We start from the raw sequence: 243,972 nt of genomic DNA, 5'->3' as shown, positions 1-243,972 counted from the left end.
TAGAGTTCCAAGATTATTATACTCTAATTTTTATTATGTATAAAGCCTATTTAAGTTTTGCTACTTTTTTCCCCCCACGGGGCTTTCCAACTGCCCTCTTTTCTTTGTCAAGGACAAATAATTTAAAGCAAAATACACCAAGTCAGGTTGGCATATTTTATCAAATCACAAAACTTATGCAATATGTATGGTTGAAAACTTAGCCAAAGTTTCCGTTATGATCCCTGACATTAACACTTGTGGAAATAAGGTATATAAAATTTTTCTTAATATAAAATAATTTGAGCAATTGTGCAAGCATTAGTCAATGTAGCTAGCAATAAACATTATGGTAGGAATTTGGTTTTGTAAAGTGGTCCCAAAAGATAGTATCAAAATGTGGTACCAAACCTTAGAACTCTACAGCCTGGTACTTCCTGAAACAAAACTGGATATTAGCAACTTATGTAGTGACAAACTTTTAATGTTGAACTTCTGTGAATACCTGAAAGGGTATACTAACATGCAGCTTAGCTGCAGACTATTTACTTCAGTGATTTTTTATTTTTTTTGGCAACAATGTGAAGTTTCTATTTATAACTTCTATGATAACACATCTAGAAACAGTAACATAATGAACAAGTAAAAGTGATTTAATTAATAAGTGTCTGTGACCACTTTTCAGGGGAACAGTATCCAATCCTTCCAGCTATGGAAGGCACAGTCTTGTGACAGTGAGAAGGTGAGTAAATTCTCACTGGTGATAGCATCAATCCAAGCTGGCAGTGACACATGCTGTTACTTAGCTAACAGGAAAATGGTGATCTTGTGTCGTCAATGCTGCCATTGGAAGGGCTGAAGGGGGAAAGGGGGCTGAACAGGACAGAAGGCAAGCTGCCTTTACCTGCTAAAAAACCATCAAACTTAATTCCTCCACTATTAAGCTTCATGCCGACCTCCGCAGAGGCCACAACTAACACCACAGCGGTGGCAGGCACGAAGGGGTAAGTAGCACCAAAGACAGGGTACAACAATAGAAAGGAGTGCTAGGCCTGTCCAACGCCGACGGCAGTGGTCTTCTGAGGCATCACATGAACATGGGTGGTGGTTAAAGTCTCCCTCAGCATCAGACATACAGTGATAAAGCATACACTGGGCACAAGAAATACAAGTGGCAGCTTTAATGCAGGCTAGTACTCCATCTGGCGCATATTCACAGCTACCACGCTGATTTTCTTCTTCACTAAACATATCTAAACAGTGACGGCACTGGGCACGAGAGAGAGGAGACTGTCTGCGGTTTTCTTTCTTACGATCTTTTTTCTTTTTATTAGGAAGAGGAGGCTGTGAACTAATTGCTTGTAGCTGTTGTTGCTTTTTGATGTTGTCAATTGAGTCCCGCTTTAAAGAGTCCATAACTGGATAGGAATATTCGTGTTCTGTTCGAGATGGCTTCTCTTTAGCAAACTGTACATAGGAGTAAGGTTCGTGAGACATGATTTCAATTTTATCATTATCAATCACATTTTCTTTTATTGGATCTTTAAAGGTGTGTCTCTCTTTCATCCACACTTCTTCATTAAGCACTCTTGACTGTAGTTCTCCACTGTGACTTCCACTATTGCTACTATTTCCACCTGCACTTAAATTTGTGAGACCACTGGTACTACTTCCATTACCACTGGCACCAATAAATGAACGTGAAGCTATAGGAGGCCGAAGGAAATGCATACGATGAAGATGATGGTGATTCGCATGGGGATGAGTATAAGGAGAGGAAGTTGTTGAGAAGGCATCACCAGGAATTATAGGTGTGGAAGAGGAAGGCTGGAATGTACTAATTCCATTCCCACTACCACTACTGGAGCCAGATGAGGAGCGAGAGTCTACTGGTAGATCTAACGTCTACAGAGAATTAAGAAAAAAACATTATAAATTGATAGGGATGAAAAAACTCAAAGAAAACTATTAAAATAGATATAAAAATTAGCAATATTTTAAGTTCATTTAAAAAAAAGTTTCAAAACCTTTTTTAAAATAAATTACTAAGTTAAATTAGGACACTGTTTTGAATAGCAGGTTATTATCTGATTGAGTTATCCTGATGGAATGAAATGCATTAATAAATTTTGGGATCATGCAATTGAAAAAGAAATCTCTCATTTTAAGTTAATAATGGCCAACTACGTTCCTCAAGACATGATTCAACATTTGCAAAAACGTCTGTCCTAACACAAACATACTTTAAAAAAAAAAAAAGTTTCAAAATTTTAAATAAGCACTACAAATGTAATTTCTTGACAATAAAACAAATAAAATGATAGAACAGGAATCAACTTATGGACAAAATATTTTCCTATTCCAATACATTGAGTAAAAGACATTAATATAAATGTGAATATAAAATCAAGGGTAGACACCATCTGCATGTAATAAAAGTTTAGTTTATTAGGTGTGTTAGCATATATGCATAAGTGCCTATTGTCTTCACTATGTCCATCCATCCAGTGATGAGCTGCCAAAATCTTAACCGGTTCTCTATAAATAGTTTTATCTTTAATGCAAATTGTAACCTGTGACAAATAACAAGCATATGCACATAGTAAAATAACTCTTGACCTATCCATTATAGAAACGGATTTTTAACTACTACAAATTTGCATTTCTTTGCATTTCAAGTTTATTTTGTATATCATATTATTTTCAACACCACTTTATAAGATTAATATTACTCAGTTTTGAGATTATGTAATAATGGCTAAGGTAAAGAAAGCCAACACGAGAACGATGAGAAATGTTGGATAACTTACGTGGAAAATTAGTTTCCCGACACCAGACTCTAGCGCTGCGCACTTGCTAAACAGACAGCAGGTGTTATTGGTCTGGAGCCGAAATCGAGAAGGATATATTGATTGACAGGCAGGCATGGCAAACGATGAAATGATTGGTGGTGGGCACAACAGACAACAAGCTACTGTGTACTCATTGGTTGACATTATGTGTATTTATGAGTAAAGAACAGTGCATAATAGTTTTGTGATGAACGGTAAACAGGTAATAGTAGCGATGAATCTTTTAAAGATGGAAGAGAAATTTGTAAGGAAAATAAAACGGTTGATTTTATGATGAAAACTAAATTAATAAAAGTTTAGTTTTGTTCATTTTTATGTTCTTCATTATTTTTTTTTCTCATTATTAAAAGCAGATTTTTTGAGTTCACAAGTGTTTTTACTATACTGTTGATTTAGGTTTGGTTATGAAAAACGTAAAAGGTTTCTTTATTTTTCGTTATATTTCATAACCTGACCTTAAAAATAAAAGTACAGTAACAAAAAAATTTATATTTTGTTAATAAACAATTTATACGCTAGTCCACCCAGGATTCTAAAGAAAAAAGGTTAGGTTTTCCCGTCCATTTCGGGAGGGGTTCAAGCTCCCATGGGATTCGAGTGGAGGTAACCTGACCTTTTTTCACCATTAGGGCATACTGAACAAAAAAATAAAAATACAATCAAATTATTTTTTTATGAATGTATTTCTAAATATGACTGTGATTCTAAAGAAAAAAGGTTATGTTACCCCCTCCACTTCGGGAGGGGGGGGTCAAGCTCCCATGGAATTCAAGTGGAAGTAACCTGACCTTTTTTCACAATTATGGCAAGCATTCATCAGGGCAAGTTACCATTAGTGCTTTAGAGTGCTACTAAACCAATGTTATTGTGTGTTGTGTTCGCACACCAATCAACATATCATTTGCCACACCTACCTGTCAATCAATATATCGTTCTCGACTTTGATCCAGACTGATAACACCTACCGTCTGTTTACCGAGCGAGCGAGCAGCGCTAGAGTGCTGTATCAGGAAACTAATTTTCTGCGTAAGTTATCCGATGTTTCTCGTAGTTCTCGTGTTGGCTTTCTTTACTTTCCCCATTATAACATTTGTTTGTACAAAAATTTAATTAGTTCACACAAACCAGTGCAACCAGCTCATCACTGCATCCATCCATCTGTAGCTAACAGATGGACTCACAGTGGATGGATTTTCACAAAATTTATATTAGATTTGTATAGAAAGATTCATGAAGTAATACCAAATTTAATTAAAAATCAGACAAATAGAAATTCATAGATTAAATGTAATTTTAATGCAGTATTGTTAGCTTTAGACAGTCCATGCACACTTCACGTGTATTGTTATGTAAGACATGTGAATGCAGTGCCACTTGTGAACTTATACATATATACAGGTGAAACCCACTATAATGCTATACTCGGGGTCCAAAGAATCACATCACAATATAAGCAGGATAGTGTTGGAAAATTCTAGCTATTTTTCAGCATTCACACTTCATATGTACTATCAATTTTGCTCATCTCTTTTTTTTGCATGATAATTGCAATACTATGTCTAAGAAAAATCACGCAAAGAATAATAATGGAAATAATATGCATTTGCATTGTTTAAATCTTTTATTAATGCACTATACCAGTGGTTCCCAAACTACTGAGATCTACAGACCCTTCAAAAATCAAAAAAAAAATATATGTAATCTATATATATGTATAGTTGGCCAACATTTCGCAGATCCCCTGGAACTGGTCGAAGGACCCCATTTTGGGAAATGCTGCACTATACAATAAGTATTTTAAAAAAATCATTATTCATACTGTTAAATAAAAAAACCAAAGAATAAACACGATAAACAAACACCTTTTGTCACAAAAACAAATCAATATTCATAAAAATTGTTTTTCTGAAAATTGAAAGTGAATCTACTTTTTCTGTGTCAAGATTTTAAGTCCAGTTTGAAAACCAGCAAGTGCTTCCATGATACAAGTAAAAAAAAGTAAAGTTACAAGTCGTTTATTATTGTTCTTACTGAAATCAAACGATAATGCTTATCGCAGCTTCGAATTAAACTGAAAATATCACCTAAGTGTTCACAAGAATCCAAAATGTTGATATTCAGTGACTAAAAACATATTTCAACTAACGAAAGATGGGAGCCACGCTTGCATTGTGTTATAAGCAGAATCGTGTTGTAACGGGTTTCAGCTGTGTGTGTGTGGGGGGGGGGATATTCTATTTAATTTTTGGGTTTGCATTTGTGGTGTTATTGTTATTTTGGGTGGGAGGCATTACAGGCATTAAGGCCTAACAGACTGTCTAGCAATTGGTATGCTAGCAGTTGTCAGTTCGCCTACTGAAAAGGGGGATATTAGGAATAAAATTAGGAAAAATTACATTCATTCACATGGTCATCTCTCTGCTACTTCCTCAGGGGGCTTTGAGCGGAGAGATAGCCATAATAAATGAATGTCTCATGCATACCTATTTCTGTAATCCCAATAACAGTTTTGCTAACTTGATTATCATATTTTGTTTTAGATATCCTAATTATAAATAAAACAGCTAAAAGATTGGTAATTAACACCAAACTGAGATTGGAACACAAAGCCCAATGGGTATGCATCAGTATAAAGTACACATTTGTACTTTGTAATATCAGCTGTGATATTACGTGAAGGTGATCCATAGTTGAGAATCCTGTCCTAAAGCCAGCTTGCTCTTTCGGTTGATTCTCATCAAGTATTCTTTCTAATCTGTTAGTAATGACCTTTGTGAACAACTTGTAGATGTGGGATAACAAGCTAATTAGGCTATAATTTACAATTTTTGATTTATCTCCTTTCTTATGCAGAAAAACTATGATTGCATTATTCCACTCCTCGGGGGGGGGGTTGTAAAACGATACTGAAGAAAAAGTGCATGGGATTTTGAAGGAGCTGAGTGCTGTCTATCTATGGACTCTTCACACAACGGGTGTGCCTTCATTTATCATTAACTGTTTTGAATAAACTACTAACAGGAAGAAAGATTCCAATTTAATGCACAAGATAACCAATTGTTTCAAGATAAAGTCGATATCTGTTAAAAGATTGTTAATAATTCAAGGCAGGGCAAAAGACACAAATTAAAACTATCCAAGGCATTCAGAGTGTGGCACCAGCATCCTCAACCTTCCCGAAAGTCTTTTAACCAGAGCTACTCCTGAAATAGATCACAACTGCATCTTAAGAACTGAATCAAGAGCACACCTAACATACAGTCCCAATCAACTATCAGTGGCCTCTTGATCCTGAATCTCCTAAAAATGGCAAAAGGATACCCAAGTCGTCCAAAATTTGTGAGAAGTCCAGGCACGTCTACATGCTCATGGAGCAGAGGACAATGCCAGTATAATAATTATCTCCATAACAAACCTTAAGGTTATTGCAGTTCTTTTCCTTTGCTTGAGATCTGATTAAGAAGTTTGTTGTTTGTTTGTTAGCAGAGGCATTTGATGCAAGAAAGCAAGCTTATGCAGCATTAGCCAAAAAAAAAAAAAAAAAAAACCCACTTCCACTTCACCCCTCTGTTCGTTCAAAATACCTGTCCAGCTGAGCCTTAAACTTATTTAGGCTATCAACCTCCATGACAAGGGATGGAAGTCTGCTCTACCAACCAACCACCCGTTGGCTAAAGGCAAATTTCCGCACGTCTATCCTACATCTGTCTTTCCTCAATTTGAATTTATGCCCTCTCAGGTGATTATTCTGAGCTAGAGGAAGAATCCCATCAGCATTGAGCATGCTCAAACCATTCAAGGCTTTATACACCTCTATCAGATCACCTCGCTGGTGCTTAGTCTCCAGACACTGTAATTTGCAAAACTTAAGCCTTTCTTCGTAAGAGCACCCCTTTGTTCCATTCACTAATCTTGTTGCCCTTCTCTGTACTCGTTGCAGCAGCTCTACATCCTTCTTGAAATGAGGCCTCCAGACCTGTATACAGTACTCTAGGTGTGGCCTGACCATTGCCTTATACAAGGGAATAATCACCTCCTTATCCCTGCTGGAAAAATTCCTGTATATCATTAACAATACTCCATGAGCTAATCTTGCAGCCCGTCTGCACTGCTCAGAGAACTTCATATCTGCCTTGTTTATTTGGTTTTTAGGAGCATTAGCAACCAAGGCCATATTGCTCCGGGGATATGCAGTGGTCATTCCCTAACCTTTCCACATCCTCTGTATTTGGTGGTCACGGACTCGAACCCCAGTCTAATCAAGAAGCGTGTGCTATGCACTGCTGCTCCTTGCTCCTGCCCACCTGGCTATGGAGGCGGCCTGATTAAGAAGTATTGTTTTTTGAGTTCCCCCCCTTAAGTTGTGATAAACCAAATTTGGTAATGTACATGCTTATGTTGCATATCAGGTGCACTCAATTTTCAAATAACATACCCCAGAGGTCAGAAACTTCTATTCTGTACTCAAGAAATGTTTACCTAAAATTCGTGTGATGTTCACTTGATGGATAGCTGTGAGTTAAGTGTGTGTGTGTGTGTGTGTGTGTGTGTGTGTGTGTGTGTGTGTGTGTGTGTGTGTGTGTGTGTGTGTGTGTGTGTGTGTGCGTGTGTGTGTGTGTGTGTGTGTGCTTACCCTTTAAAATATTCCCAGTTCATAATCAGCACCAAGCAGTGCTGTTTCAAGATAACACAGAAGCTTCAAGGATGATCAGAAAACTAGAAGCTGTGTTTTAATGCTAAATACAAGGTGTAAACTCAGGGAATAGCATCCAAAAAAAAAAAAAAAATTTGTATACTTGGTGAGGTTGAATTAAGAAATTAAGAATAGTAGGGAGAGAGGCGGAGAGGGAGAGTTACAATATAGTTGGACATGAAGTTCTTTATTAAAAAAAAAAAAAAAAAAAAAAAAAAAGAGAGTAGACAAGCAACTAGGAAGGCCCACGGTATCTTAGTGATAATTTATTGATTTATTTACAGAGATAAAGAGGCCATAATCCTATTGTATAAGTCAATTGTAAGATCACACTAGGAACTTACAACTGGTTTTCACTTGGATTAATGCTCTATACTTGGTTAGCTGTGTCCAAACATGAAGGGCCACACCTTAAAAAAAAAATAAAAAATAGCAGCAGGCTTCTTGAAAGGGTCCAAAGATGGGGAACTGGCTTGGCAAGATCTGCAAAATGGCATTCATATGAGGAATGGCTTTGGAAATGTGGGATATAGGGCTTTGTAAATAAGCACCTCAGAGGGAAGGGGCCATATACCCCCCCCCCACCAAGAATGTATTACTTTGGATTATAAACAGCATAAATGAATTTTACAGCATTACAGTATAATTATGAAGAACATTAAGTGCAGTCAGGAGCAGCTTATAAAAATATACAAACTATTCATCAATTCATACACACTTTACATTATGCCTTTAGCAGATTGCCATTCTAAATGAGATTTCATCCTTGAAAAGAATGTCATACAGTGTCATACATTACTGCAATTAATAACTGAACATATCACAACTAGCAAATACGGCAGTGGTTCCTCTCACATTGGAAAATATTTAGTCCTTATAAGTGTCCAGTATGCAATTAGCATTTCATTGATGGATTTTTTTTTATTGCATCTCTGTTCAGATAAGGAAAAAATTGAACAATAATTACTCTTGAATTGCTCTTGTTTTTAAAAATTAAATCTTCTAAAATAGGAAGCATATATATGGCACATGAGAATATAATGGTGTCGAATAATATGTGAAATTATTGCTCAGCAATCCACCCTTTGGAAACCATTGCAGTAGCTGATTCTGCTCTGTTGGCATAATTTGATTTGGCTAGTGCCAAATCAATAAATTGCATTTAGGGACATACCATGAACGCTGTGTTATCTCCAAAGCCAAGGTATAACCAGGCTTAATATATAGAGATTTCACTATACCTCCGGAATGCACATTCCTAAAACCTTCTTTGTGTGTGAATGCAGATGAAAAATATGTAGTAGTAGTAGTGGCACTTGATGCAAGAAAGCAAGTGTAGGAGCTTATGCAGCATCAGCCAAAAAAAAAAAAAATCACACCATACCCTCCAAATGCCTGTCCAGTTCCTCCTTAAATTTATTTAACCTATCAACTTCCACAACGACAGATGGAAGTTTGTTCCAGCAATTAACCACCCGCTGGCTAAAGGCAAATTTCCGCACATCTATTCTACATCTATCCTTTCTTAATTTGAACTTATGTCCCCGTAGGTTCGTATTCTGAACAAGTGGGAGGATCCCATCAGAATTCAGCGTGCTCAACCCATTCAAGGCCTTATAGACCTCAATCAGATCACCGCGCAGGTGCCTAGTCTCCAGCCACTGCAATTTGCAGAACTTAAGCCTCTCTTGGTAAGAGGATCCCTTCATTCTCCTCACCAATCGTGTTGCTCTTCTCTGTACACGCTCAAGCAAATCTACATCCTTCCTAAAATGAGGCCTCCAGACCTGTACGCAGTACTCAAGGCGTGGCCTGACCATTGCCTTATACAGAGGGACAATCACCTCCTTTTCCCTGCTAGCAAAATTCCTATATATCATTGACAAAACCCCATGACCTGCCCTAGCAGCCTGTCTACATTGCTCAGAAAACTTCATATCTGACTGCACAATTACTCCCAGGTCTTTTTCATTTTCTACCACCTTAAGTGTAGTACCACACAGTTGGTACGTTTCTCTGGGGTTACTTCTACCCATATGCAGTACTTTGCATTTGTCAAGGTTAAACTTCAGTTGCCACTTCTTAGCCCATCTGCCCAAATTATCTAGATCCTGTTGCAGTAGCACACTGCCATTACTGTCATTAACAACCCTGCCAACCTTCGTGTCATCTGCAAACTTCGACATTAAGCCTGATATACCTTCATCAATATCATTGATAAATATACAAAACAACAGTGGACCCAACACCGAACCCTGTGGGACTCCACTAATAACATTAGTCCACGAAGAGCAGCACCCATTGATTACCACCCTCTGTCTTCTCCCACTTAACCATCCTTTTATCCATTGTAGCAACTTACCCTTAATACCATTCTGCTCCAATTTGTACAGTAGTCTTCCATGCGCAACAGTGTCAAAAGCTTTCCTGAAATCCAAGTATATGATATCAAAATTATTTTTTGCATCCAGTTCCTTTGTGACCACATCATAATAACCAATCAAATTTGTCAGACAAGACTTTCCCTTAACAAACCCATGCTGTGTCTGAATTATTGCTGCAGTCTTGTCTAGATGATCCTGCAATGCATCTTTAACCAGTGACTCCATTATTTTACCCGGAACAGAAGTTAAACTAACTGGTCTGTAATTACTCGTGTCACCCTTCGAACCTCCTTTGTGAATTGGGGATACATTTGCACATCTCCAGTCCGTGGGAACCTCCCCTGAATCCAAGGATGCTCTCATAATTATGGCTAAGGGTTTGCTTAGTTGCTTTGCCGGTATTAACATAAGCAAAGAAATCTTTGTTTACATTAAGACTAGAAAGACAGGTATGTGTATAGAATGCCTAATATTCATAGCAAGTATTTTTCATACTTCTCAACTCAAATTCTAATAAAATCAGGGATATAGAACAAGAACCAAAACTATATTGAAGAAGAAACTATATTCACATTGATAGATAATTTAATCATAGCTGGATTTCTGGCAAATTATTTTTTGCCCAATTTTGATGAAATTTGGAATGGCTCAACAAATTTTCTTAAAAGACCCAAATATAAATATTTCATAGAAAATATTTGTCCACTGGTAGTTGAGTTATTGCAAGCAGGCACACAAAAGGACAATAAAACATTATTTTTGAGAACTGCAAAAAATTAATATTTGTGGAAACTGCAGGTTGAAGTGCCTAACTCATGGTCTGTGGTTTTTAAGGTATGCTAGCCTAGATCTACAGTAATAAGTGCAACATTATAGCAAAAAAAAAAATGTAATTATAACATTATCAAGGGCCAACTATAATAGATAATATTATTACCAATAAATATAACTTCAAATTGTACAATATTTTAAATATTTTACAATTTTATTTTCTAAAATTTCGAGTAGAACTTCCCCCACCTTCTTCCAGCAATCTGGATCTTTCCTTTTAAATAATTACCTTATGCAGATAGCTAACTTAACTGCACCAGCTATGACAGAGTGATATCCTTATTTCTTATTCAATCATCTGAATAATGCTTCCGGATTGTTTGCAAAGGAAGCCACTATGCAAAGTGGTTTCCTTTGCAAACATTATATGTGAAATCCTTGACTAACCTAGGAAATTTTTCTAAACTTTACAGGTCAGCTATTCTTGGAACCGCTAAATTAATAAAAATATTATCAAACTTTCTCACCATAAATACGTCATTATCTCCAACATCTGTATCATGGATATGGGACTCGCCAGTACCTAAAAATAATTACAATTTTATTAATTTATCTTTAATGGCAAATCCTGTTAAAGATAACTTAAAATACATTAAAATATCTTTAACAAACAGTGCATTATGATAACTTCATGCCAGTCTTGCAATAATTTTTCTCCCGTCTCAAGAGAACAACAGTAATAAAAAATTTATCCAGCAATCTTTACTGAATATATAAACAGTGGAATATCATTATGATCTTGGGGCTGGAGCAATACAATTTATTTTGTAATGTAACTTTCTCATCTTCCCCTTCCAGACAAGTTCAGTATTTTGGTGCAGTTCAATCACTCAGATATCAGATTTTAATTCAAACATTTAATTTAAAAATATGTGCACTGAGGAGAAAAATAACTGTCTCAGATTATGGCCAAATCTTTAATATATATGGTATAACAGTCAAAACAGTGGTGAAAATTTATTTACTATTATAGCAATTCTCAGTAATTGCCAAATCCGTTCTAAAATGGAATTTTATTTGAGAGTTCTGAACTCTTACTTAAGAAACAATTTCCACCAGATGGCAGTATAATCCACAAAAGCGTTTTCACAATTCGACTCTGGGCAATGATTTAGCTTTGTGAATGAAACCGCTGTAGTTCAGCTGTATCACCATTATACGGAAACCAGGTCACACACGCGATCAATGGAGCAACTGGAAGGCTGACGTCGCTAGCGGGTATGTAAGTGAATGGCGGAAAAACGAAGTGGACGTCACGGCTTATTTATTAATGAGACACAACCAACAATGCATTAATTTCATTAAAGGCTGATGCAAAACTGGCAAACGGTATTAACACTAATATGGGTGTATACAAATACGTTAATATTTCGAATGTGATTATTATTATTAGCTGGAAGAAGGAAAAAGCTAACCAATTTCGGTTAAGATTAAGAATTTAAATAGTGGTTGCTTATGGAAACGAATGCTCAATATAAAGAGAGCACATCACGGTCATGTATATCATCAAGATTAATGTATATCTCACATTTAAAATTATTTAAAGCTTCTACAAAACGCTCAAAGCAAAAACTGTCATAAGTGACACTTGAGATATCACAACATACAAACATATTTTCACATCAGCTGTCCAATAAACAACAGAATATTCTAAATATTTTCAAAATGAAGGCAGTGAAAATTAGATAAGCCACATTTTTTTATACTCGCTAACGAAATAAGTTCCAAATACTGTAACGGATATGTACAGTGGCGGATTAAGGATAGTTGTAACCTCTAGGCAAATTATATTTGCCCCCCCCCCCCCAAATAATAATAATAATAAAAAAGAATAAAAAATAAATAAAAGTTAGGAGGCAAATAAATGAAATTTTGTACTTTTAAATTTTTTGCTTAAATTTTCGCTTAAATTAATCAAGATTTTTATGATGTTTACTGAAAACATTAATCTATTTTAGAACACTATAGGAAAATGTCTTGTCTTGGGAGTCCCCCAAAGCCTGGGGCCCCTAGACACGTGCCTCATTGCCTTAATGGGTAATCCGCCACTGGATATGTATTAAAAAAAATACTTGCTCTATATTTTTCACATAATATATATAATATAAAAATGATACGAACCCTTAATATACAGGGTGTCTCAAAAATATTGGTACAAACGTTTAGGGGAGGTAGATAACATCTAAAGGAATGTGAATCGCATAGGAACCCATAACCGGAAACGTCACCGTAAGTCGGTACACGGCGCTGTTCATCAGTTCGCGAGAGGGAAATTTTCTGGTTTACTCATTCAAGCAGCAGTAGTCGCCGCACAAAGAGCATGCATCGATATACGAACTGTGAGCTGGCAAACATGCACCTAGTGTATGGATTAGCAGAGGGCCCACACGATGTGCGCTCCCATGCGGCACAACATCGCTTCGCAATAAATGTGTGGGCAGGTATGGTCGGTGACTGCTTAGCCGGCCTATACATGTTACCATCCCCGCATGAACTCCGCTAAATATCGGAGCTTTCTTGAACAAGTTCTACCAGGCTTTACGATGTTCCAGCAAATGTGAGACGCCACATTTGGTTTCAACATGACGGGGCGCCTGCTCATTATGGAAGGTGTGTTCGTGACCATTTGAATAGGCGTTTTGGGCGTCGATGGATTGGCCGTGGTGGACCCGTTGCCTGGCCCCCACGCTCACCTGATTTATTGAGCCTTGATTTCTTTCTGTGGGAGCCCCTCAAATCTATCGTGTATGAATCGCCTGTGGAGACGGAAATGGATTTCGTGGCGAAACTCGTCTGCGCTGCTGCTACTGTCAAAGAAACTCCAGGTGAGTTCGACCGTGTCCGCCAATCCATGCTGCGTCGTTGTCACGCATGCATCGCGTCTCGTGCTGGACCCTTCGAGCATCTGTTGTAACATCATGAAATGCATCCATCTCGTACTCCATTGTTAATATTATGTCAAATAAATGTTTGCCACTTTACTGTCTTGTGTCATTTCTGCTTCTTGTGCCTCTACTACTACTTTCCCGTGACGTTTCCGGTTATGGGTTCCTATGCGATTCACATTCCTTTAGATGTTACCTATGACTTTAAAATCGGTTGTCTTTATATATATATATATATATATATATAAAGACAACCGATTTTAAAGTCAAAATGCTTAACAAGAATCAAGTAATTAAAAAAAGAAAAAAAAAACGGAAAACAACATTTCGCTATTTGGAAGTACGGTTTACGACCGTTTCAGAAACATTTGTAAGAAAAATAGGTTACGTAAGTGGATGTTAAAAAAAAAAAGGCGTTACATTATTAGTACTAATCATTAAAGAACTTGAATGGGTTGAACACGCTGAATTCTGATGGGATTCTTCCACTTGTTCAGATTACGAACCCAAGGGGGCATAAATTAAAATTGAGGAAGGACAGAGGTAGAACTGATGTGCGGAAATTTGCCTTTAGCCAGCGGGTGGTTAATGCTGGAACAAACTTCCATCTGTCGTTGTGGAAGTTGATAGGATAAATAAATTTAAGGAGGAACTGGACAAACATTTAGAGGGAATTGTTTTGTAATTTTTTTTTTTTTTTGGCTGATGCTGTATAAGCTCATACGCCTGCTTTCTTGAATCACATGCTACTACTACTGTGTTTTTAATAATGTATCTACTTTAATAATAAAATATGTACATTTACGAACATTGTTTATACCATATATATATATATATATATATATATATATATATAGGGTGTTTCAGTTAAACGTTTCAGAACTTCTAAGAGGGGTAGGGTACATCCTGACAACTTGAAATCATATAGCAATGTGGGGTCGGAAATGCTTTCCTGAAGCGGTGTTGTACACAGAAGCACCATAAAGAAAAGAGACCGTAAGTGAGAAATCGTTTTAATAATACATGAAAAGAAGCAAAAGGTACATGGATTAAAGTAAGTGTTCGAAGTTTCTTCCACGGGCTACAATGCACGCCTTACATCTCCGACTCATGGACATCCGAACATTCTGGAATACTCCAGGCGAATTTCGAATTTCTTCGGCAGCTACTGCGATTCTTGCAACCAGCTCCTCAGCATTGTTAACAGGGGTGTCATAAACTAGCGATTTCATATGACCCCAGAAATAAAAATCAAGACATGATAGGTCGGGTGACCGAGCAGGCCAATGCACGGGTCCACCACGTCCGATCCACTGTTGACCAAATGTGACATCCAGGTAGTTACGAACATCTCCGCTATAATGGGCAGGGGCTCCATCGTGTTGGAACCACATTGTCTGTTGCGTCGATGCAGAAATCTGTTCATCTCTCAAAAGTTGTGGCAATACTTGCTGCAGAAAGATCAAGTAGATAGGTCCGGTTAGACGACACGGTAACAGGTAAGGGCCGATGAGGTGATCTCCCATAATACCGGCCCATACATTGACCGAAAATCGAATCTGTGCTGCACGACGTCGTATTGCATGCGGGTTCTCGACCGCCCAGATATGGTCGTTATGCGTGTTGAAAATTCCTTCCCTTGTGAAGGAATTTTCACGGTCATATGAAATCGCTAGTTTATAACACCCCTGTTGACAATGCTGAGGAGCTGGTTGCAAGAATCGCAGTAGCTGCCGAAGAAATTCGAAATTCGCCTGGAGTATTCCAGAATGTTCGGATCTCCATGCGTCGGAGATGTGAGGCGTGCATTGCAGCCCGTGGAAGAAACTTCGAACACTTACTTTAATCCATGTACCTTTTGCTTCTTTTCATGTATTATTAAAACGATTTCTCACTTACGGTCTCTTTTCTTTATGGTGCTTCTGTGTACAACCGCTTCAGGAAAGCATTTCCGACCCCACATTGCTATATGATTTCGAGTTGTCAGGATGTACTCTACCCCTCTTAGAAGTTCTGAAACGTTTAACTGAAACACCCTGTATATTTTCATTATTGCTTTGAGTTTGATGGTACCCAAATATGCAGTAATGTGCATTTATCGATGTTAAAACTTATTTAACATTTCCGAGGTCTTCAATGCTGATTAATGTCCACTTTTGTATCATCAGTAAACTTAAAACACATACATCAATATCATTAACAAATATTAAAAACAATAAGTGGCGATAACACTAGAAGGAAGTGATCCTTCAGTTTCACCATTGCTTTCTTCTGTCGCTTGATGAGGTCTATCAAGCCCCTTCCCTCCTCCTTTCTGAACTACGGTAAGCAGGGCAGAATTTGGGTGGTGTTGGTGGATCTTTGTCTTCATGGTCCTTGTCTTTCTCATGGCAGCCTCCATTTCCGTGTTAGTCCAATCTATGATCCCAAAGGAGTTTGTTGTTTGGTTTTTAGGAGCATTAGCAACTAAGGCCACACTGCTCCGGCCAAAGGAGTGTATTAGCACTAGAACTGCATAGGTGTTTATGGCTTTTACTGTGTTCCCTCCTTCAACTTTACTTTAAGCAGCTTCTAAGTCTCTGATGGTACTTCTTGTTCAGGCAGGCCTCAATCTCCTTGTGCTCTAACTGCTGAGCCTGCATCAACCCCTCCAGGTATTTGTAGATCTCTCCTCATGTCATGGCTTTGATCTCTTTACCAGTTTGCAGCTGGTACTTTCGGCTGACTAATTTCCCCTGATGCAATCCATGGGTCTTGTATTTGTCTAGTACAAATTCCATCCTGATATTATTGCTGAATTCTTTGGTGGTCCAGATTAGCTACTGTAGCTGCTTCTTGGTGGCTGCAGAGAGAGAGAGAGAGATTGATGTCATCCGTGTACATCATATGGGAGAGGTTGTACAGGTTTTTTCTTCCTTCTTTGAGGGTATATCCACACTTGGTGTCGATCAGCAAGGTGGATAGCAGTGGTATATATATAGTATTTATTGAACTGAATACCAAGGGAATCATATGACTAATTAAATTTAATAAGAATATGGAATATTGGTATTCAGAGATAAAATATATACCTACAGAGCCATTATGCCCCATATCAACAGATAGGGCCAAGTATTTTAGGTAACTAACCTTAGTTGGACTTTATTGTTATGTGTTTAATTATAGCAATATGTTTAATTTTGCTATAATTAAACACAAATTATAATTAAATACAATAAAATAATATAATAATAAAAATAAAATTATGAAGCAAATCAATGATAAAAGGATACATTGAATGAAACGTTGATGAGTGCTAGCTCCATTCAATACATTCTATCAATAATTGGCTAAGGTCATCTGTTTCTGTTTACCACTTTGTCTAGGTTCAAATATTCTAAAATTATAAATTCCAATATTATATGTTACATTTAGCGGCAGAATAACCACTAGCCTGGCAGATAGCAGTGAATCAAAAATAATGAGTGCCAACTAATAATTTTTATTAGTGAAAATTATTCAAATCGAGGCAATTGGAGGAAGAATAAGCCAAGGCGTTTGCCAAATCGAGGCAATTAGAGGAAGAATGAGGATAGCAATAGACCTCAATTTCCCTCTGTTTTCAGTACTATTTATAGTTTGTTTTAGTCATATTTCAAGCATCATGTAGAGCAGGGGTGGGCAACAGCCGGCCCGCGACGACGTTGAATCCGGCCCCCTCGGTAAATGCATAAATATAGAAAATCCATACCTGACTACACTCGCCGTAAACGTTCGGCTTAATTCGGTTCAATCGGGAATCGCGGCCAGTACAACAGTAACCAAGTGATTCTACGCAGCGTCAAAGAGTTATTTCCTAATTATTATTGTAGCATCGATCGAACGAAGTTCCTTTGGGTTTGACTTCTTATTGAAAAAAATAATATTGGTGCGAGATATTTTATGTTTTATGCCTTTTCTAATTATTACAATTTTTAATTTAATATAATTTATAGCTCATAAAATGAGCCAATTAAAAAAAAAAAAAGAAAAATTGATGCCGAATGCCCCATTTTCAATGATAATTTGACATTCAGATATTTAATTGCAAATATAGACGATAAAGCTGTTTGTTTGGTTTGTAACGGAACTATTTCCGTTTTTAAAGAATATAATCTAAAAAGGCATTTTTCAAAAAAAAACATTTCGTAAAATATAAGCTATTTTCACCGGAACAAATGAAAATTGAAGCAGAAAATTTAAAATGTGGTTTGCGTAAGCAACAAAATACTTTGAAAATTTTGTCAAAACAGAGTGCTCTGACAAATTTAAATATTGTATTTACTTTTTTTAAAAATACATTAATAATTTGGTAATTCAAGTAATATAACATTTTTTAGGTTCCGATTTTTTTTTATTAAATCGTTCAATCTATTCCGGCCAGCATGATGATGCGAAAATTTCATTCGGCCCGCTGACGAAAAAAGTTGCCCACCCCTGATGTAGAGGAATATGCATTTTGCTGCCTCTGATATTTGCTCTATTTCTTTTATTTTCGTTTACTAGCATTTTCAACTATTGCTCATTATTCAAATATATGTATATCACATGGCAGTAGTGGGTTGATTTACTAACGCTGCGCCCGTACTGCCCTCATTAATTCATTTTATAATCTGGTTAGGCTTCAGTGGTGTGGCCTTGTTCTGGAGTGCTAGTCTGTTCTATATTTTTATTTTTCACTGCAAAAGGATCACGTTATTCAAATCCTCTGCATGGGCAGTTTGATCTGAGGATCGGATGGTAGACTGATCTTTTGATCGTTCGCCTTCGCAGCGATTTGTCTAGCAATTGAAATGCAGTGATTGTGATCCTCTGTCGATATGGGACATAACGGTCAGTCTATTTTTGTTTATTTTGATTTCATTTTTATTGTAGTTAATTTTACATTTCTATTCGTGATAATTCACGCAATTTGGACCTGGTACCCGTTGAGGCCTCTGTAGCCGAGTGGACAGAAGCGGGAGTGTAGTAGCACGTGCTCTTTGAGTAGAAAGGGGTTCAAGCCCCAGACTACTAAATACGATCGATCTGCCAACCCACACTGGACCAGTGTGGCAGATTATGGTCCATTTCCCTCAGCATGAATTGTTGAGGAGTCTTCCATCCTGCAGTGGGTTAATAATGGCTGCAGTTTTCTTACCGGTTGAGGAGGGTGCTGTTAAATTTCTATGTAACTGGCATCTAAATTTAATTGATTTCTTTTATTCATTTATTATTCTTTACTTTGATTTTCTAAATTATTTTGAAGAGTTTCTGTTATAATATGTCTTGTTACCTTTTCTCTTCTCTCCTTGTTGGTTTATTTGTTTAATTTATTAATTTTGCTCTACGGTTTTGCCACGCTACTGGCATGAGTTTTTATTTAAAATTTATTTTCAGTACTATTTTTAGTTATATATATATATAACTAAAAAGTTTCTGGGCTGACAGCATGGAGTACTAATCAAATGTAGTAAAGCAGCACACTAATTCATAATGTTAGATACTGCTGAATTAATTCATTAGGAGTTATCGTGGTGATTTTCTTGTTAACAGGAGGTTGTGCTTTTGTTAATTTGGTGTTTAAGTACATTTCTGTTGAGTGTGTCTTGTGATTTCTGTAGCTAGGTAAGATGGGAGATATTAAGGAACAGTGAATTTGCATCAAATTTTGTGATAAACCTGGAAAGACAGTTTTGGAGACTTACAAAATACTTAATTTGGTTCATTTGGTTTTTAGCCAAGGACAAAACAGAGATGGTCTCAAAATGGTGGTAATTTTATTACACACACTTTTTTTTTTTTTTTTGAGGGCGGAACATACTTTTCAATGGTATTCAATTTCCAAGGTAGTTAAACTTCAATTAAGGATTTTCAGCACTTAGGATGATCTGCGAGGACAGACTGCATACAGTAATGATATTTGTGCCATTTCAGGCCTATTGTACATTACATTCTGATGCACTTTAAATGCATCGGATTCATTCAAATCCCATTTGAAAAATTTATAATATTCAAAATTTTAAAACATCTATCTATTTAGGCCAGAATAACCACACTGCACACATTAGAGAAACAGAGGACCTACATATTTAATTTTTGTGGATGACCCTTGCGAGATTCACTTAAGGTTTTATGCTACTAAACACAATTTGGCATCTCTCATATTGTGGACAATTTCACAACTGAAATGGTCCCGAAATGGCCACCTGGGTGGCCATATCCACTGGGAATAAGTAACAATAGTCTTCTCTATTGGGGAAGTGTTACTTATTCGAAATATAAAAAAATTGGCAACTGATTGCGAAGGCATTCACAATATGAGATACATGAAACGTGGACACTATAATAACTTTGGTTGATTTACTGCATACAGACATGATGCATTTTCACTAACATGTCTTTTAAATAATTATTAAATTTAGATGCTCTAAATTTAATACAGCACTCTCAATTTACCGGGACACTTGAAGACTACAAATTAAAAAAAAAAAACAACAAATCATGAAATTCAAGTAATAACTAGAATAGATATAAACAGATGTTTTGCAAGTCGTATATGATCGTAAATGAGCAACAAGACGCGGGGGTTGCATATCCCCCCCCCGCTGTCTTTACACCAGTCGCTAAAAAAAAAAAAAAAAAGAGAGAGAGAGAGCGAGCAAATTTTTAGTTTGTTTTAGTGAGTCGCGTCAATTGTTGTGTTCTGTCGCACCACAAAAGGAGAATTTTTTTTTTGTTCAGAAATTGTGAAAATGATGGACAAACGCAAGAGAATTAAACAAAAACTTGAAATTATTCAAAACTTTAAATCTCTAAAGAACCATTATAACGTTGGTGACCAAACCATACGTGACACGGTAAAAAATTAAGGGTCGATTTTAAATCTAATGATTTAAAATCGACATTCTAAAAAATAAAGGGAAGCATCGTATTGGGCACGCGGGTAGTGTGTGGTAAGTTTTTTCGTGTTTTTTCCTCTATCGTCTTACTTTTTAAGTAGGCTGCTGAACATTTTTCGATACAGTAAGTTCCCGACTTACATAACGTTTTTGTATGATTGAAGATTTCAGTGAAGGGGGACACACATTTCACTATAATAACTTTAACTCACAGAAGTCCAGCTATTGGTATTATTGCAAATGCAAAAGATAGAGTTTACTAGCCATTTATAATTAGATGCACTAACAGAAAAGCCCAGTAACCCAGAAGGTGCAAATTGTTTTTAGGCTTATGGTAGTGACCTCCAGAAATGTGTTTAAGTAAAATATGAGCTCGCGTGGGGTGATAATAGTGAGTTTCTGCCTTAACCCTGTGAAGTTATTTTCAGAAAATTTAATTAATTTTGACTGTTATCATGGTGCCAACTAAGAGAATAAGTGACAGCAATACTAGTAAATCTATCAAGTTAACAGGAGAGACTGCTTCTACAGGGATGGGATATACTTAAATAGAAAGGGTGCAAGAATATTTGCTGATGCTATCGAGGCAGTGTTAGGTGGGTCGAAAAACTGTTAGCTTGGGGGTAGACAAAGGCTAATAGATTAAAAGTAGCCACTGGCAGAGGTGAAAGAGATTCTTGCACTGCTTCTATTGGAATGAACAGAAGCCTGAAAAACAAGATGCAGGATATTTCAGAGACTGCTGGGAGTCATTGCGGTACAAGTAAACACATGGGTTGTGTTAGGGTAGCTAAGAATAGAAACAGGTGCATGTATACTTGCATGTACAGCAATGCTAGGAGTTCAGTAAATAAATTTGAGGTATTGCTCAAAACATCAAAGGCAGATATTGTTGGGATATCAGAGACGTGGTGTCACACAGATATAAGGAATGCAGAACTGGAATTTCTGGAGTACATCTACAGAAAGGATAGACAGGATAGGAAGGGAGGAAGGGTTATGCTATTAGTTCTTCTTTAATGCTGCCGAATGGCGTTTGCGACTTCAATTTGATATTGTTCTCTGTCTAGCGCTGCGTGTAGAATTTGTGCTGTTGTCATGTGAAGCCAGGTGTTGATATTATCTAGCCATGCCATTTTCGGTTTGCCTGGGCATTTCTTGCCTTCGATCTTTCCCTCCAGGATGAGTGTTAGTAGGTGATATTTTTCTTGGTTCCTAGCGATGTGACCTAGGTATTTGCATTTCCTGCTGATGATGGTTTTGAGCAGGTCCCGTTCCGTGTGCATGTCCTGCAGGACCTGTACATTGGTTATCTTGGCTGTCCACGGGATTTTCAGCATTCTTCGGTAGAGCCACATTTCGAAGGCCTGGAGCTTTTTTGTAGTGGCTGATGTTAGAGTCCAGGTTTCTACACCGTAGAGCAGTATTGACCAGATGTAGCATTTCAATGTGCGTAATTTCAGCATGATGTTCAAGCTTCTGTCAGTGAGGAGGGTTTTCCACTTGGTGAATGCCTGCCTGGCTTGTTCAATTCTGCTTTTGATTTCGGCCTCATGGTTCAGCTGGTCATCAATGAGTACTCCGAGATAATTGAAGCGGTGTATTTGCTCTAATTTTTCATTATTTAGTTTGATCGTGATTTTGATTGCAGTCCTGCTGACCTCCATCACCTTTGTTTTCTTTTTGTTGATTCGTAGCCCCCATGTTTGGCTTTCTATGTCCACTTCGTTCAAGATGGTCTGTAAATCTTGTTCTGAATCCGCTATTAGTGCTGTGTCATCGGCATATCTTAAGCTATTTATGTAGTGTCCGTTAACTTTTATGCCGATGTTCTTGTCAGCCAGTGTTTGGTCGAAGATCATTTCCGAATAGATGTTAAAAAGAATGGGAGATAATGGGCAGCCTTGCCGGACGCCTTTTTTTTATTGGAATTGGGTCTATCAGATCGTTGTCATAGCGAAGCCGGGCTGTTTGATTCCAAGAGAGAGTTGTAATAAAGTTGATATCGTTGTTTTCAAGCCCAAGTTTTCTCAGTCGGTCAATTAGACGGTCGTGGTCTACTGAATCGAAGGCTTTCTCATAATCAATAAAACATATATACACGTCTTTTTGATGTTCATAGCACCTTTGTAGCAATATTTGTAAACAGAATGCTATTAGTTAAGAAACACATAAAATCCAAGGAAATGAAGCCAGTCGACTTCGCTGGACAGTGCAGTGTCGAGTCAGTTTGGTGTGACATAAGCATTGGGAGATCAAAATTGAGAGTAGGAGTGTGCTAAAGCCCTAATGACTCTGATGAGTATAATAAGAAACTGTACAGGGAAATAGTGGGCCAGTAAATCAGAGTCTTATAATGGGGAATTTTAATTTCCCAGATACTGACTGGAATTTGGGGGATGGTCACTCACACACCAGAAAGGCTTTTGTGGATTTATTGGATGATTATTTTCTACATCAGCATGTTCGGGAGGCAACAAGAGGGAGTAATACTCTTGATTTGATGATCAGTAGTGATTCTTCATGCATTAAGAATCTGCAGATAAATGAACCACTAGGTGGCAGTGATCACAGTGTTCTGAAGTGGGATTTACTCAAAGAGGCAACTACCATCAGGGGTAAAGGGAAGGGTTTTTGCTTTCGTAAAGGTGACTGGAGTGGTCTAAGACAGTATTTAAATTCCATATGATGGAACCAACTGATAACATTACAAACAGCAAATTCAAAATGGGAAGCATTCAAAGAAATAATCTTGGAAGCTACTAGAATTTTCATACCAACTAAGAAATACTGTTCAAAGTTTAGGCCTAAATGGATGTTAGATGAACTAATTAGACATGTGACAGAGAAGAAAAAAGCATGGGATACATAAATTAACAGGTGACACAGAAGCCTATAATAGATATAAACTGGTCTGTAACCAAGTCACAAAGGAGGTTAGGCAGGCAAAGGCAGATTACGAGAAATCTTTGGCAAAGAATGCAAAGAAAAACAGCAAAGAGTTCTTTACTTATATAAACTCTAGAAGGAAGGGGATGAGTCAGATAGGTCCACTTGATATCGATGGTTCAACTGTTGATGATTCTGCTCAGGTAGCTCACAAACTAAATGAATATTTTGCATCTGCATTCACACGAGGAGTTATTCAGGGAGGGGAATGCCAGAGGTGAATTAAACTCTGGCAGTAAGCTAGATAATCTTGTAATAACCGAGAGTAAAGTTGAGGAGAAATTGCTGAAGATAAACATAAGAAAGGCACCTGTGGTGGATGTAATCTATCTAGTTATATTAAAGAAGGCAGCAAAAGAAGTAAGCAAACCCTTAGCCATAATTATGAGAGCTTCCTTGGACTCAGGGGAGGTAACCATGGACTGGAAATGTGTAAATGTAACCCCAATTCACAAAGGAGGATCAAAGGGAGACAGGTAATTACAGACCTGTTAGTTTAACTTCTGTTCAGGGAAATGAATGGAGGCATTGGTTAAAGAACCATTGCAGGATCATCTAGACAAGACTTCAGTTATAGCTCAGACACAGCATGGTTTTGTTAAGGGGAAGTCTTGCCTCACCAATTTGATGGGATACTATGATGCAGTCACAAAAGAACTGGATGCAGGGAATAACTTTGATATTATATACTTGGATCTTAGAAAGACTTTGATACTGTTGTACATGGAAGACTGCTGCACAAATTGGAGCAGTGTGGCATTGGAGGCAAATTGCTACTATGGATAAAGGGATGGTTGAGGGGGAGAAGACAGAGTGGTAATCAATGGACACTGCTCATCGTGGACTAATGTTATCAGTGGAGTCCCTCAGGGTTCAGTGTTGGGTCCATTGTTGTTTTCTGTATTTATAAATGATATTGATGATGGTATATCAAGCTTAATGTCTAAGTTTGCAGACGATACAAAGGTTGGCAGGGTTGTCAAGGACACTACTGACACTATGCTGCTGCAACAGGATCTGGAAAGGTTGAGCAGATGGGCTGAGAGGTGGCAAATGAAGTTTAACATTGACAAATGTAAAATACTACATATGGGAAACAGCAACCCCAGAGCAACGTATCAACTCTGTGGTACTACACTGATAGTGGTAGAGAATGAAAGGGACCTGTGGGTGGTTGTGCAGGCAGATATGAAGTTCTCTGAGCAGTGCAGACGGGCTGTAAGAGTAGCTCATGGTGTATTGTCAATGATATATAGGAATTTTTCTAGCAGGGATAAGGAGGTGTTATTCCCTTGTATGAGGCAATGGTCAGGCCACACCTAGAGTACTGTATACGGGTCTGGAGGCCTCATTTCAAGAAAGATGTAGAGCTGCTGGAACAAGTACAGAGAAGATCAACAAGATTAGTGAATGGAATAAAGGGGTGCTCTTACGAAGAAAGGCTTAAGTTTTGCAAATTACAGTGTCTGGAGACTAGGCACCAGCGAGTTGATCTGAAAGAGGTGTATAAAGCCTTGAATGGTTTGAACATGCTCAATGTTGATGGGATTCTTCCTCTTGCTCAGAATAATCACCTGAGGGCATAAATTCAAATTGAGGAAAGACAGATGTAGGATAGACGTGCGGAAATTTGCCTTTAGCCAGTGGGTGGTTGGTTGGTGGAACAGACTTCCATCCTTTGTCGCCGAAGTTGATAGCCTAAATAAGTTTAAGGCTCAGCTGGACATATATTTCGAACGAACAGAGGGGTGAAGTGGAAGTGGGGTGTTTTTTTTTTTTTTTTTGGCTGATGCTGCATAAGCTTGCTTCCTTGCATCAAATGCCTCTACTAATGCTAATAGGAAAGCGATCGAGTTAGATCAGAAAATTAAAATAATTAGGATGTAAGAAAATGTCCAAACATTAACAAGTATTGTGCAGAATTCAGATTTGTCAGTGGCAACAGTGAACACAATCAAGGAGAAAGACAACACGTGAAGCGATCGGCACCAATGAGGTCAACAATATTATGCATTTTTTCTTCCTTTTATGTTTTCTTTTCTTATGTGCCACTCTGGCTATTTCACCACTGTCCCCAAATAAAGTTTTTAATTGAACTAATTAAAAATATTTAACTATTTTTCTTCATCCTTCTGAGGATATTATGTGGATTTTGTAATTTTGGCATATCAGTAGTAATATTTTTTTAGTCATTCCCGAGTTATGCAAAACTCGACTTACGTAAGAAGTCCTGGAACGTATCTCTTACGCATGTTGGGAACTTACTGTATTTTTGAATTAACCGGGAAATCGATTATCCGGGAATTTTTTTTTACCATCTATCATACAGTAGAGTCAAGGAAAATCTTGAGTCTACTGTATTTAAATTTAGAGCATCTAAAATTGAAAATATAAATTTAAAGCATAGTGAATATTGGTTATTGTTGACCCAACCAAATGAAAACAAGTTATAAGTAGACTTACCATCTCCAAATTAAGAACCACATGTAGACCACAACTACTAACGTAATGGAAGGTGAAGCCATGGACTAAGTGACCTCTAGGGAGAATTTTGCAAAGTGTCAAATGTTAAAAAATAAGCCTGGTTATGCCTGAACTTAATACATTACATACTGGGCTATATAGTGATCATTAGGCACAATATTACACATTTTACCAGGTCTAACATAGAAGTTGCCACTTTCCAAAATTTTCTATGCTGGTCATTAATGCATATTGGCACCACATTTCATTTCATTATGTTAGTAGCTGTGGTTTACATGTGGGCATAAGTTTACTTATAACCTGTATTTTCATTAGGTTCGCTGTTGGATTGACAATTTATATGGACTACATTTTAAATTAAAAGTATCTAAATTTATAATATTCAAAATTTTAAAACATATCCATTTAGGCCAGAATAACCACAGTGCACATTGATTATTTGAGAAATGGAGGACCTATGTATCGTTTTTCCTATTAATTTTTGTGGATGACCCTTGAGAGAGTCACCTAGATTGTAGGTAAACAATGTAATTTGTATACAGTGGATTCCAGTTATTTGGGACTAGCGCACTTTGGCAAGATTAAGCAGCTGCCCCAATTATGCAAAGTTTCAATGTAAATAGTTAAAAATATAGTGGTCCCCTGCTTTATGATTGGTTCACTGTATGATCAAATCACATTATGATAGACTCTTCATAATAAAATATTGTTCACTATATGCAGTAAGTGACGGTCATTGTGATCACATTGGAGGGAATGGTGTGTTTTTTTTTTTTTTTTTTTTGGCTGATGCTGCACTTGCTTTCTTGCATCACATGCCACTACCAATACTACATTTATGAACTGAATTTTAATTCCATTAAACATCGATTCTAATAAACAAAAAATGGGATGAATATTATCCACAGACCATAAAAGTAAAGATATGTTAAGCACAAATTTACACTTCATTACCTCACCAATTAACAAAATGATAAGTGAAAATCGGAAGAATATTTTCCATGGGTTAGCAAAATAAATTTATGCCTACGTACATAGCTTAATTAATACTATAATATGCACATACTAATTGATATTTCTGTTCACTGACTTTTTTTGGTTGTAAAATTTACACATTTTACCATATCTAACAGACAAATTGCAACTAACATGATACACGCAAATGAGATACAAAGTAACAAGTTTATGAAGTTTAAAAAATAGGAATGAAGAGAAGATTCTAAAAATTTGTTTATGATTGAAGAGGAAGGGGAAACACTTCAAAACAATAACGTAAAACCCCACAGTATTCCAGCTATCGGTATTATCGCAAATGCAATAAGATTGAGTTTACTACCCATTTATAATAGATTGCACTAACAGAAAAGCCCAATAAACTCAAAACTGCAAATTGTTTTATGTTTGTGACCTGCAGAAATGTGCTTTAGAAAATTTCACAAAAGTGTTCAAAAATTGATTCTTATAACTGAACATATGATAATGAAAGTGTAGTTTATTTTAATGATTTGAACTGTTTTTTTGAAGTTTGATTCTATAAATCTGCTGATTCTACTAACCAGTGATCATGTTACCTGCCACCTACTTATTTCACTTTACAATGGGCTTATGACTGTCTCCAGTGCTGCAGTCTCTCGCCCTGATTATACAGCATGTTGTGCCCATTAAGCAAACTAAACCCTGGCTATTTTCTCGATTAGATTCTGTTCTTTAAGATTTGTCCCAAATAAACTGCTGCCGTGATTAACCAGTAGCCCGAATAATCAGAATCCACAGTATATATATATATATATATATATTCCCTTTTTAAAGATTATATTATTCTTACATGTACTCCACAGTTTGCCTAAGTATTTCAAATGCTTATTTCATTCAAACAGTCTGTTATCTTATACTGTAGCTTCACTATGGCATTACCATTCTAACTGATCTACAATGACAATAGCTCAATCTGTATAATTATTCACAGTACAATCTATACCCATTTCCTATTCACATAGATAGAGGATGTATGTGCAAGTGGTAAGCCCAAGTTCCTGGACTTGCATGCTAAAACTAACTAAACTTTGACCTCAAAGTACTCTCCTCAAGTATAGCACTTCTGGGACTGTTCTGGCTAGACAATGTAGAAAGACATTTACAGTTGTATCAATCTCTTCACTGAGTAAGTTAGATGTTACAACACAACAGTATTATATTTAGCAAGATCTTGTTACACGAGAAGAATGCGTTGATGCCCCATCATACAATAACTTTCAACCTTTCTATGCATTTGCTGAATTGCCATCTGTAGCTGACGTATCACTTGTACACGGTTGTTGTGGTGTTTTCTGGTGCAAGGGCATCACTTAGACATCTCTCCATATTCATGTTGGTACCACCAGGCCCTTGAGGGTGTCGCAAACATTCTCTCAGATGTGTCAAGCTGTGCTTGCTACTGGGAGTCTAAAATGGCTGAGGCAACCGATATTCGGATGACACTCAAGCAAATGGACCTAAAATTTCTGTGAAGTCTGGTCGGTCTGTACAGCCAAATCCTCTGCTTGCGCTTTCACAATGGTCAGACCGATAGTAACATTGAGTACACACTGCTTGTTTGATGTTTGTGGATCAATCAGGAGCGGGACATGATATTGCCAAGAGGAATGTCTGTGTGTGCGCCATGTAAGAAAATCAGGCGACAACTCAGCATTGTTATGGGCCTATGTGAGAGCTTGAAGGATAGGGTGGATGCTCTCGAAGGATTTAAATCGAGGGGCCCATCAACTCTCAGCTGCCCATATCAATGCCAGAGCTTGCACGTGAACATCACGCAACACAGTGGCAACCTCCTAGGCAGAATGCGCTGGTCCCAAAGGAACTAGTTGTTGTCGGTAACTCTATTGTCAGGGAAAAGGGGAGCATTCTCAAAAAGGATAGGTGGAACAGGACCAGGGTATGTCTGCAAGGGGCAACGGTTGATGATGTTGTAGAGCAGATATCATCTTTTAAGGGCACAAAGGGTGATACTGTTGTACATGTTGGCACTAATGATATTAAGAATAGGAGACCAGTGGAATTACTTAACAAGTACAGGTCAATGTTGAAAAAAAGCCGTGAGTTCGAGTTGAATTTGAAAGTGTCTGCAATTCTGGCCAGACACAATAGTAGGCAGTATATGATGAGAGCCTTGTCGATCAATTCGGCCCTGGAGAGACTGTGCAAGGCTCAAGGGGTAGAATTTTTTTCAGCTTGGTCTGTGCTTGTTAACAGGAGAGACTGCTTCTACAGGGATGAAATACACTTAAATAGAAAGGGTGCAAGAATATTTGCTGATGCCATCGAGGCAGAGTTAGGTGGGTCCAAAAACTGCTAGCTTGGGGGAATACATGGACTAATAGATTAACAGTAGCCACTGGCAGAGGTGCAAGTGATTCTTGCACTGCTTCTACTGAAATGCAATTGAGCAGCAGCCTGGAAAGAAAGGCAATGGGGATTTCCAGGACTGCTGAGAGTCATAGTGGAACAAGTAAATACATGGGCTGTGTTAGGGTAACTAAGAGTAGAAACAGGTGCACGTATACTTAATGTTCACCAATGCTAGGAGTACAGTTAAATTTGATGAGCTTGAAGTGTTAGCCTAAACATTAAAGGCAGATATTGTTGGGATATCACACAGACAAAAGCAGTGCAGAATTGGAATTTGGGGAGTACAGTGTGTACAGAAAGGATAGACTGACAGGAAGGAAGGAGGGGTTATGCTGTTAGTTAAGAAACACAAAATCTAAGGAAGTGTGTATCTAATTGATGTCAGTGGACAATGCAATGTTGGGTCTGTTTGGTGTGACATAAGCACTGGGAAAGGAAAAATGAAAGTAGGTGTGTGTTATAGGCCTAATGAATCTGATGAGCATAATGAACAATTGTGCAGAGAAATAGAGTGGGCCAGTAAATCAGAGTGACTTATAATGAGGGATTTTAATTTCCTAGAGATTGACTGGAATTTGTGGCTTGTCACTCTCACACTGCAAGGCTTTTGTGCATTTACTGGACGATTGTTTTCTAAAGCAGCATGTTCAGGAGGCAACTAGAGGGTTATTGTTATTATTTGTTATTTGGTTTTTAGAAGTATTAGCAACTAAGGCCATATTACTCCAGGAAATGCGGTGGTCATTCCCTGACCTCTCCGCATCCTCCGTATTTGGTGGTGACGGGCTTGAACCCCAGTCTAATCAAGAAGCAACTAGAGAGAGAGAGAGAGAGAGAGAGAGAGAGAGAGAGAGAGAGAGAGAGAGAAGAGAGAGAGAGAGAGAGAGAGAGAGGAGAGAGAGAGAGAGAGAGAGAGAGAGGTAATACTCTTGATCTGATTATCAGTAGTGATTCTTTCATGCATTAAGAATCTGCAGATAGAGGAACCACTAGGTGGCAGTGATCACAGAGTGCTGAAGTGGGATTTACTCAAAGAGGTAACTACCATCAGGGGTAAAGGGAAGGGTTTTTGCTTTCGTAAAGGCGATTATGATGGTCTGAGACAGTATTTAAATTCCATATGGTGGAACCAACTGATAACGTTACCAACAGCAAATTCAAAATGGAAAGCATTCAAAGAAATAATCTTGGAAGCTACTAGAATTTTTCATACCAACTAAGAAATATTGTTCAAAGTTTAAATGGATGTCAGATGAACTAATTAGACATGTGGCAGAGAAGAAAAAAGCATGGGATACATATAAATTAACAGGTGACACAGAAGCCTATGATAGATATAAACTGGTCTGTAACCAAGTCACAAAGGAGGTTAGGCAGGCAAAGGCAGATTACGAGAAATGTTTGGCAAAGAATGCAAAGAGTTCTTGACTTATATAAACTCTAGAAGGAAGGGGATGAGTCAGATAGGTCCACTTGATATCGATGGTTCAACTGTTGATGATCCTGCTCAGGTAGCTAACAAACTAAATGAATATTTTGCATCTGCATTCACACAAGGAGTTATTCAGGGAGGGGAATGCCAGAGGTGTATTAAACTCTGGCAGTAAGCTAGAGAATCTTGTAATAACCGAGAGTAAAGTTGAGGAGAAATTGCTGAAGATAAACATTAGAAAGGCACCTGTGGTGGATGTAATCTATCTAGTTATATTAAAGAAGGCAGCAAAAGAAGTAAGCAAACCTTTAGCCATAATTATGAGAGCTTCCTTGGACTCAGGGGAGGTAACCATGGACTGGAAATGTGTAAATGTAACCCCAATTCACAAAGGAGGATCAAAGGGAGACAGGTAATTACAGACCTGTTAGTTTAACTTCTGTTTAGGGAAATGAATGGAGGCACTGGTTAAAGAACCATTGCAGGATCATCTAGACAAGACTTCAGTTATAGCTCGGACACAGCATGGGTTTGTTAAGTGGAAGTCTTGTCTGACCAATTTGATTGGATACTATGATGTAGTCACTAAGGAACTGGATGCAAAGAATAATTTTGATATCATATATTTGGATCTTAGAAAGGCTTTTGATACTGTGGCACATGGAAGACTGCTGCACAAATTGGAGCAGTATGGCACTGGAGGCAAATTGCTACTACGGATAAAGGGATGGTTGAGTGGGTGAAGACAGAGAGTAGTAATCAATGGACACTGCTCTTCATGGACTAATGTTATTAGTGGAGTCCCCCAGGGTTCAATATTGGATCCATTGTTGTTTTCTGTATTCATTAATGATACTGATGATGGTATATCAGGCTTAATGTCCAAGGTTGCAGACAATACGAAGGTCGGCAGGGTTGTTAAAGACACTAACGACAGTACGTTGCTGCAACAGGATCTAGAAAAGTTGAGCAGATGGGCTGAGAGGTGGCAACTGAAGTTTAACATTGACAAATGTAAAGTACTGCATATGGAAAGCAGTAACCCCAGAGTAATGTATCAACTATGTGGTACTACACTGACAGTAGTAGAGAGTGAAAAGGACCTGGGGAATAGGCAGATATGAAGTTTTCTGAGCAGTGCAGACAGTCTGCAAGAGTAGGTCATGGTGTCTTGTGAATGATATACAGGAATGTTTCTAGCAGGGATAAGGTGGTGATTGTCCCCCTTGTATAAGGCAATGGTCAGGTCACACCTTGAGTACTGTATACAGGTCTGGAGATCTCATTTTAAGAAGGATGTAGAGCTGTTGGAACGAGAACAGAGAAGGGCAACAAGTTTAGTGAATGGAACAAGGGGGTGCTCTTACGGCTTAAGTTTTGCAAATTACAGTCTGGAGACCAGGCACCTGTGAGGTGATCTGATTGAGGTGTATAAAGCCTTGAATGGTTTTGAGCATACTCAATGCTGATGGGATTCTTCCTTTTGCTCAGAATAATCGTCTGAGAATGCATAAATTCATATTGAGGAAAGACAGTTGTAGGATAGATGTGCGGAAGCAGTGGCGGATTTCCTGGGGTAATCGCCTGGTAAGGCGACTGGGGCCTCTTAAATAGAGGGGGGCCTCAAATCTCATGTCTCAAAAAAAAAAAAAAAAAAAATTGTTTCATTTTTAATTTTTACACTCATGATTATTACCGTTACTGAATAAAAGTATAATTTAATATGAGAAGTTAGTAAACTCTTATGCCAACTAAGTGAATCTGAAGTAGAATACGTATTATTATTAATGCTTAGTTGTGCTATTTGTTCATTTAAACATTAGTTAAAATATGTATGAAAGAATTGCGCAACCAAAAATGATTAAAACTGCAACACCAAATCTAGAGTGCGTGCTATAGTAAAAACGTGCACATAGAATGTAGTGGTACCGAAAATATTTAGAGGGGGGCCTTAAAGAATTGCACCTGGGGCCTCTCAAGTGCTAAATCCGCCACTGTGCGGAAGTTTGCCTTTAGCCAGCAGGCGGTTGATTGCTGGAACAGACTTCCATCCCTTGTTGTGGAAGTATATTGCCTAAATAAATTTAAGGCTCAGCTGGACAGGTATCGAACGGAGTGGAATTTTTTTTTTTTTTTTTTTTTGGCTGATGCTGCATAAGCTTGCTTTCTTGCATCATATGCCTCTACTAATGCTAATGCTAACTTCAGCCACCAGGTGGTTGATTGTTGGAACAAGTTTTCATCTGTTGTGGAAGTAGATGGTTTTAATAAATTAAAGGAAGAACTAGATCAATCATTGGCAGGTATGGATGGGTGAACTGTGTGTTTTTTTTTTTTTTTTTTTTTTTTGATGAATTTATTCATTCAATCTACGTTTTCTGGAACAACCTTCCTTCATTTTATATATATACCCACACACACAAAAAAAACCCATAACATTCCTTTTTATTTCCTGAAAGTTATAATCTACAGAAGTTCAAGTCTAATGTCAACAAATATCTTCTTTCATCTTCTCAACCTCCAACCCATGCACAGTACTAAGTACCATAGGTTTCAATACCTCATGTTTGGGGTTTTCATAAAAAACAAATACAGTATTTGTCGGCTTATAAGATGCTGCAGCGTGGAAGACGTACCCTAATTTTGGAATGGTAAATTTAAGGGAAAAAACTCTTGAAAGTTACAGGGCAATAACAAGTAATGAAGCTAAGTTACAAATTGATCTATAACTGTACCACACATAAGGCTAGCCTGGCAAAGGCTGATGAGAAATCAGGCTAATTGCTAGCTAGGAGAGCAAAGAATGATGACAAGGAGTTTAACACATGTAAACACAGAGGAAATCAAATGAGATTAGACAAACGCATAATGGGAGTGTAAAGGTCAGATAACAGCTGATATTGCTGACAAATCGAACAGGTACTTCAACATCAATCTTTACAGATGAAAGACCATTCATGAGCAAGGCTGAGCAGTATAAATTTATGATTTATTGGAAAAGTTCAAGCTTAAAGGCAAATAGGCTCCTGTGGGTTGATGGCACATACCCAATAATCCTGAAGAAGATGGCAAGTGAGTTCAATGAATTATTAATTGTTAGGGCATTACTGGACTTGGGAGAGATTCCTCTGGATTGGAGAAGTGCCAATGTATCACCGATAACATAGAGGTAATTTTAAGAGTGAAGTGGGAAACTAAAAACTGTTCAGTCTGATTTCAGTGATAGGGAAAATCATCAAGTTTGTTCCAACAATCAATCTAACTCTCTGGCTGAAAACAAATTTTCATACATCTATTTTGTTCTGCAACAATACTTCCTCAATTTAAGTTTTGTCCTTTATGTGTGTTGTCTGAGATACAGTATGGATGACATCAGCATTTACTTTACTCAGTCCATCCTTAAACATTTCAATCAGGTCACCATTTCCAAATTAGGCAGGTTCCTCATTTTCAAACAGAAGTCCCTCATGGTAAGACTATTCCTTTCTTTAACTAATCTTGTAGTTATTTTCTGCATATGTACCAAAACATCTATGGCCTTCTTAAAATGAAGCATCCAGGCCTGTATATAGTACCTAAGATGTGGCATAACCATTGCCTTATATGACAGGATAATCACCTGTATATCACTGGCCGACAAAATTCCTGTTTTTAATTCACAGAACTCTCCCCACCAAGTGAGCAGAGGTTCAACTTTTGGGTACTACTCAACTACTGTATCATTCTGGGATTGCTAGCTCATGTGTATTGTTCTACTGCTATGAAAATAGACTCAAAGTCATCTCTAAATAGTCTATTTAAAAAGTCAAGTCAAAAAGCAAAAAAAAAAAAAAAAAAAAGGTGTGAATGCAGACATATTACAGCCCAAGATCAAAATGAGATCAGAATTGATTCTTTACATTATTTTGTTATATATTATATGATTACTTTTGTTTAAAATTAATCTAAATACCAAAACAGACCAGACAGAAAAAATTGTTCTGAGTTGGTAGCTCGCCACTTACACACAAAGCATTACCCATCTTTTGAAAACACTATATTAGACAAACAAGACACAAAATTAAAGTTAGAAACCAGTGAGACTAGCAATAAGATCAGCAAACAAGCCAATAAACATGCATAGACCTATAATAAATTCTAAGGAGTGGGATCTAAAACAAATATCCTATAAGTTCAAATTTAACAACAAAACACAACACCCACCCCCAATCCAGGACCCTCTACTAATGGGGACGGGTAGTCACGCACCCAGATTTCCAAGTGGAAACTTTCATATCCTTTCCTCCATAAAACCTTTAAGCTGTTCTAAATCTCTAGATTTTCAAATTCTCAAACTATTAGTTAAATATGAGGGGTGAGAATTTTCTTTCTATCCTCCTCTCCCTTTCGCCTACTTAATCTTCCCCCCAAGCTTTTATACATCCAGTTATTTGCCATGCATGGATTAAAAGTCAAAGCATTCTTTTGTCCTGTTACAAGGTTCATCTTTCAAAGGATTTTAAACATATTTTGGCAGGTTTTCCAATAATTCCATCTATTCTAATTATACCATACCTGGATGCAGTCATGGGTTCCCTTTCCTGAAGAACTGGAAAAAATCTCAGTTAAGAGAAATCCTGGCTTAAAATTTCTAAAATATCTATAATTATAATATTTCTATTAAAAAAAAAAAAACTGCCTGAAATCTTAGATTGATTTAAAAATTTAATTTAAAATGAGGACAGAGATCCTATACAATAGAAAATCGCAATGAGGTAGCATTTGTTCGATTTTCAGGACATTGGCAGGTCTCGTACACAAGTTGTCTATCCAACATGTAGTATCAAGTTTTGAGACAATAGGATTTCCATAACATTTTTATATGGTGTCTATTTTCAATTTGTGCAATTTTTTTTTTTTTCTTTATTTTTATCTGCAGTAGCAAACTACAAATTCAGGACCCCCACAAGATAAACAACAACAAAAAACAATAATAAATAAAAAAAGTAACTGTATATGACTTCAACTGAAAGTAGCCAAATGAAACCTATTGTGAAACTGGTTTCAAGTATAGATACCAACTTGTTTATGATAAAACAAACCAGACATTTCATGTGGCCACATGACATTATGAGTGCCATGTAATGAAATGAAGAGATTTGGGGAATTTAAAGTCATCTTTACACAGCACAGAAAAGTGCTTTCAAATTTTATGCAGGGTGTCTCGAAATTATTGGTACAAACGTTTAGGGGAGGTAGGTAACATCTAAAGGAATGTCAATCACATAGGAACCCATAACCGGAAACGTCACGGGAAAGTAGTAGCAGAGGCACAAGAAGCAGAAATAACACGAGACAGTAATTAGTGGCAAACATTTATTTGACATAAATATTAACAATGGAGTACAAGATGGATGCATTTCATTATGTTACAACAGATGCTTGAAGGTTCCACCATGAGACGCGATGTATGAGTGACACCGACGCAACATGGATTGGCGGACATGGCCAAACACACCTGGAGCTTCTTTGACAGTAGCAGCAGCACAGACGAGTCTCGCCACGAGATCCATTTCCGTCTCCGCAGGCGATTCATACATGATAGATTTGAGGGCCCCCGCAGAAAGAAATCAAGGCTCGATAAATCAGGTGAGCGTGGGGGCCAGGCAACGGGTCCACCATGGCCAATCCATCGATGCCCAAAACACCTGTTCAAATGGTCACGAACACATCTTCCATAATGGGCAGGTACCCCGTCACGTTGAAACCAAATGTTGCATCTCACATTTGCTGGAACACTGTCGAGTAACCCTGGTAGAACTTGTTCAAGAAAGATCTGATATTTAGCGGAGTTCATGCGGGATGGTAACGGGTATGGGCCGACTAAGCAGTCACCGACCGTACCTGCCCACACATTTATTGCGAAGCGATGTTGTGCCACATGGGGGCGCACACGTGTGGGCCCTCTGCTAATCCATACACTAGGTGCATGTCTGTCAGCTCACAGTTCATATATTGATGCATGCTCTTTGTGCGGCGACTACTGCTTGAATGAGTAAACCAGAAAATTTCCCTCTCCCGAACAGATGAACAGTGCCGTGTACTGACTTACGGTGATGTTTCCGGTTATGGGTTCCTATGCGATTCACATTCCTTTAGATGTTATCTACCTCCCCTAAACGTTTGTACCAATATTTTTGAGACACCCTGTATACTGTTTTATAAATACTGTTAATGCAAGCTATTATTTTATGCTAAAAAATATGTGTGCATATGGGTGTAATTGAGCAGTCTACGGGGGATAACTGTTTATATAGCTATCAGTTCTTTGTACATAATGGCTACTTCAACCATTGATATATGATGCAGCATGGTGCTCAGATAATGTATGCTGCCACAAGATGTTGTTTGTTTGTTATTTGGTTTTTAGCAGCATTAGCAACTAAGGCCATATTGCTCCGGGGATATGCGGTGGTCATTCCCTGACCTTTCCATATTCTCTGTATTTGGTGGTCACAGACTCGAACCCCAGTCTAATCAAGAAGTGTGTGCTACGCACTGCTGCTCCTGGCTACGGAGGCGCCGCTGCCACAAGACTTTTGAAAATTAGGCAATTAACCTGTATCAAAAGGCCTGTGAAGATATTCATTAATATAAATATTATGTAAATTCTGTGCACCAACTTACCCTAAAAATCTCTTTTCCAATACTTACTACTAGAAACATATAAATCACATACCATCAAGGTCTTGAACTGCCATCCGCACACCCTTGTCAAAGGCTCTGGCATCTGCTGCAGTTTGAAAAGTAAGACCAAATTTCTTATCACCAGTACGCCAGTGGTGAAAGGTAGGCATCACTTTATTATACTGGAAATCTTTTTTAATAGTACAGCTGAGGACAACCTATAATCAGAAAGTCAGAAATAATAAAACACATAATTAGAAAACAGGATCCAGAAGGCAACTTGTTATTGCAATTTTTAGTTTCAACTGACTTCACTAACCATATGGTTATTGTTAATAGAACTATTTGCTGATAGTAAATAAAAAATAAACTCCATAATTGAACTGTCAGGCATATTGATGAAAACAAGAATGGGGGAAAACCATAAACAGAATTTCTATTATGGTGATAACCATGTCAATTTTAGTATTCCTTCAATATCTTTTGGATTTATCTGCATAATTTCTCAATGTTATTAATTTGCTAAAATTCAAGAAGTACAGTCATAAAAAAAAAAAAAAAAAATTGGTTTGCTCACTGTTGATCTCAGGCACTATTACCAAAGACAAAGAAAGTCTGAACTAGCCTTACACTAACAGATTAGTTCTACAAAACTTCATAGTCAAGGTCCTTGGCAAACAAAGACTTATGCAGCTCCATATGTAACCGCTCATGGGAGCCAAAACTTTGTTATATTTCAAATTTCCTTGTGCACTTTTCAGAAAACCCGAAATCACAACTCCCAACAAATTCCATGCACTGTTTATTCTCATCTGATAAACAAATTCTGAGTTTGTCCAGGTTTAAAATGTTCTTATGGCCTCTTGACTTGCTGTGTGATGCATAGTTAACTATTTATTTTCAAAAAGCTGGAGATCAGATAACTGTACAAGGAGAAAAACATTTTTTTTTTGGTCAAAAGAGGCAAAAAAAAAAAAAAAGAAGTTTTTAAGGTGCTGCAATAGAAATTAAATTCTACCAATGACATACACTTTTTATATTAAAATACAGCCAAAGAATTGTAAACCAGTACAGTATGCTTTCAAAAATTGCACATGATTTTTCTGTCTGTGGATTTGTTTGATTGCCTCAAACAACTGGTAATGACTGCTCTAAGATACTGCTCCAGACTTTGTCCTCTCCATAAATGTTGAGTCAAAATTTTGTCTATCAATGAATGGCAATGCTGTTTAAACTTGGCTGTCAAGGGCATTTACAGGAGAAGATAATTGTTTAATGTTATCCTGATGTACTATTACATAGGGGGAAAAGAAGTCATTTACTGTAATCAGTGCTTTGGTTTTTGCTTTTTTTATCTTATTATTGCAGTGTATAAAAGTGCAGTGGAAGTGATTGTGACATCCTTCAAGTCTAGTTCAAGAACAAAATCTTTGTTCTTGAACTAGACACACTGCATGCCTAGTTACTGATTTTGCTTCTTACAGTTTGTATGGCAGTTGGTGTCATTACTCCATGAAAGAAAGTATGGCACCTGTACTCCTACCAACCAATCTGACTATTTTACAATAGAGCAGTAAACCTTTTCTAATTCTTGATTTTAATGGTTTGTATGGAGTTCCAGAAACAATATGGCAGTTTCATTTTTATTAATGACTTTCTCGAAGAAATAGTGGGCAGTTCAAAAATAAAGTACTTTATACTGCTTGATTTTAACCATTTCTTTCTGTCCACTTCCACCTTTTTATGTATGCATTTCTGTTCTACATCAATAAACAGCCGCAATCTTGAAATCATCAGTTATTTTTATGTTTAGCTAATTCCTAGAGTGATCACATCAAAAAAATTCATCATACCATCAGAAATTTTTTTTTTTTTTTTGCAAAGTCAATTCATTTCAATTTGGCTCAAAAGCTTGTTTCCAAATATCACTACTGGACGACAAATTGGCTCTCCAAATATGATTATATTTAAGTTAAATTATATTTAACATAATGCTTCAAAAACTCAGTTGACAAACTGATACACCTGAATTCTGTTGGGAATCAGCAGACTTTAGTATCAAAGTAATACTTAGTCTTAGAAATTTGTGAATGTTTGGTGGCCAGCTCACTTTCTAAGTCCACAATTTACCAAATTTATTCATGAAGTCATACAGTTTCTGTTATGCGTATATTAAAATTTGAAGTTGTAACACTTCACTGGATGATATCAGCACACAAAATGCCTCACCGGCATAATGCAGGTAGAATTGCACTAAGCAAGAAACAATTTTGCATCAATAATAATAATGACAGAGACAAAAACCACATTTTGTATATATAAAACATGAATGCTGTGGCATTCTACCAATCAGGTTGTCATCCATCAACCTGTTCTGATATTTGTTGCATATTGTCTTTGTACCTGGTCTTTTATATTTGTGATTGATAAGGCAGGTGGCCTTTTGGTTCATATTTCTGGATTATTGGCAATGCAAGAAATAGAGGAGGTACCGTCCTCTACATTTATTCCTTTGAAAGTAAATCTTTAATATTACTTTTAATAAATGAAGTTATTTATTCATTTATTATTTTTTATAACAGCTAACTGAACAACCAAAAAACTATTTTCAAGTGTTTATTATGTCCATATTTGTTAAGAAAAATAAGTCATCAATTTATTTATTTTTTTAAAATTTAGATTTTAGTCCATCAGCAATGCACCTCGGTAAACACAGTTGTGCTGAACCTAACAGGTACCCAACGCTTTTTTATTTCAGGGAAAATTTTTTTTTTTTTTTTTTAAATTCTGCTCGCAGTATGTCACTATATAATCTTTTAGTACAGTAATACCCCGACTTACGCTACCCCGACTTACGCGAACTCGGAGTTACGCGGTTCTTGATTTTTTTCGTTTGGAACGCTGCCGCCCACTATCTTCAAGGTTGTTTTTCATATGTTATCGATATACGGTGCGACGGCGGAGAATGAGAGCGAAAGATGAACAAAATTCAACTTTGCTGCTTTTATGTTTTTTATATCAGTGAAGGGGAAACACATTTCACCATAATAACGTAAAAACCAACACAATTCCAGCTATCGGTATAATCGCAAATGCAATTAGATCGAGTTTACTACCAGTTTATAACAGATTTCACTAGCAGAAACGCAACTGGATTTTTATTGTTTTATGGTAGTAACCCCTAGAAATGTGAGGTGTTAATAGTGTATCTCTGCCTTTATGGTGTTGTTTATTCAGTTGCTACATGCGCGCAGCTTTGTTTATGCATATCAAGCGTGCCTCCTCGTTTTGTAATTGTGCTTTATTCCCTAAAAATGAGTAAAATACTTAATTAAAAGGTGTGAAAAGGAAGCGTCCTGGTGAAGACACTGCAGATTCAGAGAGAAAAAGAAAAGCAATTATCGATAAACAGAGGCGGACTGGGTCAAAAATTCTTACCCGGGAAAATTTATAGTGGCCTCATACTATGGTTTATGGCCAAAATCACACTGGCCCACCGGGGTTTCCCCGGTAAGGCTTATGGCCAGTCCACCTCTGTCGATAGAGAAAAAATATGAAATTGTGAAACGCTTTGAGCGAAATGAAAGACCATGTGATATTGCACGTGCTACAGGCCTAAATGAAGCAACGGCGAAAAGCACATGACAATTGCAAACTTGACAGGTTGAAAATTGAAAAGGGCTCAATTTACTGTAAAGGGCTTAAAAATTTTAGAAAACATAGACTCCAACGAAGAACGCGTTATAGCTACAAAGCAAGGAATAAAAAAAATTATTAGCTTGCTACGAAGAAATTCTGCGTGAAAAAAAGAACGCGCTGTGTCGTCAGACGAATTTGTTAGATTTTATGAAGCCATCGACATCGAAATAACTTTTTTACGTAAGTCATTTGTTTTTTTTAATACATATTTTGTATTAATATGTATAAAGAACTGCAATTTTATTAATATTTTTCTTCTAAACTAGTGTTTTTGTTAGTCCTTGGTCCCAATTAAGCAAAATTTATATGTATTTATATACAAAGTTTTACCCCGACTTACGCGAATTCGACTTACGCGCTTTTCGTCGGACCCACCTATCGCGTAACTTCGGGGTATTACTGTATTAATAGTGGTAAATGATGCAAAAAAAAACAAACCTATAATACATCATCTGCAAAAAAAAAAAAAAAAAAAAAAAACAACCCACATCACTTGTCCACCCCCTCCAACAACTTGTCTAGTTCTTCCATGCATTTATTCAAACTACCGCCATTCAGAACAACAGATGCAACTTTGTTCCAACAATCGATTACCAGCTGCTTTTATTAATGGACTGCAGGACTTATTGTATGTAATTTTTTAAATATAAAAAATTAAAATAATGCTGTTTTTTTTTTTTTAAAACATTATTAAAAGACAAAAAAAATTGCTGAAAATTAAAAAGCTACGGTCATAAAATATAAACAAACTAACAGTCACTTCCATTTTTCCATTAGAGAAACTGTTAACAGCATGAAATTTAATTTAAAACTCATGTATGCACAAATATTAATGTGTTTTGTCAAGTAAAGGAATAAACAAACAATCAAAGCAAGAAACCATTCTGCATCAATAAAAATAATAATAACAGAGACAAAAAACACATTTTGTACACAAACATAAAACAAAGAGGAACTACTTTCTGTAGCAGATGCCTCTACAAGTCAGCCTTCACAAATCAGAGCAAAACCAGCAAACTGAAGTGAAAGGCAAAAATAGTAAATAGCCATGCTGCATCTGAAAGGTAACTTTCACCCATAATTTTTCTCAATTCCAAAATTTTTTGCAAATAGAAATCTGCCTATATTTAGGAAGATAGAAAAAAAATTCAGATTTTTAATAATTAATTAATCGTTAACATGCAACAGTTATTTTTGAGAGAGATCTGTCTAGTGCAGCATGCATAAGACAGATTTCTGATGGGTACTGGGGTTGATGTAGTTTTATTTTATTTATTTTTTTTTTTTTTTGCAAAAAAGAAAAGACGGAAACTGCTATGATGGGAAGGTGGAGACAGAGCCAAATCAAGTCAAAAAGAAGGTCCCACCGTTGTAAATCTGGTGAGTTTACACAACAGCAAATCAAACACATTCCATTTATATGTGAAATTGTCCAATCCCCTCTTCCTCTCCCCAGCTATCACCTACTGTCTTCATCTTTGAGCGACACCTGCTTAGTGGATTTTAGAGGTTCAGGTGAGTGACACTTGTGCACAGAAAGATCCCCATTAAGCTAGCAGTTTTCCGACCCACTCATCACTGCCTCGATAGCATCAGAAAGTATTCTTGCACTGGTCCCACAGGAGGTGGTTATTGTTGGTGGCTCTATTGTCAGGGAAACAGGAAATATATTGTGCAACAAGAAAGACAGATGGAATAGGACCAGAGTATATCTGCCAGGGGAAAAAGTAGATGTTGCAGAGCAGATATTTAAGTTCTAATCCACAACCCATGGCTGCTAATGCACCGTGATTGCAGACAGATCCATAAGACTTAGATTTATACTGGTAGGTCTGATCCTATATGCAGAGAACTTGACATGATCCACAACACAACATAATATTCATTTTTTGCAATGTACTTTACTTATTTCCTTCTGGATTTTAATAAAAAAGTTAATTTCAACTTGTATTTTGTGAATCTTTTGAGATCTAATAAAATAAATGAATAGCAACACATACATCACATCACAGTATGAAGTCAACACTTTCATAATGTACTTTATTTCTTCCCGGATTTTAATTATTGAAAATAGCAATCAGATAACAGAGAGCTGTTAAGTGCACAATAATTCCTATATTCTATTATATTATGAAAACAACAGGAATTACCTTTATTTTTGATATGGGATGCTTCTTTTCCAATGTGCTAACAATTCTTTGTGAAAGCAATATAAATTTTATAAAAAATGTGAAACATCTTCCCCACTGTCAGAACAGTGGTGTTCAGACCCCTCGGTCTCAATATTGAGCACTCAACCCAACTTCTGTCTTCAAACACCATACCTCTGCCAGCAAGGAAACCATTACGTAGATTAACATTAAAATTTAAAGGTCTAAAAAGCTTAATAAATATGAAGCGATTATTCTCTTCATTCCTGTAGATTGACATTAAAATTAAAATTTAGTGGTCTAAAAAGTTTAATGAATATGGGGCAATTGAAGAGAATAATCGTCCCATATTCATTAAGCTTTTTAGACCCCTAAATTTTAATTTTAATGTCAATCTACGGGAAATGAAGAGAATAATCGTCCCATATTCATTAAGCTTTTTAGACCCCTAAATTTTAATGTCAATCTACGGGAAATGAAGAGAATAATCGCCTCCATATTTATTAAGCTTTTTAGACCTTTAAATTTTAATGTCAATCTACATAATGGTTTCCTTGCTGGCAGAGGTATGGTGTTTATCTCTATTTGCAAACTATATATAAAATATAGTTTGCAGATAGAGCGTGGAATAGGTAAAGGGCTAATGGAAATGAAATTGTAACTAAGGAGAATAGGAAAGAGACAGAAGTTAATAAAAAGTTCTTATTAACTTTTGTCCTTTCCTTGTTCTCCGTAGTTACAATTTCAGTTCCATTAGCCCTTTACCTATTCCACTCTCTATCTGCAAACCTGTGTATCCATTACTGTTGTTGGGTTCCTTCTGCTTAATTTTGGCAGTGTCCCTGGTCCATAAACCATTAATCACCTATCTATTTAATATGGAAGTAGTTTTCTTTCGACAGTCAGTATGAATGATAAGGCTTAACTGATTGGGCTGGAAGTGGTTTCAAATTTAAGATATTTCTTCTTAGGTGTGCAGAAAGTTGTTTAACATTTAAAAATTTCATATAGTTTTATTTTACGGAACGGGCCAGTTTTGTACTACAAACGAGAATATTTCAACATTCACTTCATAGATGGAGCCACGGGAAGATGTTAACTGTTAAAAAACAGTGCTCTAAGTTGATAAAGCATTTTTGTCTGATTAACAACTTGCACTTTAACTATTTAACTGATTAACAATTTGCATGTTCACACAATTGTATCCTTTTTTCCAAAAGAAAAAAAATAATAAATAATAAATAAATAAAAAATAAATAAAACTATGCTACCAATTGTGAAATTTTCACAACGGGTAGAGCTAACTGCGGCCATTGAGTAAGATAGGCCTAACCGATTTGGTCTCAAATTGAAGATATTTCTTCCCACGTGTGCAGAAACATGGGAAAATATAAAAATTACAAATAGTTTTATTTTAAAGAACGGGCCAATTTTCTCTACTAGTGCTGCCTACCTTAAAAGAAAGAATAGTTTCATTTTACAGAAATAAGAAAGGATTCAACGTGTACTGGCTTACCTGCTTACGACTAAACACAGACTACATTTCTTTAGGACAGGTAGAGAAAAACTCTGCCGCCAATTGCAAAATTTTTGCAAGGAGTACTGCTAGTTAATTATTAATATATACTGTTACATTCTTGGTAAAATTGTTATAAATAATTTATATATTTGTCAGCTGTGAATAGAAGTTGCCTAGAAGAAAGGTAGATGCTTTTGCTCACCTAGAGTTTGCAAATGCCAATTTGTTTCATGCAAGTAATTGACAGTATATCGAAATGAAAACATAAAATACTGTATAACTATTCAGAGAATACTGATGGGAAAAGGCACATGCAAGGATTTAATTTAATTTACAAAATAATAATAAAAAAAAAATTTTCAAAACTGACATCTGTCAGATACCATAGCAACAGAAAGTTAATTTATTATTTGTAATTTAGACATATTTCACACATTCTTCATATGCTGGTATGTACTAGATGTAGTCTCATATGACAGTTTTACACACAACATTTATAACTTTCCCCACTTTTTTTTTTTTTTTTTAAGTACCGACCGGAACACTTCGCAGACACTACACTTGGTCATGCACTGAATAATTTACACCTTTTGCAGTTCCAACACTTACTCTTCATAGTTTGTACACATGTACACAGACAGTTTTTTGTATACAAATAACATTCAAGGTGCATATGCTAGGATGCTGAAGATTGCTTTTGCCAACAATACTGAAAGGGCACACAGGGCATTCCACACTTGTTTGTGTGAATCTTATTCAATGCAAGACTTTTGTGCAAGTGTAGTGGTAATAAAGTGCTCCAGCCAGTACTTTTTTTTTTTTTTTTAAAGTAGATTGTTCGTAACAGATTGAAAATACCAGATTTTTTCTTTTATATGGTGCATCTGCTGAAGGGTTGCTATACAGTCAACTCTTTATAAGCTCTTTGTAGGATCAGCTCCTTATAAGTGCATTGCCTACCAATGGCCAAAACATAACACGTTGCAGTTAAGTAACTCTCTATAAGGGCTTTCTATTCACTGTAAGCAAAACCAACGACAGTACGTATGTATATCTCTCATGTGCTAAGTTAATCTCCCATAAGGGACACATATTTCCCTATAAGGAATGGTCTTTATGGTTATTATCTATATGAGAAACATACTGGATACCTTAACTTTACACATTGTTCTTATGATTTATCTGTTAAATTAAATGCGATAAGGCAGCATGAAGATGCTAATTTACAACATGCAAACATGACTAAAAATAGGATTACATGAAATTTGCAGTTGGCAAAGTTTACCTTAATTAAAAAAAGAAAAGGACACACACACACACAATGCAACCGTAAAACTATGTATAATTCTGGTATTTATTTTTTGTTTAGAAAATTTGTGCTTAATCATATACTCAGCTTTCATATCTCACATAGTTATGAGCTACTGTAAAATTGGCATTTTGAACTACTATCTACTATTTAATTTAATTATTTCCTCCCTTTCTTTTAATTTTAAGGTTTATATGGTGAATTTATTACAAAGTGAACTGTAACTAGGAGGCTTTTAATATTTAAACTCACAATATTAAATTTAAACTCACAATATGAGACTATTAAAACAATGCCTTTTACACTACATACGCAGTTCAAATTTATGGGTTAACTATGGTGTATCTACACCGATATTATATAGTTAATTACCAAAACCCATAAGGATTATGCCTTGTACATATAGTTTTCAAATACATTATTACCAACATCCTTTGACATCTTTCATACTGTGGATATAACTTCGCAACTGTGATGGCATGTTGCACTACCAGGGTACCTGCCCGCCCACTGAGGATGAAGCCCACTAGCCCCAAAACGACCGTCTGGGTGGTGGTATCCTCTGAAAATAAATAACAGTAGTCTTCTCTACTAGAGAAGTGTTATTTATTTGAAATAGTGCAATACCAGCTATCTCGTTGTGAAGGCACCCACAATATGAGATACTATTAAAAAGATGCTTTTTACACTATATACGTAGTTCAAATTTATGGGTTAACTATGGTGTATCTAAACAGCTATTATATAGTTAATTACCAAAACCCATAAGGATTATGCCTTGTGCATTTCGTTTTCAAATAGTCAAATATGAACTAAATAATACTAATAAAGCCACTGTTGAACCAGATAAATTTCTGGTGTTCATACTTTCAGCTTCTGACTCACATTATAAGTCTGTCCTTGGGATGGACTAATGGAGTTTCTGGCCACCCTTTTACTATCTCAAGGTCCATCCTCTACTCAAACCTCAGCATCACACCCTGGATGCAACAGACAATCAAAGGGAATATACACACTCTAGCACAAATTCTCACAGGCAAATTTGACGTGCCAGCCCTTGAGAGTATTCTAGCTAAACCGTGTGACACAGCTAGACATTACAGAGAGGTAAATCTACCACTTCACCCAATCCTCAACACTCTTAATAGTCTATGACGATTCTTCTCGTCAAATATAGTAAAAATATTTAACTCTCTGCAGATAGATGCATTAGCAGAGGCATTTGATGCAAGAAAGCAAGCTTATGCAGCATCAGCCAAAAAAAAAAAAAAAAATAAATAAATAAAAAACAACCACTTCACCTCTCTGTTTGTTCGAAATACCTGTCCAGCTGATCCTTAAACTTATTTAGGCTATCAACTTCCAACGACAAGGGATGGAAGTCTATTCCACCAACCAACCACCCGCTGGCTAAAAGCAAACTTCCGCACATCTATCCTACATCTGTCTTTCCTCAATTTGAATTTATGCCCTCTCAGGTGATTATTCTGAGCAGGAGGAAAAATTCCATCAGCATTGAGCATGCTCAAACCATTCAAGGCTTTATACACCTCTATCAGATCACCTCGCTGGTGCCTAGTCTCCAGACATTGTAATTTGCAAAACTTAAGCCTTTCTTCATAAGAGCACCCCTTTGTTCCATTCACTAATCTTGTTGCCCTTCTCTGTACTCGTTCCAACAGCTCTACATCTTTCTTGAAATGAGGCCTCCAGGCCTGTATACAGTACTCTAGGTGTGGTCTGACATTTGCCTTATATAAGGGAATAATCACCTCCTTATCCTTGCTAGAAAAATTCCTATATATCATTGACAATACACCATGAGCTACTCTTGCAGCCCGTCTGCACTGCTCAGAGAACTTCATATCTGCCTGCACAACCACCCCCAGGTCCCTTTCATTCTCTACCACTGTCAGTACCACAGAGTTGATACGTTGCTCTGGGGTTGCTGTTTCCCATATGTAGTACTTTTCATTTGTCAATGTTAAACTTCATTTGCCACCTCTCAGCCCATCTGCTCAACCTTTCCAGATCCTGTTGCAGCAGCGTAGTGTTAGTAACCCTGCCAACCTTCGTATCTGCAAACTTGGACATTAAGCTTGATATACCATCATCAATATCATTTATAAATACAGAAAACAATAATGGACCCAATACTGAACCCTGAGGGACTCCACTAATAACATTAGTCCACGATGAGCAGTGTCCATTGATTACCACTCTGTCTTCTCCCCCCCAACCAACCCTTTATCCATAGCAGCAATTTGCCTCCAATGCCACACTGCTCCAATTTGTGCAGCAGTCTTCCATGTGCAACAGTATCAAAAGCCTTTCTAAGATCCAAGTATATAATATCAAAGTTATTCCCTGCATCCAGTTCTTTTGTGACTGCATCATAGATCCAATGAAATTGGTCAGGCAAGACTTCCCCTTAACAAAACCATGCTGTGTCCGAGTAGAAAAACTCTGTGAAGACCCAACATACTGGAAAGAGATCTTCCAGAATTCTTATAAACTTACCAAAATACGAATCAGCTATAATGTGACAAAGTACCAAAGAGTTGTGAGTAAAAGAAACTGTGTTTATGCATTAAAAGCAAAGCTGTCTTCTTTATGAAAAATAATAATTTGTAAGCTACTGACTAGAAACATGCCCTCTTCAGTAATTGTGTAGATACTGTATAAATTTATATGCAGAATTATTTATGTTTAAATATATATTAAATATAAAATGTATATATAATATTTCAGGACAAGACAACATGCTCAGTATATGTAACCCATTGCCTAGTATCTTGTACCCTGCTATGTAATTAGCACCCTCCTGGCATTTCGCCATCCCGGGGTGGTTTCCTTCTGCGAAATAAACAAATAATAATATTACGATGATTCATATCTAAGAGTGTTCAATTACAGAATTAGTTACATATCTGTAACTATTCTTTTAGACCACCTTCCAGTGGGCATTTTTTGCATCCCGGCAATACTGATACATCATTTGCATCGCAGAAGCACTTCCCTGATATACACAGACATTTAAATGCCAATATGTGACTACTACTTTGATAGTCCACCCATCTTACCTGAATGAACCTGTTAAGAATTACAACTTGTGGATGAAAAATTTTTTTTACTTCCTACTTAAGTCTTTCTACGTTGCTACTGTTCTTGCCTTTTGGCAGTGCTGGGAACTTCAACAATTCTACTCGACACCAATGAGTTTAATGATTTTTAATGGGTTTATAGGTAAATTGAAGTGATAATTTGTTATTTGCAGTGTTAATAATGGTGTTAGAATACATATTAATGGTTATTTTTATCAAACGGAGTTTAAAAAGTCATTTATGAGGGGGATGCTGGAAATTTGGAATGAAAGCCAACATGGGAACCACGACAAATTATGGGAAACTTACCCGACAAACTGCTTTGCCACTACCGCAGTTTCTCGCTGCATTCTCAGTAAACAGATGATGCGTGTTATCAGTTAGGTTCCCATGTCTGCCATAAGGTGTTTCTGATCCTTTTAAAATTTTTTCAGATTAAGTTTTATTAAGATTTAAGCAGTACTGTAGTCTTAAAATTAGCAGAAGGTATACTCTATGAATGTTACTAAAAGCACAGTTTACTGTGCATATCAGGCTTATTAATCAAATTCGCTTTGGTCACATAAGTCACATGAAACTATAAATATTTCCTAAGAATTAAAGTCTAATAAATTTATTTTTTAGTTTTCAGTAAATATTTTAATAATGTTTTTTCCAAGTCTTTCAAAAACCAAAAAGTATATGTTATTCACCTAAAAAAATTCAGAGTGTATATGGCATATACCCTCCATTACAGCCCTGGATTTAAGTAACTGTCAAGGTGACCATTATGGCACCAAGTATTGTATGGAAGTATTTTACGATAAATCCAAAGGACAAAACTCTGCATATGTAATTTATGTGATACCACCATATCATGGGGTGGTAAAACAGCCAAAACGTTTACAACCACAAATATGAAGAATCATTTCAAAAAGTTCCATCCCGAAGAAATATCAAAAGAAACAGAAGCATCAGATAAGTTGAAAAGGACATATACTGAATGTTCAGGAAGTAGCAGCACTATTGAACCTCCTGTTAAAGTGCAAACTACTACAGAAGCAGTATTAACAAAGAAGCTTTAGGATATTAATGACCACAAGGCCAAAGAGATCCATTATTTAATTGGAGAAATGATAGCTGTTGACCTTCAACAATATTCTGTAGCACTAAACATTGGATTAAATTTTTCCCAAATTCCAATATTCCAAGTAGAAAATATTTCACTGATAAAAATCATTCCAGATATATTTCAGAAGGTAAAAACAAAACTTCAAACATCTCAAAAAGCAGTCTTCCTCATACTGGATTCTGGAGCAAATATGGTAGCTGGTGTCGCTGGTAGTGGTTTACAGTCACAATCATGTTTCATACACACATTACAACTTTCAATAATTGACTCCATATTTGCCCAGCAGGCTGTAAGGACTGTTGTTACTATCAATAGGAATATTGTAAAATACTTCAGTCATTCTGCTTCAGCAGTTAACAAATTAATAGAAATACAGGAGCAGCTAAATTTAAAGCAGCATAAATTAATTTAAGATGTATCCACTCATTGGAATTCAATGTATTACACGCTGGAAAGAAACACAGAACAGCGAAAAGCTCCCGGCAACATATGCTGTGGATGAAAATATTCCGACATTAAGTTCACAGACCAGTGGGGTCTTGTAGAAAGAATTGTCCAACTCCTAAGTCTATTTGAAGATATCAACTAATGAAGCTAGTAAAAGAGAATCTACCACTTCAGTAATAATCCCTACAATTTTGACTCTTAATTTATTTTTGTCCAAAGCTGTCCAAAATGATAATTTCAGTGGAATTCTTACCACAGTTGAGTAGCTTAAATCATCAATTGTGAAAAGATTTTCCGTTTATATGGAAAATAAATCTGTGTTTATTTACTTTTACAGCTCCTAGATTTAAAATGAAATTTCAATGAAATGATACGAAAAACAAAATAAAGGAATGGGTTTTAGAAACTCTGGAGCAAGATCAAATGGAGGTAAAAGGGGATTCTCTTGATATTTCAACAGGATATGCTACAACAAGTTCTACTGAAGATCAAGATACCCCCACTTTACTATGACTTTTTCAAATCTGTTTGATGAATTAGCAGAGGGTATTCAAAACAAAGGAACAGAAGAAATGTCACCCAGAGTAAGTTCAAAAGAGAAGCAATCCTTAAAAAAAAAAAAAAAAAAATGCATTATTCAGTGTTGCACTCAAGAATTGAATCAGTATTTAAATTTGCCATTACTGCCTAGAAATAATAGCCCATTTCTGTGGTGGAAAAACGTGCGAGACAAACTACCTCTTCTGAGTAAACTGGGTTTGAAATATTTAAGTGCACCAGCTTCACATCAGTTGAAAGTGAAAGAGTATTTATTTAGTACTGGTGGTAATTTGTATGAACTGGCAAGAAATAGGTTGTCTTGAAAATGGGGAACTCGGATGTTTTTGCATTACAATATAAAGGGTATTCAATTTTGATTACTGTGTAAAAGTTACTTTTAATTTGTTTTTTCCTTTATACTATGTTAAAAAGGTGATAAATTTGATTAAAATACTTGTTAAGTTGCATTTATTTTTTATTGTATTCTCTGTATTAATAAAAATAAATTGGCTATAATAGCAGCCAAACTCAAGAAAATGTTTACTTAATCCATTTCAGTATATCAAAGCTATCTGATGAATTTCTTGGCAGCGATTAACTGGCTTAAATTTAACAGGAAATGGCTGATTAATAAAACCAATTAATCGACAAAAACGGCGATTAACAATTAATTGGCCAAGGAGCTGATTACCGATTAATCGGTGCATCCTTACTGTGTAGTAATGTACTGTTAATTAGTCTCTCTGTGGAAGCATGTTTTGCCAGAAATTAATCTCAAAAATTTACTTTGACTTCTCAAAATGTAAATGCAAAAACATAATTCCCAACAAATTCCACTGTTTATTTTTGTAATGAAGATGCTAAACAAATTTCAGGTTTATTTGGGTTTTAAAAAGGTAAGCAACAATGTAAATTTGTGTAATATAATAACTAATTAAAACTAATAATAAATCTATATATTACTAGTTTTAATTCATGCTTTCCTAGCCATTTTAAGCATGTGCCTTTAAATGGGATTAAGAAAATTACACCAGTATAAGTATACAGGCATAAGCAGTGGTATGAGAAGTATCACGAAATATCTGGGAATAATCTGTAATTCTTTAAGAAATTAAAGGCAGATTACACTCTATGCAGGTTGAAGTTCATTGTTTCACCAATTTCCATTTCTTAATATACCTGCACACCATGCTGCTAAAAGAATATTTAAGCTTATCAAAACTTTAGGTGTTGTAAAGATTTGTCTCCCCTCACTTTCCAAAATTATGGTGCTTACAAATGTTCAAAGTGTGATTAAGCTACTTTGTAATAACCCTGTACACTAATCCATATTAATCTCTGAAGAAGTGAAACATTAGATTACTTTAAGGAAATAATTGATATGTTTTAGCTTATTTATCAGCATAGACACCTTGCATGTGGTATAGGTTTTATTGTATCAATGTAAGTTTTTATGCTATAAATGAATAACCCACACATAGCTGAGAATGCCTCCTTTATTAACAAGATAAAAAAGGCCACATTTACAAAAATTACCATTCTCGTCTATTCCTTAACCGCAGACTCTGACATTTCCTAACACAGAAGACACTCACTGGCTTACATTTAACCAACTCCTCTTTAAGACCACCTTCGTGGCTGGAGAAACAACAATACTTCTCTGGTCCAAGGGAATCTTTTAAAATCTAATGATATGCTCATTAACATTCCCAATGATTTGATACACTCACATGCAGCCCTTTTAAGTATAACTGAATATATACTATCCTCTCCGAGATCCTTGCCCTCCTTTACCCTCAATAGCTCTTTTAAATGCTTCTCTTCCTTGACCACTTGGCATGACATAGCAGAGTGGTCAGGAGTGCGAGTGCAATAGTACACACTCTTTAAGTGGATTGGGGTTCGAGCCCATGACTGCTATAAACAATTTGTATTGATTGATTTATTATAAACTCCACTGACCTGGTGGTCATGTCGGAGTATAAACAAGAACATTATATCACTTATTTCACAGCCATCTGAATCCTTAACATTCTCCAGAGATTTGAGCTTGCTTTCAATTCTAAATATTTGCTTAGAAGTATCTACCATTTCTACTCTGCTTTCTATGTAGCTTCCATTGGAACCAATTAACAGACTTATTTGAGTCACACTTTTCTTTTTTAGTATTCATATATATGAAAAGCCCTCCCCCATTCTTAAATCTCTGATAGTGCTCTCTTGTAATCAGCTTTCACCCACCTCACTTTATCAGTGACTTTGTTAAATTTTATATTATAATCAAACAAATTGGAATCACATGACTAACTGTCCCATGATGGTTTCTTTGGTTAAGAGTTTTTTTTTATTTTTTTATTAAACCCTTAACTTCACCCAGTATCTATCTTGGCATCTTACATTTACAGAACTTGAACACACTTACTCTTACTCCAGTTAATTGAATCCAAGAAATATCTCATTCCATTATTGTCTGCTCTCTTGAAATTGAAGCCCTCAACTTACCTTTGACCACACACAGGTTTCTTTATATAAAAACCCATCTTATGGTATTATGGTCACTGCCTGCTATTGATTCCTACTTACTGCCAAGTTTTTGATACAGTCAGACTCTGAGAACCAGATCTAGATACCAGAGTCTCATATCAATTTTGCATTAATCACAGGTTTCATTCATAATTAAAACCAGTTACTGACTTTACTGGTCCATCTAGTGACGGCACCACAGATTCTAAATTTCAAAAATTACATAGTACTGTACTGCACTGCACTGTACTGTACTGGTGAGGATTAGGTTCCTGGCACTCCCACGTAAGTTAGAATTTACAAAGTCGGGGTTCCCACTTTAGAAAACTATTGTGCTAAAGTAAAAGTAGGTGAACTTCAATGAACCACGTATGCGTGTATATAAAGTTTATTAATTATTAAAATGAAAATTATAGTTCCCCAGAGCGGTTTAATATACTTAGAATATACATACAAAGAACGGTTAATGTACAAAAAGCTTTCGGCTGAGTAGACAGCCTTCTTCAGTTAAACAGAAAATATTAAATGACAGTTAGAATGGAGATGTGCACTGGCAAACTGGTGCGTGACTAATTCTTCGAGGTTGAAGTTTGTGGCTGTGATGTATGGTGGTGACGCGGCCAGCATTTGTCTATGGACAGAATTATTGCTTCTGTGATGGGGTTAACTTGACAACCACTGTTCCTGTTCAAAGAGGTATCCGAGCATTTTATGTTTAATGATTCCAACCAGGTGCGCCGTAGGTAATGGTGGGACCTGTCCACAAAGTTTATTAATGTAAATTGAATGCACAAAATCTTAAATCACAGTCAGGATGAGTGGGTTTAGACTTTAAAGGCTATGTTTGCTTGAAAGAGAAATGGACACGGCAGTGTTTATTGCTCAAGCAACCACTAAAACTAAACAGGTGTGAAGGGTCTTTAGTTTTACTGGTTACTGGGGTAATAAGTATTGCCACATCCACTTCAATGCTACATGTGGGAAAAGACTTATTCTTATTAATCCAAAAGAAAGGGCAACTCATTTTCTCATTTCATTCCTTTCCTTTCCTTCCCCTCACATGCATCACTGATTGCCATCATAAAACAGACAAGCTATAACTATTAGCCACGAACCAAAGTATGCCATCGTGGGTAGCACAGTTGGTATAATCACGATCCTCCACACACTGGGTGGAAAAGACTTGAGTTTGAATCTAATTCCATTAATGATGCAAAGAATTATAGGTCTTTTTTACAATGTGGCTGAATTAATCGGTCTCAGATGAGGACAGCATGGTTTTTTTCTCCTGGAAATGTGTGCCTTTTGTCCAGCAAACAAATCACAGAACATACATAACTTACTAGTAAATTAATAAGAGGAGTTTACCTCAATATAGTACGTGGAACACTTCCGTATGATACCCTCCAGAAATTAAAACGGAAAAAACGAAAAAAATCGACAACTTACCGGTACATTAAAGTAAAATATAAATAATTAAATAATCAATTTAACACAATTCAAAATCAATTCAAAACAATTAAAATTCAAATTAACGCAATTAAAAGAATCTAACGATTTTCCTTCCTCAGGAAGGAAAATCGTTAGATTCTTTTAATTGCGTTAATTTGAATTTTAATTGTTTTGAATTGATTTTGAATTGTGTTAAATTGATTATTTAATTATTTATATTTTACTTTAATTATTTATATTTTACTTTAATGTACCGGTAAGTTGTCGATTTTTTCGTTTTTTCCGTTTTAATTTCTGGAGGGTATCATACGGAAGTGTTCCACGTACTATATTGAGGTAAACTCCTCTTATTAATTTACTAATATTATTATCAACGTAGAACATATTGAGTATTTCAGCTCTGATTCATACTATCTAATACATAACTTACAGACATATTACACATGGTACTTTTTTTTTTTCCTTTTTTATCCAGTACAGCAATAGTCCATGGCTTCCTTGCACTATATAACTAATAATAAATACTAATATGGGGTAAGTTGCTGATTCACCAATACTACAACTATCCAACTAAACCAAAGTATCAATCGGAGGTTAATTACATATCAGCAAGATTGTATACGATAAGTTTGCGTACCATTTTTAAGACATAAGTATCTTCTTCAAAAAATAACTAAACTGCAGCAGTTAATAAGAATGTACATGTTTTAAATTTATATTTAAAAGTGAATATCAGTAAGGGGAGCCTCTTGCTATTTAAACTTCTAGAATGATCCTTTAAGCACTTGTAGTTGTATCACATTTGTATAACAAAACATCAGGATGTATACATGTATCTGAAGGGCCTTGAAACAAACTAATTTCATGTCTATATTATTTGCCTCTAGGATGTCCAATTGGGAATGGCCCATTATCATTGACAATAACTACAACTGTAGGTTATTGACAGCACTTTAATGTTTTGTCTAGAGCAAATGCTACTAAATCTGTTTATTACTAATACATTCTAAAAATTGCAAGTTTTGTGAATGAGTTCTGTGATTTTATTCTTTACCTGAACAAAGTCGTCTAAGCAAAAGTAATTAAATTTAATTAACATATGTTTTTCTCACAGCAACTTTCAAGTTATTTCACAAAAAGTAACTAAGTTTCATAATAAAAATTTTATATGAACATAACTGCGCATTGTACATAATTTAAAATGAGGAATGGTATGCATTATAAATAAACAGCAGTGGCTGTTTGAAAATATTCTTTGTATGCATTCACTGATGATTTTCAGGAAAACAAAATAATAAAGGAGAATAATCCATAGAAAATATAGAATTCAATGATTTGAAAGAAGTGCTGCATTACTACACTGTCCTTACTCTATTGGAAACTCAAAATCAGGCGTGTATCAACAAAAGGATCAAATTTATGCTGACCAGATAACACACAAAAATTGATTTCTGTCAGCGAAATTATTTGTAGGATTTTCTAAATTGTGATGCTCATTATGAGAGAGATGCATTTCTGCTTTTAATGAATAAAAATATGATTATATACATCAGTATATGCTAACTGGCAAAAAGAATAGGATTGTAATAAATAAAAACTGATGCTGTTCATAAGCAATACTATATTTGTAAAAGAATAATTAATTACAATAAAAGTACAATTCAGATACATAAAATAAGTATTTTTTATGAAGGTTCATAAATGATTTTTTTGAACTGAAATATTCATAAAAATCATTTATGAAGTGAAAAGGAAGCATTCCATAAAAATGGATAATATGAAGCCGCAGGACTTAAAGGACAAAAGCTTTATTTATAGTTTTCTTGTATAACTTTTTTCTTTTTATATGTATTCAAAGTGGCTTTAAAGGATAAATTATTTATCCTTTAAATTATCACATTTAGGCCAAAGAAAGGTAGTGATATCTCTATAATTTGCCAGATTTTAACTGGACATGAGAAATAATGAGTAAATAAAAGTTAACAGTAAGTTACAAGTTATTATTATTTATTCCCCTAAGTCATGTAATAAGTTTGAAAAATCTCATAAAAGTAAGTAAGTAATAGATTCACGTTCAGAACTAACCATTATATTATTATTATTAGCCATATGGTGCAAGGAAGCCCGAGGCTTATGCTGCACTAGCCAAAAAAAAAAAAAAAAAATTCTGAGTTACCCTCTGTGTGTGTGTGTGTGAGAGAGAGAGAGAGAGAGAGAGAGAAATCATCAAGAAAGAGAAGAATGATGATATCCAGCTCAGGACCCTGGGTGTGCCAAGCCCATACTAACCAAATGTGAGCCCCTGGGGTTATTATATATATGTAGTTGTAGTCAATATATCAATAGCACCAACTTAAAAATAAAAAAACAAAATATGGTTAATTTGTTGTAGTAATGAAAAACATAAAATAAGAAATAGTGGTTCCCCCCCCCCCCAAACAATTTTTAACCTAATATTTCAGGACAGAAAACCCTCAAATCATGTAAAATTAAAACTACTACATTAGTTAGTGGTTTTGCATCATTACTACATAATTAAATTTTTTTAAAAAAAACATGGCATCATTATTGTAACATCTTGTGAATGATTTCACAATATGAGATGTTACAATAATGATGCCGTGTACAAACTTATGTTTTTTAAAAAAAATTAAGTATGTATGTAGTAATGATGCAAATGCATTTACTATTGTCATAGTTTTTACTCTTAACAAAATTAATCAAAATGAAAAATTGATTTAAGAAGTCATTATACGATTAGCTGGGACTTTCCAAAATTGTAAATATTTAGTGCTGAAAAAAAAAAAAAAAAAGCTACAATATTAATTCCTCGGAATTTAATCAGAGATTAAAGCATTTTCAAAACAGATTCAGATGATTTTGAGTTCTTGGTCCCCCACGAAACCTTCCTCAGAAGGACAGTGTAGTTGGCAGCACTTCTCTTTCAAGTCATTGGATTCTCTATTTTCAAGCAGCTTTGATCATCTGAATTAAAATAAAGAAGTCAAAGGAGTTTTCAGTAGTTCAAATTAAAAAGGAATAAGCAGACATCCCATGTATTCAAATATATTCAGTATCAAATATTCTCCTTCATTTTTTCTGAAAATGAACAATCAGTGGACAGCGATCAGTTTGCAACACAGTGGCAACCCCCAAGGTAGAATGCGCTGGTCCCACAGGAACTAGTAGTTGTTGGTGATTCTATTGTCAGGGAAATGGGGAACATGCTTTGTAAAAAGGATAGGTGGAACAGCACCAGGATATATCTGACAGGGGCAAAGGCTGATGACGTTGTAGAGCGGATACCATCTTTTAAGGGCACAAAAGGTGATATAGTTGTACACGTTGGCACTAATGATATCAAGAGTAGGAGACTGGCAGAATTACTTAACAAGTACAGGTCACAGTTGAAAAAAAGCCGGGAATTAGGGTTGAATTTGAAAGTGTCTGCAATTCTGCCCAGACACGATAGGAGGGAGTATATGATGAGAGCCTTGTCGATCAATTCGGCCCTGGAAAGATTGTGCAAGGCTCAAAGGGTAGAATTTTTTTCAGCCTAGACTGTACTTGTTAACAGGAGAGAGTGCTTCTACAGGGATGGGATACACTTAAATAGAAAGGGTGCAAGAATACTTGCTGATGCTATCGAGGCAGTGTTAGGTGGGTCGGAAAACTGCTAGCTTGGGGGGGAGACAAAGATTAACAGTAGCCACTGGCAGAGATGAAAGTGATTCTTGCACTGCTTCTACTGGAATGAGCAGAAGCCTGAAAAACAAGATGCAGGATATTTCAGAGACTGCTGGGAGTCATTGCGGTAAAAGTAAACACATGGGTTGTCCTTGGGTAGCTAAGAATAGAAAGGTGTATGTATACTTGCGTGTACACCAATGCTAGGAGTTTAGTAAATAAATTTGATGAATTTGAGGTATTGCCCAAAACATCAAAGGCAGATATTGTTGGGATATCAGAGACGTGGTGTCACACAGATATAAGGAATGCAGAACTGGAATTTGGGGAGTACAACGTCTACAGAAAGGATAGACAGGATAGGAAGGGAGGAGGGGTTATGCTATTAGTTAAGAAACACATAAAATCCAAGGAAGTGAAGTCAGTCGATATCGCTGGACAGTGCAGTGTCGATTCAGTTTGGTGTGACATAAGCATTGGGAGATCAAAATTGAGAGGAGTGTGCTATAGGCCTAATGACTCTGATATAATAAGAAACTGTACAGGGAAATACAGTGGGCCAGTAAATCAGAGTCTTATAATGGGGGATTTTAATTTCCCAGATACTGACTGGAATTTGGGGGCTGGTCACTCACACTAGCAAGGCTTTTGTGGATTTACTGGATGATTGTTTTCGACATCAGCATGTTCAGGAGGCAACTAGAGGGAGTAATACTGTTGATTTGATTATCAGTAGTGATTCTTCAAGCATTAAGAATCTGCAGATAAATGAACCACTGGGTGGCAGTGATCACAGTGTGCTGAAGTGGGATTTACTCAAAGAGGTAACTACTATTAGGAGTAAAGGGAAGGGTTATTGCTTTCGTAAAGGCGACTACGATGAACTGAGACAGTATTTAAATTCTATACAGCGGGACCAACTGATGATGTTACGAACAGCAAATTCAAAATGAGAAGCATTCAAAGAACTTATCTTGGAAGCTACTAGACTTTATATACAAACTATATAAAGTTTGTATATAAAGTTCAAGGTTTAGGCCTAAATGGATGTCAGATGAACTAATGAGACATATGGCAGAGAAGAAAAATGCTTTGGTTTTTTTGGTTTGGTAGTTGTTGGCGCATCGGCTTCTGTGGCCATAGTGCACCTCCCAAGGTTTTTGCAGTGCTTTGATCCAAGCCCGAGGCGGGAATCGAACCCGCGACCTTTGGGTTGCCAGGCAGGCACTTTACCCACCTGGCTAGCCCGGTCGGCGAAGAAAAATGCACGGAATACATACAAATTAACATGTGACACAGAAGCCTATGATAGATACAAGTTGATCTGTAACCAAGTTACAAAGGAGATTAGGCAGGCGAAGGCAGATTACGAGAAATCTTTGGTAAGGGATGCAAAGAAAAACACCAAGGAGTTCTTTACTTATGTAAACTCTAGAAGGAAGGGGATGAATCAGATTGGTCCACTTGATATCGATGGGTCAACTGTTGATGATCCTGCTCAGGAAGCTAACAAACTAAATGAATATTTTGCATCGACATTCACACATGAGGAGTTATTCAGGGAGGGGAATGCCAGAGGTGTATTCAACTCTGGCAGTAAGTTAGAGAATCTTGTAATAATTGAGAGTAAAGTGGAGGAGAAATTGTTGAAGATAAAGACAAGAAAGGCACCTGGGGTGGATGGAATCTATCCAGTTATATTAAAGGAAGCAGCAAAGGAAGTAAGCAAACCCTTAGCCATAATTATGAGAGCTTTCTTGGACTCAGGTACCCACAGACTGGAGATGTGCAAATGTGACCCCAATTCACAAAGGAGAATCAAAGTCTGACACAAGTAATTATAGACCTGTGAGTTTAACTTCTGTTCCAGGAAAATTAATGGAGGCACTGGTTAAAGAAGCACTGCAGGATCATCTAGACAAGACTTCAGTTATAGCTCGAACACAGCATGGTTTTGTTAAGGGAAAGTCTTGCCTGACCAATTTGATTGGATACTATGATTCAGTCACAAAAGAACTGGATGCAGGGAATAACTTTGATATTATAAACTTGGATCTTAGAAAGGCTTTTGATACTATTGCACAAATGGGAGCAGTTGGGCATTGGAGGCAAATTTCTGCTATGGATAAAGGGGTGGTTGAGGGGGAGAAGACAGAGTGGTAATCAATGGACACTGCTCATCGTGGACTGATGTTATTAGTGGAGTCCCTCAGGGTTCAGTGTTGGGTCCATTATTGTTTTATGTATTTATAAATGATATTGATGATGGTATATCAAGCTTAATGTCCAAGTTTGCAGACTATACAAAGGTTGGCAGGGTTGTCAAGGACACTACTGACACTATGCTGCTGCAAAAGGATCTGGAAAGGTCGAGCAGATGGGCTGAGAGGTGGCAAATGAAGTTTAACATTGATAAATGTAAAGTACTATATATGGGAAACAGCAACCCCAGAGCAACGTATCAACTCTGTAGTACTACACTGACAGTGGTAGAGAATGAAAGGGACCTGGGGGTGGTTGCACAGGTAGATATGAAGTTCTCTGAGCAGTGCAGACGGGCGGTAAGAGTTGCTCATGGTGTATTGTCAATGATATATAGGAATTTTTCTAGTAGGGATAAGGAGGTGATTATTCCCTTGTATAAGGCAATGGTACTGTATACAAGTCTGGAGGCCTCATTTCAAGAAGGATGTAGATCTGCTGGAACGAGTACAGAGAAGGGCAACAAGATTAGTGAATGGAACAAAGGGGTGCTCTTACGAAGAAAGGCTTAAGTTTTGCAAATTACAGTGTCTGAAGACTAGGCACCAACGAGGTAATCTGATAGAGGTGCATAAAGCCTTGAACGGTTTGAGCATGCTCAATTGCTGATGGGATTCATCCTCTTGCTCAGAATAATCACCTGAGAGGGCATAAATTCAAATTGAGGAAAGACAGATGTAGGATAGACGTGCGGAAATTTGCCTTTAGCCAGTGGGTGGTTGGTTGGTGGAATAGACTTCCATCCCTTGTCGTGGAAGTTGATACCCAAAGTAAGTTTAAGGCTCAGCTGGACAGGTATTTCGAATGAACAGAGGGGTGAAGTGTAAGTGTCTTTTTTTTTTTTTTTTTTGTTTGGCTGATGCTGCATAAGCTTGCTTTCTTGCATCAAATGCCTCTACTAATGCTAATGGACATATACAATGAATTTTTTCAAGCAATTATAGCTATTTAAATAAAATAGCACACCATTCCTTATTTTAAATAAATTACCATATTTTCAAAATCATAAAATGCACCCTTCCCCAGAAAATGTTGCCTAAAATTCCACTGCATTTCATAGTCCAAAGGTACACTAGTTGCACACAGTGATGTCTTTATCCATGACTGGAGACAGTATGGTAAAAACTGTCCAAGTAACCAGGCTCTTTAAGTATATTATTATATATTTAATATCACATGTAACAGATACAACAAAAAAGGATGGTTGCTGATTTAAGCAGAGGACTAGCTTAATTCCAGGAGTATACAGCCAACTGCAGTCATTGAACATTAACAAAAATGCTTAAAGTATTCATAACTGAAGAGTAGACCAAATAGATAAGAGATGTTGAATTACAATTGAAGAAAGTTTAGACTACAAACATCAGTAATGATGAGTGTGACAGTAACTAACTATGATGCTTTATTAGCATTATACAAGGAGTAAATGACTGACATTTTGTTTAGTAAATGTCTGTTTTCCATAAAATATTTCTTCAAAAAATTTGAAATTGTACAGTCCCACATGAAGTTCTCTTGTGTAGACAGGCTGTTAGCACTGGCTCAGAGTTTTGCCAGCAAGAACAAGGTGATTATCCCACTGTATAAGGTAGAGAATCCCAATGTGTAAGAAACTCATAACACTTTGGGAACTTCTGCTTTGACATAATGTGGCCTTGACAATGCTCCTCTCCCCTGCATACACAGTACTTGCAACTCCCTTCCAGTCACCAGCTGGCAGGATCCAAATGCCTCCTAAAAAAAAAAGTTACTAATAGGTTCAATCCAGTGGATTATCACTGAAGCATTTAAGATTTTAATGGAGTGTGCAAATTAAATGATGACAGCACCTACTAATTATTGGGCAACACAAATAGGGAAACAAACTGAAAAAAAGAGAGACTGCTGCAAGATAGATATGCAAAAATTTTCTTTCAGGTGGAGAGTAATTAATTGTTGGAACAAAGTTAAAACATTAGTTAAAGGATAAGAGGGAATGGACAGATGAGGTGGTTACTTTTTCCATTTGGCTGATGCTGTATAAGCTTGCATTTCTCTCTCTCTCTCTCTCTCTCTCGTCAATTATAACCAGTGTTTGAAGCAGGTAAATATTCAGCAACAAAAACAAGATTAATCCAGCTCATTCAAATACCACAGACCAGTTTTCATTGGTTCTGCCATTTCAATGTCACAAACTTTAATTGCCAATGCTAATTTTGAATGTATGCATCTCCCCCAAGCACTAACCCAAGAAATATTACTTAATTGGGGGGGAGGGAGAGGAAACTTCACAGGGCAATTTCACACAGCAGCAACTCCCAAATTGTATCAAACAAATTCGTTTGAAAAGCGCCAAATGTAAATTCTTTATACGAACCTTTAACCTCGTACATAAAGCATACGCTGAAATTGTTCAACTATGATTCAAAAAGGCAAACAAAGTTAAAGAACTTTAGTACAACTAGTACTGTCATTCCTCTTTCAATGCTTTATACTTCAGATGGACATGGGGAACAGTATATTATTAGCAGAAATTACTTTAGACAGCATCTGTTTCAGTGCTACTTCTAAACTCTGTTAAACAGTAACGTACGAAATGTCAACTTAAATTATCAACTTCCACATTTACAGTCAAAATGATTTTAATTAAACAAGTACTTTCGTTAATCTGCAGGTGTAAGTGGAAGAAAACTGATATTCTTTGCAGAAAAACAAGAACTGCATCAAAAGTTTTTCCATTAAAAAGCTTTCCCCAAAGGTAAGCCGCTATCTTATATTCGAATGAGCACCACGCAAAGGTACGTAAGTAAACAGGCTTATACCACATGCACAGAGTGGTGGACGTGACTATCATATCATGTTTCTCGCGTAGCTGTGGCCACGGTCTAGTGGCGAACATCTGCTCGCTACACTAGCGCTGCGATTCCACGCCCAGCCCTTCAGGAAATCAGACGCGCGCAGTCATTCTGGTAGAGCGTCTTCCTGCCTACTGAGCAAGCGAGAGATGTACTAACCAGTCATAGTTCCTACAAAGATGGCGACCTTCAAACGAAAAGAAAGTTTAACCCGATTCGAAAATCGGAAAAGTCTTATGTATATGACGCTTGTCCCATTACTTTGAATTATAAAATGATTTAATAGTTTAATAAACCGAACGTTAGGCCCACATCAGAGCGAGCCTGTGATAGAAGAATGTTTGTGCTAGGATCTTTAAACAATTACAAAAAGCCTTGATTTACACACTGACTTTTCTTGAGATTATAATATAATACTTATTTGATATATATTAGACTGGGGAAAAGCTAGAACACCCAAACAATTCTAGCTGTTATCAGAGCAACTTTTTTTTCTTTTAAACAAACGAAATTCAATATATTTTTATTATTCCTCCTCCAGGTTACTTTATGGATGAAAGTTTGAAAGAATGTTTTAATCTGGTACAAGTTCGCATTATTTGATATGAAAATATACTGACAAAGTGTGTATTGAATAGAGACCTATCTTTGGAAGGTTCCCACCAAGATTCCACTACTACAACTAACACGTCCCTAATGCAAATTTAAATCAAGTTAATTTTTTTGTCTGGTCCCTGAGGTTTGTTGCAGGCACTCTTCCAGTTACAGTAACTAAGGGTGCCTCTGAAATCTAAAATGGTGATGGAGCTGATATTCAGGTTCAGCTTTGAGTAGGATGCAGAGAATTCTGGCACAGTTCAGTTGTTCTACAACAACAATATCCTCTGCATGCAAGGTTAACAATACTATGAATATCTAGTATACTGGAGTCAACTACCAAAGTGTGAACAAAAATTAACAAGGATCACTGTGGGTCATCCCACTCTGGAAGAATAGTGTCTCTGGGACACTAAGTATCATGGCAAGGCTGAATACTCTCATGCCTAGAGGACACAGTTTTAAAACAGTGTTCATAGATAGATTGCCTGCAGCCAATTGGATTGAACCTGCTGGTTTATTCCATTTGACTACAAACCATGACCATCTGTTTGCATGGATCACCCAGAGAATAAGCTTGCTGTCTACACTCTGCCAGCTATGACTGGAGGGGGGTCTGAGTGTGAAGGAATGGGTGACAATACTGAGACAATGCTAAAATAAGAAGTTGGATATACCCTGCCATGTTTCCAGCATATATCCCTACAAACTTTAATGCTTTATCCACCACCCTCTTCCTTCCACATTTTTCATTCCATCCACAAACCACTTTAGTACATCTCAAATAAGCAAACTAATTAAACAAACTTATCTATGAAAAGAACTGAACCTAAAAAGAACTGAACCTCTTAATTCATTTACAAATATAGTCAGTACCTGAACTTTTTGATCATAGAAGGGAATATATATATATTTATTTATGAGATATGATCAAAAGGTTCGGGTACTGAACTTTCTGATCATATCTCTATCTGTTCAACACATTAGCACGAGTTGAACAGAAAGTGTTTCACCACATTTTAAAATAAGTGATTTTACTGAGCAGCAACTCTGCATCAAATTTTCGTTTAAATTAGGGAAAAGTGCAACAGAAACCCACAATGTTTAAGAAGGAAAAAAAGCTTTCAGAGAAGATGCCACATGTTGTATAAAGACTTTTCAGTGGTTTGAAAAGTTTAAAGAGAGCCACTTGTTCACAAGTGACCTTCTTAAAATGATCATTGCCCTGGCAATCCTTCAACTTCAAAAGCCAGTGATTCAATCACTCATGTTTGCAAACTGATCAGGAGTTATCATTTAACTATCTGCTGAACTTGTAGTGAAATTGGTATTTCATAAGGGAAGTCACACAAGATTTGGGAATGTGGTCTGTTTAGCCAAGTTGGTGCTTCACATCCTCACTGAGAGTGAAAAGTTCTCACATGTCAAGATCTTCACCAATATGTTGCTGCTGACACATACTTTGTTTTGATCGCTACTGATGGTAAATCATGGTGTATGGCTCTGATCCAGCCCTCTCAAGTCCCAAAAAAAATCAAGACAATTTCATCAGACTGTTTTTACAAGGAAATAAAGCAGGCTAGGTTTACTTTTTTTTTTTTTTTTTTGTTTTTTTTGCTCAACTATTATGAATTTGTCCTATATGATCAAACAGAAATATTGTAACAGTTACAGGCAATAGTATGATGCTGTTTAGAGGAAACAGATGGAAAAGTGGACTTCAGAAAATTAGCACACATCATGATAACACTCACATGCATCTGGCACTTTTCATTCAAGAATTTCTCTGCAAGAAATTCTCAAATGAAATAGGGAGCTAAATTTGCATGACAAACCAGAGTGATGGAATATAAACCATGACCATCTGTTTGCATGGGATCACCTAGAGCAGTGGCTCTCAGACTACTGAGATCTGTAGACCCCCCACACACATATACAAAAACACATTATTTGATGTATCGCCGACCCCCAGGGGTCCGCAGACACCAGTTTGGGAAATGCTGACCTACAGAATAAATTTGCTGTCTATACTCTGCCAGCTGTGACAGGAGGGAGTCAAGTGTGGGAGAATAGGTTCCCTATTTCCAACCTTAAAGCCTTTTGAAGGGTCACCGATTTGCAAAAATTGAGGAAATTATTCAGAATGGAATACAGGAACTAACAACAATTTTAAAAGAAGCCAATCAGGAATGCTTCCTGATGTTACAAAAGGTTCAGAATCAAAGTATACTGTGTAAGGAGACTACTGATATGAGCAGTCAGTAAGTTTCATCATTTCCTAAATACAGACAGTAATGTTTAATTGCATATAAAGCTTATTTACATAAAAGTAAAAATCACAAACTGTTTATGTTTCTATTACAAATTTATCTGGTTAATTGCATAACACTTTTTTTTTTGCTTACCCAAGTGAGTCGAATTTTGCATTTTATAACCCATTTTGGAACTGTTAATTGAACAGTCATTCTTTCTAAAAAATACATTTTTCTCAACTTTTCACTTACATAGCAATTACATTCAACACAACATTCATGCTACATTTTCCAGTCAATGAACATGTTTACTTTTTACAGAATATACTGGCTAATTGCCTTCCTACAAGTCGATAACGTTTTTAATTCTAAATTCTAACCAACAGTTTTTCAGTTTGCCAGTTCTTTAACAGCAAAGTAGTATGAAATATCACAATCACTAGTGTTGCGAATCCAAACAAACCAGGATGCAATTATGGATCAATTTATAGGAAATGCTAATCAGCACATGAAATGACAAAAGGAATCAACCACATAAGATGTCAACAAAACCTTATTTCGTTAGCACACCCAACCAAGCCTTCTTTGTACTCCAATTTCTGGCCACTCTTCAACAAAGCAGAAGCCTTGGCTAAGCAAGTGGATGTGCAGGGAACATTTAATCGAAAGTGGATTCATCTATAGCGTCAGCACTGAATGATTCAATTAAAAAAAAATCTCATGGTAGCGGCAGAACACTGGCTAAGCAATGCTTGGCTGGACAACCATGAGCACTACAAAGCAGAAGACATCTATAACTGTGATGAAACGGGAATCAATTACCTTGCCCTCACTGCAGAGGCAGACTGGGTCAAAAATGCTTACCGGGGAAAACAAACAGAATGTATTCGGAGCTCAGAGTGTAATACTGAAAATCACACCGGCCTCGAGCCCACCGGGTTTCCCTGGTAAGTCTTATGGCCAGTCTACCCCTGGCCCTCAGAAACGGTGGTCTTGTGTTCACAAATGAAAACTATCTGGAGCCAAGGCAAACAAAGAACAAATAACAGCCCTTGTTGCATGCAACTGGATAGGAGCAGGAAACAGAGAGCTGTTCATCATCGGTAAATCAGCCAACCCAATATGCCTTAATAGAGTACAGTCAATACCAGTGAAATAAGTGTTCAACTACAGTGCCTAGATGACCTCGTCTATATTTAAAGGGTGGTTCATAGAATTCACCAAAGCATAAGGCATGTCTCCTGTCAAATAATTGAACGTCCCAAAAAATGATGTTAAGACCCAAGCTGTGGAAATTTATTTTCTTCCCTCCAAATGTGACCAACTGCATACAACCATTAGATCAAGGAATTCTTAAAAATTTAAAACACTATTACTGTAGCATTATGATGAGAAAGATTTGCCAGATTGATGGCGGGACATTTGATAGCACACCAAAACTTTCAAGGTTCACTGCAATTCACCTGCTGTCCATGGAGATTTTTCTGAAAAAGCAACAGGTTTTTTAAAGTTCACACTTTAAAAACTAGAAATTTAATTTCGCTGACATCATACACAATTTTTATTAAAATACAGACAGATTATTTATCCATACCACAAGCTTTCAGACATTAGCTGTATTTTTCCACCGCTGCATTAATAGCTGCATTAATCCGCCGACAGAAAAATAAACTAGTATTTTTCTGTCGGTGGATTAATGTTTGGATTATATGTTAGACATCAACTAATTCCGATTGCTACAAGAAAGATACTATTGCAAACTGTCTTCTTTGGAAATGTTGAGTCAAAGTTATTTTTTAAATAAGAGTGGTCCTACTTTCTAGACTTGGCTATCAAAACTTCACCAGAAAGCAAAAATCTGACAACAGGTTTTGTTTTTCTCACCTAGCCAAATAGCCTCTCATACACAGCATTGCTATGAGGATTTATTAAAATTATTAAAATGCCAAGCATAATCATAATACATCTCTACTAGGTTCTCACACTGAAACTGATAGAATTGATGTCACTAATGTCTTTTGCTTCATCTATTTCTTCATCTTTAATGACACCAGAGTAATCAAAACTTTTCCATAAAATATTTCGAATTTGAAAATGAGCACTACTAACTGATAAAATCTGCAATACCTTGGCATTTAAAAGAACATCACTATTCAAAGGGAGCTTGTGCAACATGTAGCCTATGTAGTAATAAAATATTTTCCCACTGAACAAAAGAACAGAATCTTCTCTTGTTTTTAACTCTCCACCACCTTGGCAGTAGAAATGCTTATGAACAAGTCAGAACCATTCTTCAATTTCAACTTCCCATATGAAATTGGAAGATTTAAACTGTTGGTATGATAAATTTGCACATAACATCCTTCAACATATCTAGAAGTAATGACCTCAATACATTAATGTAAGGTCCATTGGATTGAAGAGAGATATTTGGATTTTCAAATACTAGCATAACATTTAAAAGAAACAAGCAAACCGCTTTATTCAAGCCAGAAGAGAGAAACAAACAGACTTCCTGCACGAGTGAGGATAACATCCTAGAATTATTAATTTGCTTTCTTTCAGATCATGAACTAGATTTGGATATTAGTCAATGAGGCCTCCAAGCGGTCAGGAGCGGGAGTGCAAGGAGTAGCACATGCTCCTTGACTTAGATCGGGGTTCAAGACCCTGACTGCTAAATATGGTCGACCTGCCAACCCGCACTGGACCAGCGTGGCAGATTATGGTCCATTTCCCTCAACATAAATTTTTGAGGAGGCTTCCATCCTGCAGTGGGTTGATAATGGCTGCAGTTTACCTTTTTTTTTTTACTTTTTACAATGGTACTCACTGGTCTACCAGTCTAGTTACACATTTAACCAAAGACAGCCAATGCTTGCACATGCACGCATGCACATACACACATACTTCAAAATATTTTTTTATTTTTTTTAAATCTGTTTTTCCCTTTAAGAACTTCTCTCTAGATAGTAATAAATGTACTAAGTATTCAATCCAGTTTCACAGGAAGGCACGCAGCTCCCTTTTCAGCAGGCCGATTCATTTAATAAGAAGATAAGAATAGTCCATTATCACGGTTTTTAATCTTCTCTTTTAATACCCTTGCTACTCCAATTTTTTTTTGAAGGAACCCTACACGCATTTTGGTTGTTCAGAAGAAAATGTCAAATCTTCTACCCATAGTGCCAGCATTTTTCAATGCTGGCACTATGGATTTTTTTTTTTTTTTTTTTTTTAATTACAAAAGGTCACCACAATGGGAGAACTTTTAATATTGCCATCTGTAGCAATTGAAAATGGTCCATTTTTCAAAGGCATCAACTACATCTTTTCCAATACATGAAATTTCACAAAAAATGCCTGTTGTTTTTGTTCTTCCAGAAATATATTTTTTTGCTATTCGGGAACATATTTCTGAACAATACACCTACATGATCATCATAGCTTAGAGTAAGTTTATGTTCCATGACAAAAGATGCAAATAAACATTTAGCACATCTGCTTCTTTATTTGCAGAAGTATAATTAAAACATTTCCTGCCATTTGAAATAAAAAAAAAAAAAAAAAAAAAAAAATCACATCTACATATAGTATTAGAAGGCAAATTTGTATTACCTTTTTCAGAATTTGCAATACACAAAAAAAAACTTGTGTATCGTACTATACAAGTACTGTATTATGATATTACGGCACATAACAGGGAACAATGCTAAGGGCTAATTCGTTAATAAAAATAATACAGAAATTCACTTTTTTTTTTTTTTTTATTCCAATTTTAATGAATTTTTTTGTGGGGGGAAAAAAAAGATAAACTGAGTTTTTACAAAAAGATGGAGAAACCTTTTGTGACCAACTATATCATTACAGTGAAATGGAGGACTCAAATCCAATAAAAAAGAACGGGAAAGGGAGTGGATGTGGTACATCCCCTTAGGCAATCTATGCCCAAGAAAACATACCCTATCCACCAAAAGATGGGTGCCACTTCCACAATATATGAATTAAAATAAATTACCTAAAATAAAAGCAAGAAAACCATCCTTTTTCCAGGGAAGACCAATGATTGAGGATTCCAGTTGAGCTGATTGATGTTCCCAGGAGAAGTAACAGCTAGTCTCTCTCTCTCTCTCTATATTAGTTAATTTATTCTAATTCATGTATTGTGGGAGTGGCATTCATCCTTGAGAGAGAGAGAGAGAGAGAGAGAGAGAGAGTCCACAAGAAATAAGGACAATGGTGGATTGAAAAGTTGTGCAGAATCCTGATAAATTTTATATCCTGATAAATTATGGGCTGATAGGCCACAAATAGGCCTATCAGCCCATAAGATGTATAGGAGAAAGAGTTTATTGGATATACAAGATGCAGCCACTTGTGTATTAGTTGTGGGTAACAATGACTGAGATGAAAGAATTTACAAAAATACCATAACTTAAGCTTATTTAAAAAAAAAAATCTACCATACTCCTTTTTAAAATTGATTGTAAATAATCTGTGTTCTCAGGTGTCTTTGGGCAGAGCATGGAAGTGGACTGCCAATAAGGTGGACTATGAAGTTAACGGAATGTGTAAAGCATTATAAAAAAATTTTAAATTAGCCATGTCTTTCTATATGTTTCTAGACGGAGGAGGTTATATCTCTTCAGGCAAGCAGAATACCGTTGTTTAAAATAGCAAAGTTCACAATACATTCCTAGAATTTGTTTCATAGCAGTTTTTTTTATTGAAAAAAATTCAAAGAAATGTGAAGAAAACACCCCTTTAAATTCTGCACAAGTTGGTAAAAATTTAGAAATATTTACCAAATCATGCAATAAAAGGTTATACTCCCATCACAGCTACAGATCATTAATGGTTACTGGCAGTTGAGATTTTTCATACCACCTAAAATGAGTTTAAGATCAGTCTTCATATCCTCAACCTTTCCCTTTCTTCTAATGTTAGATGTCTATGAATACACGTAAGTGATGTCCTTCGCTACATAACAGACTGCCATAAAAATGTACCACTAGATGCTTGATTTAAATTATTGGTATAAATTTCCCACTGGCATATTCCTTCACTTATTTTTTCTCTTATTTATGAAAGCACAGATTAAGCATCATCTTCAGAGTGGCCACTTAATTAGGCAAGAAGGAAAAGCCATCTGTTGTTGTTTTGTTTCTGATGACTCATTATTTTAAATAAATGAATACTTACTGAAAATAATAAATAACTATTCATTTTTAACATGAGCATAGGTCATCTTTCTATGTTATCTACATACTGAAAGGAATTTTTAATTAAGCTTTCTAAAAAAATTAGATATTTATGAATACATATCATTAATGTAGAAAAACAAAAGCACATCCCTTTGCAGGATGGCTCAACTTCATGCAACAATAATACCAGGCTGTAATCAAGTAGATAAGCTACTACTGCAGAGGTCAAATAAGTGTGACCAGAGCAAGACTGAAGGATGGAAGAATGCCAATCCTGTCTGTCATACACATTAGTAAATGCCTACCAAGTATTACCTTGACAAGCTTTGTTTTGTAAAATTTCCCAATCTGAGCTCTGTAACCTAGACTACCCCAAATGGTACCACTTGACCATTTCATTTAATTGTAATGCCAAAACACTTATGGAAGTCTCACAAAAAAACAGACAGTTGTGACCATGCACCAATTTGATGCTCTCTAAATGCATTTCAGTATCTCTTATTCCCCATCGTATATCCATTTTTAAATTAACAGCACGTGCTTGCTTTCTTCACCTCTCCCACTTCAAAAATTTACCACCGACACCAGAAGGAACTCTTACCTAAGCCCATATACCAGAGCAAACTTGCCAGAAAATCCCTGGAAGGTAGTCAGCCCTTGCACTACTATGTTATGTTTAGATTTTAAGAATATAGCAAAGTTAAAGCATAAAAATGTCGGTAACAAAGTACTGAACCCAGTTCAACATGACAAATTAAATTTAAATATTAAAATTACAGCAGTGTTAATTTTAATATGCTCCCTACAGTCAAAAATCTTGATCTACACCAAATTTTTTTTTTTTTTCTTTTTTCTTGTATAACAGCCATGCCGAGCAATAAATAAACTCTTTAGAAATACTGAATTCAAAATTATAGCAAGGCCCATGCAGAAGCTCCATAATATATTAAAAATCACACAGTTCTTCCTTCTTGCTCAGCACAGGTAAATGATCTTGTATACAAGATTTCATATAGTCAGTGTCATTCATCGTACGAGAGGTCCACTCACTGTACTTTAGATTTACATGTCATGCAACATGCTGCTTCCATCCGCACATTGCGCGCAAACGCATCAGAGTTGGTCTTTCATGCAGTCAATGAAGGTCACGTATTCCTATTCAATGAAGCGGAAATTTTAAACATACAACATAATTACATAAAATTATTGATCGCTGAAATGCTTGAAATGAAACTACACGAAAATTCTATCAATGTACATTTTTTTTTTTTTTTTTTTTTTTTTTTTATGTAAACCCCAAACATGAGAGGTATTAGAACCTATAATACTTAGTACCATGCCTGAGTTGGAGATTGAGAAGACGAAAGAAGATATTTGTTAACACTGGACTTGAACTTCTGTAGACTAATTTTCAGGAAATACGTATGAAGGAAGGTTGTTCCAGAAAACGGCAGTTGAATGAATAAACGAGGAAGATGAAAAGTTGGTTCTGTGAGTTTGAAGTTGGCGGCACGTGTTCGGACTGTTTTGAAAGAGAGAGCAGGAATTATAGAAGCCAATTCAGAAGAACAGTGCACATGGAAGTATCTATAGAAGAGGCATGCAGCAGAAACAGTACATCTATGAGACAGCGAATGGAGAGACTCTGTTAGAGATGAATCATTAATTAACCTAACTGCCCTCTTCTGAATGGAATCAAGAAGCCTGAGAGAGGTTTTGGGGGCACCACCCCAGATGTGGGAACAATATTCCATGGCAGGGCGGATTTGCAATTTATACAGAGCAAGCAGCTGTTTGGAAGAAAAATAACGCTGAGAGTGAAAGAGAAAACCAAGTTTTTTTAGATGCAGAGGAAGCAATATTTGTAATGTGCTTGTGCAAAGAGAGATTAGAAGTCAGGGTAATCCCCAAAAGGGATATATCATTTTGCCTAGAAATCGGAGTGTCACTAAAGATAAGCATAGGAGCAGAAGAATCCTTTTTGCGAGATATAAGACAAGACTGAGTTTTACAAGGGTTGAAATCAACTAAGTTGTCTTTGTCCCACTGGAGAATTACCTGAAGATCGGAATTTAAGGAATTAGTAGCAGATTTCAGAGAAGTTGAAGCCGATTGAGCAGGGCAAGGTTTCTCAAAATGGAAAGTAGAATGCAATGTGCTATCATCGGCAAAACTATGGATAGGATTTCCAGTCAATGGAAGAAGGTCATTAACATACAAGAGGAAAAGAATTGAACCTTGGGGGACACCGGCATTAGTGGAGAAGTTAGAAGGCAGAGAGCCATCTACCATCACCCTCAATGAGCAATCAGAGAGGAAAACTGGAAATTAGGTCCTCACCTAATTTCAGATTTCTGGTCTTTTTTACACATGCGTCAATACAAATAATCTGTCTATTTTAAGAGCCAAATACGCACACAAACACTTCGCGATATTCCCATCTTGTGATTCGCAAGCAGACCACATTTTTCGGCAATCAGCCGAAAAATGTGATCTGCTTAAGGAAGGGAAACAGTTGATCATTTCGTTTAATTTGAGTGTTTCATCCAAATTTTAATTGTGATTTTAATCTTTTTAATCGTGAATTTAATAGTGATTTTAATTATTTATTCTGATACAATATCTTCTCACACTCATGGTCTTGCTGCGGTGGTTTGATATGTTTTGAGAGGGGAGTCTCGGCTTTCGATTCTGTTGCGCATCGAATTTGGTCATATCTCTATGAGTGAGGGAATTCATTAATTCGTTTTTTTTTTTTTCATCTTATTTTATTTGTTACGTTTGGAGAGAATTGACTGGAAGCATTCCATGAAAAAGACTGAGGTAATCTCTTAGTTTTTTTAAAAATTAATTTGGCAGGGAAGGGTGGTATTTACAAATCCTAACACGAGTTAGGACTTAGAAATGTAATATTTTTCTCTGAAAATAAATCTTTAATTATATTAGTTTTTAATAAGCTAAGTTCTTTTATTAATCTTTATTGCTTTCTAAACAGAAAATGAAAACCTGCAGATTAAAGTTTGCAACCCCTCTCCACCTTTTCCTTTTTAATACAGGTAAGTGAATAATTAGAGCAAACTATTCTCAGATGTTAATCACGGCCATATTTTTTAATAAAAATTAAGAAAATGGGAAAAAATAGCATTTTTGAAAAAAGATGGAGAAAGTCTACACCGATTAGACAAAACACTATGACCAGCGAGTCATTATGCAAATCGGAGCAACTGCAGGTGAACTACTGCGCATGCATGATTAGGGACACGGTATAAAAAATGCCTGATACTGAGCTCCGTTAATCAGTGTTACTCTTATTCTTCAGATGGGAAAGGCAGTGGACTTAAGCGAGTTTGACAAAGGCCAAATTGCAATGGCCAGATGACTGGGTCAGAGCATATCCGAAATGGCACAGCTGAGCACAATGGTGGGATGCTCACGGTCAGCCGTGGTTAGTACCTACTGAAAGTGATCTGAGGAGGGAAAACCCACGAACCGCTAGCAAGGTGTTGGATGACCATGGCCCATCGATGCTCGAGGTGAGTGAAGGCTCTCCCAGATGGTACGTGGCAACAGAAGGGAGACTGTGGTGCAACTTGCCAGTAATTGGAATGCTGGTGATGGGAGTAATGTGTCACAACACACAGTACATAAAACTCTGCTGAAAATGGGGCTGCATAGCCACAGGCCACCCGGAGTGCTCATGATAACCACGGTTCACCGGCGACAGTGCCTTCAATGGGCACGCATGCATCAAAATGGACCTTGAGTGATTGGAAGAAGGTCGTCTGGTCCGATGAATCACATTTCCTGTTGCACCATGTAGATGGCCAGGTACGTGTGCATTGTTTACCTGGGGAAATGGTGGCACCTGGATGCACTGTGGGACGAAAACAAGTTGGTGGCGGCAGTGTCATGCTTTGGGCAATGTTCTACTGGGATACCTTGGGTCCAGTCATCCATGTGCCGGGCACTCTGACATCTACCACCTACCTAAACATATTGCACCTCCGAATCTGGTGGAAACTCTTTCAAAATCACGGGATATCCTATTACACCCAGGATGTTCTACACTATGGCAGTTTATCCAAAGGCCACTATTATCGTCCTGAACAATCAAATTGTTACCACATCGATATCCAGCCCGTGTACCCAGAACTCCTCCTGTATTCATGTTGTTACCGAAGAACTATCCTTCTACCTTGTTTCCCTCTACTGCCCACCAACAGGTGATATTCAAGAAGCCCTAAATCTACTTGAGGACTTCCACAGCAGAATGGGACATGCCAACCTTGTCTTAACAACAGATTCTAATGCCAAATGCCATCTTTGGCACAGTAACCAAACTGATTTTCGTAGCGCCCTCCTTGAGGATTTCATTCTGGCCCACAACTGGACGACACACAATGAAGGTGGTAAACCCTAAAAACTTTCTCCAACTTGCATGGGGAGTCCAACATTGACCTCACTTTAAACTCACCCCAGTTTCGAATCACATTGCAGAGTGGGACGTTCTAACAGACATATTTAACAGCGACCACTGTGCCATCTCCTTCACTATCACAGCCGCAGCACCAAAGAACAATGGCAACAATCTGGAGGACCTTAGAAGATTCTCAATATGAAACATTAATTGGGCTAAATTTAGAGCATCTCTGAACCTTGACTTTAAAGCAACAGCTCCAAACCTTAATCTCTCTGCAGCTGAATATGCTTTTTATGTACAGTCATCTCTCTCTCTCTCTCTCTCTCTCTCTCTCTCTCTCTCTCTCTCTCTCTCTCTCTCTCTCTCTCTCCAGAGCCACTGAATATGCTGCCAAGCGAAAGAAAGTGCACACTCCTCATACTCCTTGGTGGACACAGGAACTTCACCGATCTCAGAAAACAAATACACGTGGCACAAATAGCCTTTCAACGATGCAGGCACTGGCCTGATCCTGAAGGTAATGCTCTCAAGCAAGAGTACAAGGAGAAGCGAAAAATCTACCATAAAGCCATCAAAGAGAACAAATTAAGGTCTTAGAGACAATTGGTTTCCCAAGCAAGGAACACCGACCCCTGGGGGCTCATATACAAGATCTGTAGGAACAAAATTATCTGCCCAAATATACACAACACAGTGCAATATCAAAACAGTGAAACATATGATTGGAACTCAACAGTTGAGAAAATCATTGAACACATCTTTCCTGAAGATGATCCCTGCTTATTCGAGCAGACAATGCCACTTACGAAGGTACCCTGGACGTTGATCTTTACACTGCTGTTGAACTTGGTGCTGCGGTGGCCAAGTTGAATCCCAAAAAGTGTCCAGGCCTTGATCTGGTAGAAAATGCAGTCATCACCAGATTTCATGAGCTCTATCCTAATATTTTGTTAAATCTCTACAACAAGTGCCTCTTGGAAGGCACATTTCCCAATTTATGGAAGCAGGCACTGCTTAAAATTATTCAAAAACCGGGAAAACCTAATACCGACCCAAGAGCGTACCGCCCAATCTCTTTGTTAGCCAACCTGGGAAAGTTGTTTGAAAGAATGATTGGTCCCAGAATCCAAACTATCCTAAACTCACAAAATCTTTCATCCAACTCGCAGTATGGCTTCAAGAAAGGATCCTCCACAGAAGATGCCATAGCAGCCCTTGTAAAACACTATACATTCCACAGCAGTCTATGAGATGGCCATATTTGTGGATTTTGAGGGTGCCTTTGATACCCTTTGGTGGGAGTTCCCTCAGGTCCCTTAGACTGGCAAACTGCAATCAATATCTTTACAAAGTCATACGATCCTACTTCAGTAACAGATCAATTCAACATTTTCATCAATTCATCATATTCAACATTTATAAACAGAGTTTGCCCACAGGGGTCAATGCTAGGACCACTCCTTTGGAACTCCATACTTGACCAGAAGTTTAGTGTGGCTCACCAGAAGCTTTGACAACTGCGTCAATTTCACCTATGCAGACGACTTGGTTATTTGCATTGCAGGAAGATCCAGGAGGGTTCTCCTGGATCTTCCTGCAAAGAACCCTTGAGAACCGTGGAAAGATTGTCCTGGATGACCTGGTAAACTGGACCCTCACAAATAAATTAAAAATATCAAACACAAAAACAAAGCTAATGATCTTCAAAAACAGGTTGGATTACCGCAGACCCTCTACAGTGCTTATTCACAGGAAGAAAATTCCATACGTTGCACAAACTAAACACCTTGGCATAATACTGGACAACAGGCTCAGTTTCCAACCACACGTGAACAGTTTAGCAAACAAAACCAAAGCCTTCACACTGCAGCCATCATCAGGATCTCCCGTTCGGACTGGGGACTCACCAAAAGAACCCCATCTCTCTCTCTACTATAAAGTTGTGTTCTTGCCAACTGCCTCCTATGCTGCTGGGGTCTGGTTCCATAGGGTCATTAACAGTAAAATCCAGGCTAAACTCCTTTCCATGCAAAGAACTATGCTGCTTGTGACACACCAAGTAACAAGAACAACATCAACTAATGCATTGCAGGTTCTATCTGAGGCCCTTCCCCTGGACCTGTATATAGCTTATAGAGGTTTCATCTACAAACACAAAAAAGGTTCTATCTGAGGTCCTTCCCCTGGACCTGTATATAGCTTATAGAGGTTTCATCTACAAACACAAAAAAGGCCTACCAACCTCCTCCGTGGAATAGACTGCAATCCTGCTACAAATATCAAACAGGAAAAAATAAACCTATGGAATAAACTACTCTCCCTTTGGCAGGGTAGATGGGATGAAAGTCCCGCTGGAGCAGTCACCAGACTTTTTATCCCAGATGTCACCTTTGCCATGAATAAGCTACATTGTAATTGGTTCTACCCATCCATGAGCACATCCTAACAGGACATGGCACTCAAAGCGAAACTGTTCCAATTCAGAGTGGCGACAAATCCTCATTGCTCTGTGGGGAAGAGGAATCCTGGAACCACATCCTATTGTCCTGTCCCAACTCCGAAGAACAACACTTAAAAATAAGGTTCAGAGCATCTCAGAAGTCAATCTTAAAGCCTTAATTGAAAATGAGACTAACTTTCAAGCCCTTCAAATCTTCACCAATGATCTTCAGCAGAAGAATACAGATGCTTCACCACACTGGATAATTCAACAAATTCTTGCTGAGCTGTTCCCTGTGTCACCCATCAGTCATCCTGGACTTGAATTCTTGTAATCTCTGAGGTTGTTCAGAGATCAACCACTGGTGTTTTTTGTTTTTTATTTCTTTATTATTATTTTATTTAATATTATTTTTTCCCTGTTGGTCAGGACTGGGCATCCTGAGTACGGGATTGCTGGCATCCACTGGTATTGCACTACCTCCAGCCCTCATTACATAGATTCTGTAGTCAAGATAGAGACAATTTGCAGAGATGGACCCAGGTCCTGGAGCCACTGCAAACAGGCTACATACATACACGAATACCTAAACATCATTGCTGACCAGGTACAGCTTTTCATAGCAATGGTCTTTCCCTCTGGCAGTAGCATCTTTCAGCAGGATAATGCACCATGCCACACCGCCCGGATTGTTCGAGACTGGTTCACGGAACATGAGGATGACTTTCAGGTATTGCCCTGGCCTCCAAATTCTGCAGATATCAATCCCATCGAGCATCTGTGGTTTGTGTTGGAACAGCTACTCCAATCTGTGGCGTCTTAACCACAGACCTTACAGGAGTTAAAGGATCTGCTGGTTATGTGTTGGTACCAGATACCACAAGACACATTTAGAAATCTTGGAGCGTCCATGTCTCGCCGGGTACGTGGAAGACCAACATCATATTATGTTTTGGCTCATCTTTGTATAGTACCAACTCTAGTATGATGGCAAGTAGGTGTCAAAACAAGTCTGAAGATTTGGCAAGTATATGAATTAAAAAAGAATGTGAATTAATGTGAATATTGAAGTATCAATATATTGAGTCTGTAATATGTATTCTTTAGTTGGTTTGCCTCTGTTGAAGGAAAACAGTAGTTTCAATGAGATAAAAACATGCTATGAAAAAACTCTGCTATTCTTTGAAAAAAGCTGATGAAAGTTCCTCTTATCTAGATGGAATTCAAACACAGGCCTTCTCCACACAGTATGGAAATGCAGTAATTAGAATCAATGTGACAACCGCAACATTTCCAGGGTTTTTTCCCCAACTTAATGATAGCTAATTAATGCATGTAACGTTAAGTAGTGCCAAGTAAGCAAGGGTCAAAGTCAATGTTCTCTCTAAGCTGTGCATGCATGAGTGCGCATACAGGTTTTGAAATCTGTGCACACAGGAAACTGAACTATGCACAAAAAATTAAATTTAAAAAAAAAAAGTCAAATATATGACAATAAAAAAAATAAAAAAAAAACAGTTGGTCATCCATTGAAAAATGCAAAATTGACCACACAAGACTGTCTGTGAGAGGCCCAATTTGGCTGTGAGAATTATTATTGTTACTCAAGGAGCTCGTATTTTCTGTGAAAACAAGTAAACACAATAGTCGCTATTAGAATGACTACATTAACAAAAAATTTCAGGTTTACAATTTTACATACATTCAATTTAGTGCACAAAGTTTCTGTCACTGGGGGAAAAAAAATTGCACAACTTAATTTTTGTGTATGCAGGTCATTAAAAATTAGAGGGAACATTGGTTGAGGCATGGCTTCCACACCACACATGAGGAATGCCACCCCCTAGATACCACCGGGCAATACCACCATTTTGCTTAATGGAGGCTTGAAATGGTGAACCCACATTTCTCTCTAGAGCAAAGATCTGGCAAACCCCTATTTCTTCCGTTATGCAGTACTTTTGGGACGGATCTCGCTATGATGGGCATCAGCGATATCAAATCTTCCTTACATTTTGAGAGTGCAGCTCTAAAAAGCTGTTTGTAGACTGGCTGGTAGACAGTCCACTGGATCAGCTACTGCATAATCTCGCTACCTCTATTCTGTGAGAGAGTGACTGGAGGGAGTCTTGAGTTGTGTGTATGCAGGCAGGCATTGCCGAAGCCATGTTATGTCAAGGAGCTGGGCGTATTCTTGCCATGTGTCCATCATAACTAAAATTTCATTACTTCATACAACGTTTACTCCTCGCTTTTTTTTTTTTTAACTACCAAATATACCATGAATAGTCAAACTAGTAGAACAAACTTATCTGTGAAAAGATCTAAACCTTCACAATACTTCCTTATTCACTTCACAAATATACATGGTCTCAGTTCCAATCTTAATGATGTCCATTTCCACTTAGTCTACCAAGCCCCACATACTTTTTCCGAGAGAATCCCAATTACTGGTTGATTCAACCATGGCTCATCTCAGCTGTTATAATTATCTGCTGCATGATTCATCCCACTTCAAAAGTGGTGCCTGTGCATGTCTGCTCTGATATTCCGTCAGACTTAGTAATTTGAATCTCCTCTAGCTTAAAATATCTCTACCACAGTCTGTAAAATTCATCTGCTACCTTTAACCTTCTACCACTTCTACTAATCACTTGAAACTCTTTGAAACTTGACCTTAAGTTTTGAAGAGTAATTTTTCTTTTTGTGATTTTAACATTCACAACTCCTGCTGGCTTCCAGTTTCTTCCTGTTGTATTGATGATCATAGCACCATCTCCTACCATTCCCAGCACTCTCCACTCAATTCCTCCTCTGGTCTTCTATCAAAAAGATGTCAGAAGAATTTTGAACAATCCTGATGCCAAGAAAGCTCCAGGTCCTGATGGTATTTCTCCACTTGTTCCTCAAAACCTGTGTTCCTAAGCTTATTCCTGTTCCACCTCACTTTTTCACATTTTCTTTTTCCACTGGTGTTTTTCCTTCTGCTTGGAAATTTTCTCACATCCAGCTAGTTCCTAAAAAAGCCCACACTGGTCCAGTTCAACTGGACAAAAATCTTAACGAAAATATTTCTTCTCCTCCATGACATGCACGACCCCGCACCAGTCTGCACATGATGGAAGCCATTGCAAAACTGGGGTACACTGTTCTTCTTCACCCTTCTCATAGACTGGATCTTGCACCTTCCGACCATCACTTCTTCGGCCCACTGAAGGATGCACTCCATGGAACCCATTTTGTAGACAACAATCAGCTCAAGCACAGTGTCTGCAAAGCCCTCCAAAGCAAGAGTAAGGACTTTGTGGAAAAATAAGTGTTTATTAATGATTGAGGATTAATTGATGTAAAGGCATAGTTGTAGGAATTAAAATTTTCTGAGGGAAAAAACAGGAGGCATTAATTTCGTACTGCTCCTTGTACTTTTCTTCTGAACTATTCATTCTATACAATTCTCAAATCTGTCCTAACGTGGAATATTGTTCTCACATTTGTGACAGTGTCCCCATAATCTCTCTCAAGCTTCTAGACTTCATTCAAAAGAGGGCTGTTAGGTTAATGTCTCTTACAAATTCTCTCTACTCTCTGTGTCATAGACATTCTCTTTCTTCTGTATGCCTTTTTCTATAGATACTTCGATGGGAACTGTTTTTCTGAATCGGCTTCTATAATTCCCCTTCTCTCTTTCGAACCAGTCTGAACACATATACTAGTAACTATTTAGCATCATTTTACTTTACAACTTCAAACTCTCACAGAATGAACTTTTCTTCTTTCTCATTTATTCTTCCAACTTCCATTTTCTGGAACAACCTCCCCTCACATGTATTTCCTGAAAATTACAATCTCAGAAATTGAAGTCTAACGTCAACAATACCTTCTCAGCCCTCAAACCCATGCACGATACTAAGTAAATAAATAAATTTTCTGTTTATACTCCAGGACGACCAAACGGTCAGAGGAGTTTGCATGATAGACTGAATACAAGAAATAGCACCGTATTCAGTAGTCACTACAGGTTCTAATATTCTAATAGCTTTTGTGTCTGTGGTTTTCATAAAAAAAATATAATATTATTCTGCTCAATTATATACCATTGGTTTATTCGTAATCTTTACAATTCATGGGATGACTGAAACTGATCATATCACTTCACTCTACAAATTCAAAGTTACCTAATCTTTCAGAAAAATTCTCAAAACACTTACATATATAAAGTAAGTACCCTAACCTTTTAACAAACACAGTTACAATACAGGACAAACTACCCAATAACTAGTAAAAATAGCAAGTGCACTATACTACACATCCCAAGTCATTAATACTGCTTACAAATATCAGATAAGTAAACTTACCCATCAATAAGCAGTCCGGATTTTTTTCATTTAATGTTGTAAATACACTTATACCAGCCTGAATGTGGTGCATTTAGCTAAATATCAATAAATATCCTAATGATACATTACCAACAGTCATATAATACAAGGAAAAATGTGTTTAAGCAGCTATAAGAGACGAGTAAGGGTTGTAAAAAGCTAAAAACATTAAGTTTAATTTGTTTGTTTGTTATTTGGTTTTTTAGGAACATTATCAACTAAGGCCATATTTCTCCGGGGATATGCAGTGGTCATTCCCTGACCTTTCCACATCCTCCGTATTTGGTGGTCACAGGCTCGAACCCCGGTCTAATCAAGAAGTATGTGCTATGCACTGCTGCTCCTGCCCACCTGGCTACGGAGGCACCAAGTTTAACTTGTCTATACAGTAATGCCGGGAGTATTTTAAATAAATTAAAGGAATTTGAGCTTTTGATTATGTCAAATAATGCTGTTACAATAGGATTAATAGAGAAAAGTGCCATCTAGAGATAAAAGCATGAAGAATTTCATCCTTTATCTTTTGTATTGAATATAGGGTGTTCGGGCAAAATAAAAAAAAGGGAAGGTTAAAGGGGGAAGGGGTAATGTTTTTATCAAGAGTTCCATAAGAGTGACCAGACTGTACCCAGAGTCAGATCAAATTCAGATGGATGTTGAGTCTGTGTGGTTCAAGACAACGTGCACTAAAGGGAGGATAATAGCTGGGGTATGTAACAAACCAAAAAAATTATCAGAATATTGCAAAATCTCTATAGGCAACTTGAACCTGCTTCAAGAAAAGGTTTTTAAGCCATCTGGATGACTTACTATCAGAGAAAGTATAAGGAGTTCTAATATCCTCAACTGGATTTCACCAAAGATCCAAACTATTCAAAATTTCACAGTGCAGGAACCAGTAGCACACAGTGACCACAACACACAAAATGGGTAGTGTCCAAAGAAATTTCTGTGGTAAAAGGGAGTGCTTCAATATCAAAAGAGAAGAATATGGTGGTATTTCTTTTGTTTATTAACTAAACAAAAAAAAAAAAAAAAAAAACATGTACCAGATAAGAGTTAATTATGGGAAATATTGCAAAAGAGAGATGACCAGAGAGGTTAAGGGTTTAATTGAGCTAAAGAAAAACATGGGACAATTACAGATTATCGCTAGATACTGATTTACAAAGTGTGGCTATTAAATAATGGGACTGTTGCAATAAAATAAATATAACAAATTCTTTCACACCATACAAGTTATCCTCTTCAAAATAATTGCCTTGGGCTTGCACACACTGTTCCATATATTTCTTCCAAGCACAGAACTGGAGTTCCTGAATGTCTTCAATGGACTAAAAATGGATTCCCTTAAGTATGCCGAGCCTGCGTTCACGCACAAGGATTTGTTTTTTGGCCAGAAATTGGAGGAAAGAGAGTGCACTGTGCTAGAGCACTGTTTTGACGAGGCATCCACCCATCCTTCTACAATTCAAGAGGCGCCTCCGTAGCCAGGTGGGAAGGAGCAGCAGTGCATAGCACACGCTTCTTGATTAGACCGGGGTTCGAGCCCGTCACCACCAAATACAGAAGATGTGGAAAGGTTAGGGAATGACCACCGCATATCCAGGAGCAATATGGTCTTAGTTGCTAATGCTCCTAAAAACCAAATAACAAACAAACAATTCAAGTCTCTTCCTTCGAATTTTTAACGTACAGCCTTGTCAGAACTTCATTATAATATGTTTGACTGACAGTCTGATTTGGTGGGACATATTCAACCATAATAATTCCTTTAATATCAAAGAAAACAAGAAGCATAGTTTTCATTTTTGATATCTTGCTTTTATTTATTTTTTTTGTCTCGGGGATTGTTTTGTTTTCCAGTACATTGATCTTTAAGTCTCTGGGTTGTACTGGAACAGTAACTTTCACCACAAGTAATTATAGTACTAAGAAACTCTGGACCTTTTTCAAAACACCTTCACAAGTTTGAAGTCTTCTCATTCTTTGATCTTCATTCAAAATTTTTGGCAGCACCTTGGAACACACTTTTCTCATGCCTAAATTTCCAGTTAAATTTGTCTAACAGTTTCTTTGTCCATATTGAATTCTGATGCAACCATTAGAATGCTTAAACGATGATCACTTCTAATCAATGTCCTTATCCAGTCCACATTTTCATCAGTTTTCAAGAATACAGAACAGCCTGATCATTCATCGTCTTCCACATTCTCTCCTCCTCCTAAAAATCTTTTATTCCATTCAAACATGCAAACTCTTGACATAGTATCTTCCCTATAAACTTGATGTAACAACTCATAACTTCTACTTCGTATTTTCTTTAGTTCTGTTAAAAATGAGGTTGATTCATTGTTCATTTCTTTTATCTGTCATTTTTCCAGTAAACTATAAAAACACAAGGTAATGAAAACCTGTCTTACTGCAAAGCAAATGAGTGTGTTGGAATATGACTTGGCAGACAACCAGGGAAAGGTTCAAAGTCAACTGCTGTGTCTACACGTGGGGTCTGAGTTTTATAAGTGTATATGTAACAAAACCACTGAGGGACGGGATAAGATGAGCGAAAGTTAAATGCAAGAAATCAACTAACAAAGAGTAAAAAAAAAGTTCTTTTCATGCAGGAATACAAAAAAGAAGAGTGAATCAGATAGGCCCCCTTATTTGACCAAACTGGACGTCAGAGAAAGTCAAGCAGAAGTAGCAAATGAGTTGACTAGATACTTTGTAACAATCTTTAATGGTTAAAAGACCAAAACGGTTTTAGGGCTAAAAGCCACAGACTACAGAAAGTTCACTAATCAAACAAGTGCATTGCATCATGTTAGTTTGTAGTAAATCACCGAAGTAAGTGAAATGGCATCATTTTTGTTATATCACATAGTGATGTTGTTGTATCACATATTGTTGCCTTCACAACAGGTTGCCTTGATATTGTACTACCTCAAATAATTCTTCACCAATGCTTCACCAGTGGAAAGGACTAATTTTACTTATTCTCGGCAGATAACCCAGACAGCACCATTTCAAGGCTTTTTGGCCTCTCACTGGTGGGTGGGTAGGTACCCTGGTGTCACAATAAGTGACAACCTAGTTATGAAGTATAACTCCACAATGTGAGAGATGCCAGATGATGTGCAACAGTATAGATTAAAGAGGTTTTAGGGCTAAGAGCCTCAAACTACAGAAAATTCACTAATAGAACAAGTTAGTGCATTGCAGCATGTTAGTTCATAGTAATCACAGAAGTAGGTGAAATGGCATCGTGAAATGTCTTCTCCACTGGTGAAGCATTGCATTCGAAGTAGTACAATTTCACTCATTGTGAAGGCATTCACAATATGAGATATAACAAAAACAATGCCATTTCACCTACTTCGGTGATTTAATACAATCCAAACTAACATGATGCAATGCACTAACTCAGCATTTTTCAAACTTTGAGCCCACACCTCCCTTGACCTGTAAAATTTTCCAGGCGCCTCCCTTGAAGTAAAACATCCATAATTATGCAATTTCTAGTTCTCCAGCAAAACTAGAGTTTCTCCTATTGTGTGTGGTTTTTTATATTTCGCGATTCTGTAAGAAACTTGGTACGACGCTAGCAATGCATTTGATGGAACAAAAACTATTTTTTTGAACGTTTGCTTTTGTTTATTAAACTATCTAATTTTCTTTGAAAAACTTCTATGGGCTTACCAACGTATTCAGAATGCATAGTTTTAAGGTGCCATTTTAATTTGCCTGGTCTCATACTATCTGCAGCCAAAACTTTCATACAAAACAAACACATTGGTTTTTCCAAGCCATCTATAATAACACTTATCAATCCTAATGATAAATAGGATGAATCATATTTTCTTGTCTTGGGAGTTCTACCTCCTTGTTCCCTGTAAAGGAGTAAAGGTAGCTGGGTATTCCCACTACCTTTACTTGTATCAGCATCAGTATATTCATTATTAGTGGATTTTCTCTTGTAACCAGTCAAAAATTTATCCATTTATTTATAAAATTTATAAATTTATATTCTTAAAATTTATAAATTTATATTCTTAAAAAATACAACTTCTAAATTACTAACGATTATTATCAGTAAGTAATCACACCAAAAACAATAAAAAACACAATCGCACACCGCTGAAACCATATTTTCAACCATGCAGCTAAGGCTATACTATGCAATCTACCTATACAGGGTTATTCAAAATGAAGTCCGGGGTTTCAAACAATTCCTGTACACACATGAGCAAACATAGGAAGAAAGAAATATTTCCAGAATGCAAGTATAGTAATGAAGTTTTTTTACATACCTCATAAATGTTCAATATGAGAGCCTTTAGTGATCCGGCAGACATCAACTCGGAAAAGGAATTCTTCCCACACACAGCTTAGTAAGTCAGGAGTGATGCTGTCAATGGTTTTGGTGATCCGATCTTTCAGTTCTGGTATAGTCGCAGGTAAGGGAGGAACAAAAACGTTATCCTTTATGAAACCCCACAGGAAGAAATCGCATGGCATTAGGTCGGGAGACCGAGGCGGCCAGGATTCGATCTGCTGATCTGCAGCACTCCCACGTTCGATCCATCGCTGTGGTAAATGGCGGTTTAAAAAATTCCGGACTATGTGATGGAAGTGACATGGGGCACCATCTTGCTGTAGGATGAAGTTCGCACTATCGTCCTGTGGTTGGGGTAGAAGCCATAAGCGTAATAAATCCAGATAAATCTCCCCAGTTACAATCTTTTTACAAAAGAAAAATGGACCGTAAACTTTTCTTTAAGATATGGCACAAAAGGCATTTACTTTTGGAGAGTACCGCTCATGTTCCACATGTGTATGCAGATTTGACGTCCCCCAAAATCGCACATTCTGCTTATTCACTTTCCCCGACAAATGGAAGGTCGATTCATCAGAAAAAAAATCACTCTGTCAGCAAACATGTCATCTTGTTCCATGCGGCTCTGCAGTGCAGTGCAGAAGTTACTCCTCGCGCACAGATCATCTGGTTTCAAAGACTGCAACAGAGTCAGACGATATGGTTTCATTAGTAATCGCTTCCTCAAAACACGCCAAACTGTAGTTTGTGGGATGTGAAGTTCTTTGCTTGCCCTTGTAGTGGATTTCCTTGGGCTCTTTAGAAAAGTTTCCCTAATGCGTTCCACATTAGCATCTAATACGGGCAAGCGACCGGGACTTTTTCCCTTGCACAGACATCCTGTCTCCTTAAACTGCGTATACCATTGTTTAATTGTCTTGTCCGTCGGCAGATCTTTCTTAAATTTTGTCCGAAAGTGGCATTGCACAACGGCAACAGATTTACTTACATGAAACTCCAACATAGTAAAAGCTTTCTCATTACATTCCGAAGCCATGTCGCAACAGAGCAGAACTGCTTCACAGGCAAATGAACGACTGCACGGCAGTAAGCGTCCAACGCCATCTGGTGGTTACCGTGCAGCATACCGAACATCACGAGCGTGGGAACGAAACTTGAGATATTATGCATTCTCTCGAGATGGCTACAAATGATTATGACACACGTGCTTTCCCAAAAAAAAAAATTCTGAAACCCCAGACTTCAATTTGAATAACCCTGTATATGTAATACATAGTACGAATATATTACATTATATCATAACAATCATAATTCATTAATCCATTTCGGCAAAATATAATTTTTTTTTTCCAAATAAATGTTTATCTCTGTTTATATCGAAGTTAGAGTGAGATAGGCGGCGGTAAATGCTTTAAAAAATAGGTTATAAAATTTAATGTTACATTATGAAAGTTTATTTATATGTATATATTTTTTTATTTACATATGTTATGTTATGAAAATTACATTTCTGTTAAACTTTTCGTGTCTCCTTTTGCACTAGTTCACGCCTCCCAGTTTGCATTTTTTTTGATTTGGTAATTGTTGGCGCATCGGCTTCTGTGGCCATATTGCACCTCCCAAGGTTTTTGCAGTACTTTGATCCAAGCCCGAGGCGGGAATCGAACCCGCGACCTTTGGGTTGCCGGGCAGGTACTTTACCCACTCGGCTAGCCCGGTCGGCTCCCAGTTTGGAAATCGCTGCACTAACTCATTTGAATATTGAATTATTTTCTGTAGTCAGACACTTTTAGCTCTAAAATCTTTTTAATCTATACTGTTGCACACCATCTGGCATCTCTCATATTGTGGACTTATACTTCATAACTGGGTTGTCCTGTCCCGTACTGTAACACCAGGGTACCTACCCACCCACCGATGAGAGGCCAAAAAGCCTTGTAGAGCCAAGCTACTTATTCGAAGTAGTACAATATCAGGGCAACTTGTTCTGAAGGCATTCACAATATGAGATATAACAAAAACGATACCATTTCACCTACTTCAGTGATTTACTACAAACTAACATGATGCAATACATTAACTTGTTTGATTAGTTAAAAGACCATTTAAACCACAAGGGATCAGTGACAAGAAGTCAAGCTGCTGTAAATTAAGTGACATATCTATTTCAGAGAAGAAATTATGGGAAAAAACTACTGAAGATATGTAAAGATAAAGCTCCAGGAGAGGATGACACACATCCTGTTATATATGAAAAAAAAAAAAAGGCCAAACCTGTGGGCATCTTCCTGTTGAGAATGTTAATGAGACTGTCATTAGACTCTGGGACAACCAGAGTCTAATTACAGTCATTAACATCTCCCCAATCAACAAAAGAGGTGTGAAAGATATGCTGGGCAACTATAGAGCAGGAAGTTTAACTTCATCTGTGGGAAACATCATGGAGTCTATGGTTAAGGATATGATACGGGACAGTCAAGCAGATAAAGATATCATTCTATCATGATATGAATGATCCTTAATGGATCAAAATACAAGTTCATAAGGGGATATCTTGTCTGACCAATCTAGTTAATTATTATGACGAAGTTATAAAGCAGTTGGATGCAAGAAACAACTACCATTATTTACCTTGACTTCAGTAAAAAAAAATTTTGATACAGTTCTCCATGAAATAGTATTACATAAACTGGAGTAAATTTAGATTATTGGTAAGATCCTTCACTAGATCATAGCTAGCTAAAAGATAGAAGACAGTCATAAATGTACATTCCTCAGGGTGCACCAGTGTAGCAAATGGTGCCCCTCAGAGATAAGTGTTGGAGTGACTTCTGTTTCTTATCTTCTTTAATAACATTGATGAGGGAATGTTAAAGTGTGTTAATGATTTGATTTGAAGGTGGGAAGGATAATTAGGAAGGATAATAGTTAATTTTGAAGCAAAATTAACTATTTTGCTTCAAAATGACAGATTGGTTGCATGATTGCCTGAAAACTGGCCACAACTTTAATGCTTCTAAATGCAAGGCTTTGCAAATAGGAAACAGAAATGCAGGAGTTATTTGCAAATTATGAAGGATGGAGTTAAAAGTGATTCGGGACAAAATACTTAAGGTATTAAGGGTAAGTTGCTACAATGGATAAAAGGATGGTTCAGTGGGTGAAGACAGAGGGTGGTAATTAATGGGTGCTGCTCTTCGTGGACTAATGTTATTAGTGGAATCCCACGGGGTTCAGTCCTCTGTTGTTCTGTATATTTATCAATGATATTGATGAAGGTATATCAGGCTTAGTGTCGAAGTTTGCAGATGATACAAAGGATGGCAGGGTTGTTAATGACAGTAATGGCAGTGTGCTACTGCAACAGGATCTACATAATTATTTGGGCAGATGGGCTAAGAAGTGGCAACTGAAGTTTAACCTTGACAAATGCAAAGTACTGCATATGGGTAGAAGTAACCCCAGAGAAATGTACCAACTGTGTGGTACTACACTTAAGGTGGTAGAAAATGAAAAAGGCCTGGAAGTAATTGTGCAGTCAGATATGAAGTTTTCTGAGCAATGCAGACAGGCTGCCAGGGGAGGTCATGGGGTTTTGTCAATGATATATAGGAATTTTGCTAGCAGGGAAAAAGGAGGTGATTGTCCCTCTGTATAAGGCAATGGTCAGGCCATGCCTTGAGTACTGCATACAGGTCTGGAGGCCTCATTTTAGGAAGGATGTAGATTTGCTTGAGTGTGTACAGAGAAAGGCAACAAGATTGGTGAGGGGAATGAAGGGATCCTCTTACCAAGAGAGGCTTAAGTTCTGCAAATTGCAGTGGCTGGAGACTAGGCACCTGCATGGTGATCTGATTGAGGTGTATAAGGCCTTGAATGGGTTGAGCACGCTGAATTCTGATGGGATCCTTCCACTTCAGATTACTAACCTAAGGGGGCATAAATTCAAATTAAGAAAAGAGATGTAGAATAGATGTGCGGAAATTTGCCTTTAGCCTGCGGATGGTTAATTGCTGGAACAAACTTCCATCTGTCGTGGAAATTGATAGGTTAAATAAATTTATGGAGGAACTGGACAGGCATTTGGAGGGAATGGTGTGATTTTTTTTTGGCTGATGCTGCACAAGCTCATACACTTGCTTTCTTGCATCACATGCCACTACTATTACTACTACTTAAGGGGGGGTTACATTGCGGTCAGACATATTCCACAACCTAAGCAAGTGACTAAGCAGGCATAATGTGTCCTGTCTATGATATATAGGTCCTTTGCAATTAGAGTAAAGGATGTCACTGTGTTTATATAAGACAATGATGAGACCAAATTTAGAATGTTATGTTTAGGTCTAGAGGCTACACGTGAAGAAAAGACAGAAGTATCTGGTTACCATCCTTTAAATCCTTCTAGAAAGGGTTTAAAAAAAAAACAAAAAAAAAACAACCAGACTGGTGGGAGAGATGCTAACTGATGTCCATAATAAGAACAGTTCAAGAAGGTGAAAACTGTGAAGTTTAGCAACTATACATTTTGTGTGTGGGGGGGGGGGGGCGGCTGACAGAGGTATATAATGCTCTAAAGGGAATCAGCAAAATGAACAAGGGATTGATGTTTTCACTGGTAGAAGAGAGAAGAACCAGGGACACAAATACAAAATTTTGGTGAGTAATAGAAGGCTGGATCTCATGAAGTTTACTTTTTGGCAGCACTTTGTAGAGGTTGAGAGTTCAATAAAGGAGACTCATTTCCTCCCATTACCTTTTTTTAGCAGATACAGGAAAAGTCTGCTTCCTTATATCATTTATCTATTATAATACCAATATTAAGTATGAGATGAGAGAATATAGACTGAATTTTAATCATTAAGCAAATGTATGGTTATAAATGGATTTATGGTTATAAACTCAAAAAACAAAAAAAATTTTTCTTTTCTGAGTTTATAACCATAAATCCAGCAGTTATCCTTTTGTCCCAAAAAATTAGGAGGGGCACATGAGAAAGTGTTCATAGAGAATTCATTCCCACATGACAAACCTTCAATCAACAACACTACTTGGAGGTCCTCAGGCATTTGAGGTAGGATGTAAAGGGGAAATATCCAGAAGAGTCACACCAATCACATCACACTGAACAATGTATACAGTTTTTGACCCTGATTCCCTGCAGTATCATCTTGTCCTCTAAAATAAAACTACACCTAAAAAGATAGATTTGACGATGCTAATGAGTTTCAGCAGTGGTTTAAATGCAGTACTTAAGTGTATTAATTTTGAATGAGGACACAATGCCAACATAAATAACTTAAGCATTAGAACAGTTATCATCAAAAGGCACAAAAGGTTATGTACATGCTAATACTAATGATATCAAGAATGGGTGACTGGATTATTTACTTTGCAGGGGTGGGGAATTTCTGTTTTTTTTTTTTAAGAGCACAGGGATTACAAGGCTTTCTGAAGATCCTCAATGGTGAAGCAAATATGTGGGCTGTGTTAGCTTTAAACAAACACACATATATTTGACTATTGTTAAGAACATAGAAAAATAAATTTGAGGAATTCGAAGTACAGGTTAAGTCAACAGATTAGCATTAGTAGAGGCATTTGATGCAAGAAAGCAAGCTTATGCAGCATCAGCCAAAAAAAAAAGCCACTTCCACTTCACCCCTCTGTTCGTTCAAAATAACTGTCCAGCTGAGCCTTAAACTTATTTAGGCTATCAACCTCCACCACAAGGGATGGAAGTCTGTTCCACCAACCAACCACCCGCTGGCTAAAGGCAAATTTCCGCACGTCTATCCTACATCTGTCTTTCCTCAATTTGAATTTATGCCCTCTCAGGTGATTTTTCTGAGCTAGAGGAAGAATCCCATCAGCATTGAGCATGCTTAAACCATTCAAGGCTTTATACACCTCTATCAGATCACCTCGCTGGTGCCTAGTCTCCAGACACTGTAATTTGCAAAACTTAAGCCTTTCTTCGTAAGAGCACCCCTTTGTTCCATTCACTAATCTTGTTGCCCTTCTCTGTACTCGTTCCAGCAGCTCTACATCCTTCTTGAATGTTTGAATTCTTTGAATGCTTCCCATTTTGAATTTGCTGTTGGTAACATCATCAGTTGGTCCCACTGTATAGAATTTAAATACAGTCTCAGTCCATCGTAGTCGCCTTTACGAAAGCAATAACCCTTCCCTTTACCCCTAATGGTAGTTACCTCTTTGAGTAAATCCCACTTCAGCACACTGCTCACTGCCACCTACTGGTTCCTTTATCTGAAGTTTCTTAATGCATGAAGAATCACTACTGATAATCAAATCAAGAGTATTACTCCCTCTAGTTGCCTCCCAAACATGCTGATGTAGAAAACAATCATCCAATAAATCCACAAAAGCCTTGCTAGTGTGTGAGTGACCAGCCCCCAAATGTGGACATTATAAGGATTATCAGAAACAGTGCCACTCAAAGGGAATGCTGAATTTGATATATGGTACAAAACGGAGAGGACAGAAGGGGAGGGTTGGTTTTTGCTAAGAAGTACACAGATTATATGGCAACACTCAACATTACATTGACAGAGTAACAATAGATCATTCAGTGTTACACTAGTAACTACAGTTCCTAGAGTACCACTGAATCAGTCTGATGTGACACTGAGAAAACAAAAATTAGATTAGGAGTATGTTATAGGCCAAATGGCTGTGTGAGCATAATGAAGTACTACATACAGAAATAGCATAGGTCAGCAAATTAAAATGTCTTATCTTGGAGAATTTTAACTTTCAAGATACTGACCGAAACTTGTAGATTGGTCACTTGCACATGGTTGAACATTTTGGATTTAATGGATGACTTCTATAACAGCATGTTAGAGAGGCAACAAGTGATCTGATAATCAGCAGTAACTTCGTGCATTAAGAACCTTCAGGTAAAGGAACATTAGGTGGCAATGGTCATAGTATATTGGAATTTTGGAATTTTGCATTTTCAAAAGGCAACTACAATGCTCTTGCAATTTTTATATTCTTTTCTGGGACCAACTGTTGTCAACAGCTAAAAATACTAAATGGGAAGTGACCACAGAAACTAGCAAGTTATTTTACATCAACTGAGACATAATATTCAAGGTTCAGACCTAAACAGATAACAGATGAGCTGATGGAACATATGGCATACTAGATATGAATGGTATGGCTACTGATGATCCCATTCAGGTAGCTGACAAACTGAATAAGTATTTTGCATCTACATTTACATGTAAAGACATATTTATGGATGGGGATATCAAAAGTATAATTCTAACTTAGAGCTAAATGATATAGCTTGTGATAACTGAGAGGAAAGTGTAAAAGAAACTGCAGAAGCTGAATTGAACTGAAAAGAAATTGAAGCTAACAAGACATCCATGATAAAATCTATCCAATTATATTAAAGAAGCGAAAGAGAAAAGGAAATGTTCAGCCATAATTATGAGAGCATCCTTGGATTCTGGGGAGCTCCCTACAGATGTACACGCATATCTCCTTTTCACAAAGAGAGAGAGATCAAAAGGTGAAGTGCATAATTACAGACTTAAAAAGTTTGACTTCTGGAATAAGAAAAATAATGAACAAGGAAAGATCTACCACTTAGTCCTCCCTAGTGACAGAGAGTGTTTGTTATTTGGTTTTTAGGAGCATTAGCAACTAAGGCCATATTGCTCCAGGATATGTGGTGGTCATTCCCTGACCTTTCCGCATCCTCCGTATTTGGTGGTGACGGGCTCGAACCCCGGTCTAATCAAGAAGCGTCTGCTACGCACTGCTGCTCCTTCCCACCTGGCTACGGAGGTGCCATGACAGAGAGGGATGGCATTTCTCTGTGTGAGATGGACACCACTCCTTGGTGGTCACCTCCAGTATACTAGGAGCAATGTTTCAGACTATGCACAAGGGAATATATCTAGAGTTGCTAAAGTCTCACCATTGTTAAGGTGCAGGCAGAGGATTTAGTTGTTGAAAAACAACAGGACTTCATCAAAATTTGGTACGCTTGAAAGGTAACAACCCACAGCTGTCATACCTGGAAAGAATGTCATTGACAAGTCTCAGGGATCATTTTGCCACTACCAATACTAAAATTTCTATTAATGAGGTCACTGGTGGAAAATGTCTAAATTACCAGTACAAACTAAATGTTATCTGTCAGAGTTATTTTTTTGTTTCATATCTAAAATAAACTGCATACAGCCACACAGCATTCTTGCCAACAAAAAATTCAAATTTACAGTCAGAAAAATTACAACAGTCATAATATATTAATTAACATAATTGTGTTTATATGATACAGTAGAGATTTTTTCAGACTTGCCACAGAGTGTTACAGTCAAACACAGCTCGATTTTTTCTTGTTATAATGCATGTTTTCAACTCCCATCTAAGTGAATGTAGAGGTTTCATTGCTTCATGCGAGTGAAAGGCACTGATTTTATCATAATTTCTGAAATTTTTAAAATGTCATATTCGGATACAGGTAAATTCTGGAGTGCAAACATTGAATTTTTCTAATGTTTAGAGAAATCTAATTCTGAAACACTCAAAGTGCACCAATAATAGATGATTCTTCTTCTAAAGCGGTTGGATGGCATTAGATTCAAAGATGGAAAAGAAAGTTTTTGTAGACACTGACAATGAACCAGGGATGGAATAACTGCAGATGGCCTTGGCAGCTGCCAACAATTTTGGCCTCTCAATTTTTTTTTCAGTGGTAGCATGCTACAAATGCTGTTGGCCTGATGCTGATTGACACCTAGCTGCTAGGGCCAGTCTATCCCTAATAAGAACAAATGTGTAACTGTTGTTAAACTTTCAGAAGCAGTCACATGATTTTAACATGTATCAGATTGCTCAGCATATAGTGCATCAGATGCTTATAGATGATCAACATAATGAATGAATAACAATTTGCAGCAATCTTATAACATCATCTGATAATTCATTGGAGCTAAAGTCCATTACTGATAAGGATGAAACCGGGCATTTTCTCTACAACCCACAATCAAAACATGAATCATTTACTTGGAAATTTTCATTCAGCTCAATAAGAAAAAGTGATGTTAGAATTTTATTTTGATTATTGTGGTACTGTCCACTATGAATTCTGTTCCTCGAGGTACCAATGTGAATAAAGATACATGCATGTGCCAGTTACGAGGCAATTTGGTGAAACATCCAGATCAGTGGGCAGCAAAAGATTAGAAGCTGTCACAGCATTTGTTGTGCAACAAAAGCTCACTATATACAATGTTGTGTTACCAAATTCCCTTTACTTGCCTGTCTTCTCATTGCGCAATTTTTTTTTTTCTTTTCCCGAAAATGAAATGCAAACCACCTCGCTTTCTCAGCAAACAAGAGGTTATTGATATACAGCCAGAAAGTTACAGCAAAAGTGCACTGCTGATCAAGTGAATACTTGTTGAATGGCTATGCCTAGGTTTAGTTACATTTCATACAGGTCTGAAAATTTTTGGTACTGCTCATTAGTTCATTGTAAACTCAATTATCCAAGGTGAAAATGAACTAAACTCTGCAGATGTTATTGTTTGGACATGAATGTGCTCTGAGAGGAATTAGTGGACCTTCCTTCCCAATGGAAAGTTTAGATCTGATGAAGCGAAGTGCAAGAGTGCCCTAGCACACACAATAGAGTGGACCATAGTTCAAGTCACATGACTGCTAAATATGGTTGAAATTATGAATTGTAAATTCTTCTGACTTAATGGTTGGGAAGGAGTATAATTCTTTTTTTTTATTATTATTTTTTTTATTTCAGATAACACCGTAGTTAACACTTAAGATTTTACTTATCCTCTCAAAGTGGGAAATTCTAAGTAATATTTTGTCAAACAAGTGGAGAGGCTGCTCGGTCACCCCGAAAGACTTTTTCTGTGGGGCTATTTAAAAGACCATGTCTATTATAGAAAACTTAAAAACAAAACTGTTCATGTGTTATGTTTAAAAGTATTGCAAAAATGTGACAAAAAAAAAAAAAAAAGATTTCTTTTTGTGTACCGAGGCTAAACAGCACCATTTGAAGGTTCACATACTTTTCTATATGAACATAATTGGTTTGTTAAATAAGTTTACCCTGAATTTTGACACACCTTGTAGTTTTTAGGATTACTATGTATATCTTTAATTAATAAATCAATGTCCTAATTGGCCTTACTAGTTATGGCTCCATGGTACATGGAAAAGGTGAAGTGAAAAGTAATGAGGTTTGTTATTGGCAGAGAGATGGTAAGTGAGTGAGTGTGCATGACTGGTTTTGCAGGAATTTTATCAAATTATTTAATTAAGGGCTTGTAACTTAAATATCTGAGTAAACTAAATAATGGGAAATATTTTTATTTTGTAGGTGATGCAAACTGCAGATAAGTTAAGGAAGGTTGAAGGGGAGATATAAAAATCTTGCCTGCATTTTTGGTTTATTTATTTATTTATTTGGGAGAAGTCATGTTCATATCAGTATAATAATGCCCCATGTCACAAAGCACAATCGGTACAATATTGGTCTAAAGAGAAAAATGTGCCAAACTTACAGTTTCCCTTCAGAATGTTTAGGAACTCAGAGCAAGACTTAATTCAAGCACGGAACTAGCTGCAGCCACATGGGAGGAGTTAATCCAGATTTTAATCTCCACATACCAAAAACTTGTATAAAGTATCCCTAGAGTTACTGATGTCATTAAAGCACTGATATTAATGTATATGTACTATTTTTTTAAAATTTAGTATCCTAATATACGTTAGAAGATTGTGCAGTATGCCAGTTCACACACTGCACAATACCATATCAGGCAGTACCTTCAAAATACCTTCAATTTATAAATTGAAGGTACTGGTACAGAGTAAGGTTAGCAACCAGTAGCCTGGGTGTGGCATGTAAGTCTTTTCTGTGCAGGCTGCAAAGTGCTTGATCATTAAGTTTTGAATTAAATGCTGCCTGTCAACAAATTCTGATAAACCAAAAAATGCAAAGTGTAAAGATACACATAACCAGAAAAAGATCATGGCAGTTGGCATATGTATGTATAGTTCCTAATAGTATTGTGCAGCAGATATATATTCATTGCTTCCACTTTAAAGTTAGCTTTGTTTAGCAAAATTATATGCCCAAATACAACTGATATCATGAAAGATCAAATAAAGTGTAACAATTATATGGAATAATAAAAAATGTATCTATGCACTTTTTTTTAATTTACTGGTCGTGTTAAGAAGTGGAGATAGAATGTAGCTCATTATTGCTGTCAAAAGGATGGTGAACCAACCGTGGCATGGAAGAACACCCTCTATGATAGCATGCATTGATTGGACCATCTGGTACCCAATAAATAACAAACAAACAAACAAACCAAGTTTGTTTGTTTGTTTGTTATTTGGTTTTTAGGAGCATTAGCAACTAAGGCCATATTGCTCCAGGATATGCGGTGGTCATTCCCTGACCTTTCCGCATCCTCCGTATTTGGTGGTGACGGACTCAAACCCCGGTCTAATCAAGAAGCGTGTGCTACGTGCTGCTGCTCTTTCCCACCTGGCTATGGAGGCACCTGGTACCCAAGTGCCACGAGATTCAGTCATTCCTCTTATAGAGTGGGGTATCCAAAACTCCTTTAAGAATAGATTTATCCTTGTTAGGAAGTAATAGTTCTATTTATACAAAAGATTGAAATGTCAGTATTGCCCATTTAACAGGAGTGATTTAACGTTTTCTGTTTGGTAGAAAAGTTTAAGAAACAGAAGACTGAAAAGGTTTATACTGATATTACAGTCAACCAAAGAAAAGTCAACATTAACACCTGATTAATGAAATGACGAAGTTCATATATCCTGTTATACAAAAAGAGGCAGGTATTTTAAAACTGCATAGATGAACAACTATATGTTATACTGTAAGTGTGTGTATATTTTTATACAGTTAATTTGATATGGTGTAAATAAATCAAAGTAACTGTAATACTTAGTTTCTCCACATATCTATGCCAGATATGCTATGAGTAACTTGATTAAAGTTGCTGTTAAAAAGAAATAGATCTTTAGAGCCTGAGACATCTTTGGCAATATTCAGCAATTACTTTTAAATTATTCATGACAGATTATTATCTAAAAAGATGCAGGGAATAGCCACAAATGATGCCAAAATTTAAGTTTAGTTTATGCATGAACATATGAAAATACAAATTATTCTCTAGCAGGTATGTAAAAAAAAGTCACAAATGTGCACATCACTGCACTGTATAGCATCCACTATTTTTGGGGAGTAATAAAATGCAAGAAATAGTTTGAAAAAGAATAAATGGTATCTTTAGTAACAACAGTCTTATCCAAAAAAAAAAAAAAAAAAAAATTTACTGCCCAACTACCTCACTTCGAACACAACATTCAGAACATTATGGAGCAAAAGAAACTGAAACAAAAGCAAAAAACTCTAGAGGAAATTTAAACACAGAAATAACCTTGTTAACCTCACTTTCTCTGAAACTCAGTCCTGTCTTATATCTCATTAAAAGAAAGAAAGAAAAAAAAAAAAAAAAAGGTAAATTAAAAAATTTATCTATGCTCAACCTTAAATAATATCTAGATTTCTATACTTGGAATAATCTTAACATTTGACTTTCTTTGGCGTGAGTCCCCCATCCTCTATAACTTCCTTGGTATAAAAATAAAATTCACCCATAATGTTCATTTCCTTTAATTATTTGTTGCCACATAACTGAGTTGTTACCACCTTAGAATACTGTTCCAAAGAGTCAGAGGTTCTTATCTGAAAGGTACCGACTGCCCCTCAGATGTAGGAACCTCTCAGACTCATTGATGCCTCTTAAACCTATTTGAAAATAATCAATTCTGTTCAAAGGAAATGGTCAAGGACTACTCCCCACCTTAAAAATTCCTGCCGCATGTTACACAATATTTTCCTGCACACCTTTTGTACAGAAATTTTCCCAGGTAATTGTTTATTTAAACAGCATCTATAATTCTAACAAGTTCTTCAAGCCAATTAAAGTGTGTGATAACCATCCATTAAATGAACTACAAACTTTAATGAATCTCTTCATTTACCTTTCTACTTCCATTCTTTGAAACAAATCTTCCTTCTCATGTATTCCTAATAAGTATAACTTGTTGAAATCAAGTCCAGTATCAAAAATTTTTTCTCTCCCCTAAAACCTAAACTCATCCACAGGTGTTAGTACTAAATACTCAAAAATTTGTGTTAGGAATTATTTTAATATCTGTAATCAAGAGGTTTTTTTATACACTATATACACAGTTAACAAAACAAAAAAGACAAATAAAAATTGCTTACCGACTGATCAATTATCCTTTTGCCATATATCAGGTACTCGTGCTTTGCCTCTTCATCACTGGGAATGATCCGCTTTCGGACTGAAACATTACTCAGTCCACCACCGCCCATGGGTACCCAGCCCCCTGACGAGTCATCCCTGGTCATGACCTGGGCTCGGACACGAACCAGGTAATTCCCACTATAATAAACAAAAACAAATAATTAGAAAGTGTGAGAATCATTACAGGTAAATTTTACTACTAAAAGTAATTTAAAAACCGATAAATAACAACTAATGGGGGAAAGGGCCTAAAAGTACCTGTCATGGTAAAACTAAATATAGAAATTTTTAGCTATCTAGTTCCCATGGGCCTTCAGATATTCAAAATAAATGAATTCTGGACGTTTGAGTTACACTTAGGATTCAGGCACAACTATCAATTAATAAAACAATCATCAAAATAAAGCAAAAATCAAACATACTGAATGTTGTTTCTTCGATAAAAAAAAACAGACCCAGAAATCAAAACCCATTCAGAATATATTAGTGGTTTCTAATAAAACAAAGTATTAGTGGCTTACAAAAAAAAAAAAGGCCCAGGTGTGCTAAATGTGAATACTCTAAAGAGAAACTTTCAAAACCATGTTGAAAAAAAACAAATATTAATTTCCAATGGGAAAGATCACTGAGCACTAAAAAATAATAAATAAAATATCCATTAGTGACACCAATAAGAATTTTAGTATTCTTTTGTAATGATTCTGCCCTTTCACTCTGTATCAAAATTTGAAATATCGTCATAGGAGAGCATACAGCAAGTATGCTCTCAGTGTTAGTGTACTAAACTAATTGGCCAAAAAAATTAGAAACCTTCAGTATCTAGAAGGACCACCTTTTGCCCAAATTACAGCTCGTACATGTTGCGGTGTAGATTCCACTAGGTGAGAGGGAGTCTAGCTCCAGATTCGACCATTCTTCCATCACACCCTAGACATTCTCAATCTGATTCAAATCGCAAGAATTAGTTTAATGTTTTTGGCCAGTGAATGTAGATTCCTAATGCACCTGGTTATGTAAGTGAAATCTACAGGTGGAAAAATACTGAAATCCACATGTTCATCCATGTAAAATTTTTCTGCACAACTGTTCAAGGGGATTACTTCAAGAGGGTACACTGATACATATTTAATTTATTTAAAGGCATTTGCAATTTACATAAAGTTATTTGTAGCTTTTTTAAAATTATAATGTAAAATATCAAGAATGGCATTATCAAGTGCACAGTTTAAAAACAGCCAGTACTTGGAGCACCATACCAGGCCACCTGTATATAAATGGATTAATTCCTGGCTGTAGAACTCGCAACCAGCAAAACTGGATTTAGTTATCCACATCACAAAAAAGAGGATAGGAGGGGGCAAGAAAGAATTAGTGTCATTTGTCGGTAGCAATACAAATAGTCATAACTAATTTGGATAATTATATATTAAATTTAAAAATTAACAGCATTGTACTTTTTAAATTTAAAAAATGACACATCTCTCACCCAATTTCAATCTTTGGCTAGTCCAGTGACACAGACAAATTTTGGCCATCAAGGTTTAAGCTTGTGCTCATTAAAGACAACATTAATCCAAACTGTTAACATTATTTTATACAAATATCATTACCCAAAAAAAAGGTGAATCCGCTATTTGTCTAACACTGGGCACAACCATGAGAGCTGGCTGTTATTAGCAAAAGCATGCCAATCTGTGAATAATGTACAAGAGTCCAAGTGAGAAGCTGAGAAGTTTATGAAAGAAAAGTTTCTAATTAAATTCATAACAAAGGTTATGACAAATATCAGCTTCTCTTTTTATACAATGCTATTTCTATAAAATGATAGCAATTTAGAACTGTGAATAATAGCATCATCTACAATGTGAGAATTAGCCCATGTTTAAAGAGGAACTGAACAAAAGACAGGTACCATTTGAATTATTTAAATGCTTTCATTGAAGTATAACTCAAATCTTTACTTTGCTGTGTAGGCCCAGTATTAGAGTTAAAGGTGTATATAACTTTTTGTAACATGTTTAATTGGAAGTTTTTCTTTTTTTTGTGCACGAGTAGGCTGCTTGTGTGGACATATCATTTGCAGGCCCACATTTTTTCAGAAGCTACCTGTTATATGATGAGAGTATGGATTCACCTATTTAGGCAATGCTATTTGTGTAAAATGATATTAGATTTAGGTTGGTTTGTGAATAATGGTGCTGGATCTAAAGTTAGTTCTAGCCATGATGGACAAATCAATCATCAAGCACCCCCTGCCTCTCAATCTGTCTCACAGTGAAAAGACCAAAGTGTCACCTAGATGGAAAGTGAATGCAGCTGTGTAAAATTTTTAAATTAATTAAATGCCTTCATTGAAATATAACTTAGTAGTGACTTTTATTTGTATTAAACTAATATACCTGACTTTTCAGGTAAAAACTTCTAATTCAAAATAGAGGGGAATGACAGATGTTCTACTCCACTCCAGTGTTTCTTAGTTTCAAAGAAGACGGGATTTTTAGTTGACAACTGAGATGCACCAGGAATAACTTCATGTTTAATTCTGTTAATTTAATTTTTTCAATTAGGTTTTTCTGAATTAGATTTTAGTCAGCTTTAATCTCTTCAGCTGTGACTTAATTCACTATGTACCTTATGTGGACTTTATTATTATTATTTTTTGGCTGATTTTTCAAATGTATATATGGGGGAAGTATATAAGTGGCTCTGTGCAATTAGAGGAAGAACAATCCTTTTTGTGACTGCAGATAGGCTAAGTTCTCATTGTATTTTTTTAAAATGAAAACTCCAAACATGAATGGCATTAATATTAGAAGTGGCAAGTGATGCAAGAAAGCAAGTATACAGCATCAGAAACAAAACAAAACACTTTCCACACCAGGTGTCCATTCCCTTGAAAAGTTTTTACACTCTAATTTATTTAAACTACCACTTCCACAACACCAGATGGAAGTTAGTTTCAACAATCAACTACCCACTGGCCAAAGGAAAATTTCTGCAAATCTACAGACACCATCAGCATTTAGCTTACTCAATCCATTCAAAGCCTTAAATATCTCAATCAGATCTCATCACAGGTGCCTAGCCTCCATACACTGCAATTTGCAAAACTGAAACTTTTCCTGGTAAGTGCACCCCTTTCCCCACACCTCAATTTTGTTGCTCTTCTCTGCACCCATTTCAATAGATCCATATTCTTCCTAAAATAAGATTTCCAGACCTGTATGCAGTACTCAAGATGTAGCTTAATCATTGCCTTATACAATGGTCTAATCACCTCCTTATCCCTGTTGGCAAAATTCCTGTATATCATTCAGAAAACTCCATGAGTTGTCCTAACAGCTCATCTGAACAATTCACCCTACACAGGTGAATTTTTCTGAGTGCACAATTACCCCAGGTCTTTTTCATTCTCTGATACTCTATATTACTTAGTATCATATATGCGTTAAAGGTTGAGAAGAGAGAAAATACTTTTTGACATTGGACAAATTTCTGAAGACTGTAATTTTTGAAAAATACACATGAAGGAAAGATTCTAGTTCTGTAAGTATAGAACTGGGCAGTGAATGGATATTGACGGGTTTAGGTATATGTTCAGATTGGTTTGCAAGACAACAGTGGAATTGCAGATGGCAATTTAGAAGAAATTGCCATCTGCAAGGGAAGTATCTATAGAAAAAAGGTGCAGCATTAACTGAACATATATGAGAAAGATGTGGGGAGAATATGTAAGAGATCAGTCATAATTATCCTGAGTGTCTTCTACAGAGCCAAGGAGCAAATGAAAGATAATTCAAGTACTCTGAGACATTTTATTAATATATTCAGATTTAAAAAACTGTACAGTAACTTGGCACAAAATGGCCTTTATATTACCCTTTTATTCTTTTTCGTTCTACACTAATAAGCAATTTTATGATATGTCATCTTATATTTTATTATACTGAAGTATTTTAACAATTCATAATCATATAATACTTTTTAGAAAATGAGAGAATAGAACGGTAATCAAAATACTAAATTTTAAACGATTTCATATTTTAAAATATGGTACAAAAAATGGCTGGAAAAATGTACTGTGTTCTTCAGCAAATATTATAATATGCATAATTTCAAAAGATAATAAAATTAATGCAACAGAACCTGGGCCAGGTATTATCATGGTCCCAATTGTTCTAACATGTTTGGATATAAATTCAACCCTGCAGGAGTACTATAGAGCCCAGTAATAAAAACTTAAGATATAAGTTTTTATTATTGTTGAAACATTTTCTTCAGTGAAAATATGATCAAAAGTTAAAGCCCCTTTGGGAGAGAGAGAGGTTATTGTAGAGTACTGTATGAACTTGAGCAATACTCTGTTCAGAATACTAAACCTCATCTGTAACACTAATCTGTTATTACAAAGGAGAATCTACCTAGTACCAACAGTATTTACCTAGTCATACTAAAGGAGGTTTGTTGTTTGTTTGTTATTTGGTTTTTAAGAGCATTAGCAACTAAGGCCATATTGCTCCGGGATATGCGGTGGTCATTCCCTGACCTTTCCGCATCCTCCGTATTTGGTGGTGACGGGCTCGAACCCCGGTCTAATCTAAAGGAGGTGATAGAATGCACTAAACTATTATGGTTAATCATGCAATCATCACTGACTCTTCCATAACCCCCTTGAACTGGAGCTGTGCCAATGCCTCACCAATCCACAAAATGGGAAGCTAAGGATAGGTAACTATAGAATGGTCACTTTTACCTCTGGAACAGGGAATAATTATGGAGCCTAATGAAGGAAGCATTAATGGATCATCTTGAAATGTATATTATATATTATCCTAAATGGTCATGGTATAACATGAGAAGTATAATTGTATTAAAAGAATAAACACAGTTTTGTAAATGGGAAATCTTGCTTGATCAAGCTGATAAACTACTATGATCTGGTCATGCAAGTTGAATATAAGAAAATTTTTACATTGTATACCTTGGGCACTAATAAAATATTCAACATAGTTCCACAGGAGAGGTTGCAATACAAGTTCGAGTGCAGTGAGATTGGTAAGCGACTATCTAACAGTCAGCCTGCAAAAACTGTTTTATAGCTTTACCTTCAAAATGTAAGGAGTGCTGGATCTCAGCATGATGCCCATGACAACCACAAAAGGCATCACTCACACTACACGAAAGAGACTGGGTGTTTAAAGGGGTAAATGCTCAGTAATGGGGTTTAGTTTAAGTAATTAAATTTCTGAGCCTATGTTGTAAATAAAAACAATATACCAAGGAACTAAATGATGCAACATTAGGTTACTCTTGGTATGGTGAAGTTTTGCTACCCAACTTCCAAGTTAAATGAATAAATAAAAATAAAAAGTTGGGAAAGCAGCTCTCACTTTCAGTAACACAAACGCAGACTCATTGTCCAAGAAGATACACCTCGCACCTAAGGTAAATGAACTACAAGACAGAAACCCAAAAGCACCACTCCTGAATTCAGTGAACATCAATGCATGTGGGTTCCAAAAAAGATCACATTTCAGTTGCTGACTGCCATCTGGCAAAATGCCAACAGATATCCTTATACAATCTGAATACTAAATGAAAAGAAAAAAACCAAACCCAAAATTTTAAGTATGTCATGGCCACCTCAATGGTTTATGAGTACGTGAAAATTCAATTCATACAATATAAAAAGGATAAGAAGGTTGATGGCACAATAAGAAGAAAAAAAAAAAAAAAAAGGATAAGGCAATGGAATAAGATATATACAGGTATATATATACATAAACAAAATGTCAACTATCCTCCTAGGTCACACATTATGGCAAAGCATGGTAATCTTCAAAGCATTACAAAAACAAGTCCAAAATAAGTCCAGGAACAATATAAAATATACATTATAAATGTATTTTATATAAGTCTATATAAATTGTAGATTTATATAAATATATAAATCTACAGAGAGACAGAAACATATCCAAGCACAGCACAGCACAGTGTATATGGTACTGCTAAGTGCATCACTGAGAGAACAGACCACAACTGTTCTCAAACTCTGTTACTGCACATTAGTGTACCACAAGATTAGGAAGAACTCCAAGTTCGATGGCATACACACACTCTTTAGGATGCTGCAAATATGGTGTATTTTGATTCCAAGTGTGACTTGGGTGACCAAGTTTGGGAACCACTGGAACAGTATAAACAAATCCCCTTTCTACACTACCAATTTTGCCTATCCCCATGATCCATGGGAATGGAATCAATGACTGTCTTCTTTTATTTAAGAGTGGATAAAACTGCACATACACAAAGAGAGAATTTAAAATTTGGTATATACAACCATAAAACTGCATTAAATCAAATTCATGGCCAGGGAGGGATTACTGTACTGCAAATCAAATATCACACATTTAACCCAATCACTGTCATGATGTTAATTAAAAAAAAAAAAAAAAGATTCCTAGGGGCCTCCAAATATATACATTTTCAGAAAAACTGTGATGCCACAGCAGTCACACTGCTCAAACAATAAAGTGAATTGTGATCTAAATGTTGGCATGCAGCCTAATGCTAAACAAAAAAAAAAAAAAAAAAAAAAAAGGAGACAAATCAACATGTTAAACTTGACAAAGTATATGCAGCATTGATATCAAGTGGACCAATCAGATTCATCCCCTTCCTTTTAGAGTTTATAAGTAAAGAAATCCTTGCTGTTTTTCTTAGCATCCTTTGTCAAAGATTTCTCATAATCTGCCTTCGCCTGCCTAACCTCCTTTGTGAGCTGATTACAGACTAGCTTATATCTGCCATAGACTTCTGAGTCGCTTGATAATTTATATGCATTTTTCATCTCTGGCACGAGTCTCATTAGTTCATTTGATAACCATTTAGGCCTAAACCTTGAACAATATTTCTTAATAGGTATGAAACGTTTAGTAGCTTCCACGATTAATTCCTTGAATGCTTCTCATTTAGAATTTACTGTTGTTAACATAGTCAGTTGATCCCATTGTACAGAATTTAAAAACTGTCTGAGACCACTGTACTCACCTTTACGGAAGCAAAAACCCTTTCCTTTACCCCTGATGGTAATTATATCTTTAAGTAAATCCCACATCAGTACACTGTGATAACTGCCACCTAGTAGTTCCTTTATCTGCAAATTCTTAATACACGAATGATCACTGCTGATAACCAGGTCAAGAGTATTGCCCTCTCTGGTTGCCTCTCGAACATGCTGCTGCAGAAAACAATCATCCAATAAATCCACAAAAGTCTTACTAGTATGTGAGTGACCAACCCACAAGTTCCAGTCAATATCTGGGAAGTTAAAATCCCCCATTATAAGACATTCTGATTTAGTAGCCCACTATTTCTCTGTACAATTGTTCATTGTACACACTCCTACTGTTATTTTTGTTTTTGCAGTGCTTATGTCACACCAAACTGACTCAACAGTGCACTGTTCATCTATATCAACTGGATGCACTTCTTTTGATTTTATGTTTTTCTTAATTAACAACATGACACCTCCTCCCTTCCTATCCTGTCTGCACACATTGTACTCCCCAAATTCCAATTCTGCATTCCTAATATCAGTGTGACACCACGTCTCTGATATCCCAACAATATCCACCTTTGATGTCTTGGCCAACACTTCAAATTCATCAAATTTATTTACTATACTTCTAGCATGTATGCTTGCATGGTATACATGCAAGCATACATGCACTTATTCTTATTCCTAGCTACCCGACACATTCCATATACCTACCTGTTTCACGATGACTACCATCAGTCCCTGAAACCCCCAGCACCCCTCACTCCAGGTCACTACTTATTCTAATAGAAGTTGTGCAAGAATCACAAGCAATCTACTGTTTTACAAACACCACCTAATTCAAAAAGTTGGCATTAGGAAATGTTGCTGGATTTGTGATTTTGTACTTCAATTAATTAATTAATATTTGTTTTCTGAAACTAGTTGTAATAATGATGTACTAAACTGTAATGCAATATATATATATATCACGAAGAGCATTTTCTATGTTACGCAGAGCTGTATACAAACTAATGCATTTTGCAGTTTCTTTCAGTGAAGAACATATCCCCCAGTAGTCAATTACGAGCACACAGCAAAGGTGTATGTTGACAACTACATGTCATACCCATAGGTGCATGAATAAGCAAACTTTTAATTATTATTATTGTTATTATTTGGTTTTTATGAGCATTAGCAACTAAGGCCATATTGCTCCGGAAATATGCAGTGGTCATTCCCTGACCTTTCCGCATCCTCTGTATTTGGTGGTCATGGGCTTGAACCCTGGTCTAATCAAGAAGCATACGCTACGCACTGCTGCTCCTGCCCACCTGGCTAAGGAGGCGCCAGACTTTTAATATGAAGGAAGAAAAGATCTGTAAGGATGACTGCCCAAGACAGACTCAGACAGCTGTCACAGAAGAAAATCTACTGACAGACATCACAGGGTGTTTTGATGTATGACAGCTGATGATGTGAACAGGGGGCTGGACATCAGTAAAAAGTCTGCCTATGATCATCCATTTTTGTAAGACTGAAAAGTGATTTGGCAGAAAGATGATTCCACACAAAACATGAAGTGAATGAATCAGTCAAATAGTGGTGCCAACAGGCACCAAAATAGCTATAATCATATATATATATACCAGGTGGTTATAAAATAAGTTTCCCTATTCAGGAGACCCTAGTGTCAAAACGGTTAGAGTTAGTGCTGTGAAAAATCGGTGGGCATGTCATTTACGGTATGGAGAAGCAATTTGTAGAAGAAAAAAATTAGTTCAAATTTCCACCACCAGGGGAAATGGCGCTGCACATACGTAAAAAGTTGTTATTTACTTCAAGACATGCTGCTTACGCAAATGACATCCTGTTAGATAAAAGCAGAAAAGCCACAGTCAATAACCGTTATGGCTCTTACTAAAAAGGAACTTGCTCTTTTAGTAAAACTGTTCTACCAGAATAACCATAATGCTAATGCAGCACTTCGTGAATATCGGAAACTTAAAGGTTTGCGTAAGTTTACGTCAGTGGGGCTTCGAAAACTAATAAAGAAATTTGAAGTGACCGGGGAGTTAAGTGTAATTCCAGGCAGAGGACGACCGCGTATCGGGACGGTGGTAGTGGATGAAGTGGTGGTTGCAATGGTTAGAATATGAAACACTACCAGTTAGTAATGCCTGCCAGAGGTGCATCAAGAGACTTGAACCTTCCTTGGTCTACTGTATGTAAAGTGCTTCAAATAATTTTACACTGGTTCCCATACAACAAGTGAAGGAACTGCTCCATTCAACATTTGGAAATGATCTCATAAATTCTAGATGCTTTCCACAGTTTATGGGGATGCCTGAAAGACAGAGTTTAGTGTGGCGGCATACAGACGCTTGTCAATTTGAAAGCAAGCATTAAACAGCACGTAACTAACATCCCAATGAGATGCTACATGAAACTGAACTGTGTGTCGCATGCAGTCCTCCATTTTTGGAATGCCATCTCAAGTGAAAGAAAGCACATAGAACAACATTTGTAGATTTCTAAGTTCTGGTATTAAAATCTAATCCTAAGTTAAGTGTTCCACCTCGTGTTTACAGTGCCAATTTCTCACCTGGTGGCAGAAATCTGAACTAATTTTTTTTTCCTTCTACAAACCGTTTCCCCATACCCTAAATGACATACCCACCTATTTTCACAGCACTATCTCTAACCATTTTAACACTAGAGTCTCCTGAATAGGGAAACTTATTTTATAACCACCTGGTATATAGTGGTTTTTTTGGGGATGTTGATGGCTGTCGACTTCTGGTTTTTCCTGATGTGTTATGTAGGGGATGAGAATTGAATACATGACAATCTTTTAATAAGTATTTATTTATATAATTTTAATGTAATTTTTGTAATTCATTTTATTTAATATTAAATATGGGACATTTATTTGTATAATTATATAATCCGTCCAACATGAGTGTTGAGAGAATTCTGATCCTACATAAAAGGTAGGAGGTTTCCTTTTATGGTTTATAATAATAACATTAGTAGGACATACAGAGCTTTATTGCTCTTACGATCTTAATTAGTAATTATTTTAATAATATAAATACACATTTCATTTCTGCCAGTACCTGCACGTAAATATAGTACAAAATATTTACAGCATTATATATAAGAGATTGTGACATTATGTAATGGCTTATTATGAATAATACTGAAAGAGTTCAAACACAGGAGATTTTCTTCAAAAGATTTTGCCACTCATATAGCTTTTCCTTCAGTCTGAGGTAGAGAAGAAACTGCGAGAAAAATGTTTCCAGTTGTCAGAAGTTGTAAAGACATCGGAGCAATTCTCAAACACATCAAAAAATGGATTCCACCATGTTTTTGAAGAATGGCAGAAATGTTGGAGTAAGTGCATTTCATCAAATGGGGCCTACTTTAAAAATGACCATTAAAATATGGATGATTAATAAAGGCATATTGTGAGAAAAAAAAATTACAATCATTCTTTAATGAATAGCCCTCATGTAATAGAATTGATAAACAGCTCATGGGACTTGTTCAATGATACAGAGGAACTATGCCAGAAGGAACAAGGAGGTGACTGTGGTTTAACCATTGTATAAAGCAGAGATTCCCAAACTTGACACCAATTTCCCTAATTTCATCCTTCCCTCCAGAGAAAGTGCTACTAAACATTAATTAAACAATATATATAAATTAACATATACCTCAATGCATTTAATTTAAAATTAACTATTGTTAACCAAGCAAAGGATTTTTTTTAAAAAAATTTGTCCATATTTTGTTAAAAAAAGTACTTCACAGAAACAACACATGCTCCCCCAACCAAAATCAAGTGTGCCTCTAGGTATAAGGGTGCATCACACTCTGGGGACCTCTGGTATAAAACAGTGGTTAGGCTACATTTGGAATAATTTGTACCAATTTGGAAAAACTCATTTTCGGAAAGACAGATATGTTTGAAAAGGGTGGGGAGAGATATAGAAGAGCAAAAAGGCAGTTTATGAGCACAAAAAGACATTATCATGAAGAATGACTAAGTTTCTACAAATTAGGGATGCTGAAAACCAGAAATTTGCATGGTGTCCTAAAGTGAAGTGCTTAAGACATTAAAAGCATTAAGTAAACTAAATAAATAAATACTAATGGTATTAGCAGTGGCATATGATGCAAGGAAATAATCTTATACAGCATCAGCACAAAAAACCTTCCCATTTCACCTATCCATTTGCTTGAAAAGCCTGTCCAGTTCTTCTTTGAATTTATTTAAGCTATCAACTTCCACAACAGATGGAAGTTTGTTCCAGAAATCAACCACTTGCTGGCTAAAGGCAAATTTCCACACATCTATTCTGCAACTGTCCATTTTCAATTTGAATTATTTATGCCCCTCAAATGCACAATCTGAGCAAGAGGAAGAATCTAGTCATCTAGCTTGCTCAAACCATTCAAAGCCTTATACACCTCAATCAGATCACCTCACGTGCCTAGTCTCGGGACACTGCAATTTGCAGAACTGAAGCCCTTCTTGGTAAGAGCACCCCCTTTGTTGCCCAATCTCATTGCCCATCTTTCTACGCGTTCCACAGCTCTACATCCTTCCTAAAACGAGGTCCCCAGACCTGTATACAGTACTCAAGGTTTGGCCTGACCACTGCCTCATCCAAAGGGAAATCACCTCCTTACCCCTGCTAGCAAAGTTATTGTACGTCATTGACAAAACCATATGTGCTGTCCTGGCAGTTTTGCACTGCTCTGAGAACTGCATATCTGACTGCAGAATTACTACCAGGTCTTTTATTTTGCATTACCCTGAGTGTAGTACCATACAGTTGGTACATTAATCTGAGATTACTGCTGCCCATATGCAGTACTTTGCATTTGTCAATGTTAAACTTCAATTCCCATTTCTCAGCCCAACTGCTTAATTTTTCTAGATCTTGTTGCACTCATTATATTCATTAACCACCCTGCTAACCTTCATATCATCTGCAAACTTAGATATTAAACTATACCTTCATCAATGTATTTAATACAGAACACCCTAAGGTGAGCACCAAACCCTAGGTGGAGGACTCCTCTAATACCATTAGTCCAAAAAAAGCAGTGTCCATTGATAACAACTCCTTCTCACACTCAACCAACCTCTTATCCATAGCAACAACTTGCCCTTAATGCCATACTGCTCTAATTTGTATAGCAGTCTTCCATGTGCAACAGCATAAAAAGCTTTCCTGAAATCCAAGTATATGATATCAAAATTATTCTTTACATCCAGCTCCTTTGTGACCACATCATAGTATCCAAACAAGTTGGTCAGACAAGATTTCTGCTTAACAAACCCATATATGACTGAAGAATAACTGCATTTCTGTTTAGATGGTCCCGTATTACTTCTTTAACCAGGACTCTACTATTGTCCTTGGAACAGAAGTTAAGCTAACGGGTCACTAATTACTCATGTCACTTTGGTCCCCTTTTGTGAATTGTGGATACATTTGCATATCTCCAGTTCATAGAGACCTCTCCTAAATCTAAATATGCTCTCATAATTATGGCCAAGGATATGCTTACTTCCTTTGCTGTCTCCCTTAATATAACTGGATAGATGCCATCCATCTTGGCCTTAGCTAAGGTGGATCCCATCCTTCATGTATGTGAATACAACAAAAAAGAAAGTTAATCAGGTCAGACACTTGTGCTGGTTGTGAGAAAGTCTTAGATAGCCCAGCTGGTATTGCAGATGAACTGAATAGGTACTTTGCATTGGTCTTTACTGGCGAAAGACCCTTCATGCCAAGAAGAGGCTGTGCAAGTGAGGATGAGCCATATGAAATTAATGCTGTTGTAATTACAGATAATTGTTTATCAGAAAAGCTTTTGAGCGTAAAGGCAAATAAGGCTCCAGAGGCAATGACATATACCCTGTAGTTTTGAGGGAGACCACCAGGGACTGTATTGAACCATTCAGGTTAATTATGAGGGCATCCTTGGACTCACCAGAGATTCCTTTGGATTTGAGAAATACCAATGTAGTGCCAATACATAAAAGCAGTTCTAAGTGTGAAGTTAGTAATTACAGACCAATTAATGCAACTTGAGTAGTACGAAAAATCTTAGAGGCAATGATTAAAGAGTGCAATCCAGGGATTTTTAGATAGATATGGCATTCTGAAGGACACACAACATGGCTTTGTTAAAGGTAAATCATGCTTAACTAACTTAGTAGGCTATTCTGACCCAGCTAATGAGCTGAATTTAGAGAAACAATTTCAACATAGTTTATTTATTTGGATTTTAGCAAAGCATTTGACTCAGTCCCTCATGAGAGGTTATTATATAAGCTTGAACAGGTTGGGATTACTGGTAAGACTAAGATAGATTGCTGGGTGGCTGCAGGGCAGAAATTTGTGATTAATGGATATTCTTCAGATTGGTATAATGTCAGGGTGGGGTTCCTCAAGGATCGGTTCTTGGACCACCTGTTTCTCATTTACATAAATGCATCAATGAAGGGATAGAAGGGATGACGTCAAAATTTGCAGATGTAAAGATTGTCAGAGTCATTAGTGATCAGTGCCAAGCAACACTCATTCAGGATAACTTGAAAGACTTCAAAGATGGTCAGAGAAGTAGCAGGTATGTTTTAATGATGCTAAATGCAAGGTCTTACACTTGGGAATAGCAACTCACAGATAAATTATACACTCAGTGGGGTTGACTTAAAAACAACAGTGGAGGAGGAAAGGGATCAGGGAGTTACAATACAGGCAGATGCGAAGTTTTCTGAACAGTGTAAACATGCAGTCAGGAAAGTCCATGATGTCCTATCAATTGATTTATCGAACGTTATCCAGTAGCAATAGGGAGGTCATAATCCCACTGTATGAAGACAATTGCAAGACGACATTTGGAATACTGTGTTCAAACAGTAGATTTTGCCTGGAAAAAAGACAATGAGCTTCTTGAAAGGGTCCAAAGATGAACTCTAATGGTGAGATCAACAGGACAACCGTATGAAAGACTCCGATTATGTAGGATACACAGCTTGGCAACCAGGCACCTCAGAGGTATATAAGGCTCTGAGAGGGGTTAGTAAAATGAATGAAGGAGGAATTCTCACTGTTATAAAGAATTCCAGAACTAGGGGTCATAAATTCAAATTACAGGGGCTGAGGTTTAGATTAGATTATAGGAAATTCTTTTAGTCAGCAAGTTGTTGATTGCTAGAACAAGTTGCCCTCGCAGGTAGCTGAGGCTGACAGTTAGAATTAAAAACTGTCAATTGGATAGTTAGCTTTATGAGTTGGGAAGCATATAATTTGTATTTTCTTATGTATTTTTTTTTTTTTTTTTTTTTTTTTTCCAGTGCAGCAAGTCCGGGTTCCTTGCACTATATGGCGAATTTAAGGCACCTGGAGCCTATTACTCCAGGTGCCTTTTTTTTTTTTTTTTTAAGTTTAACTTCAACAATTTCTCTTCCATTCTCCTCTCAGTTATCATAAAATCATTCTGCTCCCAATCAGTTTCATAAACTGGATCCCCTGTTCCTCAAGGATTCCTTATGTGTGAATGTAGAAGCAAGATACCTATTCAGCCTGCCTACAACTTGAGCAGGCTCATCAACATTTAAACCATTGGACATTAGGTGGACCAATGTGATTCAACCCTTTCCTTCTACTGTTAATATAAGTCCCTGGTGCTTTTCTTGGCATTCTTTTCCAGAGACTCTTCATAATCTGCCTTGGCTTGCCTAAACTCCTTTGTCACTTTATTGCAGACTAGTTTATATCTACTATACGCTCCTCTTTCATCTGATAATTTATATGCATGCCATGCATTTTTCTTCTCTGCTATGTCTCAACAGCTCATGTGACATCCATTTAGATGTAAGCATTGAGCAGTATTTCTTAGTTGGTATAAAAAGTCTAATACCTTCTATGATTATTTCCCTTAATGCTTCCCATTTAGAATTTGTTGTTGATACATTGGTTGGTCGTAGTGTATAGAATTTGAAAACTGTCTGAGACTACTGGTTTCCTTTATCTTTAGGTAAATCCTACATCAATAAACTGTGATCACTTATACTTAGTGGCAGTGATCAGTGATTTTGGATTAGATTAGGGTTTTAATGCATACAAATGACTGTGGTTATAATTCATTGGGACAAAGTTGTAATTTCAAAAAGAAACCTTGTCAAAAAGTAGAATGAAATAAAAGACATTACCACACTTAAAACACCAAACAGGGCACTCAACAATTTTATCTTTACAAATGATAGTAAAATTATGCATGGTGGGGTCATCATTTGCTTTTAGGCAAGTCTTCTGTAAGCAAAAGCAGACTAGTTCATGCTTGTGCATGAGTGACTTATAACTTCAGTATTTTGCCATAATTCTAGTGTAGGGAGTTAGCCATTATTTTAAATAGGTAGATCTGTTAATGGGCTTCCGGAGTGTTGAGTGCTTATTTTTCTCAGTCTTTGGGGGGAAAGGAGATGTATGGACATGTCCCATGTCCATTTCTTCCTCTGCAAAGAGTTCCAAGACCAATTCCTCAGGTACTTCCATGGATTTGACATTCATATTACCTTGTACTGTTGTTGGTATTTGAGTTTTCTGTACTTTGCCACTCAAGTTCTGTAATGCCTGGGCACTAGGGCATACTGATATTGGAGCAGCAGCTGACTGCATTTTCTGTGCAGGTGTTTCAGAACTCAGTAAATAGTGGGCGATGGGTATAAATATCTCTTTTGGTGGTATAGTCATTTCCATTTGAGTCTCAATGGACACTGAGATATATACATTTGGGACTCAAAACAGAACAAAGATGAAAGGAGGTTAAATCAGATTGGTCCGCTTGATGTCCCTGCTGTGGTTGCTGACGGACTGAATATTGTCCAACCTTGCAAAATGTGACTGTGCCTGGCAAAATGCCAGGACGATTCCATTTCAGGTATAGGACAATTCCATTTCAGGTGTACCTCATTTGGTAACCACTGACAGTGTTTGTCACAAAAACTGCACACTTTAATAGTTCATTCAAGTTTATGGTTTTTGTCAGCAAAGAAAGAAAAGAAATACTACCATCTACATCAAAGAATGCAAGAGGGAAAAGTTTATATAGTCAGAATAAAAACATTTAATGCCATTAATTATTTTGGCAAGGAAGCACTAAACGGAGTTCCAAGCTTGCCAATTAAGCAAGCAAAAAAGCGTGCAAGTGCTGCCACGGAATTTTTTTTCAGAAACAATCATTAAAAAAATTAGGAGAGAAGGGTAAGATAACAATACTACTTTTAATTCTCCAAAAAAAGGAGAACGAAAACAAGCTATGGTGTATCTTCTGTGGACAAATTCGATCAAGAAGCTAATAAAGAGAACTATCCAAGAGTTTTATATAAAAATAAAACAAATTTTAGTTTTAAAACAGAAAAATCTCCTCAAAAAATTCATCAAATTGGATTTTCTTGGAAAAAATAAAAATCTCAAAGCAAAAGAAAGTTTTAACAAAAAAAAATTAAATTATATTTAAAAGATCAACCTGAACAATTTAGAGGAGAAAGTAGTTTATATTGATGAAACTTTGATCGATAGCAATTTGACATTACGTAACTGTTGGCAAAGTCAAAACGTCTTTGCTGACCAATCAGGAAATGGGATTTATTTCTAATTAAAATTTAGTGTACAAAGCAAACAGTGGATTTAGTGTACAACAGTGTACAAATTTAGTGTACAAAGCAAACAGTAAAATTTAGTGTACAACAACAGTGGATTATCACAGTCACACGAATTTGGCAATTTTCAAAACATGCACTTCAGATAAACCATTCCCCAATTTACCCAAAAAGGCAGCTGTAATTATAGACAATGCACCCTTCTATGCAGTTAAATCTCCTAACTCATTATTCAGAAAACAAGGAATAATGGATCGACTTTCCCGGAATAATATTGCCTTCAGTGGAGATCTAAGAAAAGTTGAACTTTTAGATTTGGCAAAACACCATTCTCAAAATAAAATATATAAATTTGATTGCATGCTCGAACAAAAAGGATTCCCAGTTTTAAGACTGCTGCCACATCACTACAATATTAATACCATTGAATATCTATGGGCAGATTAAAAAAATATATTAGAAATTTTAATATTATTTAAGGATAGATTGTTAGAATTAGCTATTCATGGACTTACTAATCAGTAAAGAAACTTGGTAAAAATATTGTGCTCATGTATTGAATTTGGAAAAAGGATATTGGAGAAAAGATTCTGTGATGGAAGAGTTTTGAAACTCTGATAATACCAACTGATGACAGTGACAAATACACAAGTTATAGTTCAGAAAACACAACAATTTATGAACTTACTACTCTTTCGGAGAATAAAATGGGTGAATAGAAAAAAATGGAAGTCAATTTATTGACACTGTTGAAGGTACTGCTATTAATTCTATTTATGAGAAATTCAATGAATTTTTAAATTTTTGTTAAATGAGTATTAAAATGTCTACTTTATGCTGAATTAGTAATGTATTTATTCAAATATACGTACAGTTTTGAACAGAATTCAAAATATTTGCATGTTTAACCTAATAACTTTTTGCCAGCAATTGACCATGATGACTTCGTCATGCGCACATCAATTCAGGGTCACATTTCACGTGGTTGGTTTTGCATCTACATTCAGACATGAGAAATTCTTTAGGGAAGGGATGCTGAAAGTTTATAAAACTCTAACAGGCAGCTAAATGATTTTGTGATAACTGACAGGAAAGTGGGGGAGGGGAACTGTTGAAGCTAAACAAAAAAAAAAAAAAAAAAATAATAATAATAATAATAATAAAAAATAAGGGCCTGGGATGGAAGGGATTATCCAATAAAATTAACGGAGGCAGCAAAGGAAGTGAGCAAACCCTTAGCCATAATTATGAGAGCACCTTTGGAGTCAGGAGAGGTCTCTATGGACTGGAGATGTGTGAATGCATCCCCAATTCAAAAAGTGGGATCAAAAGGTGACATCAGTAATTACAGACCTGTTAGCTTAACTTCTGTACCAGGGAAAATAATGGAGTCACTGGTTAAAGAAGTAATGCAGGATCATGCAGACAGGAATGCAAACAGTGCACCCATAGCATGGATTTGTTAAGGGGCGATTTTCACTGACCAACCTAAATTGGATAAAATGATGTTGTAGCAAAGGAAATGGATGCAAAAAATAATTTTGATATCATATACTTGGATTTCAGGAGAGCTTTTGACACTGTTGTACATAAAAGACTGCTATTAAATATAGGTGTACTTACATCATTATGCCTTGTTGCATTTATATTTATTATTATAAAAGACTGCTGTATAAATTGGAACAGTGTGGAATTAAGGACAAGTTACTGTTATGGGTGGTTGAGTGGGAGAAGACTGTGGTTGGTTATCAATGGGCACTGCTCTTCATGGACTAATGTTATTAGTGGAGTCCCCCAGGGTTCACAGCTGTGCCCATTGTTTTCTATATTCATTAAATACCGATGGAGTATTTAATAAATATAGTATCATCTATAAGCTTAATGTCTAAGTTTGTAGATGATACAGAGGTTGGCAGGATGGTTAACAACAGTGATCAATGAAAGTTACTGCAAGAAGACTTAGGAAATTTAGGAAGACTTAGGACCAAGAAATGACAGTTAAGTTTAACATTGACAAATGCATATGGCTAGTAATCCCAGAATAACATACCAATTGCATGGTACCACACTGAGGATAGTGGAGAATGAAAAAGACCCAGGGGTAGTCATATGTGAAGTTTTCTGAGCAGTGTAAATGGACTGCTAGGGCAGCTCATGGGGGTTTTGGCAATGATATACAGAAATTTTACCAGTAGGGATAAAGATGTAATTATCCCGTCGCAGAAAGCAATGGTTAGGCCACGTCGTAGGATGCAGGGTGGGGTAAAGTGATCGGCAAAGGGTAGTATTACCAAGAAAGCCTTCAGTTCTACAAATTGCAATGTCTGGAGAATAGGCACCCGTGAGGTGATCTGATTGAGGTGTTTAAGGCTTTGAATGGATGATTAAGCTTAATGCTGATGGCATTCTCCCCCTTTTTCGCACTATACATAAGAGGGGGGCAAAAATTCAAATTAAGGAAGAATGATTGCACGATAGATGTGCAGAAATTTGTCTTCAGCCAGCAGGTGGATGACTGCTGGAACAAACTGCCATCTGTCGTTATAGAAGTGGGTAGTAGTTTGAATAAATTCATGGAAGAGCCAGACAAATTATTTATAGGGACGAACAGATGCGGAAAGTTTGTGTGTGTGTGTGTGTGTGTGTGTGTGTGTGTGTGTGTGTGTGTGTGTGTGTGTGTGTGTGTGTGTGTGTGTGTGAGAGAGAGAGTGAGTGAGTGAGGGGGGGGGTGAGTCATCATAAGTTTGCTTTCTTGCTACTACTATTAACATTTGGCAAACTTTTCAGTATCTGTTGACCTTATTTCTATTTACTGTTTTCACTCATTTTTTTTGCCTCCTGTTATGAAACATTCAATAAATCTATTTCTTTTTCTTCCTTCCACTTCTGGTATACTTGTGAAGTGAATATGCATGGTGCTCCACTTATCAGTTAATGCAAGGAGTTTTGTAGCTGAACATGATGTAATTTTGTGGTCTTTGCACCACAGTGTATGCAAGGGCACAACGACAGGTCATTTGTGAATGCTCATATTTCTGGCACTTGAAGGTTTGGAACATATGGATGTACTATGCAGTTCAGATAGCTTTGATATCAGATTTGATATCAGTAGGAGACAGTGGTATATTGTAAGTAAGGATGAGGTTTCTAGTCAGGACTAGATAGTAATGTAATTAGCATATAGTGCAAGGAAGCCACAGGCTTTTGCTGCACTGACAAAAATAAAATTACAAAAAATAATAATAAATAAGAAAATACAAATTATTCTCTCCTCACACATGTAGGTAACTACCCAGTTGACCTTTGAATTTATTCAAACTCTCAGCCTCCTTGTTCCAACAATCAACAACTGACTAAAATAACTTTCTACAATCTAATCTAAACCTCAACCCTTGTAATTTGAATTTATGGTCCCTAGTTCTGAAATTCTTTATGACAGTGAGAACTCCACCTTCATTCATTTTACTAATACCTCTCAGAGCTTTATAAACCTCAATCAGGTCACCTCCGAGGTGCCTTGTTGCCAGGCTCTGTTACCATAATTGGAGTCTTTCCTCATATGGTCATCCTTCTGCCGACCTTGCCATTCGAGTTGCCCATCTTTGGACTCTTTCAAGAAGCTCAATGTCTTTTTTCAGATGAGGTATCCATACTTGAACAGTATTCCAAATGTGGTTTTATAATTGCCTTAAACAGTAGGATTATGACCTCCTTATTGCTACAGGATAACATTTGATAAATCATCAATAGGACACCACATGTTTTCCTGGCTGCCTGTTTACATTGTTCAGAAAACTTCATATCTGCCTGTATTATAACTCCAAGATTCCTTTCCTCCTCCGTTTTTAATTCAATCCACCAAATGTATAATTTATTTGGGGTTGCTATTCTCTAAGACTTTGCATTTGGCAGCATTATTCCCATTACTATGTACAAACATTCCCTTTGCAGTTATCACTCCTTGTAATTTTAGCTCTGAACAGATTTCCTCTTCATGCAGACACCAATACCAATACCAAAGCATGGTATTAGTGTAAGAATGATAATAAAAACTATCACTATATAATGCATATAGTAATTTCTTAAAGGTGTTTTACAAGTGAAGTCAGTATGGTGACTATTTACCACCTGTAAGATAGTAAATAAGTCGGTTGGTTTTTCATGAGCATTATAACCATAAAAACTACAGCAGTTATATTGCACTGTCACAAAAAAAAAAAAAAAAAATCTAATACATTTCATTTGAATACAACCCACAATGAGAGCTACACTAGTAACACCAACCAAATCACACTGAAGGGGCCAAAATTGGACAGAAGTGCTTGTAGATCTAGTAAAGGATGGAAATAATTGTATCACTCATAAAACACTTGACACGTCTCAGTCTCACAACATTGGAGATCTCTGGTACAGCAAAGTTAAGGAGAGAAAGGATTGAGCTCAGACAAAGAATTAACACAGCCTTTAATAAAACTTTGTAGTCTTGATGAATGGAACGTACATATAAAATATACAATGAGAAATAGTCTAATAAAATTAGGAAAAAATATGGCATAATCCATATTTTGAAAAGTTTGAAAACATGTTCACTCATTCAGTATGAGAGCTAAGGATGATAATAACACAGGGATGAACAATATGAAAAAAAAAAAACAAAAAAAAAAAAAACAAAAAAGAACACCACTTTGCACTGTCAGAACAAAACTTAAAAATTTTAATTAAATAAACAACACATTTAGATAAGCCAGATGTTTTAGAATCCTTTGGTAAATAGCATAAAAATTTAAACAGAACAAGAAATACCTATTATGCTGTTACTCTGGTGGGCATAAAGATCTAAATCCCCAACACTCAGCATGCAGTTCTCAACTCCCATTAACTATAGATGATCTCCCTTAACCCTCAGCAGTCACGAAAAGAACTGTTTTTCTTAAGTGCTTGGGGTCACTTTGACCACATGTGGATACATTTGAAAAAATGAACAAAAAACAATTCAGAATTGTTCACTTTTTCTATGCCACTTTATTTTCAATCTTTTCTGAACATAACTGTGAAAAACCCATTTTTTATATGCTGACCTGCCAGCAACAAAAATGCAAATAAAAAAACCCACACACTTCAAGCGATTGCATGCAACTGGATGCCAGCTGCTCAATAACAGGAGTACCTCCCACATATAACACAAAGTGCACATCAGTAAAGCAAGCTTGCAATCAATAACTGTATATGACAGATGCCACTCAACATGTGCATATAATTAGGTTTAATATAATTTGTGAATTTTTCCTAATTGTGTGATAATTAACAGAGATTTCTGGAATTTTCTGTGGAGAAAATAAAAGAAAACATTCTCAAAAACAGCTATCACGAGTTTCAGCTGGGTGAACAGAGTACATGAAGAGCACTAATTGCTGAAATATTGTCTTAGGTCTCATATTGCAGCCAGAGCTGATGTCCAAGATTTAACTCCTGGTGCCTCTGTAGCCAGGAGCAGCAGCGCGTAGCACACACTTCTTGATTAGACCGGGGTTCGAGCCCGTGACCACCAAATACGGATGATGCGGAAAGGTCAGGGAATGACCACCGCATATCCCCGGAGCAATATGACCTTAGTTGCTAATGCTAAAAAAAAAAAATAAAAAAAAATAAAAAAAATAAATTAACTAACCCCCCCCCCCCCCAAACACTCAGCATGAATTGCAGCAGTGAACTTCATAGTAGTACACAATGTCAACTTTTAGGCATCTTACCAAACTATCCATTCAGACTACAAGGTCAAGGCCCTCCTAGCTTCTTTCTTTCAAAAACTTGCAATTCCTCATTTCTTGCCTTTCTTTATATCCACTGGAGTAAGCATGCAAGTGTAGATCTGTTTAAATTTAAGTTATTTTCCACAGAAGAATGAAAACCAAAAAGTTCCAAAACTTTGGCCATAAAAATGTAATGCTTATTTCCATACACTGCAACAGAGCGCATTTTTTCACAAAATATTCACATTGACTCAAGAAGACGAATAAATTATTCTTAGTTGAATGCTGGGGAGAGGCTATTTACCCATCTCTTCTAATTATATTAAGTCAAGATGAAAATGGTTATTGCCCTCCAACAAAAATATTAAGACTTTTTTTTTTCTAAACCAGTTTTGCACACCGATTTACAAATGTTTTTTCCCTAACAACTAGTATTTTTTTTATAATTTGACTGATATCAGAACAAATTAATTAAGTTGATTTCATTACAAAATACAAGACTGGTTACAATTACATTTTTTTAAATCACTTTTACAGTCTAAATCCAACACATTTTATATACGAGGTGTGACAAAGTTTCGAGAATAATTTCTTTTCCATTAAAAGTGGCTACACTAAACTGTTACGTCCTCCCGCTGTGTAGCATGAAGTCTACTCTACTTGCATGCAAAGGGTAAATGCTGTCAGTCATTTCAGTCATTGTACAAGTTGATTCATGTAAAGACGTGTTTCAGTTCTGTGTTACATGAAAAATGGAATGCAATCTAGGGCAAGAGTTGTGATAAAATTTTTGGTGAAAAGTGGTGAATCATCAACAGATATTTTATGAAAAGTTGACCAGAGTTTATGGAAATGATACCATGTCGAAACCACACGTTTTCAAATCGGGCAAAACAATTTTGAGAAAGATATGAATCTGTTGAAGATGCTGAGCATCCAGGGCATCCTTCCACAACTCGACATGAAGAAAACATTGTGTGCATGATCTTTTTCAAAGCAATAGGCAGTTAACCACAAGAATGATTGCCAAAAAACTAACATTAATCGGGAAAGCGTTAGATTAATTTTGACTGAAAATTTGTTGACGAGGAAAATGTGTGCAAAGGTGGTGCCGAAAAACCTCTCTCACAAGCAGAAAAAAATTTGGTTGTGACATTCTCAGGAGCTGTTGAAAAGCATTGAATATGTTCCAGATTTGCTTTCTCGCATGATTACAGGAATGAAAGCTGGGTATTTGCTTATGACCCCGAAACAAAAAGGCAAAGTCAACAATGGAAGGGAGCTTCCTCGCCAAGACCCAAAAAAGCGAAAATGTCAAAGTCAAAAGTGAAAATCATGTTAATTTGCTTTTTTGATCGAAAAGAATCATCCAAGAGTTTGTTCCACTTAATGAAACTATCAATCGACAATTTTACCTTCAGGTTTTGAAAAGGCTTCGCAAGCAAGTCAACCGAGTTCGATCTGAAATTGCTTTGTCGTGGATTTTGCATCATGACAATGCTCCCACACATTCCACCAATGTAGTGAAAGAGTTTTTAACTTCAAAATCAATCACAACATTGCAGCACCCTCCATATTCGCTGATTTGTCTCTTTGTAACTTCTTTTTATTTCCTCAACTAAAAGGAGTCATGAAAGGAACGCATTTTCAGTCAGCTTCTGAAATTCAGTGTAACGTAACGTGGATATTAAAACAGATACCAGAAATATTACAATCAATGGATCTTACGCTGGAATGCGTGTGTACAGTCTGAAGGGGGACTACTTTGAAAGCAATGGCCTCACATCTGTATAATTTTCGACATAACTTTTAAATGAATTATTCTCGAAACTTTGTCACACGTCGTACGTAGTTAAAATAAATGTGTAATTTAAAAATGCACAAAAGATTTCCACTGATACATTTTGTTCAGAATGTTATAGTATAACAATCACCAATCTGTTAATATATGTTTCACTGTATACAAGTTTTCAGGAAAGACGTCTAACTGTAAATGCAAGAAATTAAGTTTCAGCAACATACAGCATCCCTTATCTTTAAATACATTGAGCAATTTCTGAAATCCATCTTTGTATGTGGGTGACCTGTGGTTATCCAAAAAGTTTCCATAAAGCCATTTGAAAGGCTGCCATGTTTTTTGGCATCTCTCAGATTTAAAGGAGGAAGCTCTCTGATTTGAAGTCCTACAAGGATTCCCTCTTTCGTTTTTGAAACATTCATCTTCAGAAATCTAATTTAAGTAATGAAATCCTCTCAAATTCATCTTATTCACTGTTTTCACATGACTCTTCACATCAAACCAAGTTTAAGGTGACAAGGTGGAAGAAAAATGTTCATTGAATCCACCAATGGAACATATCCACACTACTCGTTGCTGGCTCATGTGTGCTCCTTGAAAGCAGTCACACCCTATGTTACTAGTCTTTGGTAAAATGGCTATTCCATAGGCATAGAAAAAATATTTTGAGAACCCTCCTTGCATGACTGCCCACTGACATTCCAAAAACTTAGAGAAGTTACTATAGATATTCCCTTGATGAGCGCTGTATTGAATTACTTCAGGAACAGTCTTCATGTTATTGCATGTCTCCTTTATACGAACAGAGAGGGCAATGGGGATGGATAACTCTAAGTTCCCATTATGCAAGAGAACCACTTTCAAACTTGGCTGTGAGGAGTCAAAAAAGAAATCCTATCCTATAAAAGAATGTATACTTATAACAATTTCCCAAAAACTCCACTGATATAGCAGCAGTAGCAGAGCAAATCATTTACTGTAAAGAATGTTGCTGAAACTTTGATTCTTTTCAACAGTAAGATACTTTGACACTCTTCTTGCATTTATCAGTTTCTGGTTTAGTCTTGAGGCAAGAAGTTTGGCTTTATCTATGAAAAGGGCTAGATCTTTGAGGTCATGCAATTCATCTGGGTAAACAGTTCCAGTTCAGATGTTCCTTCATTACGTCTGTGCTCTGGATCAGCTGCAGTTCTCAGGCAAATGCACCTTCATTGCATTACATTCCACCTTCTAATGCAGGGGTGGGCAACCTTTATAAATGGCAGGCCAAATAAAATGTCTGTGAGGTACGTGCAGATCAATGTTTTTTTAGCTTTCTACAATTTTAGGATTATTAAAATGCTGTATAATGAAAAAATTGTCATAAATAGTTTTATGTTGTTTTTTGTAATATTTATACATACACATAATTTTAGTAATAAGAAAAACAAAATACAAATTCAAGATAAAATTACAATTATAGTAACAAAATACAATTCCAGTATACAAAAATTGCAATATTTTATTTTTTAATATTTAATGAGAGATTTGATACTGTTTGTTTTATCAGTTAATCGATATCGGGATCAATATTTGTCATAGCAATGTGCAGAGTATTTTCTAAATTTATACCAGAAATTCCATTAATTCAAAAATATATACAGTATAATAAACAGTGGGCCGTATTTTCAAAATGACCATGGGCTGGATTACACACATTCACAGGTGGGAGGTTGCCCACCCTCCTGTTCTAAAGAATTTAGAACATGTGGAGGAAAATGTGATAAAAGATTTGGTCACAGAATCAAAAGTTCTATATAGTCTACGTTCTCCCCCAAGTGAAAAATACATGTTTATTTGTGTATTAGTAGAGGCAAATGACACAGGACAACAAGCTTATAGAATACTGGCAAAAAAAAAAAAAAAAAAAAACTACCACCTCACCCATCCATCCCCTCCAAGAATTTGCATAATTCATCCTTGAATTTATTCGAACTACCCACTTCCACAAAAACAGATGGACGTTTGTTCCAACAATCAACCACCTGCTGGCTGAATGCAAAGTTGCAAACTTCCGCACATCTATCATATAACCATCATCCTCGATTTAAATTTATGATGTGAAGGGATCAGGTCTCCTTGCAGAACCCTAGTCTCCAGACACTGCAGTTTGCAGAACTGAAGCCTTTCTCGGTAAGACCCTTTTGATCCCTTCACCAATTTTGTTACCATTCTCTACGCCATTTCCTTCAATGAGGCCTCCAGACCTGTATAAAGTATTCAAAAGATGTGGCCTAACCATGGGATAATCATCTCCTTATCCCTGCTAGAAAAATTCCTGTATATCACTGACAAAACGTCATGAGCTTACTAGCAGCTCGTCTGCACTGCTCAGGGAAATTCATATCTGACTGCACAATTAACCCCAGGTACTTTTAATTTTCCACTATGCTAAGTGTAGTACCACACAGAACGTTAATCTGCGATTACTGCTACCCATCTGCAGTACACCTTGCATTTGTCAATGTTAACACAGAATGTTAATCTGGGATTACTGCTACCCATATGTAGTACCTTGCATTTGTCAATGTTAAACGTCAAATACCATTTCTCAGCCCACTGGCCTAACTTTTCTAGATCTTCTTGCAACAGCTTACCTTCAATAATGTCATTAGCTGTCCTACCAACCTTTGTATCATCTACAAACAGATATTAAGCCTGATGTACCCTCATCAATATCATTAAAAAAATACAGAAAACAACAATTGGCTCAGCACCAAACCCTCTGGGACTCCACTAATAACATTAGTCCATAAAGAGCGGTGCTCACTCATAACTACTGTCTTCTCCCATTCAATCATTGCTTCATCCATAGCAGTAACTTGCCATTAAGGGCAAGTTAATTTTAATGCCATATTGCTTCAGTTTTTACAGCAGTCTTTTATGTGCAACAGTATCAAAAACCTACATAATATCAAAATTACATTTTGCATCCAGTTCCATTGTTACTGCATCACCATAGTATTCAAACAGATTGGTCAGACAAGACCAGCCCAGATCCATGCTTTGACTGCAGTACAATTGCAATCTAGATGGTCCTGCATTACTTAAACCAGTGACTACATTATTTTCCCTGGAACAGACATTAAGCAACAGGTCTGTAATTACTCGTGTCATCTTTTGATACCCCTCTGTGAACTGGGGATACATTCAAACATCTATAGCCAACGGGGACCTCCCCTGAATCCAAGGATACTCTCATAATTATAAGGGCATACTTGCTTATCTCTTCTGCTGCCTCCTTTAATATACAGGCAGTTCTCGCTTTACGAGTTTTCACTTTACAAGTTCCTGGGTTTACGAGGTTTATTCCCCAAGTATCAAGAAAATCAAAAATATGAACATTTAATTGCAAAAAATGAATGTTAAACATTCATAAATACCACATTCCAAACCACGTGCATAGTTATACAATACAGTGTACCCCACTTTACGATATTAATCAGTTCCAGAGACACCATCATATTTAAAATATCGTAATCTGAACCCAATAACACCGTTTTTGGTAATTCGTTTCAAGATCTAGGAAGTTGAAATTTTCGCTGTATAAAAGTTATTTATCTCTTTAAAATGTCATTTTTAAGGTCATATAAAAGGTCGTGAGAGTGGTTTGTAAATTGTATTAGTTACCAATTCAAATCATTAAAATGCACTACACTTTCATCATTATCACATGTTCAGTTATAAGAATCAATTTTAAATGCCTTTGTGATATTTTTCTAAAGCACATTTCTGGAGGTCACAACCATAAAACAATAAAAACGATTTGCACTTTCCGGTTTCTTGGGCTTTTCTGTTACTGCAAGCAATTATAAACGAGAAGATTGAGTAAACTCGATCTTCTTGCATTTGCAAAAATACCGATAGCTGGAATTGTGAGGTTTTTATGTTATCACGGTGAAATGTGTTTGCCCTTTACTGAAATCTTCAATCGTGTAAAAAACAAATTTTCAGAATCTTCTCTTCATTCCTTTTTTGTAAGCTTCATAAACTTGCTACTCCACGTGAATCGTGTTAGTTGCAATTTGTGTGGGTGTGCCGTTAAAAAATGCTTATGCATGATAATCGTGAAATTTATAAAGAAAATAGATTATCTTGGAAACAAACGCCTCTTGAAACATTTCTGAAGACAACTCCTTATGCAACAAACCAAGTGCCGAGCCAATAATGAGTGATCAACAAGTGTGCATTTTAGTCGATGATGATGAAGAATAAACATTCTTTAACATTTGTAAGTCGTAAATAATTTCTCTATTATTATAATTTGCTTGATTTTACAGGCTACGTTTTCATTTCTTTCAATAAATCAATCACTATTTAAACAAACTAATTAGCTAACTAATTTCACTGTTGAGAACGTAACCCCTATTTTTAACCTTATGTCTATGGGAAATAAATTCCCACTTTACGAGCACACGCTAGAAACGAATTAACTTGTAAAGTCAAGAACTACCTGTAATTGGATAGATCCTGACCACCCTAGATGCCTTTTTTATATTTATCTTCAACAATTGCTTTTCCACTTTCCTTTCAGTTATTACAAAATCATCTATCTTCCTGTTAGAGTTTAATAAACATCTGGCATACCCTTCCGTTTTTTTTTTTTTTTTTTGTTTTTTTTTTGATTTGGTAGTTGTTGGCGCATTGGCTTCTGTGGCCATATTGCACCTCCCAAGGTTTTTGCAGTACTTTGATCCAAGCCCGAGGCGGGAATCGAACCCGCGACCTTTGGGTTGCCGGTCCCCTTCCGTAAAGAATTAATGTGTGAATGTAGATGCAAAATAGTCAGTCAGTTTGTCAGCAACCTAAGCAGCATTATCACCAGTTAAACCAGTGACATCAAGTGACCAATGTGATTCAACTGTTTTCTTCTATTTATAAGCATATAAATCTTTGCTGCTGTCCTTTGCATTCTTTGTTAGAGACTTCTTGTAATGTGCCCTAGCTTGCCTAACCCCCTTTGTGGTTTGATTACAGACTAGTTTTATAACTACCATAGGCTTCTATATCACCTGATAATTTACATGCATCCCATGCATTTTTCTTCTCTGAAACTAGTCTCATCAGTTCATCTGACATCAATTTAGGCCTGCCTTGATTATTCTTAGTTGGTACAAAAAGCCTAGCAGCTGCTATGATTATTTCCCCGAATGCTTTCCATTTAGAATTTGCTGTTGGTAACGTCACCATTTGCCAACCGCAAATTCTAAATGGAAAGTAAGTTGGTCTCACTGCACAGAATTTTTTCAAACTGTCTGAGACCACTGTAGTCACTCTTATAAAAGCAAAAGCCTCTCTCCTTCCCTTGACAGTAGTTATGTCTTTAAGTAAATTCCACATTAGTACACCATGATCACTGCCAGCCAGCCAGTGGGTCTTTTACCTGCATATTCTTAATGCCTGAAGAATTTCTGCTGATAACCACATCAACACTACTGCTTCCTCTTGTTGCTTCTCTAACATGCTGCTGTAGGAAACAGTCATCCAATAAATCCACAAGTCTTCCTAGCTATTAAGCACACTTGCAAGTGACCAACTCACAAATTCCAGTCAACATCTGGAAAGTTCTACATCTCATACTCTTAGCATCATTAGTGCTTGTTGTTTTGTTTGTTATTTGGTTTTTAGGAGCATTAACAACTAAGACCATATTGCTCCAGGATATGCGGTGGTCATTCCCCGACTTTCCGCATCTTCCGTATTTGGTGGTGACGGGCTCGAACCCCGGTCTAATCAAGAAGCGTGTGCCACGCACTGCTGCTCCTTCCCACCTGGCTACGGAGGCGCCTCTCATCATTAGTGCCAATATGTACAACTCCATCACCTTTCTGCCCTTAAAAGATGATATCTGCTCTACAACATAATCTACTTTTGACCCTGGCAGACATACACTGGTTCTATCCTTCTTACACAATATATTTCGCTGCCAATAGAATCACCGACAATAACTACCTCCTGTGGGGCCAGTGCATTCTGCCATGGGAGTTTCCACTGTTTGCCTGATGTGCAAGCTCTGGCATTGATGTGCAGCTGAGAGCTTGATGGACTCCCATTTAATTCCTTCAAGGGCTGTTTCTTTGTTTGTTTGTTATTTGGTTTTTAGGAACATTAGCAACTAAGGCCATATTGCTCCGTGAATATGCGGTGGTCATCACTTATACCTTTCCACATCCTCCGTATTTGGTGGTGACGGGCTCGACTTCAAGGGCATCCTCCCTACTCTTCAAGCTCTCATAAATGCCCATCAGAACACTGGGTTGGCACTTAATTTCTTTACACACCTTGCACCACATACACACAAAGACGTACCCCTTAACCTGTATCAAGTCCTGTTCCTCACTGTATGGAAACACTGCACGAGTAGCACATTTTGCTATGCTATGATTTGTAAGAGAATTATACCTTCAATGTTCCACCAAGTCAAAGCACTCCCACTACTCTGAGCCCATTGCTTTGCTGCTCTAGTTAATTTATGTAATTTGTCTAATCCTCCTTCAAATTCACTGAAACTTCCTACCTCCACAACACTGAAAGTTATTCCACCATTCAATTATTGTATGGATGAGGGCAAATTGGGGCCATCCATCCTGCAATCATCATTTTTCAATTTATATTTATGCTTACTTGTACATGTGTGACCTAAGAGAGAGAGACACACAGAGAGAAAAAAATGTCATCACTTAATTTAATGAATTCTCTTAAAGCCTTAAACAATTACATCTCTACATAGATGCCTAGTTTCCAGACCTCAGATATTTTCTGGTAAGACCCCTTTTATGCTTCCAACCAATCTTGCTGCCCTTCTCTACACCCTATTCAACAGAGCTATAAACTTGAGATACAGTAAAAACAGAAGCTGGATGCAAGCCATAAGGATAACAACGACTTTGAAGACAATAAAAAAAATAAATCTAAAGTTATGTTATAAACTCCTGCTATGGTCAGGGATGAAGAGAATGATCTGAATAGGAACAAGACAGACATTTTTTAAAGAGGAAGAAAGGGGGAGATGCAGACTGAGGATAGTTAATATTGGTTGAAATCAAAGTTCAAAGTGTTAGTGAGGGAAAAGGAATAGGGTAGTAAAGTATTGAAAACAGTAAGAAAACTGGCTTTTCCATATGATGAACTGATCAAGTACTAGGCTTGTCGGGGGCACCTCCGTAGCCAGGAGCAGCAGTGCATAGCACACACTTCTTGATTAGACCAGGGTTCGAGCCCTTGACCACCAAATGCGAAAGATGCGGAAAGGTCAGAGAATGACCACCGCATATCGCCGGAGCAATATGGCCCTAAGTTTCTAATGCTCCTAAAAACCAAACAAACACCAAACTAGGCTTGTCAACAAATACTGTACTCCTAGATTCCCAAATAGTTCCAGAAAGGCTTACAAACTAATCATTTTAAATACTATTACACTTTATTTGAAAAGTTGCCTTTTCTTTTTGACTGAACTAAAATTCTTGTGAAGGATAACTTTATGAAGACTAATGGTACATCAATCTCCACATCCACAAAAACAAAGCAGTTTAGTGTTGTTGGCATGACTAGAGCAACCAGATGTCCCAAAGTTATCAGAAAGTTTTAGGGATGTTTTGTACTGATTTTCATGGAAAGCTATTTTTTTAAACTAAATAAACAATATTAAAATTAATAGTATGCAATTTTGTTAATTTAGCATGGCAATTAATGTATTTATCATAATAATTAACAACACTCTTACTTTTCTTTACATTTAACATCGTTGAGGTGCATGAACACTAATAAATGCATCAACACAAGCTATGTTCCAGAACACAAACTTGCTCATGCAATACTTACTGACATTGCATTGTACTGTTTTCATACCTTAAACTACCAAGCAAGCAGAAACATTATATAATTATTGATAAAATAGAAGAGCATCACATATTTTATTTTCATTTAGTAAAATACTTAAGCATAAATGCATTTATAAGGAATAATATTTGAAAGAATGGACACTTAAGAAAAAAGATTACCTTGATGATAACGATGAATGTGTAGCATGCATGACATTTGTAGCCTATAGCCACAAAAAAAAGTAAAATTCTTCTTCTATGCATGTGGAAATTTGAAAAATCAGCAAAAATAATTCACAAATGTTTACATTTCTGATACCACCCTTGCTTCAATCTTTCCTGAATAAAACTATAAAAAATTCGTGTTTTGTTTTAAATACGTTTTTAATTAATTTTTGAAATTAAAATTCCCTTTAGACATCTCGTTGAGTGAAATGAAAATTCAGAAACCTTTCAAATTTTTTCAGAGGCAAAACTAGATATTCTAGCCCATCCTTCCCCACCCCTTCACAAGATATTAAAATGTACCCACCCTCATACCAAAGCAAAGGGTAAAGAGGATTTTAGATCAAAGGAGATGATAAAAAAAAAAAAAAAAAGGAGATTCCAGTGCAGGAAATCTCTATTAAGGAATACCACAATGAACACATCTGAAAGTACCAACTTCAAAGTGTGAAGAATTTTTTTTTTTTTTTTTGCAGTTGTTGGCGCATCTGCTTCTGTGGCCATAATGCACCTCCCACGGTTTTTGCAGTACTTTGATCCAAGCCCGAGGCAGGATTCAAACCTGCAACCTTTAGGTTGCCAGGCAAGCACTTTACCCACCCGGCTAGCCAGATCGGCATGTGAAGAATCAGAGTGAATAATCAAGGCCAAATGAGATGAATGGTGGTCGAGGCAACCAAAAATTGAAATTATGTCAGAAACATTAAGTGGTTAATATGGCATTCATAGAAAAGGATATACCTAGCTTAATATAACATGGCTTCAGCAACACCTCTCCATATATTATTTGAACTTCTTCCAGCCATAGTATTGGAGCAATATTATGTACTAGCTGAACTGCATGTCTCCAAGAACAGACTCAGAAACATTCACAAGGCTATCACACTCAGAAACATTTAGAAGGAGGCATAAAGTTAATCTTTTTAAAAGTATGACAAACACACCTGTTATGGTCAGGGGTGAAGAAAATAGTTAGAACAGGAGCAAGATAGACACTACGTTTCTTATAGGGGTTGGGGAGATGGCTGGACTGGAAATAGGTAATATTGATTTAAACCAGAAAGTTCAAACTGACAGTAGGAAAAGGAACAGAGTTGGAAAGTTCTGAAAACAACTCACTAAGAAGAACAGTCTAATACTCAGTAACAAGAATTCAGTTTAATACTTTGATTATCCTGACCATCAATTTAATACTTTGACCATGGTCAAAGTATTAGAGTTATCAACAAATATTATAATCGCAGATCTGGCTAATTTCTTCAAATAGTCCCAAAAAAGGACAATAAAGTAATCATTCAAGATGCAGTTATAGTTTTATTTTTGGTGGTGGGGGAGGGGGCCTGCAGACTATAGTGACCATAGCACACCAATCAAAAACTGAGGAATGTAGTAAATATTTTTACATATTATACACTACTCAAAAACACACAATTTTATGAAGGTTCATATGTTATGAATTTTAGTTGAATAAAATGTAATACAATTTGCTATTATTTTCAAATAGATTTAACCCTCTCAACAAACAAAAGTTGGCAAACATGGCAGGGCCACAAAATCAAAGGGATGTTTGCAGTTTGAGTTAGTATTAACAGTGGCAAATGATGCAGGAAAGCAAGCTTATACAGCATCAGCCAAAAAAAAAAAAAATAAAATAAAATAAAACAAAACTACCCATATCACCTATCTGAACCAGGTACTCAAACCCGGTTCCCATTTAAAACTCAATTCTTGGGGGGGGGGGGGTATCTGTCTCCTCCCTGCGTACCCCATACTTCGTCTGGTGGGGCTCGTCCCCACTGATCTCTTTGAGGATGCCTGCTCTATTGTCCCCATCCTTCTACCTGTTTTCCCCAGCCTTCAGTCCCCCCCCCCCTCACTATAACTAAACCGACCGAATACGCCCCTAAAAATGCCGTCAAATTCTAATCAACATCTTAAATCCAAGTACTTCCTCATAAACCTCTTTCTGCCTTTCCAAATTCTAATGTTCACCCATTTTTTTTTTTTATATGCTGTGCTGTGCCATTGAAATCCTCAGAAATTAGGTGGCAGGGCCTGCCAGAGTACTTAAGCTACTAGGTGCCTGATCTGCCTCCTTGTGGCAAAGTGTGGGTCTCAATAGGGACCCAACAGCTAAATGGTCAGAGAAACAACAGAACATAATACTACACAATAAACCACTCTTCCACACACTTTTTAAATCTCTGGCCTCCACAGAGTTGTCACACCTACAAAGAATACAGCATGGAGATGGGGGGGAATCCCTGGTGCGTCGTCAGGCAACTAACACTTTACCCATATCACCTATCCATCCCTTCTAACAGTTTGTCTAGTTCTTCCTTGAATTTATTCAAACCATCTCTACAACACCAGACAGAAGTTTGTTCCAACAAGCGATCACCTGCTGGCTGAAGGCAAATTTCCACACATCTATTCTACACCCATCCTTCCTCAGTTTAAATTTATGCTCCCTTGTGTACAGTCTGAGCAAGAGGAAGGATTCCATCATCATAAGCTTACTCAATCCATTCAAAGCTTTAAACATCTTAATCACAGTTACCTAATTTTCAGGCACTACAGTTTGCAGAACTGAAGCCTTTCATGGTAAAAGCATCCTTTTTGTTCCTATTACTAATCTCATTGCTGTTTTCTGTATTGGTTCCAACAGATCCACATCCTTCCTAAAATGAGGCCTCCAAAGCTGTATGCAGTACTCGAGATGTGGCCTGACCATTGCCTTATACCAGGGGTGGACCGCGGACCAACTACAGCCCTTGAATGTGTGTAATCCGGTCTGCAGTCGTTTTCAAAATATATAATAAATGGCCTGCCATTTATTATATATATATATATATATATATATATTTGAATTAATGGAATTTCTGACAAATATAGAAAATACTCTGCGCATTGCTACGACAAATATCGAACCAGATATCAATTCATTGATAGAAAAACAGTATCAAATCTCTTATTAAATATTAAAATATTGCAATTTTTGTTACTATAATTGTATTTTTGTAATTTTTTTTATCTTGAATTTGTATTTCGTTTTTCTTATTAATAAACTTAATTAGACGTACATGTATGTATAAATATTACAATAAATAACATGAAACTGTTTATGACAATTTTTTCATTATACACCATTTTAATAATCCTAAAAATCGCAGAATGCTAAAAAAAAAAAAAAGAAATTTGGCCCACGTGTACCTCACAGACATTTTTATTCAACACACCATTTATAAAGGTTGCATACCTCTGCCTTATACAATTAGTTAATCACCTCCTTATGTCTGCTAGCAAAATTCCTGTATATCATTTACCTCATGAGCTGCCCTAGCAGCTATTAAACTTCAATTTCCACTTCTCAGCCCATCTACCTACTTTGTATAGATCTTGTTGCACTAACATACCCTGATTACTGTGATTAAGCACCCTGCCAACCTTTGTATCATCTGCAAACTTACACATTTAAGTCTGATATGACTTCATCAGCATCATTAATAAAGAAAACAACGGGAGCTGTCTGTCCTGCAGCATTACTAACAGGTTTGGTCCAGTCGACTAAGAGCTGGCTGGTCAAAATAGTTAAAGCCTCACCCTCAAAAAATATGAAATATTGGATCTTGCCATGATGCCTGTCATATCCCCAAAAGAAGAAAACTCATTTTTCACAATAAAAGAAGTTGAAACATGTGCCAGGACTTTTTCTGGATACTGGGCTTGTCTCTATTAGACAAATAAAAAAAAAAAAACAGTACACAGTAGGTGGGTGATGAGCCATCTAACAACTAGTATTGCCTAGTGCCACAGAGGTTTGGCCACTCACATCGGCCCCTGCTTACATTGATTCATGCCTGAGTGGTCAACTCATGGCATACTGGCCACACACAAGAGAATATAGCCAGGGCTATTAACAGCCCCACCAGTGTTAAAGGTAAGTGGAGGATCTGCATGTCTCAGAATGACTGGGCTTTGCCAAAAAACTGCCATGTTTGACTTGCAAGCAGTGTCCAAAAATCAACTCTGTCAGAGTTTGACTGCCCAGTGGCAGGCAGCCTTAGTAATTGTCCCTGGAAGAATGTCAATATAACTTCAGGGATATTTACAAGGTAAATATCCCAAGATTTTCAGAAACATTGGTGTTCAAAGAAGTTCTGCTGCATTTCTTTATAATAATTACTTTAGTTTGAAACACATTTACATCATGTTTACTAACTTTGCACTTGCCATCTCCCCAATTTAGTCTTATGGAGGAGAGATTTTGTTTTGATAAAGTAAATCAAAATTTTACTTAAAAAAAAAAAAAAGTGTTATATATCCCTATATTTACAATAAATCTTATTCCCAAAACTGAATCTGATAACCATCAAGAATAGATTAAGGGATGGTAAGGGGTAATTACTCCCACAAATTTTATTGTAGAGTCATGTTCTACTTTTGTATTCTGTTAAACAGAAGAATTTTCCTACACTGTTACTCCCCATAACAAAAGGGCAAATTCTTATCTTGTTTGTGCTATTAATGAAGCTGAACATTAGTAATTTATTTTATTAGTGTACCCCCCCCCCCATATATCCTTTGAATCAAGAGCCTGAAATGAATTACTTCCTCACCATTCCTGAATTTAGGGGAAAGTTTTAGGCATTCTGTATGCCTAAGTGATGTTACTGCATATGTGTTGGCTACAGTGTTCTAAGTGATTATTATAGCACTATATCTTCAATATTATAATCATTTCATTGAAACTAAATTAAGCATGATAATTTCGAATTCGTCATGTTCCCCGATATTGTTTGCTTGTACTTGAGGAAAAACACCATGTAAACAAATAAAAAACTTAATTGCAATAAAAATAACATGCATTGTCCAATAATAAACCAATCAATCAAAGTTTTCGAAGTTTTGGAATGGTAGACGTGTAGATATGATACATACATACGCCACTTAAATTTTCTGATTGCAATCTTATCGTTCTTCGAGTTCACTGGTTGTACTAGTCTTTTCCTGATGTTGTCAGAAGGCGAAAGTCCTTTATAAGATTGAACCATATATATTTAAAATTTCCGAGCAGAAACTTTGCAATTGTCTAATAAAAACAGTGTAATTTGCTTGTTAGAGTAGTTTAAAAATGCTGAATACATCACTACCTCATTAAGACCTGTAAGTTAACAACTTTTATCAGTTAAAAACGAAACGCTTGCGAATAAAACTATATTGGCAAATGTGTAATTTTCTCACAGCACATCTAAAAAGATGATTGCTAGCCATTTAAAAAAGTTCGTCAATCAAATTTTTTTTTTTTTTTTTGCATTCTCAGAAAACACTACATGTTTGATCTATGGCAATACAAATTCTTCGTAAACACAAATAGAAAATTCAGCGTTTTCTCGCATATTTTATATTATTTATAACGAAGATATCACCAGAGGGAAAGTTATATTCCAGAAAAATGATTTCTCTAAAGACCACGTGAGAAATGGGATTCGCACGATATCACATTGCCAGTAATTTAGAAATAAAATAATAATAAAATAAATACTATTATATTGATAACAACTAACTCATTCAGCAGCCATTTACACGAAAAACAATGTACATGCCACTGTACACAGTAAGTTCTTATTTAAATTAAACTTTTTTTTCGCTGGTCATAATACATCTGCACCAACATAATTTGTAATGTTCATCACGTGCTAATACACAGCACCATAAAAAGGCAAGTGGGTACAGACAGGGTTCTGTTCACGCCATTCCGAGTATTCATTCATAAAACGGCGTCGTCGTCCATTGAAGATAACTGACAGTGTGGCATGACCTCAATCATACTAAGCTTGTACCTCAGTATGGTATAATTATGTCACTTTATGTTAATGTACCACTATCCGCTCACTATCAAATAACATTATGTCACTTTATAATAATAAATTGAGCTTATACTTTGTACGAGCTAACTCCGGCCCCAAAAATACGTAACTGTTCGTGAAACGGAAACAGACTTCAGAATGTGTTCGACCTCCTCATGCCACGGCCGAAGCACAGCTGAGGAAGAGCCGCTGTACAGCGGTCTCGCCCAGGTCGCACAAGCTAAGCCTACCATTTGAAACATTAGTTCAGGAAGCAGTCCGTAACACACAAAGACGTAGATTGGAATAGGTACTTACTCATCAAAGCTACCTTCTGTCATTTTCTCCTTGTGATAATGCCATTTTTTTGTTTATTCCTAAGTGATTAAAACCACTGAATGCAGAAGCAAACTGCCAAATACTACGTGAACTGCAGCACTGGATCAAAAAACTTTGATAACACAGGAAACGAGCAAGCCCCAGCACAGCCATAGTTGTATTGCAGCACCTTAAGAAAATAGTACCAAACGTCGTCATCACTACAGTTGTTTTCATTGCAAATACAATATTAAGGATTCAATTTGCTCTTTTTCGAAAATAGCGATTTCAGTTCTAATAGTAGAAATTCGAAGCTATTTACAGGAATAATTTTAGCGGATAAATACTCATCACAAAATGGCGGCAAACTTCTGTTATGTTAATGAGTTACACATTTCACTTCTCCCAAAGATGTTCATTTGAGAACGGCACAACCCTATCCAACTGTTCTTGTGTATAAGTATGTGGCCAGAAACATGTTGAACGTTTAAAATGCATGCATGAATTTCTCAAAAGAAGCAAGCAATACTAAAATAAAATCATTATATGATCTTATTGTATATGATACTGCCCAGGGTTTTCTAAAAAAAAAAGTACATATATTAGGGAAACGTTTCATCATTAAACGAAAAAATATATATAAAATAAAAAGTATAGCTTCCCTTTTTAATAGTTAGCTTTTTATGAATAAATTAACGATAGTATACGCAATATTTCTTTCTTCTAAATATGCTTGGGAGAACAATTACTACTTTCGGGCAGAAATTCTGATTTTTCACCCCTTTTTATTTGAATTTTAAGGCCCAGCGCATCATTTAAACAACAAAAATAGATTGTTTCAAAACACCAAATTTATATTTTCAGTTTGAAATGCGAAAAACAAAATAAAAAATTGTACGAAAGAGAAACAAATATGGCTTCCGTGAACATCCGCTTTCCAACGTACACTAGTTTACATCGGTTACAGCCTAAAATAAAGGGATATAAACTATTAGCCATAATCCATTAGCCAATATCAAAATCATTTATTATTACGCCAAAAAAGGAGATAGATTGCCAGGAAATTATCTGGTTATAATTTTGAAACGAAAGTTTAATTTTCCGTGCAAGCATTCTTTCGCAGACCATAAAGCTACATACTATCTGTGAACAAAATATGGAAGGAAATATTGATATCGGATGTACAAAATTAACTCATCGGAACAAAGAAGAAGAATGAAAGGTAAAGATATCTGAACAAACTAAGATATTACTTTATTTAACTAAGCACAGACATTTTGTTAGCGAAACTAAACTGGCATTGTAATGCAAAGGTGTCATAACCTCTAAAGAGAACCCTCTTTTAGCGTAAAAATTAAACTTTAATGAGCCCAGAGCTCATGTTTAAAAATTAAAATACTATAATTAGTTAGAGGCAGGGCAGTGGCGATACGTGAGGCAATCAGATAACCCCTCGAACACAACCTTTAGTGAAGGGGGCGCTTTTCACAGAAAAAGAAAAAAAAGGTCAGTACAGGAGAGAAGCAGTGCTCCTTATATCGCTCCGGTTTTCGTTGCAGAAAAAAAACTATATATATACAAGGTGAGCCAAATATCAATTTACTGCGAAATAATTTGTGCAATTTATATCTTGAAGTCAATTTCATGTTCATATTACTTTATTAAAATTATATTTACATCATGCTGTTTATGATATTTTAATGGAATGTTCAAACTGCTTTCGGTAACTTACTTCTGGGTATAATGCACCTCTTCTCCATAAACTGGACATATATATATATATATATATATATATATATATATATATATATATATATATATATATATATATATATATGGCCGCCCTGCATATTTATAATGCATTAAGAGATATACAAATATCAAGGAGATATATCATTACAGACTTAAAAAATTACAATAAGTGGCTTTCTTGACCAGGTAGTATTTATTTTACTGTTTTTCTAGAAAGTAGTTACAAATGTTTTATAGTGCCTTGGAAAATGCACAGATCGTCCAACAGACAAAGTAGAGTTCTGTCCTATATACATAATCTAAGAAATTCAGATGACACTTCCCACTCTCAGCAATTAGTATCATCAAAAATTTTAAGAAACTTTAAGATTGATACCTCCTTATAGAGTTTGTATTAATTACAAGAATGATTCAGACGAGAGTAATTAGCTCCCTTTCTAACCCATCAACCTGATAACTAACCATCATTGAAATAACTCTATAATTGATGAATACCCTATAATTAATGTCACCCTTCTCGCTTCTTACTGTCCTACCTCCTTCTTACTTCTTACCTCTCGCTTCTTACTGTCCCCATCTTGCATATACAAAAATGATCACACTTATCTTTCCGTATTCCCTCTATGCATATTTTGTTTTCAGGGAAGACGTCTGTATATTATTATCTGTCGAATCTGTTATACGTAGTCTGGCATAGAATTAAAGATTTTTGTTGCCTTGATTGTATAGTATGGACCAGAAATCAATTGCTATAAAATAAAGCATAACAGAATATTTATTATTATGTTATTTTAGATACATATCAGATAATGATAACGCTTTTAAATAAATTCAGGTAATTTGCTCCAGATTTATACCGATGGAATTTCGTAACTTATGGCGTTTTTAGTTGGCTATAATAAACAACAGATAATTTTAATGAACGGTGAGGAAAACAAAAAATCTTAAATGGATTTAAATCACTGTGGATGTTTGTACTGCTATCAAAACATCCAAAGTCATAAACTTAACTTATTTTTGTTTGTTTTACTGGCTGTTATATCAGTTTTTTTTTTTTTATCTATATCTATAGGGTTTATCCACACAGTTTTTTGACTACTGATGTTATTGGAATCCTAAAAAAAGAAAAACAAGCTTTGCTCTATGCATCTATTGAACACTTTTATATGTAGAGATATAGGAATGAAAAATAGCCATTTTAGCCCAAACATTTATACTGATAATTATAGACAGGCGGCCTACTACATACACTAATTAATGTAGACTGCTTATCTATCTTTCAAATGAATTCATTTAAGGTTTAATTTCTAAACCACTTTTCAATACGTTGAACCAGATGGCAAAAAGGAATACACAAGAGAGGGTTGTTATCTTCATCTGATTATGTATCCTAATGCACGTTTATATAAATGCTCTCGTGCTTTTTCTATTGTCTCAAAGCTAAGCCCTGTCCTCTAGCTATATTTTCTTTCATTTCTTGATGAAATTTATTTTTTCTTTCATAGCAATATATATTATATGTTTTCATTGTTTTACTATGTGATATATTGCTCTGCTAAAATACATACGTCATCGTTATGCCTCGTACAAATAAGACGTACCTGCAGCATCTTGTCATTAAGCATATCTCCTTTGCTTTGTTTACTCTCATGGAAGAAATTTTCTGATCTTAGAACGTTTGTGTAATTTATGTTAACTTTCCAAATTGGAAGCTTCCAAGAGAATCATGACAATCTTACTTTCCAAATTCCACCCTCTTTCTCTTTTTGTCTGTCTCTCTCTTTCTCTTTGCCCCTCTGTATGTGTATATCTCTCTTTTCTATCTATTTGTTTTCTCTCTCTCTCTCTCTCTCTCTCTCTCTCTCTCTCTCTCTCTCTCTCTCTCTCTCTCTCTCTCTCCACAGTCCACGAAAAATGGAATGCCCTTGGTTCAGCGGTTTATACAATTTTGGTTTCATTTTTATAAAACTTTGTATTTGATTTTAAAATCAATCCAAAACAGGATTACTCAAAATTTTTACTATCTTATAATTTCTCTTCAGTTTTGGAAACAAGTGGAAGTCAGTTAGCACATGATTTTTTACACACACTGCCCAAAATAATACGAACCTTTGCATCAACACAATCACGAACAGAAGAAACGCAAATAAATGCGAATAAATACTAAAAGATGCAAACAAAACAGTGACGTGGGGTGATGAGCATAAAGACCGCAGTAATCTGAAGCCAGAATGGGGGAAACTCGTGATCTAGCAGACTTTTAAAAATGTATTATCTTGGGTGCACGTTTAACAAGAGCCACCACGATTCAAGAAACGAAAGATATAACTGGTTTCTCAAAAACCTTTCACATGAATGCTTTTGACTGAGAAGCAAGCGGTTCTTCTACATCTCAAAGGCGTAAATGTGGCAGAAAAACAATACTTCAAGAGCAAAGTCGTCGTAAGGATAAATAGGATATATGCAGCAAATAACATCTGAAGTCGATCAAGCCCAAAACTGCTCTATTTCAATCCGCACCATTCGCAGGAAAGTGAAATCATTGGGTACCGGCAATCGCCTGCCTATTCGAAAGCCACTTGCTTCAGAGAATAACAGAAACATCCGCTTGCAGTGGTGCCGAGAACGTCGTGATTGGACAATGAAACAATGGAAGAAAGTCATGTGGTCAGATGAATCAAGAACACTTTGTTTTGCACTTATGGTAAGCAGAGATTATGGCGAGAACCTCACGAAGCGATGGACCCTGCTTACCTTGTGACAACCCAAGCACCTGGTGGTGGTATCATGGTAGGGAATGTTTTGTTGGCATGGACAGGATCTGTTGATACTGGTGGAAGATCGAATGTCATCCAGGGAGCACTTGAATTTTGTGTCAATTCTAATGTACCTTGCAATGTTACACTTTTATCCTGAAGATGATGCCCACTGTATAGATAACAATGCAATAGCGCATCGTGCACGAATGGTTCGGAGAGCATGAAACAGATTTCCACCATCATCCCTGGTCCCCATATTCACCTGACCTCAATCTTATTGAGAATGTGTGGGATATGCTGGAGAGAGCTATTCAGAAACGAAGTCATCTTCCTTCAACTTTTCGCAGCTGCGCGATATTTTGTTCGAAGAATGATTACAAAATAAGGAAAAGAAACAGTAGATTAGAAAACACAAATTACGCGCTTCCCTCCTCACTTAGGTAACTGTCCAGTTGACCTTTGAATTTTTTAAAATTGTCAGCCTCAACTACCTGCGTAGGCAACTTGTTCCAGTAATCAGCGACTCGCCAGCGAAAAAAACTTCCAAGAAAAAAACTTTCATTTCTCTAATAATGTGCATCCAATCATTTCAAAGTGCGCATCTCGAATGCAGCCAGTACTCCTGGAATTTTTAGAGCTTTTTCTGTTTTTCGTTCTTAATTTGATAAATATCAATGCCAATATAAAAGAAGGCACATTATGAGAACCTTAAAATCTGGTACACATGATCCCTAGCGGATCTATATTAGCTGCTACATATAAGACCAGTATTTTAATTCTTGACTAATTAAAATGCTTTGCTATCCACCACTCTCCATCTTAGTTTTCATGTATTCTTTTGCTACTGAACTACGGCTAATCACATTAGTTGGCTGTTCAATGTTTGTTTAGATATTGTATTTATTGCTTATACAAGCAGTACTATATTTCGTATTTTTTTCTTTCTCAAGATTCTCATTTATTCCCATAGAAAAAGGTTTCCTTTTCCTTGTAACTGAGTTTGCGTTGAAATGCGTGATGCCCACATGAAGTGAAACACAACGACTTCATGATAGATACAAAAGCCTCGATAAAAACAGTGAACTTATCTTTTATCATTAATTCTAAGCAATCCACTGGATTTTATATTCATTCAGATAGCAAAAAAAAAAAAAGTTATGGAGATATATAGCGAAACCATTCAACATACGGTTTAAGAAGTTCAAATGGTTCTATCTCGACAAATGCCCCATGAATTTTATGTATTTTACCACTTTAAAACGTCCCTGCATTTTAGTTTTTAGAGAATTTCCTACCTCAGAAGTTCTTTTAAGTCAATAATACGAATACATTTAATATATATAAACAACCTATTTTAGACCTACAAATTATTATTATTATTATTATCTATATTGTGCAAGGAAGCCTGAAGCTTTTGCTGCACCAGCCAAAAATAAATTGCAACACACACGAAGACCAATTGTAACAAATATTACCTGAAAAAAAAATAATATGATTCAGAACATCTATTCAAAACTTTTAGCTTACTGATTGGGGAAATTAATATACCAGGGAAGATATAACTTTTCAGATACTCTTTCTAGCCATTTTTTCCCATGAATGTAGTCTCTCTGTTATTACTGTTCTAACCATTTTGGTCAATTACTCCCTTGAAATTATGTGAGCCCTTAAACACGTTCAGCTAATTGCAGTTTACAATAAAAAAAAATGACAGAACCGACCCCATTAGTTATCGTCCCATCACGATAATTTTCCAGGTATCTCAGTATCTACCTTCATCCTTTTACCGACAGCCACCAGTGAAATTTTCTTCCTAAAAGCATTTGCTGCAATTTCATTGAATTTATCCTCTATATACATACCAATCTTGCTAAAAGTAGACAAGAGTCCTCGAAACATACAATGTATTTGTCCAGGAATTTGTTCATCACAATATCTTCCTTTTTAAACTTTCTGCCTATGGTATATATTGCTCTTTGCTGAATATGCTATAACACTTTCTTAATAATCGTTAATTGTCTGTTGTTAATGGTGAAGTTTCAATTCGGTTTAAGTCCTAAAGGTCCTCTGTTAGGCCCGCTCCTATTTATACGATATCCAACTGATTTGTCAACCATTTTCCAGCCTGCAACTGGAAAATGGTTGACAAATCAACTTCACGAACAGTTGCCACCCTTAAGTGGCAACTGTTCGTGAAGTGGCAACTGTTTGTAAAGCTTAAGCTGCTTTACAAATGTATCAATTCATTCTCTAATAACGCAGAACCTCAATATTGTCTCGATTCTCTCTTTGGCCGAAAAGAGCAACCTCTTTCTAAATCCTTCGAAGTTTTCTTTCAAATTAAAGAGAGAAATCTTCGAAGGATTAGAAAGAAATTCGAAGTGGGTCCTTTCGCAGTAGATGGTAAAAGAACCTCTAGGTGGCAGTGATATTAGTGTATTAATGTGAGATTTATTCAAAGAATTAACTACTGTCAAGGGAAAAGGAAAGGGATTTCGCTCTTGCAAAGCTGATTACAATGAGCCTTGACATTTTTAAAATTCTTTTTGGAGAGACCAACTGAAGTTAACGAATGAAAATTCAAAATGGGAATGTGTTCAGGGAAGTAATAATATAAGTTACTAAGAGATATTGTTCAAGGTTTAGACCATAATGGATGTCTGTTGAGTTCGGTGGCAGAGAAGGAAAATACACGGTATGACCATAAATTGCCAAAGCACAGAACCAGTCTGTAATCAAGTTACTCAAGTAATCTTGTTCAGGTTCTTTCTTGAACAAGATAACTCTGTAATCTAGTTCAAGGAAGAATTAGACAAATTATTGGAGGAGATAGACTGATGATGTGGAGGTTTTTTTTATTGGCTAATGCTTTATAAACTTGCTTTCTTGCTTCATATACTGCCACTGCTACTCAGTGGGTTAGGCAGGTTAAGACAGATTACAATGAAAAATTTTTTCAATAGAATTATGATGGACTCATGTATTTTAACATTGATTTCTATTAAGCTGTCTGTTTTTTCATAGCACCCTCAGTTCGCATGATTTTTCATATTTTAGTTTTCCTTGCTTAGATTTTAATCTGTCTCTTCATGCACTGATGGATAGTACAGTCGATAAAATGCAGTCTACCGACCACCAGACAGGGCAAAAAATGTCTGGGTTCGAATCCCGTTAATCATGAGAGAAAATTTTATTGGATTTTTCATAACGTGGCTAAGTTATTCGGCCTGAGACGAAGAGTGCATAGTTTTTCTCCTGGAAACTGGGATTTTTCATTCGGAAATCAAGCAAATCTTTCGCCTTAGTTGCTTGGGTGCATAACACTTACACACACACAGACACAGTTCATATCAGTTGGACTGCTGATTGACAAGTTCTGGACTTCTTTTTATCTGTGTTTTTTTTATAATTGTTCATGTTAATTTCAGTTGAATGTGCTTTTAAAATGTCACATCAGTGCGTCGTTAATTCACCAGATTGCTTTTGTTATGTGCGCGTTGATTATTCAATTAAATCTCACATGCATCTATAACTCTCCTATTAAAGAAAGCGTATAACACTATTTTGGGTGCAAATTAAGTGATCAGGACAAGAATTGTGCTTCTCATACATGCCGCACTAATGTGCTGCATATCCGCATGTGGCGAAACTATAAATTCTGGGCCCTTTCAGTCAGATTGCCCAACCGCCTCCCCACATAACCTTTGCCAACGATACAAAATCAGAGTTGTCAGTCTCCTTGTACCTCGTTTTCCCCTCCTCCCCGCGGTGGCAAACCAGTCAGTATGGCAGTTTCGCCACTACAGAGAGGTCTTCTGAACATTACAAAAGAAAAGCAAAGAACAAAAAATAATTGACTATATATTTACGCCAATCCGCGCTTTAGCGCAGTGGTTATAATCATCGTCCTGCTTACAGTGGGTGGAAAAGGCCTTGTTTTAATTCTGTTAATAACGCGAAAACCTTTTCTGGAATTTTTTGCAGACCGTGATTGAGTTAGTCGGTTTTGGGCGTGGACAGAAAGGTTTTCTTCCCTGGAAAATTGTGTTTTTTCTATAGCAAAACAGACAAATCGACCAGAGAACACTCGTAATTTATAGATATGTATTACAGATGGACAAATGTTAATTCTCGGTATGCCCTAATTTAAATTTGTTTCAGCTCATCAAGATCCATGAGATGTTAACATATTATAGGAAAATAAAGCATAAAATTTGTTGCTCAGTGTAATGAGAAGTGTTCCGCTAAGAGCACAAAGGAAAGCAGCAAAGAATTCCTACTCTAGAAGGAAAGAAATGAACCATATTGGTCCATTTGATGTGAATGGTATAACCATGGATACTGCTGTAACGATTGTTGGCAAACTGAATAATATTTTTTATCTATATTCATACACGTTTCAGCTGATGGGAAAATTAGAAGTCTGTCTAATACGGAGTGGGAATTAAATTATTTTGTCAATAATTAAGGGAATCTGGAATATAAATTGTTCTAATTAAAAGTAAACAAAGCATCTGGGGCTAATTCAATCCATACAATTATATTAAAAGTTGCAACAAGAGGGATAATAAAGTGTTTAGCTATAACAATGAGAGTATCTTTGAATTCATAGGAAGTCCCTTATACTGAAAACGTAACCAGGTATGGTTTTCCTATTTACAAGGGGTGAAGTGAGCATTTACCGACCTTTAAGTTTGACTTCTGAGCCAAGGAAAATATTAGAATTAATAATTAAAGAAATGCTGCAAGGTCAGTTCGATATATATATATATATATATACACACAGGGTGTTTCAAAAATTATGGTCAATAATTTAAAGGTGAAAAGTACAAACTAAAATAAGTAGAAAAGTCCCAGTGGACATCGGGCCGCAAATGAACCGTTTTCGAGATAATGCACATTTTCTGTTAAGATCCCCCACTAACCATGGGAGCATTAGTTTAGCAAAAAGCTGTGAAACCTTTGCTAAGTTTTTTAGGTTTTATTAAACATAAGATAATACATTTTTAATTTTTGGTTTCAACACTGCAGGATTTTACAGATGTTACATGTTACAGGATGTTCTTTCTAACACCCTTTCCTCAACATTAGGTGTTATGCTTCTGGGCCTACCTGCTCATACTCCATGTGCGAAGTGCCCATGTTCTCTAAGGCCTTGATATGATATGATATGATATTTTTCATGAGCCCCTGATGAATGTGCGCCTGTTGGGCTGTCTTCGGCGGGGAAATGCTTCTTGGTACAAACGTGCAGCCTCAAGTGCACTGTCTTTGCCTTTACCATACATGATTCACTTCCGCTTACTCTTCGTTGCTGTAACCTCTTTCCATGATGACTATCCTTTCACAAGTACTAGTATGCCTGCTACGTCTCAGAGCATTGAGAGAGGGGAAACGGAGAGAATGAGCATAACATAACCTAACATAAAAAACAAATCAGTGGTGGATCCCAACTCTGTACAGTTCACGTTATCAGTGGTGGATCCCAACTCTGTACAGTTCACGTTATCAGTGGTGGATCCCAACTAGAAATATGCAATATCTCGAAAACGATTCACTTAAGGACCCATGTTTACTAGGCTTTTTTTTTTTTTGCATATTGTAGTCTGTACAGTTCACCTTTAAATTATTGACCATCACTTTTGGAACACCCTGTATATACATTTCGAGTTATAAAGCGATTAAAGCATGGATTTGTTAAGGGGCAATCTTGTCTGACCAAGATAATTAGTTACTATAAAGCGATTAGAAAAGAACGGGATGCAAAGAATAATTCTGACATCCTATATTTATATTTATACTGATGTAGATAAAGGTACGATTAAGTGGTAGGAGACAGCGAGTAGTTATAAGTGAGGTACCACAGTACTGAGTGTTGGGCGCCTTACTGTTTTTAATATTTATTAAAATATTGAAATATATATTAAAAAATGATGTAGCTACTTCTTATCGTAGTTTGCTGATTACTCTGAACAACAAATTTTGGGTTATATCTTGTTACGGGCAGGAAAGTAAGTTTACTTTTAGATTTTGGGGGTGCTAAACACGGAAATGGTGCTTAAAATGGCAGACTGGCTCTTGTTTTCGAAAAAAATGTTTTTTTTTATATTTATACAAGGTATTTTTTATTTATATGATAGTAAGATGTAGCTACGCACATACCTGTATCAAACACCGGACTTTTCGCCTTTCTCTTGTGTTCAGCTTCGGGAGTATCCCTTTTCATCATCCAACAATAATCTGCTCACATGGCGGCACTCCATTTGCTTTTGTATCTTTGTTCCATCGTTGCAATGTCGATGGAAGCGCTTACCATGTTTCTCACTGACGGCACCACAGTTTGGGGGAAAGAAATCCAGGTGTGAGTGCAAAAAATGCATCTTCAATGACATGTTGCACCCCAGTTTTTCGTAAAAAGTAATGAGATCTTCCACAAACTGCCTGTAATACATATTGAGGATCAAACAGGTATTCCTAGCTGGGATGAGATGGTATAGTTTTAACATTTCCTAGAAAAGCAGCCAGTTCTAAAGGCTTTCCACGCTGATTTATCGCTATCACTAAGGACACATTCGAACTGTTCGTCTTTGAAAATTTGCCTTATTCGTGGACCAATGAAAACGCATGCCTGAATCTTCTCTGTACCAAGTCTGGGGAATTTCTCTTGCGAGTGTGTGAATGCAGGACCGTTCACTTCCAAAGCCTTCACGAAATTTTTCATGAGCCCCAGTTGGATGTGGAGTAGTGAAAGCAAAACTTTATTTGGATTTACCAGAGGTTCAAATGCTATGTTCTTCATTCCAGGTGTTAATAATTTTCGTATAGGCCAACTCCTCTTCTCGTATTGCATATCCTTGGACGACTATTCCACTCGCAGAGAAAGCAACAATACTTAGTGTAACCATTTTGTAGTTCTAATAAAATGGCGATTACCTTTAAATCACCACATATTTGCCACTCATGCTTCTGATAGTGTACACCTAAGAGGCTGTTCTCCATGTTTACTTATGTTTCATTTTTGTGGACGGCATACGCAAGAAGTATTGAAGGTAGCATATTTCCATTGTGTAATAATACAGCCTTAAGGCTAACTTAGAAGCGTCTATAAATAGTCGCCATTCTTCGGGAACGTGCTTCATGTTCATTGCTGCCATTAGACCATCAACATTCTTACAAACAGTGAGTTCACCTTCTGTTTGATAGAATTTATCATGGCCTTTATTTCGAGTACGAAATGTTGTCGCTTTCACAGAATGGTCTAGAAGATTCCACCGTTGTAGCCTCGAGGCCAAAAGCTCTGCGTTATTCTTTGGCAGTTCGAAATCCCTGATTAGGTCATTTAGCTCACTTTCTGTGATCTTATGTGGTTCGGAAGGATAAAGGTTTGGACAAAATGGTGGATCCCTTGACTTAGACAGCTGCTGTACTTCTTCGTTTATATCAAGTTGACGTTCATCAGTGTCTTCATCTTCATCAGAGTGTACAGAAAAACTGTCGGGTGGTTCAGGAACAGGTAGTACTTGTATTCAGCTTCGGGAGTATCCCTTTTCACTATCCAACAGTTGCAGATGGTATATTTCGGTACGTCACTGTCCACTTTTTCTTCATTGTCATCACTTTTCTAATAGGAAGCACCATACAGAAGTAACAGTCTGTGACATGATTTGTTGGCTCCATCCACATGATGGGCACTGCGAAAGGCATAAAACGTTCATTAAGATTTACTCACGCGTTGAGTTTTGATGAACAGGTAGTGCAGCATATGCGTGGAGCCCAGTCCTTGTCCTGGTCGCCTACTTTACACGCAAACTACAAGAAGGAGGCCTTTTTTGTGGCTCGGGTTTAGGGACGCTTTCTTGAAGCTAAAGTGAGTTCTCCACATACGTAACAGAAGTCATCCGGTCTATTCATGCAATTACGAGGCATATTAATCTCACACGACACAAATACTGCGCAAAAAGTAGGAATCTCATAGAGAACAACCGTTAACTGAGAACAAATCACCCAGTATCTAAAAAAAAACAAAAACAAAAACAAACTATTATATTTAGGTCACCCGAATAATCTGCCGTGCTGTGTCTTATGTCTGTTAATTGCGTGTGTTCTATGGTCGATTTATCTGTTTGCTGGACGAAAAACCCCAGTTTCTGGGAAACCCTACAACAACAACAAAAATAACAAATCAATACTCCGTGGCTGAGTTAGTCGATCTCAGGCGTAGATAGCAACTTTTTTCCCCCAGTTTCCGTTGTGTTGCCATGCGTTTTGCCGAGAACCGTAGTTGATAATGTAGAGTAACTCTCTAATATGAGACTACAACTGTAATTCGAAAACAAGAGCCAATCGACAAATTTTAATGTGACTTTCGTGTTCAGCAGCACAAAATTACTCACCAAGATTGGGTATTTTCGTTTTCGTAACGTTTTATGTGTTGACCAGTGTTATATAAAGGTGAGCAAGGTGGCTGATGGCACTGATTAGGGTATGCTATTTAAGAATATGTAAATAAAGTAGCAGAGAATGAATAATGTCAATTGAAGTTTATCATTAATAAATGCAAAATACAGAATTGAGTAACAGTAATCTCTGAATAACATATCATTTCGGTAGTGCTAAACTCAGGGTAGTTGACAAATAAAAATACATAATGATTGTTGTACAGTCTGGCATGACTTTCGGACCAGTACAGATAGGCTGCTAAAATAACTCATGGGGTTCTGTTAATGAACATATACAGGAACTTTGCTAGCATGGACAAAGAAGTGACTACCCCTTTGTATAAAGCAATGGTTAGGCTACAACTTGAGTATTGATTTGTTATTTTTGTTGTTGTTGTAGGGTTTTAGGAGCATCGGCGACTAAGGCCATATTGAGTTTTCGGTATAAGTTTGGAAACCTCATTTTAGAAAAAGACGTAGAACTGTTGGAAAGGGTGCAGAGAAGAGCACTAAGATTAGTTGAGGGCACACGGTTAGTTTCCGCGGTTCCGGAAACTAACCATCTGTGCGATGACCCTAATTGAAGTGGGAGTGGGGGGGGGGTTCGAAAGGGTTGAATAAACTAAATGCTGCTGACATTTTTGCTCTTTCTCAGGCGGAAACACAGGGGAACGTATTTTTAAATTGAAAAAGAATGGTTACAGAATAGATGTGTGAAAACCCCAGGGGTTCACATCTGGTGAGTATGGGCTTGGCACACCCAGGAATGATGATATCCTGAGCTGGATATCATCATTCTTCTCTTTCTTGGTGATTCCCTTCTACTTCTCTCTCAGGGTAATTCAGATTTTTTTTTTTTTTTGGCTAGTGCAGCAAAATCTTCAGGCTTTTTTGCACCGTATGGCTAATAATAATAATAATAATTTCACTTCATGCAAAGAATAATTGTTTTCTGGAATAAACTTCTTGCACCTAGAAAGTTTATTACATTAGCTGTTTGACAAATGAAGTGGGCAAAAAGTTTTTTTTTTTTTTATGGTTGATGTTGAATTTTGCCAATACTAATACTACATTAAAATACAATTTTGTTACTGTGTCTGCCTGTATAATATAGGTTGTTTAAAAATTTCACAGAACAAATATAGGAGCATATTCTACAGCTAAAAAAAAAAAAGTTTCTATAAATATATGTCTCAAAAGTCTTTGTTTCTGAGATATTAAATATTAATCATAATGTCAAACCATGTACAACAACGAAAATTTTCATTTTTAAATTTATATCATAAAGATATGACTGTAAAACGGCAAACCATTTTTATTTTCGAATTTATATCATAAAGATATGACTGTGCAAAACGAGCTTTAAATAGTGCAAAATACAATACATACATACTGACACCGACTTGTATAATGTTCTGCTGATTGAATCACACCAGTTACTTAGTTGCCAGTAACCAGTGTGCCACAGTACATACCAGCAATGTCAATATGTTTGATACTTGAGTTTCAGGTTCCACAACGACTGCCTCGTTATTTACATTGCGGGCTTTATTAAACTAATATTTTACGACCACCACCAATCTGTTTATTTTTCGAAGTTTACTGAGATGAGTTTAATTTTTGCTGAGATTCATAAGAATTATGTAGCTGTTGGTCACGAATACTCTGAAAATTTTCATCTGGTCGAGTACCAAATCACGAAATATTACTACTGAGGAGAGATGACTTAAGTCTTCGTGGGTAGCACAGTTGTTAGAATCACTGTCTTTCCCACACCGAGTGGAAAAGACCTGTGTTTGAATCCTGTCGGTAACGTGAGGAATTTTTATGGGCTTTTCTTTCCCAACGTGATTGAGTTAGGTGGTCTCAGGCAAGGGTAGCAAGGGTTTTTCTTTTGGATCCCAGAAACTCGGGTTTTTCGTCCAGCAAACAGAAACTCGACAACAGAGCACACACGTAATTTACAGATAATATATGCAGCACAATATAGCCTCAGTCGCCTATGCGCCTAAAACTGTACAATTTTTTTTTTTCTTTGGTTAATGCTGTATAGGCATCATATGCCTTTCTTGCCTCATATACCTCTACTAATGCTAATACTTCATGTGGTTCCAGTACCTCCTACCATCAGTACGAGAAGTTTATAAGGTTGCTTAAACGTTTCAGCTGCAAGCGTATGGAGGACATTATATGCAAGAACTGTTGCTACAAGATGTGAATAAATGAGGAAAAAACTTTTTTTTTAGTGGCTCATTTTGCAACGTGATCAGCTATGTTTGATTACAAAAGAATCATATTTTACAAGAAATGGAATTCTTAACTCTCAAAATACTCACACCTTGGCAGAAGAAAACCTACATACGGTTGTCAGTACTCGTCTCGCCATACCATTTTCTTTAATGTTTGGTGTGGTGTTCTTGGGAGCAATCAAATCGGTCCTTATTTTTTAACTGTGAGGCTTTCAGGAATGGCACACTATTTTCTGCAGAACAGAACTATTGGAAGACATATCCTTTGAAAATAGGCAAAGGATATAGTTTATGTACGATGGTATACCAACCTACTTTTCCGTGATGTTTGTAATTTTTTTTAAATACGGAACATATAACCAATGGATTGGTAGAAACGGCCCTATACAGTGGCCATCATGATAACCCAAACTTAACAACCTTAGATTACTTTGTAGCACACGAAACCTGCGGTTTATTCTAGGCGTATTCCTATGCAAGGCAAAACGAGAAATCACATTTTGGAAGCATCTGAAATCGTTAAGAATAATTCTAAAACCATAAAACACATGCTAGGGTATCGTGGATTCGTCGTTCTCCATGCAACAAAATGAAGGTCACTTTGAATAGTTGCTTTAGATTTTATTTTTTTAGATTAATTATTAATTTTATTTAGATTTTATTAATCTTTATTAATATTATTAAATTAATGATAGTAATAGTATTAATAATTAATGCTATTCAAGATTAATAATATAGCACATAAAATGTCAGTAACATCATAAATCCCATTCCTGAAATTAGGTACATCGTGATAGTGAGTGCTGATCCAATTCAACAACAATGGATCGAAAGAAAGGAAGAATCCAATAGACTTCACAATCGTCCTCGGCCATGTCGCGGCTACCTTGAAGCACACTAACCCTCCAAGTTAAATTTTCTTTTGAAAGAAGCACATCAAAACGTAAGAGCTTAATAAACTTCAATTTTGAGGCTCCCTTTAGGCACAAGAAGGAGACCACAGAATTTCTCTGTTGCTGATGTGTTTATAAGCGAAGTCAATGATCTGCTGCTAGATTGTCACTTTTTTTTATTTTTTATTTTAACGGGTCGACACAAACACACCCATCGCTGAAATTGAAAATTTGATTTACAACACTACTGGTCTACAAGTCAAAGCGTAGGATGGTTTCAAAACGTCAGCATCTTTCGACGTCTCTTATAGACCTGCTGTTTGGAAATGAAAATGCAAACCTTGACCCAGATCTTTAGTCACTAGGATAGGAAGTTCGTGTATTTAGAGAAAAACCCTGGAGTGTGTTTGTTAACGTAGAGAGCAGAGGGCTGGTAACTATAGCAAAAAAACTGTATTTGTATCCTCTCTAATATTAAAAGAGGCTGCAAAGGAACTAAGAAAACCCTTAGTCATAAATATGAGAGCATCCTTGGACTAAGGGGAGTCCCCATGGACTTGAGATGTGCAAATGTATCCCTAATTCACAAAGGATGATCGAAGGGTGGTACGAGTAATTACAGACCAGTTAGTTTAACTTCTGTTCCGGGTAAAATAATGGAGTCACTGGTTAAAGATGCATTGCAGGATCATCTAGACAAGACTGCAACAATAATTCAGACATAGCATTGGTTTGTTAAGGGAAGGTCTTGTCTGACAAATTTGATTGGATACTATGACGTGGTTACAAAGGCACTGGATGCAAAAAATAATTTTGGTATCGTATACTTGGATTTCAGGAAAGCTTTTGATACTGTTGCTCATGGAAGACTACTGTACCAATTGGAGCAGAATGGTATTAAGGGCAAGTTGCTACAATAGATAAAAGGGTGATTGAGTGGGAGAAGACAGAGGGTGGTAATCAATGGACGCTGCTCTATATGGACTAATATTATTAGTGGAGTCCCACAGGGTTCGGTGTTGGGCCCACTGTTGTTTTATATATTTATCAATGATATCGATGAAGGTATATCAGGCTTAGTGTCGACGTTTGCAGATGATACAAAGGTTGGCAGGGTTGTTAATGGCATTAATGGCAGTGTGCAACTGCAACAGGATCTAGAAAATTTGTGCAGATGGGCTGAGAAGTGGCAACTGAAGTTTAACATTGACAAATGCAAAGTACTGAATATGGGTAGAGGTAATCTCAGAGGAACGTACTAACTGTGTGGTACTACACTCAGTGTGGTAGAAAATTAAAAAGACCTGGGAGTAATTAAAAAATAAATAAATTTTCTGTTTATACTCCGGCACGACAACCAAGTCAGTAGAGTTTATAATAAATCGTCAATACAAATACTTATCGTATTTAGTAGTCACGGGCTTGAACCCCGGTGCACTCAAGGAACGCGGGCTATGCACTCTCGCTCTTGACCACTGGGCTACGTCAGGCCCTAAAAAGACCTGGCAGTAATTGTGCAGTAAGATATGAAGTTTTCTGAGCAATGCAGATAGATTGCAAGGGCAGGTCATGGGGTTTTGTCAATGATATACAGGAATTTTGCTAGCAAGGAAAAGGAGGTGATTATCCCTTTGTATAAGGCAATGGTCAGACCACGCCTTGAGTACTGCGTACAGGTCTGGAGGCCTCATTTTAGGAAGGATGTAGATTTGCTTGAGCGTGTACAGAGAAGGGCAACAAGGTTGGTGAGGTGAATGAAAGGATCCTTTTACCAAGAGAGGCTTAAGTTCTTCAAATTGCAGCGGCTGGAGACTAGACACCTGCGAGATGATCTGATTGAGATGTATAAGGCCTTGAATGGTTTGAGCACGCTGAATTCTGATGGGATTTTTCCACTTACTCAGATTACGAACCTAAGGGAGCATAAATTCAAATTCAGTTGTAGATAGATTTGCGGAAATTTGCCTTTAGCCAGCGGAATTACTATTACTATTACTATTACAGTACTATGTTTATCCAGAACGTCAGAAGCATATATGATAAATTTCAATCTCTTTTATTCCCGAAAAAATATGACAAGATGCGCCTTGCCGAAATATGGCTGTCTTCAAATAAGCAGCTCGACACTCCCGTTTCCTCATACCTTTTAATTAGAAATGACTGTGCTGATAAGCGTGGTGGGGTTATTGTGATTCTCTACCGTAGGCCGTATTGGATGCGTGTGGAAAAGCATTTAGAATAACTTTAAAGCACTGCGCTTTAAAGCTCGTGGATGTGAAAATTTCCACTTCAAAATCTGCATCATTTATCTACCACTTATCCATAAGCAATAATTTAGAAATGAAATTTGTAGATTGATGCTTATGGATGAGGCAAAATCTAGATCAATCTAGATTTTGCCTAATCTCTTCGCTGATATTCCTACTTTTCATATAGGCATGCCTATTCCTAGATTTGCAGATGTCAGGAGCGACCTCATTCTCCTACTTGAAAATTTGAAGATGGATACTTGAAACCCAGCTCACTGTACAAATTGTATTTGTACAGCAAAGAAATCAACCGTTCGATGTCATCTTTCATAACATTCCAAGCAATATAAGCGTCCAATAGCAATACACATTTCTTGCCTTACTTCCATTAAACCTAACTTCCAGTTTGCATCTGATTGAACAAATATTCAAACCTCTTTGGTGTTTGAATATTAACTGAATACAAGGAAAATTTTAATTAAAAATGTGTTTTCTGTTAAATTCTTAAAACAAGATGGCGTCACGAATTCTTTCACTTTATCAAATTGGATATACTTTTCCTCCGCCCGATTAACGATGCAATCAGTGGTCTTGTTACGCATCTCAAAGCTATAGCACTACTAGGAGATTGGAAAATCCAACAGAAAGTTTTGATTCATGAGCTGATGCCACCTTTGCAGACCTTACGGATGATGGCAGCTCATATATCACCCTTCCATTCTGGTTCAGGTTGTTCTTCTTTTCTTCATAGTAATCACCAAAGATAACTTCATTAAAGTTATTAATGGATTGTCAAATAAATCTACAGTGGAGCTCAAAGGGCTTTCCGGTGGTTATGATAAAAATCAGCAGTGTTTACGCAGTTGATGTCACGCTCTGTATCTTTTACGAGGTATTAAACTCCACCTCCATACTTTTCATTTAGGCATAGTTCCTCGTAAAACCTACCCCAAGAATTCAAGACCAAAAACGGTAAAAGGCTTTCGACCTACTCAGTTTGGCGTTACTTCCTTAAACTCTTGGAAAAGGCCATTCCTGCACAGATAATTGACCATCGCTTCCATCACAGGCCTCCATCGGTGCACTCAGATTTACTGTTACTAATCTTGAAATTCTCTTTCACGTAGAAGCAGTTCATAAAAGTAGTCAATAATAAAGCATAGCTGGATATAATCTTTCTTGATGTAAAGTCTGCATTTTAGAGAATTTCTGTGCTTGCTTTGTGAATAATATTAGGGAATAACTTCTGAACAACAGGCTGTCTTGTTATGGTGCTGAGAAAGATCTTAGAAGAGAGACACCTCATTGTCACTATTCAACAATTACAGTGCTCTCATATCATTTTTCAGAGAGTTCCACAAAGGGGAAGTTTTGTCCACTGTCCTTTTTTTATACACTTATTTGTTGGCGACCTTAAATTTTTTATAACCTGTGACCAATCTAATGAAGCATCCACAGTCTTCTAGAACGCGATGAGTTAAATCTCAGATACTAGTAGTTACTTACGGTCAATCGGGGTGGAAATAAATCCATCAGAATAGACATGGATGACCTTCACTAAAAGGAAGGGAACGATCTCTCTACCTTTCAGTATAAGCAGTGCCTTGATTATGAACATCGATTGTCACAAAGAGCTCGGCTTGTTATTGAAAGAAACCTTACTCTACTAATAACATTAGTCCATGAAGAACAGTGTCCATTAATAACCACTCTCTGTCTTCTCCCGCTCAACGATTCCTTTATTCAGAGCAATAACTTTCCCTTAATATCACACTGTTAGAATTTGTGCAGCAGTCAAACAGTATCAAAAGTCTTCTTGAAATACAAGTATATGATATAAAAATTATGTTTTGCATCTATTTCGTTTGTTACTGCATCATAGTATCCAATATGATTGGTCAGGCAAGATCGCCCTTTAATAAATCTACAGTATACTGTGACTGAAGTATGATTGCATTCCTATTTAGATGGTCTTGGATTACTTCTTTAACCAGTGATTACATTATTTCCCTTGGAACAGAAGTTAAGCTAACAAGTTTGTAATTATTCAAGTCACCTTTTGATTCCCCTTTGTGAATCGAGGATATGTTTACACATTTCCAGTCGATAGGGACCTCACCTGAATCCAAAGATGCTCTTGTAATTATGACTGTGGTTTTGCTTACCTCCTTTGCTCCCGCCTCTAATATCATTGGACAGATCCCATTCACTCCAGGCGTCTTTTTTATGTTAGGCTTCAACAATTCCTCTTTTCTCTCAGTTATCACAAACTTATTTAGTTCCCTGTTAAATTCTGATGATCTTCTGCATTTCCCTCCTAAAAGAAGTTCTCACGCGTGATTGTTGAACTAGTGAAAACCTATTCAGTTTGTCAGCAAACTGAGCAGGATCATCAACGATTATGCCATCGACATCAAGTGGACCAATGCGATTCAACTCCTTCTTTCTATTGTTAACATAAGTAAAGAAGTCTTTTCTGCATTTTTTCCCAGAGATTTCTCGTACTCTGCCTTAGCTTGCCTAACTTCCTTTGTGACTTTATTGTAGACTAGTTTATACAGGGTGTTTCAGTTAAACGTTTCAGAACTTCTAAGAGGGGTAGGGTACATTCTGACAACTCGAAATCATATAGCAATGTGGGGTCGGAAATGCTTTCCTGAAGCGGTGTTGTACACAGAAGCACCATAAAGAAAAGAGACCGTAAGTGAGAAATCGTTTTAATAATACATGAAAAGAAGCAAAAGGTACATGGATTAAAGTAAGTGTTCGAAGTTTCTTCCACGGGCTACAATGCATGCCTCACATCTCCGACGCATGGACATCCGAACATTCTAGAATACTCCAGGCGAATTTCGAATTTCTTCGGCAGCTACTGCGATTCTTGCAACCAGCTCCTCAGCATTGTCAACAGGGGTATCATAAACTAGTGATTTCATATGACCCCAGAAATAAAAATCAAGACATGATAGGTCGGGTGACCGAGCAGGCCAACGCACGGAACCACCACATCCGATCCACTGTTGACCAAATGTGACATCCAGGTAGTTACGAACATCTCCGCTATAATGGGCAGGGGCTCCATCGTGTTGGAACCACATTGTCTGTTCGTCGATGCAGAAATCTGTTCATTTCTCAAAAGTTGTGGCAATACTTGCTGCAGAAAGATCAAGTAGATAGGTCCGGTTAGACGACACGGTAACAGGTAAGGTCCGATGAGGTGATCTCCCATAATACCGGCCCATACATTGACCGAAAATCGAATCTGTGCTGCACGACGTCGTATTGCATGCGGGTTCTCGACCGCCCAGATATGGTCGTTATGCGTGTTGAAAATTCCTTCCCTTGTGAAGGATGCCTCATCGGAAAACAACACTTCAGCAGGAAAAAGGGGATTTGTAGCACATTTTCCAAGGTACCACTGTGCGAAAGCAATACGAGGTTGAAGAAACTTCGAACACTTACTTTAATCCATGTACCTTTTGCTTCTTTTCATGTATTATTAAAACGATTTCTCACTTACGGTCTCTTTTCTTTATGGTGCTTCTGTGTACAACACCGCTTCAGGAAAGCATTTCCGACCCCACATTGCTATATGATTTCGAGTTGTCAGGATGTACCCTACCCCTCTTAGAAGTTCTGAAACGTTTAACTGCAACACCCTGTATAAACTAGTAGGCTTCTGTATCAAGTGATAATTTATAAGCATCTCATGCATTTTTCTTTTCTGCCACAAGTCTTATCAGTTCATATGACATCCATTTAGGTTTAAGTCTGGAACGGCATCTCTTATTTGGTATGATTAAAGAAGGGAGGAAGAACCTGTATACCCTCTCTTACCTGATATACATGGACGACATCAGATTCTATGCGGCAACCGAGAATTAACTCCAACAGCATGCTTCGCTGGATCACCGAAGAGTTCAGCACAGATTTGGATGCAATTCGGTTTAGACAAATGCAAGGCCCATGGATTGCATCAGTGAAATGCGTTAATCATACTAGCGGAAACTACTATCTGAAGACCATCGAAGAGATTGAAGCCATGACAGAAAGAGAGACCTACAAATATCTGGAGATGGTAATAGCTCAAAAGTTAGAACACAAGATCAATTCCCGCCTGACTGAGAAATACCGTCAGAGACTGAGGAGCCTGCTAACAATAAAGCTGAATAGCGGGATCATGGTCAGAGCCGTAAACACCTACGCAATTTCAGTACTAGCATACTCTTTGGGGGTCATAGATTGGACCAGCACAGAGTTGGTGGAGATTAAGAGATCGACCAGGATAATGATGACTAAGAGCCGTCAGCACCACCCGAAGTCGGCCATCGAGAGCGTGACCATAGCCCGATAAGAGGGAGGGGTTTGAAAGACCTATTGAACAACAAAAGAAGGCGATTAAGAACCTGATGAATACATCGTTCAACCTACACATAGAGAAGAAACAAATAGAGAAAGATGGCAGAAGAAGGCACTTCGTGGCAGACACTACAATGAACTCCAACAAAACTACATAGATAGAGTGTCTTCCAACGTATGGGTCACGAGTAGAAGGCTCTTCCCCAACACCAAAGGATTCATGTTCGCTATCGAAAACCCGGTAATTAACACCAGGAACTACGAAAGTACTTTGCCAAGGACCCTGAAGTGACAGATAACACATGTCGACGATGTCACCTGGTCCCAGATAAAATCGAGAACATCACTGCGAGATGCAGGATGATCACCTAGACGGAGTACACTCACAGACGCAACCTGCTCTCCAGGATAAAATCAGAAGCTAGTGCAAAAATACCAGTTGATCGAAGAAAACGTACTGTGTTACAAGAATGAACCCCAGTCCATACTAGAGACTCCTACTCACAAAGTATACTGCGACTGCGCTATAATAAAGGACATGATGATCCCGCACAAGAGATTAGACACAACCCTTATCGACAAGAAGGAAATGGCTACCTACCTGATCGACATTGCGGTACCCAACACTAGCAGCCTCCAGAAAACCTAAGAGAAAAGATCAGAAAGTATACAGACTAGGAAGCAAGGAAATGTGGCATATGGAACAAGTAATGACCACCCGATTACTGTGTCAACCACCAGCATGGTGTCAAAGAGCCTCCATAAGATCTAGCAGCAATAGGCTTCCCAGAGAACAGTTACATGAAACTCCAGAAATTCTGAGTTCCTGTAGGATAGTCAGAGAGTTCCTCGACCAACAGTAATAATAAGAATAATAACCGGAAACAACCAACCATCCCATGCACTTGGTATCAGTAGCCGTCACGGGGTAGGAAAAAAATCACATAAGGAGAAACAAACAAATAAAAAAAATAAATAAATAAAATAAAAATAAAATAAAATAATAATAATATAACGTATTGATAATATGCGCTCAATTTCTTATTAGCTTTTCCTATTTAAGTTAGTGTATCATTCTTACATTCCTATAATCAGTAAATTGTAAAACACAATTTTGACATTTAAATGTAAAAAAAAAAAAATGATAATAGGCGACATCTAGTTGGAATTGTTTGTATTATGAGTCAACGAACGCTGATGAGTCGTTTGGTGTTACAAATTTGTTCTTTGGAAAGTTAATTAAGTAGGTTTGTTTTTTAGTTGTGTTCAGCAAATTAAGTATTAAACTTTGTGCCTTTCGCTGCTTGATGAATTTGTCGTAATTCTAAATATCATAGTAATGTATTCGGGAAAAAAAAAGTCGATAGAAACATTACAGAATTTCATCGGTTTTTGCATTCGAGAAGCAAACGGCAGCATGAAAATACAGTACAGAGATGTGTTCAGCAAATTTCAACGAAAGAAGTTTCAGGTAACGATTGAAATTCATATAAGGTTTTCGTTATTCGTTGATGTAATGATGGTAGTATTGGCATATTTAAAAATAAATATCTATTAAGTGGAAGGCCTGCTTTCTCAGGCCTGCATGCCTGAGAAATTCAGATTAGCGAAGAAAGTTGGTGAAATTCCGAGTTTATTAATTACAAATAACTTCCAACGCTTGGATATTTTAGGCATTGTGCAGTGCTTTTAGGAAACTGAATTAGTTCCGAAATAGTGTACCAGTTTCAGTTAGCGGAAGGCCCGGTAGCTAGAGGGATAGAGTAGCCAGAATAATTTCAAAAATATGAAATAAAATAAAACATCTTAATGCCGTCAGTGAAATATATCGCAAGTTCCACTTAATAGATACAAGTATACAATTGGCTAGTTTATATGCTTACCTTAATGATGGTTTTATTAGACGTAATTTTTACTATCCCGACCCCCAATTTTATAAGGTTAAGGGGTATTTTTTTTTCACTGTGTATATTGGATAGTTTACATTCCATATCTAGGTGAGAGATTTGTACTGGATTATTAAACAGTATAATAATTTTCGAACGACATTGAATGAAGTTTATCTAAGATAATATTTCTGTGGTTGTGAGCTTTTGCTGAAGTAGGAACTGAAGTGTTCTTTGCAGATTGGCAATGAAATAACTGCTTCGACGCGGAGAAAATTTGGTCGAGTTGCTAGGGGGTGGGGAGAGAAACTAGCAAATGTAAATTTTTGCTATATAGTAACCGAAAGTTATTTATTATTATATTTTTTATAACATTTGCAGAGAAACTTCCACAAATGTATTAGCTTATGTTATGTAAATACCAAGGACTAAGTTTAATTTTTAGATTAATATGATTAACGAATTGTAAGATTCCTCTGGCTTTCTGTGTAAGGAATCACTATTGTATAAAATTTGTTAATAAATAATCTTATTATTATTATCTGTCATTGCAGAGCATCTCGATTGTAAATTTGTACAACTGTACGACTTGTAAAGTTACTGTATAATACACATGGTAACGTAAATTTATGAAGTTTTTTCCACTTATAAATTGCACATTACTTTCTACATAATTATTTTGCAGAATTTTTAGATCTTTATTTATATATGTTTTCTTCAATAATTTTGTACATTAACAATTTTTAATTATTTAAAATACTATTTTGTTAGCTTTGCTACAGGTTATTTGAAATTGTTTATTTTTAGACGTACTTATTTGCTTATTGCACGTGATGCATAAAAATTGTGACTGTCGCTGCAATTGCATGTGGTCAAATAAATATGGTAAAATAAATTGAATATAGAATAGAATTTTATTGTTTGAGGTTGACCATTTAATTTCTTGTTCATTTTTCCGTGGTATTTAAATTTGCAAGATGTTTTTTTTATTTATTTCAGAAAGGTGAAGTAATACCTATGTGTATACTTTAAGAGTTATTTGAATAAAAATGCGACTGACAGTATATTGAAACATTATCAAAATCATTCGTGAATTTGTTCTAATTGTCTTCAGTTTTGCATCCATAGAGACATAATACATATTTTTCTTAAATAGATGGCATGACTTATAAGAGGGGATTTGTTTTTAATCGACTTTAATTTTTGTTTAGTGAAGAAAAGTTAGGTTTTTACGCGACTTCTGGAGGGATGCAAGCATTTAAACCAATCGTTGGCCACAGCCAGGGGTAAAAAAAAAAAAAAATTACGCCCATAAAGTTAATGCATTATAGCGAAAATTGTTGCTAATAATCATAAAGTAAACTTCAAGTATTATAGTAAAAACTTTGCTAATCAAATAAAGGAATATACTCAACTATTCTTATAATAATTTAAATTAATCCTTTATTTTCTTTTATTGATCAGTAATAATTACTCATCCTTTAATTGATAATAGAATATTTTTTGGAACGCTGACCCGATTCTGATCAATGATATATACTGTGTGCTGTTATATGCTACTATAAGAGTTAGTATAGGTTTGAACAATATTCTCGATTTTGTATGAGCTATGAGCGTTTAAACTATACACACATATATAAACTATACCCAACTTATACAGTAATGTTATATAGTTCTCGTAGCATGAAGCTTTCCCCACGCCGTCTTGGAAAATTAACAGAAAATAACTTTTTATTAAGAATTAAAATTTGTTGTATCAGCTCATCGTGCAAAATTCTGTACGACTTCAGTTAGAAGAGGGGGGGAAGAGTTCTGCTCCACTGCACTTCATTACATTGCCGTTTTGAAAAAAAAAAAAAAAAAAAAAATCTAAAAAAGACGTTAATTCTGTATGATTCCCCTAGAAGTGTTCGTTCAACAATTTCTGATGAGAGAGCTTAGGAAATATCCCAACCTGTTCAGGAAATCGATTAAACATGAAGTTTAGGTTCAGGCTACAATGTACAAGAAATCATTGAAATCTGCTCAGTAATTCCATAAGATCATGTGAATAGGATACATTTTGTTAATATTTTATCAAGATAGATAAAAATTTAGACTAGCTAAGTATAATGTATTGTGGACAGACGAGATTTATTTCCTTTCTTCATGACAGTACACACCTACAGTTATGTTATCTTGGCAGCAGTGTAGCTAGAATCCCCTCTATTTTTATTAACACGAAACGCCATTTATTAATAACATAAATTTATTAATAATGTACATTTTATATAATATTCAACAAATATAAACTATAAAAAATATTAAATTGGTGCAAATAAGCAATTTAATAACCTGTAACATTAATAATTAGGTTAATTTATACATTTTGGTTCTTATTTAAAAAAAAAAATCATCTTCCTTGCCTTTGTTTGCAAAATTACTAATTTATTCTTTAATACCCATTTCTGGCACTTTTTTGTGTTCAGTAGCTAGTAGCAAGTTCATTTAATCAGATTTGCTCTATAGAATTTATTTCGCAGTATTTTATTATTTTTAATTTACTAAATCACCTTTAATTACTTTTTTCGGGACCTCACTTAAACGTTTGGATTATCCATTTTTATTTACAAATAAAATATTTTAAATAATTGTTAAAAAAATTTTAAATGTATAGCACATATTTTGCCTTTAATTTTTAATATGATGCTTACCTTCAAGCTTTAGATTGCAGACTTAATTTTAGTCGTAAGATTTTATTGCAACAAATAACTGCGTCAGTAATTTTATGGTCGCCGGTTTTTGTTAATTCTAGTTAATTTTGTGTTATACTCCCTCTACTGTTATATAATAATAACAGTGTTATTTGATATAATTTTTTTTCTACAATATTTATAATTTTTTTTTTAATCGGGCAAGACCTGTTCTCCCCCCCACAAACCCGTCTATACATGGCTTCTTACACCTTGCTAATTCTTGCACCGTTCTAGTTACGCTTCGATCTGTGAGACAAAAGATGAGCCACCATTCTTACGTTTATCTCTATATGAAAAAGTTATTGTATGGCGCTTTACATCGCGAATTTTGATTTGCCAATATTTGAATAAGTTATTGATACTTAAGAACCGAATAATGGTCATAACCTACAGTGCTGATACATGCAATTAAAATATTCCTTGCTATGTAAATGTGATGATTGTCGTAAAATAGCAATGTTTTACCATTAATGAAGTAACAGGGAAAACGTAGCTAGGATATTTTTATCCATCGGTTTAGTTTTGTTCGAATTGGGGGTGAATGAGGTATACTTAGTAGAACTGTATGCCACAAAATTTGACCCTAACTTCATTTCCGTCAAATAAATAGTTCTCTCAAGATATCATTCTTCATTAATCTTATTGGCTGGGATTATGATAATAAATGGTCTCCGGGAACCTTCGGTTTAAATTCCTGCCACTTTTGGCAATGAGTTTCATTGCCAAATATAAAAGCCGCATTTATAAATCTTACTCTTCTAATTTGTTAGAAAAAAAAATATGGAATTAGAAGAGAAACATTCATTATTTATCAAGTGTACTATTATAACTGAATTTTTGGAAGAGACGCAGTAGAACCTTGCGTCTCTTCCAAAAATGCAAGACTGACTAATTTGATCATGGTGTGAAAATCTCATAAATTCCTCCCATTTTCATGGGATTCGAATCCAGGGCATCTTCCATATAATGTGGAAGAATGGCGGTCATAACAGCGATGGTATTTTCTATTCCAAGCTTATGCTATCTAGCTAAACGATTACGGGACAGTAAAGTGTTTTTGTTAATTTTTTTTATATGTCATAGCCTTATCTGCTTTGTGATTGATTCTTCTCATAGACTCACTTAACAAGTACAGGTCAATGCTGAAAAAACGTCGTGAGTTAGGATTAAATTTGAAAGTGTCTGCAATTCTGCCCAGACACGATAAGATGGAGAATATGATGAGAGCCTTGTTAATCAGTTCGGCCCTGGAGGAATTGTGCAAGGTTCATGGGGTAGAATTTTTCTTAGCATGGTCTGTGCTTGTTAACAGGAGAGACTGCTTCTACAGGGATCGGATACACTTAAATAGAAAGGGTGCAAGAATATTTGCTGATGCTATCGAGGCAGAGTTAGGTGTGTCGGAAAACTGCTAGCATGGGGAGAAATCAGACTAAAAGATTAACAATAGCCGCAGGCAGAGGCGAAAGTGATGCTTGCATTGTTTCTATTAGAATGAGCAGCGGCCTAGAGAACGGGGTGCTGGGGTTTCAGGAACTGGTTGGAGTCATAATGAAACAAATACATGGGCTGTGTTAGGGTAACTAAGAGTAGAAACAGGTGCAAGTATACGTGCACCTGTTTACCAATGCTACAGTATAGTAAATAAATTTGATGAATTTGAAGTGCTGGTCAAGACATCAAAGGCAGATATTGTTGGGATATCGGAGACTTGGTGTCACACAGATATAAGTAGTGCGGAATTGGAATTTGGGGAGTACAGTGTGCACAGAAAGGATAGGAAGGGAGGAGGGGTTATGCTGTTGATTAAGAAAATCAAAATTTAAGGATGTGCATCCAGTTGACATAGATGGACAGTTCAATGTTGAATCAGTTTGGTGTGACATAAGCAAAAATGGGAGCAGGAGTGTGTTATAGGCCTAATGATTCTAATGAGTACAGCTAATAATTGTACAAAGAAATAGAATGGGCCAGTAAATCAGATTGTGTTATAATAGGAGATTTTAACTTCCCAGATATTGACTGGAACTTGAGTTGGTCACTCGCACAGTATCACCAGTGATTATTCGTGTATAAAGAATTTGCAGATAAAGGAAGCACTAAGTGGCAGTGATCACGGTATACTGATGTGGGATTTACTTAAAGATATAATTACCATCAGGGGGTAAAGGGAAAGGTTTTTGCTTCTGTAAAGGTGACTACAGTGGTCTCAGACAGTTTTTGAATTCTGCAAAATGGAACCAACATAAACAACTTGTAAGTGGGAGGCATTTAAGCATTAGTAGAGGCATGTGATGCAAGAAAGCAAGGTGTGAGCTGATGTAGCATCAGACAAAAAAAAACAATTTCACACATCCATTCCCTCTAAATGTTTGTGCAGTTTCTCGAATTTAAGCTGTCAACTTCAACAACGACTGGTGAAAGTTTGTTCCAGCAATTAAACACCCGCTGGTTAAATGCAAATTTCTGCACGTCTATTCTACAACTGTCTCTCCTGAATTTGAATTTATGCCCCATAAGGTTCGTAATCTGAGCATGCAGAAGAATTCCAATTAGAATTCAGGATGCTTAACCCATTCAAGGCATTATACACCTCAATCAGATCACCTCGCAGGTGCCTAGTCTCCAGCCGCTGCAATTTGCAGAACTTAAGCTTTCTTGGTAAGAGGATCCCGTCGTTCCCCTCACCAATCTTGTTGCCCTTCTCTGTACACGCTCAAGCAACTCTACATGCTTCCTAAAATGAGTCCTTCAGACCTGTATGCAGTACTCAAGGCGTAGCCTGACCATTGCCTTATATAAAGTGATAATCACCTCCTTTTCCCTACTAGCAAAATTCTTGTATATCATTGACAAAACACCATGATCTGCTCTGGCAGCCTTTCTGCATTGCTCAGAAAACTTCATATCTGAAGTTTTTAATTTCAATTTCTCTATTAGTTCCTTAATAGAGAAATTGAAATTAAACGATTAGTTTAATTTCAATTTCTCTTTTACGATTAGTTCCTTAAATTGTAATCGGCTATTGACTTCTTTGCCAATGTATCTATAACCAACCAGAGATGATTTATATGTACACTTTTCTATTCATCTCTCAAACTGCAAGCCAAAGAAATGTTTATCTTAGAATATTGTATATTCCTGTTTTTATAATTTCTTGTACATAACTACCAAAAAGTTATTCGTTGTAGGGAACGTTGAATGACTTTTTCGTTGCGTACACTGATGTGAAATGATTATGCATTTTATTCACTAGAAAATAACGAAAAAATTATTTAATAAACATATATTTATTTACACATAATCACAGAAATACACTGCAAGCCATATGGAATGCCTTTTCATTGTTTCCAATGTTCGAAATTAACATGTAATAAGATTAAAAAATATACCAGCAGCAAAGAAATAAGATTTTGATACGGTTAGGTCTTCTAAAACAGATATTAGTATTTTGTTGCCCCACCACGAACTTTAATTATCGCCTTGCACTTGTCTGGCATGGAGTGTATCAGATACTTGATGCTATTACTGCTTTATTATGGTACCAGACATGAATAATGGTTTCTTGCAGTGTTAACTTGTTTGATGGCTTTTTAGCAGAAATTTTCTGTCCCGTAACGCTCCAGCATTTTTAAATCAGGTTTAAATTGGAACTACTGTATTTCCTGGCCATGATAAGGATCGGATATTGCAATCATGTACGAACCCCTTCACCTAAAAATAAAATTAAAAAAAAAAAAAAAATGACAAAAACTGTCAGTATTTGAAACAACTTAAAATTAGCATACTAGAAGTTGTATTAAATGATTGGCAGTACTAACCTTCAGTGAAGTTGTGGCAAGACGCAGAGTCATGTAGGAAAACAATTTTCTGTTCTTTGAAAGAGGCCTCTGATAATGGTCGAGAAGAGTCTCCTTTAAAAGTTTTGTGTGGTAGTCACTATTAAAGTGCTATTTACAAAATGTATTTTGCCCACTGCTTTGCTCGTTATTCGTATCCAAACCATCCAATGGAAACTTTACTGTTGATTGAACACAGTGGGCCGACCGGGCTAGCCGAGTGGCTAAAGTACCTGCCCGGCAACCCAAAGGTCGCGGGTTCGATTCCCGCCTCGGGCTTGGATCAAAGTACTGCAAAAACCTTGGGAGGTGCAGTATGGCCACAGAAGCCGATGCGCCAACAACTACCAAATCAAAAAAAAAAAAAAAAAAGAACACAGTGGAGGCGATAAGCTTCGCTAGATTTAAGCCGAACGTCGCATTTACTATCCGATTTGTGGAAGTTCAATTTGGATTCATCTGGGAATATTACGCACTCTCATTGCTCAATTAACATGTTCTGTAGCCCAGGTTAGTCGTTTTTTCCTCATGGATTTTGTTAATAATAGCTTTTTACGAGGTCGACATGCTTTCAGGCGACTCATCACAAGTCTTCGTAGCACAATTTTATTACTTGTTTCCTTCCGCATGGATTTTTGGTCTGTGGGACTTGCACGACGATCACAAAGGCATAGACCCTTCACAACTCTGTCCTGCCGCCCGGGCCAGCCAGGTGGGTAAAGTGCCTGCCTGGCAACCCAAAGGTCGCGGGTTCGAATACCGCCTCGGGTTTGGATATCACGATGGTGCCGCACTATCCGGTTGGATCTCACGGCCACGATACACGAAGAAAGCAGGAAAAAACTGGTTCCTTCATGTATTGCTCACATCATACGATAAAAAAAAAAAAAAAAGAACTCTGTCCTTTGCTGCAGTACTTTGCCGTTTGTCCAGTTCCATCTTTTATTTTGACAGTTTGGTCTTACGTTTCTTTTTAAGTAACCTTGACAGAGTAAGCTGGTTACAGCCATCTTTTGCGGCTGAAAAGGCCCCTCGTATCAAGAAAAATAATTACTCTTTTCTTCCTTGGACTTACTAAGTGCATGTCATACTGGTTCTGAATAGGATTTCAAAATAGATAGCAGTAGGATGGATGCTTTTATAAATAGAATGATGCAATACCACCGTCATATTACGCGATGATGATGCAATACAGCTCTAAAATTAGAGAATGATGATGCATTATCACACCAGTTTTACAGGATGATGTGATAATTTTACTTATGGAGGACTTGTTAAGGAAATCTTAAACTTTAAGAGTGTGATACAATCTAATGTGGCCGCCACTGTAGCTATTCCGCTGTTAAGCACATTTTTGCAAATTTATGAAGAAAAAATTAACAACGAATTGTATACACTTGAAATTCAGGAGAGAAACTCCAGCAAGATTACTCAATAAGTGAACCATAACAGTTAACCTTGAACGCCAATGCTATTTTGTTCAACGTTGCTATCGCACAACATGTGCAAAATAAAATCTGAGTACGTACTTCCCTTGGCGATTATATTTTCTTTGTTGCCAATGTGAACATTTTGCACTAAATTACTTCGTGATCTACCGTAATTTATTTATTAAATTTATTGTTTACATCATTCTTTGATTTTGCATATAAATTATTTATGTATTTATTAAAAACTGGTTTCACCTTATGTATATAGTGAATAAAATCTTACTACCTTCTTTATACCCTTCTAGCCCTTATGTCTATCCCGCGATTAAAGTATTAAACTGATTAAATTAATAAATAAATAAATAGATAAATAAAATGTTCTCTTCTCGCGATGAACGGTTTTGAAACTGCAGAATTAGAGTAATTACAGCATTCGCCGTCGACGATGATCAGCGGCGAGGAGCGGGTGACCCTTGGGTTGCATTCCCCATATTGCATTTCCAATAAATTTTTACACAAGGAGTGTATGGGTCGATCGTATACAATGGTTTGGAGACCACTAACTGGACTGATTCTGTAAACATTATTCTAGATAATCTTTTTCTACACGACAATGTGTGCTCTGATTCTGATTTTCACCCTAATATTCCTTCTACCAATACTCTGTTCTTGCATTCCACATATTGTATTGCGATGTCAAATGTCGCAGAGTGATCAGGCGTTGAGCCAGTACAACCCGCCCTTCGTTACCACGAACATCAACCTTGTAATCCTTTACAGTTCTGTCTGAGGGAGGTGAGCGTAATCGTCATTTGTCTCAGGCTGATGTTCGCACCTTTTATAATTGTTACATTGGTCTCAAGAAACGGTACGCGAAGGCGATTGCTGCCAGAAAGAAGGAAACATGGACGGAATTTGTGCAAAATTCTGGTAATGCGGACCCGTGGGGGCTACTTTAAAACTGTAAGAAATAAATTTTTACACAAGGAGTGTATGGGTCGATCGTATACAATGGTTTGGAGACCACTAACTGGACGGATTCTGTAAACATTATTCTAGATAATCTTTTTCTACACGACAATGTGTGCTCTGATTCTGATTTTCACCCTAATATTCCTTCTACCAATACTCTGTATGTTTCTTCAATTAAGACTGAGCCTTTTAGTGCCAACAAGTTGGACACAGCGGTCAAGCAAATGAAAGTTAAGAAATGCCCAGGAATGGAAATGTTGGAGAGTATTTTATTGTGCGTCTCTCCAAAATCAAGCCCAGTATACTTTTGAAACTTTTCAATAAATGTTTAGATGCTGTAACTTTTCCGGATCTGTGGAAGACTGCCCTTATCAAGGAAACCAGAAAAGCCCCCTCATGAACCCAGATCTTAACTGCCAACCTTGGTAAGCTACTAGAACGTTTAATTGCCCTGCGATTGAACAACTTGTTATTGGAACGGGGACTAATTGTGCCTAATCAATACGAATTCACTCCTGGAAGAAAGTCCTGCGAGGACCTTCTTGTTGACTTCATTTCTTTTGTTGAACACTAATTTCAAGTATACTCTTGCTATCTTTATTGACTTCGAGGGTGCGTTTGATTCCCTTTGGTGGGCAAGTGCCCTCGAATGTTTCCAGCAACTTATCCTCTAATTAAGAGCTATTTTTCTAACAGATTTATCACCGTCAGATCTAAGTGCAGACAAATTTTGCGTCAGGTATTTCGAGGGTGTTTTGGGACCACTTTTCTGGAGCTTTGTTTTGCGAGGTTGGATTACCGGAACCATTGACAACGTGTGGATCATCGCATATGCGGATGATTTGACAGTCCTTGTTAGTGGCAATTCAAGATTTTCAATTGAAATATCTGCTGAGAAAGTTTTATCTGATCTTCAACAGTGGACAGTTGAAAATAAGTTAAAAATTAGTCCTACCAAGACAAAAATTATGGTCCTTGGCTCTAAATTGGACGTTTGTCGACCACCAAAAGTTAAAATAAACAGTACACAAATACCTCTAGTAACGGAAATTAAACTTTTGTGAACAACTATTGATAGCAGTTAAATTTTCTCCCTCGTTTATCCTCGTTGGATAAACGAGGGAGAAAATTAGGATCAGAAATTAGGATGCGAATTAGGATCAGAAGTTTCACCGGCTCTCTTGTCAGAGTTTCTAGAATTGAGTTGGGTCTCTTTAGAAGATCTTTAAGAATTTACTGTAACTCTGTTTCTCCCTATGGTTGCCTATGCTACTGGCGCTTGGTTCCATAGAGTGCGGACTGTACAATTTCAATAAAAATTGATGTCAGTCCAGCGTACAATGATACTTTGCATTTTGAAGATTTGTCGAACGGTTTCAACACCTGCTTTGCAGCTTTTAGCTGGGTCGTTACCACTAGATCTCTGTAGTAATTTTCAGAGGCTTATGTTATCGCCTGAAACGTCAGATTCTCACTCAGATCGTCGGAATTTATATTAACACTCAAGTCGATGTTAAAGCTGAACGACAAAGAATTTGGCAAGAGTGTGTGGCGGAATAGGTTGATCAGTTTGTGTACAGTATTTAATTTTTGTATACTTGTTAAGATACTTTTTTTTTTTTTTTTTTTAATTTTTGGCTAGAGTCTCTGGTTCGAACTTTGTTGGGCTCTTGGCGTCCCTTTCTTCTTCTTCTGCTGCTGGCTGGTAGCCCCTAGTCTACCTTCTCGTGGTGGTGGCGGTTGCGGCGCGTTTCCGACCTGCTGATTCCGGGGGCCCTGGATGCCAAGCGTTTTCCGTGGCCAAGCGATTCTCTGAGCTCTATAAAGCGATTTAAAGCGTTCTCCTTTAAAGGAATCACTCTTCTTTTAAGTTCCACGTTAGTTTCACTTAAGTTCTTAAAAAAAGCACTGTAGACTTCATCTTACAAGTTGAGATCACCTACTGATCAAGACCAACCCGATCATGACACTTATCAAAATAAAAGACAAAAAACAGATCTATGTCAACAAGATCACCCAGCCTTTCTCCTTATTCATTCTGTATCAGATTCTCCTGTTAGCAAATTATCCCCATTTCTAATCCAGAAATGCTTGGAAAATGCTGCAGGATCACCGAAGATGGTAAAGCGATTACAGTCTGGAGATTTGCTGGTAGAGACAATGAAGCCAAAACACTCGGAATTTTTATTGAAACTGACTACTTTTGGTGGAATTCCCGTGAAAATAACGCCTCATGCCACTCTGAATACATCAAAAGGAGTTATAGCAGAGTGGGATCTGATTAACATCTCAGAGGACGAAATTGTACAAGAATTGACAGATCAAAAAGTAATACATGCAAAAAGAATATTAATCCGGAAAGATGGAGAATTAAAGCCAACAAGGAACATAATACTGACCTTTAGTACCCCAAACTTACCAACAATGGTTAAAGCGGGGTATCTGAATTGTCGTATACGTCCATATATACCGAATCCCATCAGGTGTTACAAATGCCAGAAATATGGACACTCCCAGGTAGCTTGCCGTGGCACTATGATTTGCCCAAACTGTGGTTCAACAGAACACACTCAAGCTGATTGTACCGTAACCTCCTTCACCTGTCCCAATTGTAAAGGTAACCATCCGGCATATTCAAAAAATTGTGGAAAGTGGGGAAAGAAATACAAAACAGAAAACAAAGTAACGTATCAGGAAACCAAAAAGCACATCATGCAGTTTATGCCAAAACGCAAGTATGCACAAGCAACCCAACACAATCATTCTATTGCTACTCAAACTGACATTGCAGTCCCTCCAAACATTTCTTTTGCAGATTGGGCCAGGTCCGTGCTTAATGCTAAGCCACAACCTGCCAAACACAAGCAACTGGAACAAGCAATTAATACACCAATTTCAGTTCCTCCTAACGTGCCTGAAACTACAAAAAAAGCAGAAAACACAGTACCTACAGATCATGCTCAGACCAAGAAACAATTCCCTATACATAGGGATGTTGACAACAAAACTGACCAAGAAGAAACTATATTAGAACTTCATGCAGAAGAACACATGGATACAGAGAGACCGGTTTTCCCCAAAAAAGACAGAAATAGATCAGATCGTTATAAATAAACTGCTTCAAAAAAAACAGACAGATCAAAACACAACTCCTAAAAGCAAGTAATGCAGCACATACTTCAATGGAATTGCAGAGGCATACGAGCCAATATTGATGATATATATGACCTGATTAATAAGTACAATCCAGTGAGTGTTTGTCTGCAAGAAACAAATTTAACACCACAAGTAACTCTCTCAATTAGAAACTTCACAATGTACAGAAAAGACAGGAATACTGCAAAATCCGCACATGGAGGAGTAGCAATACTAGTTAACTCTAAAATCCCAGTTCGACATATCTCTCTACAGACTGACTTAGAAGCTGTTGCTGTGCGTATTGCGCTTGGAATAACACTAACTCTTGTTTCAATATACCTCCCACCAAACAGACTTTTCATGCTTAAAGAACTAGAAGATCTTATAGCACAATTGCCAAAACCTTTCTGCCTTTTTGGAGATTTCAATGGGCATCACCCGTTGTGGGGATCTTCAAGCATGGATAAAAGAGGACATATAATAGAGACATTACTGAATCAACAGCAGTTAACCTTGCTAAATACTGGCCATCACACTTATGTCCATCTACCCACAGGCTCCTCTTCAGCAATTGATCTGTCAATCTGTTTTCCCATGCTGTTCCCCAGTATGGAGTGGTCAACCTTATATGATCCACACAACAGCGATCATTTTCCAATTATATGTAAAATTCAAACAAAACAATCCCACTCTCCAGATTACAGAGTAAAATGGAAATTCACAAAAGTGAACTGGACAAAATATTCATTCTATTAATTTTGATGATCAATTTATTAAAACCCAACCAATAGATAAAGTCACAGAACACATCACCGCACAAATTTTGGCAGCAGCTTCTGAGGCAATTCCTCAATCCTCTGCAAACCAAAAAAGACATGCAAAACACTGGTGGAATGAGGCCTGTAAGGGTGCAAAACGAGAAAAAAATAAAGCTTGGAACTTATTTCGTAGATTTCCTACAACAGCCAACCTCATTTTATATAAAAAACAAAAGGCAAGGGCACGACAAATCAGGAAACAAGCCAAAAAAGAAGCGTGGATAACATTTGCCAGTACCATCACGAAGGACACCAGCAGTCGGCTAATATGGAAGAAAATCCAACAATTAAATAATAAGTACATTCCCTTCTCTGCTCCAATCCTGATTAAGAATGGACGAGAACTGTCCTCTCCAAAGGAAATAGGCGATTTCCTTGGAGAGACCTTCAGTCAAATATCATCAGCTTCTGCGTACGACAATCCTTTCCTGAAAATCAAAACCTGTGCAGAAAAATATAAATTAAATTTCAACACCAACCAATCCCTTCCTTATAATCAACCATTCATCCTAGCTGAACTCCAAGAAGCTCTGAACAGATCAGCAAACAGCTCAGCAGGACCGGACGGAATCTATTATATAATGCTTAAACACCTAAATAATGCAGCTTTAAGATTATTACTAGTATTCTACAACCGGATATTTCTTGAATGTGTTTATCCTTCCTCATGGCATCATTCTGTAATTCTTGCCTTTCCAAAACCAGGAAAGGATCAATCGCATCCACAAAACTACCGACCAATTTCCCTATCCAGCTGTTTGAGTAAAACACTAGAAAAAATGATACATAGGAGATTAAAATGGATACTAGAAAGCAAAATGCTACTAAATATCAACCAATATGGTTTCAGACAAAACAGATCCTGTTTGGACCTTATGGTAAGAGCCGAAACTAACATTCGGAATGCATATGTTAAAAATGAACATCTAGTAATGGTGAGTCTAGATATTGAAAAGGCATTCGATACCACATGGAGGTATGGCATTCTTCGAGAGCTGTATACCCTAGGGTTGAGAGGACACAGACCTCAATTCATCCAGAACTTTCTCAAGTGCAGAACCTTTCAAGTTCGTCACCAGAATGTACTTTTACAATATTTTATTCAAGAAGAAGGGGTGCCTCAAGGGTCCATACTTAGTCCTACCCTCTTCGCAATTAGACTAAATACCATGACGCAGAATATCCCCAAAACCGTAGAAATATATATGTATGCCGACGATCTTGCTATATCATGCCATTCACCAACCATTAACAGCATAGAGAGACAGTTACAACTTACCATAAATAAGTTAGAGACATGAACTGTACAAAATGGTTATCGCCTGTCAAAACAAAAGACAATTGCAGTTCATTTCTGTAAAAAGCGCAGATTACATCCAGAGCCTGAACTTAAAATAAAAAACCAACCAATCCCTCTTGCCAGCAATATCCGCTTTTTAGGTTTAATATTAGATACTAAACTCAATTTTGCCATGCACATAACTTATCTCAGAACTCTCTGCTTGGAAAAACTCAATATACTCAGAGCCATCTCCGCCATGGCATGGGGTGCAGGTAGATGCACTCTCCTGCATTTGTATCGTTCGCTCATCAGGTCTCGTCTAGATTATGGTTCAATAGTATACGACTCAGCTAGGAAAACTGTACTTACAAGACTGAATACAATACAGCACAGTGCTCTGCGCACTGCTCTTGGAGCTTTTCGAACATCTCCGGTCCAAAGTCTCTATATAGAGGCATACGAACCACCACTCCACCTCAGAAGGAAAATGTTACTTCTCACCTATGCAGCCAGGATTAAAAGCCTTCCAGATCATCCGAATCAACCGCTGCTTTTCAATCCTGAAAGGGTAACATTCTATAACAATAAACCCACTGAAAATAGACCAACTGGTATTAGACTACAAGATTTGATGCATTGCTGGAATGTTCATTTTGAAAACACGCTCAAAGAAACCAAAATATCTGATCCGTCTTGGTCCTCAAACCCACCTTACTGTGATACCTATTTCCAACAATGGGGAATAAAGTCCATGGAAAGCTGTTACATCAAGCAATTGCATGAAGCACATGCCGCTAGCAATGCGCAGAGCTGCTTAATATATACTGATGGCTCAATATCAGATGATGCCGTAGGTGCTGCAGCAGTCTTTCCCACATTTACAGTATCTGTATCTCTCCCGACTGAATGTAACAGTTATACTGCAGAACTTTATGCAATCCACCTAGCTATATACAATATCAATATGTCTCAACATTAATAGTTTAATTTATACAGACTCCATGAGTGCGCTTTCCGCAATAAGTAACAATTTCTCAACCCCACATCCCATAATAAAAGAAATACAGTCTCGTCTAAATCATTTGAGGAATCTGAATCATACCGTAAGTTTCTGTTGGATTCCAGGGCATGCTGGAATCACAGGTAACGAAACAGCAGACCAGGCAGCTAAGCACCCAAAGAGCAACGCACCTCCATCTTACCAAGTACCCTATATAGATTTATTAAAACATATCCGACGTATCTGTAGGGAACAATGGTTAAACATTTGGAAGACACAGACAAACAATAAATTATTTGAAATTAAACAAGAACCACAAATATGGAGCTCGAGCTTGAGGAAAAACAGGCATGAAGAAGTAATACTGGCAAGATTGCGCATAGGGCACACACACCTGACCCACTTGTTCCTGCTCATGGGCGATGACCCTCCTGTATGCATGCATTGTTCATCACAACTTACAGTTCGACATATTCTGTTAGATTGTTCGTATTACTCCCATATCAGAAATACTACCTTCCTTTCCCTGACACAAATGCAAGAACCTTTATCACTAACCCACCTATTGGGAAACAATGCCAATCTGGATGAGCTTTTCGCTTATCTCAAACAAACTAGACTTTATGAATGTATCTAATAACAAATAAGGCAAACTCCGGTACCATTCCAAATATTTGAATAGGCACATTTTGGCCACAGTTTCCCTTGTGCCGAAAAACCTCTACACCACCACCACCAACAACAACAACAGTTGATTCCGGATTGCCAAACAGCCAGTTCTGGCCATTTCTACAGAATCCTGTATTTCAAAATTGAAACGAGGCGGAGATGAACTAATGTTCCAGGTGATGCCCTACACAAATACATACATATTCTGTTAGAATACATTACATTACTGTAATGTAATGTTTTACTGTAATTACAATACATACATTACTGTAGTACCCATTTGCAAATGTGTTCTTCCAACATAATAACGCGTTATGTCACTTAGCCGGAATTGTGCAGAATTGGTTCCAGGAATGGAGATCCGCAACCATCCAATTCACAAAAGCTTTGGGAAGCATTTGGGTCAGCATGGACCAACACTCTCGTGGTCAATGAGATGCTTTTAACATCTCATTGTGTCTATGCCACAATGAATCCAGGCTGGTTATATCTAATAAAGTGGCCATCCAATGTACGTTTGATTAATTAGTAATCCAAAAAAGCTTTTTCTTTTTTTTGTTCATGGGAAGTCCTATGGACTGGAAATGTGCCAATGTATCCCCAGTTGATAAAGGGGGGGGGGATCAAAAGGTGATATGAGTAATTATAGACCTATTAGCTTGTCTTTTGTTCCAGGTAATATAATGTAATCACTGGTCAAAGAAGTAATGCAGGATCATCCAGACAGGAGGGTAGTTATACTTCAGTCACAGCATGGGTTTGTTAAGGGGAGATCTTTGACCAATCATCTAATTGAATATTATGATGCAGTAACAAAGGAACTGGATGCAAAAAATAATTTTAATACCATGTACGTACTTGGATTTCAGGAGAGCTTTTGATATTGTACATAAGTGCTTTTGATACATAAGAGTATCAAAAGCACTTTGCTATATAAATTGGAGCATTGCGGAATTAAGGAAAAGTTACAGCTGTGGATAAAGGGATGGTTGAGTGGGAGAAGACAGGGTGGCAATCAATGGACATAGCTCTTCTTGGACTACTTTTATTAGTGGAGTTCTCCAGGGTTCAGTGATGGGCCTATTGTTATTTTCTATATTTATTAATGATATTGATGAAGGTATATCAGGCTTAGTGTGCAAGTTTGTAGATGATGCAAATGTTGGCATTGTGGTTAATGACAGTAATCAACGTATGCTGCTACAAGGTCTAATAAAATTAGGCAGATGGGCTTAACCATTGATAAATGCAAGGTACTGCGTATGAATATCAGCAATCCTAGACTAACGTATGAGCTGTGTGATACTACACTGAGGGTATGAAAAATGAAAAATATTTGTAATTGTGCAGTCAGATGTGAAGTTCTCTGAGCACGCAGACAAGCTGCCAGGACAGCTCATGGGGTTTTGTTAGTGATATACAGGAACGTTGCTAGCAGGGATACGTACAAGGCAGTGGTTAGACCGCATCTTGAGTAGTGCATACAGGTCTGGATGCCTCATTTTGGGAAGGATGTAGATCTGCTATAACGGGTGCATAGAAGGGTAGCGAGATTGGTGAAGGGATGGAAACCGTGGTCTTACCACCTTTGGTTCAATTTTAACGTCTTGATACTAGCCACCAGTGATGTAATCTGATTGTTATGTTTAAGGCTTTGAATGTGTTGAGCAAGTACTGATGGCATCCTTCCTCTTGTTCTCTACACAAGTGAGAAAACATAAATCGAAATCGAGGAAGGATGGTTGCAGAATAGATGTAATATATTATGATATTACAAATAAAATAAACTTCATTCTGTGAATAAATAATTTAATGTATTTGCGCTTGAAAAAAAAAAAAGCCTACAAGTTCTAATCCTTGATGAGGGTCCTTCAACCAAACTTTTTGCTTAATCACATTAGTTTCCTCTTCTCCACCAGTACTAATTTCAGTTTGCATTGCGTCTGCAGTGAGTTCCTCTTATCCGCGCATATTTTAAAACAATGTCCGCATCCACTTTGGCGTAGTCTTCAAAAGACATCTTTCCGAGTTTAGACGATGATGCATATCTTCAAGATTTTAAATTGTATTGGACTGTTCTTCGCGATTAACAAATGAAAGCATGCTTAACTTTATTCGTTGCATTATTCAAAGCGACAAATTCAGCATGTTTGAAGCAGTTGGAGATAACATTATCCAATGTTGAAACACGTAAAAACAATACATTGCCTGTAGCACGTCGATTTCGCATTGTGCATTTTCGAGACAATCAAGTTTTGTTTAATAGCATTCTAAGATAGTTTTTCTTAAAGTACCCATTTACACCTTGATCTGAAGAACTGATGTCATATTAGGTGGCATGTGCCGAACAGTGATTACACATAGGCATTCACTTGGTAATGAGGGGTACAGTTATCTACAAAGAGAAAATTTTTCTAATCTCTCCGCTCATCTTGCGATATAATCTTCGCAGATTTTTGATAACATCCTACAGCCTTTCCGTGTGCTCGATAGTAGTCAGCAATGTCTTCAAACTTTTAAAGCATCGGGGCTCCTGGGCTTACCCCATTAATTAAGAGAGGAAGCGTCTCGGTTTCAGACATGTTTGCTGATATGAGGATGATAATCTGTTGTTTTGTATTTATTCGGCTACTACATTTCTTACTTTCAAATGTTATTGTTTTATCTTGTAGAAACTTAAAAGTACCAGTTTGGGCAGCATTGAAGATATCGTTCTTGTCGTGTGAATAAACCATTTTCTAATCGATTTTCTTTTCATTCCTTCGTAGCTTATGTCGGCGGCTACACTTTCGTCCCACACACTTTTTTTTGAAAGAGCCCATGACGAGTCTTAAATTTTTGGAACAATCCATTAGAAACTTGAAATATTCAATATTCTTCCGATGCGCAAACGATTCGGCCTTAGTTTTTAAAAGATTTCGTCTATGATAACTTTTTTTTTCACGTTTCATCATTAAGCTGTTCCAGGAGTACCTCTTCAAGATCCGGATACTTCCTTTTTTGTCATCTGTTTTCGTACGCAGTTTAGCGATGTTGATATTACAACCTATGTAGCCCTAAAATTTGTGAAATCTTAATTTGGTTTGTGCCTATCGAAGCTACCTGCTTCGTAGGAGCTATATCAATAAACATAGTCTGTATATATTGTATAATGACAAACTAACTTCGAATTGAAGTTAACTTCATTACGCCAACGAATGATTTCTCACAGTCAGCCTGAGAAGTCATCATTAGCTTTAATAAATTAGGGTTCTTTCATTTTGATATAAGGATATTGTAATGAAAAAGTAAAAAAATTAAGAGTTGTGGAAAAGTTTGGGTCGTGCAATCTTCAAACACAAATTTAATTTCCTACAGTGCCACCGCAAATGTATGTATGGTTGCGCAGTCATGTTGAGAATACTCTTCCCTACACGAAATATTCGAAATATTGCTCCACCACATAGCGTCTCTGTTTTAGGGTTAATGCCATGGCTTACCCAGTAAGTGAATGGCATTGCTACGCGAGTGATTTCGCATGCATGATATCTTCTGCCATTAAACTTCCGATTTACACGCCAACCGAATTGTACGTTGTTCCCGCAAGTATAACTGGAGATAATGCAGTTGTATGGGTTCGGTAATCTTAAAAGCACCTTGAATTTTGTACGCTGGCACAGTCTTGAAATACTAACGAAAGGCAGAAAGTCGTGAGCTACATCGGGCTCTAAAAGCGCAAAATTTAATTTTTATGCTTAGTATTAGTATCATAGTGGCTAAATGATGCAAAGAAGCGGGCTTTTTCTGCATCTGCAAAAAAAAAAAAAAAAAAAAAAAATTCTATCATTGATAGTGATATTTCAATATTATAATTTTAATTACTTTAATTATTTTAATTACTTTAATATATAATTTATTAATAAAATATTTAAGGGCAAAGGCCTCATGCTACGAGGCAGAATGACTAACATGTAGGTTAGTGCAAAGTATCATTTTAACGTAGCCATCTACCAAAGTAGTTAAATTAATTAATTAAATTGGCATCGTTTTGGTTATATCTCATATTATGAATGCCTTCAACGAGTTGCACAATACCATGGCAACATGGTATTGTTGAGGTAGTACAATACCATGACAACTCGTTGTGAAGATATTCACAATATGAGATATAACCAAAACGATGCCAATTTAATTAATTAATTTTACTACTTTGGTAGATAGCTATGTTAAAATGATGCTTTGCACTAACCTACATGTTAGTCATTCTACCCCGTAGCATGAGGCTTTTGCCCTTAAATATTTTATAGTCTATATCACTGCACACCATCAGGCATCTCTCATATTGTGTTGCAATAGTGGTTTGTCACTATTGCAACACCAGGGTCCTGCTCACCCACCGAAGAGAAGCCAAAAAGCTTTGAAACGATGCCATCTGGGTGGTGATACCCGCTGAGAATAAATAACAGTAGGCTTCTCCACTGGTGATGTGTTATTTATTCGAGGTAGTACAATACCATGGCAACTCGTTGTGAAGGCATTCACAATATGAGATATAACCAAAACGATGCAAATTTAAACTACTTTGGTAGATGGCTACGTTAAAATGATGCTTTGCACTAACCTACATGTTAATAATTTATTAATATATTACATTAATATTTATTAATAAATATTTTATAATAAAATATAAATATTTTAATATTAATATACTAATATATTAAGTATTTTAATATACTATATTAGTTAATATTTTTAGTGTAAAAACGCCTATCCAATTCCACTTTGAACTTTGCAAAACGATTAACTTCGACTACCGTTGCAGGCAATTTATTTAGTGGTCAGTAGACTACAACATGCTTCCTGAAAGTAGACTTAATCCAGCTTTATGTTACTCCGCAAAATTTTTATTTTCAATTGACAGTTTTGCTTTATTTACTGTGACTTTTTATGTTCACAAAATTAAAATACTGTTAAAAGGACGAAGATTCGAAGGCATCGCAGAGATTCAATTTGAATCACAGAAAGTGTTGGACAACATCACTAAAAAAGAGTTCCAGATGTGATTCGAACAGTGGGAGAAACCCTGTTAGCTACTCTGGAGGGAGCTACTCTGAAGGGGACAACGCCAACATGCAACTAATCTAAGAGTAAATTAATTTAATTTCCCTGTTCGGGAAACGTTTGGCTCGCACCTTGTATATACGTTAATAATAATGTTTAAATTAGATCAGTTCTTTTTTTTTCTATGACATAACAGTACATTCGAAGTTAGGGTCGCGATCATTTTGCAATTTAATTTGGGACCATGGCAAATATGTACCATTTTGAGGTACATATTTTGATTTTGGGTTAAAGCACAAAATGTTTTGCGTATTACTGGTTCGAATAAATGAGTAATAAAATCCCGTTAATTACACCTTCGCTGCTACCGATTTGAATTAATTTGAATTAATTGCATTTTATGTGCTTTTTAGAATCGAGTGACCACCGAGTTTTTTTATTTTTAATTTATTGTATTTTATTCGAAGTGATATTTGATGGGAAAGGAAGCTACTGGAATTAGAGTATGAATACTCGCACCTTCTAATAACGAATAGAATTTCCTTCACTATTGATTTATAACTTGGTGAATCGGCTAAGTGTCATTTCTCGTTCAAGGAATAATTACGTCGAAATATCGTAACAACATTATTTGCTTGTATGCAACATAATGCTATATTAAAAAAAATATAAAAAAAATTAACGAAACAACAAAAATAGTTATCAGTATATTTTGTCGTTTTTGCATTCTGTGAATAGAAATTCTTGATTCTGTTACGAATAATTGTAATCAAGCTTGTTATGATGACATTGTCATTCCTTAAAATTATTCTAACTACAGTATACTGTTTATGGCCTTTTTACTTTTGTTTAATAATTTAAAGCGTGAATGGCTGTTGTTATTATTGACAATACTAAATTCCGCAATATTGATTGTGGAATTGAAATCAATATTTGTAATTATCAGAGGAATGGACTGTGATTGTTGGATATTTGGAAACTATATTTTTCTTGTTACCTGTTTGGCTCCTCCTCTAACATATAATTATGCACGCGCTCGGCACGTGGTGCATTAAGCCTTTATTATATTACAAATATGCCAAACGATATCATTCACGACAATGTAGTAGTAGTAGAGGCATGTGATGCAAGAAGCAAGCTTATGTAGCATAAGCAAAAAAAAAAATCTCACACATCCATTCTCCCTAAAAGTTTGTCCAGTTCCTCGAATTTATTTAAGCTAACAACTTCCACAACGACAGATGGAATTTGTTACTGCAATCAAACTACCCGCTAGCTGAAGGCAAATTCCGCACTGCAATTAACTACCCGCTGGCTAAAGGCAGATTTCCACACTTCAGTTCTACAACTGCTTTTCCTCAATTTTAGATTATGCCCTCCTAAGGTTCATAACCTGAGCAAGAGGAAGAATCCCATCAGCATTGATCCTGCTCAAACCAACCAAGACCTTATACACCTCAATCAGATCACCCCGCAGGTGCCCAGTCTCCAGATGCTGCAATTTGCAGAACTTTAGCCTTCCTTGGTAAGAACGCCCCATCCTTCCCCTCAGCAGTCTTGTTGCCCTTCTCTGTACTCGCTCTAGCAACTCTACATCCTTCCTAAAATGAGATCTCCACACCTGTACGCAGTATTCAAGAGTGGCCTGACCAACCATTTGCCTTATGTAAAGGGATAATCATCTCCTTATCCCTACTAGCAAAATTCCTGTATATCATGGACAACACCCCATGATCTGCTCAAGCAGCCTGTCTGCACTGTCAGAAAACTTCATATGCGACTGCACAATTACTCCCAGGTCTTTTTCATTTTCTACCACCAAGTGTGGTACTACGCAGTTGGTACGTTCCTCTGCAGTTACTTTTACTCATATGCTGTACCTTGAAGTTTAACATTGACAAATGCAACTTTTTCTGCTTTTCTAGATCCTGTTGCAGTGGCGTACTGATATTACTGTCATTAACAACCTTGCCAACTTTTGTATCATCTGCAAACTTCGACCTTAAGAATAATATAGCTTCATCAATATCATTGACGAATATACAAAACAATAGCGGGCCCAACACCGATTCCACTAATCATATTAGTCCACGAAGAGCAGCGTCCATTGATTACCATTCTATCTTCTCTCACTGAATCACCCTTTTATCCATTGTAGCAACTTACCCGTAATACCATACTGATCTAATTTGTATAGGAGTCTTCCATGCGCAACAGTATCAAAAGCTTTCCTGAAATCTAAGTATATGATATCAAAAATTATTTTTTGCATCCGGTTCCTTTGTAATCACATATTATCCAATCAAATTTGTCAGACAAGACTTTCCTTTAACATACCCATGCTGTGTCTGAATTATTACTGCAGTCTTGTCTAGATGATCCTGCAATACATCTTTAACCAGTGGCTTTATTTTCCCCGGAACACAAGTTGTACTAACTGGTCTGTAATTACTCGTGTCACACTTAGATCCCCCATTGTGAATTGGGGATACATTTTGACATTTCCAGTATGCGGGGACTTCCCCAGAGTCCAAGGATGCCATAATATTTCTAGGTGGCGGATGATTCTCATCAACCGGTGCAATACCACCACTTTGTTTGTTGTAGGCTTGAAGTGGTGGAACATATGTTTAGTCTCCAGAGCTAAGTTCTGGTCAACCCTTCCGTATTTCTTCCATCATGCAGTATGCTTGATGACTTTTGAGGTTGTGATGAACACCGTGACGAAATACAATCTTCCTTATATTTCGAGGGTACAGCTCTAAAACTGTGTAAGCAGGCCGACCGCTAGTTAGTACACCGGACCGAACCTATCGGTAACTCTTTAGGAGGCTTCGGATCAGCTAGTGTATATTCTTGCTACCTCTTCCCCCCCCACTTTTTCTTACTATTGAATACACCATGAATTGTCAAACTAATAGAGTAAGCTTATCTGCGAAAAGATCTAAACCTCTCAAACACTTCCTAGTTCATTTTACAAATATACGTGGTCTCAATTCTAATCTCAACGATGTCCATTTCCACGTGCAGTCTGCAAAACCCCATGTACTTTTTTCTTACAGAATCTCAGTTATCGGTTGATTCAACTGCTGCTCATCTCAGTTGCCCAAATTATTCGCTGTATGATTCCTTTCGCCTCAAAGGTGGTACTTGTGCATATGTCCGTTCCGATATTCCATGTCAGAGACTTTGTAATTTGGAATCTCCTCTTTTCGATCTTCTCTGACTTAAAATCTCTCATTATATTTGGATGAATTTGATACCTCATTGTATCAAATTCATCTGTTGACTCTGCCGTTCTTCCAACTCCACTAATCACCTGGAGATTTTTGACTTCCACTCTTTGCAACTTGACTTCCTCCAGTCCAAATTTTCTAACAGTGAGGTAATTTTCCTTGGTGATTTTAATGTTCACAACTCCAGCTGGCTTCCGTTTTCTAGTCATACCGACCCAGCTAGTCGAGATGCTGAGGCTTTTGGAATTACTACCGACCCAGCTGGTCGAGATGCTGAGGCTTTTGGAATTACTACCGACCTTGCACAGATTGTTCATTAACTACAAGAATAGCAGCCGATCCTAACCATACAGACAACACGCTTGTTCTTTTCTCACAAACAACCCTTCTAAGTACACGGTCGAAGTGATATGTCCTTTACGCACCTCAGATCACAACTTGGTAATTGCCTCTTCTCCAATGGAGCCTTTATCTCATGGCTATTCCGAATCTCATATTGTTTGGCATTACAAGAGTGCAAAATGGGATGACCTGCGAGATTTCTTTTTTTTTTTTGGTTGGATTACTGTTTCAAAACTTCTGATGTCAACGTTTGCTCAGATCGTGTCAGTGAAATTATTCTTGTAAGAATGGAATCCTTTATCCCACATTCCACTTTAAAATCTCGTCCTTTATCCAAACCTTGGTTTTCCAATAAATGTACTAAGGCTGTTGAAGGAAAGAATGTTGCATATCGTAATTGGCTTGTTTCTAGTTTTTTAGTTTCATTTTCTGCCTACACCAAAGCTTGCAACAATTGTAAAGCAGTTATCAGTCCAAACTAGAGTTTGAACAGGCTAAGAGTAGAAAACTTGCTTCTTTCCCTAATGGTACCGAGCATTGTGGGGTCTTGCCAAAGCTATTGGCTGCAACTTTTACCCATCTCTGCTCCCACCTCTGTCCAAACCAGATGGTTCTGTTGTCACTTCAGCCAAGGATAAAGCTGACCTGCTAGCATCCCATTTGTCTTCCAACTCATGTATTAATGATCTTGGTAAAACACCTCCCACAATTCCCAACACGCTCCATTCAATGCCTCCTGTGGTCTTCTCTCAAAAGGATGTCAGAAGGATTTTGATGAATCTTGATGCTAAGAAATCTCTAGGTCCCGATGGTATTTCTCCACTTGTTCTCAAAACCTGTGCTCCTGAACTTACTCCTGTTCTTTGCCGCCTTTTTTCACTTTCTTATTCAAAAGGTGTTTTTCCTTCTGCTTGGAAATTTGCTCATGTCCAGCCAGTTCCTAAAAAGGGTGACAAATCCCTCCCATCCAGTTATCGTCCCATTGCAATTACTTCTACTCTTTCTAAAGTAATGGAAAAATCAATTAACCGCCAACTCTTAAACAACCAAGAAACCTTCCGTCTGATCAACGATCGGCAGTATGGATTCCATCACAGTCGATCCACTGGTGATATTCTGGCTTATTTTACTCATTTATGGACTAATTCAAAGGAAACGTTCGGTGAAACACAAGCAGTTGCTCTTGACATCTCAAAGGCTCTTGATCGTGTTTTGCATAAATGTCTTCTAAACAAACTTCCAGCTAATTGCCAACTGTTTTAAGTAATTGTTTATCCAGTTTTCTCTCTGATCGCTCACTGAGGGTGATGGTTATTGTTGTTGTTTTGGTTTTTAGGAGCATTAGCAACTAAGGCCATATTGCTCCGGGAATATGCGGTGGTCATTCCCTGACCTTTCCGCATCCTCCGAATTTTGGTGGTGACGGGCTCGAACCCCGGTCTAATCAAGAAGCGTGTGCTATGCACTGTTGCTCCTTCCCACCTGGCTAACGACGCGCCGAGGGTGATGGCAGATGGCTCTCTGTCTTCTAACTTCTTCCCTAATGTGGGTGTCTCCCAAGGTTCAGTTCTTTCCCCCGCTCTGTTCCTCTTGTATATTAATGACCTTCTTCCATTGACTGAAATCCTATCCATAGTTTTGCCGATGATAGCACATTGCATTCCACTTTCAATTTTGAGAAACCTTGCCCTGCTCAATCAGCTTCAACTTCTCGAAAATCTGCTACCAATGCCTGAAATGCCGATCTCCAGGTAATTCTCCAGTGGAGCAAAGACAACTTAGTTGATTTCAATCCTTCTGAAACTCAGTCTTGTTTTATATCTCGCAAAAAGGATTTTTCTGTTCCTATGCTTATCTTTGGTGACACTCCGATTTCTAGGCAAAATGATATCTCTTTTAGGGAATACCCTGACTTCTTATCTCTCTTGTCACAAGCACATTAGAAATATTGCTTTCTCTGCATCTAAAAAACTTGGTTTTCTCTTTCGCTCTCGGCGATACTTTTCTTCCAAACCGCTGTTCACTCCGTACAAATCGCAAATACCACCCTACCATGGAATATTTTTCCCTCATCTGGGGTGGTTCCGCCAAAATCTCTCTCAGGCTTCTTGATTCCGTTCAGAAGAGGGCAGTTAGGTTAATTAATGATTCATCTCTAACAGAGTCTCTCCACTCGCTGTCTCATAAACGTACTGTTTATGCTGCATGCCTCTTCTACAGATATTTCCATGAACACTGTTCTTCCGAATTGGCTTCTATAATTCCCGCTCTCTCTTTCAAAACAGGCAAAAACGAACACGTGCCGCCACCAGCCGACATCCATTTACTGTCCAACTTCAAACTCATAGAACCAACTTTTCATCTTCCTCATTTATTCATTCAACTGCCGTTTTCTGAAACAACCTTCCCTTCATACGTATTTCCTGAAAATTACAGTCTACAGAAGTTCAAGTCCAATGTCAACAAATATCTTCTTTCGTCTTCTCAACCACCAACCCAAGCACGGTACTAAGTACTATAGGTTCTAATAACTCTCGTGTTTGGGGTTTACATAAAAATAAATAATAATTATGGCTAAGGGTTTGCTTGCTTACTTTAATATAACTGGATAGATTCCATCCACTCCAGGTGCCTTTCTTATGTTTAATTTAAACAATTTTTCTCTTCCACTGTGCTCTGTTATTACAAATTGATTAAGTTCCCCGTTAGAGTTTAATAAGCTTCTGTCTTCCACTTCCCTGCAGTATTCCTCATGTGTGAATTTAGATGAAAAACACTCATTCAGTTTCTAAGCTATCTGAGCAGGATCATCAACAGTTGAACCATCGATATTAAGTGGACCAATCAGATTCATCCCCTTCCTTCTAGAGTAAAGAAGTTATTGTTTTTCTTAGCATCCTTTGCCAAAGATTTCTCATAATGTGCCTTCGCTTACCTAATCTCTTTAGTGACTTGATTACAGACTATTTTATATCTACCATAGGCTTCTGTGTCACCTGATAATTTATATGCATACAATTCATTTTAATCTCTGCCACGAGTCTCACTAGTTCATCTGATATCAATTTAGGCCTAACCCTTGAACAGTGTTTCCTGATTGGTATGAAAAGTCCATTAGCTTCCACATTTAATTCCTTGAATGCTTTCTATTTAGAATTTTCTGTTGGTAACAACAATTTTGGTACTATAGTATTGAATTATGTTACCTATTTTCTGTTGGTAACATAATCATTTTGGTCCTGTAGTATAGAATTTAAAAACTGTCTGAGGCCGACCACTGTAGTCACGTTTACGGAAGCAAAAACCCTTCCCTTTACGCCTGGTGGCAGTTATATCACCCACATTACCACCATCGAGACCAGTCACTAATATCACACAATCAGCCTCTATCTATAGACAGTAGTAGCGAGTGATTGGCTGGCTTCCTTTTGATCAGTAGCTTCAAATGAAGACCGAGAAAACTAATCATCGAGGTTATGATCAAGCAGTTGTCATTTGGGTGAGAAAGTGCTGAAGTGAAAATAGCACTAGACACACTATAGTTGTATCATAACATTAAAGACATAAAAATATGCAAAATTGTTTTTTGCAACATAATACACTTTTTATTAATTTGAAGCTTGTTAGCAACTTTGATAAATTATATTCAAAGTACATAGGTAGATATTTTTTGTTGGTAAAGGGAGAAACGAGTTGCCCAGCGAGATCATCACTTTTTTTTTTTTTTTTTTTTAAATTACAAGCTGGTGTATAAGTTATCAATCACGGATATGCAATCCATGACAAGCGTACAGACCTATGCTGAATCACCATCCTCTGTATCGCCAGATAGTTGATCTCAATTATCTTTGTTAATAAACCTAATATTAAGTGAACTGTATCTGCTGTTTATTCCTCTCATCTCTCCCTTCCTTTTCCGCGAAAACTGAATACAGGTTGCAAGGTCGTCGTTCTAAGAACGCTGTAGCCATCTGGTAACAATGTCACACGCAAGCAGTTCACAAGCATACCTGCCACATAAACGGAAATTCCAGATGGAAAACAAATTACTTGGTGTAAATTAACTGGTCAAAGTATGACCTTGCAAAACTAATAGGAAAAGTATAAATATATTTGAATAAAATATCATAAAGATGGCATATACAACAGTATTACTATTGGTACGCGCCTAAAAATTAAATGAGGTATAAAATTAAATATTTAAAAATCCCGAAGCAGTTAAATATATGTATTTCGAAAAACGTTACAACTGGGAAAAAAAAAAATGTTAATATAGATTCTTGTTTTCAGAAACAATTTAAAGCAAGTTATTGTTTGTCATTTTTCTGAATTTTTTTTCTCTCTTCTTCAGTCTTACTAGGTTGCTATTTATCCTCATCGTACGATGAGGATGTTTTGTTTTTGTTATTTGGTTTTTAGCAACTAAGGCCATATTGCTCCGGGATATGTGGTGGTAATTCCCTGACCTTTCCGCATCCTCCGTATTTGGTGGGCTCGATGAGGATGTCGGGGAGTACCTTGATTGTGTTTGTTATGCTATACAATCATAAGACAATCATATCCACTTCAGCCATCACTCCTATCGTCTCTATGAAGAATAGGGGGTGTTGTGGCCGATATCGTTTATTTGCGGGGTTGTTTTTTTATACATTTGGCTGTTTCAGTTTTTATTATGAAAAAAAAAAAAAAAAATCGTATGCTCTACCGTTTGATTGAGTTAATTTTTGTAGCGCTCCAGGGGATAATATAAACCCAAAAATTAAATATTATTTATTTATTTATTCAGTTGAAGATCATAATCTCACTCTTGGACAGCAATATGCTAGTGTGGTTTATATTAGTGACAAGCAATAATGATTACAAGACTCAAGAGGGAAAAAAAATTTAGTCTATAACAATAAGGTTTACGTAAAAACGCGATTTATGTTAAAAAAAAAAAAAAAACAAACCAAATCGCGTAATAAAAACCATCGCCCAAGACCATATGCTCAAATCAAGTTTCATGCGATTTTTGTGCTGTACGTAAACGCAGCTGCGCCTCGCATTGAAAATCCTGCTCAGCTTGATGTTAGTCGCTATGGAAATATAACCCAGCATTCGTGACTGTGCTCAAGCACTTGCGTTTCTTAGTTTCATTTATTAATTATTTCATTAAGTAATTTTCGTAATTATATATATATGTATATATTATAATTTTTATAATTATATATACTGTATATGTATATATTGGCGTATAGGGGAAATCCTGGAGGCCGCAACAAAGTACAAATATATATGTATATATTGTAATTATATAATCTTATAGAATAATAGAATGGAGAAGCTATTGGTATATGCGGGGGGGGGGAGGAAACTAAGATTTAGATAAGCAGTATTACGTTAAGAATAATTATATATTTAAATATTTAAAAATATTTAAATTCGTAATATATATATATATATATATATATATATATATATATTACGAAAGTAAGGATAAAAATGGGGTGAAAAGTTAAGTCATAGATGAGAGATAAAAATAATATGACAGTTGTACTTGAGCGCGCAAAGCAGCAGCACAGGATACAAAAGTTGATACGGATGAGGCAAAAGTAATAAATCAATAGGAAAGTGCGAAGATAGGAACGTAAATTACACAAACTGCCAAAACTAATAGGTGGATAGCTGAAATAGCAAATATTGAAGGCGAGAGAAAGAATGTGAATATCCTATATGATATAATGAATTAAATAAAATATTTAATTCATTATATTATATAGGATATTAAATATTTATTTAATTCATTATATCATATAGGATATTCACATTCTTTCTCCCACCTTCAATATTTTTCCTATTTCTGCTATCCTTCTATTAGTTTTGGCTTTGTGTAATTTACACAAAAATGGAGGCGTAAAAAAAAATTTACGCCTCCATCTTCGCACTTTTCAATATATATAAATCCTATTTTTTGATCTGTGTACGAGCAGTGATCCAGGGAAGCTGTCCGATAGCATAGGTAAAATATGTACTATGAAGTTTGCATTGTATCTCCGTAGGCGATACAATTAGCTTATTTAGCTAATTTTTGTAATTAGCTTATTTAGCGCCATTTTTGCAGAACACTACTTTTAGGAACAGATTAAGAGCGCAATGCTATTGTATTTAGATTTTATTCTTCTGCTTTCTCATGTAGTGTGCATGTTAACTAAAATTGGACGTTTAGTGTGATAATAAAAGAAGAAAAAAAAAAATGGATTGCATGTGTTGGCTCTGTAACAGTGTTGCGGTTTCGTCTCTTGTGTTAGAGGCCTGGGTTTGAATCCTGTCGGAGTCGCAGGGATTCTTAAAGCTTTGTTCAATCGGGGGTGTGTTGTAGTTAGCCGATTTGAGATCATGGGTTAATTTGGTTTTTTTATAGCCCGCACAATATGCAAATCGGTCCGTTAACACACTTTTACAGACATAATATATGCGAAGCGCAATATACTTTAGATACTAATGTGCTATATAAATAACAATAAAATTTAGAGTCTCTATAATCACGGTTTTGAGTATATGCGGCTCATTAATTGGGGGTCCGTTGTATCAGTATAAATTGTTCTTTTAGTGGCATATAGTGCCCAGGTAAATCGAATTTGTGAAATAGTGAAAAACTAAGCACGTCAGCCTGCGTAAACACTTCTCTCCCGCAGTATTACTGAAGAAGTGTAGGAAGCACCAGGAAACATCTGAGAATAACTGTAACCTTTAAGAAAATTAAAGACAGATTAAAAACTTTTGCACAGGTTGAAGTGCCTAGTTTTCACTGTGCATGCGTCGCTGATTTATTTAGCAGTGGATTCGCATTAGAGGTGAGGGGAACTCGAGGACCTTGAGGAATTTATTATCAAGCAAGGACGAAGTGGCAAAGGCGGAACGGCCAAAGCATGCATTACCGTGTTCTGCCCAAAATTTGGGAACTTGCGCCTTTTGGGTCATTACTTCTCTTTTCTTTCTTTTTTTTTTTTTTTTGGCTGTTATTATTTTTATTGGGTACACTTCTCATTACTTTTGAATATCTCTAGCATATTCTCTCTCAAGAATTATTACCTTTTAACTTCTCATTGACCATGACCATTCCTAAACACTGTTTTGCCACTGGTATTGGTTCATTGGTAATAAACTACCATATCATTTTCCCAACAAGATGGAAATGACGCACTACAGCCACAGTCTGAAAACATTTCTAGATAAACTAATGTGGATGGAGTGAACCGGTTGTTGACCACCATTACTAGATATCCTCATTAGATTTTTGAATTGTATAAAGGACGCTGCTGCATACCAGCATAAAAATCATCAAATTTCGATTTTAATTATTTTGCACAAGTGATCTATTTTAGAAGTTTATATACTGTAATTCTCCAGACTATGCGGACAATAAGTGAATATACAGTATATTCACAGTGGGCGTCGCATATTATGATCACTTTGGAACTCAGCTAAAGCAATAACCGATGGAACAAGAATGAAGCTATTAGGTGTTGTTTACTGATGAACAGCAAAAATTCGTACATAAAAAGGTGGAAGTGGACGGGAAGGAAACATTTAAAATTAAGCAATATAAAATACTTTAATTTGACCCTCCTATTTCTTCGAGAAAAGTCATCAGTAAAAATGGAACTGTCATAATGTTTCTGGGAATCCATACAAACCAAAAATAAAATAAAAAAAATAAATATTAAACCCAAGAATTAGAAAAGAGTTATGCTCTACTCTAAAAGACATGAAGAGTTCTTATCTGTTACCCCAACTGGACATATTATCTAGATGTTCTGGGGGCAGAAACGTTTCAAGTGAGCGGGTAGCTAATGCCAGGGAAGAACCTAAAAAACTTCAAGGGTTGTGTTAGAGTTGTTAAATATAAAAGAACAGTAAGTCTTAATTGTTTATATAGTAATGTTAGAAGTGTCGTCAATAAAATGAGCGAATTTGAACTGCTGGTTCAAACAAGTAACGCGGACATAATAGGGCTTACGGAGACGTGGTGCCACCCGGAAATTGGGGATGATGAGTTTCAGTACGGCTTGTATAATGTATTTAGGAAGGATAGGGTAGATAGAAGGGGTGGTGGGGTAATGCTTCTTATCAGAAGCAGCCTGAGTGCGACGATAGCTTTCCCGGATTCAGATGTTTCACATGCTAATATGAAACATCTGTATGATGTGAGATAGTTGGAAACAAAGGTATAATGCGAGAAGGAGTGATCTACAGACCAGGTGATTGTGAAGATTATGACGAAAGCCTCTACATGCAAATGCAATGGGCAAGCAAGCATCAATGTCTTATTATGGGTGACTTTTATTTGCTTCTAATTGATTGGAGTAAATGGGAAGGAAACTCGACATGGGGAACAAAATTTTTAAATCAACTAGATGACTGTTATTTGTATCAACATGTCAAGGAAAGTACTAGAGAAAAGAATATCCTAGACCTCATCACCCATGAATCAGGTGACATAACAGGCCTTGACAGTAGAGGAACCAGTAGCAGGAAGTGATCACGGAGTTCTACGGTGGATGATGATGAGAGAGGTAGCAGTAGTAAAAGGCAAAGGAATGGGTTTTAATTTCAGAAAAGGAAATTACGATGCCTTAAGGTGCTACATGGCCTCTATTAACTGGGTAGATATCGCACAGAGAATGAATACCATTGAACTGTGGTATGCTTTTAAAACATTAATCACAGATGCCTTGAATGCGTATTTACCATTAAAAAATACTCCACGAGGAGGGTTCCAAGTTGGATGAATAGTGAAGTTGCCACATTACTTGAGCAGAAAAAGTTGGCATGGAAAGGTTACAGAGCAATAAAAAGTTCTGAAGCCTATAACAGCTACAAGATGATATGTAATAGAGCCACAGAAAAGGTTCGATAGGCAAAGACAGTTTATGAGAAATCACTAGCAAACAGAGCAAAGAGAGGGATAAGGAATTCTTCACATATATAAATGCCAAGAAGAGCAGGACAAACCAGAGAAGACCTTTACGTAAGGGAAAGGGGATAGTATTAAATACACCAGCTTCCGTTGCAGATGAACTCAACAGTTATTTTGCATCGATATTTGCAAATGAAAAACCTTTTGTGGCAATGGGAAATTGTGGGAGCGAAGTTGAAAATATGTAATTAATGATATTGAAATTTAGCAAGATTATTTAATGAAAAAACTTTCGAGCCTGCAGGCCAGTAAGGCTCCTGGAGTTGATGGAATATACCCTATAATCTTAAGGGAGGCGGCAAGTGAGCGCATTGAACCAATGAGGCTAATTATGCGAGCATCACTAGACTCTGGGGAGATTCCCTTGGATTTGAAAAGTGCAAATGTATTTCCCATACATAAGGGTACCTCTAAGAGTGAAGTGGGTAATTATCGACCTGTCAGTCTGACTTCAGTGGTAGGGAAAATCATGGAGGCAATGATCAAGGGTGGAATTCAGGATCATTTGGATCGAATTGAAATTCTTAAGGATACTCAGCATGGTTTTGTAAAGGGAAAATCATGTTTAACAAATCTGGTTCGCTATTTTGAAAGGGTCACTCGTTTTTTTTTTTTTTGGCTGGTGCAGCATAAGCCATAGGCTTTCTTGCACCATGCGGCCAATACTGATACTAAAAACAGTCAGATTGGTAGGAGTACAAATATAGTACTTCTTTCACGGAATGATGACACCAACAACTATACCAGCTGTACGAAACAAAATAAGTAACTAAACATACAACTTGTTGGAGTTCAAGAATAAATAGGAATGTTACATAATCACTTCCACTGCACACACACACACATAAACTGCGATAAGACAAAAAAAAAAAAGAAAAAGTGATAACATAAACCGAACCATGATTACAATAAATGGCGTTTTCCATGTTTTCGTATACGTCCATTCGGGACTTCATAAAAGTGATAACATTATCCGTGATTACAGTAAGCGGCGTGCACTATTTTATATATACAGTATATCTATTTAATCTATTATGAAATAATGGAAAGGTAGTAAAAGCAAGAGTGGAAAATCTATATCAGATCAGATTATGACGTGGTTATCGTTGTTGAGGGGCCCTACTCGTGCAGCTATTGAGACCAGAGCCAAGAGTCTTGAACGCACTGTCGGTTTGGGCTGAAGAGAATAAGCTGAAAATTCCTACAGAAAAAAGCAGAACTTCTCAAAGGTTTTACATCAACAGACCACCAACCATTCGTTATAAAGGGCATGTACTCAAGAATCAACGTTCATTCAAATATTTAGGTGTTACCCTAGATGATCGCAGAACTTTCATACCACATCTAAAGTCCATGAAAGAGAAGGCCAAAAATTATATCATTATGCTCGCTCGCTTCACCCGCATAGACTGGGGTCTTAAGGAACTTGCACTTCACCTTTATTCAGCTGTTTTTGTACCGTTCGTAACATACGGCGCTGCCGTATGGTTTCATCGTTTGTCCATCATCAGCATTAGGAACGCTCGCTATTCTGTAGATACAACGGTTGATGTTATTAAAAATGACTCTGGCTTGTAGAACGACATCAACAGCAGCACTACAGGTTGTATACCCCTTGACTTCCAAGCGGAAGGCGCCTCCGTGGCCAGGTGGGAAGGAGCAGCAGTGCGTAGCACGCGCTTCTTGATTAAACCGGGGTTCGAGCCCGTCACCACCAAATACGGAGGATGCGGAAAGGTTCAGAGAATGACCACCGCATATCACGGAGCAATATGGCCTTAGTTGCTAATGTTCTTAAAAACAAAACAAAAAAAAAAACAAACAAAACAAACTACTTCCAAGCGGCCTTCACAGCGCTTTCCCATGCAATCAGAAAGAACAAAGAAACTTAATTCCTGGGGATAAAAATTATTGTCGATGCAGATCCCGAACAAGAATTCCGGCGTACTTGGCAGGAACTTGTTTCCCCTCTGGCAAATCCGTTGGGATGATTCCACCAAAGGCAGTACTACCAATATATTTCTACCTAGTGTCTCCTACCTCAACAAACAGACTTGGCTGGTTCTTCCCTAATTTACATGCTACCTTTCTTCTGATAGCACATGGGTCTTTCAAAAAGCGACTTCAGGACTTTGCCCATTGTTTGTGGAGAACTGGAGTTATGACACCACGTAATGCACTCGTGTAACATCTATCTGGACCTACGTAATCAACTGTTATTGGATATAAATTTAACCACACTTAGTCTGGAAAGTAACCTGTTAAAATTAGCTTTTAGCAGATATGCCTCAGCAGTCTTCAAAAGGCGTTAGTATCATCTCTCCACTTCTGATCCCACAACGTAGACATCCACAGCAGTCATTCCTGAAACCGCTATGATCTCTGCTCTTCCCTCATCACCGGCCACTATCAGAATTGAATGAACACCCAACTGGACATCTTCCTCGTTGGAATAACGGCACTGAACTGATAGCAAACAAACTCAGCCACTTCCCATTGCATCTACCCAAATTTGCAGATCTCCCTTGTTCTGCAAGCTGGCTTCCTTTCCCTGGTCTTCGGTGGTCTCCCAGACCAGGAGTGATTCCTACTTCTCCCTTCCCACCTCTTCTTTCCGCTGGAGGATGCCTTCTTTCCTCATCCTCTTCCTTTTACCTACTTTGACTCCACCACTTGTACTATCTGCCCCATGTCTCCGTCCAGAAAGCTCAGGCGACCATGACGGAGATCAGCCAGAGCATGAAGGCAGCCTGGCTCACCTCCCAGTAGTAGTGGTGATGGGTAATGTAGGGTTCCACTAGGGACCCTGCGGCCAAGTAGCCAGAGACACAACAACAGAATATAACACAATTCTGCATAAACCAGACACTACACTTTTTTCTGGCTTATGCAGTAGTTCTGCATTCCATCACCGAGTACATACGGTGCATATGTGGGAAACCACAGTGGCGCCTAACCCTAAATACTATGCCACTATCAGATCAGATTAATGCCATCAAATTATTGATTAAACATTACATTAGTCTGTAATCTAATTACTAGTGTAAGAATGTATATGTACAATATAAGTGCTCAAAGTGAGTCTACAGATCCATAAAAAAGGGCAGATGTATGATACAGAGCGAGCCATTAGGCAAAACGAACCTGTAAACACTTACGATAGCCTGTGCTGGTTTACTTCGTTATGCCCTATAAATAAACATATAATTAGCAATAAAATAACAATAATATAAAAAATGATTGAGGCTAATTATTGATAATAGGATACCTTGAATGGTACATTTTCGAGGGCTAGCACCATTCAATATATCCAATCTATAATTAGCTAGGCTATCTGTTTCTGATTGTTATCTGCTTATTTAACTAGGTCCAAATTATCAAAATTATTGACATTAAGGCAATCTATATTTCAATTTAACAGTAAGCAGGCAAAATAACAGCTAGCCCGACAGATAGCTTCGAAACAAATACAGAAAATGAGCCAACAATAAATGTCGTTTGAGTTGTGGTGTAGTACACTCTTACAGTAGTAATATATCTCTCTCTCTCTCTCTCTCTCTCTCACACACACACACACACTGAGTGGACAAAAATCATGGGATACTTACCTAGTAACGGGTAGTCCCACCTTCGTCCGGATAAGAACAGTTACACGGCAAGGAATTGAGTCCACTAGTTCACGAAAGCGTTCCATAGGTATTTCCATCGATGTTTGCTGCACCGCTGTCCATAATTCCCTCGCATTCCCGAATGGAGAATCCAAAGTTGGAACGGACCTTTCCACAGTACCCCAAAGATGCTCCACAGGGTTCATGTCCTGTGAACGGGAGGCCATTACATGGTGGTAAAATCTGCGGAATGCTCTTCGAACCATGTTCCAATCACCACGGCTCTGTGGGGAGGCGTATTGTCCTGCTAGAAGAGTCCATTGCCCTGTGGGTGCACGATGATCATGAAGGAATGCAGATGGTCTGCAAGGATGGTCACATAACCTGGACCGTTCAGAGATATGTATAGATACACCAGAAGTCCCCACGTGTGCCATTTGAAAATGCCCCAGACCATCATCGACCGTATACCTGCCTGAAAAGTTCCTAGTTCATATGACGGGTGCATAGCTTCGTACGGTTTCGGCCAGATACGCATCCTCCCGTCCGCTCTAAATAACTAGAAACTGGACTCATCGGACCAGGAACCCCGTCTCCAATCATCCAAGGTCCAGTGCCGATGTTCTTTCGCTCGGTTGAGGCGTAGAGTCCTGTGTTGTGGTATTAGAAATGGAACACTGGTGGGTCGGTGGCTCCCATAACCTATTGCGGCTAATGATCACCTACTATTCTTGGTGGAGACGTTTCTGGCACTTCCCTCGTTGAAGTCGGCGGTGATTTGTGCCACTGCCGCGCTCCGGTTGGTAGAAACAATGCGAGACAGACGTCGACGGCCACGTTCATCCACCACCTTTCTCCGCCCACAGCGCTGTCCACGGATATATATATATATATATATATATATATATATATATAGAGAGAGAGAGAGAGAGAGAGAGAGAGAGAATATTTATTGCAACTAGATGTAAATGAAGTTGCAAATGTGCCGTCACGGCGAAATGCCAGGGGACCCACATCAGAATTATATAATTAATTATTTACACAACGATATAAAATGTAAAAATTAAAAATGTAACATAGCATTATATTTACAATATACAAGAGTATATACCATTGGCACTCATACTTTCTCTGTGGAGGTTCATAGATGCGCTCTTAAAGACGCGTCGTTATGGTGAAGACCTACGCCCTCACACGTAGCATACCAGTTTTGTCGTAGCACACGAGAAATCGTGTGGAGTGGAGCACGAACTTGTTATTGGTTTCTGGTATTCGAAGCTGCTAAGACGTCTCTCCTGTAGGTTTTATTGCTGCAAAACTTATTCAAGTCGGCTTCGAGGTGCTGTACTTCCGTTAGCATTTGATTTGGGAGGAAGCGATCTGCGATATGAAGTCTTCGATGCTTCGAGCGGGCATCGGGGTTGACCGAAGTTCCGGCTTGGGTATTTTTCTAGTATACAACACGAATCCCAAATGGACGGTGTTGGGATTTGGTCTGTGACCATCTTAGCTGTGGCTACCAGTTGCTGTACTTCAATAATATTTGGCAGTCGCTGCATACCCAGTGAAGTGATTAAGATTGTAGTCTGTCTTGTGGTGTGAGACATTCTTTCCTGTTAGCCCATTTAAGGAGCCAGAATTCTTCAGCGAGGATTAGTTTCTTCTTTCTAGTAGCTGCTGATGCTCACACTTCGGCGGCATAGAGGAGTGGAGAATAAATTATTGGTCTGTTGAATTTCTTAATTATATAGGATCCTTTACGTAGGTTAATTGTTGTTTAGCTGCCCATCGAAGAGAAGCTGCTCTGGATGTGAGCACAAAACCGAAGTTTTGGGTCAAATACTATTCCCAAATGTGCGTGGGTAGGAGTGATTATTACAATTCCGTCGAGAGTTGGGGCTATTGCTGTAGGGGTTGGTTTGAGGAAAAAAACATCATTAGTTTTTTTTTTAGCATTAGTAAAGGCACAATGCAAGAAAGCATGCTTATATAGCATCAGCATAAAAAAACAACAACCAAACCCCTTCTCATTTCACCCATCCACTCGCTTCAAATGTTTGTCTAGTTCTGCCTTGAATCTGTTTAAGCTATCAACTTCTACAACGACGGGTGGAAGTTCGTTCCTGCACTCAACCACCCGCTGGCTAAAGGAAAACTTCCGCACATCTATCCTACAACTGTCTCTCCTCAATTTGAATTTATGCCCTCTCAGGCAATTATGCTGAGCAGGAGGAAGAATCCCATCAGCATTGGGCATGCTCAAACCATTCAAGGCTTTATACACCTCAATTAGATCACCTCGAAAGTGCCTAGTCTACAAACACTGTAATTTGCAAAACGTAAGCCTTTCATTGTAAGAGAAAAACTTTGTTCCATTCACTAATATTGCTGCCCTTCTCTGTACTCGTTCCAACAGTTTTACATCTTTCTTAAAATGAGGCCTCCAGACCTGCATACAGTACTCAAAGTGTGGCCTGACCATTGCCTCGTACAAGTGGCTAATCACCTCCTTATCCCTGCTAGAAAAATTCCTGTATATTATTGACAGGACACCATGAGCTACTCTTGCAGACCGTCTGCACTGTCAAAAAAACTTCATATCTGCCTGCACAATTACCCCAGGTCCTTTTCATGCTCTACCATTGTCAGTGTAGTACCACACAGTTGACACATTACTCTGGGGTTACTGCTAGTGTAGTATCACTGGCATTACTCTGGGGTTACTGTCAGTGTGGTACCACACAGTTGACACATTACTCTGGGGTTACTGCTTCCCATATGCAATACTTTACATTTGTCAATGTTAAACTTCAGTTGGCACATCTCATCAATTCCCATCTGCTCAACTTTACAGCAGTGTACTGTCATTAGTGTCATTAACCACCCTGCCGACCTTCGTATCGTCTGTAAACGTGGACATTAAGCTTGATATACCATCATCAATATCATTAATAAATACAGAAAACAACAATGGACCTAACACTGAACCCTGGGGGACTCCACTAATAACATTAGCCCACGAAGAGTAGTGTCCATTGATTATCGCTCTCTTATTCCACTCAACCATCCCTTTATCCATAGTAACAATTTGCCTCCAATGCCACACTGCTCCAATTTGTGTAGCAGTATTCCACGTGCAACAGTATCAAAAGCCTTTCTAAGATCCAAATATATGATATCAAAATTATTCTTTGCATCCAGCTCGACCACATCATAGTATTCAATCAGATTGGTCAGGCAAGACTTCCCTTTAACAAACCCATGCTGTGTTCGGGCTATAACTGAAGTCTTGTCTAGATGATCCTGCAGTGCTTCCTTAACCAGTGCCTCCATTAATTTCCCTGGAACAGAAGTTAAACTAACAGGTCTGTAATTGTCGCTCTTTGATCTTCCTTTGTGAATTGGGATCACATTTTCATATCTCCCAGTCCATGGGTATCTCCCCTGAGTCCAAGGAAGCTCTCATAATTATGGCTAAGGGTTTGCTTACTTCCTTTGCTGCCTCCTTTAATATAACTGGATAGATCCCATCCGCCCCAGGTACCTTTTTTATGTTTATATTCAACAATTTATCCTCCACTTTGCTCTCAGTTATTGCAAAATCATCTAGCTCACTGCCAGAGTTTAATTAACCTCTGGCATTCCCCTCCCTGAATAACTCCTCATGTGTGAATGTAGATGCAAAATACTCATTTAGTTTGTTAGCAACCTGAGCAGGATCATCGACAGTTGAACCATCGATGGTAGATGACTTTCATCAACCGGTGAAATACCACCACTTTGCTTGGCTTGAAGTGGTGAAACCCATGTTTAGTGTCTAGAGCAAAGTTTCCGGCATCCCCCTCCCCCCATACTTCTCCTTCAACCCATGCACGGTACTAAGTACTATAGGTTTTGATACCTTTCTTGTTTGGGGTTTTCATAAAAAAAAAAAAATCTGATTCATCCCATTCCTTCTAGAGTTTGCATCAGTAAAGAACTCTTTGTGGATCGATCGAGAGTTTATACTGTTTGAGGTAAGAGGCGATGTTGATGAGACTTATTAATGCATGCTGTAGTTTCAAGGTGATTGTTGGAAGCAATAGGTGTTAGAATTTTTATGTCGTCTGCATACGTGATACGAGATGTTATTCCGAAAATGGCGTATTCCTGATACACTTTTGATAATGTCGAACGGGGATAGCGCTATTTCTGTACCACCTCCGCGATAGTGACACATGCGCCGGGCACCCACTCTATCATCCCTCTTTCAAAGTCGTTTAACTCACGACGTTTATTCATACTGACATCGAATTACCGTCTACGTGCATGCAGTGTACATATATACCTGACAAGCGGTGGGTTCGTCCACTAGCGAGAGGGGGTGACAGCGTCGCCTTGCCCAGAAATTAGGTATCCCATGAATTCTCTCCTTATACAGGGTGTTTCAAGAATGATGGTCAATAATTTAAAGGTGAAAGGTACAAGGGACAAGGTATTCTTGTATTGATTGCGGCCTCCAGGGTTACCCCTATATACCGCTGTAGCATCTGTAGGTTATTTATAGCCAGCAAGTGTGTGTAAGTATATATGTGTGTTATGATGGTTGTTGTTTGCCGACCCTGGAGTCTTAGCAGCCGGGAGGCAGGGAGCAAGCTACCTGCATCCCGACTCCCGTCCCTAGCCACGTGGAGGCGCTCCAGGAACTATCTAAATTACACGAAGTGGGATTCCAACAAGTGGAATCCCGGTTATAATAAATAAGGAATAGGGAGGATAAAGCAGGAGAAAAGAAAGTAGAAGAGGTGAAAGGTACAAACTAAAATAAGCAAAAAAGTCCTAGTGAACATTGGGCCGCAAATGAACCGTTTTCGAGATGATGCACATTTTCTGTTAAGATCCGCCACCGACTATGGAAGCACTAGTTTAGCAAAAAGCTGTGAATCCTTTGCTAAGGGTGGTTTTATTAAAAAAGATAATACATTTTTAATTTTTGGTCTCAACACCATAGGGTTTTACAGATATTATATGTTACAGGATGTTACAAAAGGTGTTCAAAATGCTGTCCTTGCATCCGTACGCAGCTTTATAGTTTTCTCTGCATTGAGTTGCGAATCCTCTCAGGCATTCTTGGGTCATTTCTGATTTGCTGAAAGGCTCCTTCAACCCGACGCTGCAATTCCTCAACGGTGTTAATGTCAGAAATGTACACCAAGATACAAAAATCTATAGGATTTAAGTCTGGTGATCTGGGAGGCTACATTACAGGCTCACTTCTACTTATCCACCTTTGACCATACCTTCTAGTTAATACCGAGTTACAACTCGAGGAAAATATGCCGGTGCACCATCATGCATAAACCACATGTTCTGGCGTTGCTGAAGTGGAACATTATCATCATTAAGGAGGTCTGGAAGAACATTCTGCAGGAACTGAAGTTACAGCTCGCCTGTTTGGCAGAAAGTTTGGTCCAATTAGACGGTCTCTTAGTAGTCCTGCCTAGACATTTAAACGAGAAACGTTGCTGATGTCGTGACTCGGGAATGCATTAGGATTTTCGTCGGACCAAACGTGATAGTTATGAAAATTAACAATATCATCACGAGTAAACTCAGCTTCGTCAGTGAACAAAATGTGGTTTAAAAATTGGGGGTTCAGGACACTGTTTTTGCATCTACTGGCAGAAGTTCTGTCTGGGAGGTTAGTCTGTATTGCTGAGACCTTGTACACGCTGGATATAGGAGTACAGTAATTGGCGATGTAAAATTCGCCACACACTGCTATGACTCAGTATACGCTCTTGCAGAGCAATCTTCTTTGTCGAAATTCCTGGATTTTTTTTTTGTTCTTTGTAACAGCTGTGGTGAATCAGAAACTTCAGACCATATAATTTTTGATTGTATAAATTATGTAGATTATAGACATGAGTTAGAAATATCTGCAGGTATCCTTGATAGGGAGGTATTACGGTTTTCTTTGAGGACAAAAGGCTTTTTGTATACTTTAACAATTTTATATCTAAAGTCTTTAAGAGAAGAAGTAATATCGAAAGAGATAGTAGAGGCCCACCTCCACGTGGCTAGGGGCGGTAACTCCAGTGATTAAGATAGATGGAAAATCTCAAGATAGTATCTTTCTCACAGGAGGCTAAGAGGCCAGTTTAAAATTTTGTGTTAAAATTTTACTTATTAATTAAATTGAATTTTTAAGACTCGGAATTATAAACCCATTAAAACCAAACCATGGATAGGCTTAGGCCTAGGTAATGGAGGTTTAATGGAGACTAAAATGGAATGTTCTTTCTAACACCCTTTCCTCAACATCAGATGTTGTGCTTCTGGGCCTACCTACTCGTACTCCATGTGCGAAGCGCCCATGTTGTGTACCCTGATGAATGTGCGCTTGTTGGTGGACTGCCTTCGGCGGGGAAATGCTTCTTGGTACAAACGTGCAGCTTCGAGTGCACTGCCGTTGGCTTTACCATACATGAAGTGCATGTCTGCATAGTCTTCGTTGCTGTAACCTCTTTCCATGTTGACTATCCTTTGACAAGTACTAGTATGCCTGCTACATCTCAGAGCATTGAGAGAGGGGAAACTGAGAGAATGAGCATAACCTAACCTAAACAAACAAGTCGGTGTTGGATCCCAACTATGTACAGTTCTCCTTGTCAGTGGTGGATCCCGACTAGAAAAAGAGAGAGAGAGAGAGAGAGATAATCTTTTATTACCCTTCACGGCCATAAAGCCAGGGGCTTACAGTTTCCCAAACTTGGGAAAATTGAACAATTATTTACAAAAAGGTAATTTTACAATTACCTTTTTGTAAATAAGGTAATTGTAAAATTACCTTATTTACAAATTACGGTAAGTCCGGTCAGCAGCGAATTTGTTCAGGTCGGCGTCCAGTGCCTGGGTTTGCTTGAGCATCTGCTGAGGAAGGAACCTGTCCGAGAGATGGAGTCGTGCTGAATGCGAGTAGAGCTCGGGATTGGCCCTAAGGGCAGCAGGGGGGATCCTCCAGCCACAGGTATCCCAGAATGAAGGTGTTGCCATTATGCCTGTTATCATCTTGACTGTTGCTAGGAGGCGTTGGTCATCGATTAAGGTGGGAAGCCGTGGAATTCCGAGAGAGTTGGCAAGCTGTGTGGTACGAATCAGAGCTGGAAGGTTGTGCTTCCTGTTGGCCCACTTTAGGAGCCAGAATTCTGTGGCAAAGAGTGGTTTCTTTATTGACGGTGCCGCTGACGCCCAAATTTCAGCAGCATAGAGTAAAGGTGGAAAGATAACTGTTCTTATGTACCTCACGGTTATCTTTTTATCTGTGATATGAAGGAGATGCTGTTTTGCTATCCACCGGAGTCTTGAAGCACGTGTGAGGAGCATATCCATGTGGGCGTTGAATCGAAGTTTTGGGTCGAATACAACGCCCAGATCACGATGGCTGGACACAATTGGGATGAGGGTGTTGCCGACCGAAGGCTGGAGAGAAGAAGGAGTTTGATTCAATGAATACACCATGAATTCGGACTTAGCAGGATTGATCTTGAGCCCAAACTGGCAGAGGTAAGATGTGACTGTGGTGAGAGTGTTGTTAATTTCCACTTTTACCAGATCTAGGCCTTGACCGGGAATGATGGGAGTGAGTATCTTGATATCGTCCGCATAGCTCAGTAGACATCGAGAATGTGCAACCAGTGGGAAGATAATGGATGAAAACAGAAGGCCCGAAAGGACCCCTTCTTGTGGGACTCCTGCGGTGACGGATCTAGTAAGGGTGCGATCTCCTGTATGAAGCTTTATAACTCTGTTATTCAGAAGAGAGGAGAGAAAGCATAATATGTTCCCTGTGATCTGGAAGTGGCATTCCAGGAGAGTGAGAAGTTGGTTAACTTGGACGGCATCAAATGCAGCCTCAATGTCTAAGTAAGTCACAGCTAGTTCCTGCCTATTCTCCAATGCTGACAAGATAGTATTCGTTGTGGCTAGCAGATTGGTGATCGTTGATCTGTTTGGAAGGGAGTAGTGAATTTGGACTGGATTACTGGGCAAGATCTGCTTAGTGAGGATGGGGAGTAAGGCCTTCTCCAGGAGCTTCAGCAGGCTGGAGGAGTTGGAGATGGGTCGGAAGTGTTTAGGTTTTGATGGCGACTGAACTTTGGCTAAAGGTTTGATGAGATAGTTTTTCCACTGCTGTGGGAAAATTTTGTTCGAGAGTAACTGGTTGAAGATAATTAAAAGTGGCTGAATAATGTACGGACTTAGGCATTTGAGCATGAATTGGGGAACTCCATCATCACCGGTGGTAGACGAGGCAGGTAGAGAATTGATGGCTACGATCAGCTGTTGTTTTGTAATCTGAATGTTGTTCAACACTTCTTGCTGGATGGGCTCTGTTAGTAGAGCTAGATCTGAGTTTGGCATAGGAATACGGTTAAATCTTGTGACGAAATCGAGCCACAATTCAGGATCAAGTTGTAAAGGAAAATGAGGGTTCACTTTCTTATATGGAATTTTTCCTTTAGCCAGCTCACGGTTAAAATATAATTTGATTGCCTCAGATTTCAGGCGATTAAAATGAGCCCGTGCTCTTGAATAAACGATACGATCATTGATATTTTGAGATTGTTTCCATGTGCGATGGAGCTGTTGCTTCAGCTGGAAACTCATTTTGAGTTCAGAATTCCACCAAAGTCTTGTATATGGACTGATTGTGATCTTTTTAGAAGCAGCATATTTGGCAACCGTGTTGATCCAGTTTGTGAGAATGTTTACAGCTAGTTCTGGGTCACAAGTCTCTAAGGCCACCCAGGGAATGAGAGAGGCGGCTCTGATGCACTTATCTACGTCAAGTAAGTTGGGGCTAGTAATGTCAACCTTTGTTGTTGTCCTTCTGGCTTCTAATTTGGGGGCTGGCAGATATGCGGTTACATGCATCGGGACATGATCAGAGTCAAATGACGTTTCTGTAATGTAATCAAGGGTACAAGGGAAAGAGGCTAGAACTAGATCTAAGAGGTTATTCCTCCTGGTTGGAGCTTCATTAATAAGTTGTAGGTCAGCACATCTCAAGTGTGTCAGAAAATCCTTTTTCAGATTAGATAGCTGAGGAGGTAAATTGAAATCACCACAAACTAAGTGAGAAGCTGTGGGATGCAGCTGATTGATTAACCAGTTGGAAACTTCAAGGATGATTTGCTGGGACGGCTTTGGGGGTATATACAGCACACAGACGTCAAACGTCACGAAGTTGTATCCTAACGTAACGAAGATTGCTTCATAGTTAGGAGAGTTACTGGATTTATTATCCAATAGCTTGAAAGCGGATTTCTTGTAGAATAATGCGACGCCTCCACCCTTGCGTGCAATCCGAGATGTGAATACGACCCCATAATCAGCTGGGGCAGCTGCTGCTAGGAATTCTTCATCATCATTCAGCCAGGTTTCGGTGATGGCGAGCAGGTCAAAATGTTCGGAGAGCAGAATTTGCTCCATAGTATCAAGCTTGTTCCTAAGACTACGCACATTCTGATAAAAGATAAAACTGGGCAATATCTCGAAAACGATTCACGTAAGGACCCATGTTTACTAGGCTTTTTTTTTTTTTGCATATTGTAGTCCGCACAGTTCACCTTTAAATTATTGACCATCAGTTTTGAAGCACCCTGTGTGTGTGTGTGTGTGTGTGTGTGTGTGTGTGTGTGTGTGTGTGTATATATATTGTTGTTGTTTGTGTTATTTGGTTTTTAGCAGCATTAGCAAAATAAGGCCATATTGCTCCGGGGACATGCGGTGGTCATTCCCTGACTTTTCCGCATCCTCTGTATTTGGTGGTCACGGGCTCGAACCCTGGTCTAATCAAGAAGCGTGTGATTAGACCAGGGTTCGAGCTACGCACACGCTTCTTGATTAGACCACGGTTCGAGCTAATATATATATATATATATATATATATTAGGCGAAGAATTATTTATAAATTTTAACATAGAGATCAGCACCGATTAATGCCATCTAAGTGAAAGATTGTGCATTACATCAGTCTGTATTGATATGTTCTAGATATGATAGATTATGGTAGAGTAAAAATTTTTTTATCGGATTGGCAATGAGGTAGCAGGTTGAGTGAGATTATGTGCAGTCTGCGAAAGACCTGTGCGTCAAAAACGCCCAAGTAACGTGCAAAGGCCCAACGCCGGCACTGTGGCAAAAACCTAGAAGTACAATATGTAATATAAAGTGAGAGTAAAACAAAATGCGATAAAACATAAAGCAAAAAGGCGAAAAAAAGGTAATAGTGGTAATAACATAAATAGAAATATGATAGAGCAAAAATATAAGATAAAATAATGAGGCAAAATTATAAAAGTTATAAAATCTGTTAATTATAGGTTAGTAGATACATCCTGAAAGAGGCCTCTGAGGTCGGGAAAACTCATATCTAGGAAATAAACTCATACACCGACCATTGAACAAAATTTACTGTAACTAAAATTTTTACAAATAGTATAAAAACAAATTATTTACAATAAACTAATAATTGTATATTGCGGAATACTAAAAACTGTAATAAAAGATCGTTTACCATAAAATAAGCTAAAATATAAAATTTTTATATTTTTTAATATAAATTAAATATAAAATATTAATTTTATATTTTAGCTTATTTTATGGTAAACGATCTTTTATTACAGTTTTTAGTATTCCGCAATATACAATTATTAGTTTATTGTAAATAATTTGTTTTTATACTATTTGTAAAAATTTTAGTTATAGTAAATTTTGTTCAATGGTCGGTGTATGAGTTTATTTCCTAGATATAGGTTAGTAGATATATTGAAAGGGACTTTTTCTAGGGCTAACCCTGTCAATATATCGCCCATAATTAACCATATAAATAAGAATAAGAGTTAAAATAAAATAATACCAGCAGTTTGGTAAGATAAGAGCGAAAGTAATCAAAATTAAACCTAAATCAAACCGGGAGGGGAAGAGAAGGGTAACAAAAGTACAAATATTGCAGTAGAAACTCTCTAAAATAATTTAGGAAATCTAAATGAAAGAATAATAATTCATTGAATTTTGAAAGCCAATTAAATAGAAATTTAGCGGTACCCCCCTGATGGATACCAGGTCCAAATTTATGTGAAATATCACCAACAGAGGTGTTAACCACTACAATAAAATAAAACAAAAATAGACTGACCATTATGCCCCATCTCGACAGAGGTGGGGGCATAATGGTCAGGGGAATATATATATATATATATATATATATATATATATATATCGCCTCCGTAGCCAGGTGGGAAGGAGCAGTAGTGCGTAACACACGCTTCTTGATTAGACCGGGGTTCGATCCCGTCACCACCAAATACGGAGGATGCGGAAAGGTCAGGGAATGACCACCGCATATTCCTGGAGCAATATGGCCTTAGTTGCTAATGCTCCTAAAAAGCAAACAACAACAACATAGTGCATTCTGCGAAGGATACATATAGTAGAAACATTGTCTTATTTAAAAATGTTTCTACCTATCTTCGGGATTTTCCTGCATGACCATATATTTCTTGACTAAGTCGTAGTTCATTTCGACGCATTTATGATAATGATCGTATTAATGATATCTGACGAACATTTTGCAAGGCATTTTGGGAAATTATATCAACAAAATGCCTTAACAGCTTGCCTACGCTTGCTGTCTCTACAAGACGTGCATGCCTCATTTCGCTTCTGTGAGGAGGGCAGGTGAATACGACGTCATGGCGGAGTTGCGTAGCCACCGTAAGGCCTCGAATTTTCGCCTTTCACTTTTTGTGGAAATATCTGAAGTTAGGTGGTTTTTTTTTTTTTAATATAGCATAATAGACCTCGGGCAGCCAAACAGAAAAAAAAGATATCAAAATACAATTCAGAAAAATTAGCAAAGAAATACTTCAGGTTAGGTTAGTTTAGGTGTGTGTGCGTGTGCGCGCGCCCAAAGCAACTAAGTCAGTATACTGTATTTGTAATTGCTTGTATTCTGTTATCGATTTGCCCGTTTGCTGGATGAAGAACCCGGGTTTCCGATAGGAAAAAACCATGCAACTCGCCCTGAGACGGACTAACTCAGCCATGTTGTATAAATGCTCATAAATATTCCTCAATTCATTCACGGGTTCGAAATCGGGCATTATGTATCTGCTGTGCATTCCGCGAAGGTTAATTATCTCACAAAAAGTAACTCTTAAGTGTCACTGAGTATGTGTATTTAAGATTACAGAAGGATGCAGTTCGACAAATTAATGTAAATATTAAACTGAAAATAAACTCAACAGGGCGTTACGTGGAGTATTACTAAGTAAGAAAGATTACATCTTTCTCGTAATAAAACACTTTTCCATGTGAAGTAACTGGTATGCAAAGGGACAGTTGGTACAATTAGACTTCAAACAATCTTAACTAAAATTGGCCAGATTTCGGTATCAAAATTCGTGTTCAGAGCTAGGTTGTGTTATATATATTGTTACCTTGTGATATTATACATTTTATTTTAAAAATCCAGTTAAAGAATTATATTGTATTTTAACAATTATATTATTTTGCATAAGACCTCTGTACATCCTGTGTAGTAACTAGATATGTTTCTCGATTAAGAATAATTCAGAATTTGTTAAACTCTAATTTAAAACTCTGTTAATTTTAGTAGAAATTGATTCGCGTCACGTATTTTCAACCTTTTTTAACTTTTCTCTATACATAATTTTATAAAACCCAAAAAAAAAAAAAAAAAACTAGGCCTGAAGATGGATATCGAAATCCGCCAGTTTTAGTTGTTGGGCTTGTCCTTTGCTTACTAATAAACTAATTCAAATACTTCACTTGGAAAAGTATCTTATTTTTAATCTTTCTTGCTGAAACTGTAAATAAATTAATAAGTTCCAACAGCCTTTTGCACGTATATATATATATCATGTATTGCATGATTTGATTGTAATAATAACTTCGCCGTTTCTATTTGATTTATTGATAGATACTTGTTCAGAAACAGGATCTGTTGAATAGCAAACGTTGCTTTGATGAAATGTACTGGTTTTCAAGCAGAACTTCGTTTAAGCCAAGTTCTGTTTCAGACCTTCCTCTATCAATTGTCAAGAGTTTCAAAAAAACAAAAATTTAATGAAAAGTTATTTTGTTTTTGTTATTTTTCGTGCAGAATTATTTTGTATTTGAATGCGCCCCTAGAAGTTTCTGCATTATAGAAAGCGTCTGGTTTTTGCGCTCATTGTGTTCTCATGTTTATTGAGTAAGCTTTTTGATTTTTAATGGAACATTGTTATATCAAGCGTACTACGGCATTTTCATCGAATCGAAATACTTCTTTCAAAGAAATTGAACTTAAATATAATTTCATATCGTCACGCAGCTTGTGTCAAGTTGAAAATTGTTGTTGGTTTATCGTTTATCTGTAGTCGTACGACATTTTTTTCCTCCTCCCTAAGAGACGCTTGAGTGGGAGGTTCTATTTTTACAGTGGGGCACTCTAAGGGACTAGATATAGCAATGTCTGGGTTTCACGTAGATATTAGTAATCATTGAGTTTACCCAAGTTGTACGATATTTTCGAAATGGGAAAATTAATCTATACATATTTAGTAAAAATTGGAATCAGTGTAAACCTGGTGATTGTAGGGTACATACAAAAATATGTTTATGATAATTTTATAAGTACGCATCCGCAGCTTTGTGCGTTAGCATCATCGATATTCACAGGGTTTGTATATATTCAAAGGTAGGCAATTGTATTTATAATATTCAAGTAAATATGTGCATAAAACATAGGACTACGAATTAGAAATTCACTAATGAATGTTCAGTGTAGATACACAATATTTTGTTCGTAGTGAATTTTAATTCGTAACCCTATACTTTATCCACACATTTCCTTAATTATGTACTTATGCACACCATTAGGCATCTCTCATATTGTGGAAATATGCTTCGCAACTGGATCGTCATGACTGCAACATCAGGGTACCTGCCTGCCCACTGATGATAGGCCAACAATCCTTGAAACGGTGCAGTCTGGGTGGTGAAACCGTACTAATTTTACCACCTACGCAGATGATATTAAGTTCTTCGTCACCACAAAATGCCCCCAGTCTCTCCAGTCTATTACTGTGAGCTCCAACCGACAGCTACATGAACTGGAAAACTACCTTCATGCGATTGGGCTCTCCATTAATAAAGAGAAAACTGCACAACTCTCTATCACCAAGAAGAAAAATACCAACGATGTGGACATCATTATTGCGAATTCTCCAGTTAAAAAAGTCACCCAACATAAAGATTTGGGTATCATCTGGGACAAAGACCTCACCTTCTTGCCTCACTTTAATGCCACTCGAACGAAAACATATTCGGCTCTATGGGCAGTAAAACAAGAGATCTCCAACTTCCATAACCCGGACCTTATCATCAAATACATTCTTTGTTGTATTTTCCCAATTCCATTATATGCATCGACTATATGGTCCTCAGCACCCTCATCATACCAAGCCAGGTTCCTCTCCCTGGAATTCTGGATCTTGAAATGGCTAAATAGGGTTGCCGGCTTAACACCTACAATCTCAAAATCTGTTCTGGTCACCAATCTTAATACGCTTCCTTGGAGGTATCACATCATCTCTAGGAACCTTCTTACCCTCTCTCAGCTTCTATCCGGAAAACTGAGGTCACCCGATATTTGGGATATCATCGCCAGACCGTCCGACAGGAGAAGATGCCAGTCCAACACCTCCCGATACAGATCGAAGCTGCGTAGCATGTCCTCCTTGGACAACATGTTTCCACACAACTCCTTCCAAATATTTAACAGATTAGCCATAGACGCTGAGAAACTTTGCAAGGACAGAACCTACAGATCTTCCATTCTTGCAGACATGTATGCCTTAGTCATGCTCTAGGTGGACTCTCTGTGATACCGCAATATCCACGCTTCGATGTATCCGGATGCACTTTTATTTGTTGTAACTTTATGTTTTTGTACTTGTTGTAACTTTATGTTTTTGTATTTGTTATAACTTTATGTTTTTGTATCTTCACCAGTGGCTGTTTAAGGCCGTATATTGTATCTGGCTCTGTATACAATGCATATGTCTGTATTTTATGTTTTTTCTCTGTATATAACTCATGTCCTCTAGCTGCACAGCTGTAAAAGGACATTTCTTCGGAAATAAATTGATATTAATAATAATAATAATAATAATATCCTCCTAAAATAAGTAACAGTAGTCTTCTGTATTAGTGAAGCGTTACTTATTCGAGGTAGTGCAATATCATGGCAACTCGTTGTGAAGGTAGTAACAGTATACAATTAAATAGATGCCATTTCAACTACTTTCGAGTTCACTACAAACAAAATATTGTATATCTACACTTGAACATTCTTTAATATTCGCACAGAAAAAGTTAACAACTACAATTTATTTAACTTGTTCTTAAAAGGAGGGTTGATCATTACAGCAGAATGATATGCTGTAACTATAAAATTCATTATTTTGTTACTAGTGTTTTATAAACTGTTCCGCGTAACTTTAGCGCTGCGCGGAGAAAATTAGGTAGTGGCTCTTAAAATAAAGACTTTCTATATGAAGGTTAATTTTTGCCTCCTTCACATCTGAATAAAAAAAAATTACATGTATTAGTTCGCACATTTCGCATTCAGCAAATCGCGGGAAAGTTTGTGTTGAAACAATCTGATTTCTTAAAGAGTTATGTTTTTAATATTCCATTATCTTATGTTTCACACTCGAATGTAGGTAGTTTTTGTTATTATTAGTTTTTTTAATCGTGCATTGGCTGCCCACTTTATTAGAACCGTTGAAGGTTGGGCTATATGCAATAATCTCTTCACAACTATGAAAATCAAAGCGGTCATGTGGTTTGCGATGTGTGCAGAAAGCACTATGTAGTTGTGTGTGACCCGGCTAGTGCCCAAATCATTTCACAGGCAGTGGAGAACGGGCAGGAACTCCGTACTTCCAAAGAGGTTTGATTGGTCGGTGCACGTTTAGTAGTGCTACAGCAGAGAGAGAGAGAGGACGGATTCACTTGCCGACGTTCAAGGACTAGTATCATATCAGTCTTCAACGAATGGAAAAACATCAAGAAACGTGCGTGAATGCACGCAATTGCAGCCAAAAATTTATGGTTAGGGAGCTATGTGCTTGATAGTTGGAACGGATTATTGTTGCCAAACGACGGAATGATTAATCTGCGCATTTAAACCTCCTATTGTGTTCGCATTTTGGTCACACTTATTGTGTTCAGGTCAGTATGACCCGAGCGTCTATGGGTGTCGTTTTATTGGTGTTAAATTAATATGGCAGTAATATGTTTATTAAATAATAAAAGAAATAAGAATATATGTAGCATTTATTGACCAAACGTTTGTTTACGAACGGCAGTAATGGATAAACAATTGTTACGTACATCTGAAAAACATAGTAGTTATATCATACATTTAGTTTTTTACAGTCTTGGCAGTAGTAATATACATAAGCTTTACATACGTATTTTGAGCATTTACAACATAGTATGTTGGTTTTGTTGTCCTTTGAAGAGGGATAAAAATTACGTCTTTTACGCTTATTTGTGGTCGGTTGTTCCCTTGCTTTGGCAGTACTGGTTAATGGTCATGCCCTTCTAACCATTTCAGCAGCGGGAATACTCAAGGAAGGTGTTTCCTTTCTTGCTGTAAGGGAGCGATCAAGGAATTACCCAGTTCTTCAAGAAATAGTCAAAATTTTGTAAGTTTGCCAGCATTCCAGGTTGGATTTACTTCGCACCACAGAACAACATAGGCGTTGTAAGCAGAAGCGTCCATGATATTAAAAAAGATAGACATTGGCCATCTTTTAGTTTGTCGTCGGCATATGTATGTTATAACCAACTTGTCTAAAGTATCTACAGCGCCTTTGGTTTTATTGTAATCTAAAATCATAAACGGCTTTTTATGATCTTTATCACACACCGGAATCGTGGTGGAAGGTGCTCATGAGTGTAACGTTTTTATTCCATTTCGGAATATAAGAAACTGCCGTTGTGTTATTGCTGAAGTAGAACTTTGAAGAAAGGACTTCCTTCCTGTTGCAGACCAATTCGGTTGGTAGTTCAGGCTTGTTTTTTCGAATAGTGCCAAGCATGGTAATATTTCTTTTCAATAGCATCTGCTCCAGTTCGTAAGATGTAAAAAAAAAATCACACGTTACGTTTTGCCCTTTTAGACCATAAGTACGGTCTAGCACAACTCTTTTACCTTTGCCTTTTTCTGGAGGTTCTCCATCCTTTTTTTTTTCCGAAGTATACTTACATGTTATATGCATAAACGTTTACAGAATCGCATAAAGTCCAAATCTTGATTCTGTATTTGGCTGGCTTATTGGCTATATACTGCCTAAATGAACAACGGCCTCTAAAAGGTACCAGTTGATTATCTACTGTTACATTTTCGTTAGCATTATAGACCGTAGTTAGAATTGCAAACCATTCATCCCACAAGTCCCGTATGGCAGCTAATTTATCAGTCTGGCGCCGTTGTGATCGAGTTCCTTTATCGTCAAAGTAAATTATTTGCGAAATTACATAGAATCGTTGTAGGGACATCGTTGCCCTGAATATAGGGCGGCCTACATTTCCATCCCATAGGCTGGAGGTTGCCTCCCAATGAGATTTATACACTCCAGCTAAAGGCAGTAGGCCGAAATATGCTTCTAATTCAACTACTGTTAGTTCCTGCAACTGGTCACCATAAATTCTTTTTCCTTCTAAATTTGGCATCTTCAAAATTAAGTTTACAATTTTTGGCATAAAAAATAAGCAGTAGGAGGATTTTATATCATATATTCTAGACGTAGCATACCTTGTTGGTCCAGGATTCAACGTAATAATATTTTATGATGAAAATCTTCCTTGTTAATTAGATGTGTTGCAGTTCCACACTATATTGTCATTTTTTTGAGGTTACGTTATAGCTTCGTCTGAAATCGTAGGTTCCACTTCTTCATCATCATCCGATTCACTATACACCTCTGCTTCAAACAAATTGTCCTCTACTTCAGAAGTACTATCATTACCATTAGAAGCATACAAAAGATTCTCAATTTCACTGTCCGTCAACAATCTCTTAGTACACATCTTAAACAATTTCCTGCTGTCATCTCTTAGAGTAGCACCAATCTTGATGTTTACCAAGAAACTGAGACACACAAGTGCACACTGGCAGATATATGCGAGAAAGCACCAACAAGCCCCCACCAGCGTCAACAGGCATCAACTTGTCATTCAGCGCGCTCACATGTTGAAACTTGTTCAAGAAAAGGGGTAATGTAAGTTATTTCTATGAAAATAAAACAAAAACAAAAAAATACGATCATTTATGATAATAATTCGCTTCTCGTTCCTTAAATTTTAACGAAACTGATCGTCGGGTCATATTGACCAGAGCACAATAAATATAACAATTACATTTATAAAAAAAAAACTAACTGTAAAATTTTTTTTCAATCTAGGTACACCATTATTAGGGTAAATTAGTAAAAGTCATAGAGTGGCAACAAAATATTTAAATTAAAATAGGATTTATGGGCATTAAAACAAGACAACCGGGTCATATTGACCTGAACACAATAGGAGGGTTAATGCGGTAACATCACAAAGTATCAATACATACACCATGCGAAGAGCCCTACAAAAGCAGTGCACTATGGGAATAGAAGACCATCATGGAAACCACTGATTTGGACACTAACGGAAAAATTGGCTGCGTTAGTTCCAAGAATGCAAAGGATGGACCCAGGAATGCTGTGGAGGCAAATCGTGTGGTCTGTCAGTCCCGATTTATGCTTTTCAACGCCGATGGAGAGTGCACATGTGGAGGAATCCACAAGAGACACTGAAATAATCCTCTAGTGCACCGCTTCTCAAACATGTGGTCTGCGGACACCTGGGGGTTCGTAGACCAGTTCCAGAGAGTCCGCAAAACGAACCCTCTGGAACTGGTCAAATTATTCGTTCTATGTATAGCAAATTGATGAAAAATAATTATTGTTATGTATTTATGTGAAAATAAGAATAAAATTGAGCTGTTTTAAACATAGAACTTGGAATTTTCTTTTCAGCAAACCCAGTGTTCATACATATGTTTCTCTGTATATATATTAATATACTGGGTGGTTATAAAATAAGTTTCCCTATTCAGGAGACCCTAGTGCCAAAACAGTTAGAGCTAGCGCTGTGAAAATCGGTGGATATGTCATTTAGGGTATGGGGACGCGATTTCTAGAAAAAAAAATTAGTTCAAATTTCCCCCATCAGTGGAAAAATGGCGCTGCATATATGTAAAAGTTATTATTTACTTCAAGACACGCTGCTTGCGCAAATGACATCTTGTTAGATAAAAGCAGAAAGGCCACCGTCAATAACCATTATGGCTCTTACAAAAAAGGAACTTGCTGTTTTATTAAAACTGTTCTACCAGAATAACCGTAACGCTAATGGAGCACTACTTGAATATCGGAAATTTAAAGGTTTGCGTAATTTGCGTCAGTGGGCGAAACTAATAAAGAAATTTGAAGCGACCGGGAAGTTAGGTGTAATTCAAGGCAGGGGACGACCACGTATCGGAACGGAGGTAGTGGATGAAGTGGCGGTTGCAATGGTCAGAATACGAAACACTACCAGTCAGTAGTGCCTGCCAGAGGTCATCAAGAGACTTGAACCTTCCTTGGTCTACTGTACGTAAAGTGCTTCGAATAATTTAACGCTGGTTCCCGTACAAGATTCACGTAGTGCAAGAACTAAAGTCTTGTGATCAACAACAACGAATAGATTTTGCTCTACGATTTCTGGCTCGTATTGAACTTGACGATAATGGGCTCAAATTATCTTGTGGTCTGATGAGGCACATTTCACTCTTCATGGGGCTGTAAATGCACAAAACTGCTGAATATGGGGATCTTCTCGTCCATCTGCTGTGCATGAAAGATACCACTACAAAGTCCATACGTTACAGTATGGTGTGGATTCACAGCAGAGTTTATAATCGGACCATTTTTCTTTGAAGGGTCTACACCTCATGGCCCAGTAAGGAGTTCGTAACTAGTGCACGGTACTGCGCTCTTCAAAGAGATCACATTATTCCCGCTCTGCAATAAAGGCAATGCTTGGAGACCATAGTGTTCATGCAAGATGGTGCCTCCTCCCCACATTGGTCGACAAGTGACGGAACAGGAACTGCTCCGTTCAACATTCGGAAATGATCGCATCATTTCTGGAGACTTTCCGCAGTTCTGTCCAGCTCGAACAGCAGATCCCAATCCGTGTAATTTCTGGCTGTGGGGATACCTGAAAGAGACTTTACCGTGGCGGCATACACACGCTTGTCGATTCGAAAGCAAGCATTAAACAGCATGTAACATCTCCAATGAGATGCTACCTGAAATTGTCGCACACAGTCCTCCTTTTCAGAATGTCATCTCAAGTGAAGGAAAGCACATAGAACAGTATCTGAGGATTTCTAAGTTCTGATATTAAAATATAATCTTAAGTTAAGTATTCCTTCTCCTGTTTACAGTGCCAATTTCTCCCCTGGTGGCTGAAGTTTGAACTAATCTTTCTTCTTCTACAAATCGCTTTCCCATACCCTAAATCGATGAGTATGTCATTTAGATATACGCACCGATTTTCACAGCGCTAACATTAACCGTTTTGACACTAGTCTCCTGAATAGGGAAATTTAATTTATAACCACCCTATATATTAATCTAATCATCTTTCTGTAAAATGGACACTTGAAAGTGCTCTACATGATGTTGGCATTGAAAATGAACGTCTAAAGGAGAGGATCACTGGCTTAGAGAGGGTACTAGATGTGAATGAGAAACAACTGAGAGAGAGATCCAGATCAAGGAACACTGGCTTACTAAGGAACTGTTTAATGCTTCCTTGTTGGGAGCAGAAAATAAATGCTTAAAGAATAACGTTACATCTTTGGAGGTGAAATTGGAGGAATACAAACAAAAAATTGGACTGAAAAATAAAGATAGTGATATAGTAAGACAACTATATAGTAAGGTAATCCAGCATAGAACACCTCAGAATCAGGTGAACATCGAGGGACGAGGGCAAACTAAGGGCAGAAATTCAAGTCAGGTGTGCTTGTCTTCCTCGTCATTGGATGGGACAGGAGGACATGTTCTGATAGTGAAAGCAGCTGAGGGATCAAGATTGAAAAATAGTGATGAGGTGTGTTTAGCAGTAACTAAAGAGTTTAAAAGCAGCTTAAAGAAAATTAGGATAAGGAGGCTTCGGAAGATTAGGGATAATGGTGTGATATTGGAGATGCAAACAGAAAAGGAGCTACAAGAGGTAAAGGAATGCGAGAGCATTAAACGATTGGGCGTGATTCTCTCGACTCCAAAAGAGCCAGGGCGAAAAATAATATTCTATGATGTGAAAAAAAACGATCAACAAGGAAGACCTGTTAGAAGACTTATACAACAAAAATTTACTAAATATGAACATCTCTAGGGAGGAAGTGAAGATGGAGATATTTGTCCGTTTTTGTAGTATTAATAAAGCAACAACAGGAAACAATTGAGTCCTCCAGGTGTCAAGGCGTATTAGAAGTCATTTGTTACTGCATGGTAGGATTTTCATTGGCTTCATGTCGTATAAGTTCAATGACTTTCATTTAGTTACTTTGTGCTACAATTGTCAGGGATTTGGTCATACAGCCAGAACATGTTATCGCACAGATCCTGTCTGCAGTCACTGTGCAGGTATAGGACACTCCTACACATTCTGTACTCATCAGCGAGAACAACCGATTTGTTCCAATTGTAAGGCAAAAAAAATCGAGCTGCAAATCATTCTGTAAGGAGTAAACAGTGTCGAGAATACTTGAATGCACTTAAGTTGGTCAAAGAAAGAGCACGGCAATTTGATAACGTTAATGGCAGATACTGATAATCACTTAATTCTTAATCAGTACAATGCAAAATCGAATAGTAACCTACGTATACTACAGATTAATGCTCAGAGATCAAAATCGGTGGTTGATGAAATTAGACTAGTGTGCAGCAGAGAGAATATTGATATAGCCTGCATACAGGAACCGTACTGAAGTGAAAGGTCGGCCTACAGGATATCCACTTTTAGCACGTGTACTCTGTGCAGATGAACCAGACGTAAGAGCTGCAGTTGTAGTGTTTAATAAGGACATAGTTTATATTGTTATAAATTCGTTATGCTCTTCACAGATAGTGTGCATAGGGGTAGAGTCAGATCTTGCGTCATTTTATCTATGTTGTATGTATTGTCATCACTCAACAGACATTAATTTCTACATCAGGTACATAGAACTGGTTCAAAATCGCTTGGGTAGTAAGTCAGTAATATTTGCGATGGATTCTAACGCAAGATCAGCATCGTGGTTTGATAGAATTACAAATGATCGTGGTCGTCAACTAGATGAATTCTTGGCTTGTTGTGGATTGTTTATACAAAATCTACCAAGTTCAGATAGTATTTTCTTCACTGTTAATGGAGAATCAAATATTGACTTGACAATCTGTAACGTAAGGGCAGCTGGTATCGTGGACGATTGGCGATTAAGAGCAGACTGGATCTGCTCTAATCATCGGGCCATTGTATTTTCTGTCAGGGACATAACAAAACTAGCTTCGTCTCAGGAACAGTTACGACGATTTTCTCTCGAAAATGCAAAGTGGAATAGGTTTGACGAATATATTCATGTCCGACTTGGGAATCTGGGTATTTGGGCATTCAGTTAGATGTCTGGAGAGAATGCAGTGGAGTTACTTCGGCGCTCTCTCTTTGAGGCTTCCAGCACATCTATGAAGCAAAAGAACTGTAATAGGATTCCAGTTAAATGGTGGTCTGGCGAGTTAAGCCAACTTCGGAGGCAGGTTCATAAAGTGCGGAAAAGGTACCAAAGGAGTAAGCGTAACAGTGGGGGAAGGAGGAGGAAGCTAATGTACTTAAAGTAGAGTATCAGAGGATACGGAGTGCATACGTGCGTATGATATCTAAATCAAAATTAACTGCCTGGAGAACGTTGATTAGAACAGTGGGCAATGAGAACCCATGGGGGATTGTATATAAACTATGTACTGGCAAGACTAAAATATATAATGGAGATACAGCATACTCTATTGGAGGTGTTGAACAGGAAAGTACGAGTTGGAGAGAGAAAGTATGTCTGCGATTTTGGATCATCTGATTGGAGATACTATCTCTGAGCATAAAGTGCGGAAAAGGTACCAAAGGAACAGATGTTGATGAAAAGGCTTAATCATGCTTACTCTGGGGTACATGACGAGGATCCCTTTAGCCTGATTGAACTCTGTGATGCAGTACAACGCATAAGGAAGAATAAATGCCCAGTGATGGACCTCATTGAAGGAGAGGTCATTAAACGGGCTCATCGACTGATACCAGGGATCCTTCTTGAAGCTTTTAAAAGCTGCCTGCATGACGGGGCTTTTCCATCACCATGGAAGGATGCCCTATTAAAGCTGATACTGAAGGGACCATCTAGGCCAAAGAATGATCCACGATCTTATCGACCTATTGCCCTCCTCCCTGGATTAGGAAAGGTGTTTGAAAGGAAGCTGGCGAGACGGATTACTGACTATACTGAAAAAAACTTCGGCTGGTCTGGCAGACAATATGGTTTTACTCCAGGTCGTGGAACAGAAGATGCGCTTCGGGCATTGCTCATATATTGATGTAATTCTTGCAACTGGGTCAATCCGAAACAACGTTATGAATTGGAAAGTAATTGAAAATTACACTACAAGTGACCACAATGCGATCTTGTTTAAAATAGATATACAGGATCAAGTACGTGAATGTTATAAACTGGAAAGATTTTCAGTAAGTGAGGCTGCATGGCCTAGATTTAAGGATAAATATTTAGAATTAATTCAAAATGTTAACTGGGACAATTTAAATGCAAATGAATATGTACAGGAACTGACAGATATAGTAATGCAATCTTGTAAAGTTAGCATGAAATTAAGATGTATTGCTGGCAGACCGGTTTTTTAGTGGTCCAGAGAATTAACTAATAAAAGAAAAAATGTGAATAAGATAAGACGATTATGTCAAAGACACATAAGAAATGGCAATGTTGATTTAGTAAGGAATTATAAGGAAGTATATCAAGAAATGAGGCGAGATTATATTAAGGCTATTAATAATTCAAAAATGAACCATTGGAAAATGTATGTTGAGGAGCAAGGATCCAAAGATCCATGGGATATATTTAAAATATTAAATTGTAAAAGGAATTTTGCGCCTATAACTACGACTGTTGGAACTGTGGGCGATCAAACACTGAATTGGAAAGATTCCGTGAATAGGACTCTGCGCTGAGTGACCTTTTTCCGAATTTGGAGGATGAGGAAACAACACAAGATCAAAATTTGATAATTATGGCGAATACGCAGTATCTACCAGAAGAAGAAGAATGTGAGTTTACATTAAATGAGGTTACTGATGCGATAGATCGAGCAAAGAATGGAAAGTCGCCGGGCCTTGATGGTATCGAAGTTAAAGTGCCGAAAAAAGCATTTGAATTAACTCCACATAAATTTGTTAAAATGTTTAATATATGCTTAAGTGAAGGTGTCTTTCCTGGAGTCTGGAAGGAAACATGTGAAGCTAATTGCAAAGTAACAGACAGACTTTTAAACGAGACGGGTGCGTATCGACCCATTGCTCTACTTCCAGTTATGGGAAAGGTGTATGAAAGACAATGTATTAGTCGATTAATGATTATGTATGAAAACAAGTCAATGTCCTCAAGGAATCAGTACGGTTTCAAGAAAGGAAATAGTACTGAGGACGCAGTTTATAGGCTTGTCCGTACTGTTGAGGGGAGTGATGCTAGATACGTACTCGCCGTTTCTATAGATTTCCGTGGTGCTTTTGACAGGCTCTGGTGGGAAGCCATCCTTATGAGAATAAGAATGACTCGATGTACTAAAAACCTATACAATGTGTATAGGGATTATTTTAATGATAGGAAAGTTGTTGTCAGAAATAAATATGAGCAAATTACTAAAGTAATGTGTAGGGGATGCCCCTCAGGGCTCGGTGACAGGACCATACGCATGGAATATTGTGCTCGATACTTTCTTGGAACGTCAGTTTTGATGGAGTAGATACAATAGCGTATGCTGACGATGTTGATCCATGCTGGATCGCGTTCCCAGTTGGAGGCTAGAGCTGAGGAAGCTTTAAGCTCGTTGAATAAATGGTCCAAAATAAATAAGTTGGAAATTGCAGTGGGAAAAACAGTTCAGATGTTAGTCAAAGGTCGTTTAAGTATGGATAGGCCTCCTACCTTGCGGCTGGACGGTGATACAATAAGATATGTGAAAACAACTAAATATCTTGGATTACAATTAGAAGAACGGTTGTTTTTCACCGAACATTTAAGGTATTTAAAAAATAAGACAAGGTTGTTGTATGCCAAGCTTCGGAGAGTCATACGAGCAGACTGGGGAATAAAAGGACGTGCTTTAAATTTTTATATCAATGTCTGTTCGTTCTAATTATTACTTATGCCTCCGGAGCTTGGGCACACCGTGTTGAAACGGTGATGGTTCAAAAACATCTAATGCAGGCACAAAGGTTTGCCCTATTGGGTATTACCAGGGCGTGCAGAACTGTATCATCAGAAGCCTTGCAAGTGTTAGCTGGTAGAATGCCTGCATACTATGAAGTGTTGAAGCAAGGAATGATGTATTATACTAAGAGAAATGTGAGGAAAACTTTTTGCTATAAGTTTTTGTGTGGCGCCTCCGTAGCCAGGTGGGCAGGAGCAGCAGTGCAAAGCACGCGCTTCTTGATTAGACCGGGGTTCGAGCCCGTGACCACCAAATACGGAGGATGCGGAAAGGTCAGGGAATGACCACCGCATATCCCCGGAGTAATATGGCCTTAGTTGCTAATGCTCCTAAAAACCAAATAACAAACAAATAAGTTTTTGTCCTAACGAGGGACATGAATATTCACGTGTGGATGTAAGAAAAGAATAACAAGTGAAATATTAAATTTGTGGCAAGAGCAATGGTTAATAACTGAAAAAGGTCGACAAACATTTGTTTTTCCAAGATGTAAGGACGGTAGAACCAAAAGTTAAGCCTTGGTTGCAATTCGGTTTAAATGCAACTTTTATATTAACTGGACATGGCTTAAAATATAAGTTGCATGAATTAAGGCTACATGATTCAGGTAAATGTATTTGTGGTGGGAATGAAACTTCCAAACATTATGTTTGAATGTAACTTATATTTGGAAATAAGAATGAGGTTGGAAGCCCGATTGGGAATACTAAGTGAGGAAGGGCTCGGAGTCGTGTTCTCGGATAGAGTAATTTTTTCATATTTTAATGAATTTGTCAAGGATGTGTTTAGAAAGCGAAACATGCTGGACAGTAGAAACCCGCCTCCTCGAGGCAGGGGCGGTAACTATCCTGATTAGGTTGCATGGAGAGATCAAAATGCAATCTCCTCAGAGAAGTCTAAGTGGTTTTGTTCGATTGTTTGTTGTGTTGAGTTATTTTGATTTTAAATTTGAAAAATACTAATTTAAATTAACATTCTGATGCCATGATAAGAAGATCCTAGCCACGGATGTGCTGCGACACAGGGAGTGGTAGGATCAGGTATCTTAAATGGAATGACCCAGTCGTCTTGCCAATACAATTTAGCCTTTGTCAAACTCGCTGAAGTCCGCTGCCTTTCCCATCTGAAGAATAAGAGTAATACTGATTAACGGAGCTAAGTATCAGGTGTTTTTTATACCGTGTCCCGACCCGCGCACGCGCCATAGTTCACCTGCAGTTGCTTCGATTTGCATAACGCTTTGCTGATCATAATGGTTTGACTCATTGGTGTATATGTACACATACACACACTTCAGGTTTGTCTTAACGTCAACTGTCTTTCAAAGACTTCATATACCTAAGACCTTGTCTCTCAGGTTTCCAACTTGCCGAAACAAATTCTGCGAGCAATCAAGAAGGACGTGTGCTGTAGTGAAAATAAATTCTCTAGGCGGTTGAAGGTCATCCGTTAGCTACCCTGTTCTCTGTCATGAATGATCACGACCCGCCTATATAAATTCTCTCTTTCTCTCTCCACTATAGTTTTCTCAAGCCCATGCTAACAGCGATCATCATCAATAATATTAAATATATATATCCCTGCCAGTATTTATTTTTCAAACAGCACCTCTCGGACAGAATCTCTATCGGCTGTTGTGCCGACAAAGATTCAGTCAAGACATTTGGTTTAAATCGAATGTCTCGGCTGAATTGTAGTGCTGTGAACGAACAGTTCCAAAGATTTTTCCATGACTCATTTTTTGTTGCAACCTTTTTTCTACCTTCTATCTTCAAATTATGCAACACTTAATATCATATCCTAGGATATGAAGGCATGCCTAGAATTTGAACGGAAATGTTTTACTCTTCCATAACCATAAGTGTATTATGTCTTTAGAAGTGCGTTCGCGGGTCGATTTGCATATTGCATGAGATGAAAAGCCCGAATAATTCACAGGTGAGATTTCCTCTACCTTAGATTGGTTAACTACAGCCTAGATTGAAGAGAACTTTACAAATTCCTCCAGTTGTCGACATCAGTCGAATCCAGACCTCTCCAAACGAGTTCCAGGCGGCGATGTATCGCGATGACTAAGTTTCCACGGAGAGAATTGTGCAAACAAGATGTATGCAAAGGAAGAACAGATTAAAAAGATGCGAGAAACAGCAAAGATGTAACAACCAAGCAGAATGAGTAGCGGTAAAACTCTTACGATGTTTTCGAGGCATAACCAATCACCAGACATTCTACTAACAATTTGTTTGCTGCATGCGATATTATTATTATTAGTAGTAATAATTAGTAGTTGCAAATGACGCAAGAAATCAAGCTTATATATCAGCCAAAAAAAAGGCAACACTTACTATTTCTATCCCCCCCCGTGTGAGAAAAACCCTTCCTTCCCTACGTCATCCGAAGCCAAGAAATATTTCCCATTACTACATTACATTATTATTATCAACACTACTATTATCAACTACATTACGTATTATCAACACTTAATTTAAAAATCATTTAATCGACCACTTAGTCCCAGTAATTATCTAAAAATCTTTAGCAGAGAATTATACTGTGTATGATTCTCTGCCAATCCTTCATGAAGGAATGGCAGAGAACCATACCACGAAACGTTCTTTGCTTTTCTTTTATACGGTATATATAATTCAGGAAGAATTCAAAAAAATATGAAAGTTGCTGATCGATGTTTACAAATACGACATTCTGAAAGTTGTTTGTCGTTCACCGACAGAGTGACATTAGCCTAATGATTCAAGTACAAATTCATAGACAAACTCAGAGTAATCCATTGTATAAGGCAAATGTAAGCACACATTTGAAATAGTGTCCAAGTATGTAGTCTGCACCTAACAAAAGACATCGAGCTTCTAGAAAGAGCCCAAAGATGATCAACTTGCTTGGTGAGATCTGCAAAAGGGCACCAGGACGAGGAGAGGTTTCAAATATGTGGATTACAGAGCATGGCACCTTAGAGAGAACCTGATTTGAGCATAAGAAAGCTCTGGGAGAGGAAGTAAAATGAAGGCTGCACTTTCACCGTTATAAATGATTCCAAAACCACGACCATAAATTAAATTGAAAGGAAAGAGATTTACTCTATATTGCAGCAAGGTTTCTTTGAACCAGAGGTTTGTTAACTACTGCATTAGGGTGCCGCTGTGGGAAGTTGATGCTTATAGGTTGGGGTAAATTAAAAGGTCAGCTGGATAGAATAGAGGCAATCACATGAGTAGTTTATTTTCTTTTTATTTTACCGTTTATTTTTATTGTTTATTATTTTCATTTTATTTATTTATTTTTTAGGTTGGGGCAGCAAAAACCTGACCTGTGGTGGCTTCCTTGCACTGCGTGGCAACAATTAATGATGTCACTAACAGATTGTCAGATTTTAAGGGGGCGGATGAAGAGAACATTATTATTCATGTGGGACTAATGTATTAAGCGCACATGATCTGACGATTTGATAGACAAATATAAGACTATGCTGATGAAATGCCGCGAGTTAGAATATTTGTGTCTGCAATTCTACCCAGGCACGATAGGAGGAAGTATATGCTGTGAAAGCCGTGTGGATTAACTCAAGACTTGAAGGACTCTGCAAGGCTTTTTGGGGGAACTTTTTGTCAGCTTTGCCCGCACTGTTTTGTAGAGACGGGATACAATATCTGGATAGAAAATGGACGTAAGTTGTCTTGGCCCCACTAGAGAATTACTTGAAGATCAGAATTGAAGGAATTAGTAGTGCATATTCTAGAAGTTTAAGCTGTTTGTACAGGGCAAGATTTTTCAAACTGGAAGATGGAATGCAATGTGCTATCATCGGCAAAACTATGGCTAGGATTTCCGGTCAATGGAAGGTCATTAATATACACGTGGAAAAGAGTGGGATAAAGAACTGAACCTTGGGGAACACCAGCATTAGCGGAGAAGTTAGAAGAAGAGCAGTCTGCCATCATCCGCAGTGAGCGGTCAAAGAGAGGACTGGTACCCAATAAGAAAAAAATACAGTTGGAAATCTAGAAGCTTTAAGTCAAACACGATCGAAAGCCTTTGAAATGTCAAGGGCAACTGCTTGAGGTTTACGAAACTTTTTAAAATGAATTTGTCCATATATCGGTAACATAAGCCAGAATCACCAATGGATCGACACTGACGGAACGCATGTTTGTCAAGCATTGATCAGATGAAAGGTTTCAAGATAGTTTTAGGAGCTGACGGTTACTGAAGTTGAGAGAATTAGGACGATAATTGGATGGGAGGGATGTGCTACCCAGTTTTTAGAAACTGGCTGGATATGAGCAAATTTCCAACAAGAAGGTAAAAAATGTTCTTGTTTATACACCGGCCCGACCACCAGGTAAGAGGAGTTTACAATAAATTATGAATACAATCGTTAATCGTATTTAGCAATCATGGGCTTGAACTAAAGTCCTCTCAAAGAGCGTGTGCTGCTAGCGCACTTTCGCTTCTGACCAGTCGGCCGTCAAGAAAAAGAAATTGTAAAAAGGCGACACAAAACAGAAGTGAGCTAAGGTTTGGAATATAAGTTGAGAAATACCATTAGAACCTGGGGCTTTCTTGGCATTAATATTGTTCAAAATTCTTCTGACATTCTTTTGACAGAAGACATTAAATAGTGTACTGGAATGGTCGGAGTGGTTTACCACTGTCGTCAATACAATAGTTAAAAGAAAAGTAGAATCAACAGGTCAGCTTTATCTTTAGCTGAGGTGGCAATAGAAGAGTAAGCCACAATAACGTTTAAACAGAAGTGTCAGTAGAAATGGCAAAAGTTGTGGCCAATAGCTTTGGCAAGAGACCAGAATGCTCGCCTACCGTTTAGACAAGAAGCAAGTTTTCTAATCATAGCCTGTCCAAAATCCAGTTTGGACTTTTATTTTTAAAATCTCGTCCTTGTCTGAAAAAGGTTTAGATAAAGGATGAGATTTTAAGGTGGAGTGTAGAATCAAGGATTTCATTTATACAAGAATAACTTCACCGACACGATCTGAGCCAATATGGACATCAGAAGATTTATAATAGAAATCATACAGAGTCCCGTTTGGCATTCTTGTAATTCCGAGGCTGAGAGTGGTCACCAGAGAAAGACTCCATTGGAGAGGAGACCGTCACGAAGTTGTAATCTGACGGGCCACTCGCTCACCTCAACCGTTTACCTTGAAGAGTTGTTCGTGAGAAAAAGATCAAGAATGTATGTGTTGTTAGGATATTCTGGTTGTAAATAAACAGTCTGTACGAAGTCATAAGTAATTGCAAAAGCCTCAACATCTCGACCAGCTGTGTCCGTGTGATTAGAAAACAAGCCAGCTGGAGCGAACGTTAAAATCTCTAAGGAAAATTACCTCAATTTTTGGAAGTTGGACTGGAGAGAGAGAGAGAGAGAGAGAGAGAGAGAGAGAGAGAGAGAGAGAAGAGAAGAGTTTCAAAGAAATAAGTCAAATAATTCTGACTGATTAGTGGAATTGGGAGATCGATAGAGGTAACAGATGGATTTGAGAGAATGAGATAGAGAGATTTTAAGAAAGAGAGGATCGAAAAGAGATTCCTTATTACTAATTCTCTGATAGGGAATATCAGAGCGGACATGCACTAGTACCAACTTTGAAGCGAACAGGATTGTACGGCGAATTATTAGAACAGTTGAGATTAGCAGTGGTTGAATCATCCGATAACTGGGATTCTGTCAGAAAAAAGTACGTATGGTTTGGTAGACTTCAAACAGGCTTGCGTGGGTAGCACAGTGGTATCGTCATCGTCCTCCCCACACTGGGTGGAAAAGGCCCGGATTCGAATCCCGTCGATGACGAAAGGAACTTTAATGGGCTTTTTTCACTCCGTGGTTGAGTTAGTCGGTCTCAGGCGTAGATAGCAAGGTTTTTCCCCAAGAAACTGGGGGTTTTCGTCCAGCATAACAGACAAATCGACCATAGAACACACGCAATTAACAGACGTAAAATACACAGCACGGCAGATGAATTTCATTATTCGGATGGCCTAAAAATAATAGTTTTAGACTCCAAACAGGAGACATGGATGCATGTAAATTTTTTATGTCGGGAGTATGAAGATCAAAGGCAGACTTTGATGGCACATATTCCTGGTTTATCGTTTGATACAGTACATTTACTTATTGTAAATCATGATTGTTTTAATTCATTTCATGAGTTTCAGCTGCTCTTTTTGCAAGAAGAAGAACTGTTCTTAGAGCCTTTCTTTGAGAGGCAAACCTGGTGACTGGATTGTCTTCATGGAGTTTCTTGTTGGACCCGATTCCTTGTGTTGGTTCCGTGATTTTGGAGAAAGTTCTGTTCAACTATGTTTCTCCCTCTGGCTAGCAGCTGGATTGCTGAACCTGATTCATGGTGTTTGGTCTGGTGCTCTGGTTAGTTGTATTTTGTGCAATGATAATGAATGCTTCCTTCTGGATTCTGGGGTGCTGGACCTGATTCATTGCGTTGAGTGTGGTGCTCTAATGGTTCTATTATCCATGGCGTATAGTTGGAAATTTGCCGGACAGTACATTTATTGGTTTTGGAGGTTCCAGTGCATGTGGAAAAGATTATTAGTGTTTTTTTTCCTGCTGGCTCATGGTATGGGCAACCCGGGAGTGGGATTGCTGGCACTCACTGGTATTGCACTACCTCCAGTGGGTGCGGAATTTCATGCGCGAATTACGCTACAGTAAAATCAGACCCAGGTAATTCAACATACTTTTCCAGGCCTGCTTTTTGAAAAGACTACATATTCTCAAGGTAGAGTTAGGCTTATGCCTGGGAACTGCCCTGATTACAGCGCGCACGCACACACACACACACACACACACACACACACACACACACACACACACACACACACACACACACACACACACACACACACACACTCTCTTAATGATATGTACAGAGCATCTAATTATATGTAAATATATATTGTATATAAATCATGTACATACTTTGACGTACATAATCTTGAGACTGTATATGGTGTGTAATTAATAAATGAATGAATGAAGGCCCCAGTACCTTGGGGCGAGATTGCTGGCACCCACCGGTATTGCGCTATCTCCGGTGGGTGCAGGATTTGTGCACAAGGCACTAAAGGTGATAGCAGACTCGGCTCCTGGGGGCGAGCAACGGCGGCCTAGGTGGTTTGGCTGCTCCCTTGTGGCGAGGTGGACTAACACAAGCGATACACTAATACATAAAGCTCTGCAGAGTTTCTGCACCAACACAGACGTGCAAGGTGGAGATGGGCTTAGGTCTAGGAGCCACCCTAGGCCTAAGCCAATCAGATACAGGTAAAACACGTTTTTTTTCACTTGTTTATTTTGCTGATTTATTTTTAATCTATATAAATCTTGTATATATATTTTGAGAATGTACATAAAATTGTGTGTGTATAAATAAAAATGAAAAAAAAAAAAAAAAAAAAAATGGAATGGAGACTACAGTACATCTCTTCTGTGGAATATTGAAAAGCAAGATATCTAATTGTTGAGTACCTTTGACTTGGAGGATGACAAGGATCATTATGCTCTTCGTGGCGGCGCCTCCGTAGCCAGGTGGGAAGGAGCAGCAGTGCGTAGCACACGCTTCTTGATTAGACCGGGGTTCGAGCCCCTCACCACCAAATACGGAGAATGCGGAGAGGTCCGGGAATGACCACCGCATATCCCGGAGCAATATGGCCTTAGTTGCTAATGCTCCTAAAAACCAAATAACAAACAGCTCTTCGTGGCAGCGGTCTCTTGTAAGGTTATATTTCAAGTTGAGTAACGTCGTTTTAGACTAGCTAATGTTAATGGGCTGTGACAGTCTCATTGTGGCTGTTCATAGCAATCATCATCACCATTAAATTTTTGATAAAATTTTTCTTGAATTTGACTGCGTGGCAATCAATGCTTTATAAAGAAACATTCTCATTGTGGCTGTTTCCCTGTTGATGCTACTGGCTTTATCATCTGCTTTCAGTACGCCTCTTCTCGTGGAAGATTGTAAAGACTCATTTCATTGCCGTGGATCTTGGAGCGGAAGTGACGAATATCAACATGCTTCCTGTGGCAGTAGTCTCATCGTGACTACTTCTCACCGACTATACTTCTTAAATGCTTTTGTATATAGTTAAAGTTTTAACTTTTAAATTCCTTGCGTTGTAATATCTAAAAGTTAAATTCAAGTAAGGTAAAATAATTACTAGGTTAATTTACACTTTTTTTAATGCGGGATCCTGGTTTGGGCCTAGAAGCGGATTGCTGGCGCCCACCGGTATAGCACAATCTCTGTTGGGTGCGGGATTTTGTGCGTTTCAGCACTACAGGTGATAGTGGATCCAGACCAGCACATTAGGCTGACACACGAACGCCAACACTTTCTCGGGCCAGATCTGCAGAGGTCTGCACCACCACCACAATGAACAAGGTGGAGATGGGTAAATGCCTATTAAGCCACCAGTGATAACACACACACACACGCGCGCGCTCACGCCTGGGTAATCACCTCCAGTATACTAAGTACACAAGAGGATTGTACACATGGTTACTAAAGTACCACCATCCTGAAGGTGCAAGCAGAGGATTTGGTTGTCGCGGAACGGCCAAAGTTCACCGAAAGTCGGTCCACTTGGCTGAAGTATCACGTGAATATCAGTTCCATCAGCGTTTTCGACTTTCAGGTAGGAAATCCTAGATTTTTATACCTGATAGAATGGCTGCGAGAAGCTCCAAGCTTTATTTTTTTAGCCTTTTGACCAAAGTCCTTCAGACTTGGTGTTCGCTATTTTTGTCACCTTTCAGCTTAGACTTGACGAACATCAGTCCACCCCAGCTCCCTTCATATCATCTTTCCTGAGGTCACGTCTTTCTGTGGTACATTATATGTTTCTTTAAGTATATACCCGTTCTTATACAGCTTGTGCTCATTAAATTTTCTTAAACTGGTTTACTAAACCAACGATATTTGCGCGGAACATGCTCCCAAGAGCATTCACTCCTTTAAATTCAATTCCAGTTTCTTTAATGATTTTTTATGTTTTCTTCTCTGGTCATCTGGTACTCTGTTAATTGTGATATGCTACTTAGGTTTGGCGCTTAGATTTATCCTTTGCTAAACTTTTCAAGGGTACTTGACTTAATTTCTTGTAATCTTACATTTCCAGGACTTAAGGTCACGCTAATGTGCAAAATCGATCTCGACTTTGTGTTCGGTTTGTGTGTCACTTTGTTCAGCCATTTGAGTAGTCAGTACTTCTGATTCCACACACATCCATGTAAGGCCGCCGTAGCCTAGTGGTCAGGCGCGCGGGTGCATAAGTACACGTGCCTTGAGTGACCGCGGTTCAAGCCAAGCCCGTGACTACTGAATACGTTTCTGTTTCTTGTATTCTGTCTATCTTATGAACTCCTGACTGTTTGGTCGTCCCGGAGTATAAACAGAAAATTTATTTATTTATCTCTGACGATCGCTGCTCCGTAGGTGTAATGCTGTTTTTAATCATGAAACCATAAGCATCATTGTTACGATAAATGGCATTACTCGTAACTTGAAGAAAGTGCACGAGTGATTGTTATTGAAGTGAATGCTTCACAGATTATCACATGTGCTTTGACATTTTTTAAGTTGTAGCGTAACAAATACAATACTGTAGAAAAGAGAATGTTACTTGTAACCTTGTTTATTGCATGATATTGGAAATTCTTCGGATTGCATAAAATATCCCATCATTGCTTCTTAAGCCAAAGCATTGTCTGACAGTACCTTAGCACTGTTAAGTTTTATTGTATTGGTTGGGACACTGTCCATTATTTAGCTTGCTTACGTTGGCATTATTTAGCTTGCTTACGTAGACCAACGTTGTAAATATTTATTTTAGTCAGAGCATTATTCCATTTAACGTTGGAAATGGTTTTGATTTTTTTTTTTCATTCTTAGTTAAGTATCTTAGGAGAGATATGCTTCAATGTCTTCAGTTCATTCCTTTAAATGTCATAAAATTGTTTGAGATTGCTTGCATAGCAAAGCAGGAATTTAAAAATAAAGATTAGGTTGGGAAAACAATTTCAATGGAATGAATACTTGTCCCATTTGTGGATGAATGAGACGCCAGACTTCGCGTAGGCGTTGGAGTGGCCGACATGCGCGGCAAGGGCTGCACAGTAGTATCCTTCTCCACACCTTCATGAACTGGATTTGTAATCGATACGGAGCGAGGATTTGCTCATGCCTCCAATGGCAACCAGGCGAATGTTGAACAAGATTTATTTCGTTTCAGTCAAGTTGATCTCACACATTGTGGTAGTAACGAGAAAAGAAAATTAAAGATGTAAAGCAAAGTTCAGATGAAAGATGGCGGAGCGCTGGGGTTAAATTTTAAAGAAGAGTCATGATAAGTAATTTTAGTTTCCATGAATCATGGAAACTAGAATTAAATAGAAACTTAAGGTTTAAGAATACGCACAAGTAATATATATATTATTGGCGTATGCAATACTTATAACCTTGTTTATCAAACATTTATCTGATTAAGATCATAGCAGTATGCCCACTTGTCGTTGCCATTCTTTAAGACTGGTTTTAAGTTTACAATAGCGTTTAGAATTCTTGTACCTGGTAGACACCATCGTCCTTCCGGTGCCATTGTTTTTACCCAAGAAGAGACTGCCTTTTCTTGCGTAAAAAAATAAACAACTTAGAAGTAAATCCATAAAAGTGCCACAATCTTTACGGACCTAGGAGAAAAAAAAAGTCTGGAATCATTATCCAACTGACAAAAATCTGTCAGATAATTAATACAAAACGGATGTAGGAATTACATTTGTACATAACTTCAGCTATGACATCCATATCACGAAAAGGGTCAGTCTAGCAATCAAGACGTTGGGGTTCATCGAGAGAGAAACCTTTTAATTCATTAATCCTAGATTTCCTATCTTATTATATAAAGAGCTTGCTCTCCCAAAGCTTGAGTTTGCCTCAAATCGTACACCAGTGTTCTACCACAGAAAGTATCATACCCAACATTGTCAGTATTAGAAGAAAAAAGTGGTAATAAAAATATAAAATTGCTTCATAAATTAGTTACGTCACTGCTGTGTTCCTTACCTTTTACAACTTCATTTCCATGTCCCCCACAAAGTTAACGAGAAAACGGCAAACATTCTATACCACGAAGTTGAAGCTTTAAAGCTGCGGGAAATAGTTTTACCCACAGGACAACAGGGATGTCGAAAAGACTTCGCATCGATTTCTTCATATACATCAGAGAACTCTTAAGGAAGCGGAATCGAGATATCACTGCTGAGTCGCCTAATTTTGTGCCTCACGCGATGATGTAAAGGAACTGTGTTCATAATATCCATTAAAATCTTAATTTTAGTATACCGTTTTTTTCGGGAAAATTATTTGAGCTACGATGTGCTCATTTTTTTAATTCTTATGTGATGATTCCACGTTGAGTTATAGTCTATGTAAATTGTTCAAGTATATATATTCTATGTAAACATTTTTATAATTGTATTACCATGTTAAAGAAATTATCAATTATTTATTTAATCTGTAAAAATGTATTGTTCCGTAGCCTGCACTGTCAATGGCCACTCCTGTTATGTGGACCCTGAATTTAAAAATTTAACGCTTCTCTTACAGTATTACAGAATTTTGAATCCATCCATGCTGATATATCAACTACTATACGATAACAAATTACTCATTTCTTATTAATAAACGTCCACTCGAGCTTTGCCGAGCATAGTAATCGTTTTTATTTAGAGTTGATTTGAACGATATGTGCTTCGCAAGGATATGGTTACTCCCTGGCGAAAGTCTATTCCAACTTTGCTTCACGTTAAGTTGAAACTTTTATTTTGTGATTAGACTAATTACAGAATAAACAATATTTTGAGCAGTTCTCCACTCCTTACCAAGTGGCAGTGTTTTAAAGTACTATATTTTGCAAGTAATGTATCCTATTGCTCCTGTATTTGGTGTTTATAGTATAACTTATTCAACTTCTTTGTTCCTGTGTCAGTCGAGCATTAGTATATTTTTGTCATTTCTCGGGCCTTTGAGGGTAGGTTTGCTGGTTTTGTGGGAGCTGTAGGACATCTGTTCTTAGTGTTATATACTAGTGCGTCGTCTGAATATGCGCTATGGAATACACAAACATAGTGAAATGGTTAAACTGAGTGCCATTTATTTCTGTTGTTTGTTTTCTGTTTATTACAAAAGTTCTTTTAACTCGCCGTATTTTGAGACCTTTATGTGATCTTAATCGTAACTTGAATTTTTGATTATATTAAAAAGGGTGCAGTGTGGGGTCTAAGATATCATTTGTTCTGTATTCGATGTCTGTTTGAAGATATTTTATTCTAATGCTAAATTTTATTTTCTTTTATCTTGATTGATGTCCACACTCGTCTAGTTCTTTCTTTAAATTAGGCATTTTCTGTCTGTTTATTCTCTCTTCATTTGGGATTTCTCTTTTTTAGGCGCGCGCGCACACACACACACACACACATGTTTAGTCTCGAGAGCTAAGTTCCGGTCACCTCTTCCCCATCTCTTCCATCATGCAGTATGACTGACTCTTGAGGTTATGATGAACATCATGGCGAGATCCAGTCTTCCTTACAGTTCGAGAGTACAGCTCTAAAACTGTATAAGCAGGCCTACCGCTAGTTAGTACAACGGACCGAACCTATTGGTAACTCTTTACGAGGCTTCCGGATCAGCTAGTGTATAATCTTGCTACCTCTACTTTGCCAAATAGCGACTGGAGGGAGTCCGAGTAGTGTGTATGCTGGGGGCATTTTCGAGGCCACGTTATGTCAAGGATCTGGGTATATTCTTACCATGTGTACGCCATGTCCAAAAATTTCATTACTTCATACAGCATGTCCTCCCCCCCTTTTTTTTACTATTGAATACACCATGAATTGTCAAACTAATAGAGTAAGCTTATCTGCGAAAAGATCTAAACCTCTCAAACACTTCCTAGTTCATTTCACAAATGTACGTGGTCTCAATTCTAATCTCAATGTCCATTTCCACTTGCAGTCTGCAAAACCCCGTGTACTTTTTTTCTGACAGAATCTCAGTTATCGGTTGATTCAACTACTGCTCATCTCAGTTGCCCAAATTATTCGCTGTATGATTCCTTTCGCCTCAAAGGTGGTACTTGTGCATATGTCCGTTCCGATATTCCCTGTCAGAGACTTTGTACTTTGGAATCTCCTCTTTTCGATCTTCTCTGGCTTAACATTTCTCTACCTCATTGTATCAAATTCATCTGTTGACTCTACCGTTCTTCTAACTCTACTAATCACTTGGATTTCTTTGACTTCCACTCTTTGCAACTTGACTTTCTCCTGTCCAACTTTCCTAACAGTGAGGTAATTTTCCTTGTTGATTTTAATGTTCACAACTGCAACTGGCTTCCGTTTTCTAGTCACACCGACCCAACTGGACGAGATGCTGAGGCTCTTGCAATTATTAATGATTTTGCACAGACCTTGACCTTGTTCGTTTACCTACAAGAATGCACAAACCTTGATCTTGTTCGTTTACCTACAAGAATGCACAGACCTTGACCTTGTTCGATTACCTACAAGAATGCACAGACCTTGACCTTGTTCTTTTACCTACAAGAATGCACAGACCTTGACCTTGTTCATTTACCTACAAGAATACCGGACAATCCTAACCATACAGCCAACATACTTGATATTTTTCTCACAAACAACACTTCTAAGTAAACGGTCGAAGTGAGTGGTCCTTTAGGCACCTCAATTAACAACTTGGTGATTGTCTCTACGTCAATGGAGCTTTTATCTTACGGCTATTCCCAACCTCGTATTGTTTGGCATTACAAGAATGCAAAATGGGATGACCTACGAGATTACTTTTCTTTGGTCGGATTACTGTTTCAAAACTTCTGATGCGAACATTTGCTCAGATCGTTTCAGTGAAATTATTCTTTTAGGAATGGAATCCTTTACTCCACACTCTAATTTAAAATCTCGTCCTTTATCTAAACCTTGGTTGTCCAATAAATGTGCTAGGGCTGTTCAAGAGAAGAACGTTGCATATCGTAATTGGCTTGTTTCCAATTCTTCAGTTTCATTTTCTCCCTACACCAAAACTCAAAACAATTGTAAAGCAGTTATTAATCAGACCAAACTAGATTTTGAAGAGGCTAAGAATAGAAAACTTGCTTCTTGCCGTAATGGTAGCCGGGCATTTTGGTCTCTTGCCAAAGCGATTTTCCCGCAACTTTTGCCAATATCTTCTCCCACCTCTGTCAAAACCAGATGGTTCTGTTGTCACTTCAGCCAAGGATAAAGCTGACCTGCTAGCATCCCATTTTTCTTCCAACTCATGTATTAATGATCTTGGTAAAACACTTCCTACCATACCCAACACGCTCCCGTTCAATGCCTCCTGTGGTCTTCTGTCAAAACGATGTCAGAAGGATTTTGACGACGAATCTTCATGCTAAGAAAGCTCCAGGTCCCGATGGTATTTCTCCACTTGTTCTCAAAACCTGTGCTGCTGAAATTACTCCTGTTCTTTGCCACCTTTTTTCACTTTCTTATTCCAAAGGTGTTTTTCCTTCTGCTTGGAAATTTGTTCATATTCAGCCAGTTCCTAAAAAGCGTGACAAATTCCTCCCATCCAATTATCGTCCCATTGCAATTACTTCTACTCTTACTATTACTAAAGTAATGAAGAAATCAATTAACCGCCAAATCTTAAACCTGTGCTCCTGAACTTCTTCTGTTCTTTGCCGCCTTTTTTCACTTTTTTATTCCAAAGGTGTTTTTCCTTCTGCTTGGAAATTTGCTCATATCCAGCCAATTCCTAAAAAGGGTTACAATTTCCTCCCATCCAATTACTTCTACTCTTTCTAAAGTAATGAGAAATCAATTAACCACCAACGCTTAAACTACCTAGAAACCTTCTGTCTGATCAACGATCGCCAGTATGGATTCCGTCAATTTCGATCCACTGGTGATATTCTGGCTTATGTTACCCATTTATGGACAAATTGAGTGGAAATGTTCGGTGAAACGCAAGCAGTTGCTCTTGACATCTCAAAGGCTTTCGATCGTGTTTGGCATAAAGGTCTTCTAAACAAGCTTCCATCTTATGGTTTGCCAACTGTTTTTTGTAATTGGTTATCCAGTTTTCTCTCTGATCGCTCACTGAGGGTGATGCTAGATGGCTCTTTCTTCTAACTTCTCCACTAATGCTGTTTTCTCCCCAAGGTTCAGTTCGTTCCCCCACTCTTTCCCTCTTGTATATTAATGACCTTCCATTGACCGGAAATCCTATCCATTGTTTTGCTGATGATACTACATTGTTTTTCACCTTCCAGTTTGAGAAAATCTGCCCTGCTCAAACAGCTTCAACTTCTTGAGTATACACTGCCAACCTCCACGTAATTCTCCAGTGGGGAAAAGAAAACTTAATTTCAATCCTTCTAAAACTTAGTCCTGTCTTATATCTCGCAAAAAGGATTCTTCTGCTGCTATGCTTATCTTTGGTGATACTCCAATTTCTAGGCAAAATGATATGTCTCTTTTGGGGATTACCCTTACTTCTAATCTTTCTTGGCACAACCACATTTAAAATTTTGCTTCCTCTGCATATAAAAAACTTGGTTTTCTCTTTCGCTTTCGGCTGTTCGCTCTGTACAAATCGAAAATCCGCCCTACCATGGAATATTGTTCCTACATCTGGGGCTGTGCCCCCAAAACCTCTCTATTCTTCTAGATTCTATTGAGAAGAGGGCAGTTAGGTTAATTAATGACTCCTATCTAGCAGAGTCTCTCCACTCGCTGTTTCATGCTGCATGCCTTTTCTATAGATACTTCCATGGGCACTGTTTTTCTGAATTGGCGTCTACAATTCCCGCGCTCTCTTTCAAAACAGTGCGAACACGTGCCGCCACCAGCCAACATCTATTTTCTGGCCAACGTCAAACGCACGGAACCAACTTTACATCTTCCTGGTTTATTCATTCAACTGCTGTTTTCTGGAATAACCTTCCTTCATACTTATTTCCTGAAAATTACAGTCTACAATAGTTAAAGTCTAATGTCAACAAATATCTTCTTTCGTCTTCTCAACCTCCAACCCAAGTACGGTACTAAGTACAATAGGTTCTAGTAACGAATGGTTCCATTCCCTTTACGGCCATAATGTTTACAGCGATTGTGTACAATAGGTTCTATTACTTCTCATGTTTGGGGTTTTCTTAAAAAAAAACCAATCAAATTGAGAAACATGCTAGAAGCGCACCGTTGCACGAAACTTACAGGCAACATCGCGGACAGAGAATCATTCCCCACTTGAGGGCTCATGTTGTGTTTGATAAGCAGAAATAATTAGATATTAATGCCTACCTAACCTCAACTGATTGTGCTGGAAAGGTGCGTGGGCAACAAAACAAGGAACTCACGAGGTTATTGTTGATGATCCCATTGTCAGGAAATACATTGTGCATAAAGAATTGATGGCATAGGACCAGAGTATGTCTGTCAGTGACAAAAGTTGAAGATGTAGAGCAGATATAATCTTTTAAGGAAAAAAAAGGCGATATGTTGTACACGTTGGCACTAATGACATTAACAGTAGAAGATTTACTGACTGACGTAATAAGTACAGGACAATGTTGAGGAAAAGTCACGAGTTAGGGTTAAATTTGAAAGTGTCTGCCCAGGCACGATAGAAGGGAGAATGTCATAACGAGTCTTGTCAATAAATTCTGCCTTGGACAGATTGTGCAAGGCTCATGGGGCGGAATTTTTGTCAGCGGAGTCTGTGCTTGTTAACACGAGAGACTGCTTATACAGGGGTGGAATACACTTAAATAGAAAGGGTGCAAGAATATTTGCTGATTCTATCGAGGCAACATTAGGTGGGTCTCGGAAAATGCTAGCTTGGAGGGATACACGGACTAATAGATTAACAAAGCCATCCTTGCACTG

General features: G+C 37.3%; 1 protein-coding gene across 1 annotated transcript; it reads right to left on the bottom strand.

The window, feature by feature from the left end:
• Positions 1-459: 459 nt before the first annotated feature.
• On the bottom strand, positions 460-139,749 carry LOC150084910 (sprouty-related, EVH1 domain-containing protein 2-like). The gene is made up of 5 exons (XM_090375636.1): positions 139,639-139,749; positions 101,067-101,247; positions 37,512-37,677; positions 11,207-11,262; positions 460-1,884 (listed from the first exon to the last, which is right to left on the bottom strand). Exons 1-5 carry the CDS (start codon positions 139,659-139,661, stop codon positions 919-921), a joined length of 1,392 nt encoding a protein of 463 aa, XP_090231762.1. The 5' UTR covers positions 139,662-139,749; the 3' UTR covers positions 460-918.
• Between the last annotated feature and the right edge of the window lie 104,223 nt (positions 139,750-243,972).

This window comes from Mastigoproctus giganteus, chromosome 6, assembly GCF_048544385.1.
Source record: "Mastigoproctus giganteus isolate SK-2022 chromosome 6, ASM4854438v1, whole genome shotgun sequence".
In the NCBI taxonomy this organism is placed as follows: Eukaryota; Metazoa; Arthropoda; class Arachnida; order Uropygi; family Thelyphonidae; genus Mastigoproctus; species Mastigoproctus giganteus.
The sequence above is the reverse complement of the archived record's forward strand: the minus strand, read 5'-3'. Positions and strand labels throughout refer to the sequence as shown.

Excerpts from the sequence above, each read along its gene's own strand:
- LOC150084910 (XM_090375636.1), bottom strand. The coding sequence starts at position 139,661 with ATGACAGAAGGTAGCTTTGATGA. Across the intron at positions 101,248-139,638 it reads ACAGAAGGTAGCTTTGATGA|TGGGAATTACCTGGTTCGTG; the intron begins GTAAGTACCTAT and ends TGTTTATTATAG. Across the intron at positions 37,678-101,066 it reads AAAGGATAATTGATCAGTCG|GTTGTCCTCAGCTGTACTAT; the intron begins GTAAGCAATTTT and ends TTCTGATTATAG.